We start from the raw sequence: 216289 nt of genomic DNA, 5'->3' as shown, positions 1-216289 counted from the left end.
GATGGTGGGATGGAAATTGTTGAAATCATGGTGGAATTCCTCAAGGGATTCTTTTCCATGGGTCCAGATGATGAAGATGTCATCAATATAGCTCAAGTAGAGTAGGGGCGTTGGGGGATGAGAGCTGAGGAAGCGTTGTTCTAAGTCAGTCATAAAAATGTTGGCATACTGTGGGGCCATGCGGGTAGCCATAGCAGTGCCGCTGACTTGAAGGTATACATTGTCCCCAAAAGTGAAATAGTTATGGGTGAGGACAAAGTCACAAAGTTCAGTCACAAGGTAGTCATTGTGACAATCTGCACAGATCATACCTGCCTTCTTATTGCTTGTTTTATTAGCAGAACACAGTGAAGATAACCTACTGAAGAAATAGACATAGTCAACAAGGACTTTACAGTTGGATAATAGCACACCATGGGAGACACATCTCCACCAGTACAGGCAATGGTGCATACTGCCTACCATCTTACTCAAGATAGGTCAGGTGAGATCAGTTTAGTGAGAAACTGTGAAAGAAAAACCAGGATGCCACAAGAAGTTGTGCTGGTGATTCAGGATATGGTGCTCTTCCTTCCGAATCAGTACCAAAATAATACCCTAGCCTCATGTTATGAGCCACAGTGCTGTTGATTTTTCTTCCTTTCACATGAAACATAGAAGAGAATACCTGACCATTTGTGGTCGTTAAAGATCTCATTGCACTTTTTGCAAATCCAGTGTTAATCTCTATCCTGGCCAGATTCCAGCCTGGGTCTGTTAGTTGTTGTTGTTATTATTTCTAGATGTTCCAATCAGGATTAGTGTCCCATTGTTCAAAGTGCTATACACATATATAATGAAAACATGGTCCCTGCCCTAAAGAATTTACAATCTAACTATATGACAAAAGGCAACAGGTGGATACAACAAAGAGAGGGGTGGAGTGGGGTCGGAGCACAAGGTAACAGTGACCTCTTCAGCTGAATACAGGATTCCCCTTCATTTTACAATTCTCTGTTGATCTCAGTTACACTAATGTTAATATGGAGTAATTTCAGTGCAGTTACTATGGCTTTACACTACTGGAACAGAGAAAGCTCTTGCTTCACCTAGTCGAAAAAGATAAGCCATTTGCAGCTCTGCTTCTGAGAGTTCTGGAGGCTCTGCTTTTGTGTTCTGATCATTGTAGGATAGGGGGTATAGCAGTCATCACTGGATGAAATCCTGCCTATTGAAATCAATGGGATTTTGACCACTGACTTCGGTGGAGCTAGACTTTCACTTGTGTCTTGTTGGAATTATTTGGTCTATTACAGGGTTGGTCTGGTGATGAGATTGAGAGGAGTATTTCGCTCATATTTGTCCTTTTAACAGGCCAAGTTCTCAAAAGCAAAATAAATTAAATTCATGGTGGAAATATTTTCGAACGACAAAAAATAAGGCAACAAGAAATCATTAAAATGCTAATCCCAGTGACAGCTTTACTTCTGGACAGCATCCTCCACAAAATAACTAGGTCTGAGTCTGGGAAGAAAGTACCTGGACTATGGTGCACCAATGGATCAGTGGACTTTAATCATTGTGAACAATCGAACCAGCACCTACTACCCCATGCCATTTCAAGTAGTTGAATTGGTTTGGACAATACCAAATTTCACTGTGGATATTCAATGGACACACAATATGGACAAGAGAACACAAAGATTACAAGAGCAACTTGCTGCAAGTGCCAACAGTTGGACACACTTACAATACACACTAAAGGATGGCGCTGACAAAATTTTAACCCTATCAAAGGAGGAGAAGCAGCGTTTTTGGTGGTGGCAGGATGTTGAACCATACTGCAGTGGTCAGGACTTTCGGTGTTGCTGTGGATTATCATAACAGCTGGTGTATTGTTAACTGTATTTGTGTTACATTGCATATGGAAACAATCAAGGGGGGCACAACCCCCTAGAGAACAGCCACTAATTATAACCTATAAGTAATGTAGTAAGCCCCCCCCCCCCGCACACCCACTGTACTAGACAACCTGGACCCAATCTTCTCATGCCCACTATATGGGAAATCTGGAACACTAATTGGAATAGGTATGGTATGCCCGTACAAGAGAAGGTGCAGGGCACAGTACTACACAAGGGGCAGTGGGACAGACGGAGCATTGACACCTTCCACCTTGATGCCTGGGCCTGTCAGGAAGTGTGTCACCATATGTCCTATGCTTTTCCAGGGATACCTGGGCAGGAGGATTCTTCCCTCTCCCCCCCATCCCTTGCAAAAAAAGGGGTGGAGTGTTAGGATATAGATATGGAGGACTGCCTGTAAAGGCCTATACTTTAAGAACTTAGGTGTATTTTTATCACTTAGCTAGTTATAGAGGTATAAAACAAAGAATCAAAATCACAGTCCGCCTGTGTATGGGCCTTCTCTCACTAGGATAGTCTGAGGCCTGGTTCTTAGGCTAAGGTCTTTGGCTAAGCAGCAGAGGCAGCCATAAACTGGGAAGCTTATGGTCACATCCTCACATTCCAAACTAGTCACATTGAAATAAGGTGCTATTGGGCTGTTAGGAATACAATCCTGTCCTGATAATGCCTATCACCACCAGATAAAGATGGTTAAAGAAAACTTAGTTTGATAGCATCCTGTCTGGCAAGAAATCACTTCTCAATAGTTGTGGTTGTGAAACCCGCATTTCTGTATGTTTTATCTTTATGGCCCCCACTTTTCTATTGTTAATCTGGTTCTCTAATTTTTTCTGTCTGCTGTATAATTAATTTTGCTTGGTGTAAGTTAATTAGGGTAGTGGGATATAATTGGTTACAGGATTATGTTATAATATGTTAGGATTGGTTAGATAGACTTCAGTAAAATGATTGGTTAAGGTATAGCTGAGAATATTACTATATAAATTAAGGGCAAGCAGGAAGTAAATTGGGATTCAAAAATAAGGAAAAAGGAACTTTGATTTAAGCTTTCTGGAAGTTCACCCCAATAAACATTGAATTGTTTGCACCTTCAGACTTCGGGTATTGTTGCTCTCTGTTCATGTGAGAAGGACCAGGGAAGTGGGAGGGTGAAGGAATAAGCCCTCTAACAATGAGATTGAGAGGAGGATTTGGCTCATATTTGTCCTTTTAACAGGCCAAGTTCTCAAAAGCAAAATAAATTCATGGTAGAAATATTTTCAAACTACAAAAAATAAGGCAACAAGAAATCATTAAAATGCTTATCCCAGTGACAGCTTTACTTCTGGGCATCCTCCTCCACAGAATAACTAGGTCTGAGTCTGGGAAGAAATCATCTTGTTCATCTCAAGAAAAATCCCAATCAGTTTAGCTCGGTGTCTTTCCCATGATCTTTCCTTCTGTTGAATTTCCAGTTGCTTAGCTCTCACAGCTTGTTTAACTAGATTTAGAAGGAATCTTTTCAGTTATTGATTCCTCTCTGTTCAAGTCTGGGATTCAAGATACTTGGGCAGCCAAGTAAAAGTTTGAATTCCATCCAATCCATTTAAAAGTATGTTGTAATAGACATGAATGATACTGCAAACTAGGGTCAGGATTAACTGCAGTAGTCTACCCACTTTTGGTGCCTTTAATCTTTTGTTCTATATTTTTATTAAATGCTTAGGGTCAAATTATGACCATTCCAGAGGTATGAACTAGGGTTTGGAGAGAATGCAAAGAGCATAAAGGTGAATTCAGAAATAAATGGAATATAGCATGGCATTAGAATAGAGATGTATCTATCTAATGTATCTAGTGTTTATTATACACCAATTTCTGTGGTATGAGTGCTACCAGATCATCAAATCATACAAACAGGCCACAGATTCATGAGTCAAGATAGGAGTCAAGTTTGCAGTCTTGAAGATGAGGAGGAGGAGCTTGAATGTGATACAGAAAAAAGAGTGGAAAGCCAATGAAAGGATTTGCTGGGGAGGGAAGAGGAGTTTGGCTTGATTGGCGCTGCAGGAAAAATGATAACTTTAGCATCAGTGTTTTGGATTGATTGGAGTTGGGAGAGGTGAAATGCAGAGAGGCCAGGAAGAAGATTGCTGCGGTTGATGTAAAAGAAGCCCAGGGTTTTATTAGCAGAGATGGAAAAGAAAGGACAGACAGCTTATGCACTACTGACTGTGTCTCCCAGAAGTGCTGGGATTCTTGGGCAACAGCTGCAAGATGGCCTCAAAAGGGCACACCATGCCCACACAGCAGGTCATAAGTGAAAGCTCCTCACTAATACAGACTCTGAATTTGGCTGTCTCATCATAGTTCTAGTGGACAAGTGGGCACATCACAAAACCACCAGCACAACTGGTACAGATTGGGGTCCACATTTTCAGTCTCAGCAGTGCAGCCAAGGATTCTCTGAGGCATGGCGGCTGAGCTCTCCTCTCAGCCCTGGAGATGAACCCTTCAGGGGTATGTGCCTTCATGAATGGAGGGAGGAATCTTACACTGGCACTAACAATAGTATAGCCATTCTGTACATATTATTATTCTTTATATTGAAGTAGCACATAGAAGCCCCAGTTACAGACTAGGATCCTATTGTGCCAGGTGTTGTATGAACACAGAACAAAAAAGATGGTTCCTGCCTTGAAGAGCTGACAATCTAAACAGAGACCTTCAGCCTCCAGCCCTGTTCACTAAAGCCCTGTTCATCCGATGAAATGAGCTGTAGCTCACGAAAGCTTATGCTCAAATAAATTTTAGTCTCTAAGGTGCCACAAGTCCTCCTGTTCTTTTTGCAGATACAGACTAACACGGCTGCTACTCTAAAGAAACACAGTGTTTTTCAGTAGATCAAAAGTAACTGCTCAAGAAAGTCAGAAATGTATGTCTGCCAAGAACAAAATATAATCAGGAGAAGGACAGATGGATCCACCTCTCAAAATATTGCAGACAGAGACAAGGAAGGGTGTAATGTAGTAAAATGTCTGTTTTAATGCTCCCCATAAATGTCAGTCAGTGATAATATGCAAACCGCACTAAATAATAATAGCCATTAATATTGTTGTTTGATGTTAATTAACTTCAATGTTTCTCATCCTTTGCGATACCACAACCCTCTTTTCCTATTGGGAACACCCTGAGAGCCCCTCCCATTTAACAATATGGGAAAATCAGTTGGGTTGCAATTCACAGTTTGAGAAAACAATTAATTAATATGTTGTATTTGCATAGTTCCTTTCATCCAAGGATCCCACCTGGGACAAAAATCATTATTTTGTAGGGAAGATGGGTAAAGGATCATTATTTTCATTTCACAGATGGGGAAACTGAGGAACAGAGAGAATAACTGAACTGCCCAAAGTCACATAGTGACTCAATGGCAAAGCAGAGGACCAGTCATCTAACCACTAGACACGCTGCCTTTAGCTTTAACAACTCAAGTTCTAAAGGCCTGGTCCAATGCCCATTAAAGTCAATGGAAGTCTAATAATTTTGAATCAGGTCCCACATGCAGAAAAATGAAAGAGAGAGACAGAAACATTTTTTAAAAACCCAAGAACATATTATTTTAAATCATCTATTGAAAACCATGATACCTTGCATGAGGACTCTAGCTTACTGAGTAGTTAATGCAATATGAAGTGTTGTTGCTATGGTGGTCCCAGGATATTAAAGAGACAAGGTGGGTGAGGTAATACCTTTTATTGGACCAACTTCTGGTGGTGAGAGAAACAACAGAAGTTGGTCCAATAAAAGATATTATATTACTCACTTTGTCTCTCTAGTTAATGTAATGTCTTACTCAGACCTCAAGGCGGTGCTCTGACACTTTCTGCACACCATACTTTGTGTTCTGTCCTGTGAATACAAGTTAGAATATCTATATATGCTCTGTTTAAAATGAAAGGCATTTGCAAACATGAAAGATCCTCGCATTCTTTGAAATCCTGGTAAAATGAAACAATGATACAGGACTCACACAGCAGAGTAAGGCCTTGTGGCATACACAAATGATTGGATGTATCCATCTTCTGGAAGGGAGTTAACCATCATAAGTGTATACGAAACTCATCTGTTGATTTTACCTGATCACAGAGTATCATCTTAAAGATCCATTTGTTAGTTCACACACCTAGGAAACAGCTCCTCCCCCCTCTCTTCTTCATTTCCTGTCTCTCTATCTGTGATTTCCACTCTGTCTTTCTCTGCTACTTATTCTTTTTCTACCTGTCTCTCTGCCTCCATCCCTCTCTCCCCACTTCCATCCATCTGTCCATCTGTTTCTGCCCGATACACTGATCTTTTCTCAGGTCCTCCATTTAGAGTTTTAATATAGCCATTTCTGCAAAGCTATTTTCCCCAAATTTCCATCTGTTGACAGGTTTTACAGAAAAAGATGTTCTGAAAGCAGATGGATATTAGCTCACAACAGCTGGGCCAAGGAATGATGTTCCCTTCCATTTTAGGTAAATTCCTTTCCTTATCTACCTTGAGTGAATTTAGTTCTGGCACTGAACTGGCACCCTTGAAAACTTCAGCTCTGGTACATTGTGGGCAGCAGCAGTGCATGCTTCCTTCACATTGCCTTGTTAATATGCATCCAAACTGATCTCTGTTGGCAGAGGCCAGTGACTGAATGGGCCCATGGAGACTGAATTACCGTCTCACCCCTAGAAGTTGAGACACATTGATATAGCCACATGGGAAGCTTGCCTTGATGCTGCTAGTGCTGCACAGAGCTTGTCCTGGAGTTTCAATCCAGCACTTCACAGCAGCGTGCAATTAAAAATCATCTCTATGTTGATGACTTGAAAATCTTGCATTCCACCACTAAACGGTCTCCTTCCATCCATTCCTATGTGCCTCTTGGATGCTTTGTCATCATCTTAAATTGAACATGGCTAAAATGGAACTCTTTTTCTTCTCTTCCAAACTTTCTCCTTTTTTCCCCTTCTCTTCCTCTGTTGACACCATCATTCACTCCATCATTCAAACCCTCAATCTTGGAGTTGTTTTTAACTCCCCCCCTTTATTTTGCCCCACACAGCCAGATCATATCCCAGTCCTGCCACTTTTTCCTTTCTCAGCATCATCAAGATCCATCCTTTCCTTTTCCTGCCATCACTATTGCCAAATCTCTAAGGCCATGTCTACGCTACCACTTTTGTCGGCATAACTTATGTCGCTCAGGGATGTGAAAAATCATAAGTTACACCAACATAAGTTACACCGACAGAAGAGCCGATGAGCTTCTCCCGCAGACAGAGCCTCCACTGCTTGCGGAGCTGGTTTTATTATGCCAACAGGAGAGTTCTCTCCTATCAACATAGACCAGCTACACAAGCGATCTTACAGCGGAGCAGCTGAATCGGTACAGTCGTGCTGCTATAAGCTCTCTAGTGTAGACATGGCCTAAGGGCTTGTCTACACATACAGCACTGCAGCTGCACCACTGTAGCACTTTAGAGAAGACACTACTATGCCGCCAGGAGAGCTTCTCCCATCGGCGTAGTTAATCCACCTCCCTGAGAGGCGGTAGCTATGTCAGTGGGAGAAGCTCTCCCATTGACATTACACTGTCTTCAATATTAAGGCAGTATAACTATGTCGCTCAGGGGTGTGGACTATTCACACCCCTGGGCAACGTAGTTATACCGATAAAGGTTTGTAGTGTAGACCTGGCCTTAGAGTTGGCCCTCACCACTTCTGCTGTGCCAATGCCTCAGCCTTGCCTGCCTATTTATCAGCTTCTCATACAGTTACCTCTGCATCTTCTTCCATATGTCCCCCGAGCACGGTTCAACTTCCACAAGTTCACCCTCAAGGCAGTACTCTGTTCGCACGTAATCACCTTGTAAAGACTCACTTCTGCTATGCTACCTATAGTGAATCAAGTTGACATATATATAAATTGTATATAATTTGCCTTTTGTTCCCATTCCCTTCCCCCTAATTTCTGTCTGTTTGTCCTTAAATTGTGCGAGTGCCTCCAGGACTTTCCTTCCTGAGTGTTTAGAAAGCTCCCAGCAGATAAGAGATACTACTGTAAATTATTAGTAGTATATAACTAGGCTTGGAAGAATTAATTTTTTTTTTTTGTAATTTTGATGGATAATATCCATGTTGATTTTTAAGCATTTTTTAAAATGTTTATCTATTTAAATTTTCAGTTTCACAGTGGGTTCCAGGAGGCTCCCTGCAAATCCGAGGGGCGCCGAGATACCAGATCCCTATGGGTACTAAGCGAGGGGAAGGCTGCACTAGCCGGGCAGAGCAGAGACCACTCCCATCCCCACAGTGTCCTTGCCCTGTTTGATTACAATTGATGGATGTTTTATTTAGTTTATTTCTGTGTGTATGGAGAATTTGATTTTTAAGTACAATATAATATAGAATCCTACCAAGGCTATATATAATAAGTAGGGCTTCTGACTGTAGGTTTTAACCAACAAACACCAATTAACCCCCCACCAGATAGAGAAAAATGAAATCAGTGTTTATCCAATAAACACAAGAAATGCTTAGTCAATTCATGTTAATATCACCTCTTTCCAGTGCAGTTTGTTTACATAGGCAATGTCCCTGCTCTGTACCTAAGGGCTTGTTTACATAGAGCAGTAATGAGCACTATAGGGGGTGTGATTTCTAAACTGCACTAATGTGTTACACATTAATTGGTCTGTGTAGACCCTCCTTGTGCACACTAAAGGTTCCCTAGTTTGCTTTAATGTAGTGCTGTTTCAAACAGTACTACATGTATATATAAAGAGAAAGCCCCCCCAACCCCCAATTTTTGGACATATATATGGAACTTAAAACATGTTCAAAATACATCCTGAATAATTAAATTAATAAACCCTCCAAAACAGAAGCCCTATGTGATAGGGTGTTAACCCCACACAGGGCCTGAAAGGGTTAATGTGGGCCTGTGAGGCCAATTAGGGTACTTGGCTGTACCTGGAGGGAAAATCAGATTTAACTGAATAAGAGGTCTGATGGGTTGGAATAGGTTGGATTGTAAATCCAGGAAGTTTACATAGAAAAAGGCTGCAGGGAGAGAGTCTTCAGTCACTCTCTAGGAGCCGAGAGGAGAGGGAGGTGAAAACCCAGGAGGGAGAATAAACTTGGGGTTTTAGCCCTAGAAGAAGGATCAACCCCAGAGAAATTGTGGGGAAAAGAATCCTGAGAAGGCTAGATAGGAAGAAGCCCAGGGAAACAGTAGAAAGGGATAGGTCTGTGCAGACCTTGGCTGCATGTATAGGCAACCCAGAGTAGAGGGTGGACCTGGGTTCCCATATTAGCCACTGGGAAGTGGCCCAGGAGCGCTGGAGATGCCAACCAGACAGCTGATCTTGTTACTCTGGAAGGGGAGAACTATAGTGACCTAGCCAGAGGGCTGAGTCATGAAGAAGGAGCACCCTGAGCCCTGGAGGGGTCACACGGTGCAAAGAAGGGGGTGTCAGACCTGAGTGGAGCTAATCCCCAGAGGTGGCCACAAGAAGGCACCTCTCAGGGTGAGTGAACCGTGTCACACCCTAGTAATGAGCAGGGAGGATCAGGTCAGGAGAACAAAATCAGATGGATGTGATTAATTTCAGCCCCAGCCTTTTCAGATTTTTATTTCTGACATCTTGATGCAGTGGCTTTTGTAGATGACCCCTAGAGGCCTGTCAAACCATAGGTACACAAGAAAATAAAAAACTAGGTGTGCATACCTGCAAGCATGCAAGCACACACACACACACTTAAAGGAAAAGTTGCCCACCACAGTTTTGGAAAAGTTGTTAAAATGCTATCCCCTCTCAGAGAAGCAAAGGCATAGGTCTGATCAAAGGCTGACAATATGGAATCCACACTGACAGATCAATACGTGGGTGGGATCCTTAGTCTAGAAGAAATATATTGTAGACTGATGGTGTCTGGCATTTAGGCAAAGTGATGGATAGTAAGAAGGAAGTGCTTGAGCTCTTTCTCTTTTCCATCAGTGTAGGGTCTTAAGCTGTAGCCTGTGTTCTCCCCAGTGCTGCTCTGTATGAAACCACATCCAGCCCAGCCTCTCAGGGTATGTCTAAACAGCACACTAACCCTGGGATCTGACTCAGGTTTAAGCCCAAACCTCCCTTCTATCCAGACAGAAATTAGTTTGACTTAGGCCAGCAGCCACTCTACTCAGGACCACAGACCCTGCTAGGGGTAGGTCAGAGCCCAAGTCCCTTTGTAACATGAGTCAAAGCCCAGGCTTTTTGCAGTGTGGACACAGCTCAAGCCCAGGTCCCCAAAATCAGGTGTGGAGAGTCTGCCAGCAATATCCCACAAGCCCCTGGGGCTGAGCTTCCCAGTACTTGAATTCCAAAACTTGCCACTCACTTCCCAGGAACCAGAAGCAACCTCCTGGTTCAAATGTAGCAGCTTAGCATTTAACCCTTCATTTCCATGTGGGCTGCTCAACTGGAAACACAATCAACGCTGACACGTATTAGCTATGGACAGCAGTACGATGAAGTTCTAATGGGCCAGAGGAACACAGCCAAATTCTGGTTAATCTCTGGTGCAAGGCAAGCAAAACATACGACGTTAGCAACAGTTCGAGAAACGATCATGTCTACAAAACTGTATCCAAGAAGCTGGCAGCACTGGGGATTGGCTGGATAACAAAACAACACAGATAATACATCAAGCAGCTGAAGACCGAGTACCACAAAGTCAAGGATGCCAACAGCACAGCTGAGAACTCTCCATATTCATGTCTCTTTTATGAGAAATACAATTGGTTACTTGGAAATGTAGCGAGCACTGAACCCACAGTGGTGCATAAGAGTCTCCTGAGCAGGGATGGCGACCTTATTAACTCTCCCCTGCCCCCATCACAGGCACCACTGGAGGAGAGACAGCCACTAGATGAAGGGCAAGAAGTGACTCTGGAGCTGAGGCCAGCAACCGAAGAGGTTATGCCGCTAGAGCAGCTACTGCCCATCCTGAGTCTGTACTTGGAGGACCTATTTGGGGATGGCCATGGGGTGCAGCCTGCGGAGGAACCGGCATCAGAACAAGCACCAGAGCAGGAGCCAGATCCTGGTAAGTTTCTGCTGCCATATTTATTGTTATTAATATATAGATGGGAGGAATTTCTGGCTAGTGAGCCTGTTAACTTATTTATACAAGACAGGATTTTTGTATGCTGCCATTCTGGGTGGAACTCAAGCCATTTGCCTAGTACTCCCCACCCCCTTCCCACAATGCCAGTGGGATTCAAAATACAAGCTGCAAAAAGAAGAAGAATTTAATGAGCATTTTTCCTAAAATTGTTACTAGTTAATCACTGATTTTTATACTTATGGTTTGGGGCCCCACAATTCATAGCCTCATGTACCTCTCCCATCTAATACAGAGTACCTTATAAACTGGCTACACACACACTGTTCCTGACTATTGTGTGGGATTTGTCCCCAATAGCAGTGAAACAGCAGAATGCCAAAGCAAAATACTTGTCTTTATACCTACAAAAATGCTTGCTCGATGGGGAAAAAATGTGTATTTGGCGCTAAACTGAAAATAAACAGAATTTAAACACCTGGACAAACTGGGTGGAAAATGCTACCTCATCAGAATGGTAACTTTTCATGTCCACTTTGCACGGGGATAAATAACTATATAAGGTGCAGGGAAATGAACAATCAGACCCCTGGCTTTTACTCATGTAGTTCCCTTGTGGTTGTGTTCTTCACTGAGTGAGATTCCCTTTGGTGACTCATTGATCCAGATCAAGCCAAAGTTCTACATTTATTATTTCGCTAGGTACTAACTATTCTGAACTAGCTAGCTTTGCTTCTTCCAACCCTGATTGTTTGTTTGTTTGTTTGTTTGTTTGTTTTAACTAAGCCTTGATGCTTGGGAAAAATGTTCTAATAAATTCACCGTCGTGCAACAACTGGTGTCTTTTTTAATAGTGAACTAACAGAGAAACATTCCAGTTTCCCAGTTCACGTCCCATTTTACCAACGTAACACATATCAACTCATTTCTTATACCAGTGATGTAGACCACATAGGCAAGGTGCAAAAAAAGACACTGGTGGACCCAACTCTCATGTACACCACTCTGGCAGTGCACAGGGTGTAAATATAAGTTAGATTTACAATAAAGTAGAGGTGGTTGAAAAATGGATTTTTCAGTCCTGCAAAAATAATTGAGAATTCAAAAAACATTCCTCCTAATTCAGGATGAAAAGGCAAAATGTTGATTTATTTTGTGAAAAAAAATCTGAAAAAAATTAGTTTGGGGACAATCAAAATGTTTCTCTTCAGTGAATTTGAAATGTTTCTTTGCAGTTTCAACCCTTTTTATTTATTTTATTATAAAATACCTTTTGAAATGAAAAGTTGTTTTGAGATGAAAAATTGAAACTTCATTCCTAAAATGTCAAAAAGGCCATTTCAGCATTTTCAAAACTTTTTTTCAATTTTTTAAAAAATATTTTTGCCAAAATTGATACAATTTTGTGAAAAATGTCAATTTTTACTACATGGCATTTTCTGGAGGAAAACTGTTTTGATGAAAATTTTCTGACAAGCTCTACTGTCAAGCCCCTTTACACTGTTGGAGTAGTGTAAAGGGGATAGTGTAAAGAAGAATTGCCCTCTCTCTCTCTTTCAGTCTCTCTGTCACACACACACTCTGTAAATAAGGATTATCTTGAGCTCTGCTATTTTCCACTCATGCTGGAGATGACCTGGCATAGATCAACTGGCTAATTGAAACATAAGCCTGTACAACTGAAGTAACCTGCTTCCATTGCGCAGTGAGCAGTCATGCTCGATGGTATTACTTGCAATTACTGGACTACTGGGAATCAAGGACCTGTTTAAAAGGGCTATACAAATACAAATGTAGTGACCCTTGCATGTCAGAATTATTGGTAGAGATTCTAGGGTGCTTTAGGCAGAAACATTGTACAGGACTGATTCTACTCCTGGCTTTGCCATGGACTTGGTTAAGCTACTTCCTCTTTCTGTGTGCCTCAGTTTCCCAACCTGCAATGTAAAAATTGGGTCTACCTCACAGGAGGGTCATAAGCCTTAATTTATTACTTGCTGTAAAGTGCTTTGAGATCTTCAGATGAAAGGTATTAAAGAAACTCAAAAAGGAGGAGAATCAAAAGGCAGTTAGGAGTCTAAATGCCACTGAACGTCAATGGCAACTGGGTGCCTAACTCCCATTGGTGCCTTTGAAAATACCTCCAGAACTATTAGTGCTGTGTTCATCATTGGGCAGAGAGAGGGGTAATCTAGTAGTTTAAGAATGGGGCTGAGAATTAGGAAATCTTGAGTTGTTTTATGTGGCTTATTAACAATTATTAATTTATATTTCAAATGTAGTATAAATCAGTATGGGCTAGTATACTTTCCATGGCCCTCATTCAGCAAAGCACTTAAGCACATACTTGACTTTAAACACGTGCTTAACTCCCATTGACTACAGCAGGAAAAGGGGAGAGGAAAGATTACTTTAAAAGTGAGGGGGAGAGGCAGGGAGGATCAGATGGGAAGGTCGCAGTCATTACAGTATGATGGGTGGAACTGAAGAAGGAGGGTGAGGTCTCAGGAAGGTCCTAGTTTTGTATGACATCCGGGGCTGAGGAATGCAAACCAGAGCAAGGCTGCTACCTCAAACTGTGTCTCAACATGCTTGTTAATTATTAATTATTTATTATGTATTATTTTTTTGTTTGTAATGCAGTAGGGCCTAGAAGCTACAGTTATGGCCCAGAACCACATTTTGCTAGGTTGTGTACAAACACAGAACAAAAAAATGGCCCCTGCCCCAAAGAGCTTACAATCTAAGAGACAATAGGTAGAGACAGACAGATAGGGAGCACAAGATCTCTTTCCTACAGCTCTGCCTGCCTGCTGCATCACTTATTGCTAATGAAACCTGGCAACAACGGTTTGTCTGTAAGAAGTTCTGGAGCACAGTAACTTGCACAATAGGCACCGACTCCATGGGTGCTCCAGGGCTCAAGCACCCACCGAAAAACATAGGGGATGCTCAGCACCCACAGGACTGGATTAATCTTTTGTGGGCCCTGGGGGTGGAGAAGAGCACCCACCGGCAAAACCAAAATTCAGCACCTGTGACTTGCACAGTGAACCACGTCACACAGACAGGAGTTTAGCCCAGCTATGGACCTGGTAGAAGCAAATGAGTTATTACAACTGCTCAGCCAGAGATCTACTGGCCCTGGAGTAGGGCTCTCCAATGTGGAGCCAGCCTTGGGAAAGACACAGGAAAGAAAAAACTAAAGGAGTCATGAATAGTACATTGGCTCTCAGGTCACGTGAGGGGACCACCCAGGGAGACAAGTGCTCTGATGAACCCACAGGAGGCATCTACAAGCCAACAGATTCAGTGGAGAGTCAGAAAGTACCCAACATGAGTCTGTCGAGATGTCAAGCTTGCTGGAGAGCCCAAGGACAGAGAATCATCCTGAGGCCAACTCTGCAGGTTGAAAGAGACTCTGAGACTCAGCTTGCAAATTAATAAAGAACTCTTTCCTATACCTAGGCCTGCTTGCAGCAACACTTATAGCTGATGGAGCAGTCATTACAGCAAAATTGTCATTAGTGTTGCTGATTACAGAATGGAGCCCTAGATGCCTGTGTGTTAGTAGCTTTGAACTGCTGGCATCTCTGTTTGAATTTTCTTTTTATTAGCAGGGTGAAGGGGACTCTTCCAAAATCTGTTGAACCCTTCCGGGTGGATTTGTTGCCTGGGGACACCATGGCCACTCTGTGTCCCCTCCTGCATTGACTGTACCCATTATGCCGTGTGAAATGGAAGGAGGTGAAGAAGACTGATTGTAAAGCACCAGGGAAGGGCATTCCTTAGGCATTTCCATTTGGAAGGATGATTGCATGGGAGCCCCTGTATTCTCATCCCTTCTGCCTCCCCCTAGCTTTTCCAGAGGGGATCGGAAGAGCAAGGTCAGGGAAGCAGCTGTTTTAATTGAACCTGAAACAAATTGATTCTTTTCCTGGGTTTATAGCAGCCAATTGGAAGTGAAGTGCTCCTGAGCCCCTACAGCAGTATGGTCCCAGAGGCAACTCCCTTGTCTCAGATGGTTTCCTAGCCGCTCTTTCGCTGCTCATATCCTCTGCATGCATTAAGCAGTTTAATTTCATGCAAGATTAACGAGTGTATTATTATCACATGGAGTTTCTTTCCTCAGAGAGAAGAACACATTCGTTTATTTACTCGCCTTAAAGTGCTTCCCAGCAGATGAGGACTCCAACTAGTCTGGACAAGCCCTGATACCGCTAAACACTGGATCGCTGCCACACATGGGACTATCAAATATTCAGCCACTTGAACATGACCTCTCTGTTGCCAGCAGGACAGATGCATTTAGGAGCACAGGGCTGATCCTGCAAAGTGCTGAGTGCCACTTGAAAAAATCAGCATGTTGTCAATTCCTGCTGGAGTCAATAGGAGCCAAGAACACTTATTTAGCACCTCACAAGGCATTGGGCACCTTTCAGGATCAGGCCCACAAAGTTTACCACACTGGATCAACCAATGTCCATCCATTGCAGCATCCTGTTTCCAGCACTGTCCAAAGCCTGATGATTCTGAGTAAGGCAAAATGTCCCTAGTAATGCGTCTAGCAAGTTGCGTGGCACTATAAATGGGTGGAAGGGGTTCATTCCTGACCTCTGATTGCTTGATGCTCTGGAGAATGAGAGATGATTACAAACATTATAGGACCAAAGAAAGTCTCTTCTGAGTGCGTGTAAGTAACACAATTCTATATACTTTGAAATTATACCTGAAGTGCATGGCATGAAAAATACTAGGAGCTCCTTGAATCAAAGTACTGAGGCTTTATTGTGAGCTACACAACCACCAGCTTTATTGATCATGCCCACCCTGCCTGGGGGCCCACCCAACACTGACCAAACTCTCAAAGTCCTGTTGCCCGCCGCAATGGGCGCTCAGTATAAGACCTGGCTTGGATTGGGGGGGAGGGGGGCTGGTTTCATAGATAGTTGGCCCAAAATCCTGGTTAGGATTGTGAAGTAGATTTCCCCAGAACATTACAGATACAACCTAACAGGATCGGATATGGCATATGTCCTCACACAAGGAGCATATGGCTCATGCAGCAGGAATCAAGTCTCATACAGTTCAGCTTGCCCATGCCCAGGCTGCAATGTGATGACTGGCTGAGACCCGAGAAGGGATGATGTGACACAGAGATTGAGAGAGGCAGAGAGAGCGACCTTGTTGTATCATATGCTTTGACTTTCCGAATTACTCCAGAACAGGGTCACCTCGGATGAAAGAAAATAGACTGCATGTGGCAGACAAAATCTCAGGTTACTCTGCGCTCCTTACTTTCTCCCCACCCCAGCTCTCCGTTATTAATATGGTTCCTCTTCCCTGTCCCCTCTCTCTTCCTGGTCCTCCTTATTTTAACCAGTATGTTTGCCTGGCGCCATGCCACCTTGTGTGGGACTGTCAGTGCTCAGAGACTAAGCAGAATTGGGCCCGATCAGTATTTGGATGACTCAGCATAAGGAGCGTTCAGGGGCTGCAGGGAATGGTGTTGGTGAATCAGCAGATGGCACTCTCTCCCCTGAGCCAATGAACCTATGTGGTGTCAAGGGGCACTTTGGCAGGCAGGCTTAGGTCGGACACACTCCCCAAGGTTCCGACCTCTTGTCATCGTGAGGCAGGGCATGGCGCTGTTTGTAAGAGTATAGGCTTACGTATAGTTATTATATATGTTTGTGTGCTGTAGAGGTGTTAGCCTCAGTGCCCTGAGCAAATGCTTTCTAAGGAGTTTGCATTCCACAGCTTCATCTGGATACACTTCCTCCCCTGAAGCTCTTACCTTGTGGTGCTGAATGCTATCAAGCAACCGCTGCCTTCCTGGTTATGGGTGGGGGAGTCACCCTGAGATGCCCCCTCACCAAGGTATCATGAGATTTACTTAATGGGTTTTATCGACTGCCACCTTTATTCCTTGTCCAGCTTCAACTGTTCAGCTCCTTTACCCTTTAGTTCCTCCAAGTCCCACATCCTCTTCCTCAGTGATTTCATCCCACTCTTCTGCTACCTCTAACTTCCCTTCCCTGACCTCCTCATTGGTCCTCAGCTCTAGACTGATGGCACCACTCACTTCTCTGGTCTTTCTTGTTCTCCCATGCTTTCACAGAGCTCTCTCTCTCACAGAGCTCCCTTCCTGTGATCAACACCTCACCTCATTTACCAAATTCACTCCCACCTGCCTGGTGCAAGCCCACAATGCTTCTTGTCTCTCCTACCAATTTATATTCCTGACAGAGCTCCCTCTGTAACATCCTTCCACTCCTTTGCTTCCACCTTCAACTCTAGTCTCTTTTCTGGCCTTGCCTCCTCTCCCCTATTGCTCCATTCTGGCCATCCCACCAATCTCTAGCCCTGTCTCATCACTCTGCTTCCTCTGCTCCTGTTCCTGAAATGCTGAGACTCTCTGGAGAAAATTGAGGCACCACTTCAACTTCCACCACCCCCACCTCATTCTCTTCATCCATCTTCTGTGCTATGCAGCTTTTCTTCTCCCCCAAATTGATTCCTGTGGCTACAGTTCTGGACATCTCTTCCCCACCTTTGACTCTCTCAGCAAATCCTTCTCTCCCCAAGAATATCACCAGCTTTGAAGTGGAAATCAGCACCATTGTCAGGAACTTTCACTCTCTCCTACCCAGTACCCCTTCTTCCTTTGCTCAAGTCTCCACTCTGAGGGGCCTCTCCTTCTTTTGAGGGCCAACCTTTCACCCTGCCCCCTTGACCACATCTCCTGCGGCCTGATGGCCCTGCTCCCTCCCTCACCTAGTGTTCCTTGTCCTTAGCCATCAACAGGCTATGGCTGCCCTTAGCCTCAAAAATCTCCCCATAGCCTCAATTGCCCCTCCAGTTACTGGCCCATCTCCTTCCTTCTTTCCCCCAGACTCCTAGAATGTGCCTCTGCTCTCACTGCCTCCATTAAAAGAAAAGGCGGACTTGTGGCACCTTAGAGACTAACAAATTTATTTGAGCATAAGCTTTCATGAGCTACAGCTACTCTGAAACTGCCTCCATTGTCTTTCTCATTTTGCCTCTGATCCCCTGCCATTGGCTTCCTTTCCCCACTGACACTGCCCTTCCCAAGGTCACTCACCAACCACCAGCTCTGGACTTAGCCTCTTTTCCAATCTCATTCTCCTTGGTTTTTCCCTCATCTTTGACACACCTGATTCCCCTTGGTCAGCTCTTGACATCAGTACTGCAGCCTGCCTGAATCCCACTACCCTCCTCTCCAATCCCACCGCAATGATGGTGTGTGGAAACCATCTCCCTCACCCATTATATCTCCCTCTTTGATCCCCTTTGCTAGCTCCCTCTCACAGCCTATAGCAAGTTCAAGCTCCTGATCCTCACCACCTTCCAGGTTCTATACCACTGTGCTGTGACCTACACCTCAATTCCCCACCCCTGCTAATCCCCTGCCTGCTCTACCCACATCTCTCACCTAACCATCCCCTTTGCATTCCTGTCCCTCTCCCTTCTCTGTGCCTTCTTCCACACTGCCTTTTTCAGCTGGAATTCCTTCCCACTCATGGGCTCTGATCTCCCACAGACAGTCACTTATCTCCTGTGGCAGGAGAACATGGCTCCTGGTCTTGCAGCATCCTTCCTTTCCCTCCTTCAAGTCTCCCCTCTGAACATACTTCTTCCATGAAGCCTGTCAGTGTCAATCCACTACCCAGGGAGTCATGTTATGTATCTGTATTAAAAAATCCCACTGCCTTGCTATGCAATGCATCTGCCTTCTGCTCAGCCAGACCTTTCTGTATCTGCATGGTTGTCTGTTGCTTCTCTATTCAGTGGTAAGCTCTTCCATGCCCTGCATGGAGCTGAGTACCTCCACTCAAAAGTAATGATAAGCAATGGGAGTTCAGAAAACGCTTTGAGATCTTCATGAGAAGAAAAGGTGCTTAGATACTACAGCGATGGGCACTATGGAAAAACCTATGACAGACGGATCAAAGTATTATTGTTTTTGATTACTCTGCCTCATTGTTTCCTCCCACCTTCTCTTATTCACTCACTCTCTCATACTTCTCCATTATTTATTACTCTTTCTCCATTCTCTCTCCTTTCATCTCACCTCTCCTCTTTTTCCAATGTATTTCTAATTAATCTGTCTCTGATTTTCTTCCCTCCAATGTCAGTCTGTCTTTCCCATCTCCTCCCCATCCACCCACAGCCCCCATCCTCTTCTCCAGCTCATCTGCATCCCATCTCCCACTCTCTGTTCTTTATGCATGAGCTAATTTCCGCTATTCCTTCACATGGGCTAAACGATCCACTCTGTTGTCCTCCAACAAATAAGCTGACAGGGTAATGAATGGCTTTGGATGGTAATTAGTGATGGAGTTGCTAATAATGAAATTCATTTACATTTTAAGCACTGCACAGAGAGAGAGAGAGAGAGGAAGTAGGACCCTGTCATTAACACCCCCTGACATCCCTTGCCTTGGGGGGAGCTCCCTACCAATCAATTTTAGTGATGCGTAAACTGTTTAACATGATTGCACCTCATCTTCCCCATTTAGGAGGCTGTAATAAGCAGAGTTTGTTAAGCAGCAATTAGACAATAAATGCTGCCTTGGATTTAAATACCCAATCAGTGCAGCACTGTGGAGGCAGGCTCCATAGAAACACATAGCGATTTCAGGATGCATCCAACCACTGGAGAAGAGGTGCCTAATTCTGCACTGGACCATCAAGCCCTTGACTGGCTGCTTTCCTTAGCATCATGTCAGGCATTAGCAGGCATAAATATTAATATGGAGACAAATGCTGAACACCCACAACTGCCACTGATTTCAAAAGTGGGGAGTCAGCATACAGCATCCCTTGGGATCTGGTCCATATGGCATGGACTGGATTGGGACATATAGCTATAGCCCTATGCCACTGTGAGGCATTGTGCATGATGCCATTCAGAACTCAGGGAGAACATGCATGCTACACCACCTTTGGAGAAGGGGTTACATCCACTCCCCTCTGCACTCAGCCAGCTCCACTGGCCGATTCAGAAGGGTTGGGATGATTATTTGTATTGGTCCAGCCCTCCCCCCAAGCACCATGAATTGCCATTGTTCCCAGCTCAAGTGCAGAAACGGTGCGATGGGTAGAGAGAGATAATCTGGTCCCGATACATATGTGGGGCCAGATCTTCAGCTGGGGTAAATGAGTAGAGCCCCCTTGACTTCAGCACAGATAAACCCATGAGAAAATCTCTACAGCAGGCAGTCTCTCTCTGCTCCTGATCCTGTATCAACCAGGGCACAGCTTGATTCTCAAGACTCTTGAGAGATGCACAGCATTGTGCTGAAGCAATATGCATTTCTGGAGCTGTTTAATGTCTTATCAAGATTTGTCATCTTCTGTGCCCGCCATAAAGTTTATGTATTGAGTTAATGAGAGCTGCCTCTGCCTTCCCGGCCCTTTATTCTGTGTCAATACATTCCATGAACAGTTGCCAAACTCCTTCCCATTTGTTTTCCTAGGCTTTTAGCCTGAAGATGCATCTTTTTAAAAGAAGCAATTTGTGTGAGAAGCTTAATTCATCCCAGCCTGACTGAGAAAGGAGCAGAGCCGCTTTGTGCCTTACTTGAGAATTTCACAAACATTCATCAGACATGAGGGAGAAAAACAACATTGTTTTTCATCATACGAATGAGGAATTCATGTTTTAAAAGTAGCTACTGTGCAGGATCACTACAGCGTGGCACTCAACAGGGACATTGGAGATCTGGTTCCGTTCCCAGTTCTGCTACATACTGCCTGCATGACCTTGGCCAAGTCAATTAGTCTCTCTGTGCCTCAGTTCCCCACCTGTACAATGGGGACAATTTGTCTTTTGTCTGTATTGCCTACTTAGACTGAGATGCAGATTCTGTCCCTAACTGGGTGTATATGCAACCCATAGTACAATGGGGCTCTGATCTCTCCTGGGGTACCTGGGTGCTACCTTTATACAAATCACATCATTAAGGGCAAATCTTTAAGACAGTGGCACTAGCCCAATTCTACTCAGCAGGATGGAGCGGAATTTGGATCCACTCCCCTTGCAATGTGAGGAACCCAACATGAGGACTCACTGGGCAGGAGAGAACAGGATAGAATGTGGGGCATCTACAACTGTACAGATTCACTAGCCATCCCTTAGCTAGTACATGCCATCTGTAGATCTCAAAGCCATTTACTAGGTATTATTAACTCTATTTTACAGATGGGGAATTAGAGAGACAGAGAATTAGCCATGGTCATACAACAGATCAGTCGGAAAGTGGACTACAGCTCTCTGATTCCCACACTAGTGCACTGTCCTCCAGATCACACAGCCTCACGGGAAGGTGCCCCTCACTTCTCCCACCACTGTGGAGAGTAGCCAACAAGCAATTCTGTTCCCACTCCACACTCTTGTGGGGAAAGATTCCCTCCGCCTGCAGCACTGTGGGAAGCCCATGTCCTCAGGCACAGGTTCCAGGTTTTGGCCATAATATTTTAACAGGTCAAAGACTCAACTGCAAGAATCTTATCTGAAGGACACTATCAGTCCAGGTTTCCCAGACACTCACTGAATGTGGACTGGTCTTTGGGGTGGATTGGATCTGAACACCACTTGTAACTGCACAACTGGGTTTCATCCAGGCTCCTGCTGACATGAGATCAGGTAGATTTTTAGTTCAGATGAAAATAAGCCATGGGTCTCGAGAGGCAGAGCAGACTCAAGTGAAAGCCAATACTCAGGATGTCTTTTCATCTCACAATTCTGCATCTCAGCTCTGCGACGCAGTGGAGAGAACCGCACATGCATTAGGGACTATTCCATAGGGGGAAGTGAATTTAGTGTGAGGAAAGGTGCCAGTTTTGGAGGCTGAAGTCTCTCTTTAGCCATGGCAATGGTACAGAACAGGCAGCATCAGTGCAAACTTCTGCATAGACCTGGAGAGGCTGGAAGAGGATCTGAGGGGAATCCAGTCCCCATTGCCGATTCAGATCTTGGAGTTCCTAACACATGGTCTCATTCGTTTCCATAGATGTGCCCACAGTATTTGCAGGCACCTCCATGTGCCCATGCAGCAAGGCAATTAGTCACCCAGTGTGCATGCAAAATCTACGTCTGGGACTTTAAAAAAAAAACTAAGGGAGTTAGGCTCGTAATTCCCCCTGAAATTCCATAGAAGTTTGGAACTGAACTCGCATGGCTTCTTTGCAAATCCATGGCTAGGTGTTTGCAAAGATTGCTGGGCTAGGTAAGGAAACCAGCTGAATATTTGTCCTTTAGCATTAGATCTGTGCTGGGGACACCTGTCCGTGAGATTTTGCACACAGACCGCTAAGAGCTGACATCAACTGGTGTAAGCTACAAGGGAATCTCCTCCTACCTTCTATGCAGTCAGTGCCACTTGGTGTTTAGGATGGTCCTTTACTGAACCCTGGCATTGGGCTGGATTTCCTAATAGCAAATGCACATGTGTTTGACTAGGATATGACCAATTGGCTTTGCCAAGGGACACTCATATGCCATGCGACCTCCATCACTGGGGCGGTTAATCACAGCATAGAGGTGAGCCTGCCTGCCCTTGGCAGAGCACAGTGAGACAGCTGGGGAGGTCCTGAGGCATGGCTGGCTAGCTAAGCACCTGGCTGCACAGACAGGATAATTATTTGTTTAATTGGGTGCCCAGGCCCACTTGTGCTGCTTGCAGAGGGAGATCATTGTGATTTATTTGAGAGCTCATTTACATCTTGTTTCTTGCTTGGCTCCAATGAGAGCTCAGCCCCCACACTGGATCAGGCCCTCACTCTGCATGTAGGGTACCCATGGCAAGGGTGGCATTGGTATTCGTGGGCCCTGTTGCTTGGGGAGACAATCAGAACCCTTAATGCACATGATCCCAAATAACTGCTTGCCTCATTCCTGGCACTGACTTTCCAGGAGCCTTCCCACATCCCCTGGGAGTCAGCAGGGGATCACCAGCTGGATCTTCATTCCTCTCTGTTGTGAAGTGTTGGGAAAGGAGCCAATGGGCCAGGGAGCTTGCTGCTCTCCTCCCCCATGTCTGGGCAGAGGAGCTAGCAGTCCATGGGGGCTCTTTCCTCCTCCTCTCTTCTGAGGACCCATGTGTCTGAACCCTCCCAGCCAGAGGCTTTCCCTCTCTCCTCTAAAGGGCAGGGAAGATTCACCCTGGGGATCTTCCCTCCCTTTCCACATCACATGGTCAGGAGGAGGGGAGTAGCCTGATCACTCCCAGGCAGATCTGGGCTCCTCTGTCACAGTCAGTAAAGACTGGAGCTCCATTCTCTCTTGCATTTAGCACAGGGAAAAGGGAAGTAGGCAAAAGCCACCTTTGTGCTCTCCATTGTGCCAGGGCAGGCTGGGTTGTCCGCCCTATCCCTCAGATGTAAGTCAGAGCAACCTTAGAATTGCTCTAACTTATGCCTGCCCAGTGCTGGGGCTGGGAGTGCTCTGGCCATTCTGCCTGCCCAGAGCTCGGGCTGGGGGTGTTCTGGCTACGCCACCAGCCCAGTGCTGAGGCTGGGGCTGGCAGCTTGGGCGGGGGTTCTGGCCAGCCGGGGGTCAGGCCAGGCGACGCGGACTGGGATGGCTGAGGCATGCTGGCTGGGGGGTTGGGCCAGGCGGCAGAGCCCAGGGAGGCTGGGGCCATGCTGCCTGGTGCTCCGGGGCCAGGAGAGACTGGGGGTGCTAGCCTGGGGCAGGCCACAATGGGGTTTGGGCTCCCTTGGGCACTGAAGGGGTGGGGCCTCCCCAAACCAGGGGTTCACCCACCACCCATGCATGTGGGTGCCAGTGGGCGCAGCAATGCTAATTCTGTTTGCAGAGTGCTGGGAGCCTCACGCCACCTCCCACTGGATATTTATCCTTGCCTTCCCGGTGAGGTTGCTTTTCCTCCTTCCTGATGTCTCTTTTATTGTGTTCATTCACTCCGTCTTTTAGGCAGCGGAATGAGGACATCACCAAATGGCAGGCTCTCCATCCCTCATCGCTACTCGGTGGGAAAGCATTACTGTCAATGCACAGAGGGGCCATTCCCTCCTGGGAAGAGATCGAGGGTAATATGGTCCTCATGCTCATTTATTGCAGGGCTCGTACACACTGCCCCACCGCTGGACTCAGACACTGACCTAGGCAGCCCACTCACCTGATCTCACTTCCTCCCAAGAGACCCTAGGCAGGGATGGGCCAACACATCTCCTGGAGTGAGCAGAGGATTCAGTCCCTGTGTTCATGCACCATGCTGCTCTGAATTTATCCTGACCCATCTCCTCCCAGAGGGGCATGGCTGGAACTCCATGTTCAGTCAGTCCGGAGTTCATTTGGCTGCAGCATTGGACCAGCAGGACTCCAGGGCACTATGGGCATTCACCTACTGCTCTAACTCTGTATCCTCAGTACTCCATCCCTCTAGCCCCTTTCAGACTCCCCTCGATGGCAGGAGAACTGTTTCCATGTTTACTCATTTTCTCTCCACGTTGCTCCAGCCAGGGCCTAGCTCAGCCCTAGCATTCGTCCTCCGGTTTCTAGGAAAGGGGCAATTGAGACTAGGAGGTCTAGGCTGAGTTGTCCCCAAATACTCCGCTCCGGCAGCTGAAGAGGGAGATTGAATCATGCTAATAGCCTTATAACCTACATGGGGATGAAATGTCCTATGCTGATCCGGGGGCAGGGTCTCCCTGAACATCTCACAGCAGATTCCCCATTGACCTGGGGTCAGGGATTGAGGTACAGGGCTCCCTGCACCCATCACAGGAGACTCCCTGTGACAAACTGGAAATTTCCTGTAATATTTGTACCTCAGTTTCCCCATATGCTGCATTGTTACCCTCTGGGTGCAAAAGAACTGTTTGCTCTCAGGGCACGGTAAAAGGCATAGGTATGAATGCCACCTGGTTGTCTGAGTCAGGATGGGTCATTCAAAAGGACTGGCTGAGAGCGATGGATTTCAATGGAGAATCTGAGAAGACAATGGAAAACTCAGTCACCAGGACATTTTAAGGAAGGGCCACTGAGATCTGTGCCCCTTGTGGAGGTGCACGGTGTGGGAGCTGACCCAGCCAGGCAGGGAGAGGCACGAGCAGCAGCAGCTGCCTGTACTTTGCTGACATTTGCAGTTAGCAGTTAATGTCCTTGAGCTGGAGAAATCGCCCATGGGAAGGGGCCAGTTTCTCTTTAAGGGGGCAGGACTCCAGAAGCATCATGAAGAGAAAGAGTACCGTTCCCTCTCCCTCCCCACAGCTGCTCCTGGACTAGGGAAAAGTCAGACTCTCCTTTTGCCAGAGACTGAGGGAAGTGCAGCTGGGGGATGAAGCAGAGGGCTCCGGGCTGGGCTGGGAGACTGATCAGGAGTGTGGGGAGAGGGAGGAGGAGAGCAGGAGGGGGAGGAGGAGGAGGAGAGGAGGAGGATCTGCTAATTACACAAAACAGCTCTGGGGGCTGCTGAAGTCCAGAATGAAGCAAAGAGCAGCAGAAGCGAGTGCTGCAGTGGGAGCAGAGGAGGCACCGGCAGGAATTCCCACCCGGGGAGAATTCTGCAGCTCCATCCCTTCTGGGGACTGATTCTCCGGCACAGCCAGGAGGGGACTATCTGGGCTTGACAGAAAGTCCTTCACCTGGGGAGGGAGAGCGCTGAGTAGCCAGTCAGAAGAGGCAGAATCATGGAAGAGCTGCACTAAATTGGTCCCCTTTCTCTGCTGACCTGGACCAAAGGGAGTTTGTAGCCAAGGATAGTCTCTGGGACGGATGCTTGCGTTTAGACATCTGATCTGACTCATTTTCCCTCCAGGAAGGGCAAGCGATGGCTGCCAAAGGTGTGGAATCCACACCCATGCCCCCCGTAGCCCAGTCCAGGATGGAGAACTTCAGGAAGGTCAAGACATCGGAGCAGGATAGCCCACTGCCCTTCCCTGACCTGCCCCCTGGCGTGGTGGAGATGAAAGTGAAGGAGGGCAGCAAGATCAGGAATTTGATGGGCTTTGCCATGGCCAGGATGGAGCTGAAGGGTACCCGGCAGATAGTCTTCAGTGGCTGTGGTCGGGCAGTCACCAAGACCATCACCTGTGTGGAGATCATGAAGAGGAAGCTGGGGGGTCTCCACCAGGTCACCAAGGTGCGTTACAAGACCCTGCTGGAGGTCTGGGAGAACAAGGACCCCCAGCCTGATGGCCAAGTGGAGAACCTCACTGTCCACAAGAATGTGCCCTCCATCTGTATCCTATTGTCCAAGGACCCCCTGGACCCCAATGAGATGGGCTACCAACCTCCGGAGCCCAGGGATGGGCTGTGGGCTGAAGAGGGGGGAATAGAGGAAGATAGACTCAGTTCACCCCCACAAGGGGTGAAGAGACCTTTGGCACTTCCGCACGGGGAGCTGGCTAACAAGAAAATGCAGGTACAGGTACCGGAGAGTCAAAAGGGCTTGGGGACTATGGACTACATGCTGGACTATCATCACTGACTCACTCCCACCCCCCAGAGAAATAACCTAAGCCATATGTAGTGTACATAGAAAGGAGATTATATATTGAAGACACTCTAAATTTTTAGATGCTTTGTAATCAATAAAGGGACGATGAAGCCAGTGCCTTGTTTGGTCATGAGACCTGATGATCTCGCGTGTTGCGTAGCTTTCCCCACAAAGACTCTGATTCGTAGACGCTGCTGCTCCCCTTCACTTCCCCAGCCCCCCACCCTCTGCTGCTCTTAGGGCTGGGGGCAGTGATCAGCTCTGTTCTCAAGCTGCAGGGAGCTGGCTAATTAGAAGGAACATGATGAGAGACATCAATCCAGTGGTGGGAGCAGTAATGCACCAGGAGCAGCTCATTTGCATGTGGAAGCATGGGGTGGTTGTCATATATTGGGTGGGTACAAGGCTTTGCATACAGTCATGGGTGCCATGGGTAAAGAACAGGTTTCCTGCCCAGAGAAACTTGCAAACTGAAAGGCACAAGAGGGCAGGGTCTGACAGAATATGCTCTAGGATGTGGCACTGTGTGACCACTGAGGCTGGAAAGGGTTAAAGCCCAATGATCATATTAGCTGATGCTGAGGTGAGAGGAGGGTCCTGCTGGGGCTGCTGACCTCAGGTTGTGTGTGTGTATCTATCTGCACATCCATTTCCTGATCCCTCTCCAGGGAAATGGAAATGTAATAATTTTAATCTAATATCCCTACAGGCCGTAAAGGTGCAATTTGATCTGGGGGAGCTCTGAGGCGCTAACTGACTGTCAGTAGCACAGCACGCAATCTCCCGCAAAGGCTTCTCCATTTCAATAACTGCTAATTCAACTTGGGTATGTAATGCTCAAGATCCAGGAAAATCCACAGTGCCAAAACTTTTTTTCCCTCACCTAGGCTGGGAGCTCCTGATGCTGAACCTGTGCTTTTGTGTGTGCAGGAATTTTGAGAGGTTTTTAAACCGTTCCTCAACCTCTTCCCCTCCACCTCCCCAGCCCAGCCCCTCCATACTAAATAATACCTCTTGCTGCAAAGGCTGCAGTCTCCCCAGCCCTGAGAGTTCCTGCCGCTGCTAAAGTGTTCTGCTTCTTTCTCCTCCCATGTGTGTGTAAAGTGAGCAACTCTCTCTTCCCCTGACACCGAGATGGTGTTTATCAGCCACTGTTCATAACACAAGGCCCACTCTGTGCCTTCAGTGAATGTTTGTATTTCTGTCGGGAGCACAGAGGATGGAGGTAGGGAAGAATTAATTGATTCTGAGTGTGATTGCTTATATCTATAAGTGTCCGGCTGCTGTGGAACGCAGCCGTTTCTTCTTTAGCTACAGGGTGTGTCTCAATCCATAGACAGGAACTCCAGGCTTGGAGAGCTCATGTGTCTCAGATGATTGAGAATGTATGTCTAACAGACCCATTGCTCTTGTCAGTGGGACAAAGAAAACCCTCAGGAAAGGAAATAGGTGTAACTGGTCTGTTTCTAACCACAAGTGGAATGACTTGTTTGAGTCTCAGTGCCCTGACTAATTGGTGACAAAGCTCACAACTGAGATGTGCAGGTTGTCCCAGGTGGTGGCCCAGACAGGAAACTGAAATTGCAGGGACTTAATATGAAGACCAGACTCTTCTCCCACTCGAGCTGAGCGGGAGTTCCTCCATCATAGGCATTTCTGAAGCATTGTGGCTAAAGACCTGCAATGAATAAACATGTAACTCAGATCTTCCCTGACCCTGGGAAGTGAACAGTAGTTGAGGGCATTCGGTACCTTGAAAGATTGGTCCCTAACATCAGGAGATGTGGGCCTTCTACATCCAGGGTGGAGTCCATTGGCAAAGCACTGTGGACACCTAACATCGGTGTTTAGAGACTGAACGGCTCCCAAGCTGGGGAAGGTGAGGAGCAGTGAGAGGAAGCCCAGGAAAACATGGATGTGGAGACAGTTCCTGTCCTGGGAGGGAATGTTCTTCAGAGTCCAGCATGGGGGGCTTTGTAGGTGGGACTATGTGGAGGTGCTGCACCTAACGCTACAGGAAAGAATCAAACAATCCAGAGTGGGTGTTGTAGGGAATACAAAAGCTGTTAGTCACGACTCCTTTATGCACAATGTCTGGGGGTTGTCAGATCCACCAGGAGATGCCTGAGACATCAGGAAAGATGGTTTGCTTGAAGCTTGTTGGAGTAACACCTTCATTACTGGAGCTGCTTCAATTACAGACGGAGAGGAGCTGTCAGGGTTATTAATGGAGGGCTCAGCAACTCATGGCTCTGTGATTCATTTTGAATAAAACACACAAACAAGCAGATGGGTTGTTTTCTCCTCTCACCATTTATTGAGTACCAAGCTCTCCATTTTCCATAAGCTGTGAGCCACAGGGCATTGATGCATCTGAAACCACTGTGTCGTCTTCCTCTCTAGTGTGTATTTTTCAGTAATTATTTTATTTTGTCCTCTGTGGTTTTGGACTCTGCTCTGAAGTAGCTGAAGCCGAGCTATCCTATGCATTCCATTCTTGGGAACCTCACACAAAAGCTAGTATACAAGGGCTACGTATTATCATGGTTTTTATCTTGTGAAGATCTTTCAGCTTTTCAGGAAAAGGACTGATTCTACCTTGAGCAAGAAGGAAAGGAAGATGGCTTAAGTAATACAGGGCTGATCTGAAGGTCTATGGTTCAAACCCTCCCACTGATCCAATGTGGGTGAATGCTATGGTTGTATGTGATGGAATTGTGGTCGAGCCAAGCAGTGTGACGTAATGGCTGGGGCCCTAGCCTAAGGCTCTGGAGACCTGGGTGCTGTTCCTGGCTCTGCCACTGACCTGTGTGACCTTGGCAAGTCACTTCCCCTGTCTGTGCCTCATTTTCCCCTCCCACCCTTTGTCTATCTCTTGCTATGTGTTTGTATGGCATCTACTGCAATGGGGCCTTGGTCAGGGCCTCTAGTACAGCAATACCAATGATTATAAAGGGTCTGATTCTGCTCTCAGTGTTTTTTACACTTTTCCAGAGGAGCTATTTATACCAGTGTGAGAGGAAAACCGAGCTGATGAGAGTCTCTCATCAAAATCTTGGTCCAAGTTCTCTGCTGTTGTTAATGGTTGCAGCTCCCCTGACTTCAATGGAGTTTTACCCATTTATACCAGCAGAGAACTTTGCCCTTTGTTCTTATTCATACTAACTACCCTGGAGCTGATTCTGCTCTCACACTGACTTTACACCTATGTAATTCTACTGGCTGCCATGGGCTCACTCCTGATTTACACTGTTATAAATGAAAGCAGCACTGGGCCCATTATTGTCATAAACACAAATAATTCCTGACAGCAGTATGGCTCAGCCTCCAAACTGGGGGGAAATGATCCTACAGCCTGGAAAACTGAGGAGAGCTCTCTGGTTCTGTCTTAGATAGGTGAGCAAGCACATCTAACCCATCTATCTGTCCAATGATCATCACTGTGACATCTGAGCTTGTTAGAGAGTTAGTAAATCCACTGGGTGATCCAGTCCTGTCCCTTTCACGTCTTAAATTTAACCTGTAAAAGAAACAAAGATTGGGCTTCTGTCTTTTTGATTAGACGTTCTGAAAGATTTTTTAAAAAAATAATAATCTGTTTTTACTTTAGAAAATCAGGTCTTATCTACCTTGGAAGTTTCTGAAGAATTAGTGAAACTATGCCATACACAGGAGACTGAACAATTGGGATGGGGAGGAATTTTTCATCAGACTGTTCTGTTTTATTAATCTAATTTCAATGCTCAATGAACACTTTGGAGAAAGTACATCTTTGTTAAAACTCTTCAACTAAGCCAGTGGCTCTTTCCAGATTACTGTTCCCCTTTCAGGAGTCTGATCTGTCTTGCGTACTCCCAAGTTTCACCTCACTTAACAACTACTTGCTTACAAAATCAGACATAAAAATACAAAGGTATCATAGCACATTATCACTGAAAAAGTGCTTACTTTCTCATTTTTACCATATGATTATAAAATAAATCAACTGGAATATAAATGTACTTACATTTCAGTGTATAATATGTAGAGAAGTATAAACAAGTCATCGTCTGCATGAAATTTTAGTTTGTACTGACTTCGCTAGTGCTTTTTATGTAGCCTGTTGTAAAACTAGGCAAATATCTAGATGAGTTCATGGACCCCCTGGAAGACCCTGCTTACCCCAAGAGGTACACGTACCCCTGGTTGAGAACCACTAAGCTAAGCTGCTGAGTGCCTGTAAGCACATGTGAATCTCCCAAGAAGTCCTCCCACAAAACCAGGGAAGAGGGGGCTTGACATTCCTGATATTTCTGAGGTGAAAAAAAAGGAAATAAAAAAAAAAACTAATTTTTTTGTGGTCATCTTTATCCATCATACTACTGTGACAGTCTCAAAGTAGGATGGGGGAGCTTGAAAATAGAGGAGAGTCTTTCCTATTGAGGGGGCTTGATCTCCCAGTTTGGGTTGAAGAGGTTTTTCATGGAGAGAGAGTGACCTCAGATGTTTCTGTCTAGGACGCTCAGCCCTTAAAGGCACAGTCCCCAATACCAAAGTTTTCTCTCCCCTCACTAGTCCTGCTGTCTCTGCGGTATGGGGTGAGATGGCCACCACCAGCCACACCACACAATCTCTGCTCCAACAGCGCCAGACAGTCCAAGGTGCTTCCTACATGTCTTGGTCCAAGTCTGCACTAGAGACGATTTGCCCATATAGCTATTTGGCAGAACCATCTAGTGTAGATGCAACGTATGCTGGCAAAAAATGCTTTTGCCAGCATAGCTTATCCTGGTTTGGCAAGCAAAATAAGCTATAGTGGCAAAAGCACTTTTTAGCAGGTATAACTGCATCTATACTAGAGGGCTTTTGCAAGTATTGAAATGTCATTTAAAAAAAAACCCACCCCTAACCGATGCGATTATACCAGCAAAAGGTTCCAGTGTAGATTTGGCCTTGCTTGGCTCTGTGTTCTGTATGCACTTGTGGGTATGCACTGTGGTACATTTCCATGTGTTGTCTGGCTGTGTTGTGAATTCCATTGGCGCAAGTTACACCAAAAGTTACAAGTGGCTATTTCACTTTTGGTATGGAAAAGTGGGCGTGGCTTTCCCAACAGGAGGGGTGGCCAGGGCTACATCCTGAACTCGACATGTTCCCTGTATTTGCATAGGACAGATATACATTTCTCCTTCTGCCACTCTTTGTATCTAATTCTGCTGCTAATGAGAGGTTATTGCGCTTCGGGGGACGATGTATTTGCTGAATGGGCTGATGCCAAATTGAAATAGCCCATTCTAGTGATATGCATGTCATATTGATAATATATATTGACTTATTTCTAATCCAGATCAAGACCCTGTTGTGCTAGACACTGTTCAACACATAGGAAGAAACAGCCTCTGCCCCATGGAGCTTACAATCTGTTGGCAATATGGTCCTGCTAGAACTCCTCCACATTAGGTCATAAGCTCTTTGGTGTTCAGGTTAATGTCATTGAATGGAGGAGCTCTGGTTTCCAGCTGATTGACTTTGAATGGCCTAGGTGCTTGTGATGGGAGATAAATCTTGTTAGCTTAACTCTGCAGCAGACGTTACTGGTTGTACAAAACAATCCGCTGTTTTCCAACTTCAGCATTTGTGAGACCGCTGTTCTGGAGCTAATAGGTATGCGTGGCTACGGCCGGATTGAGATGGGAAGCGCTAATAGATAAAGCATGCAGCGCTCTCTCTCTCCACGTAGGGCTTGATTTTCAGAGGGGACAAATATCGTCAGCACCCAGGGACTTCAATTTGAGATGTGGCTGCTCAGCACTTCCAAATATCAGGCCCCTACTGTACAGAGTGTACAGCACTCGCTCTTCTTATCCCCTTCAGACTGACCTTTCTCACAAGTTATCCTCTCTGCTGGGATTCAGCACCACAGTCCCACCCTCATATTGCCTGTGTGAATGCTCCTGCTGAAACACCTGCTGGCTCCCATGCCTGCTCCCTTGACACAGCAAGAGGGATCTCCCGTTTGACATGATTGCTGTGTTATAGGCAAACAGCTGCATACTGAGTCTCCAGGAGTCATAAATGAGGCTACTTTTACTACATTTGAATAAACGTCACCTTTTCCTTCTATGAAACATCTGCCTCGCCCTATTGGAAATTCTTAGTGAGATGACAGGATGCAATTTACTCTTTTCTAGCTTTGTTCCTCTTCTGCCCTGCTCACGTTTTTATTGTAAAGGGAAAATCTAGTCTCGTGTATTTTAAACGTTGAGTGTTTCCCTTTGTTTGGGATTCACAATTTTTCATTCCTGTGTCTGTGTGTTTGTTTTGTGACTTTGTCATGTGGGGTTTGTATGTGGAGTGTTTGTGTTTGCTTAATGTTTTTAAAAGGCATCTGTGTGTATCATGAGGTATCTCTTACCGGCAGGCAGCCAAAACTTAGGGCATTTCTAAGCAACCCATGGTGCCCTCTGCTTCAGTACCTGACTGTTATCTCTGCCAGGCAATAATGAATGTGAATAATCCCTAACAGGCGACACCCCTCTGCAAGACGCATAGCACACGGGCATCAGGACATATGCTCATACCTATTCAGGGGCAGCTATTTCTTTTGGAACTTTCAGGACCAGATCCTAAGGTGGTGTAAATCAGCATAGCCCCATTGACTTCAGCAGAGCAGCGCTGATTTACATCAGCTGAGGATCTGGCCCTCAGTGTGTTGATCAGTGTGAGGTAAACACCATCTCAGCATCCCCTTGAATAAGGCAGGACGGTCTTTGGTTAAGGCCCTGGACTCAGGAGATGTGGTTCAGTTCCTGACTCAGCCACAAATTTTCCTGGGTGACTTCAGGCAAGTCACTGATCCTCCCTCCCTCATAGGTCGTTGGCTAACTCTAAAGAAGATAGCGCTACTGCAACTTTAAATTAGATTGTGATCAGAGAGCAACATACCTCTTTCCATTCTTCCCTTCTCCAAGCCTGGGTTCCAATCACACTATACTTTGAGGGGGATCCAGACTCTACCAAGGAGGAGCACATGGATAATTATTCCATTTAACAAATGGGAAACTGAGGCACAAAGGTATTAAGTGATGTGGCCAAGGCTATACATTGAATTAGTGGCAGAGGCAGGATTAGAACTCAGGAGTTCCTAATGCCCAGGTTGGTATGCATGCTGCCTCTTTGGAGAGCTGCTGGATGTGTTGTTACGCAGCACAAGAAGCTCCTCACTAACATCAGAATAAATCAAACTGTCACTTGTTCTGTATTACTGAGCTGCTCAGCCTCTTGTTCTTCACTGGGGTTCAGAGCAAAGGAGATGGTATCAGATTCAGATGTCTCCTGCGAGCTGCTCTTACATCTTGCCAAGTGCCCAAGTGGAACCTAACTCTGCAGCATTAGGCCAGAAATACTGAGGTACAGCAGTGCCAGGCTGGTGCCAAAGTACAAAAGGGCATGAACATTTATTTGGCAGGCAAGGTTACAGTGAGGATGCAGTAGGACTCAATTCATTGTTGGGCAGTCCAGGGTCAGAGATGATGCAGAGCAGGCAGGTGTATGAGTTCAGTCGGACACAATTCCTCTCTGGGTATGGCAGGATCACTCGGAGGGAGAGGTGCAGGCAGTACAGAAATGGATCAACTTCCTGTTCCAATTCCAGGCAGCTCTTGCTCCCCAGTCAGGCAGATATGACAGTGCCCCAACTTTTCCAGTTGCTCCCCCCACTCTGAAACGAGGCCGGGAAGGGGCTCAAAACCCACCGTTTTTAACAGTAAAAAGCCAAGGTGCCAATTGAAAAAGGAGAAATGAGGGGGCTTGAGGTACTCATCAGAACCAAAACTTCCAGGGGAACCAGGACTAGTACGGAACAGGAGATGGAGGATCGAAAAAATGGAACCTTCATCCGCAAATGAGCTTGAAGCAGCAAAACCGCCTCAGGGAACATGTGCTGCTTGGCCAATTTCTCTTCAGAGTTAAAAAAAGCAATCTCTCAGATGCCAGTCTGCCTCCTGCTTTCCCGCCCTGTTCAGCTTGTCGGCTGGAACTGCCGCTCCAGCAGCTTTTGCTTTACGTTTCATTGGTGGACCTCGAATCTCTCCCTCAGGACAGGAAAAGCGGTGGCAGCTGGGACATCAGCTGTCAGGGCCTGGTGGGGAAAGAGGGCCAAAGCCACGGCATCTCTCAGGCTGGGTGAAGCTCATGAGGGTCAGTGCTTTGGTATGTGCTCAACTGGTTGAATGTTCAGCCCAAGCCTCTCAAAACCTCTCCTTCCTGAGGATCTTATGGGAAGAGACTTTCTCACGTGGCCTCTATCCAGCTAGAAACTAGAGTGGGGGGGGGAGGGGGTGGACCCACTAATCAAAACTCAGTTCAGACTCTCAGAGTGATGGTTCTAAGGGGTTCTTGTCTGATCAGACACAGTTGCAGAGCTACTCAGGAACATGTGCCTCTGAAAGACAGTGTGCAAACCACCTCTGAGCCCCATCTGGTGCTCCCCCTACAGGGATAATCGCCTGCACTTGATTCCTCCCCTTTTTGCCCTGTGCCAGTCGCATCTCTGTTTGTTCTCTGTGTTTAATTGTATTTTAAAATCTCTTTATTGTCTTGTCTGTTTATGGCCAGATTAAATTAAAACAGAAGTCAATAGGAAGAGTCTATTTATTTGAATGGGCATTGAATTACACTGTAAGCTCTTTGGGTCACTGACTCTCTCGTGCATTTGTACAGTGCCTAGCACAATGGGACCATTATCTCACTTGAGCCCTGTGGATGCTACTGTAATACAAATTAAAGTAATAATTAATGTACACCAGCCAACCCCTTTGGCAGGAGGCTTGATAAATAACATTGTCATTGGGCAAAATGTTCAAATGCACATTAGGGATTTAGGAGCCCATGTACCATTGAAAAAATCAATGAGCTTTAGGCTCCCAAGTCACTTATGTGCTTTTCAGAATTTTTCCCATTATCCTGATAAACTCAAATTAATAAAATTCTAGCCACCCTCCAACAAAATAAAAAAATGGTGGTCATCTCATCTCTGACTGTACAGAGATTATTAATTCCTTGTGCCATGTAATTCTCTTTATCATAGAATCATAGAATATCAGGGTTGGAAGAGACCTCAGGAGGTCATCTAGTTCAACCCCCTGCTCAAAGCAGGACCAACACCATCTAAATCATCCCAGCCAGGGCTTTGTCAAGCCGCGACTTATTTCTATCTAAAAGAATTGCCTATCTAGTGTTCTCTCTGCATCAAGGTCAAGTCTGAGAAATTATTGTAGACCTAGAGAAAATCCCCATTCTGATGATTTATGGCTTAACATCCAGGTTCTAATAGACAAGGCGGAGATCATATCCACCCAGGCATTCAACCTCCACAACCCCACATTCTAAAAGCTACAGGGACTCTCTGATGGTAAACTAAAAATGTCTACATAGCCATCTGCCTCTCTTTTCAATAATCCAGACTGCCCTGTGTGTCCAAGATCATCTGCAGTCATGTGAGGGACAGGAGGGTGGTGTGTGTAAAAAAGGGGTAAATAACTCTTAGCCATTCAGTCTGCACCCTCTCTATATCATTTCCCAGTTTAAAGCAGCAGGGAGACATGTCACTTTTCCAGCTTGCCACTAGGGGATAGCAGTGCCCTAGAAAGATGAAATGTCCGATCTTTCTGAATCCCAGGCTGACCCATGTTCAGTGCTAGCAGGTCTTGAAATGTCCAACTGCTGGCAGTGGGTGAACTCAAAGAGATCCAAGCACTGCATTCTCTCCAGGGAAATGGAAAAATCACCTGGAATGATTATGACTGCCATGAGGAGTAAGATCCTGGTCTTGCTCTCACTGAAGGCAACAGAAAACCATGCATGGGCTTTGATGCAATCTCAAAGGAAAAAAAAGCTTAAAACGAGCTAGCTGTGATTTTGAGCCTGGGCCTTTCAGATCAGGCTCTCTTGTGAAGACTCAGGGATCTGTTCTCTGAAGAGTCAGGGATGTGTTCTAGCCCTGTTGAGCAAGCGTTACTGTTCATGTCTCTTTTAAAGGATCTTCCCCACACGGTGGCATTGGGAACATGAAGTCGTAAATCCATGCAAATCATTTAGGAATCACTATATTTTTTTCTGTCTGAAGTTGATTTAGTGCTGGCAAACGATACTGGATCAACAGTCCTAGAGACTGGGACACAGCATGGATCCCAGGAGTGCTAGCTTTCCCCATACTGCCCCACCCATGTACTTCCACCCTATTCTGGAGTGGGAGTTCATTCTCCTGAGCCCATTCACTGGAGAGACTAGCACTGTGTACCTGCCCATGAACAACTGGACTAGGACCATCAATCTCATTTCACATCAAAAAGGCATCAGATGGTAACAACTTTTGGTCGCTCCCCACCTGGTCTGGCTTTGAGCCAGCAGCTCCATGTCCCCAGTAAACAATCCTCTAATCAGTCAGCCTCCACTCATGGTCCTGCACTTACACAGCATCCCAAAGAGCATAACAAACTGATGCATGCACCTCTGGAGGTGAAACAACACTCAGTAATGCGACACAGCTGCAGCAGCATTACACAAAAGCTTAGGACAGGAAGGGAAGAAGGCAAAGAGAGCTGTCAAACCAGCAGCCACAGCAGGAGCTCAGATCACAGAGACACTTCCTGGCCATGATGTAGAGGGGCCCTGATCCTATTTTAGGCACTCACATGGGCCCCATGACCCTAATATCTGAGCACCTCCCAATCTTTAATGTATTCATCCTCACAACGTCCCTGAGAAGCAGGGAAGAGCTATTCCCTATTCTACAACTGAGGAATTGAGGCACAGATCCACAAAGGTATTTAGGATCCCAACTTCCACTGAAACCAGTGGGGGGCAAGGTGGGGGAGGTAATATCTTTTATTGGACCAACTTCTGTTGGTGAGAGAGACAAGCTTCCGAGCCACACAGAGCTCTTTTTTAGATCAGAAGGACTACAATTACGCTGCATACACTGTAATGAATGGAAGTTGAGGAGCTTTGAGGCCTAAGAGACTTAGGAATCAGTGGAAGTTTGGAGCCTAAATAGCTTTGTGGTTCTGGGACTAAGTAACTTGCCCAAGTCACGTGCAGTGTGTGGTGGGGCACAGGACCTCCTGAGTCCTACGTAGACCATGTTGAAATACTAGTGCGATACTAGTCAGTGCTCATGGCCTACCGGCACATGGTGTGACACCCAAGTTGCCCAAGAGCTCTGCTCGGGGAAACTGGGGTGTCTGGACAGAAGGCCTCAATTTGCTGTGCTCCTAGCTGCCCTTACTTGCACCAGTTGTAGACACATTCCCTACTGGCCTTCCCGTCCCCCACCTGGCACTGAATTTCCCTCTAGCTGGCAAGCCAGAGGAACGATGGGGAGGTGTGTGGAGTGGGGAAGGTCATCCATGGACTCGTGGGCATGGCAACAATTGGGGCTCAACTGAACAGCTTTGCAGAGGACCCGAGACTGACTGAAACCAGCCCTCAGAATAGTGGCCAAGAATTTAGTGACTGTGGATACCTCAATATTGGGGGGGCCCAGCCTGAGGTGCCTTACAAGGGTCTGATATTCAGAGGGTGGGTGCTCAGCACCTTCTGAAACTAGGCCCCTTTCAAGTGTCTCTGGTTGGAAGCCCCACAACCCAAGGCACTCCAAAGCACTAGCCACTTCTGAAAATCTTGGCCACTGCATCCAACTGACCCAGCAGAGGAACGTGAGACAGGCATAGTGCAATGAACTGAGTTGGAATTCAGCCAGGACCCTGGGATGGCGAGCCCTACCCTTGCAATATGTGCCCTGGGATCTCTCAGAGCTGCTTAGGAGCAAGACTTAGGCTTTGCAGTCGCACCCAAAAGGCAGCTGTCAGGAAATATTTAAATAAGCCTTCAACTGGTCTCTCGTCCGGAACAGGGACTATTGGAGCTGACGTGGCAGGCCAGCCCTAATAACCGGTGATGGATGGATAGATGATGAAGGAGCACGGTACGGGGGCGAGAAAATGCATTTGCTGCTCTTGGATTCAGCCACATGCTCTCTGCCAAACATATTAGAACAAGAAGAGGCCCTGAGAGGCGCCAATGGATATTGGGTTTGTTTTCCGCCCTGGCTCATTGTGATGCATGGGCAATGTCGGCCACGACTGAGACTTAGCTGTTCAGACAGCTCTCGGTTGCTGTTTTTCAGCCTGATGTACAGAGATTGGAGGGGATGAACCTCCGCTCGCTCCAACATCAGCACTCGCATGCTTGCTGCAGTTACAGTAGCCGCCGATCTCTGTCTTGCAGGATTACAGGGCAGCTCACAAGGGCTGAATACAAAAGGGAGTCAAAGATGCCGCAAGCTCTCAGTCTTTTCACCCCCATCCTCTCCCCTCTGCTGCCAGCCCTGAATGGCTTTTTCCTATCAGTGTCTGCAGGCAGCCAAATGTATTAACTCTCTCCGTAAGCCCTGAGCCTGCAGCAAGAGAGAAATCCCTTCAGCTCTGCCTCGCTGTCTCTGTATCACTCCGTTATCTCTCTGCCTCTCCCCTGGCTTCCAGTCCAGCTATGTTCTGCAGCACAGCTGCTGCTAGGAAAAGATGTCAGAGATCTGGAAGGGGGTACGCAGAGGCAACAGTCACATTGCACAGAAGGAAAGAAACCTTTTCTTTTCAGCTCTCCTTTTGTTTTGCTCTGGTTCTGCAGGGCTCGCTTTGAATCTCGGCTGCAGTAATGGGGGAGATGAAATGACTATGGAAGGAGAAGGAAGAGAAACAGGGAGCGAGGGAGACAAGGGGCTGTACCAGAGGGAGGATGCAGGAAATGGTTTTGTTTTAGGATGACCTCCTTATCTCTTAGGAGACAGCTGCTTCTCAGGGCCAGAGGCAGTCGCTTATCTGCCTGTGGCACAGATTGATTCATTGATTCATTCGCTTATCTGGCGCCTGTGTAATTGAATATTAATTTCTGATTGTTATTTTTTGCTCTTATCTTTGCCCTTTTGTCATATTCCAGGCTGTGGGGAGGAAGAGGAGTTGGGATGGAGGGTGGGGAAATAGACCAGGACACAGGGATGAATGTGCCCAGCCTAGATGAGACAGAATGCTTTGCAACTGTGGATGTAATGAGTTTGTTGGGGCACAGGCCAATAATGCAGACTGGAGGTGATTCTTTGCAGGGGGAGTTGAACTAATCCCTCATTTGGTTTCACAGCTTTATAGAGTTTAAAGCCTGAAGGGACCATTAGATCAAACTAGTCTGACCTCCTGTATATCACAGATCATTACATTTCATCTAGCTACTCCTGTACTGAGCCTAATAACTTGTGTTTGGCTAAAGCAGATCTTCCAACAAGGCATCCACTCTGGTTGGAGACATCAAGAGCTGGAGAACCCACCATTCCCCTTGGCAGTTTGTTCCAGTGGTTAATCACCCTCCCTGTTAAAAAGTCATGCCTTATTTCCAGAGTCTAATATCACTTCAGTCGCTGGATTGCTGCTCTCCTGTCTCTTTATACATCAATGGGTTTAGATGCTGGATTTTCAGCCCTGGTGACTGAAATCCTCAGTGCACAGCCCAGGTACAGAAGGGGAAGTATCAGGCCAACCTTCTGCACTGTGCATCCTGATGTGGAGGGAGCATCCACAGGGACTGAGAGCTCAGTCCAGTGTCCACAACCCATTCAATCTTTAGCGTCTCTGCTGAGAGCAAACAGCAGCTGTAGCTATATGAGCTGGGACAACAGTTAAACCTCCTGCTTCAGGGCATCAGCAGATGGGCTCGGAAAGCAATTTCCCCCACGGTGGAACGATTGTAGAGGTTTATAGTGATGTGTACTGCAGGGTTTACACCTTCCTCTGAAGCATCTGGCATTATCCAGCACTAACTGGTCCATTGGTCTGATCCAGTATAGTAGTTCCGATGGTCTTACATCTGCTAACGTGTGCATGTACTCTGCAATGGGGATAGTGGCTTTTGTGATATGGACACTCATCCATTAGGAACAGAAGTGACACCACCACCTCCTTTCATGTAGACAGTGGCCAGCTAGGAAAGATTTTTGGTGACTTCCACCCTCAGTTTGGTAACCTAGAGTTCAAAGGCTCTTCAGTCCATTTCCAATCCCACAAGCCAGGCTCTGCCCCTGCTTTCCTTTGACTGTGTATCATCTTGGCCAGGGCATATTATGCAGCAATCATAAAATCAGGAGTGGCTTGGCTTTGATCCTCTGACAACTATCACTCTGCGTTCACTGCAGGAGACAGAGTGGACCTTGAACCCAGCAACACCCATCCAGGGCTACACTGTAAAGTTTCTAATCCTTCCTCAATTGAGTTTGGTCCAAATTCTCATAGCTCTGCAGAGATTCTAACCTCATCAGTTCCTCTCTTGGCATTCCTTGTAGGAGAGCACTCAGTGCCACCCGTCCCTGAGAGACAGGCATTTGGGGTTGTTCTTTTGTCAGTTATGGTACGTACCTCAGCTATAGGAAGGAGATTTATTTCTGTATTTGTACCTGGTTTCAGCAGGCTCAAGAGGCTCTCCCCTGGTTCCTTTCTAGTGAACCACCACCACTTCTCTCCCTCTATTGTAACTCTCTTCGGCCATCACCAATTCTGGGCTCCCACTCCAGACTGGAGGGTGACACTTCTAAGGACGACACCAGGGCTATTCCGTGGATCAGCTAGCAGGAGACACTTGGAGCCTAACTCTCCTCTCACACCAATTTCACACTGCTGAAGCTCCACTGACTTCAGGGTAGTTACTTTCTAATTCCCCTCTGTAACACCAAGCCCCTTGCTTTGCAGATGCTTGCTACTCACACCTTGCCATAGTGAGAGTTCCAACTCCATGAGCAAGAGTCCTGAAGTTTTATCTGCTCTGCGACATGCAGCAGCATGAACTGAGCTGCTAAATCATCCCACCAGCTTGTCCTCCTTGACCTCCTAGAAGAATGATTTTCAGTTAGTGCTTGGCAAACAGTTCAGACAAAAAATCAGCCCCTGCTTGAGCCAGTCTTGTTGGAGTTCAGCAGATTAAATCCAAAGATGATGATACTAGTGATATTTGGCACTTCCATAGCACCATGCATGCAAGCGGAATAAATTGTGGCCACTTACATGAAAAGACACGGTTGCCAGGGAGGATCGAATCCTGGAACTTCTGCAATAAAAGCACAAGCTGTTCTGCGAAATAAGTTCCCTGGTAGCAAGTAGCAGGTCGTGGAGTCTCTGGGTTCAGCCACTAGAGGGAGACATAATCACAAGCACTAAACTAGTGCTTTACAAGAGGCTCTGAAAATGACATAGGAGGGTAGGTATCAACCTCTCTGTGCAACCATTTGTCCATCTGTAAAACGAGGTCAAGTGATTTACTGAAGATGAACTGCAAGTCTGTGGGAGAGCTGGGGACAGAACCCTGTTGTTCTTGACTCTCAATCCCCGATCTTAACCATTAGGCATATAAGGGCCTGATTCTCTTTTATATCACACTGGCAATGTCATGGGACTTAAAGTACTGGCACGCGCATGTATGTATGTGTGTGCAGGCGCATCACTGACCTTTATTGGAGGAAACCAAAACTGCTCGACTGTGTGTCATAGTCCCTGTGTTGCTAACACCCAAGGGAGATTCTCCTTTCGCTCAATTGAAAGGGATCTGCAATTTCAGAGCAGGACAGTGTTGGTTCTTAATAATAATTTATATCCAGTCTAAGGCCACTTTCCATTGCCAGAGTGGTGTAAAGGGGCATAAATATACATGAGTCAGCCCTATATGTGTTTAAAGAAATAAAGAAAGATTACAATTCTTAATGAGCTATTAATGTCAGCTCCAGTTCTAACCTGAGTGTTTTGAATTTGGGTGAAAGGTTTCTGCCTCAGGGTCCAACCTAGCTTCTTCTGTATCACTCACAAAGCAACATGCTTGAGAGAGTTCAGATATATCAGTATACTGGAACATATTCATGGCCACACAGGAACCTCATGGCTATCGCTATGCTGAACATCACAGCCATTCAGAGGTATACAGAAGCAGTGAAAATTAGTGCCAAGACCTTCCTGCTCTGAAATTACAGACCCTTCTACTTGATCAAAAGGAGAAACCCACTTATGTGTTAGCAGTACAGGGCCTATGATACACAGATGACTGAGCAGTTCTGGTTCCAATGATAAGGGTTAAGTTCATCACCATACAATAACCCACCTGCCCACTCTGCCTACCATTTTCCACCACAAATAATGATACAAAATCCTCATTCTTCTTCCCCAGAAAGTGACAGAAACTATAGGATCTCAAAACCCCTCCCTGCTATTCATTACTCTCTGTTGAACTACCGGGAAGATGGAGCTGAACTGATTGATGGGTTTAATTTGTGCTGGATGGTGCTGTTCTGACACCAACAAGAGAAATGACGGATGCTTTTCCACTGAACGAGTGGAGTCTGTCGGCAAAGTTGGGGCACTTGGGAAGACAAGCTGTGTGAAGTTCCGTCTAGATACTCAAGGAGAAGTGAAGGGGGAGAGAGGGAAAGAAGGGAAACACGGTGCAAAAAAGGAGTGGATTGGTGTAACAATGAAAAGCAACCAAGAAGTAAAAAACCCACGTGAGGTGTAGGCCTGTGAAATCACAAGTCAGAAGCTAGAGGAGAGATCGTTGCCAGATCAACAACCCCACCCCTACCTGCTGCTGCTCAGGCTTTCAAAATGCAGTGATTAGCACTGGTAAGAGCAAGGACCAATCTGTGGTTTTGGACTGAAGACTTTTGCTTCTTCCTGATCAGTTTCACGTGCTCTTGGCCTTATGGCTCTCGGTTTTCTTGGGCAGCAGCATGGCCTGGATGTTGGGCAGGACACTCCCTTGAGCAATCGTCACTTTCCCAAGCAGTTTGTTGAGCTCCTTGTCGTTAGGATAGCGAGCTGCAGATGGCAGGGAATGATTCTGGTTTTCTTGTTGTCCCGAGCAGCTTTGCCGGCTAACTCGAGAATCTCAGTGGTCAGATACTCCAGCACCGTGGCCATATACACCGGGGCTCTAGTCCCCACCCGCTCAGCATAATTACCTTTGCGGAGCAAGCGGTACACTCGACTCACCGGGAACTGCAACCCAGCCCGCGAGAAGCGAGATTTCGCCTTAGCCCTTGCTTTACCTCCTTGTTTTCCTCGGCCTGACATTGTAAATCATGAGCCAAAAACTACGCTTTGTTGCTGAGCACACTTCTCACCCCAGCTCTGCCAGTGCATCTCAGGCTCCCTTTGGTCTTATATATTTGTAGAAGCTGTGTGAGAATTACAGCAGGACAGGGATACCAGTCCCTCTGCCTGCAAGCTTCTCCAGTTCAATCAGCTCCTTCCCCCCTCCCCTGTGCCCCCTGGATCAGATCAATTACCTTTCCTAGCCGCTCTCACAGTGTCTTGTGCTTTCTCCCAGTACTGAAGAATGCTTCCTTTTCTCAGCCTCATGTGCTGCTCCCATGGTCCCAAAGACACTTGCACTTCTCTTCTAGCGCACACCTCAGCCTAACAACCTCGGAGTCCTCTTGCCTGCACAGCTCGCTGTTGATGCAAGGTAGCAGCCTCTGTCCAGCACCAGCCCTGGCATGGCAATGCTTGCAAGTGACGAGCACGTTCTGGAAGAAGGTGAAGTTGCACCTATCTGGGGAAGTGCTAAGGTGTCCTCCCATAACTGCTACACCCCTCTGCCCACTGCAGTGCCCTCGTATCGGCAAATGGGCCAATAGGGGCTGAGGTGGGGGAATTCTCTGGCCCTTCTATGGGCTATGCTCATCACCTGTGAGTATAAGCAACTTGTTGTGGGGCTCTCCCACTAGGAACACCCGCAGCAGACAGAGGACCCCAATAGCCATCAGTTCCACCTCTCTGAACCTGCTCCCAGTGGCTATTCTTTCTAGGAGAGGGAGGCCCAAATCCTTTCATGTTGAGCACTACGACATTCTCTGGCACTCCACAAGCTATTTGGCTTATGCTTATTCCTTGCCATCTTAGCCATGGCACTTAATTTTGTCATGTGGCTTGGAGAGGCAATGCCACTAAAGCATCGTTGTGCCTTCATAAGTCTAGCCCTGCCTAAGTCTTTCCCAAACAGGGATTCTCAGCCATGCCAAATTATTTGGAGGTTTTTGGAGGAAAGGGCAGCATAGGCTATAATTAAACAGGGCCCAGATCAACCAGAATCTCAGGAAATTTAAATAAAAATCAGGCCCTTCCTATACATCTTGTCTACTTTCTTCAAATCTCATAGAGACTCTTCTGCCCATTTCCCCACTGGTTTTGGATAGGCTCTTGGGGCCTAATTCTGCCAAATAATGGGCACAAATATGGAAATCAGTGGGACTTGTGTCCAACTAACTGATAGCAGAATTGGGCCTTTGTTTTCTCACTCTCCCTGCTGTGTCAAGACCTCTCAGATTGCCAAGCCCAGATTTCAAAGATCTGTCTGGCCATCTGTCCCGTGTTCACTGCCACAGAAGCTGAATGCCGACATTAAGGACTGTGCCCACATATCTATTCAGGGGACACCATCACAGGGCACAATAACATCAGCCACATTATCAGAGGCTCGTTCACCGGCACATCTACCAATGTGATATATGCCATCACGTGCAAGCAATGCCCCTCTGCCATGTACATTGGTCAAACTGGACTGTCTCTACGTAAAAGAATAAATGGACACAAATCAGATGTCAAGAATTATAACATTCATAAACTAGTCGGAGAACACTTCAATCTCTCTGGTCACGCGATTACAGACATGAAAGTTGCGATATTACAACAGAAAAACTTCAAAACCAGAGTCCAGCAAGAAACTGCTGAATTGGAATTAATTTGCAAATTGGATACAATTAACTTAGGCTTGAATAGAGACTGGGAGTGGCTAAGTCATTATGCAAGGTAACCTATTTCCCCTTGTTTTTTCCTACCCCCTTCCTCATGATTCTATGATTCTCCCCCCCCCCCCCCCTCCTGTTAAACCCTGGATTTGTGCTGGAAATGGCCCACCTTGATTATCATACACATTGTATGGAGAGTGATCACTTTAGATAAGCTATTACCAGCAGGAGAGTGGGGTGGGGGGAGAAAACCTTTTGAAGTGATAAACACCTATTTTTTCATGGTCTGTGGGTATAAAAACATCCTCACTGCATTTTCCACTTTTATGCATCCAATGAAGTGAGCTGTAGCTCACGAAAGCTTATGCTCAAATAAATTGGTTAGTCTCTAAGGTGCCACAAGTACTCCTTTTCTTTTTGCGAATACAGACTAACACGGCTGCTACTCTAAAACCTGTCATTAAGGATCTTGTCTTATATCAGGAAAGCTCCTCGCAAGCAGGAAAACATCCTCTAAGTCATTTCTCCTCAATACTTGCTTAATGTTTTAAATGATTTTTAATTAATTTTATATGCAGGTTTATATGTATGTTTCCAACACTAGAGCCTGGGGATTTCAAATACTTCACTATATTGGCTGTGTACCAAGGATTCTCTGCATTAGGAAACAGTTTGTTTGTTTTTAAATACTATAACCCAAAACAAAACAAAACAAAAATTTAAAAATAGCCTGCAGGCATCTGGCTACATAATAGGATGACCAGATGTCCTGATTTTACAGGGACAGTGCCGGTATTCGGGGCTTTGTCTTATGCACCTGTTATCCGCCCCCCTGTCCTGATTTTTCACACTTGCTATCTGGTCACCCTACTGCACAGCGTCTTAAGGGGCTCAGTGTATTATGTTCATCTTAACACTTGAAGCTGCTGCTAATAATAACAGTTAGCACCTTGATCCTGCAAACTGCTCTATGTAGGGCAGACCCCCTGTGCTTATGCAGAGCAGTGTACAGGGACGGTTCCTTATGTAGCATTTTCTTGACTAGATCCTGGCCCATACAGTCCCTCTGCACCAGCCTTATAGATGCCCAAAGGAGCTAGCTCTACATCAGCCCCTTTACACTGTCCCCAGCATAGGAGGCTTGTTAGATGCAGGGGGCGGGGGGGTCAGAGCATGCTGTGCTCTGACAGTTCCAAACCAACAGCTCCTAGAGGCTTCATTACAGGCTGGTGTAACTTTGAGTAGCCTAGAGACTGCAGCGACTTTCATCCAGAGCCAGACTGGCTCTCAGTCAGTCCCAGGAGCCATGGGGGGAAGGAAAGGTGTCATGAAGCTCTCTCTTCCCTTGCCCCACGCTCAGGTGTACCGAACGTTGCTCTGTGTATTGAGCCCTCTATTTCCAAAGCACATAAACACCAGTCACCGGAGGTACGCATTATCATCAATTTATCGTAGATGGGGAAACTGACACCCAGAGACTGGCCCAAAGTTACAGTGATTCAATAGCATGGTTAGGATGAAAACTCAAGAATTTACACGACTTTGTCTCCTAAGGTTACACTGCCTCTCCTTGGGCCATATTCAAAACCCACTGAAGTCAGTGTGAGCCTTTGCAGCCACTCCAGCTTTGGATCTGGCCCATAGTCACTACCACACCAATGTCACAAGCCCATTCACTTGGAAAAGTTATTTTTAAAAAAGTTCATCTCAAAGTGTGTATTGACAAATGATTTATTTAGATGGGGTCTGAGAGGCTCAGGAGCTTTGTAATCAGATACAGGGCCTGATTCAGCTCCCGAAACTTAGGGCCCAGATCGTCAGGTGGCGTAAATCAGCACATAGGAGAAGCTCAGAGTTCCGAACATCTTGGGAATGGAGGTTGTTCGTAACTCTGAAATGTTGGTAACTCTTGAACGAAACGTTATGGTGGTTCTTTCAAAAGTTTACAGCGGAACATGACTTAATGCAGCTTTGAAATTTACTACACAGAAGAAAAATGCTGCTTTTAACCATCTTAATTTAAATGAAACAAGCACAGAAGCAGTTTCTTTACCGTGTCAAATCTTTTTTTTTAAACTTTCCCTTTTGTTTTGAAGTAGTTTACATTTAACACAGTGCTGTGCTGTATTAGCTTCTTTTTGTCTCTGCTGCTGTCTGACTGTGTACTTCCGGTTCCAAATGAGGTGTGTGGTTGACTGGTCAGCTTGTAACTCTCCTGTTTGTAACTCTGAGGTTGTACTGTATTTCTGTTGAGTTTAATGGAGCTACTCTGAGCCTTACACTCACACCATCCAAAGACCTGTTTTTTAAAAAGCCTAACTCTATCCCTACAAAGATAAGAATAACTATTCTGAATCACATCAGTGATCCTACCGACTCCAATATCCTGTCTCCCATAGTGGCCGATATCCGTTGGGTGGTTTCTTTCTTTTTTCATGAAGGGAGTTAGGCACCTACATACATTTTGAGAATCTGGGCTGAAACCGATAGCTTTGGAAATTTAAATCCTCTATCTAGAGAACAGTGGCAGTGCAACCTTTCCCCACCAACATGCTTTAACTCTAACCTAGAAGGGCCATACTGGGGGTGAGGATAGCTCATTTTCAATCACTGCTGAACCTTTGAGCTCTGCAGAGACTGCTGACAGAGGCCAATTATTGTTCACAGTAATTTTGTTCTTGTGGCTTGGACACCTGCTTGCTAGAAAGTGAAGTAAAGCTGTCAAGTGGTTTCCCTGAAAGATATAAACCAAGTGGTAATCTTTTCTGTCACAACATGCAAGGTGCCTTCAAAATGGTGACCTATAGGTGAAAAGCATCATCTCTGTTTAGCAATTCCTTCGGCCATCCTGTCTCCTCGTGTATGTTAGCACTTTTGCTATATTTGAGGTTACAATTCTACTTCCATTTTAACCCTATTTTCACCCAATCTATTTTCTGAAGAAACAGTTTCAAAATTAATACTATTCATACAAACGTGGGAACCAAATCCTCTTTATTCCTCCAGCAAGTATGTAGTACAGCATCTCTGCAAGGGAATCAGACACCAGGATGATGGGTGCAGTATGCAAACCTGAATAGTTTGATATTATTACCAAAAAAAACCATATAAAAATCATGAAATTAGGAAGATGTGCACTTAACCTCCCTAGTCAATCTCATTATTTCTTTTCTCATTTTGCTTTCTGAAGGATGTCTGTTTAGGCCCTGCCTACAAAGACGTACACATATACAAAGCACATGAGCAGTCCCACCAAGATCTCACAACCTTAAAGTTAAGCATATGCATAAATCTTTACAGAATCAGAGTCTTCAGTTATCAGTGGTTTGAGGTGGAGGACTTGGCATAATTATGATGTATTTTATGCCAGATGGCTCATGTAAGATATCATTGGAAAGGTTATAATTTACTGAATGTTATTATCCAACCTGTATACATGTATCATTTCTCTATCTAAAGTTAGGAATATTGACTATGTAACAATTACAATTGTGTATATATTTGGGAGACACCCACCAGACAACAGGTCATCAGCTTTGATGGGTCATTAGGAAGAAACAATAAGATTTCCAGGATACTAATCTCTCTCCTTCCTGAGAGGTGTCCTGGGATTTAGCTGTGACACTACTAGGACAGGTTTCAGAGTAGCAGCCCTGTTAATCTGTATCTGCAAAAAGAAAAGGAGGATTTGTGGCACCTGAGACTAACCAATTTATTTGAGCATAAGCTTTCGTGAGCTACAGCTCACTTCATCGGATGCATTCAGTGGAAAAAACAGTGGGGAGATTTATATACACAGAGAACATGAAACAATGGGTGTTACCATACACACTGTAACCAGTTTTTGAAAAACTAGTTGAAGAACACTTCAATCTCTTTGGTAATTCGATTACAGACCAAAGTTAAGCATATGCCACTAAAAGTGGCAATTCTTCAACAAAAAGCCTTCAAAAACAGACTCCAAGGAGAGACTGCTGAATTGGAATTAATTTGCAAACTGGATACAATTAACTAAGGCTTGAATAAAGACTGAGAGTGGATGGGTCATTACACAAAGTAACATTACATGTTTATTCCATACCCGCCCCCACCCACTATTCCTCAGTTCTTGTCAACTGCTGGAAATGGCCCACCTTGATTATCACTACAAAAGGTTCCCTCCCTCCCCCTCTCCCTCCCCTGCCCCTTGCTGGTAATAGCTTCACCTTACCTGATCACTCTCCTTACAGTGTGTATGGTAACACCCATTGTTTCATGTTCTCTGTGTATATAAATCTCCCCACTGTATTTTCCACTGCATGCATCCGATGAAGTGAGCTGTAGCTCACGAAAGCTTATGCTCAAATAAATTTGCTAGTCTCTAAGGTGCCACAAGTCCTCCTTTTCTTTTTACTACTAGGTCAGATGGTCCTGTCACCTGGTACTAAACACTATCTTGGACTTCTAGTAATTTTCCACTAAAAGGAAGGGGAAGTCAAGACTGGCGAACAAAAGATCCCTGCCTTATGTAAATTTTATTTAAGGCTGGGGCGGGAAGGCAAACAGGACTTTCCTCCATTGTCTTCCTGCCCAAGAAGAAAGACTGCTGACAATACCTGAAGGGACAAAGGAACTGAACTGTGGGAGAGGCAAGGGCTGAGTCCAGACTGTTGTGAGTGGCTTTGGCTACACTTGCACGTTATACCGCAATAAAGCCTCCCAGAGCACTCTGACTCCCTGGCTGGAGTGCTCCTGGTACTCCACCTCCCTGAGAGGATTAACTGCTGTTGAGCATTGGCTGAGAGGCTCCATCTCCAGTGTAAACGGGGAGTAACCGTTATTACGCCCTGATTGACCTCCAGAAACTCCCCATAATCCTTTTAACTGAAGCATCCTCTCTTGTTTTGTTGTGAACTCTGGATGGGGAAGTATGTTTCAAAGCTCCATAGGGGGAGCTGCTTATCAAAAAAGCAAACACAGCTACTGTTTGCTTTGAATGAATGAGAGGCAAGCAGGGGGGCTCCGTTTGGAGTGCCCACAGCTAATCTTTGCTTGAAGAGGGGGGTTGGGGGTTGGGGTCCGTTTTGGCAAGCAGCTGCTTATCTTGTCTATGAGAAAAAAAAGAAACAGCTGCCATTTGCTTTCAGTAAGTGAGAGAGAGGCAGAGGGGGGTCTGTACTTACAAGACAGCATGCTGACACACTCAGCACCCCAAAAACCCCCTCTCTCCCCCCCATTTGAAAAGCACGTTGCAGCCACTTGAATGCTGGGATAGCTGCCCATAATGCACTGCTCCCAATGCAGCTGCAAATGCTGCCACGACAGTGCGCTGGCAGCTGTCAGTGTGGACAGACTGCAGCACTTTCCCTACTCAGCTGTAGGAAGGCGGGTTTAACTCACAGCGCTGTACATCTGTAAGTGTAGCCAAAGCTTCACTAGCACTGTCAAAGTGCTGTGGATGTGCAGTCATGGCACCAACGTGCTGTAATAAAACACCTCCATGAGGGGAGTAGCTCCCAGTGCTGGGAACACGGCTCCCACCGCGGGTGCACTATGTACACTGCCACTTTACAGCGTTGAAACTGACAGCACTCAGGGTGGGTGTTTTTCACAGAGAGAAAGTTGCAGCACTGTAAAGTGGCAGCGTAGACAAGGCCTAAGACAGGAATCATACAATATCAGGGTTGGAGGAGACCTCAGGAGGTCATCTAGTCCAACCCCCTGCTCAAAGCAGGACCAATCCCCAATTTTTGCCCCAGTTCCCTAAATGGCCCCCTCAAGGATTGAACTCACAACCCTGGGTTTAGCAGGCCAATGCTCAAACCATTGAGCTATCCCTCCCCCCAAAGTCCTCCCCCCAGGAGTCTACTCTGTAAAGAGAAATAAAACTCTAAGCTACAGAAACTTTAGAACTTGCCTAAAGCAACATTTAGGGTGAGGAAATTACTTCTTGAAACCAGTCTCTTTAAGATCTTAAGCTATGTGTTTTCTTTTATTTGCTTGGTAATCTGCTTTGTTCTGTTTGCTATCCCTTAAAATCAACCTTTTATAGTTAATAAACTTGTTTGTGTTTATTATTAAACACAGTTTGTGCAATTTATAACGGGGGGGGAGCAAGAAGTTGTGCATCTCTCTATACACATTGAGGGAGAGGGCAAATTTTTATGAGCTTGTGCTGTGCAGATCTTTCTATACAGCACAAGATATTATTTTGGGTGCACTCTCCAGAAGGGCGCTGCACTTGAGTGCTGGGTGATTTCCTAGCCGAGTCCTCTCACAGAGAGCTGTTTGCAGACTCTGTATTTCTACAGCTGTGCGGCCCTACCTGTATGTGTGTGTGTGCGCTGCCAAAGGCCGGAGAGCCTAATTCAGCAAGACAGGGAGGGGGAGCCTAGGCTAGTAGAGCAGGCAGGTTCAGTTAAATCCCAGTACATCCCGCGGCACCCCCGGGAAAGGGGGGGTCCAACCCATCACACCCACCTCCCACTGAACTCATTGGGAGTTAGGAGCCTAAATACCTCTGTGGCGTTAGATACCACCTGCTAGCCCCCACGTGCCAGGAACACGCTTTCTCCTAGGGAGGACGCACCCCAAGGGAGAAGCCCAGTCCCCCCTTTTCTTGGCTTGGGGGAGCAGCGCCCCCCGCCTGTCCTGGGGGAGCAACTTCAAGCCCCCCTCCTGTTCCGATCTGCCCCCGCTCTGAGGCAGGACGGGGGGACAAGGGGAGGGCGGGAGCCTGTCCTACTCACCCCCCCCGGCCCTCTGCGATCCGCAGCGATCGCTCCCCGCCGGCCTCCCCTCAAAATGGCCGCCCGCGCCCCTCCTCCCCTCCGCTCTGCAGGGCCCCGCCCCCTTGCGGCTCCCCGCCGTCACGTGGCGGGGGCGGTTTGTCCGCCCGGCGACGCCGTAGCCGCTGCCCCGCCCCTTGCCCTCGGTCCAGGCGCGTGGTGGTGGCCTCTGAGTGCGGCCGGCGAGAGGAAGCCTCGCGCCCCGGTTGTCCCGTCCCGCTCCCCAGCCCGCTCCGCTATGTTGGGAGCCGCCCTGCTCCTTCGCCGCTGCACCGCTGCCGGCCTCCGTGGCCTGGCCCGGGGGGCCCGACAGCCGCCCGGCGCCGCCGCCGGTGAGTGAATGAGCGCGCGAGCGAGCGGCGCCTTCTTCCCTCTTCTCCTCTCGGCGCTGGCCCCAGGCCGCTGGAGCCCGGCCGCACGGGTGCCCCCTGCCCGGTCCTGCCCCGGCCCCCTCAGCTCCGCGGTCCCGGGCCGCGGGGGAGCGCGGGGGCGCCCAGTTCCGGGAGCGCCCAGCGGCGGGCCCCGGGACTGGGGGGCGGCGGCGGCCCGGCGGCGCCGTGTCCTTGTAGTGACCTGCGGTGTCACTCGAGGACTGGCTGCACCTGTGGCCTAGTGCGCGCCGCTCGGGCCCTCCCCAGCGCCTGTGGCAGCCCGGTCCCCCCCGCGGCTCGGCCCCCGCGCCGCCCCGTGGCATGAGTGGGGAGGGGGGCCCGGGCTAGGACACCGCCCTGCCCTGTCAAGGTTATCGCTTAAAGGTCGAGCCTCCGGTGCCTGTGCCGGGGTCCCCCGCGTGCCGGAGCGGGAGCCGCGCCCGCCAAGGAGCGCTGGGGATGGCTGCATCCGTGGCCGCCACGGGAAGGTGACATTGAGCTGGCTGAAGGGGAGAGGGAGGTGAAGCCTGCACGGGCACCTGTGCTGGCCTCCCTGTAAGGGAGAGGAGGTAGTGTGGGGCTGATTCTGGCTCCCCAATCATCCCGATGGGGAACGGGTCTCTCTTTCGGGAGGGGCAGCAAAGGGGGTCCAGCCCAGCCGGCCTATTTCGCAATGCCGCTACCTCTGTCTCTATTGCCAGTTTCGCTTCCTCTTTCATGCTTCAGAGTAGCAGCCGTGTTAGTCTGTATCCGCAAAAAGAACAGGAGTACTTGTGGCGCCTTAGAGACTAGCAAATTTGTTTGAGCATAAACTCAATCTGTTAGTCTCTAAGGTAGCACAAGTACGCCTTTTCTTCTTTCATGCTTGTCTCTGTCCACTCCCCGTCTAGCATTTCTGCAGTGACTTTGATTTGAAGATAGTTGGCACCACTTGCAGCCACTGTATGGGCCTTTCTATAACAAAGCTAACCTGTCTGTGGCATGCAAATCTTGATTTGTGTAAACCAGCCTAGTTTGTTCTCCCAGTTTTATGAAAAATATATATTTTGGTTAATCTCACATGCCTTGCAACCAAAGGGAAAACAAATCTTGAGTACAAGAACAAGTGTTAAGGTTTACTAATCCTCAGATTAGTAGCCCAGTGACATGTCTGTACAGCAGTGGTTCTCAACCAGGGGTACACAGAGATCTTGCAGGGGGTACATCAACACGTCTAGATATTTGCCTAGTCTTACAACAGGCTACGTAAAATGCACTAGCAAAGTAGTTCCAAACTAAAATTTCATACAGTGACTTGTTTATATGGCTGTATATACTATACACTGAAATGTAAAGTATAATTTTTATATTTCAATTGATTTATAATATGGGAAGAATGAGAAAGTAAGCAATTTTTCAGTAATAGTATGCTGTGGCACTTTATTTTTATGTCTGATTTTGTAAGTAAATTGTTTAAGTCAGGCGAAACTTGGGGGTATACAGGACAAATCAGACTCCTGAAAGGGGTACAGCAATCTGGAAAGGTTGAGAGCCATGCTGTACAGGATACTGTGAGATCTGCTAAAGAGCATATTGTGCTCTTGTCTGAAATGACTAGGGCTATTGGTTGCAAAAATGTACCACTTGCAAATTCAAATCTGTGTCTACAGTAAACTTACAATCTATCCCAGGAATGACTCCTGATTTATCTTTGCTTTTTCAAAAAGAAAATGAAAGTGGACTGAGGACGTTGATATTGCTGCATCCCTGTTTCTAGGAAACCACTTGAACACTTCAGAATATAAACAGCCAGGCTACCCTTAAATCATAAGTTTGAAAAGAATACTTATGTAAAATTTGTTGCTGTATCTTCCTCCTTTTCTTCCTGGTCTTCAATTTTGTATCTTGATGTGCACTCTGCTCATCAAGGTTAAGCTTTCTCTGATTGCTTTCAAACACCTATGTTTAAATCTCTGACCTAGGCCTGGTCTGCACTAGAAAATTAGGTTGGCATAACTATGTAGGTCAGGGGTGTGAAAAATCCACACCCCTCCAAGTGATTTGGTTAAAACAACCTAAGTCACTGTGTAGAAAGCACTAGGTCAATGACAGGTTTCAGAGTAGCAGCCGTGTTAGTCTGTATCCACAAAAAGAATGACATAATTCTTCCATCTATCTAGCTGCTGCCTCTTGAGGAGGTGGATTACCTATGCAGACAGGAGAATCCCTCCCATTGGGGTAGGTAGTGTCTATGCAAGCATTGCTGAGACGCAGCTGTGCCACTGTAACATCTTGAGTACAAACAAGCCCCTCGTCTCCCTTCTCCTACACCTATTCTGGTTCCTCGTCTTTGGTATTCCATCAGTGCTAACCTTCTTACACCCTTTCACAAAAGTCTGTGTGCTGCCCTCTCTGCTACCCTATATGCTTGAAATGTCTTTTCATGTTTCCAATTCTCCATCCTTACCTCATTCAAATCACTCCTAAGACCCACTTTTGCAGAATCACCTCCACAAAAATGTTTCATGCTTTTAAAAAAATTATGCCCCCAAGATGCATTTGTCTAAACTGAGTAACTGTATAAGAATATCTGTAAACTTGTATTTTCTTCCTCCCACTTCCTGGTGCGTGCTTCATTCCTGTATAATTTTGTCAAGTGCATTGCTAGATTGTAAGTTCTCTGGCACAGAGACCTGTCTCTTGTTTTTTGTGAAATACCTAGCTAGCACACTTGAGTATGGTGTACAATGTCCTGTCTTGGATATTTGGGCTGTCTCCGTAATCATACAGTTTTGGGCCTCCTGAAGGTGGGAGATGTCCTGATTTTCTTCTTGTGACTGTGGATTCCTTTCAAGACTGCCTTTTTAGCCTTCAGAGCCTTGGATTTTGCCTCTGTCTTAGCAGGGACAGCCTCCTTCTTTGCCTGTCTTCTGTCTCTGGGCATGTCTTTACTCAAACTTAACTTTTTTAAAATCGCTTTAAATGGTCTTTTTTTAAAAAAAAAACAAAAATACCTCCACTTCCTCTCCCCTTCCCCCAGCACTCTTCTGACCTTGTCTTTTTTCTACCAATCTATTTTACTTTTGCTTTTGTTGTGTCCCTGTCATCCTCTGGAGGCAGCTGAGTGCAAGTCTGGTTTGACCACCAAATAGAGATGGAGTATGTTGGATAATAGGGGTAACAGTGAATTTGAGGCTGTCTCCTTCTAAATGTGGGTATGTTGACACATCTTCATCACAGTATTATTTTAGTATGTATATCACATTCCAGCTTGATCTAAATATTTTATAAATGTCTGTCAACATTTTGGAATATCTCCTATAAAAGGCAGGTGGTAAGTATTATGCACTTTTACCTATGACTAGACAAGGTGTTTGGAAGCTGTAACTTGCCCAAGGTCTTGAAGCAAGTCAGCAGTAGAGTTAGGAATATATCCTGGAAGCTTTGAGTTCTAGCTCCTGGCTCTTAATATTTAAGTGCGCAGGTATCTATTTCTAAAAGGATGTTACTAACTTAGTTGGCCCGTAACATATATTTTGTAAACGTGCAGTTTTAAAAACTAAAACCAATGGACATATTTTTATGGCACTTCTTAAAAAAACTTCCTTTAATCTTCAGTAATTGCAACTCAAAACACAGGCAGTAAGAATCTGAAAGTGACAATGACTTAACTGACTTCTATATAGGTTGTAATACTAGAGCAACTTCCAGTAATGCATTAAGCAATATGGCTGTTTTATGCCATAGACTGTAGACTGTTGTATGCTGGAATTTTTTATAATACATATGTTGCTATATATGTCAGAAAAAGCAAAGTCAAAGAAATGCGCCTTTTGCTTATAGTGGAAGGTGGTGAAGATTATGATGGTGTCCCTAGACTCTGTTTGCCAGAAGCTGGGAATGGGCAACAGGGCATGGATCACTTGATAATTTCATGTTCTGTTCATTCCCTCTGGGGCACCTGGCATTGGCCACTGTCGGAAGACAGGATACCGGGCTAGATGGACCTTTGGTCTGACCCAGTATGATGGTCCTTAGTTCCTCTGAGAGCTCATTCCACAGTCTTGGGTTGATGCCTGAGAAAACTCTCCAATACTTCCATTTTCCAACTTGAGATTTTGGGGGAGGGGAGAGGAAAAGCAAATTGTTTTTTTAAAATTTACACTTTTAATCTTAAATTTAGTACGCCCACATATAAGGAACATTGTTTGAAATATGATTAAGTTGACAGCATCCTTTTAACATAAGTAGCCATCATTATAGAGGTATACTACATTTAAAGCATAAAAAATCAAGAATATGCCAAGTGAGGGTCTGATCTAGGTAAACCAGTGGCCTGATTATTGCAAAGTGGTTCAGAATACCCTTCATTTCTCTTTTCTCCCAGATCCCTGGAATACTTGGATGCCTGGAAGGTGAAGGGTTGTCAGTAATTCCAGTCAAATTTAATGAGTTTCATATGACTTCCAATTAGCTACAATGCAGCAGTATACCTGAGGGAGTTCATTGTCCATCCTAGAAGGAAGGCATTATAATAATGTGGAGAGTTCTATCTTTTTAAGAGAACTCTATTTGATTTCTAAATCAGTAATTCGTAATCTCCATTTTGAATGATGCAATAATCTGTTACATTTTGAGGAGCATTGACTACCTTGTGAAAGCTTTGTTCAGATGATGTACTGAATCAATATCTGGCAAGAATCTGTTGCATTCAGGTCATTCTGTTAAACATAACTTTAGTCTGACTCAGCGTATATATGTATTGGAGAGAATGATGTTCAGGAGAACATTCTTTTGTATTTTGCAATTTTTTTGTAATTAGGATCCACTGTCTTAAGTCATGTGTTTTTAGGAAAATTGTTTGCTTCATGCTTAATGGTAAATTAAATTTCCTAGTGTCACTTCAAGCTAGGGGAAAAAAAGGCTAGTCAGCATGAATAAACCAAAGTCTAGCATAGTAGTCCTTAACACGCATTAAACATTATGAAGTGCTGTAAATGCGGATAGCACTTTACAAAACATAGAATAAGACATGCCCGCTCCCCAGAGATCTTAATAAAACTTTGGTCAATATGAACAAAATGTGTTGCATCTAAGTTAGAAAGGAACAAGTCTTAACTTCTTTCCCCTTTCTCCTAGACTCTTGTCTTCAGGGTTGGCAATTAGTGCTATGCTCCTGAGTGCAATTACTCTTTCAACAGTGCCAATCATAGAGTGAAATTGATGGGTCTTAGTCATTATCTTCTGTGGGTGGAGCAGCTGGGGAAGCACTTACTCTTGAGTGTATTCAGAGCAGCAGCAGTGTTAGTCTGTATTCGCAAAAAGAAAAGGAGTACTTGTTGCACCTTAGAGACTAACCAATTTATCTGAGCATAAGCTTTCGTGAGCTACAGCTCACTTCGTCAGATGCATTCAGATGAAGTGAGCTGTAGCTCACGAAAGCTTATGCTCAAATAAATTGGTTAGTCTCTAAGGTGCCACAAGTACTCCTTTTCTTCTTGAGAGTATGGATCTAACTGAGGTTTTGCACAGCAGCTAATCCCATAGCTGTTAGTTGCTGTTGGCAAAGGCTACTTGTTCTCCCTTGCTTAGTGTTCGGAAAGCCTCTTGTGATAAAGAACAGTATTAGGAGAGGAAACTAGATTACAACCATGTTAATTGAATTCATCTTAGAATCCAGCCCACTTTTATTTTATTACATTTAAATAAATGTTTTTAAGAAACTGTCAGATACTCAAGTTTCAATGTAAACTTAGTGCTGGATGACAACCCCAAAGACTGAAGTTCTGTGCCGACTCACTGCATAGCTGTAGTAGTGATAATGTAGGTTTCCCCTGCAAGGCTTCACTAGTCTATTCTCGGGGTAAGAGTAGTTCTGCCTCGAGGATGCCCTTGGAGACAGCAAAGGTGTGTTTTTGGGGACTGGATATTTGTACACAAAGGCACTTTACACAGGCCACTGAACAGCCATTAATTGAAAGTTAGCTTTCATCCACTATTGAACCTGGTTACCCAGACTTGTGTGTATCGTGCTACTCCTTCCTCTGAGTCATCCAACAGTTCTATGATCTCAGTGTTTCTTACTGTTAGAAATAGGATTTAGAAACTAGGAAACATTTCCCCCCCTTAGATTACAAAACCAGCTATTTAACAATTGTAGAGCTTACATGGGGAAATCATTCCAGAATAAAGTACGGTGTAAACATGAAGCACAATAGCTATTCTGCAATAACTGCCTGGGTGGATGCTCTTATTCTGAAGTAAGTGCCTACATAGGGAGCTAGTGTGGAATAGCTATTCTGGTCAATTTCCACATGTAGACAAGCCCTTAGGAGGCAGGAACAGTTGAATTCACTTTCTCCTCTCCCACCATTTCATTTGGAGCAAAAATTGACATAGTGTTAGCTTGCAAATATCCTTGTGAAGTCGTCATAAATGATGACAGTGTTGCCAGCTAGATACTGTAAATAGAGCTTCCTTAACTCTGACTTTTATTTTTGACTGGTTTGCTCTGCAGCAAAGGAGCAAAAGTACTGCAGTGGTCTGTCTTTTTCTATTTGGGGACCTGGAAGCCTTTTTTAAAATGAGTTGTTCAACAGATTCTAACAATTTCAAGGTGATCACTTTTATTAAGCATAAACTAGTGCTTTTTTGAGAGCTGGTATAACTACATTTTTGAATCCAGTTTGTAAACATTTTCTAGATTTGCTCTTTCAAAGGAAGAGCAAACACTTGCTTGAAAGGCCTTTACTTGGACCATCTTACCATAGAGCACATCGCTGGGACTTTAAATGTACTGAATTAGTGACTCAAATCTATTATGTACTTGCTGCATCCTGACTAAGGTTATGTCTACACAGTGAAGAAAAACGCACGGCTGGCCCATGCCAGTTGACTCAGGCTGCGGGGCTGTTCCATTGCTGTGTAGACTGGAGATCGAGCTCTGGGATCCTCCCACCCAGCATAGTCTTAGAGCCCAAGCCCAGAAGTCTACACAGCCCTGCGAGCTCAAGTCAGCTTGCATGGGCCAGCTGTGGGTGTCTAGTTGCTGTGTAGACATAATGACTTCATAGCTGCAGTCTCTTGGACCTAAGTTTTTGAATTAAATTTCCTCTGTTTTCACTTCAATCCTTTCCTATTCCTTCGTCACACAGCTGTGTTGCCTGCTCGTTGCTACTCTCATGGGACACAAGAGTCAGATGAAGAATTTGATGCTCGCTGGGTGACGTACTTCAACAAACCAGATATTGATGCCTGGGAGCTGAGGAAAGGTATGTTAAAAGGGCAGGAAGGAATGTCTGATATTGAAATACTTGTGGCTATGGTAATATGGGGAAACCTAAACTGCTTTGAAATATTATGACCACTGAACGTTACTACTATGTCAGAAAGTAAAAGCTTATGCTATAGCAGGGCAGATGTGCTGTGCTGTAGGGGGGAGCTCAGAAATTGTCCTAAAATTCACTTCCATAATACTGAACTGTACGGTCTGTGTATGTTTTCTAAACTACCTTGAATGACACAAACTACTACACTTACTGTAATATTAGACATTTGTGAAGGAGTTAAAAGAACCCAGGAAACTCCAACGTAGTCGTCTTAACTTACTTAGTGCTAACCAAGGGCATAGGTGATGGGGTCTTGCCTTTTCTAGGTGGTAGACACCTGAGATTAGGGAGTGGGGTTACTTGTGTAGTCCAAGTGCAATCAGTGTGACTTGCTGCTTCATTGTGATTGCTTTGTATCAGCACTCTTAAGATGGTCAGTGATGTAGTACAGTGGCTTTCAAACTTTTTTTCTGGTTAACCAGTTGAAGAAAATTGATGCCTGTGACCCAGTGGGGCTGGGGATGAGGGGTTTGGGGTGTGGGAGGGGCTCAGGGCTGGGGTGCGGGGGTGAGGGCTATGGGGTGGCGCCGGGAATGAGGGGGTAGGGGATCTGGGCTGGGGGTTTGGGATGCAGGAAGGGGTTGGGGCATGGACTTACCTCTGGCAGCTCCCAGTGCAGGAGCTGGTTAGGGCTCTAGGCTGGGGGTGCAGGCTCTGGGCTGGGGCCAGGGATGAGGGGCTTGGGGTTCAGGAATGGGTTGTGGCACACACTTACCTCTAGCAGCTCCTGGTCAGTGGCGCAGCTAGGGTGCAGAGGCAGGCTTATAGCATGTACAAAGTGAGTCTAATAAACATTATGCTAGTGCAGAAAGGCTTTACTTTCTTGTATCTTCATGGCAAACTCTTGAGATGAGGGAGGAGGATTACTGTGTAGCCCAAGTGAAATATCTGATTAGATTTCAACACATTAACTACAGTCTTACACTGGGATTTTAAAGAATCTGATTAAATTTGAGATTTTTTTTTTTCAGTAGCTGATAATTAAGTCACTTGAGTAAAAATTGATTTTTTGGGAAAAGTAATTGAGTTCAGCTGTTGCTTAACGAATGTGAGTAACTACACAAATGGAATAACCTTTGGAGGTTGACTATATAGCTTGAGTGGCCATTACTTACTGGAAACCTGTATAATAGCTCTTCTAGTTGACCTGAGCCTTTGGTCTGAGCCCTGAAGTTTTTTTTATAATTTCAACTGTTGTGGAACCTAAAACTAAGGCTCATAAACTTGTGCTTCTAAACCTGCAGAGAGTTGAATGCAAGAGCGAAAGATAAGGAATCGCGCTCTTTGTTTAGAAGTTTAAAAAGGAAAGAAGTGGAACAGAGACATGGACAAAATTTTTTTTCCTTCAATGCATTTGTATGAGTGTGCTTGGTTAAATGTGATGGTTCTGTAACTGACAGCAGAATGGCATGTCAAGGTATGTAGTCTGACTTTTTAGGAGCATGGATGAAACTGGGGCTCAGTGGCTTAATGAAACCTATCTTTTCTGTTAAAGCTTTTGTAGATAATGAGATCACATGACTAGCATCAAACTACAATGGCAAGGAGACACACACACACACCCCCCCCCCCGGGCTGAACTTTGAAAAACTCTCTCACAACAGGTTCTAACCCTCCTTTTACCACTTAGATAATGAGGGTTTCTCAGGCTGTCTTTCTTATCTTCTCATTCTGACAGGCATGAACACTCTGGTGGGCTACGATCTGGTGCCAGAACCAAAAATCATCGATGCTGCTTTGAGAGCATGCAGACGGTTAAATGACTTTGCTACTGCGGTCCGCATCCTAGAAGTTGTAAAGGTCAGTATAGTGGTGACTTGGGGTATGCTGGAAATGCTGCTGCTTGTGCCTTGATGCTGCTGAAAGGGTTTTAAAATGGAGATGAGTCTCCTAGCTTCTCATGTTGCATTTTCACCCACTTAAGCAGGGGAAACCCCCAGTTTTCTGATGGTACTGGAACTAGTAATTTGACTAAGGTCGCATGGTCAAAATCAGTTTTAAATTGTTGCTGTTTAAGTACCAACAGAAAATCCCTCCTGTACAGGATCACAAGTGTAAATGCACTGGATACTGCTGTACTTCTTCCTTCCCCCCTCTTGACCCTCCTCTTTAGAGGAGAACAGAATAAAGAGGTGAGCCTTTGCAACCCACACTGGAAAGTATGATAAAAGGAACATGTCCCCGCTTCTTCACCAGGCAAACTTGTAGGAGAATTGTGTGCTAATGGGGCCTGACTTTCAGAAGTGTTTATGCTGGACATATCTTGTAAGGGAGACCAAATTGAGACCTTGCCTATCACCAAATCATCCGAGACATACACATGAATATAAAGAGCACGGCTGTGAAAGTCAAACAGCTCTGTGCAACTGTAGCATTTTTTCAGGGAATTTAACAAAGATGACCACATGCTAAACTTATCGTCTCTCTTTTCTCTGTGCCATGTCTTTTTTGCTCTCCTCCTCTTCCCTCTATGCCAGGATGACCGGCCACTGAGATGATTCTTTAAAATATTTCCTTTGGGGAAATGTAAGGAATCAGATTGGTTTATAACCCCCCTCCCAAACTACTTCTCCCCTAAAACCCTGTTTGAAAGACTTTTGTGGAGGTGACTTCTCGTTAACCCCTGAACAGACATGAAACTAAAATTTTATGTTTTATAAACTGACCCTTTCTTTGGACTTGTTTAGATATTAGTATATCTCTTACTCTTTTTTGCCAAAACAATCAACAGGCATCCCTCAAACCGGTCTGTAGAGCATGTAGAGGTGTGTGGAGAGCCAGCTGTTCACCTAGTGCTGTTTTTCCTTGTTTTCAGTTTGAATATTTCATTACAGATAGACTGGGAGGGGGTTTGCTGAAGCACTCAGCTTTGGCCTAACTCTGCTTCCATTGAAGTTAGTGGAAGTTCTGTGCTGTTCAAAATCCCAGCCCACCCATTTATTTTTCATGTAAGCAACTGCTGTGGTTTGTTAGGCAATGAGGTAGCCTGCATGATAGTGAATGGGGGAGGGTAGTCCACATAACTGTGGTTGGGTTGGAAGAAGTCCACATTATGAACACTCAAAAAACTCTACAGTAAATGAATGAATTTAGCTACTACCTCTTCGTACTATACTCCAGCCAGATAAGTACAGGCTGTGGTTAGCAGATTTCAGTGTAGATATTCTGTGGAAGGCTCAGCTGATTTACTGTTCTTAAGCAGTGGTACAATGTTACCTTTCCATCTAATTGGGGACAAACTATTTTATCATTAGCAATAAGTGGATCAAACTGTAGATCCTGTTGTGAGTACATGATTCTCAGACACCGACATAGTCTGGCGTACAGTGCAACATTGATTTTTTTTTTTTGGCCATCTCTTTGCTTTTGAATTAATTTTTCTCCTCTTCTGATTAGGACAAGGCAGGCCCTCACAAGGAAATCTATCCTTATGTTATCCAGGAACTTAGACCAACTTTGAATGAATTGGGAATCTCCACTCCAGAGGAACTGGGCCTAGACAAAGCATAAACATAATTGGTAAGGGGGACTACGCAGCCTAAAACTCCTTTTAAGGGTATATAGTAGTCTTCCTTGGATATAAGGAACTCCTAAAGAGAAGGGAGGTGGAATGCATGTTTCATGGGTAAGACTTTTGGGACTTGCATTACCTGGCAATGTGAAACAATTCAGTAGTGTCTACAGTAAGGCTATGCTCAGTGAAGAGTTCAAAGTTCTCTTTTTAGTTATATATACAGAATGAGGGTGTCTCGAGTCCAATTCCTAATTGTAATGTGTTCTGTGAAAAGAAACCAAAGGGGCTGTGGGTGAGAGACTGGTGTTGCAGACTAATCTGAGCATGGTTTAGTAAGTGGAGAGAGGCTTTTGGAACAGAAATCATTGCAACATTCAGTTACTGAAATATTTGCCCCAGGGTCTCTAATGCATCCTAAAAATGAAAGAAGGTTAAAATTGAGGCAGATGTCTTTTTAAAGCCAAGGAGCCTAGACTCCATTCCTAAATGGAAAACTTTAGATGGTGCCTCTAATGAAAGTAAGAGGGCCTATCAAATGCATTTGTCCAAATACAGCAAGAAGACAGAAGATATATGGAGAGAAACATTTTCACGTGTTGACAGTTTTGATCACCTAGCTGTAGTACTACTAAAAACTAACAATGTGTTTCTGCTGCTTGAGGGGGGTCAGGGGAAGAGGCAATATTCAGTGTTCTAGATGTTTGCTTGATTGTCACAATTACTAGTCTTTAAAGAATCCTCATTTATTTTCAGTGTTGCAGCTTTGAGTCTGTTACCTTGATTATAAGCTGTTACCATACTTGCTCAGAAGTATATCTGACTTTTGCTATCCCAGCAGTCTTTGCAAGAAGCTCTTTCCTTCCATATGGAAGGATCATCCCATATGAAACTATGCTAATCTTTACTTTAATGTCTCAGTTTATCCAACCCTTTTAAACAGAAGATAGAACAGGACACTAGTGGTTCCCTATGTTGGGAAGTGGTCGCATTGCTGGCAACATCTATCCACAATAGTGAAGCTGCTAATGTAGAAGGGATAAATCTTCTGCACCTTTCACAAAGTGTGATCTGGCTCCACACAGTGCTGAAGGGGACAGTGCTATTTTTCAGCTGTTTAAAAAGCACAGCACTGGCACAGGGGACCCCTTGCTTACAACATAGTCAACAGGTCAGTTTCATAGTGTAGCTAGGGTTAGGTGCTCTGTGGGCAAAACTCCTGTTGGCTTTAGTAGTTTCAAGTGCAGGATCAAGTCCTACTTATTCAGGCTTGAAATCCTTGGTGGGAGGTAGGGCAGGGGAAGGTATTTTCAGTGCTGTAAAGATGATGGATCTGTTTTTAGGGTTAAACTTCAAAGCTGGTATCTTCCTCAAATTCAAATATGACATGAATGGGAATCTAAATCCTGTTTTAAAGTAGTAAGTTGACCATTGTCTAACATTAGCTAATGCTTATGTTGCTGCATCACTGGCTGACAGCTTATACCAAAAGGCCCTCAGCTGGCCAGTGGGTATCTAACACAATAGCAAGTAAGCTGCAGGCACTGAATGTAAATGTTGATTATTATGTAGACCAGAGTGAAGCATAACAGGACTTTCAGTGATGATGCAACTAATGCATGTCAATTTGTTTATTAGAAATGGACTTCACTCTCGGAAAATAGTGGGTTATACAGAAGAGTTCTTAAGATTAGATATATGTAACCTTAAAGCAGCTCAGACTTTGCATTTTCACCCATTTTAACAACTTCAACAAATTGGCTTGTTTAAAGGGGTAAAAACTGAGTTTCTAACTTTTTTTTTTTTTAATGCCCTGGGTGGAGTAGTAATACTGGGTCACTGGTGCTGGTACTGCTCTTCTGAAGAATTTGACTGTTAAACCTGGCAATGTGTTGATTGAGTGATAGGAAGAACACCATATGGTCTGAAACTACCTGAGACCACCTAAAATGGTGTGGAAGTATTGGCTTGCTTAAAGTAATTTTTTTAAACTAATCCCTTATCTGTTCTCTTCCAGATGGGCTGCACGTGCATTTTATTAATGCTCCCTGATTGTACACAGTCGCCTGGAGACACAAATGTTAAATATTACCTTATTTGAAATAACTTCCTTCTTTATTGAGTCCCAGTGTATGTAATGTGAAGTTGGACCTAATAAAGGAGAAATGGGTTTGAACTGAGCTTGGTCCTTGTTACCTCTGTGGTAATATTGAAGAGAAAAAACAAAAAATGAAATTTCCCAAGAGCAAAGTAAGTAGCAAAAATACACTTTGGATAGAGCCAACTTGCTATTAACTGTATAACCCACTCTGAATTCATCCAGCAACAATGCTGGTTTCCAAGGCCAGCTGCAGAGTTCCTAGATGGGATGTTATATTCACACCATGTGAAGTTTACTAGAATTCTAAGGATAAAAGTACTGTGTCAGTTGGCTTCTTTGAACTACCTAGCAATGTAGATTAATGCAATGAGGCATGGGAGGCTTTTGCTTGGTTTCGCTGTACCCCAGAATGTAATTTAAGCAATCAGTTGTGTGCTTGCTTGACCACTGGCTGACCCAAGTCTGTTGTATGTGACTTATGCTTACACACTAATGCTTGAACTTCAGTAAATCAGGGCTTCTTTTCTCCCATAGAGGACATACATGGCATTAAATGTTTTTAAGGACATCCGTTTTAACCTGCTGAGCTTTATTTTTTAACATAAAATGCTAATTGTAAGCTCTTCAGGGCAGGAATCCCATCTTTGCATTTGCTAGGTATTCTACAAAGTAGAGGTCCCGATCCTGACCAGGACTTTGCGGTGATATGGCAATACAGATAGTGCCACTTATCTGTTTTTCCTCTCTTTAGGGATCTTTATTTCCCTCTCCTCCCCACCTCCCAAAAAACAATCAATATAAAACTGTTCCCTGATGACCTCACCTGCTGCTCTGCCAGGCGTGGAATCTTTCAGAGGGCCTGAGGCAATGACATGTGCATCATGAATCTGACTTGGAGTACAGTCCAAACACCAAAAGGTGTCTAATATGAAAAAGGAGTGTGCAAACATTCTAGAACTGTTCACTGGGGAGATTGCGACATCTGCCTCTGTATAATATGATCAATACCTCAATCATACTCTCTTTGCCACTGCACAGGGATGTTAGCCCTGTCCACATGAAGGAGAGAGTAACTGTAGCCAGCAGCTGCTCACAGGCAATCCTAGCCAGATTAGAATTGGGCAGCAAAAACAAACTGATAAGGGAAGCTAAACAGCAAGAATATTTAATACCACACCTTATATTTATTGTTGGGTTCTTGGAATGAACCACGCCAGTTCAAACAGTTTTTCTTTTCAAACAGTGCTGAGATAACGCTGACTTCAGAAGTGTAGGAGAGAAGAGCAGTTGTTACAGCTGAGTAGCTACTTCCTCTGTATTCTCTGTAAATCTATAGCAAAACTGAAAAAGTAACCTGAAGATATTAACAGAAAGAATTTATCCTTTCATAAATCATCTTTTGACCCCAGGCTTTTACAGTTAAAAAAGGCAATGAACAAAATTAGCCTAATCAAAGTGTAGGCTTGTTCAAAGCATTTCACATACGCTTGGTAACTACTTGACCAAATCAGTGTAGTCTTTGCCAGAAGACATGTCCAGAGGGAAATCTTCATGAGGGAACGAACCAAACTTATTAAAATACTACGGATTTGATCAGATGAGTTTATTTTGAACTCTTTCTGCTGACCCTCTCACTATAGAAAAATGGTGTAGTAGTCACTGTCTGTCTTGGTCACTATTTAAAAATAAGACTCAGGGGGTCACTGTCCACTTTTCACCTGGAAGTCCATCCTCTGCTGAATTGCTGTCTGTCAAGAGAGCAGCAGAAGCTTCCTGAAGAGCACAAACAGCAATAGTAGCGGTCTAAAGATGTATAGCAGTAGGTAAGGTGCACCCAGGTGTTGTACCACCTGCCCCCATGCTCAGTACTCTTGGATGTGTAGATGGAGAAATAGCCCCTTCTTCCAAACTCAAACATAAAGGGAGACCTCTGCACCACTCTAGCACTTTAGTGAAGACAAGCCCGTAGACCTTTGCAAAGAAGGTTTATCAAACCAAGCCCATGCTGGCCAATAGTGAAGTGCTAATTAATCAATGCTAGTTCCCCAATCTGCTCAGATTTTTCTGACAAATCACCTAGTTTTCTCAGCTCAGGTGCCTTGCTTTTAATTCTATCCAATTCTTTGTACACTGTTTGGAGTGTAAGGCCTTTAGGTAAGGGACCTTAGGGGTGATTTTCATGGACAACTGACAATTAAATGCTTAACTGTCATTTGTGCCTTTGAAAGTCTGCCCTCTTGTTTCCAAAGGCTCTGTATGAATAAGCCTTGCCCGATGAATTCAGTGCTCAGTGTATTTGGAGAGTGGGAGTGAATGGCAAACCTAACCCCCCATTAAGGCTCTTAACTGTAAAAGGAACAGGACTGATAAAGGAAGACAATGAAAATTAGTCCTCCCTTTGACATTCCTGGGGTCTCAAGTTTCTTACTAGTAGCTATTTGTATTCTCATTACTGACCTCCAACTCCACCTTTTTGGAATTATTAGTATGGGGGGGAAATAAGCTTAATACACAAGTTTCCACTGCTAGAAGCAGCTCAGATGTTATGATGAAAAATCGTTTTTGATAATTTCAGGGGGTTCTCTAATGAGTTTGTTCACAAAACTTACACTATTGGCTGTAGCCTCATCTAGGAAGAGTCTAAAACTATCATGCTGTCCGAAACCCCATACTCATCCGGTCTGTCACTAGATGATATTGCGTCTCATTTCTTGTGAACATTAAATTCAGATGTCTTTTTTTTCTTAAAGCACCAAACCACACATCTCTGGTTGTTCATTCTTTAGGACTCTCGGAACAGAAATGTGAACAGCTTTACTGGTTATAAGCTAGCTTTACTAAGATTGAGTTCCTGGGTTGGCAGAGTTCATGTGGCTGGCCACTTGAGGTCCCATTGAAGGGCCAGTTCTATCTGAGTCAATTGCATCAAAAGCATTTCAAGACCAACAATCCTTCAGAGTGGGAATACTACCTTATTAATAAGACAATCTCATTAGGTTAAGAAAAAGCTTAGCTCTCGCAAATTCCACTGGTCCAAGCAAATGACCTCCACTGTCTTCTATGCCAGTAACCAATCGTGATTACTTACCTATACTTTTTACTATATCTCTGAAGTCCTAAAGAGAGAAGTCACATTACGTATGCTCTTGCAACTGGCTGGGAGGAAAGCTGGAGATTTTTCTTCTCTCTGTAAAAAAATACTATGAACTGTAGAAGGCTCGTAATGGGACTGGCTTGAAGTAACATACCTGAAATGCAAGTCACTGATTTCAATCATATTCTGGTTTTGAGAGAATAATGAAAAGCTCTGTATCGTTGGGAAATGTGAACATACCAGTAACCAATCAGCCAGAGTACCCATCATGATACTCTGGGAAATATTTCATCAGACTTCACCTGTGACCCTTTCAGCTCTGGTTCAGGGTAGTCTATTTTCCAGTGAGACATCAAATAGGAAGGTTTCAGTGCCACATTAAGTCATTGGAGAACTTGTGTGGTTGGATCCTACAAGTGCATGGAAAGGGATACCCTTTTTAGTCCCCTCCCCAAAAGAGACACCCCAGGGACAAGTTGGGGAGTTCATTTGGACCATCTGCAAATTCAAGGAAATTGTTTCCTGGATGACATGGGGTTACACATGAACATCCTCGAGCTCAGAGCCATCAGACCGTCCTCTATGGTGTTCCTACTTGTCCTCCAGAATTGAGTAGTGAAAATTTTTGCAGACAACATGACAGCTGTGCTCTCCCTGAACAGGGTGGGGGATGTGTGCCCACTTCTTGCCCTTCTGCCTGGAGATCATTACATTCTGGACTTGGCCCCATCAGAATGGGGCAACCCTGATGGCCTTTCATCTACTGAGAGTCAGCAACAGCTTAGCAGAATTCCTGAGCAGGCGATCTGTGACCAATCACAAATGATCCTTGCATAGATTCATCATGGGCCTGATATTTCATTGTTGCTGATTCCCTGTAATAGACTTCTTTGCTATGGACAGGATCTGCTCCCTACAGATCCAGGAAATCCTGACACAGAGCAGGAAAACATCTACCAGGAGAATGTATTCATCTAAAGAGAAGAGATTCTCGATATTGGCAGCCCAATGTGGTTTGGACCCAGCCCAGGTCTTGATACTAAAGATCCTCAACTACTTAAAACAGGCTGGCCTTTCATTCAGTGCTATTAATGTCCACCCTGCAGCAGTCTTAGCTTGCCATCTGCCTGTACAGTTGTTTGGTCATCTCTTACCCCATGGTATTGAAGTTTTTCAAAGGGCTATTACACACCCACTTGGGACCTCCTGAGGCTCACGGAGCTTCTGTTCAAACCTCTCTCAGACTGTCCCTTACTGCACCTCACTCTACAGTCTGTTTCTGGTAGCTGTCACTTCAACCAGAAGGGTGAGTAAGCTGCAGGCTCTTATGGCTAAACCCCCATGTGACATTCCATAGGGACAAGATGGTGCAAAGATATTACCCGAAGTTCATTCCTAAGTTGGTCTCAGATTTTCATACACACAAGTCAACCCACTGTTTTCTTCCCAAAGCCATGCTCTGTTCTGGGTGAAAAGAAATTACACACACTGTATGTAGTCAGGATTTTGCTTTATTATATGGTCAGGACCAAGCCATTTAGGCTGTAGCCCTGTCCATAACCAGAGCTGGGTGTTCTAAAGCTCAAGCGCTCTCTTCACAAGGAAGGTCACGATGGATAACGTTGTTATGGGTTGGATCCCTTAGGAAGTCACCTGATGTACTGAGATACTACTGACTCTACGTGTTCTGCCTACATGAGCCCCCTTTTACCTGTCTTGCTGAGCCAGGTTCTTGAAACTTCCTCTAACACATACACAGGCAGGGCCACACTCCCAGCTTCAGATTAGCTCTGGGAAGACTCAGCTTAAGGGACTTTCTCTAGCACTCAGATGTCCACCTCCCTTGGAGTACAGACCCAAAGATATATTCACCTCTTCCCTCAGTGTGGAAGAGGGTATGTACAATTTCTAGCCTCCCACCCCCCCAGTTAGATATCACATAAACTGGGTTATATTATAAATCAGAAATAAATTTATTAACTATAACAGGTGTATTTTAAGTAGTTAAGAGGTAGCAGACAGAACAAGGCAGATTACTAAGAAAATAAAACAAGCCTGCAAACTCAGCTTAATACACTAAAGAAACTGGTTACATGCGTGTTCTCACCCTAAATGTGGTTCTAATAATCATCTTCACAGGCCAGATGCCCTTCCAGCCTGGGTCCAGTTCTTTCCGATGTTCAATCTTAGTTGATTCCAGCAGTCATCTTGGGTGCAGTAGTAGGGGAGACCTCGAGACCAGAATTACCTCACTCCCCTCCCTTAAATAGGATTTGCATAAGGCGGGAGTCCTTTGTTTCCTAGTTTGACCACTTCCCCCTTCCCCCCCCCATTCCCTTACAGTGGAAAGTTACAAGAAGTCCTGGGTAATGTTTTAGTATCAGGTGACAAGATCACCTGACTCTGTAGGGCCCTTGTAGCCATTCTTCACAAGTTGACCCACATGTTCACAGGAAGACTAAGCTCTTTTACAGTCCATTGTCCTTGTTGATGGGCCATCTGCCCTGACTGGCTTTTCCATTGTTGTACCTGAAGTGTTGGTAAGGGGCGTTACCCAAAGTAGCATAGTTGAAATACAGATAAATTCCTAGTCAATATTTCTAACTTCAGATATAGATGCAGAAATGATACAGGCATACAAATTGGTTATCACATTCAGTAAATCATAACCATTCCAATGCTATCTCACATGAGCCATTTTGCATAAAGTATATCTTATGTAATTCATATAAGCATATTTTCATAAAGAATATGGAATGACGTCACAAATGTATCTCACTGTGCTATCAGCTGGCCATTGTACCTTTCCTACAGAACATCAAGGCTTACTCCACTGGGTCACAAGCAACATCCTCCACCTGCTCCAGAAAAGCACCAGTATGGGAGATCTAATCAGCGATGATGTAGAGTAACCTGCTGACCTACGCCAAGTGCTGTACCTTGGACTTCGTGGCTACGTCAGATGCCAAGTTCGGGAGACCAGTAGTACAATCACAGTTAAACTGATGCAGCTGGAACTTCTCATTCCCACCACCCTGAGGGGATACTGCTTGCCAGTTACCTACACTAAAATCCACACTGAGACGAGCTCTAAGGGAGAACTACCGCATGGTAACTAGTTCAAGATGGTCAGTATAGATCCCATGACCTGACCTCTTCCTTGGAGTCCCTACTTGCCCTGGTCTTTGAATGGTGAGGAAACATGGGAAGGGTCATGGACGCTTTACTTTTCAGCCACAAGGGGACACAATGGACATGCACAGCCCTGACAAGCAAGGGTTTATTAAAAAATCTGGTCTTGTGTGCATCCCATCCTACACTAGGATCTACACTAACTCAAAGAACCACAGTTACTGTAGGTTTCAGAGGGGTAGCCATGTTAGTCTGTATCAGCAAAAAGAACGAGGAGTACTTGTGGCACCTTAGAGGCTAAAAATTTATTTGGGCAAAAGCTTTTGTGGGCTAAAACCTACTTCATCAGATGCATGGAGTGGAAAATACAGTAGGAAGATATATGTACAGAGAACATGAAAAGATGGGGGTTGCCATACCAACTCTAACAAGACAAATCAATTAAGGTGGGCTATTATCAGCAGGAGAAAAAAAACTTTTGTAGTGATAATCAGGATGGCCCATTTCAAACAGTTGACAAGAAGGTGTGAGTAACAGTAACCTTCTGCTTGCTGCTATGAAGCCTAACCATCTGAAGCCCCCTGGATAATCTGAACATCCAGTGTCACTTTTTGTAAAACAGAGCCATGGGCTAGTTAAATAAAGATCCATCCTTTTAGCGGCCGGTCACAAATGCATTTCAGTCAGTTGATTTAGTTGGGGTTGGTCCTGCTTTGAGTAGGGGGTTGGACTAGATGACCTCCTGAGGTCCCTTCCAACGCTGATATTCTGTGATTCTATGATGGCAGTTTTCATAGGAAAGAAAATATGAAAATGCTTATATTGCCGTTTCCTTCCATTACTGCAGAAATCTAATGAACTACCAGCATGATGTGAAGGATGGGGCTCCACCTCCAGTCACAATCAGCATTGTCAGTTAACAAGTTCTCACAATCCTGTTTAACCAGAAGGTTTCCTAGAGAAGACAAATGAGGTCACACAGTCCTTTTACGTCTTTATCCAGCCTGTTTAGCCTATCATGTCTCTTTCATAGAATCATAGACTATCAGGATTGGAAGGGACCTCAGGATGTCATCAGAGAATATCAGGGTTAGAAGGGACCTCAGGAGGTCATCTAGTCCAACCCCCTGCTCAAAGCAGGACCAATCCCCAATTTTTGCCCCAGTTCCCTAAATGGCCCCCTCAAAGATTGAACTCACAACCCTGGGTTTAGCAGGCCAATGCTCAAACCACTGGGATATCCCTCCCCCCAAATTCCTCAAATACATCTCAAACTTTTTATGATACATTCATGGGTTGAAGCATCTGTTGCTTCCTTAGGTAGCTGCACCGTAATTGCCCTCTGTGTAAATATTTATGTAATATTGCTATCTGATGGGGCAGTAACAATCCTTTTGGACATGATGGTTTGTTTTCTATGCTACCCTGAGCTTTCAGTAGGCTTTCTGCAGCTTTGCTCTTCTCTCCATTCTTTCTCCTTCCCCAGTTTTCTGGAAACTTGGGCAGCCAGCAGGAATCATAATATATTTCTATGTTTGTTAAAGAAGCCCATTTCTGCAGGATAGCAGGCTATCTAGTTCAGAATATGTACTATGCTAAGACTATTGCAGAATGGATACAGTTCCTTCTACTCCATGTAAGTGTTGGGGGGGTTGGGTTTCTGAGAGGGGAGGAATAGCTCAGTGGTTTGAGCATTGGCCTGCTAGACCCAGGGTTGTGGGCTCAATCCTTGAGGGGGGCATTTGGGATCTCCGGGAAAAATTGGGGATTGGCCCTGCTTTGAGCAGGGGGTTGGACTAGATGACCTCCTGAGGTCCCTTCCAATCCTGATATTCTATGATTCTAGAAGTGAGCAAAAAAAGGAAGCTGAAGTGTATCTATACCCCAGGAGAGGGTGGTTCCATTAGAGATGGATGGAGCAGAGTAATGGGGATCTGAAACTATGAAAGGACCCCTCCCCCCTTTTTTTGGTGCTACTTTATAATGTATAGAGAAGAACCTTTTCTGCATTTTGTTTACATGAGAAATTCAAGTCCCAGCCTGCTCTCACTCGCAGCTGCATAAGGGGGAGTGAAGAGCAGCCCAGAACAGGAAAAGCTGAGAGGCGAGGAGCCTGGCAGTTCACCGTTTGCTGGTCCCTCTCTGCTGTGCCTACACCCCTTCAACCCTGACGCCCTGCCTCGTGCAGAATGCCTCCGCCCCCGCCCCACTGGCGCCCCACACCCAGCTGTTCCTGGCTGCGTTAGATACCCCCCAAGCAGCAGCCAGGAGCCAGCTGTAGCGCCCCCACGTGCCAACTGCCCAGCCCCTCCTCACTTCCCCCACGTGCAGCCGCGACGGAGGGGTGGGGAGGAGCCAGCCAGAGCCAGGGCCTGCAGCGCCACCTGCTGCCTCGTAGGAGGAACGCACGTGTCCCAGCCCGGGAAAGGCATGGGAGACGCACCATAGAGACCGCAGCACCAAGAAGATAGTCTGGGATCTTCCCCCGCCCCCGGCTTTCGAGAAGGGGAGATGAGAACGTTGCCTCTATTTCCGGGTGAAAGGGATTGGTCATCTGGGATTGGCTTGTTTGTCCCACAGCAGCCAATAGACATTGGTTTGAGGGGGCGGGACTCCGCCGTGCAAACAAATAGGTCGCCTCGCTTTCGGTTCCGTACGTCAAGATTGATCGGGGAGACGGCGGCTGGTTAATTATTCATGATCCCTGGGTATGCAAATGGGGGGGTGGGGCTCCAGCACCGACAATTATGGCGACGGGGGATGGCGGCGGTGGCGCGAAGAGGGCTCCCGGGATCCAGCCTGGAGCCAGCGCCGGGACGGTGAGGTGCTGCGGCCCTGGGGAGTCTGAGGGGAGTGTCCGCCCGGGGGGCGCCCCCGCCCCCGCCGACCCCACGGGGCGGCGCCTCCCCGAGCGGCCGGGGCTCGGGCGCCTAGTCGCGCCTGGCTCCGCTTCCCGCCCCGCGCTGACCCGAGGCGCCGCGGCTGCGAGCAGAGCCGGGCCCGCGCCCAGGCAGCTGCGTGGGTCACTCGTGGGCGTCACGGGCTCGCGTCTCCCCTCGGGAGCGGGGTCCGCCCGGCGCAGCTGCGTTCGGCCGGCGCCGCCCGCCCGGGGTCCTCGGCTCCTCCCGCTCGGACGTGGCTGGGGCGCTAATGGAGCTACTGGCTGTTTGCGGGGCTTTATTTGTGCTGCGGCTGGTGTCATTAGCTGAGCGGGGCTCGGTCTCCGCGTAGGCCTGGAGAGATTAGACTTGTCCGTAAACGTCAAGTTCACTTACAAATGCTTTAATCAATAATAATCGAAACTTACCCATAGGCAAAGTAGGGAAAATACTGCTCAAGAACAAGAGCTGGGTTTAAGAATAGTTGCTTTGTATATTTAAGTTATAGAGCTTTAGTTTTTTAATCTCATTTGCTACTGTCACTAAATAACTGTCTGACCTCCCCCAATAATTGCCAACAATGGTGAAAACTTAAATAGATGAAAATTGGGGGCAGGGAATGCTTTAAAATATCTATCAATATTATCCATCAACATTTATTTTAAAAAAACAGTTTCTCCCAAGCCTGTTCACATGCATAAAGATATTCAGGTGTGTGTTTGCAGAGCTAGCATCAAAAACCACAGTTACATCAAGATTTAGTGTTATCTCCCTACCAAAACTCATAGTTACTGTATGTTTTTATTAATTAGTCCAGTGGTTCTCAACTGGGGGTCTGCAGCCTCCTGTGGATCCGTGAGCCCTTTCAAGGGGCTGTGGGGCCCCACAGCTGAAGCCCGAATCCCCAGTGCCCCCTGGGGGGCTGAAGCTGGGAGGCGTGGGGCTGAAACCCCAATCTCCGGCAGCCCCGGGGGGCTGGAGTTGGGGTGCTGAAGCCCCAATTCCCAGTACCCCCTGTGGGGTAAAGCCGGGAGGTGCAGGGCTGAATGCCGGAGCCCCGAGCCCTGGTGCTTCCTGTGGGGCAGAAGCCCTGAGCCCATGGGAAGACTTGGGGACATGGAGGGCATTTTCCCCAAAAAAAAACTGCAGCGCAAGAGCATAGCAGTCCTGGGAGAAGCTCCACACCTCCCGCCATCTCCTCTCCTTGCCCCCTGGTCAGGTCAGAGGTGGGAAGCCAGAGCCAGGCAGTGCAGGGCAGCTGCTGCTCTGGCTGGTGCCATGGAGCAGGCAGCGGCAGCGTTCCCTCCTCTCCTGCTGGTGCCCCGGGTTGAAGCTGTTCCTCAGCTCCCAGCCCCCTTTGCTCCCACAGAGGGAGCCAGTCCAGTAAGAGTTCACTGGGTGGGGAGACTCTGCTCCGTAGCTGGCAGACCCCTCCGGGAACAGGGACCAGCGGGGAGTCCTCCCAGTATATAGCCTCTAATACCCCTCTCCGTACACCCTGAGCTACACCCTACCTGCACCCTGAACTATCCCCTGCCAGCACGCAGCCCCTAGCCACCCCCCCTCCCTGCACCCACAGCTACCCTCTATGTGCACCTAGTACCTCTGCCTTGCACCCGAAGCTGTTCTCAAACTTTTTGAGCTAAGCCCTCCGCTTTTGAGTTGTAATTTTTGGGTTGTGTGTGCCCCCCTCCAACCCCCCCCAGCTGGTTGGCCTGCTGAGGTGAGTCAGGGGGTGGAGGTGGTGTTACCTCCCTGGACCCTGCGATGCAGAGGTGGCTCGAGCCCCGCTGGCCCCTCCTCACCCAAAATAGAAGTCCAACTACGTCTATGCCCAAGGCCCCTCTGCCCGCACTGGGCCCTGGAGTTTTATAGCACGTTGAGGGGGGCCTCAAAGAGAAAAAGGTTGAGAACCCCTGCATTAGTCAGTCCATAAGAATGGCCCTACTGGGTCCTTTAATATGCTAGGATATGTATCATCTGGATTGGCTGATTTATAAGTATCACATTTTCCAAGTGTTTCTCTACTTGTTTTTTATTAAGTTATTTTTGCAAAGTTTTCTTTTTGTTGAGAACTCTGTAACTATTTTTGTCACAAATCTCACAATATTTGGTGTTTTTCCTTAAGGTCCTGGTACTGGAGTCATACGAGTACATGAGAATCTCACTTTTGTTTTTTAAATGATCTACAAGCTTAGCTTTCTTATCAGGGTGGGGATAAGCTTGAAAAGGCTAAAAAAGCCAAAACCTCAAATTGGCTTTAAAAATCATTAGATTTAAAAAAATCTCATGATTTTTGAATGGTTGGGTTGGCAACAGTGCAATTGTGAAATCGCTTTTTCTATATTTTTGGGTGAAGACAGATTTACAGGGAAGCTTATTATCACAGCCATATGAGTTGTCTTTAATTTAACATCTTCAATCCCCTCCCAAAAATCTCATTTCCCACACTTCTCCCATCTTTTCAGTTTCACAGCATGCACAGGGCCTGGAAGAGAGTAAGGTTTCCCCCTTTCAGCTCTCTTGAATTGCTGTGGTGAGAGGTTGCTGTGGTCATTGAGTATGTTGTTACAGCAATGGGTGCCCTAGAAATACTGAAAATAACTGCAGACACCTTGAACAGTATCTGTATCTTAGTGATGCTGGCTGACCTGCTCTGCTCTTGCTTGTTTTCTCTCCTGCAGGCTCAGATGGAGAACAAGAGGACAAACAGGGAGAGTGATGTAGTGGAAAAAAGGGGCCCATACATCATGACCAAAGCTTCCTCCATTCATGCCAAACTGCGTAAGTAATGACCTGGTCTGTCACAGAGTCCCCATCTCCCTAGCAAGTTCCCATCTGAGGGTCAGGGGAGGGTAATGGTTCAACTCAGCCCAGGTTAGTAGTGACTGTAAACTGTACCATCTGTGTAAAATGAGTTGAATTGAAATTTAATCCAGGTTTAGTAAACATTTTGTGGTTTTTATCATTGCAGTTGCTATGGTTAATGACAGTTTTAGCAGAGAGGCCAGGGACTGAATGGGTCATGGAGCCTGCCTCTGTTGGAGGTGGTTGTGCTTGGGACAGGTGACAATCCATTGGTGGATAGCATGGCAGAACCTAGCACTGCCTGTCCCATGCCTGTTTTGTGACTGAAGCCTTCTGTCTCCAGGCCTCTGTCTGGCTCTTTCCCAGTGCCAGCTCAAAATATGTCTTAAAAGAAAAGCACATGAGTAGCCCACTGCAGAGACTTGATGGGTCCCTCGCGTTGTAAACCTTGCACTGAGGGAGTTCAAATTATGCATTGCACTGCTTGGTAATAGGTGGAAAAAAATTAAGGAATGTTCTCCTTAAATCAGAAGTTAAAGCCTAGATCTTTCCCTTTAATTAGAAAAACTGGTCAGTTAGATCTTCTGTTTAGTGCCAGAAGTTTTGATCAGATTAAACCATTTGTATTAAAACAAAGAGAACTTTTATCTTTTAGCATGATCAACTTGGATTGCTCTAGGCAAGTAGTACTGCATAATTCTGTCGTAACTGGCTAGAGAATATTGCCATTGGATTACTAAGGAAGGGATCATAATTTGAATGGGACGGAATAGCTCAAGACTTCCACATAAGATAAAATCAAAGCTGACTGCCCTTAATATAGGCGAAGCGTCTTGAAATTCTTGTGGTAGTTTCACCCACCATTTGTCCATAAGGCTTTCAAATCTGGGGGCTTTGAACCCAATTGCTGTCTAAAAATTCAGAAACATCTGTGGCCAAAAGTGCCTTTCATGTCCATCTGGCTAAGCGACTGCCAGCATTTCTCTGATGTGGATCTTTCTAGGGTTGTCCTTTGTAACTTCCAGGCTAGGTAACTGCCATATGCACCTAGGAGTTACAGATGGTGGAGAATGTAAATGCCTGATTGCTGGGCAGCTTGAGTTGCAGGGAGCTCATGGTGCTAATTCTCCAGACTGCTCCTTGCTTGCTTTTTGGCTGCAGTTCAAGGTATTGTCTTTGATTGCCAAAACCTTACACAGGTTGGGTCCTGGCTAGCTGAGCCCTATCTACTGCCCATGCAACAGAAGTCAGCTGAGGTACTTTTGCTGACATCCCTAGATTTGACCATGTGGGGACTGGAGATGGGGAATGCTTGGTGAAGGCTCTTGACTCTGGAACTTGCTTCACCACCACTCACTCACCCTGGTCTGACGTTTTCTCAGGCTATATATTAAACCCTGAAGGCAAATCTGTTTCCCCAGGCTTTTGCAGAGGTGGGGGATATTTCTGAGGGTGACATGTATCAACTGCTATTAATCTACTTCTAATGTTGGCATTAGTAACAAGTCATGTGTTTAATATTGTTCGGCACCAAAGCATATGTGACTGGCAGGGAAAAGGGGACTTTTAAATAAACAAATGGAAAACACTGCAGTGTGCGTCTGACCACATGGATAACAAAATCATGTGTCTCTTTCAATCAAAGTGATAAGAATAGACATGTTGGAATTGAGTTTCTATACCATATATTGCATGTGAAAGGCATTGTAAAGCAGCTGCACTCTTGTTAGCGATGACTTATGACAACTTGCCCCAGGAGTATGGGTCAGTTGGGTTCGGAGTTGTAAGTATCCTTGTTTGGGTTTCAGAGAGGCATCGAGAAATGGCAAAGGCGGTGCTGCGGAGGAAAGGCATCTTGGGGGCAACTGTTCTACAGCAACCAAAGCCAGCAGCAAAAAGGTTTGAGCCCATTTTCACTGTTGACAAGCTGTATTTTCAAATACGTCTGAGAGACTGGATGGCTCAGAGGATTAGGAGCAGGATATGGGGTCTTTGACCTCTAGGTCACTCGTTCTAATTCAGGTGTATAGTGACTGATAGGTCAGCAGTATATGTGAAATGAGTTAGTGTCTCCTGTCAGTTCCCAGTGTGTGTTCACATCACAAACCACTGATCACTGTTCACGCTAATTGGGTGCTGCCCCATCCCTTCCTCTCCTCACCCCCTTGTTGACAGCCCCAGCTAAGAGGCAAATGACTGCCTGAACTGCCTTCTTGCTCCTAGAGGTGCTCCCTCCTGGTCAGGCATGAGGCTCACTGGCAAGGGGCAGCATAAGGAAGCTTGTGATGCTGCTGTCTATGGTGTAACTGTTCTGTGGCTAAACAGAGGACATCACTCTCTAGAACAACTCAACTGGTGGGTTGCAATCCCCATGGGGGTCACAAAAATCAATCAGAGGAGTCACAAAGTATTGAAAACTTGATTACAATCTTAAGCAAAGAAAATGTCACTTCCCCCTCTCCCTGCATACCCTTATCCTTCCTGTTAGCCTCCTATAACACAACACACACATTATATCGGCTTATAATTTGTTAGCATTGATCCATGTATTGTAAATGGAAGAGTAAAAAAGCAGGCCGTGAAAATTGTTGACTTTGAATGAGGAGTTGCCAACAGTTGGGAAATGCTGCCCTAGAGCTGTCAATCCGGTACATTCACAAACACTAAATCCTTTTAACAAGATATGTATTTCTCCTCTCAGTCAGGAGGATAGTGTGGCTTTGAGGAATTAATCAGCTAAATTTATTGCAGCACCTGGAGTTGGAGTTAATTTCCAGCTGCTCTAGCCCATTGTGGCTGTGAGAGTCTTCCTTCTTCAGATTAGCAATACTTAGGCCAGGGTTAGTCAATTATTTTTTGTTACGGTCCAACTTTCTTGGTCAAGGTCCAGACTCCAGAGAAAATAATAAAAAATAATGATAATAAATAAATAGATTTCAGGATCCATTCATAAATATCTGGTGGTCCAGATTTGGCACGTGGTCCAACTATTGACTACCCCTGACCTAGGCAGTAAAGTGAGAGAGGACATCTCTAGTGTCGTACCTCCTATCCTGTGTTCTTAGCCTGGAAGACAGTCAGATCTGTGATCACCCTTCCCCATCTAGATGTCTGTTGCAGGCTCATTTGTGCACCTCTCTCCAGGTCAATGAAGTTTAACAAGGGCTATGCTGCTCTCAGCCAGACAGCGGATGAGAACCTGGTGTCCCTTGATTCAGACAGGTGAGAGCTTTGTGTGTGTCAGTGGCTTGGTGCTTTGAGGTAGGTGTACTCAGGGAAACTGAGTGATGCCTGCTTGGTGGATCTGAGCCCCTGCATAGCAACACTTTGTTCAAAACACAAGTTACTAACTGACTTAGCTGTGCCAGCCTCTGTTTATATGGAGATTCCTTTTTGAAGGGAGAGAAGTCCACTTACATTAAGGGAGCTGACCTGGGGCTGTAAAGTAAAGGGAATGGCTGATTAGTCACCTTTGTGACTGATCTGCTTGCCTCCAGCAGTACAACCCCAAGGGAGCTGGACCTGTTAACAACCTGAGTTGCAAATTCTATTCCGATCTTTGTGAGGCTGATGCCTTGCTGACCTGTAATTTAGGCTCTCGTGGGCACCTGTTGGAGAGGGTGATGCAGGACCCCTTTACATTTGCGCTGCTAATGAGTGTTTCAGCAGGACTGTGCTGACACTGAGGTCCCTGCTGAAACACTCATTAGCAGTGCAAATGTAAAGAGCCATTCCCCACTCAATCCCCAGGAGCTGACATCAGCTCCTTCACTTCAGATACCCTTATTTGCTTGCTGGGCGGGGGAGGAGATCGTATACTCTACCAGGCTCCATGCACACCCCACTGATGCAGCAGTTGATGCGCTTCACACATTCTCTTGCTTACCTGACTGTTGCATTCCTCTCTTAGTGATGGGGAGCTGGAGTCAAGATGTTCCTCCGGTTACTCCTCTGCAGAGGCAAGTCCAGAGTGTTTTGTTTTGTTGTATCTCACATGCCGTATGATTCACATGGATCCATTCTCAGTCTGCCCCACCCCAACTATCCCCTTTGTCCAGTTGCCATATATTTGATAGCGAAGAGTTCAGTATGTGGAGTATAATTTAGTTTATTCCTCTAAAGCTGTTTGTGGACTTCGCTGAGCTTGGACAGTTAACTAGACTGGTCAGTTTCAAATTTCCGATTCTCCTGCCATAGCATAATGCCGTTCTGGTGGCCAAAGCTGCAAGGGGATGAATTAAGCATTCTCCTCCCCCAACCCCAAAACAAATCAACTACAGTTTTATTTGATACTGCTAAAAATTCCTATTTATCTCCTATTAGGGTACGTAAACCCTGTCTCTTTCCAGACCCTGAAGCAGTTTGTCCCAACCTTAGCTTTGTAAAGGGCTTTGAGTGGCAACCCTAACACTGATCTGTGGGGTGTTCATCAGTGTCTGCAATCCAAGAGTTAAAGCTCTCTCCTCAAATGTGCACCTTCTCTGCTCAGCTGGTGTTGCTTTCTCTGTGGGAGGCTGCTGGGTGGGAGCTGGGGATCAGGAGCAATGCAGGGAACTTGGGGCTCTTTGAGTTTAAATCAGTATTTTTTTTTTTTTTGCTAAGACTTGATCTTAGTTTTAAAAGTTTCTTTCAGTTTAAATCAACCCTCTCCTCCTTTCATCCCTCTAACCAGGCCCATCTTGATTGCTTGGCTCCTGAGGGGGGGGGGTGTGTGTGTGTGTGTAATAAGAATGCAAGTGAAATTAACTTGCAAACTACAACCCCAACCACAAGAGGGTATGATATTCATCAGATAGTACAAGGAACATCTTTTCGTTGGGGCTGGAGCAGTGGAGGGCTTCAGTGTTCCCAACTGACTGACTGGCTTCAGGAGTTCTTATCTCTTCTGTTGCTCACTCAGCAGGTGAACCAGGATTTGAGCCGTCAGCTTCTACAGGACGGGTACCACCTAGATGAGATCCCGGACGATGAGGACCTAGATCTCATTCCCCCAAAGCCTGTTGCCTCGTCACCTTGTCCCTGTTGCTTCGGGGAGTCTCTCTCCTGCACAATCCAGTAGGCACTGCTCAACCGGGCCAGCACTTTCTACCTTGTTTCTTAGGACATTAGCATGCCTGATAGAGGCAACTGCATTCAGCACTGAACACTGGCAGAAACTGAAGTGGGCTCAGTGACTGGAGAACTGGACGCGGCCACTGCTGCAGTTATTGGCACCTGCTCAAGTTGAGCAGCAACAGTTGATTATCTCAAAGTTACTTTCTGTTACATATAGTGATATAATATATAGCTATTATGTGTAGCTGTTCAGGTCGCCTGGATGCAACTGGTCACCTCATGCACTGTTGGAGCATGGAAAGATGCTTCATGCTGGCTAGGGGAGGAGGGAGAAGAGAACATGTGGGGACTTCCACTCTTAAAGGAGAACTCCAAAGCTGTTTGTAAAGGAGAACAGCAAAGGTCTCAAGTCAGTAATCTAACAAGCTGGAGAAATGCAAATGAAGGCACTTGAGTGTCTGCAAACAATCATTCCCGTTCCTCATCTTCCAAGGCTGGGGTTTGGGATCTGGTGCTGCCTTGGGTGGTTGCCATGTCCTTATAGACTCTGAACTCAGGATCTAGCAGGTAAGCAGAGAAGGAACTTGTATTTCCATGTTGAAACAAGCTACTTGAAAGGCTCTTGAATGCTTTGATCCAGTTTTCCCACACGTTCTGTTAATCCTGTGGGATCTCAAATGGTTTGCTTTTATTCTTTGGGGTTCATCTCTTTAACTGGTTGTTTTTATTATATAACTAAAGCATTGACTGTCCTTTATTTAAAAAACAAAAACAAAAAACCTTTGTCTAGGGGCTTGGTTAGAGCTGCTGTGAGATCCTGGATGGTAGCATTACTACCAAGGCACTACACTTTGAGTGTATCTCCTAAGCAACCTTAGGCCCTGGCCTTTAATTCTCACTTCTGGAGAGGTGACCTAACAAACTCTCTGCATTTATTTATTTATTTTCTTTTGTGTATTCACTAGTCCTGGCTTGAAGTCTGGGGGGCCCCCTCTGGGGCAGAGAGGTTGAGGTAGGCCAGCTGAGATGGAATTCCTCTGGGAAACAGCAGAGGTTAATGGAGGAGGAAGAGGGCTGCCTAATAAGTGTCTAGTTAAATTAATGGACGTAATGCATCTATAATTGCTCTGGGTTTGCTTTGAACTAAATCTATACATAGTGATCAAAACCAAAGCTTGCTGCTCCTTTTGAGTACCATGCCAGGCACTGTGAAGTGACTGGGTGTGGTGGAGATGAGGGTTAAGGCAGGTGTAGGCAGGGTCTTGAGCTGCTTTATTTGAGAGGCTCTCTGCTAAAGATTGCCATGTTGCCTGCTGAGAGGGCTCTACATTCCATGCATTTGATCTGATTAATCAGGTGACTGGTTTCTAGTTGTCTGACTGGACCAGTGGCACATGGTATTATATAGAAATACCGCTAACATCTCTTGCAGGACATGTCAATTTCTGTTATTAGTGGGGTTTAGGGGCTTCTGACTAGGTCATAGCAGTTTTACTCGGGGTTTACTCTGCCATGGAAGGTCTGAATTTAAGAGTGAGAAGTTTTAGTGTGAATTTGGCTGATAACCTTTTAGTTACAAAAATACAAAATCAGGATGGAGTCTTGTGCTGCTCTTACTCATGCTGCTGACTATGAATCTGTGCATCATGGCATACAATCAGGATTGCTTCCCTTCATGAGTGTGGTTTTTTTGTTTGTTTGTTTGTTTGTTTTTTTGGTGAGCCAATTCCAAATTTGGTGGGCTGTTGAAACAGTCCTGAAATATCTGTTGTGCTGATGTGATCTCCTAGAACATTATGATACAAGGAACTGACTTCCTCCAAGAGGACAAAATTCATAAAGATGGATTTAGTCTTTGTCCTAAAAATGAAGGAAATTTAATTCTTTCAAAAAAACAACCTGCATCAACGTAGCTTGAAGATTATGAGCCTCCTCCCACAATGCTCAGCATTAATTTCAATTCCATTGAATTCTTTGCCCTCCAGGACAGGAATAGCAACCAAAACTGTGACTTCCCTGCCATGGGCTTACTATGCACACTAACAGTAATTGTTTGTAGTGGATTGTTTTATGCAGAGATTATGATGCTATGGAAGCGCTTGAAGGGCTGTTTGGTTAATATTTAAATGTTGTTTGTTTTTTTCTGCTAGTCAGATGGCAGTGAGGCTTTGAGCTCTGGAGTGTAGTCTCTGTACCACCGCTGTCCTAGCCCTGTCCCTTACACTGTCTTCATTGGTATTCAGCTGTGTGAAGTGATTGAGTATTCTTGTCCAGAATGTGGTGTCACGGCCAGAGAAGGGAGCAATTTCCACGTTTTGGTCATCATGTAGATCTTGCGGAACTGAGCATAGTCTGACACTAATGCTGCAGCCTAGAGAGCATGCTGGCTTGGATGACACACCTTCACACCCTACAGCGTCAGAATGACTCCTGGATGTAATAGGGGCCTCAAAGACAGGATGTCTTGATGCTAAAATCTCAGATGGCACATATCACCACCTGTTGTTGAGGCTCCTGTCTCTGCCGGCTGAAGCTGATTAAATTTATATATATGAAGTGTCTTGAGTTCTCTCTCCTTGTGACCTTTTTTCAGCTGGATGGTCCCAGACGAGTGCACTTGAGCCCATTCTGTTTATATCTCCTCCTTGAGGAGAGGGTTGTTCTGTAAGTACCTGTATGGGCTGGGCCTAGAAGTTGGCTGACTCTGGCTGCTTTCAGTGGCACTTTCCTGATCCCAGCAGTTGAACAAATGAGCTTGGATTTCACATCACCTCTAAAAACGTGGGCCACACCAAGTGTGCTGCCTTACTTAGGGCTGTATGTTGCAACTAAGGTCCATGTGTGGTTGACAGCAGTGAAGAGGTTAGGGAGGCTTTACTTCTCCATCAGCACAGGTACACTCACATTAGTAGTGGCCTGAAAGGTTTGGCTGCTTGGTTCTGTGCTTAACTTCCTGCTTGCCTTTCACTTGTTAAAACAGGGAGTTGGAATATGATGCTGTGCCCTTTCCTGCTAAATCTCAGGGCCTGAATTACAGATCCTTTTGCTGTGGAAAATACTCTCCCAGTCAATTGCAGGGAGCTGTTTTAGCTAAAAGTTAATCTGTTCTAGTCTAACTTGCTTTAATGGTACTTGTTCAGCTACCAAGACAATACAAGAGAGTTGTGGCTATGAAGCAGTCTTTAGTCCAGAATCTCTAGGTTAAGTTGTGAGCAGATTATATGTGTGGGTTTGGGGCAAGGACAGAAGACAAGGGGAAATCTATCTGACATGAAGTTAAAAAGCTGCCTTAAACAGTCCTGCTGTGAGATGCAGAGGACAACCAGCTTATAAAGAAATCTAACGTCTTAAGTATTGCTATAGAGAACTATGACAAAGTTTTGTATATTCCTGCTCAAGGGAAGTGTTTTGTTTATAATAAACTTGATTTTGTGTTACACAAGCAGTGTGTCTTGCTATAGTTGGGAACAATCACACACAGTTCTTGGTGCAACTGAAAGAGTTTCTGGTTTGATTTTTAATAGAGAACTGGGCAGAATTCAGCCAGGGTTAGGTCTTCTGGAAGCTATTTATGACTGGCATGAAGTACTATAAGCAAGGACAGGTTTCAGAGTAACAGCCATGTTAGTCTGTATTCGCAAAAAGAAAAGGAGTACTTGTGGCACCTTAGTGACTAACCAATTTATTTGAGCATAAGCTTTCGTGAGCTACAGCTCACTTCATCGGATGCAACATCAACATCCGATGAAGTGAGCTGTAGCTCACGAAAGCTTATGCTCAAATAAATTGGTTAGTCTCTAAGGTGCCACAAGTACTCCTTTTCTATAAGCAAGGAGTAGGTGGGGGACTACTCAGAGCTTTGATCCTGGGTAAGGGAATACCCTCCTCTTCCAGGGGTCACAGGCACATTTTGGTTATCTTCCTAATACCCATTTTGAAATAAAGTGCAGACCAGGGCTTGTCTTCTGCAGTGACTCTTTATTTATTCCTCTTTGTTACAACATTCCAGTCCATGAATATACCCTAGCTGTTGACATACCATGCTGCATGGTTCTTTGTCACTGGTGCCCCACCTGTGCCACCCCGCTAAATGGATTTATAGCTCTTGATAGAGCAGCACAGGGTGGACAAGTCAAACCAGCACAGCCAGGTGTGTTGGAAGAAAAGTCTCACTCACCAGTGGTTCATAAATACAGGTTATATGCCTAAGGCTAGCTCCTCCTAGGGTTCAGTTCTTTCCTCCCCCCCCCCCTCGCACCCCCCGCAGAGCCTATTTAACTCTCCACTCCATGCATCCAACGTAGTAAAAGCTCATGCTCTGATATGTCTGTTAATCTATAAGGTGTCCCAGGACTCTTTGCTGCTTTTACAGATCCAGACTAACATGGCTACCCCTCTGAAGCTATTTAACTCTTGGGGCTCCAGAATGAATCAAGTTAAGAGCACAGCTTCATTCTACAACAACACTGTGTTCCCCTCTCAACAGAGGAATTGCCTAAAATATTACATCAAAATAGGAGCTTTTCCTTAAAGCCAAACAAAGGGGGGATTATTCCACTGGAGTGGAGTTTGATGCTATGTAATTCTCACTGGGTCCCAAGGTACTTAACCTAGATTAATCTGATAAGTGATAGATGAACCACACCCCCATGGAACAAGGAACTGAAGAGGGACGGAAGCCTGGCTGAGTCTCCATGGTTAAAAGATTGAAATGAGCAACAGGCAGGTGAAAGAACAAGCATCAACTCCACAAATGGAAGTTTATCACCACACCTGGCTGCTGCAGCCTGTGTGTTCACAGCAGATCATTCTGGGTTTGGAAAACTAAAGTGAATTCTTTAATACTGATGGCACTGTGGTGCTGCCTGACCTAGACACCACAATGGGAGCAAAGGCTGTTTAAGGGCTACACATTGGGACTGCCATTAACATGTGAACAAACCACACCTAAGCTACCCTTAACGTTAGCACTGTGGGCGCACATCTCTTCTCTTGTGGAATGATGCAACCAGGTCGCTTCCCACTAAAAATGCCAGCAACTGCTATCTGGAAGCTTAAGCCAACCACTCCCTGGAGGGATGACCTCTCCTGTTATAGTCTAACATCCAGCCAATATCTATAGCTGTAGGCACACTGAAATAGCACCAGGCTTTGGTAGTGTCACAATCTTGCCAGGACAGAGTACTGGGCTGTAGAAAGCCTGGCCCTATATAACTGATAGCACTAGCATATGAACATGGGAGTCATGGCTAACCAACAGAATGAAATCTAGCAAGAGCAACCTGTTGGGTCCAGCGAACTGAACTAACCACCCTTTGCGCTTCCCCCTTCAGCACTGGGTCCAGCAAACTGAACTAACCACCCTTTAAGCTTCCCCCTTCAGCACTAGCTCCAGCAATCTGAACACAGTTCCAGCTAAGACCGTTTCCTCATGCCCCAGCAAAGGGCAAGGATAACATCATAGCACATTTCAGCCAAGGAGTTCCAAGCACTTCAAACATTCATCCATGCAGCCTCAACACTCCTGTGAGGTAGATCAGTTATTCTCATTTTGCAGGTAAAGGAATGGAGGTACAGAAGTTAAGTGACTTGCTGACAATCCTACAGTGAGGCAGAAGCAGGAATAAAACTCAGGAGCTCTGATGCTGACCATTACTCTAATTCCTCACCACCACAGCTTCTGCATCCAACTATTCTCAGAGATGCCTGCTTCAGAGCAGGATAGCCCCTTACCAGTCTTAAAAGTGCACAGTTTGCCTCCCCCCCGCATCTTGCTTTAGGGAGTGTGCCTTGCTGTGGCAGAATTTACAGGGGGAGGGAGGGGAATTCTCACAGCCCCCACTTCACTTGTTGTTATGAAGATAGGAAGTTTAAGCCCAAGGCAATTCTGTTGGCAGTGGTAGAGGAAGGCCTGTATGAAGAGTCTGGCTGATCCAGCACAGCTTAGCGTTGTGCCCCCCCCCCCCCCCACACCCTTCCCCTTTAATTGCCAAAAGCACATTTGGTCACTTTGGGCTCTCTATAAGCCTTACTCCACCCCGACTCTCCTCCACACTCTACCCCTAGGAGAAATGGGTAATTTGCACATGCACACAATGGAATAACTATCATCCCCAGAAACAACTGGATGGGTCAGGTGCTGCAGCCTTTGGAAGAGCAGCTGTGGAGTGTCTAATACCCATCTCCAAACTAAGGCTTTAGGCCAAGGATCAGGGGCCTCAGTAAAGTGGGCACATGGGAGAGAGGGTTTGCTGGCTGATGGGTTTGCGGATGCACTTGCTGTTCATGAAAGTGAGTCAATAATGCTCGCATGTGGCAGGCACAGAGGAGACTTTGACAGGCCACAGATTCAATCCCACTTGTCAGCCTATCTGATGCAGGAACTGCTTAGGACAGATTGGGGCGAGCGCCACATGAGTTCTCCATTATACCCAGCACCTATTTCAAATACAAGACAGCAAGATGATCAAGGCCACTTGAGATGGAACCTTTCAACAGAGTTCATGGGAGCATCTCTCCCCTGCACAGCACAGGAATCTGCTTATGGCTGGGGACTATTCTCCTCCCAGCTAAAAGGGTAAGGGCTCCACTGCGAACAGGGGATCACGGGGCTTGAAACTGCATCGCTAGGCATGGAAATTGACGAGCTAGGAGAAAAAGCACGGAGAGTTTCCTGCAACAACCGAACAATCTTATTCTATGGCTTCCCCCCGGGCAGGCTGGCACAGCATCCCCTGAGCAGGAACTCACCAGCATTCCCTTGCAGTACTGTGCTTTCCAGTTGTGGTCGGAGTCCCTTCCGGAGCTATCTTACCACCATACAAATCCCAACCACGCTCTCCCTACCCCCTTCCAGCTTGTACAACTCCATGGCCCACTTGAGCCCAAAAGGAGATGTCACCAGGCAGGTAATGCTCTGCTGGCACTACAGGACGCACTGTGTTAGGGAAACTCACCTACCGCTCTCCAGATCTGCTTGGAGCAGACATGAGAGCAGCTGCCGCTATAGTGTTATATAATGGGAGGGGGGAAGGAAATGGACTCTTCCTCCCAGCACGTCATTTAATGCTGGGAGCTGGAGAGAGGCAAGTCAGGGGATGGGAGTTGGAGTTGCTGCTTCTACAGATTGGGACCCTGCTGCTTTGGATTTGGACACAGTGGTTTGTGGGCAAGTTTCAAGCTAACCCATCATGCGCAAGTCTAGTTTGCGCAGACCAGTTTCTATCTATTCTAAGTGGAGTCACAGCAGGGTAGGTGCCAAGCGTCCCAGGCTAGAGGAGGCAGCAGGCTCGGAAGAGCAGCATTCCATCCAGGGAGGACAGGTGCAGGGAGACGCTCTCGTTGGCGGAGATGAAGATCACTGAGCCCCGGCGCAGGGTCATTTCAGAAATGGCGGCGGTGGAGGTGCCCACGGCCGTGCCTTGGATCACCAGCAGGATACTGGCAGAGTCGATGGCTGAGATGAGGTACAGCTTAATAGCGGAGGGAATCTGCAATGGAAACACATTTGCCATGGAAACCAAATCTGGGCTCGAATTCCGATCCAAGTTTCTGCCTCCTCAAGGACGCAGGAGGTACTTGTACTCGTACCTCAGACGACCCATGGCCCAGTGACTTCACTCTGGAGCCTGCCTCTGCTCACAGCAGCCCAAGCCCCAGGAGCCCTGGGAGATCACAGCATAACCGAGAGCGGCCAAGCTCCAGATGTTGGAGTCAGTCTCTAGCACCCGGTTGAGAGGTGAGCAGCCAAAGATGGTGCAGCGATGCCTGTGCAGCTGAGACACCACCAGGAGAGGGAGGGAGACAAGTGAATGGTAGAGCACAGCAGGAAGAGGGGAAAACCAACAGCGGTGCAGCCTGTCATCACCTCCCTCAACCGAGAGCACAAGGCCTAGCTAAACACCCCCAGGTCTCAGCTCTGCGCGGCCTTCTAGCTCTGACACCATGCCAAGCACTGAGCAAAGAGAGCGGCTTGCTCTGTTTAGCACCTCCTAGTGCTGCTCAGACTGGGGCTTGGCTGATAACATGTGACCCAGGAAAGGGGTGGGCGTATCTCCCCCAGCCCTGCATTCAAAGCAAAGTGAAACTTGTCAACACCAGCGCAGCAGCAGGATGGGGGAGGGGGAAATGGAGCAGGACCCAGAGGCATAGAAGGCAAAGCTCCCTGGAGGACATGGGACACTCTGGCTTCAGGGGCAGGATGGGCAGACACACACCATCATCTGTCCCAGAGCCAGCTAGCTGAGTCCAGTGATACTCAGGAGCTGCAAGTGGCTCTTTCATGTCTCCTGGGGCTCTCTGCAGGGCCTGATATTAAAACACTGTGATTTAATTATTAGCCAGTCTACGTTATTAACCAATCAGGATGCTTTTACTATGTTATTAACCAATTAAGTTATCAACTTGCACTAAGTTATTAACTTATTTGCTGTGAGAATAATATATATTAAAGAACCTACATATTTCCCATCATACTGTTTAAATAGGACTGTTTAAATACATCATACTGTTTAAATATAGTATTATAACCAGGTACTACTGTGGGTCTTTTGGGTAACGTTGGTCACTAATGTGAGTACTGAACCACTGAGGTCTGAGTATCATTGATCTCCTTATCCCAGCGCCTTATGGTCTCAAAGTAGCACAGTGTGGCTTGTCCCAGTTGAGCTGACCCCATGATCCTACCTCTAGTACAGGAGGTGGGAGGGAAGGGGGAACTCCGACAGGCTGGGGAGGGGATGCAGTGATCTCATCTCAGGTCAAAGCATTGGGGGGGAAGGGGATAAGAGTTGGATGTTAATGGGCAACCCAACTGATGTATGTGTTTTTTTCCACTCCTTGACTGGGAAGGAGTCTCTTCCCTCCCACCCCACGTCACAGTGACATGGCCTTTGGCAAGGGAGGCTTAGGTGTAGCTCTAGCTTTTTGCAAAGCCACTTACTGCTGCTCGTTGAAAGGAATGGAGAAGTTGCTAGAGAGATCCAAAGGCAAGGATGCTGTCTCTGTTTGCTCCCGTTGGAGGAGATGTGGCAGTCTGTCTGATGCTGCTACTAGACCCCCTTTTCCCCCAGTTAATTTGCTGATCCAGGGTCCCCACTCACCTCTATTTTCATGACGGTGAAGTCTGGCACAGGCGGGTCATAGAGGTAGACACAGGGATCCAAGCGGCTCTGCGTGGGGGCAAAGACCTTGGAGCTGCTGGGCGCTGGGTTGTAGTTCAGCATTTCACACAGGGTGAGCACGTCAATGAATTTGGGCGTCAGGCCGGCTCGCACGGTATTGTCGGAGCATGCCATGCACTCGATGCAGTCTGGGGAGCAAGGAGCACAGTGTCAGTGCAAGAAGGTGGGACCCTCCCGATCAGAAGCCAGGTGTCTGAACTCAGCTCCAGCAGGCTCCAGGCAGGAGGAAAAGCCTTCGTCCCTTCACAGCGGGAGAGACTAGGGATGTCTGGCTCAGGGAAACGTGCCATCCCATCATCTCAGAGACACTGAGTAAGAGAACACTTCCTCCCCACACCCCACAAACAGCTGCTGTCAATGCCAGGCTGGGCACCTATGGGGTAGGGGAGCAGGTGGCAACATTGAGCCTGAAACACCTCCCTCCACAACACATCAGAAAGCACGATCCGAGCAGCAGCCTCTCACTCCATTGTCCGTGGAGACACTTAGTGGCTACCTCACTGGAAAAGGCCAACAAGCCACCTAGTTTGGTATCCCGGGTCCCACAATGGCCAAGGCAGGGTGCTTGAGATAAGGTGTAACCTGGAGATCAGCATAAGTCATGGGTCATGATGATTGGCAGCGGCAGCCTTACCGTAGCCAGGGTTACAAAGTGCCCATCCCATTATAGGAGCCACTATCCACCGATGAGTGGAATCACAAATGCTATTATTCATAACGGTCTCAATAGCATTGGCTAGGCACGGGAACACACCCGCCCAGCCAGCACTCGAACTCACCTCCATAGAGGTAGGCATGAGGCTCGTTGGCTCCCAGGAACATGGACTCTCCTGGCTGCAGCATCACCAGGTTCAGGAAGTAAATGGCAAAGCAGCCGATGTCTCCCGGGAACTGCGAGTGCAGCTGCAGCAGCAGCTTCCCGCTGCTCCCCGAGGTGTCCTTCCCCGCAGCAACTGTGGGGGACAAGGGCAAAGCCAGGTTAGCAGCAGCCCCACAACTTAGTCCCTTCTGCGAGAGCCCCTGCTTTGCTTACAGCCTGCTAGCGGAGGCAATACAGTGCTGCCAGCCCAGGGGTCAGGTGTCAATGGCTTTGGGGTTCCTCCAAACCCTCCTCATCAGGAGGCCAGGGCAGGCCTGGACATTTCCCGCTGCACATCTGAGTCCCTCCAGATCCCCAGAGATGAGACGAGCGAGGACAGGTGGCCAATGAGGGATTCAACCTGCCTGGGTGTGGTTATGAGTCAGACCTGATTAGCCACATGAGCCTCACCCATATCCATCCACTTCCAGAGAGACAGGGTTCAATGTCCCCAGGCTCTGCTCTAGGGGAGAGATGGGTGGGCTGGCTGGCTTTTCCCATGCCACTGTCTGGGGACAGCGGGATCATATAGTCAGAGTATAAGGCCAGAAGGAACTGATTACCTAGCCTGACCTCTGGTAGATCACAGGCCACCCACCCCACCCTGTCTCACTAAACTCAACAATTGATCATGGTGGAGAGAGGCTGCTAGTGGCCTGTTCTCTCCCACAGGGGCATCTCCTGGATAGCAGAAATGCTTACTCCCACCCCCCCAGACACAAACCCTGCCAGCTACGATACATCACCACACACCTGGACCTACCCCTTCACTCCACTTCCAAAGCCCTCTGCCCACCTGCCCATTCCACACATATGCCGCACTCTCCCCAGCATCCAGCGGCTCCATCCTTTCTTTCTCATGTCCCAGTCCTCCCAGGGAAGGAGAGGAAGAAGGTGGGCATCCAGGGACAGATACTCATCTCCATATCTCCTTCCCCACATTTCCCACTCCAGCCCCTCCCTCCTCTTCCAGTGGGGAGCAGCAGGTCAGGAGGGGCATTCTCCCCCATCCAAGAATGGCCTTTTGGAGCTGATCCTCCTCCTCCTCCCCGCTCCTGCTCGAGCAGAGACTGGGGCAACCTCACTTGGCCTGAAACTCCTTCATTAGAAAGGAGGCCTCTTTGGCTTGGCTCGCACTTCCCCTCCATTGGCATAAAAGGGCTCCTTTGTATTTCCGCTCTGGGAGCCTCCCCGACAGAGCCCCAGCAACCTGGAGGAAAGAGAGACTGCCGAAGATCTGGCATAAGCTTGGAGGAGGGCAGTGTGAGCCTGGCAGACCAGGTGCCAACTCATGCCAAGGTGCAGGCCTCACTGCACACTGACAAATGCAGAGCTGGAAACCAGTCTGGCTCCCTGTGGGTTACGATAGTGAAAACAGATACGAGAACTATAAGAATGAGGTTAGTGTTTAGATTGTGTGGAATGCTTGCAGGCTGCTGCCTGCATTAATCCTACTTGTAGTATCTGTACCCCATGGTATAAGGTAATGGGTGTGTGCTAGAAGTGTAAAATAAAAAGAAAAAAAAGGAGGGACAGTAAGGAGAGACATCACCAAGCGTGAAGTGCCAGTTTACCACAAGAGGTGTCATCTCTCCCCAGCCTGGCCTCTAGACACCAGACAAGCCATTGTGGAACATCAGTTAACAAAAGACTTTGGCGATTGCTCCCCCCACACCCGTGAAGAGGGATGTGCACAAGTCCGCATCCCATCACAGCTTCAAAGCTGGGGGAAGGGCATAAAAATCCCTGCCAAGGAGGAATTGTTATGACTATGCTGCCTGGAATTCAGAGAGGGCAATAATTCTAAGCATAGGCATAAGCATGCTATGACTTGGGTTAGCCCTAAAGGACATATAGAGCTTGCATATTACAGCACGCGTCTGTTACCTTTTGAAATCTAAACCTGTAACTCGTGTATGTTTACCTGCTTTAACCTTGTAAATAGCTCATTTCTTTTTCCTAGTTAATAAATCTTTAGTTAATCACAGGACTGGCTACAAGCATTGCCTCTGGTAAGAGATCTAAGGTACAATTGACCTAGGATAAGGGACTGGGAGTAACCTGAATATTGTTGGGATTTTGGGCGCAAGGGAGCTTGTATCACAAAGACCGGTTTGCAAGACAAACTGGAGTGCCCCAGGGGACTGTCAGAGACTCCATGTTAAGGCTGTTTTAGGGCTTTACGAGTTCACACTTGTTAGGTGGTTGGTGAAATCTATGTATAGGACTCACAGCTAATTTGGGATTTGCGCCCTGCTTCTTGACAGTCTGCCCTCACTCATGGTTGTGGGCCATGCCACACAGACGGACGCTCCTCTCCTACTGCTTGTCGGGCAAATACTTGCTGGGTTGGTTCAAGGAGCAGATCAGCCTTGACGGGAAAGACCATGCTGGGATAGAACAAGCTCCTGCCAAGAACGCTCAGAGCTTTGCCCTGCTGGTGCAGGGAGGGCAGGAGGCAAAATCCTCTCCATGCTTGTTACTCTTTGGTTATAAATACACATGCGCCCTCCAGGCCCACATGGCTGCTCCACTCAGTTTATTTTTACTGGATAAACTATGCACAGGGAGGGATCTGAAGCCCCTGGTGTTGTCCCCAAGCCATAACGTTACTCGTGTTCAGTGCTGAACTCACAAATCAGAGGCCTTTCGTGGTGGTATCGCTCCAGGGCAACTTACACAGCGCCTGTACAAATACAGAGGGAAGGGCTGAACTGCAGCCACTTTGGGAACGCGAACACCAGCAAAGCTTCCCAGGGCAGGCAATGAAGAGGTGTCACACTCAGGTAAAAGTCAGAGGGCGGAGCGTAGGGACCCAAGACCGATCGCTGTCAGGACGCTAGGGCTACACATGCGTCTCACAAGTGACTTAGGATCTTTAACACCCCCAAGCAGTCAGGGACCACATACCCCACCGTGCGCTCAGCTGATCCGTCCTCTCAGGGGTTGTATGGTAGGGGATATGGTCAGGCTCGGGGGCTCTGTCTCATAAAGCTCCTGTTCCAGGATGGCCTGCCCCTTTAAAGGCCAGATGCTAGCCAGCCCTGTTCAATCAGCCCTGCCTAGGCCACAATTAGCTGCCTCCCAGTGGGAGTCAGGTGGCAGCCTGATAAACACCAGGCCTCACAAGGGGCAGGGAATTTAGTTTGGCGAAGGAACTCTAGGGAGCAAGTCCTGACTTCAGCTGGAAGGACACCAGGGAAGTGGCTCGGGAGTCAGCACTTTGGGTCTCTCCACTCGGGGAGAAAGGGAGCCCAGAAGGCAGGCTGAAGAGGAGCCCAAGTTAGGCAAAAGAACTTTGTTTGGACATTTGTTACCCCAGAAGGGGAATGAACTCAGAGTGACCCAACCAGAGGATTAATCCACGAATGTCCAGGACAGACAGGAAACCCTGGTGAATGGAAACTGAGGCAGGGAATGGCAGCAGGGCCACGTTTGGCCAGCAGGGGGCTCTACAGGACAGGTGCATCCTGTAGCCACTCCCCATTTCACAGACTGTCACTGGCCAACCAGCAGACAGCTAGGTCTCTCCTACATGAGCAAAGCAGCGTAGAGCTCGGAGATTGGGTGCACTTCAGGGGACGTTTCCTGCCTCTGATGGCGAACCTGCTTTCCCCAAGGCGCTCTGCCTGGACTGGAATGGCAGGGGGAGATGGTGCTGTTCCTGCAGGGAGGCGGCTGACAATGTAACAGCCTCAGCTAGCACCCATGAGACCAAACACCAGGAAGCAAAGGGCACAGCCCTTGGTTATTCTGGAGCAAGGTTGGTCGGCTGCACTGTGGGAGGGACAGTCCAAAGACTGGAGCTGGGGAGGAGCTGGCAGTGAAACTTGCCCTCTGTCCTGTGTGTCATGCCCTCTCCACCTGCAGCATCCCCCTAGCGAACCCAGACATTACACCCAATATGATCACCCACCCACCCAGGGCGTTGTTAAAAGCCCTGACAGCGAGAGCCAGTCAGTAACCACAAAGATGCTGCCCCCTCTTATCCACTCCAAGATGCCCGCTTGCCACCAAAGATCCATGGCAGCTCCATCCCCTTCACTAATCCAGGGCATTGCCAGGGTCAGCATGGGGCAAGGATGCATGCAGGTAGCCTCTGAGTCGTCCCAGCTCCAAGGGACTTTCCTCCCCCTGGACGGACAGGAAGAAGAGACAGCCACATCCCTGACACACATATACCCCACCCCCGGGACGCGGGGCTCTCCATGTCACGGGCAGGTGCCGAACAAACCTTCCTGGGAAATCCTCTTCACCAGCATGTTCAGCTGGTCCACAAAGACCTTCTTTTCGCTCTTCATCATCCTGGTGAAGCAGATCCGCAGCGCAGCAGACACGCCCCGGGGGTCATTGCACACGCTGCGCTCCAGCTGCTCCGCTGCCACGTTGCCGATCAGCGCCCGGAACTCGGGGACCTCTGCAAAGGGCAGATGCCTGTCAGGGGCCCAGGCTGGGGTAGGATAGCAGGGGCAAACCCACCCACTCAGCTACCCCCACAGGGATGGGCTGCTAACACCACGCCCCCTTTTACAAAGCGTCTGGCTTAGGGTCACAGAGCTGGCCATAGAAGCCAGGAGCCCCTGCCCCATCCCTGCCTTCCCAGGGCCCAGCTTTGCACTCTGGTGCACACTTAGGCATTTAAATCTCTGTTTTAGGCACCTGTGTTTGAAAAGCCTGTAGAAGGGATACAGTAACTGCCAACATGAAGGTGCTAGCCCCAGGTCCAGGCTGGCTTAGTGTCTCCAAGCTGCTCCGCTGAGCCTTATCCCAGGTGATGTTCTGCATTACGAAGCTAGGGCAGCAAATGTGCTGCTCCTGCCATCCGGCAAGGGCAGCTTCCCCTGGGGGGGCGAGGGGCTCAGCAATGGAGCAGCCCCCATAATCACGGCTGGTCAGTCGGAGTGATCAGCCCCCTGCAGGCAGGCCCAGTGAGAGGGGAGTGCAAGACTGGGGCCTTATGCATTGGCATTTCTCCTCCCTGCAGGGCTCTGCTTGGAGGGCCACCGCCAGGAGCTGGAGGATGATATGCCCAGCCCAGCTTCAGAGATACATTGAAGGGGATCTTATTAACCCCTGCAAGTGCTCAGCCCTCCCCTTTTGCCTCACCCCGCCACCATAGCATCTGACCCTTCCTCTTTGTCGGCAGTCCCAAGCTTGGGAGCTCTTTAGCCCCCCTCTCCTGCCCTGCCCAGCACATCCCCAGCCAGCAGCACCACCTGGTGCTTACTCTGCAGAAAAGCCACAATTTCCTCCACGGGCCGGAAGCCACACATGCCCTGGAACGGGGTCAGCGCAATGGCCATCTCTGGCTTGTGATTGGCATCTGGATAGTGCTCAGGAAACTGGGCGTGAAGCTTCCCCGCCAGCTCCTAGAGAGGAGAGACGAGGACAAAAAGAGTCAAAGCCCGGGCGATCCCCCCTCAACAACTAGGTCCCTCCTCGCCAGCTCACGCGCTGGGAGACTGCATCCTGGGGAAAGAGATCCCACAGGGCTTCGGGTATGCCAGCAAATGGATGCAATGAGGAGAGCCAGTCCTGCCCCAGGGGTCAGAGTGACTCATCCCGGGCAGAATTCTCACTCCCTGGGCTCCCTCACTGCACCATCTTCGTGGCTTCCCAGAGAGGGGCTACGGCTAGCTACATACCAGGCTTTAGCCCAAATGCCCAACCAGTGAAACATTCCCACTGAATCCCCCCACCTACCTCTCTTCTCTGCCCACTGCTGCGGCCCCCACCAGGACACTTCAGCACCGCAACTGCACATTTAAAAACACAGGACGCTGAGGAAATGCAGGTGCAGCCAGCAGACACGGCAACACTGCAGCACCAAGGAGATCTGGGATACAAGCACATGCTAGCAAGGGCTGGGCTGATGTCCCCTGCGTTTAGTCCGCTGTGCACTTCTCACCAGGCTGAATAGAGGGGTCTCGGTAGTAGGCAGTGGCACTTGCTGCTGAGCTGAAGGCTTCCTGTCAAATGACTCTTTCTGCATTTCTAATTTAAAGCTGCTTTTTGATATCAGATGGGAACCAGTTGCTGAGATCATAGCACTTAACACCCCTCAGCGAGAGCTCCAGCCCCATGCTCTGCCCAAGAGGAGCGTAGTCGTTCTCCCGTGCTTCAGTTATTTCCTCCCCAGGAAATGGGTGGAGAACAAACATCTCAGGGGCGAGGGCCTAGCCTTATGACGCAAAAGGAATGTTTTATTGCCCTCATGCCCTCTTCCTGTTACAGAGTAATACAACAGCTCCTCAAACGAGCAGTCAGAGCTGGCCACGACACCCAGTGGCTGATTCAAGCCCAGTATTTAGGTTTTGTACAAAGAGCTTTTAACAAAAGTTTATGACCAACAGAACTGTTGCCTTATGTTTAAAGCCCCTCGTACACAACATACACTGGCTGATCTGCATTAAGCTATTATAATTCATAGTCGCACAAAGCAGCAGTGTACATAGGAGCACTGCCAGGGCCCGATCAGGCTCACTGCTCAACATGCCAGACCGGCATTAGATGCTCAGGGGGCCTGACTGGGCCTGTTGTAACAGGCGAAAGGTCAAAGACGACTGGTGCTGAAGTAGACACCTAGGCCTCACCCTTACACTACACCTGGATGGCTGCTATTTCAACGGTAGCCTATTGTGCAGAGGACACAACAGACACTTATGTTCCCGTTGTTCTTATTTCTGTGCATCGCACTGGGCGTGTCCCTATACTGAGGGAGGCAACTTGGGAGAAGCAGTGAAGGCGTTTTACTGAATGACCTGTTCTAACATAGAGCTACTCTGCCATGTGCTCCATGCTCTGTCACAGCCATTGAGACCAATGGGGTCAAAATACAATATGACCTGATGGTGACATGGCAGGGCTCCTTCTCAAGACCTAGAGGCCATGCTGTGTTCTTCCCCTCCAGCCACCACAGCACGTTTGGGGCATCCATGCAGGTGAGAAGCAAGATGCGTCTCATCCCAGGGGGGCTGGATGAGTGCAAGTTGAATGGTACAGAACAAGGAGTAATGGTCTCAAGTTGCAGTGGGGGAGGTTTAGGTTGGATATTAGGAAAAACTTTTTCACTAGGAGGGTGGTGAAACACTGGAATGCGTTACCTAGGGAGGTGGTGGAATCTCCTTCCTTAGATATTTTTAAGGTCAGGCTTGACAAAGCCCTCGCTGGGATGATTTAGTTGGGGATTGGTCTTGCTTTGAGCAGGGGGTTGGACTAGATGACCTCCTGAGGTCCCTTCCAACCCTGATATTCTCTGATTCTAAGGGGGGATTGTTTTTGTATCTGCACTGGCTTTGGAGCAAGGTCTGTCTTTAGCTATGCTCTGTCAGGTACCAAGCAGCCTCTGGGCATGGAGTGCAACAGCCAGGTGTTGGCAGCATCTGCAACCGTTCCAGAACTCAATGAGTAGGGGACCATGGCAACTGTTCCAGAGCTCAGTGGGTAGGGGACCATGAACATGGTGCACTCCTGAGCATCATGCCACGAGAGCAGTCCTGGCTCAGCAGCATAGCTTACATCAGGGACATCTGCAGAGAGGCTGCCTGCAAGACCCCAGCAGTGCACTCAGAGGGGGTTCAGAACAGCTTCTTACCTTATTGGGATGGGCCTGTATGGACAGGGCTGTGTTAACCGACAGCACTTTGAATAGGAAAGGCAACTGGCCCTGGAAAGTCTCCTTGACTTTGGATCCCAGGCATCCAGGATTATCTCCTATCCACTGTCCTAAGGTCTTCTGGGGAATTCGATTATCCAGAATAACAGCATCGCCTCTGGGGTGGGTTCCCATCCAGAGCTGGAACAGGCATTTGTGGGATGGAAAAAGAGGGACAAGACAAAGCCATTAGCATCTCCAGCATGGCTCTCGACAGGCTTACAAAATAGGCCAAACAGACAGGTTCAAGGAGAGGGGGAAAGGAGGTAGGGTTGTCTGTACTTGAATTCTCAGCTTTTGCTTCCTGCTACAGTTCAGACTGAATATCAGCATCCCCCTTAGTTTCTAAGCGCATCTCTCACATCCACCCACCTACAATTATTTCCTCATCTCCCAGCTAGGTCAAAGTATACAGAGGTCCAATCTGCCAGGCTTGATCTTGATCTTCTCCTCAGTACCTTTCGAAACACAAGAATTGCCACAGTGGTGCAGACCACCATTCCATCCAGTCCAGTACCCTGCCTCCCGCAGCAGCAGATATGCAATGTTTCAAACAAAGACCAGGTCCCCCATCCCCACCCACCTCTTCCCCTTTACCCACTCTGTCAGCATTGCACTGCAGCGAAGTGCAAGGAAAAGGGATTCAAATTCCTGCCTGACCTCAGCTGGTGATCTGCTTATGCCTTGAAGCATGAGGATCAAGAGCACACTTGCCACTATAGATTCTATTCATGTGTGTAATAGCTGCAATGTTCCAAAGGAAGAAGCCAACTTTTGGCCTCAGTCATGAGGGTGGAGACAGGGGAGGGAAAGTGGCTGACTCTGGGATCTCAGCAAAACCTATGTCACAGAAGAAGGGCAGAGAGAGGGAGCTGGAGGCTTACCTCAGCATATGGCTTGTCTGGATCGATCTGTGCCAGTGGATCACTGCTAGCCAGCAGCTTGGCCACTTCACTGTCCAGGCCAATCTTCCCCCAGGCATATTTCTGCACAACGCAGGACAGGGGAAACACTAAGCAAACACAAAAACAAAGGGTTATCCAAGGACACGGCAGGCAAAAATCACCGGCTCACAAAATGGCCTGACATTGCCAAATCCCGGCCATCTGGCTCCCCCGGCTAAAATTCCTGTCCGTACTTTGACCCCCCTCTTGCCTCCACTGCTGCAACCTTCTCCCCTCTGGGAAGCTGCACCCTCCAAAATATTGTCGCTCAGATCAATGCAGCATCCCATCCGCATTCCTCTTTCGGCTCCTCCATCAAATTCAAGCTCCCCATCTCTAGATCTCTGCACAACTTATCCTGGCCCCTAACTGCCCTGTGTCCTTCTCCCATGCTCATCCTCATGCTTCCTCCAATGCTGTTCCTCATACTCAGAGCAGTCTTCCTCTCCCATACACCCAACCACTTTCCCCTCCTGAAAACTCACTTCTTCCATTAAGACTTTTAAACAACATCCACCAAAGAAAACGATGGATTATTAGGATTAGTTGTATTACAGTAGCCTCTAGAGGCCCAGGAGAGACCATTTTTATAGATCTGAATGGTCCTGCGTCTCTAATTTAGAGCACACGATCCTTGGAGCTGCGATGATGTGTTTTGCACAGCATTGAGCACATGCTAATGGCATGGTTCTACAGCTCCTCCACGTCAGCTCATAAGAGCATAAGAACGGCCACACTGATCCCTCTAGTCCAGTATCCTGACTTCCAACAGTGGCCAGTGGCAGATGTTTCAGAGGGAATGAATGAACAGAACAGTTATAGAGCAATCCACCCACTGTCATCCAGTACCAGCTTCTGGCAGTCAGGTTTAGGGATGCCAGAACATGGGGTTGCATCCCTGCCCATCCTGGCTAATGGCTATTGGAGGACCAATCCTCCACGAACTTATCTAATTCTTTTTTGATCCGTTATACTTTTGGCCTTCATAACATCCCTTGGCAACGAGTTCTACAAAGTGACTGTGTGTTGCGTGAAGAAGTACTTCCTTCTGTTTGTTTTAAACTTGCTGCCTATTAATGTTACTGGATGACCTTTGGTTCGTGGTAAATGAAGGGGTAAAGAACACTTCCCTATTCATTTTCTCCACACCATTCATGCTTTTAGAGCCTTAGTTTTCTCAGTACCCTCCAGTCCAAACCCACATGCTCTGGTCTAGCACCACACAGTCCAGTTCTACGCATGTCCACTACCTCAAGTCCAGTATGTTTCACTACAAGACAATTTCAGTTTAGAGCAACAAATGTCGGTGAAAGATCTGTGCCCCAGTGTAAGACATTCAACTATTCCAAGAGCCTCCAGCTCCAAAACTGGCCAAACCTCCTCCCCAACATGGTTTAAAGTGTGACTGTGTAAATATTGTATTTTCCACTGAATGCATCCGATAAAGTGAGATGAAGCTCACGAAAGCTTATGCTCAAATAAATCTGTTAGTCTCTAAGGTGTCACAAGTACTCCTTTTCTTTTTGGGTAAATATGGCATCCTCACACCCCAGATCTGCCTCGTTGTCTTTGAGTCATGCCTGCTGAGCCAGACAAAAATGTGTTTACACTGCCATTCGCACAGCCCACACAGTTGTGGGAAGGTAAGCTGACTTCCACTCCTCCTCATGCGTCAGTCACATTGCTGATGGCAGAATCTTTGATCTTCGGGGTCCTAAGCAGACTTTGCAGGCCTGGCTGAACCTGCGTTCTTGGATTCACCAAGTGCTCATGCAGGGCTTGGCATCCCTGGTAGGCCTCGAAAACTCTACTTGCCAGTGCTAAGCAGGAAACTTTCCCTAACAAGTGGAAAGGGACAAGGAAGAGGAGGGTGGAGTAAGCAAAGCCATTGATTTCTGCAGAATTTAAGCTTTCAACAACCACCAACCAAACCCTTATTTAACTCCATATACTACAATGATGGGGACCACAGGAGAGCCTGGACAGACAGAGAGGGTGGGAGCGACACATGGCACCTAGAAAATCACAGGAACGACACTGTGATCCACAGAGCTGTTGGGCCACTAGGCTCCTATACAATGAGTGGAGATAGGCACCTTAGAATGCGATCCACAAAAGCCAGCATGCTAGGCGAGGGGCCGCCCACAACTATCAATGGGAGATGTTGACAAGAAATTATATGAACAGGCATCTCCCATCTGTTGGGAGAGCGTGCTAAGCACTGAGCTATGGGATAGTCTGATATACCCTATATATATAGGCCTCCCTCAGTCTCTCCTGTTCAAGCTGTTCCATTGTGGATAAATAATTAAAGAGTGATTGGAGCAGAGGGCCAGAACCCAGGACCTCCCACCTTCTTGTAGAGTGCCCGAACCAGCGAGCTACAGAGTTTGTCTCTCACATGGCAGTTTTGTGGATGGCAGAGGTGTGGGCAAAGACCATGACACCCATTTTCCACACACAAACGGAAGTACAGAGGAGAGGCTGCACCAACACCACATGTGGAAATCAGCAGCACTCAGGAATAGAACCCAAGAGTCCAGACCCCCAGCCTCTCCCCACAAACCAACGGACCCCAATCCCTTTCCAGAGACAGGAATAGAAGCCTGGAGTCCTGCCCCTGTACCTTCCCTTCCCACCCACCAATAGAACCCAGGAGTCCTGCCTCTCAGCCCCCCATCAATACACCTTTCATGTGAGACCCAGGAATAGAACCCAGGCGTCCTGCCCCGCCCCCACAGAACCCAGGGCGGTGCTACCCCAGCCCCAGGGACGCCTGGCCTAGGAGCCTGGCGGTGACCTGGCGGATTCCCTGCCGGCATAGGAGGTGCCATGTGCCCCGCTCTGCAGGGAGCCGGCCGCTGCCCCCAGATGCTGCCGCGAGGAAGGCGCATCCCCGGACGGGGGTGTCTGAGCAGCGGGGGCAGGTTCGAGCCCAGCCCCTTCCCCAAGGCCATGGGACCCACCCGCCCAGCATCCCCGCCAGAGCGGCTCGGCCCCGGCCGCCGCCGCTCACCTCTCAGCTCCGCCATGGCTCCGCCTGGTGCCCGCTTCCCCAGCCTGCACCGCCCCGCCGGCCGAGCGAGGGGAGATCCGGGATGGAGCGGCGGCCACGCCCCTCCCGGCCTGGGCACGCTGGGAGAGGTAGTTCCCTGCCTGAAGCCCAGCAGCGCCGGGGGCAGGGGGCGGAGCCCGGTGTCGTCGGGCCACGCGAGCCCCCCACCAGGGTTCCACTTGGAGGCGTGGCGCCGGCCCCATTGTTCACCCAGCCTGGGCAGGGTCCGCCTGAGTACATGGGGACACCCTCCTCTGTGCATGCGGGCTCCTGCGGGGGAAACCCTTCCCTCACATACATCCTGCCATAGTGTGGGGAACCCCCTGCGTGCACAGCCCCTCTCCCCACATATGCAATCCCCTTCCTCCCTATATGCCCCCCCTTGTGCACAGCCTTCCTCCCCATTATATACACCTCTACGCGTGCAACCGGTGTGCACAGCGCCCTTCCTCACTACATACACAAGGATGTGTGCCACCCCCGTATGCACAGCCCCTCTCCCCACATGCAACCCCCTTCCTCACTATACTCAGCCCCATGAGTGCAACCCCCTGTGCACAGCCCCCTTCCGCACTATATACACAAGCATGTGTGCAAACCCGTGTGCACAGCCCCCTCCACACATATACAACCCTCTCCTGTGCAGTCCTCTTCCCCACTATACACACCCCGTGTGCAAAGCCCCCGTCCCCACTATATACAGCACGTAGCATGTGTGCAACCACCTCGTGTGCAGTTCCCTTCCCCACGATATACACCAGCATGTGTATAACGCCCCTAATACGTGCGCGGCCCCTTCCCCACTCTATGGAGTCTGTGTGCAACCCCCCTTGTGCACAGTCCGCTCCACCAGAGGATACGCAACCCGCCAGTGCGCGCAGCCCCCTTCCGCACCATATCAACCCGCCCCATGTGTGCAAACCCCGACCTGCCCAACCCTTTCCCCACTATTGGTAGCCTATTGTTTGTGCAGCCCACCCACTTCCCCAGATATGCACAACCTCCCAGGCGCGCCGCCCCCTTCCCAAAGCAACCTCCCGTCCTACCACACCCGCCCCTCATGTAACGCCAGGCCCCGCCCCCACGCGCGCAACCCGCTCTCCCTCAGGTACTCGAGCGCACGCGCACACTCCCGCGCGCCGTCAGACAGATGTTACAACGGGCCCCGCCCGCGCGCGCGCGAACCTCGCCGCGTCTCTTTCTCCTGGCGGCGCATGCGCTAGGGTTCACCCCGCTTGTGAGGTCACAAACTCTGTTTGTCACGTAAAAGAGACAAGTCGATGCCCCGCCCAGACTGAGTAGGGCGCACGCGCAGTCTCGCTCCCGGAAGTGTCCCGTTCCCAGGGAGCAGGAAGCGAGCGAACAAACGGGCGGGCGGCGCAGGCAGGGAGTCGGACGCTGACCCTGGCCCTGCCATGTCGGCCTACGACACCAATCCGTTCGCCGACCCGGTAGACGTGAATCCCTTCCAGGTGGGAGAGCGCGTCCGAGCCCCGCGGCTCCCCGTCCCCTGCCCCACCGCCAGGACGTGGCGCTGAGCGAGGGGCCGCCTGCCAATGGTGGGGCCGCTGTGACCCGCGCCGCCCAATCAGGGGCGAGAGGGCGGGACTGATGGGGGCATAGGGGAGGCCCGATCCTGTGGGGCTGTGCCAGCTCCGGGGGAGTCCCAGGTCTGCGACGCGTATCGGGGGAGGCGGGACCCAGCAACAAGTCGGGGAGGTTCAACGCTGCTCTGCCCTGCCCTGCCCCCCTCCCCACCCCAGTACCTGCCCCATCAACTCTCCGTTCCTCCCACTCCCCCCTCGGGGTCCCTGGCCCGTGCTCCACCCTCCCCTAGCGCCACAGCCTGCCTGGTGCCTGCCGCTTGTGCGCTCCCCTCTCGGCTCTGTACAGTCTGGGGGGCCTAGTTCACCCACCTCGCAGTGCCATGCACCTCACCCACCATGCACCTCAGAGCCCCCCTTTCTGCGGCCCTGACCCAGCAGGACACTGCTCCAAGTCGCAGCCCTGCTGGGTTAGGGCATGCTCAGTGCCTTGGGAGAAGTAGGCATTGGCTGGGACAGTGACGGGCTCCTGGTTTTGCCAGTGGTTCACAGGTGTAGCTCACACCTGTGAAGCTCCCATTGGCTTTTCTGGGTGTTGCAACCACATGCGCGAGGGCAGGCTTAGGCCTTAGTCTCATACACAAATATAGATGAGCAAAATGTAAACCACTGATCTAAATTAATCTGAGACCGCATTATTTGTATTACGACCCCTACTGAGAGGACAGGCTCCATTGTGCTCGCTGATATTCCATACACATAAGAGATGCTCTCTGTTCCAAAGAGCTTGCAATCTAAATAGACCAGACAAAGCGTGGGAGAACAGTAGTAGTATCACTCCTGTTTTATAGAGAGTTAAGCAGCTTGCCCAGGGTTATGCAGGAAGTCTGTGGGAACTCTGGGAACTGAACTCAGATCCAGTGTATTAACCACAAGATTGTCCTTCCTCTTTTACCTTCTTGAAGCTTATCTTGGGAAATAGTCTTTATTAAGAACAGACACTGTATTTCAAGTGCATCCATGTCCTGTGGCCCCTTTTAGGAAAGATCACTGTTCCTTTTGTATTTTAAGGGCTAGTGGTTCCCAATCTTTTTGAGCAGCTATTTCCACTTATTAGGTTAATATGTTGGCTGTACCAGCCAGTGCTGGCTGTCTCCCATTCAGTTACGCTGGCAGTCACCCACCATATTGTGAAAATATGGTTTGTAACTGGCCCAGCTCTGTCGTAGACACCTTGTGGCATGTTCTCCACTTACTGTAACCAGTTCTATGTTGGAGCGTACACAGCAGTGTGAGTGAGAGGAGAATCAGGCCCATTGAATGAGTGTGTGCAAGTGAATGGGAGTCGATCATGGGACAGTATTAGGATGTAGTCATCGAGGCTCATAGTGTACCAGCATTGCCTCGTCTACATGCATATTCTTGTGGTAAATGTGCATACCATGCTCTTGGTTCAAAGAGCGCACGCTTTCTTTCTGCAAAATTTATTCTGATGAGTGAATGAGACATTAAAATCTCTCTGGGTGTACATGACATGGTGTCAGTTACTGGGATGCAGTGGTACAGGAGAAAGCTTTAGCAACACTGGATTGCAAGTGTCAGGACAGAGTTGTAGGTGTGTTAAATATTCCTGTCAGATAGTTGCATTGCTGCACTGTGGCATAGCAGCTGTTGGTTGGTTCACATTCTGTGTTGACTTGTGCAATGTTATGTCCATATGCTCTAGGGGTCCTTCTCCTCTGGCAGTACTGCTCAGCATTCAGAGTTAAGTGTGTATTCTAACAGAGGTTTAGCCTTGGCAGCCTAAGAGAAAGGAATTCTTTCTGAGGTGCTCTGGAATCCTGCACACACTCTAGATGTTGCCTGGATTCTTTCTACGCTGAGTTGATGTCTGTGTGTGCTGCCTTGAAACCTGCATTTATTTACCTAGGGAGTTGGTGGAGGGTTCCAAAAACAGTCTGTTGACCCTGAGTAACATGGCTGTAGATGTGAAGATAAATGTTAACACTTCACATTTCAGAAATTTGTTTCTATAAAAAGTTCTTTACCTTTATTACATGACAGAAAAGTATCAGGGTATAACAGGAAGGTGCATCTTGGTGCATATCCTCTTATTTCATAGACAGCTTTTGTGATATTGCAATCTGGTGAGCCAGCAGTAATTAAAATCCTTAATAACAAGATTTTGAGTTCATTATAAACACAAGGGGTATAGAAAGCAGAAATAATCTTGTGCATACTCAAATGAAAACAGAAGTATTTGCTGGGGTGTGTTTGAGAACTAGAAGTGGCTCATGATTTTTTTAATCACCTTTATTGGGCACATTTAGTGGCTTGGAAATATGGATATTGTCAATTTGCATACGGGGGCGTGTAAATACTCTGTTGGTTTGTGCATCATCATGCTGCCACAGAATCATTGACCAAACCGGGCTGTGCTTGAGTTTAGCTCATTGTTCAAACAATAAGATCAGATTGCCATCCTAGAGTCACCTGCCTCTAGATTCTGTCTTCTAATTTTTTTCAATAATCCATGTAAAGCAGGTGACAGAGGAAGTCAGAGGTGTGTATTTGCGCTGGGTGTATGCCAAAGGAATGCTTTCCATTCCTGCTGAATAACTTCAGTTTCTTATATTCCTTCTCTCCATGCAGTCAAAGATAGCTTCAATTGTCTGTCTGTTTTTCCAATGGGGTTCTTATTCATCCACTGTGAGGCTCCTTTTTTGGGGGCGGGAAGGGGCGGTTCTGTCTTATGTGACTAGTATAATATGAACTTTTCTGGACATGCTGTGTCTAATGTAGTGAGCAAGCTGGGGGAAAAGATTCTGATCACTTGTCCAAGGGCAGCTGAAGCTTCAAATTTGGTTGTCTGGCAAGAAAATGGGCTCATCCTAATTTTAAGTCTGTGGTATCATTAAGTAAATTAAAACAAAATATTGTAGTGTGACTGTAGCAAAGAATTAAGTCACTTTCTTCTAACACTGAACAAAGAGCTTTATTGGAATCAGAAAAATAGCAGCATCACTTAAGCTTGTCTGTAGCTTCTGACTACAACTTTCCCTGGCCCTCATCCAATCTGATTTCCTGTTACAGATTAAAAGAAAGGGTACAGATATCTCCTACAGGAACAACTGTGTTGTTTAATGACATTTCTTTGCATTCTGCATGTTCTGTTTTGGACTGTGGGGTCAGGGTTTCTCATTCATGTTCTCTGTTTTCTAAAGCGAGTGATTCTCACTTGGGTTTATGTTCAATTTTGTGTTGCTTTAATATAGATGAAAATGCCACTGCCACCAGCAGTCTGATGGACTCAGAAGAGAGCCTATGTAATCTGTTTCAGTTTCAAGTAAAAACTCTAATGGCTAAATAACTCTATACACATTAGAGAGACAAGGTGGGTGAGGTAATAAATTTTATTGCATCAGCTTCTGTTGGTGGAAGAGACAAGGTTTGGAGCTACCCGGAGTTCTTACACAGAGCGCAGACCTGAAGAAGAGCTCTTTGTAGCTTGGAAGCTTGTCTCTTTCATCAATAGAAGTTGGTCCAGTGGAAGTTATTACCCTCATCCACCTTATCTATCTAATATCCTGGGGCCAACACTGCTACCACAACACTGCAAATAGCTATAGACGTTGTCCATTTGATTGAAATCTAGATCATGGTTATGCAGAATAGCGCTAATCCAGTTTGGCATTTTAACAATTCACATATTGTGTTAATGGGCCAATTCTTTATCATACTTTTAATCCTTTAGACAGTATGTGGATTCAAATAATTGAAACCAGATATATGATGGTGGTGGTTGACTGATAGCAGCTTTGGACACGTAGTCCTGAATTTTCTGCAGCTTTGCCCCTGAAGCCCCAGCAGTGTATTTACTCTTTGGGTTTGTCATGCCAAAGGGTACCTTTTGGGCCTCAGTCAGGTTCAGGACTGTCTATTGCTCTGGTTCTCGCACAGCAAACCCTCAAACAACAAGGTATCTTTTCCTTGATAAGTAGGAGATTTAATTCATAATACTGATAAGGTCAATCATGAAATGCACTGTACACTCATAGATGTGCTTGATTTGATCTCCTGAAAATCTGACTCTCATTCTGTGGTACATTCCACAAAATGACAGCCAAATGACTTTTTGTTAATTTCCCCAGCAACCCAGTATACATGGCAGATCGCTCCAGAGTAGCGCATGTTTGCCTCAAAGGTGTAGATAAGAGCTTGAATCTCCAGCATCCTTTGGGACATAAATAACATTTTAAATTATAGTCAAAATAAATTCAAATTTCTTAAGAGGGTGGGATAATCTTTTGAAATACAGAATAGCAAGTGCAAAATTGTGACTGATGCCATGGTCAATAACAGCATGGGGAGGATTTTGACTTTACTTAAGCTTACGCACTGTCTACATGAACACCTCTACATTCAAGCCAGCCAGTTGAGATGTGAACTCTTCTGCCTTCATCTCCGCAACTCCTAAAGCTGTCTTATTACCTTTGTGATTCTATCAGCTGACCCAGATTCCAGGTCTTACCAGAAGAGAGTACAAGTTTTCCATCCTGCACAAACCTGATGTACTCCAATTCTTGCTCAGCCACAGAAGTTTTTGGCTCTATCAGCTAGCACAGTAATAAAACTAGCTTTTTGTATGTATTTGTGATGCTTGCCTTTAAAAGAAACACACGGTCTTTGCAACTGAGTCTCTAAAAGTTTTTTAGTCTGTGTTAGTAAAGTTTGGTCCAAGATCAAGGCCATTTGGGGCTTGCAAACTGCAGCATGAAGTAAAGAACTAAAATCCTTTTTATTGACTGTATATGGGAAGCTAAACAAGGTAGTAAATCTTTGAGTCTCCTCATGGCATCTCACAGAGCAATCTAGCAATATGCGTCTTGTGAACAAAGTAACACTTTTTGCTTCCATGCATTTCACGTGAGCAGCATGTGGGGAATGAAAAGATCTTACTCTCGCTTCAAAGGACTGACATTATCAAATTCTTCTTGTACTTTCTAGGAACTACCAAGCATTTCATCTTTCGGATTTGAAACCTAGGGATAGCTTACAATGACTTCTAGAAAGCGTTTCCTAAATTAGCAGCTCCCAAACTTTGATTCACATACCACCTTAAAAAGTTGTCAGGTGAATTGACAGAATATCAGACTCAGAAACCACAGTTTGGGAACCCCTGGTATAAATATCTCATACTTTTAACAGGTTTTAACAACGCTCCACTGTGCCATGTGCTTTAGGAAGTGAGAGAAAGAGATTTAAGTGTAGCCACCTTGGTTCTGTTAGAAACAGAGCAAAAGTTAGGCTAACTATAACCCTAATAACGCAAGACTTGCAAAGGCAGGACTGGGAAAAGCGTATGGAAAATTGCTAAGCTGTCTGACCTTGTTTTTAGACAAAATAGAATGTATTTGTAGCAGAAAATCATTAATAATAAGAAGATATCAGGAAGGAAAACGTATGAACAAAGTGCAATTGCTATTCGTCAATGCCTGTAACGAAAACTACAAATATCTGTGATAAACCGCTTGTTGTTCGGAGACTTGTCTAAGGCCAGGGTAACTCCTGCCTTGCAGTCTCCCCCTGCAATTGCTTGAAATAAAAATTGTCTGATTTATTGCATCCAAACAGAGAGAGAGGATTTGTTTTCTTCCACAGTAGCTACCATGTTCTAACTAACATGTTTTCAAAGTCTAGTGTAGACAAGGCATACTGCCTTCAAGGTGTGCAAAACTGGTCAAGTTAAAGTGTGAGGGGAGCTAATGCATCCTCATGTCACACCTAAATTCTAGCCTAGACAAGAATCCATGTCTCTGATAGGAAAAGGACAGTGCTCTTGCAGGGTTTAAGAGGGTTATTGAGTTTTGTGTGATATGGGAAGGAGGAAGTGTCTGGAAAGGAAAGACATGTCAGAAAGACAAGTCAGAAAACTCTTTTTCCTTCTCCAGGTAGAAGCTGACCAGATTCTTGTTAGCTTCACTTTGCTACTTGGGAAAGCCATGAACAGATGCAGAGAGGGTAGGACTACCTGTCCATGCACTCAGGAAGACAGCACTGTCAGAGTTCACATGTGGAAGGTTTTCTTAGGATTACAAAGGAATAGGAATTGAAACTTTGATTTAAAAAAAGGCTAAATTCTTAAGAAATTGATGGCTTAGGCTCCTTCCTTCCCCCAACCGCTCCATCTCCCAGGCCATTTGTGGTTAAATCCAATGAAGGTGTATTGTCTGCACACTTGGTTAAACTGGTGCTCTTCTTCCACATGTGCTTCACCCTATGGATGAAGTGGTTGAGTAGAACATGCACCCTTTGTTCTGAGAATCCCCTGCCTGCAGAATTGCTCATATATATAGATTCCCTGGAATGTTTCTGGAACCCTATTCTGCCTGGTGAATTCAATTCAGCATCTAAGAACCTGTACCTGTTTCTGAGATTTCATCCTGGAGTGATTCATAAACTTGTGTAACCAGTTAGGCAGGGAGTGTCTAATCTCTAGATGTGTCTAAAGTTACCCATTAAACGGAGCTTTTTTTATATACACTTGATCAGAAAGCTGTACTGGAAGGCAAGAGACCTGCCTACAGTATGTTTGAGACAAGTCAATTGGCTTTCCCAGGGTTTACAGCTCTGAAGTCATGGAGCTTAATCAACAGGAAACTTGGCTGACCTTTACATATCTGATTTTGCTCTTCCTCCTCCCCTGCCCAGCCTAGCCATTACTTTTTGCCCCATTAACAACAAAAATAAAATGGCTTGTGCTGATAGATACATTGGTTGCTGGAGAGGAGAAAGCACCTTGCTTAAGCAGAACTCCAAAGGTAAAATTACATGGCTGTTCAGTTTGTGAGCAAGGCTTCTACAGAGAAGCAACTGTACATAATTTTATCTTTGGGAGAAAGGATGCTTGAGGGTCAGCAGCAGTCAGTGTCTGGGCTGTTAAAGGGAGAACCTTTAGCAAGACACAGCTTTGCTGTGTATACCTGCTTTCATAGAAACTGCATCACACGAGACTTGGGTTAAATAATGTTCAACAGAGGGAAGAAGAAAGTTGTCTTCAGAAGAGAGAGAGGTTTTGCATAGCAGTATGATTATGGGAAGGGACCAAAAGGAGACTGGCACTGAGTGGAGGAAGGAGAAACTGATACTCCGGCTGAAATCTGGGTTTAAATTTACAAGTATGATAGTGTGATCAGTTAACCTGAAACCATAGGCTCACTCTTCATAGCTTTTTTGCCTTGTCAGAATGGCTGCTTTGGGAGATAGTTCGGTACTCCAGAAGAGGGCTGCATGAAGCAGTTTGTGGTATCAGATGTCTGTCACCTAGCACACCTTTCTACCTGAAAATTGGTTCAGCTGCTCTCTGTTGCACTTGATTGAGACTCTGTCATCCTGAGGACACTGGAGCCTTATGCAAAGGCAGACTGCAGCATCATCTCAGCATGGACTACCAGTTTCTTCAGCTTTTACAAAAGGCTTCAGGGTAGCTGTTGTCTAGTGAGTAAAGTTCAGGGATGAGAGGAAATCTGGGTCCTAGTTGCAACTGTGCTGCAGACTGATCTCTGGTAAATTAATCTCTCGGCCTCAATTTCACTAAGTGTTTACGACGTGGTATTGCTTTCAGAAGCTCTGATCAGTCACTGGTTTTGTTTAGCTTGACAAATATAAGGAACATGTGGAGCAGGTTGTCTAGAGGCTGTCTCTTTTTTTCCCTTTAACTCCTACCTTTGTCTTAAGTCCCTTTCCCTGTTCTCTTTCAGGATCCCTCAGTGACACAGCTGACACATGCTAACCAAGGCAGCTTGGATGAATTCAATCCCTTCTCTGAGAACTCCCGGCTGGTATGTGGCTCATGTGATTGCACCAAATATCTACATACCTGTTGTTGTATCAGGAAACTGGGTCCTCTGATAGAGGGGACTATAAGATGAATGAGGCATTCACAGATCTGTCCCTACTGGACAGTGACTGTGTTACATACATGCACAATACACTTCTCATGAGACTCCCAAGAGCAGAGCACTGATGAGCTCCCTGCAGGAATTCTCACGGCCAACGCAATCCCAAAGTGGGAAGCAGAACAAGTCTCATGCCAAGGGATATAATTAGGGCCCTACCAAATTCACAGTCCATTTGGGTCAATTTCATGGTCATAGGATTTTTAAAATCGTAAATTTCACAGTTTCAGATATTTAAGTCTGAAACTTCACGGTGTTGTACCTGTGGGGGTCCTGACCCAAAAGGGGGCCATAGAGGACGTTGCAAGACTATTGTAGGGGTTGCGGTATTTCCACCCTTCCTTCTGCACTGCTGCTGGCGGCAGCTCTGCCTTCAGAGCTGGGCTCCTAGCCAGCAGCCTCAGAGCTACCTATAGCTGGGGGAAATTCTCAGAGATAGGTCTGACCTGGCCCAGGGAGCGACCCCTATAGGGGAAGAGGAAGTCCCATCCCTCCCCAGCCTGGCTGGGACTAGCATCCGGAGACCGGAGCATGGTAAGAGCCCCCAGCCCTGCCCCTTCCCTACACTAGCCAGATTTCACAGGGGAGATCAGATTTCACAGTCCATGATTCAGAAACATAAAATAAAGATGCTTATGCAGGATGGTGCCTGGTGTTCCTGGGACTCCAGACCTGCCTTCCAATTTGGCACACACCTACTTGAAGGCACTTGGTGTTCAGCGATTCCCAGAGCTAATTGGAGCAGAGTGTGTAATGCTCATTTGCTGTGTCACTCTTCGTCTAGACAAATGGAGCTCAGACAGTTCCAGCGACGCAGCCTGCTGGCCCTTCGCAACCCGCTGTCCTACAGCCATCTGTGGAACCCACTCCACAGGTAGTATATCCAGCCTCCACCTTTCTGCTGAATGTCTGTAGAGCTCATACCTTGGCTTCCGCTAAGCAAAACTATTGGAATACAAACGAGCCTCTATCGTCTTACAGGCTATCAACAAGACTTTTCTATAGGGATTGGATTAATTTGGGTGGGGTATGGGAGGCTGCAGCTGACCAGCTCTGCCCTCATTTGTATTTATTACTTTGATTGGCATTGCAATGGGGAATATTTAATAGCCTTGCAAATAATTCTGAGAAGTAGACCATGTAAAGCCCCCATGTCTTTCCCTCTGCTACTGAAACTAACTCTGTTTTTTGTCCCATTCTGCTTGGCCTTCTCGCACAGTGCCACCCATAACTTGTTAACGGTGTTAGCTTAGTTTCAGGAAGTGAGTGTGAGTGTGGACACAGTGCAGTTGTGTGTTGCAGCTGCTGCTTAGACAGGCCACCAAGTACCAGCCGCCAAGGTTCATCTCAGCGAGCAAGAATTCAGAGAGACAGAGGCTGCTAGGAGAAGATTTCAGTTCTCAGAATAGCAACAAGGTAAAAGAGATCCAGGGGAAGGTAGGCAAAGTACAGAGAAGAGAGAGGGCTTCACTGCCTTTTTCTTGGACCTCCAAAATCTCCTATCTCAGGTTGGGAGGTTGCCTCTCTTTAGACTCGCCATACTCCATAAACCCCAGGAGTCCACTGTCTACTCTTCATTGTAAGGACCTCTTAGCTTTGCCTTTACACCTCACCGCCAGAGCAGACTTGGGCTCCTGGCTCTTGAAACAAATTGGTGCTAATTTGGAAAGGATCCAAAATGGGTAATGAGAGAGACTCTTGGGGAGAGGGAGTTCTTATCTTGTTTGTTTTGTTTAAATTATCTTAGTGCTGGTGAAAGGTCCCAGATTAGCAGCTCTGAAGCCCTCTAGTTATCCATGGGAGGTGGGGGGGTAGCAGCAGTGCAAGTTTTCCCCACCAATGCGTCCTTTTAAGGGGGAGACTGTCTTCATGGTTCATTCAGCCTTTGACCTCTCTGCTGAGTCAACTGGGGAAGGGGGTCATGGTGTAGGTGATTGTCTCCCTTCAGTCCCTCGTTGAGCAACACATTTCAGAGACCACAGAATGGATTTCATGGGAAAGTGATTTGGTCATAGCTGGCCTGGGCTGAGTTTAAATGCAAAACCTAGGGCTGAAAGCCTCTAGGAGACCCAGGAAGAAAGCATAACAGCTAAACTAGAGCAGCAAAAGGATATTGGTCCAGAAGCACAAGCTTCTGGGCATGCTGAGATTCTCAATAGTTAATGTGAGGACAGCAAAAAGTAATGGGCTTAAACAAACAGGAAAAGTGGATGAAGTAGCTCAAAAGACTCTCTCAAGAATGAGGTTTACTGGACAGTAGAATAACTTGCCAGAGAAACTGTGGAGTCATGGATCCACAGGATCTGTTCTGTGCCGAGCCTTTAAACCGGCTGTTGGAGGAGCCCCTTTAGCATGGCAGAACCCCAAAGGATCCCACTCCTTCCTTGAGGCTTGGCCATGCAGCCTCACTATCTCCTAGACTGAGTGTATGGGCTCCAACCCTCCTGTTTCACACCATGAGCTCTTCCCAGTGAGTCCAACTGAAGTAGACTGTGTAGAGACTTGTCCTGTCTTCAGGGACTAATGAACCCAAGCCAGTATTTGCGGTGACAGCCAAGCAGCATTTTCGGAACAGAGTAGGATATTTTAGTCGGCTGGAACATGGCACTGGAAGTCCCTATGTTAGCATAGGGAAATGAAGGTTAAAGCATAAACCATTCTGGCCAAACCAGCATGATTCACAGCCAAGCTGTAGTGAGCTCCATTGCAGGCTCTCTATCTCTTCCTGACCTCCATAGTCAGTCCCAGGAGAGCAGCCAGAACCAGAGGCCCACGCTGTATTCCTTGCTGGTCACCCCCCACCCCAGTCTTTGTTCTTCAGGCAGGGCCATGCATGAGTCATGGAGCTTGAACTGTCTCTCTGGACCCCTTGTTAATCTGAATCGGTTTCAAACAGTTCCTTGCCCACTCCATTCATTCCTCCCAGACAGCGAGGTGCCACATATACCGGTGTCTCTATGCAGTTCCAGCAGCATGGTTAACCCTTTTGCCCCCACTGGGTAGCAATGCAAAGTATAGAGGGAAACTGAGGCACACACCGGCTTCATAAAAATATTCCAGAAGATTCCCACTCCGTCAGAGTCACCCTCACGGAAGAGATGGGCAACGAGAAGGGAGCTGCTGGTGGATTCTGTAGAAATCTATTACTAACATTCTTACCACGATGCAGGCAGAAAGTTGAAGGAGGTCTCAGACCCAACCATGAATGTTCTGCTTCTGAGATGTCCTCAGCCTTCTGAATGTTGCTGGAACACTCATTAGTGTGTGCGCATCCCCCACTTCCCTTAGGAAGGGACCCTCTCCCCACTGAATGGCTCTTTGGTTCTGATTGCTTTTTGGTGACTCTCCATGCAGGCTGTAGTCTCAGCAGCCCAGGATGGACTCCTTTACCAACAGGAGGAGCTGGAGAGGAAAGCAGCAGAGTTGGAGAGGAAGGAGCGAGAGTTGCAGAGTAATGCAGCAAACTTTAACTGTGAGTCGTGTTTCTTTCCCTGTCTAAGAACCCATACTGTGCATCACACCTGTCTAAGCCCAAGTGTACAAGAGTTCCCCTGGCCTGTGCATTCTGAAGGGTGTCGGACCCCATTATATTGTGCTGGGGCTGAGTTTGCATGAGAAATGTCTAAGTGCCACAGCAATGGAAACTTACACACACCGTTTTAATGCAATTCTGAGGCATCCCACAAGGGGGAGAGTGATAAAAGCTAAAGGCTGGGATTCAGGAGACCAGCTGTATGTAACCTTGATCCAATTGGACTTTGTGCTTCATTTTTCCTATAATGGTGTGTGTGTGTGTGTGTGTCAGGGTAGGGGGACTGCTACCTAGCTCAGTCCCATACTCAATCCGTTAGACCATGTGACACCTCTTACCCATTTGTCTCATGCACATGCTGATGTTCTCAGGCACTCACCTGTAAGTGGCTGTTTTATTATAGGTGGAGTTTGTGGTACCATCCGCAGTTACGGTTGCCTGCATTATAAGATCCTGTTTTCAGTTGCTTATAACTTTGCCAGACTTTTACTGTTCAGGCTAAAATTGTCCGTGCTGTGTGTGTGCCTAAGGCTAACTTTTTTTGGAAAATTTTAGCTAAAATGATTCAGTGATTTCTGAGAATGAGGTTCAGGAAAAATTCCTCGTTTTATCCATGTTAAAATATTCTTTCAACCGTCTTGTTGTTATGGAGCTCTGTTGCTCCACGCTTTGGCAGCATAGTTGCCCTGGTGTCAGTCCCCATAAAATTCACTAAAATTTGGCCAATTTTGAGCCTCTGAAAAGGCTGTTGGCACATGTTCAGTAGACCCTTGTTAGTTTGGCAGCAAAATTCTCAGAAGAGTCTGTCTGTACTGAGCATACTGCAGCCCAGAGAAAGAAGGCACAGGGAAAGAAGGGTCTATAACCACTAGACTTCACATCCAGGAGCCCTGAGTTTCTGTTCCTCTGCTGTCAGCAAAGAACTGCAGAACTCACTGGCAAAGCATCTGTCTCATTCCCTTCTAGTAGCTGGTCCACACAGAGGATAACAGCCTGCTACTACTTCCAGTTACACTGTTAGCTCAAGTGTTAGTGGTCCGTTCTGCAGATCTAAAGGTTTGAAGCCTGCTGATGACTCAAGCTGGTGGTCAGTATGGTTCCGCATAATGGGATTTTTGTCAGTGTTTTTAAAAATTAGGAGATTGTAGCCTTAATCTTTTAACAATTTTTTAAATGCCAAGTCAAGCATTCAGGTTAGGAAATGCCAGAATTAGGTTGCCCGTGTCACTGTAATTCAGCCCCCTTGTGAATACACACTGATAGTCTTTAATTACATGATCACGTACTATTTCTTCCACAGAACCTTTGCCCCTTTCACTGTATAGGATGGATGGTGCCCTGGGAATGCAGCAGGATTGTGTGTAATGAAGGAGATAGTTGTCTGGGACACTCGCCTTATTTGTTGTAGAAGTTGGAATATGTGTAATCAATGAGAGAGGCAGGGTGGGCGAGGTAATATCTTTTATTGGGCTAACTTCTGTTGAAAGACAAGCTTTTGAGCTACAGAGCTGTCTCTCTTACCAACAGAAGTTGGTCAAGTAAAAGATATTATCTCACCCCCCCCTTCTCTCTCATATCCTGTGACCAACTGACTACAACTACACTGTGTACATGTAGTGAATGAAGCAGAGAATTGCAGAAGAAGAGAGAGAGTCTTATTGATAAGGAAATACAATCCATTTCTCCACAGTGGTATTCTAGCCCTGCCTCTGCCACAGATTTCCTGTGTGATGCTTGTCAAGTCACTTAAAACAAGCTTTTCACAGTTGCCCGCTAATTGTGTGTTCCTCAACTTTCTGGATGCACAACATAAGACACTTGGAGCCAGATTTACAGAAGTGCTGAGCACTCACAACTGCAACTGAAACCAGCTAGAATTGTGCTTTGGACACACTGTAGAGCTGGGTGAAACTTTTGTGGTGCAGTAAATTCCTTGAAAAATGCATTTTGGGGGGCACCGAAACTATTTGCAAATTGGGTGAATAGTGTTAGCCAAAAAAAAAAAATCCTGAAGAAGAAACCTGGAACTATCAACATGGTTCATTTTGAAACGCTGTTTTGAATTGACATTTTAAAATCAAAACAGTTTTTTTTCCCGCATGTCAAGAAAAAACAAAAAATTGAGTTTTGGTTAGAAACTAAATGGTGTTTTGTTTTTTTTTTTAATTTTGTTCGGCCACAGAACCAAAATATCAATTATTTCCTTGGCTCTAATATAAAGTGATATCTAATGCTAAGTAGGGCTGTCGATTAATTGCAGTTAACTCACGCGATTAACTCAAAGTAATTGCGATTAAAAAAATTTATCGCAATTAATCAGTGTTAAACAATAGAATACTAACTGAAATTTATTAAATATTTTTGGATGTTTTTCTACATTTTCAAATATATTTTCTTACAATACAGAATACAAAGTGTACAGTGCTCACTTTATATTATTTTTGATTACAAATTTGCACTGTAAAAATAAGAAATATTTTTCAATTCACCTCATACAAGTACTGTAGTGTAATCTCTTTATTGTGAAAGTATAACTTTCAAATGTAGATTTTTTTTTTGTTACATAACTGTACTCAAAAATAAAACAATGTAAAACTTTAGAGCCTACAAGGCCACTCAGCCCTACTTCTTCTTCAGCCAGTTACAAGACAAACAAGTTTGTTTACATTTATGGGAGATAAGGCTGCCTGCTTCTTATTTACAATGCACCTGAAAGTGAGAACAGGCATTTGCATGGCACTTTTTTAGCCAGCGTTGCAAGGTATTTACGTGCCAAATATGCTAAATATTCGTATGCCCCTTCATGCTTCGGCCACCATTCCAGAGGACATGCTTCCATGCTGATGCTGATCATTAAAAAAAATAATGCATTAATTAAATTTGTGACTGAACTCCTTGGGGGAGAATTGTATGTCTCCTGCTCTGTTTTACCTGCATTCTGCCATATATTTCATGTTACATCAGTCTCAGATGATGCACAGCACTTGTTCATTTTAAGAACGCTGTCACTGCAGATTTGACAAAATGCAAAGAAGGTACCAATGTGAGATTTCTAAGGATAGCTACAGCACTCGACTAGAGGTTTAAGAATCTGAATTGCTTTCCAAAATCTGAGCATGGTGAGGTGTGGAGCATGCTTTCAGATGTCTTAAAAGACCAACGCTCCAATGTGGAAACTACAGAAGCTGAACCACCAAAAAAGATGATCAGCCTTCTGCTGGTGGCATCTGACTCAGATGATGAAAATGAACATGTGTCGGTCCACACTGCTTTGGATCGTTACCAAGGAGACCCTGTCATCAGCATGGTCGCGCATATTCTGGAAAGATGGTTGAAGCATGAAGAGACACGTGAATGTTTAGCGCATCTGGCACATAAATATCTTGCAATGCCGGCTACAACAGTGCCATGCGAACACCTCTTCTCACTTTCAGGTGACATTGTAAACAAGATGTGGGCAGCATTATCTCTTGCAGATTGTAACCAAACTTCTTTGTCTGAGTGATTGGCTGAAGTAGGGCTGAGTGGACTTGTAGGTTCTAAAGTTTTACATTGTTTTATTTTTGAATGCAGTTATTTTTTGTACATAATTCTACATTTGTAAGTTCAACTTTCATGATAGAGATTGCACTACAGTACGTGTATTAGATGAATTGAAACATACTATTTCTTTTGTTTTTTACAGTGCAAATATTTGTAATTAAAAATAAATATAAAGTGAGCACTGTATCCTTTGTATTCTGTGTTGTAATTGATATCGATGTATTTGAAAATGTAGAAAACATCCAAAAATATTTAAATTATATTCTGTTATTGTTTAACAGCATGATTAATCTTTTTAATCGCATGACAGCCCTAATGCTAAGTACTCTGGGAAATCAGGCCCTAGGTGTCTCACATTAGGCACCTTAAATTATTAGACATTTTTGACAACTTTGGCCTTAATCTCTCTTCCGCATTTTCCTAACTGTAAAATGGAAATAATGCCATGACCTTTTCTCACAGGGATGTTGTGCAGATAAATTAATGTGACAGCCACACATTGAATGAGGACAATTCAAAGTAATATTGAATACCCATTCACTGAATGAGGCAGGGGAACAAATAGTATGATCATGTAATTAAAGACTATTGTAACACACAAGAAGACCAAATTAAGGTTGCACAAGTAACCTTAATTCTGACGTTTCCTAACTCGGATGTTTGACTTTGCAGCCTTAATGTTCTTTTATTGGAATTTTTGTAATGTAATTTGATATAGTCTCATCTGAGTACCTTTCAGTAGCACACTAAGCAAAGTGGGTGACACCTGTCATGCGTGGCTAAGGACGAGAATTGTGTGTAGTGTATCGTAGTGTTTAGATTCTGGTAGGGTTTTTTGTGTGTGTACTCACTGCTATGTGTGTTAAAGAAGGCAGTTCCAAGAAGTGCGCTCCGCACTTGGAGCGGAAGATGATGAGGTTTGTGATGGTCCTTTGTCCCTGCGGGGGTTTGTTCCACAGTCCTGGCCTAACCCCCAAGATATCAGAGGCCTCTAAAACAACACCTGACCTATTTCACTGGTGTCAGGTTCCTAGCAGTGTTTATCCATCCATGAGTGAAGCTCCTGATGCAGGTTCACTTCTAAGGCTCAGACTATTCAAATCAAATTTCTTGCCATGGTCTGGTTGCTGCATCATCTTCAAGAGTACAGTCTTAATATATACTGACTACTAGTCTGCTTGCTTGTGAATTATCGTGCTTTAGGGAGTCTGTCGAACCAGGGTAATCTCTTGAGGGATCTCTCCTTGTTTCCTTTTATAGCGAGACAGAACAATTGGCCACCCTTTCCCAAGAGGTGTCCAATCAAGCCATGTTTCTATCAGGACTTCTCTGCAGACATCCCAGCCGATCACCAGCGTACATGCAAGATGCTGTATTACTTGTGGATGCGTGAGTAACCACCTATAACTGGCACAATTGGGGAAACAGTGTTGAGCTAGAAGGACAATTTTGAATGGTTCTTTCTCAGGAGGCTTTCTATCAAATGCTGACTTTTCCATAGCAACTATTGATGCTGAAGTCATCTGTAGGTGACCTTAGTAGCTGTAAAATCCTGGTCCTCCGCTTTTTAAAGACAGATCTAAAAAAAGACTCTAGTTAAATGCCTAGTTATTGGGCTCGATGCAGGTATTTCTAGATGAAATGCTGTGGCCTGTGTTATGTAGGACTACGTAATCATAATGGTCCCTTCTGGACTACGAAATCTATGAATCTGAAAGGATGGTGGATGTGTTTAACTATAATGCATCAGGGAACCCAAACTCTGCTCCCCTCTTGATATTTAACAGCCTGTCTACAACATCCCACACGATTACTACTTTAGGTGGGAAATAATCACAGCCCCAGCAGGCAGTTAAGAAGAATTAAGCCTTTAGGCTGGAGAGATAAGGAGCAGTATCAGATGGGACCCTTACAGTAAGATCCACCTTTCCTTGCAGACAGCCCTTGATAGGGAAGGGAAATGCTGAAACTATGGCTCACATGCTATCTAGTTTCTATAGACAATGTTGTGCATTGTGGTCCATGAGAGGGCAGTGATGCTTTGGTACTTTGTGGGTTTTCCGAGAGATTACTCATCTGTTTCCTTTCTTCTCTCATCCTGAACAGTTCATTCAGTTACCCTGCTTCTAAACCTGCTTGCCTGCCTGGCATGGTTCACCATCCACTCCTACAGAGGAGTAGACTTTGGTCTCTCAATCCTGTGGTTTGTTTTGTTCACCCCTTGTGCTTTCCTCTGTTGGTATCGACCCATCTACAAGGCTTTCAGGCAAGTACAGTTTTTCAGTTTAACAGGGATATGGCCATTACTGGGAGGAAGTGCTGTTTAATCTGATCATAATGTGTATGCCTGGGGGATTTTCCAAGTCTTCAGTACATTAGATAGACCAAAACCTCCCTTACAGACTGAATGTTGGGGGTGTGTGCTGCAGGTGTGGAAGAGAGATTGATCTTCTTGTGCTCACTGTGATGAGCTTAAACTGGATAATGTTAACGGTCCCTTCTCACGTTAAAATCTACAACCTATTGAGATGGATGTAGTGAAAGATCATCTGACTGCGGCTAAATGTGCCACATTAGACAGTAGAAACCTAAACTAACTCGGAAATGCCTGTCAATGAGACATTAACACATATCCAGTGTCCAAACCCCAGCTAATTATTTGGTCCTAGTTACTATTCATGGTCAGAAAATTCTTGACAGTAGTAGCCCAGTAAAGCAGACGGGTTGTATGTGGGTTTTACCATCATACATACCATATGGAATGAGTGAGTGCATATTGCAGCCCCTGTGTTTAATTCTCTTGCTGCATGGCTTCCTCTTGGTGCCACAATCCCTACCTTTCATGCAATCGTCAGCTGGAGGGAGGGTTCATTGTGATTGTTGCCCATTTATTTATGAAATGCTTTTTTGTGATTTGTATCGTGCGTCTGTCCTGGGGATTCCTGGATTTCACTCGCCCCGTCTCTCACCTTGCAGGTCTGACAGCTCCTTCAGCTTCTTTGTTTTCTTCTTGATCTTTTTCTGCCAAATTGCAATCTACATCATCCAGGCAGTTGGCATTCCTGGCTGGGGAGACAGGTAAGCATGACTTACAGTGTGTGCAATGCAGCCCTGAACTGGCACCTTCTCAACAGGACTGCAATTGTCTGAAGAGTTTCTGTTCTTTGCTTTTTGTTCTTAAAGCTGTCTGTTCTCTTCCATTTCTCTCTTCGTGCATGGCTTCTGCAGAGTTCAGCTGGGTGCCTTTCTCTGCCACGCTTCCTATTTTAGTCAAGTCAAAGGCATGTATTTCCTCTGCTGATATTGCCTGACAGTTCCCAATCACTCCTTACTGTGCTGTCTCCTGCTCTTTATTTCTAAATGTCTTTCTACGCCTATGTGGTGCCACGGCTTCAATGGAAATCTTGTCTGGCTACTCTAAAAACCCATGTAGCCTGCTTTGGTGGAGGTGATGTTCTATAGATCAGTATGTGCTAATAATCTAAAGACTGGGTACCAGAATCCATCTGTCAGCAGTTCTGATCCCCTGTAAAACAAGAGCAGAGCTTTCTTAGTGTGCCGCTGCAAATTAAACTGAGACAGAAGTGGGGTGGTTTTTTCCAGCTCCACCCCCCACCCTCCCCCACTGTTAACATTATGCATGTGAAGAATAGTGAAAAGGTCAGAGCTGGGAGCTTAGTTGTGGGGGCACCTTCAGGTAACAACTGCAGTGAAATCGCAACCTATTTTTGCCCACAGCCTGGAGAATGGCTCCTGGGCAAAGTCTTCCATCCCTTTCCTGGTTCTTTGACCCTATCACTGCCTTTTGAGTCACAGTCGGAACTCCATTTTTAGTCTGACTTGGGCAAGCACTCTGGTTCCCAAGAACCCACTGATCTGTAGAGAGAGCCTCTCCCAAACAGACAGTATTTTCATCAGTGGCTAAATAATGTGATTTGTGGTTAATGCTACTTGAACACAGTGTAAAATACACAGCTAATGAGACACGTCAAATATTTCCTTCTCGCCAATTGCTTCTCAGTCTCCTTTGGCAAAAGATGATCCAGTTTATTTAGCAGTTGAAATTAAATGCCCTTTTCTAACGGTGAGAGGAGGACCTTTGTCCAAATAGATAATTCTGGATTCTAGCTAGGTGTCTTAGTAGTCCTAATCCTTTGCACTTTATCAGGGATATGGCCATAAGGAACTCCAGGGATTAATCTCAGGAACTGGCATCTACTAAGGAGCTTTTTATCCAGCTCTTACACTGTGCTCCTTCATTCTATTTTCTTTGTTTCTTCCACTCCTCACAAATATTTCCCCAGCCTTGCAAGACTCTCATGAAAATACTGGCCAGGCTAGAAATCTACTTGCTTGTTCTTTCTCATGATAAACTAGCGAGTAGAATTTTACAAGAATACTTTATCCATAAAGGTGTTTATGAAGGTCCCAAGTGCTTTGATTCATGCATGGCAGCAGAGCCTGACTAGTGTGGGGCCTATAACCATATGCGGAGGATATCTGAGGCAGGCAGGGTTAGCATAATACTCTGTGCAGGCGTCAGACAGACTGCTTCTGAAAATGAGTGGGTCAGAATTGCTACAAACAAGTGCCCCAGCTGCATTCTGGGCCTCAAGTCCCACAATGTTAACTCCTTTGGAGTTGGATTTTGTACCTTTCTGTGACCGTGGCCCAGTGATTCTCCTCCTTTCCCAAGTCCACTGTGCTTTTGGCCATTCTTCTCCAGCTAGCAACCATTTGTGTGTGCGCGTTTCACATTGGGTTTACTTTTAGGGTATGTCTACACAGCAGTGTAAACCCAGGCTCAAGCCGAACCTCCCCCCCTCCCCCCCCCCCAGCCCCCTCCCCGGCATCCACACACCAATTGTGCAAATTTAGGGTTTGGACCTAGGCTCCCAGGACCCTGCAGGGCTGGAGGGTCCGAGCCCATGTTAAGCTGGGACCTAGGGTCCAGGCCCTATTGCTTTCCTGTGCACGCACAGCCCCATCTTGACTTGGGTCCCAGAAGTCCTCCAGACATATCCCAGAGTTCCTGGCGGCAGAGGAGTAGCAGTGCAGGCAGCCAGCACAGCGGCCGGAAGCACCATTACTTCCTGGCTGATTGTGCTCCCTGATCCTGCTATGGCTCCTCGCTGGTGCACGGAGATTGCCAGGAGCAGGGAGCAAAGCTGACCAGTGGGTGGCAGCTCCCAGTTGCCAGGATGTTGGGGGTCATCCCCCCCAGCCATGCTGAGTCAGAAGCTCTGCCGCTTCCCTCCATGCCAGTAGCTGCTTGGTCCCACTGCACCCCCTGTCCGTGGCTCCCAGGTCCTCCCTGCTGCTGTGTGCGCAGGGGCGCCTGCACTTTGAGGGCAGTGAGTGGGAGCCAGCCCCCAAACTTCCCCCCAGGGAGCCCTTATCCCTGCCTCCTGGGGCACAGCGGGGGCAGGGATAAGGGATCCCCAGGGCTGCTGGAGTACATTGCACCCCAAGCCCTAGGGAGGCACTTCACTGCTCTGCAGCCAGCAGTAGCCAGGCGGGGGGGAGGGGCATGTTTTTCCTCTGACATAAACTGTAGGTTTCAAACTTCAAAACAAATAAAAAACCAACCAACCAAAGACACCGTCATTGAACAGCCCATTTTAAAATTTAAGAATTGCAAAGTTTCAGTTTAATAGTTTGTCAGCCCTGGAGCCTGATGTCCTAATTCTCCTCAGAACAGGGACACCTGGGGATTTTCCCACTACTGTGACCGCCTAGAGCTGGAGAGCCCACTTCTCAGATTCGATGGCCGTTCAGTATGAAGCCTTCTCACACTACAGCCATTCTGTTGAGAGGCGCTTATTATGTAGCTGATGAACTTGTGCTCCTCATGGGCAGTTGAGTCCCATCAATAGCAACACCACAATTAGGAAACAGGGTGGGCAGTAGAGTTTTCCCACAGTGCACCACCTTCCTAGGGCTAGAATGTCGACATGGGGGTGGGGGCTAGGCACTGTGGGATAGGGTTACTTTGACTCTTGTCCATGCACTGCAGTGTGAATGCCAGAGCCCTAGGTTTGAGCACAGGTCTGAAAATCCTTAACCTAGGGTGAAAATGCAGTGTAGACACTGAAGCCCAGGGTTCCCTGACACGGGTCAGCTGACTTGAGTCCCACTAGGCTTACATTGCTGTGTAGACAAACCCAGACTGCACTGTGAGAAGGGAACTGTACAAGGGAATGGGAAGGCACCTCAGTGGTCCTTTTCAAAGCTAGTCTAGCATCTAGAATGGGTAACTTCCTGCAAGAGACTGAATTCAGTAAGGAATTTTTCCTGTGGTCTGATATTCCTGCAGCAGCTCCACTTGGCTGCATGTCCTCTCTGGTCCCTCAGTCCTCTTGTCATCAAATAACCCGAGTAACCTAGTGCTCTCCGAGAGTCTTGTCTGTTCTCTTGTCCCTGTGTATACCTGGTACTCTTCATGTGATGAGCCCTCTTTCTTACAGTGGTTGGATTGCAGCTCTGGGCGAGACAAGCACAAACTTGGCTGTGTCCATAATCATGATGGTGGTGGCTACATTCTTCACGCTGTGTGCTGTCCTCTCACTCTTCCTCCTAAAGAAGGTAAGTTACTGAAAGACAAGAGCAGCTCCAACTTAGATCCTGCATCCTAGGGGCAGCTCACCACCAGTAGCAAAGGATTTCCAGGTATTGAATCATAGTCTCTTCTAGAGTTTTTTGTGGTTAGTAACCAGCTTAGTTTCGAAGGAAGGATGAAAGTAGCAAGTTTGTCAAGAGCTTTTGGAAGGCATGTTTTCCTGTTCCTCCTCCTGGATTTGTAAAAGTCCCTCACAAGAAGCTGTGATGGAAACATAAGTAATCATGTGGGTGAGAAACTAGCTAAGAGACTGACAACAAAGTAGGAGGAATATGTTGTCTGTTTTCTATATGGCAAAAGGTTACCACAAGGCCAGCATTTAATATCTAGAAAAGCAGGGGAGAGCAGTGAAGTGGCAAGATTGGCAGATGCCATTTAGGTTAATTGAGACTAGAACAGATTGTCAGGAAGTTCAAAGGGACCCAGACACAGTAGGAGACTGGGCAGTATGAGGACAGATGAAATTCAACATTGACAAAGGCAGGGAAATGAAACTGGCAGGCATCGCATGAACTGGTCTTAGACATTACAATTAATCTAGAACCCAGCAACCACTTGAGAAGTCTTGGGCTTCATTGGGGATGGGTCACTGAAGGCCTGTGCTCAGTGTGTAATGGCAGTCAAAAAAGCAAACTATGCCCTGATGCATAAAGCATAGGAAAGAAAAGAACATTGGCAGGATCCTGCCACCCTGTGAATGAGATAGATGGTACAGCCTGGCCTGCAGTGCTGTGCTTGGCTCTGTACAGCAGGGGTGGGTGGTGGAAAAGATTACAGCTATGCGCAAGAGACTTCCATACCAAGAGTCAGTGAAAAGATAGCGACTGGTTAGTCTAAAGAGAGGATGTGGTAGAGGTAGACAAAATAACAAATGGGCTAGAGAACAGAAATCTCATCTCTCTCTGATCACACTTTTATCCAGTGCATAATTGACCTGTTCACTGTCCCAAGATCTCAGGCCAAGGGCTAAGCAGAATTTCAGAAAAGATCAAACACTTACATGGATCATGAGAAAGGATAAAATATATAAGGGCTGTGAGTCTTCCTGGTTCAGGGAATGCGCCACTTGTTAGCTTCTTCCTAGCCCATCAGTTATGGGCACATTATTCCATAATTATCCATCAAGAAGCTTCTTGGACCTTCCCCTGAAGCATCTGGTCCTGACCAGTTTTGGAGATGGGACACTGGGCTGACCTGGGAAAGTAATTCTTACATTCCTCTGCCAAATACTTCAAAACCATCACCACCACATGGTGCCCATTTAATCTATGCCATGGTCTGCCCCCTGCAGCCATGAGCCAGTTCCCTCCCTCTACAGCCTGCTGTCCGGGAAACACATCTACCTCCTGTTGTCCCAGTTTTGCTCCAAACACGCCCCACCTGCCTTCCTCCTGCAGTATCTGGATGAATGTTTGCCAGATATCAAAGGCAACTGATTTGATACCTGGGGAATCTTGGAGGTGGAGGGCTGGGGCGTGAGTGAATTCCATAGTCGCTGCCTCCTTGAGTCCTAAATGACTCCTGGGATGATGTCCGCCTCTGTGCCATCAAGTACCATCATACCCAGGTCTCTTGTGTGACCCACAATGTTTAGGGGTCAGGAGGTCCCTGGTTATTCATCCTCTGCTGAGTTGAGTGCTCTAATTTGTAATGAGTGATGATCTCCTCCTCCTGAATCTTCCACAGCTGGTACTGGATGTGATTTGGCTGCCAGCCTCTCTTTTTGCTCGTGGCATCCCTTCATGCCTGCAAGGCTAGCTAGTGATGGAACTAGAGGGAGAGGGATTTGCTAGCTTCCTGTGTGCTGTCCTGAGGTTCTGTCAGCGGCCGGAAGTCCCGTAGAGAGGTGGTGCTGGGGCAAAAGGGAGAGTCCTTTTGGCTGACAGATTCTCTCTCCTTTCTCAGGTGCACTCTCTGTATCGCCGGACAGGAGCCAGTTTCCAAAGGGCCCAGGAAGAGTTCTCCCAAGGCATCCTCACCAACAGGAACTTCCAGAACGCAGCTGCCGGGGCTGCCTCTTCAGCTGCGCAGGGCGCTTTCCGGGGAAACTAGCCCTTCCCACGGGCACCTCCACCGTGCCCCCTTCCCCTTCCTTTTCCATCACAACCTGATCTTAAGATGCACTTTCCACGGGCACCATGCTAACTCCACGACGCCGGCTGCTGAGATGAGAAGAGGTCTCTGTAGCATCAGCTCGTCTGCATTTCTGGCGACTAGTTCTTCTTTCCTTGCTTTGGGGTGGGGGGATAGGGAAATATTCTCTTAAATCAAATATAGCTCTCCTTATCCAGGACAGGTTCGACATTTCTTTTACTACCTCTCCTGCTTGCCCGTGCTCCAGTGATAGAGAGAGGAATCTCGTCACTTTTTAGCAACTCTTCCATTGGGCTTTGCTCTGAAGGATTTATTTTGTAACTTACATGCTGTGGGTGTTAATAATAAGGGAGAAAGCTGCCCTTTGTTTGAAACCTCTTAGTGCCTGGCTCCCATGGGGTCTGGTTAACGTGTGGCATAAAGAGTGCTGTTGGGGAACTGTTCTTTGCCATCCCATCATGATGCAAATCTCCCTCCCGCTTCTGTTTTTTCTCACCTTGGGGGAGGGTCCTACCCAAGGTTGTATTATGGAATCTTATTCCTGTAGCCCCCAGGAGATGTATGGAGGGTTAATTAATGGAGTGCAGCCTTCACCATAGCCTTAAATCTTGTGGGGGTGGGGATAATCTCTGTACCTCACCAGCCACTGTAGCAGCATTTGAGAGACCAGCGGCTTCATGGGGGACTCTGCGGGGTTGGGTATGTGTCCCATGGGATTTAGGACGTGGTGCAGTGAATTGAGCCAGCAAACCTTTTTTGAGAGGAAGTGATCTAGACTTTATACAGCTTGCTCAGCCCCTTGTGAGTGTGGTGCCAGGTTCAGAACACTACATATGCCTGCAGCTGGCCCTTCCTCTTCCCTGCCCAGCTTGTTCTCCACATTTGAGAGGATCGTCCCATGGCGCTTTATGATTCCAGGGGAAATTCGTACGTTTCTCAAGAGAGAGAAGTCTTGGTTGCAGCATATTCCTTTTTGAAAGCAGTGTCTGTGCAAAACCCTCTCGGGGCTGTTGCTGGAAGCACTTGCCATCTTTTCTGGACTGCATGCCTCTGTGTTTGACCTTGAGCAACTGGTTAGTTCTTGAGGTGCACTCCTGAGAGCTCTTGAGATGGGGGAGTGGAATCTGCTCTCTTTAGATTTGTGATTTCTGCAATGAAAAAAATACCTGCCCGTCACCAGCTGCTTTCTGTCTCCCCACCCCTTGATGGGTGTTGAATTTTTAGTATCCTGGTCTTACAAGCCCCTTTTCTAAAGTGTGGGGGAGATTCACTTCTCCACCAGCAGGCTGAAAAGGGATTAGGAGAGGGGAAAGCAGGAGTGCTCCTATGCACTGAAGAAATCCAGGAATGCTGGGAAAGAGGGGGTAAAAGCCCTGAAAATAATGGTGTGATCATTTGCAAATTGCTTATAATTGATGACAGCATCTGTGTGGCTGTGCGATGCGGAAACTCCTCCCCAGACTCAGCCTTGATGCCTCTCTCTTCAGAGGCTACGGAAACTCTTCAGGGCTTGCTGAGTGCATCTGGAAGCTCCTGGTCTGAAGTGTGTTCAAAGTAATTATTCAGCCTGTCTAGAAAGAAGAAAAAGGCCAGCCTCCAGGACCCTGAGCTGTTTGCTCCTTGCTGTTGCTATCATTGGCGTCCGTGCCACCCAGTCTGTTGAGAATTTTGCTCTTTCTGCAGAGGGATTGAGTGGAGTTGGGGCGGGGGGAGTCTACTGTGGAATTGGGACCCTTGGGGGTTTGCTTACATCCATATTTGATCTGGTTAACTAATCAAAACATAGTTAATTAATCCCTATCAGATTAGGGCCCAGGCCATTTGGTTTGTGGGCTCTGAGGAAGATGAAGGGCAGGGGAAAAATTGGGAGGAGCAAAGTGCTTCATGTGAACAAAGGAGCGGTTAGTTTCCATGGTGTGTGTTATATGGAAATAGTGACTGGGTCATCATTAACCACCCCCCTTCCAGGGTAATGGTAAACCAGGTCTGTTCGAGCTGATCCAGTGCACCTGGTGAGGTTTCCTCTAGCCTCTCACTTGTTTGAATGTACATGATGATGAAAAAATTAGACTTTAAAATCCCCCCCTTTCTGATGTATTTCCCTCTCTAATCTTTTCATGTAAAAATGTATATGTCAAGTCACACTTTTGTGCTTAAATAAAAAACAAAATAAACCTAACCCCCAACCTTTCTGAACATCTCTGCTGGTTTGGAATGGCTCCTGTATGAGGAGAGATTAATAAGACTGGGAAGTTTCAACTTGGAAAAGAGACAACTAAGGAGGGATATGTCTGAGGTCTATAAAATCATGACTGGTGTGGAGAAAGTAAATAAGGAAGTGTTATTTACTCCTTCTCATAACATAAGAACTAGGGGCCACCAAATGAAATTAATAGGCAGCAGGTTTAAAACAAACAAAAGGAAATATTTTTTCACACAAACACACAGTCTGACCCAGTATGGCCGTTCTTATGTTTCAGCTAGTAGTGATCACACGCATCCATTCCATACGTTAGCCACAGAAGTCCTAGGCTAGCTCAGAGGAGAGCCATATGAAGATTCATCTGAAGCATGTTGCTGTCAGTGCTGTGCATTTTGGGGTGGGCATCTCTCTGGCGCACTGGTCATGGGGTGAGAATTGAAGTGGAAATGTTATTTTCCCTGAGCTGGCTTGCAGAGAGCAAAGTGGTGTCAGAGATCCATTGCGAATGAAGCCCTCTTCCCACTCTGTCCACATGTGCACTCTTGAGACTGCCTCTGCTTCAGGGTTTACCACGTTTATGGAAGCCAAGCTCACCGTCGGAACAATAAAACCAAGGGCTTGTCTACACTTGGAAAATTATAAAGATAACTACTCCAGAATGACAGGTTTCAAAGTAGCAGCTGTGTTAGTCTGTATTTGCAAAAAGAAAAGGAGTACTTGTGGCACCTTTAGAGACTAACAAATTTATTTGAGCATAAGCTTTCATGAGCTACAGCTCACTTCCATACAGCACCTAGCACAATGGGTTTCTGGTCCATGAGTAGGGCTGCTAGGTGCTACGGTAATACAAATGAGTATCTGGAGTAGTTATTTGTAGCATGAACCCTCTAGTTTTGGTATTCATAGATTACAACCAGAAACGGACCATTGTCATCTAGTCTGGCCTGTGTTACATAGGTCCCAGGACTTCCCTGAGTTATTTCCTGTCTGAACAAGTCTCAGGAAAAACTCCAGTCAGTGTTCACACAGGGGCTTATACCAAAATAATTCCAGAATAGCTATTTCAGTAAACTTCCACGTGTAGGCAAGCCCTGATTGTGCCCCATTCACTTCAGCTTCACCATGTGGCATCTTCTGAGCGCCTCTGATCTGCCACCCCACGCTTCAAGCAATTCTGGCTTAATTAATGATGACCAAAACATGGCTCCAATGGTGACTTGGGTTCGCTGTGTAACATTTCTGCCACATGAACTGCCTCAGATGCACAAGGCTGCCTTCTCAATGTAAGAGCAAAAGGTATAAGTGGGTAGGATGGTGTCTGGAGTGATGCTTTCCACCCCACAAAAAATGTTGAGGGTTGCAATTTTTCTCCTCCCAATATGGAATGAAAAGCCAACATTTCTGAAATGTGTCATGAAGTGAAAGTGCAAAATATTCATTTTGGGTCAATCCAATTTTTTTTGTTTTTGATTTTTGATCTTCGAGTCAAATGTTCGTTTTTTGGGTTTTTTTTAATCAAAACTTTTTTGTTCTGAACCCCCACCATGGGACATTTTAACAATTTTGGAACTCTTTTTGGTTTTGTTTTTTGTACACAACATCGATCAATACAAGTTTGTGAACAATTTCAGATGAATCAAAATGACCCGGACAAAACTTGTGCCAATGAAAACCGATCTCGCGGCTCTGCTCCTGAAGACATCTGCTGCTGCACTCGGTAGGTGTATGCCGTTTCTGCCATAGTGGCCCAAGATCTCTAGAGCAGAGCTTCTCCAGCTGTGGTATGTGAGCTCCCTGTTCCAGCCGTTCACTTTGCCAGGACACTGTCTGGTACGTCAAACGATAAAGTTTGGGAGTTGCTGCTCTACAGCCCTATGCTCCCTGGCCTTGCTCCCTGGGCGTTCCTTGACGCCTGTCCAAAGTAACTGCAAAGTGCTCCCAAATCAATATGATGGCATGTAACATCCATTTTGCATGGGTGGAAATGGCTGTACAAGAGGCACAGAGATGAAGAGTCAGGGGCTGGTCTGAGAGAGCGAGAGCTCCTCTTCCATGTAACCATGGCATTGTGAGTGATGATCTGGTGCTGCCCTATGGATAATGTGGCCTTGACCTCCCAAACTTCTACCCACCATCTTCCTCCTAGCTGAGGAGTCAGTAAAAGGAGATTAAATCTATGCTAGTTAGCCTGACCCTAAATTGAAAAGGAGAGGATGGAACTGGATCCTCCTCCTACTGACCCCACATAGAGGATACAAGTACTTAAGCTAAAAGAGGTTGCCACAGAGCATTTGATGGGAGCATAATCTGCTCATCTTTAAATACATTATATCTGTGCTGTGAACACCATGTGCTTTAAATGCTAAGGTTCCCAAGAAGATTTGTAGCCAGCCCCTAACTTTGATCTGAATCTGGCTGCTTATTTCTAAAAACTGTGCTAGCAACATAGCAGGTGAATGTAGTGTTCTCGGTATTATTAGTCTGTGTCTAACGAGCCCATGAAAAGTTAACTGCTAGGAGATGCAAGGAAAACTTAAATTAGTCTCTCCCCCTTCAGTGCTGAGGGGGAGGGGGCCAACCCTCTCACACTGCAGTCCTCATGCCTTCAAGAGGGAGTAAGTGTGGGGAGAGATTAGACAGCTTGGGGTATTGTTTCTTACAGGGGCCATGGGTGCCTTGTCCTGGGATCCCTCTGTTTGCCAACAGGCCACTCCCAAAGAGTGGGTCTCAAGCTTGTATCTGTCTCCGCTCAGTTGTGAGCAGTGGATGTCCTTGGAGCACAAACGTGCTCCACGACCTTTAGGACCGTCTCTGCAGTAGGTGTATGGTGTGCTACTGGGCGTGTGTGAGACTGGAAGGTACTTCCCACTCAACAGGACTGAGCAGAGAAGACTGCCCCTTTTTGAAGGAAAGGCAGATAGCACAGTTGTTCAGGTGGGGTGCTGAGAGACAGGAGCAAATACCATGGCTCAATGCATCACGTGCCATCCTTGCCAAGGGTACCAATGTAACCAGCTCTCATTGCTTTCATACCCCACCTGTTTCATTGCAGCACTATGGCTTGGGTCCGGCACTAATCCCCCTCTAATAAGGTGACACTTCCTGGCTTTTAAATGAGTTGGTTATGACTAATCTTACCACTTTCTAGTCAGGTTGCTAGCACTGGTGCTTTGCACTTAGTGGTGGAGATGAGAGGTGGGCAAGCTCTAAAGCAACAGTGGGGGAAACAGTGGTTACTTAATATTGCAAAAACATTTCAGCAGAATCCCTCCTTGTCTCCTGACAACCCTTCTCTGCCTGCTCCCAATGCACTGTCACAGACACAATTTCCTCTTACTCTAGTCTAAGGACACTTGTTCGTTTTAGATCCAGGGTTTTGGGGGGGTGGGCGTTGGTGTTTACAGGACACTATATACATCGAAATGGGGCATGGTTTAAAAAAACTGGATTTTTCAAAGATTAACAATGTAGATAGGTTGCCAGGCTGGCATCTAACATATTTAAATATATAAAGCTTGGGTCTTTGAATATGTCAGTCCATTTAAAATCTTAAAGGGACACAACCCAGGCAAAATGAGAATATTTTACTTGCTGCTGTTACAAACAACACCTTCATTCACTGCAGTTGCAAGAGATTATATGGAGATTCCCCTCCTTTCCAGTTTACAGTGTACATGTGCCAGCCCTCTGTCTAGTCAGTTTCACTCACGCCCCCTTGTCAGTTATTCCCCAACCCCGCAAGCATTGGTGCAGATTACATAAACCGTCCCCTTGACTTCAACGCCTGAGTAAAGGGGCCCACGTGCAAAACTGGGCCCCTAGGTCCTGATCCTGCAAGCTGTCCCGTCCCGTGCCGGATTCAGGGGTTGTGACTGCTGCGGGGGAGGGGGCTAGTCATCTCTGCCAGCCAGCTGTGAGATTTCAGGCCCCCTCCAGAGGCTGCTGCTAAGGGCTCTCCTGTCCCCTTGCAGTCACCGCCGCTGCCGCGGGGAGCAGGGCAGAGGGCTCCCAGGCGGCCCGTCTCTGTTCTGTGCTGTCAGGGCCCTTTAAGAGAAGCAGGAAGCGAGCTGCCCGGTTCTGCCTGCCCCTCCCTGGGAGGGGAGCCGTGTGCGGAGGGGGGCTCTGTGCTCCAGGAGGGGCCGGGGCCCTGCCTCCGGGGGCTGTGCATGGGGCAGGCGGGATGGCGGGGGCTGGCTGGGCACCGCCACGCCTGGAGGAGTTCATCCTGACCGAGAGGCTGGGCAGTGGCACCTATGCTACTGTTTACAAAGCCTACAGGAAGGTAATGGGGCTGCTGGGCACAGCCAGAGGGGGATGGGCTGGGAGATGGGCAAAGGGGGGGGGGTCTTGGGGGTGGAGAGCGGAAGATCACGAGTGGGAGCTTGCTTTAAACAGCCCCCGCTCAGAGGCCCTGTCTCCCAAGGGAGCCTCTCTGGCTCTGCCCTGGGGGCCCGACCAAGGAGTCTGAGCAGACCTCTCTCCCCAGGCCCTGCCAGCTGGTCTGCCGGTACAAACCCATTCCCTGGCACGGAGCTGGAGCACTTTCAGCCTGGCAGGGACAGCAGGGCTGCTCCTTCAGTCCCTGACTCTTCTGGGTGACTGGGGGCAAGCCCTCGCCCCGTGCCTCAGCTTCCCCATTTGTGAAAAGCGATATGCTCCCGGGGAGGCTGTGTGTCGTATCCTTCTTGCCTGTGAGAGCTTCTGGGGAAGGGGCTATAGAGGAACAGAGAGTTGTGGATAATGGTTCCCCTTAAAGGAATGCTGCCTGGCGTGATTCGCGCTTGTATTACCCTATGGGGAGGTGTTTCCATTGTGCTGCCCCCTACTGTCGTTTCCTTGGGGTCAGGGGCTCTCCTTCCCCATGAGGGTTCCTGGTCAAGAACCCCATCATGCCCCATTCTTGGAGGCTGTATTTCTAAACCAGGCAGTGTCTTGAATCCTGCCTCTTCTCCATTCCCCCTGTACCCTCCCTCCCCCAGCACTGCATCTTCCGTGGTTGCAGAGGGGCGGCTGAGCCGCGGCTCCTCTGGGTTATGCCGGTGCCATATGGTATGATTGACTTGGGAGGTATGGACGATTGATGTGGGATTGAATCGCTTAGGTACTACCTGGCCCCATTACCCACAGTACCTGCGCACCTCACGCTCGCTAATGTATTTATTCTCACACACCCCTGTGGGGTCGGGCGGTGCTATTATCCCTATTGCTCAGATGGGGACATTGAGGCTCAGAGACGCTAAGGTTATGTCCACTGCATGCTAAGCCCGGGCTCTGCCTCTGAGCCCAAGCCCTGCTTCCTTCCACACACAAATCCGTCTGACCCGAGTCAGCAGGCACTCCAGATCCGGGTCCAACACCCTGCTGGAGGGGGCGGGGGGTGTCAGAGCCCAAGTCCCATTGGGACCTGGGTCCATGCCCTGTTGTTTTGCAGTGTGGGCACAGCTCAAGCCGCAGACCTGAGTCAGAAGGGCTGCGTAGTGCAGCATGGCGGATGTGGTAGCACTTCTGTGAGACCCGGGTCCAGCAATTGTAAACGCAGGTTTACAGTGCAGTGTGGACACTCAAGCGTGGGCTTGAAACCAATGCGTCCACAAGCCCGTGTCCCATAGGCGCTGACTCCGTAAGTGCTCCGGGGCTGGAGCACCCACGGGGAAAAATTAGTGGGTGCTCACCGGCAGCCAAGCTCCGCTCCCTGTCCCCCCACCTCACCTAACCTCCGCCTCCTCCCCTGAGCACGCTGTGTCCCTGCTTCTCCCCCTAACTCCCAGCGCTTGCTGCCACAAAACAAGCTTCGGGAGGGAGGGAGGAGGAGTGGGAACATGGCGTGCTCAGGGGAGGAGGTGGGGCCGGGGTGAGGATTTGGGGAAGGAGTCCAATAGGGGCAGAGTTGAGGTGGGGACTTTGGGGAATGGGGGTGGGGCAAGGGCAGGAGGCAGTGGGGCAGGGGTGGAGTCAGGGCGGGGCTGGGGGCAGAGGTGGGTCGAGCACCCACCGGCGCCAGAAGAAGTTGGCGCTTATGCCGTGTCCTACAGATCCGGGTTTACAATGTGGTGTAGACAGACCCCCAATGACCTGCCCAAGATCATGCAGGAAGCCTGCATGGTTTCCATTCCCTTTCCAGAAGAACGCCCGGGAAGTGGTGGCCATCAAGTGTGTGAACAAGAAGAGCCTGAACCGGGCATCGGTGGAGAACTTGCTGACAGAGATTGAGATCCTGAAGACCATCCGCCACCCGCACATCGTGGAGCTGAAGGACTTCCAGGTGAAGAGCGCTGACTGGGGCTTCATAGACGATGCGGGGATTGCTGCGGGCTGGCTAGTGGGTCTCTCCAGCTTCTTGAGGACTCGGAGGGCTAGCTTGGGGGCTTAATGGGGGGATGTGTGACTGGAAGCATGGGTGCCGACTCTGCAGGTGCTCTGGGGCTAAGGAAAAAAAACAGTGGGTGCTCAGCACCCACCGGCAGCCCTGCGGATCAGCTCTTTCCCCTCCCTTCCAGGGAGAGGAGCGAGGGCAGGGGGAGGGGACGGAATGGGGTGGGGCAGGAAGGGCCGGAGTGGGGGCAGGAAGAAGCAGGGTGGGAGCTTGGGGGAAGGGGTGGAGTGGGGATGGGGCCTGGGGTGGAGTGGGGGTCTAGCACCCCCCAGGTACTGGGGAAGTCAGTGCCTCGGGACTGAAGAGTTGGAGCAAGGGGCCTCCTGAGCCAACAGCCCTGCCAATTCCATGGACTGGTTGGCGGGAGGCACCTGGGCAATGCTTGTGGTTGGGCCACATACACAAGCCCAGTGCAACCCCACTGGCTTCCCTGGGGTGTAAGTGTGGATGAAGCCAGGCCCCCTGCTGCAGCCCTGGAGAAGCAGGAGTCAGCCAGGCTAATGCCTGGTACTCCCACCTTGGAGTTACGGGTTAGTTTTCCCCGCTCCCCATCCCTGTTGTGTCACATTTGGATACAAGATAACCCAGCACCCGTCAGCGTGATGGCCTCTGTGTGTGTCTTGCAGTGGGACAGTGACAACATTTACCTCATCATGGAGTTCTGCGCTGGGGGGGATCTGTCCCATTTCATCCGGACGCGGAAGATACTCCCGGAAAAGGTGGCGCGGCTCTTTCTGCAGCAGCTGGGTGAGGGGACCCCACCCCTCCCCTCTCACCAGCCCTTGGCTGCAGATCACAGAATCATAGAATATCAGGGTTGGAAGGGCCCTCAGGAGGTCATCTAGTCCAACCCCCTGCTCAAAGCAGGACCAACCCCCAATTTTTGCCCCAGGTCCCAAACGGCCCCCTCAAGGATTGAACTCACAATCCTGGGTTTAGCAGGCCAATGCTCCCTCGTCCTTGGGGGGTAATTGCATGATACTTTCACCGCTTCCCAGGTGCAGCAGCTCTGCTCTTGTGACAAATGCCCTGGGGTCCCTAATGCAATGGGCAAGCAGGGGGCATTTGGATCAGGGTGGGGAGGGAAAGCAGGGTAAGAAGGAACGGGAGTGACTGGTTGGGTGGAGTCGTTGAAGGAAGTGGAATCTTGGAGGTGGGGGGAGGGCCGCAGAGTGGGGTGGAGATGATGTTCTGCTGTCCCTCCTATCTCACACTGGATCTGTTGGTCCTACCAGCGTGTGCCCTGAAGTTCCTTCACGACAGGAATATCTCCCACCTGGACCTGAAGCCTCAGAACATTCTCCTCAGCTCCGTGGAAAATCCTCATCTCAAGCTGGCAGGTCAGCGTGTGGGCAGGGGCTGGGTGGGACAGGAGTCTGCGGAGCGGCAGCTGGGTTTGTGCAACAGTCTCCGGCCTCGCTGGCAGGAGCGGGGAAAAGGGAGATGCCTCGGTCACTCCTCCAGCTGATGAGTGGCCTTGACAAGCTTTGTAGCCTGGCGCCCTTTTAGCTGATGGCTATAACGGGGAGCTTGGAGGGTGGGTGTGGGTGGATTTAAGGGGAAGGGAGGTCTCTGGATCCCCATGGGGAACGGGCCTGAGCCCTCAGCTTCCCACTCTAGTAAAGCGAAAACCCCTTTGCGGGTTCTGCATCCACTCTCCACCGAGCACGGGTGGCAGCGTGCTGGCTTCCTCACGTGCCGTCCCCCGCCCACATGCTGAGGGGAGTTCAGTCTCTGGCTTCCATTCGGCCCTTGGATTCTTTGCCAGCAAGGCGCCCGGTGGTTACTGTCCTGCGTAGCTGGACTCAGACCTGCCAGCTCGTTCCACCCAGGCCATTGGGTGGTAATAACTTTGAGCCACTCTGGACCTGGGCTGGATTTGAACTGGGCGAAAGGCTCCATATCCCATTACCAGTCCCCTGAGCCATCCATCCTGCCCCTAGTGAGCTTGTTCTAATGTGGCCTTTTGCGTCTCCTTGGCCGTACCCCTCTCTATTCTTTCTGCTCTCTGCAGACTTTGGCTTTGCGCAGTACATGTCTCCGTGGGACGAGAAGCATATGCTCAGGGGATCCCCGCTCTACATGGCCCCCGAGATGGTGTGCCGCCGGCAGTATGACGCCCGCGTGGACCTGTGGTCCGTGGGGGTCATTCTTTATGGTACGTCTCCCTGCCTCTGGGCTGGTGGGTGAAGGGGTCAGTCTCTGTTTGCGTAAGTGAGATTCTTCAGTCTTTGCCTTCTGGCTGCCTGTATGTTACAGCCGGACCGCTGGAGCCATGGATCTGCTAGTGTTGCCATTACGTACCTGGTACCAAGTGCTGGGCAAACCCCAGGAGAACTGAAATTTCAGTCTGGATAATCTCCCCAAAGTCTGGATCTCTTGGATCAGAGCTGAAAATCTCACTGAAACAGACATCTAGGACTTGATCTGGGGTCTTCCCACTCTCTGTGTAGTTGTTTCTGTGCTGTGCGTTTGTCGCACAAACACGACGAATTTTGCCCCTAGGAGATAGGGAAGTGCTATTACTTTCGTACTACAGATGGAGAACTGAGATGCAGAGAGACAAAGGCCCAGATCCTCAAAGGTTTTCATTGATTTCAATGGGAGTTAGTAGAGCCCTGCAAATCTGCAGATCTCTGCTTTATATCCACGTACCATGTTTGTGGAGTGCGGATTTGATGTGGATACAAAATTTGGGCTCTAGAAGTTAAGAACCTAAATACCTTTGAAGATCTAGGCCTAAAAAACTTGCTCCACGTCACACAGGAGGGAGTCTGAGGTAGAACCAGGAACTAAACTGGGTCTCTTGAGACCCAGTCCAGTGCCTGAGCCATAAAACTGCCCTTAATCCCAAGGTCGTTGTGAGATCTCCTGCAATTTTTACCATCAGAAACAGCCTTTGAGATTTTCAGAACTTACAGTGATTTCCCCCCTCCCTAGATGACCCCAACTCTGAGCTGTGTTTGCTCTATCTCTCTGAATAAGGCAGCAGCCGCTCCCCTCATTCTGTACCGAAAGGACTAACCCCCAGTTTCCACCTTCCCAGAGGCGCTGTTCGGGAGGCCGCCTTTTTTCTCCAAATCATTTGCTGAGCTGGAGGAGAAAATCCGCAGCAACCGGGTGATCGAGGTAACATTGGGCCAGCCAGGGTGTCTCGGGGGCGGGTGATGTCTGAACTTGTATGGGTAGAACTGGCAAACAGGAAGCACTCTGATCCAGCACACTGCAGCAGTGACTATTCTAATGTGTCTGACTCAATCAGGGCAGGCGAAGGCAACTCTGCTTTCACCGAGGAGCCTGCGCGGGCAGCAGGAGTGTGTGTCCACCCAGGGGCGTAGACAATCTGTGCTGATCTGGATTTGCTCCGTAGCTTGCTGCTCCATGGAGCACTGTGTGGCTCGAGAGACCTGGGCCTGCATTCCAGTCCTGAGACTAGAGCTTCTGAGAGAGAGGACTTCAGGGTGGAAGGAGGGGGCAGGTGAAGGAGAAGAGCAAACAAGTCACATAAGTCCAGTGTCTATTGTTCCCCCTGGAAGGGGGAAATAATAGACACTGGATGGAGAGTAAGATGAGGAAAGTCCCAGACACATGGGAAAACCACAGGAAATAATTGATCCAGGGAGGGCAGTGGCTGGAAAGGGACATTGTTGAGTCAAATTTGGTCCAAAGTGTAGATTTTGTGTTACCCCCCCACATCCGAAAACTTTCTACCAAACCTAAGAGCCGTAGAAATATTTCTATTAAGTTTAAAAAAAAAATCATTCAAGGGGAAAGAGGATTTTAAAAACCAGCAGTCATTCCCCTGGGGAGTCTGCAAGGCCAGCTGCATGGTGCCCAAAAGTGAAACTGACTTGGAACAAAAATGAAACGGACTCCAAACAAAAGTGGAAGGGACTTGTCTCCTTGCACTGGCTGAGCAGAGGGAAAGGTCGAAGGCAGCACTAGGGCAAGTGAGAAGTGTCAAAATCCTCTGAATAGTCTTGGGTGTAACCCAAATAAGGCAATTGGAACAAACTGCAATTTTTTGGCTTGACAACGTCCAGTTTCACCAGCCCCCGAGGTTCAGAAATCACCAGTCAAGACCCTGAGAAATTGTGAGATTGACTTGAAGATTGAGATTTTTAACAATAATAAATGCTGTGTTCTTTTTGTTTCTCCCCTGGCTTTGGTGACTTGAAAGGATTGGGTTTCCAAGCTTTTTTTCCCCCCACTATCAAAGAGCTGGATTTTTTTTTTTTAATCAAATGAAAACTGAGATTCTTACATAATCATCCAGCTTCAGGTGCCGGGGCTTTACGAAAACACCAAATATTGTGAAAGTTGGCAAAGCTGAGTATCCCTTTCAGAGAGACAAGGCCTGTTGTCTCAGTCAGACCGTGCTGTGTTCACCTCTGTCTTGGAGTTGGAGCAAGCTGCATGCCCCAGCCCTGCCTTCTCTGTCATTGCTGCTCAAAGTGATCACCTGTTTAAAAACCAGACTAACTCCCAGCCTCAGCCCGTGACCCTGATGAGTAAAAAGACATGACTGGCTCTGCTGGAGGGCAACCAAAGGGCTTTCTCGGAGACAACAGATCTGTTACAGGCAGAGCAGAGTCCCATGGGGGAGGTAAATGGATCCCACCAACATTGGATGTGGTTGTGGTCATGTAAGCAGCCACGTCCGCATGGAGACGATATCGTCTCACCTTCCTACAGCACCCGTCCTCCGAAGGGATCACGAAGCGCTTGGCTGGCCTTCTAGGCAGGAATCGCATCACTGCAGTGCAGACTCCAGCTGTGTTCCACTCCAGAGCTGTCTTCATGGCCCGTGGCAGCACTACCTGAGAGCCCCTCTTTAATGAGGGGATGATGATGATTTCGCTGCTAGACCGCCTGCCCCACCTGTTGTGCCTCTGCCATCCGCTGGCAGGCCTGTAATCAGTGGAAGGCGAGAACATGCCTCAGACAGGAGGTGGTGGGTGAGCGAGGCCTGGCAGGGGGGCAGGCTGGCCCCACAGCAGGTGAATTCTGCGTGGACTCCCCTGGAACCAGGCAAACTTGAGGTTAAGCAGCATCACACCTGTGTGACTAAAAGCCCAGAGATGGGGTGTAGCCCAAAAGGGTCTCCTGTGCTTGGCCCCAGGCTGGCAGGGGCTGACAGCCTGCTGAGCCCCGGGGTTGCGGGGAAGGAGCGCACTTTATCACTGCTTCACTTGTTGATGGCTGCAGAGGCCCTGCCCGGAGCAAGGGGAGGACCATTCATAGGCCTGGGCTTTGGGGATCCAGTGTCTGCATCGGGCACTACTGCAAGGTTGTCATGCCCAGTTCTGTGCCCTGCCTCTGATGATAGAGACACTGGTAACCTTGGAGAGCCATGTCCAGGTGTGAGAAGTGATCAGTGGAGGGGGCAGGGGAGGAGTGGCTGGGAGATCTCCTAGGGGGCCTCCTGTCCCCATTGGGCCCCCGTACAAGGGCAGTCATATCTGCAGGGGTGACCCTGGCTCCTTCAAGCTGGCCAGGCCTCAGCCATTCAAAGTCGCCGTGTGCAGCTGCCTGTTGTATCTCTCTGTCCCCCAGCTGCCCTGCCGGCCCCGGCTTTCCCAGGGGTGCCGGGATCTCTTGCAGCGCCTCCTGGAGAGGGACCCGCTGCAGCGCATCTCTTTCGAGGAGTTCTTCACCCATCCCTTCGTGGACATGGAGCACATGCCCAGCGCAGAGAGCCTGTGCAAAGCGGTGAGTCTGACTGACGCCGAGAGATCACTCGGGGGCACGGCTCTGAGGGAGCTCCCATTGGATTTGCCAGGCACTGACCCGGGGCACCGCTGTGAGAGAAGGTTACAGTGCAGTAGGCCTGGTGTATACCAGATCTGAGCCTGATCGCTCTGTTGGTGCAGTACAGATCCTAGCCTTGCCCGCCTCTCTAACCCCCTCCCCTGCCCTCTTCTCTGTGCCAGACCGCGCTGGTAATGGAAGCTGTAAAGAAGGATCAGCAGGGAGACCCCTCAGCCGCCCTCTCTCTCTACTGCAAGGCCCTGGAGTTTTTTGTCCCTGCCCTGCACTGTGAGTGACTAACCCTGTTTCTCCCGCATCTGCCTCTTGTTCTTCGTGGCTGGTGGGAATGGTACCAGGCCCCGCGGGGATGCTGCCCACAGCAGTCGCTGGCGACAAGGGCTCGCCTGTTGCATGATGTCACCAGTTCAAGTAGCTTTGCTATAAAGTGATCCCCCACCTGAATCCCTTCTCCTCAAGGGCCTTTATCATCGCCCCGCTCTGCTCTGGCTGGGACCGGCCCACCAGTCTGGGAATGGTCTCTCAGGGGAAGAGTGGGGATTTGAGGATTGCTGAAACTCTTATTTGGGGGTTGGGAGGAAGCTGGAAGCAGATGGGGCTAATTAGTGTGTGGGTCTCACACACACAGCCATTCACCCCAGGCCTGGAAACCACCTTAAGTAAAGGAGCTCCGTGCGGGTCAGAAAAGGCCAAGGTGTTGGCTGGACTCCCTGACCCTCCAAGTGTTCTGCATGGGGTGGGTGGGGGTTAATGTTCTGAGGGTCATTAGACCTAGAGGAGACTCTAACATCCTGGGCTAGGGGTTGGAGTTGTCAGTGTGAACTCATCCCCCATCTTATCTTCCGCAGATGAAACTGATGCTCGCAGGAAAGAAGCGATCAGGTCAAAGGTCAGTGACCGACCATGCTAGAGCAAGGTTGGTCAGCGGTTAGGGTGCTAACCGGAGACTTGAGAGACCAGGGTTCAAGTCCCTGTTCAGCCAGACTCTGTGTGACCTTGGGCAAGTCACTTAGCCTCTCTTTGCCTCAGTTTCCCCTGCTGCACAGTGGGGATAACAGCGCTGCCCTACCTCCCAGGTGGGTGTGAGGATAAATACACCAAAGACTGTGAGATGCTCAGATACTGCAGTGATGAGGGCTGTATTATTTCCTTAGCTACATAGATCTTTCCAGGTTGGATGGGTGAGGCTGGCAGGGGAGGTAGGTAGATGGGAGCTCAGGCTGGAGAAGGTTGGGAACTGGCATGAAGGTGAGAGGGAGCATCCAGGGAGGGTGGGCTGGGTTGGGAGTTGTGTGAGGGTGAGAAGGGAGGGTTGGCCAACAGAACAGTGGGTCCTGCACTATCTGTGGGTACGTCTGGTGCCTCATGTGGGATCCTGGGTATGGTGTCTCGCTGCCTCCATGCTCCTCCACACACCCCTCCTGTGAGAGCCAGCTATGGGTGCTGTGCCCTTGGAGCCAGCCTGGGGGGATAACATGCTAGGGCACCTCTAAGGCTTGCCGCTGCTTCTGCTTTCCTCAGGTGGGTCAGTACATCTCGCGAGCAGAGGAACTAAAGACGCTGGTGACGTCCAACAACAAGACCCTCCTGCAGCAGGGCAACCCCGCCAGGAACATCCTCAAAGGTAACGCCCTGGACAGGCCAAACCTCCCTTCCACCCCCAGGGATGGGCCTAGGACAGCTTGTACCATGTGACCAGAGTGCAGGGGGTGGGGCTTAAAAGGGGGAGAGAATGCTGACCCCACTTGGGAGGGCGGGGCTTGCAGGGGTGCTGGTAGCAGGTAGAGAGGGCTGCTCCGTTCCCCCTCGCAGTAGTGAATCCTAGTTTCCCTCCCTGAGCGGGGGTATTCCCTCTGCCTGGGCTGCTCTGAGGCCTCACCCTTTCTTGGACCATCTCGTTACAGAGATGTCCAGGGACAAACCCCGCCTGTATGCTGCGTTGGAGGTGGCGTCTGCAGCCATGGCTAAGGTGAGTCCCGGGGTTAAGGGACAGGGTTTGTTGCTTTGGCTCATTGCTGTCCCTCCTTAGCCACCTGATACGCTGGCAGCGGAGGAGGCTAGAGACAGGGTGAAGACCCCTACACGGATAGGGGCAAAGCTAGGGACCAGCCTGGGCAAGATCACTGCTTGGAAGGAATTAGTGGGCACTGGGATCCCAAATCAGTGAGGGCCATAGTTGTTTGAGTAATAATAATAATAATACTTTATGCAGAACTTTACAAAGCAACCCTATCGCTATCCCCGTTTTACAGACGGAGAAACTAAGGCTCAGGGTGGTGAAAGAAATCTCCCAAAGTAACCTAGTGAATAAGTGGCAGAGTCGGGAAAAGAACCCCAGAGTTCTAATGCCCAGTCCTCCAGCCAATAGGGAAAATTCCCTTCCTGTGACATCACCCGCTACGTCGCTTCCTTTTGTAGGATTCGCAGCAATGTCCAGCCAAAAGGCAACCTCCCTTCCATGTATTCCATGCCTTGGGAAACCTGATCAGCTTTGCCAGCCACAAACTGCTGGCTTGCCTGCAGACCCTCTTTAAGCCCATTGTCTTGCTGCAGCTATTCTTTCACATCAAACCTAGTGTAAGCTACACTTTAAAAGGCATCCACTCGTCCCTCCCCCAGAATTGCTGGTTGGTTATATGGCAGGTGGGGGAATCAGTTGCCACTCAACAGACCTTACGCTCCACCCTTAACGCAGCAACACTTCTGCGCTGACCTCAGAGAGCCCGTTGCAAAATATCAACCCAGGTAATTTGGGAGAGGGGCAGAAACAGGAGTGCAGAGGCCAGGTTTGTCCCTCTGCTTCCATGGCAGATGCACGCCAGGGGGCAGCCATCTGAGCCTGTCTGAACGTAACCTTGCAGCACAGACTGATTTGTGTCTTATTTTGCTGGACTGGAGAGAGAACAAAAGCTGAGACCACCGAGTTAATTATTCTACCCCAGAGCTCCCATTGGATGGGAGATGTAGTAATACAGTAACTCCTCGCTTAACGTTGCACTTATGTTCCTGAAAAATGCGACTTTAAGCGAAACGATGTTAAGCGAATCCAATTAAGGGGGGTGGTTAGGTTCCAGGGAAATTATTTTTGCCAGACAAAAGACTATATTTTATTTTATATATATATATATAATACACACTCACACACACACGCTATATATACACACACCGTATAAGTTTTAAACAATTTAATACTGTACACAGCAATGATGATTGTGAAGCTTGGTTGAGGTGGTGGAGTCAGAGGGTGGGATATTTCCCAGGGAATGCCTTACTGCTAAATGATGAACTAGGACTCAGCTGAGCCCTCAAGGGTTAACACGTTGTAAATGTAGCCTCACACTCTACAGAACAGCGCGAAAGGAGGGAGGAGACACAGCATGGCAGAGAGAGACACACGCTGTGTGTGTGTGTGAGAGAGAGAGAGACACACACACACACACATTGCCACTTTAAGTACGCTGACTCCACTCTAAGTACATTGCCTTTTTAAGTAGATCAGCAAGTTGAGACAGCAGCTGCTGCCAGCAAGTTCCCTCCGTCCTGAGTCCTGTTGTGTCCCACCCTGCTCTGTGGAAATGGAACAGGAGTGGGACCGGGGAGGGGGACATCCTGACATTAGCACCCCTCCCACCCCCGCACAGCAAGCAGGAGGCTCCCGGGAGCAGCTCCAAGGCAGAGGGCAGGAGCGGCAGAGGGCAGGAGCAGCAAAAGGCAGTGCGGGGAGGGACAGCTGAACTGCCGGCAATTGGTAGCTTACTGGGCGGCTGCTGCACAGGGAACTTAGGGGAGCTGATAGGGGGCTGCCGGTTCACCTTGGTTCCAAGCGCCCACCACTAGCTCCAATGGGCTGCTCTTCCGGCAAGCAGTGAACAAAGCAGGCAGCTGCCAAACAACGTTGTAAGGGATCATTGCGCAACTTTAAACAAGCATGTTCCCTAATTGATCAGCAACATAACAATGAAACAACGTTAACTGAGACAACGTTAAGTGAGGAGTTACTGTACGCTAGAACAGTGTGTGTGACACCTATGTCTCCCTCTAGTGGCTGCCCAAGCATCTGTGGCAGCCTCGTCCTTACTCACAGTTACAGAAGTTTTCCTTTAGCTTAAGTAGCAGAGAGGTGGGCATTTGATGCTGAAGATCCCAGGTCTGAACCCTGCTGAGATCTGTGGGCACCTGGCCACTGTGTTACGTAGTGTCATGGTTCAGGGCTAGCTGCACCTTTGATCCCTCTCGTTCTGGCTGAGTGCACCCAGCTCTGGCGTCAGGCCTCTTGCCCACACCGGGGCTGGGGTGGAACCGCTGGAGTCTCCCACTCAGACCAGATCTCAGTTTCAGCCCCCCCCAGGTGTACTAGCTGGGATTGCTCAGCAAGTCCAACTGGGCTTGGCAACTTGCAGGACTTCTGGTTGGTCGGGAGCTGTGGTGAAAACAGAGCTTCAAAGCAGCCTTTTCAAAACAAAGTATTGTTTAATCTCAACAGCAGGAACAAAGGGACAAGAGAAAGGACAACAAACAGTTTACGAGCATATCTGTTTTAGCTAAGGCTTAGGTAGGCCTAGCTTCTCTAGACACCCCCATTTCGCAGACGGGGGTTCAATCTGCTTCCCCATAACTCTGTGTCTCCCCCCCGTGCCCCACGGGCTCAGTTTTTATCCACTCCAAAGTTCTTTGTTTCAGTTTCCCATCTGGATTTCCCCCTCCCTTACCAGTCCAGGGACTGTTGAATTCAGCATGGTCAGAGGCAAACTTCAAAGGGACTGATAACTGCATTGTCCCTTTAAGTGTCAGGGAATGGAGGGCTATTAGACGTGTCTGTCTGCTTTCCTGCCTAGTGGGCAAACTAACGCCTGAATTAACCCTTTGTAATCATAAAACAAACACACAGACAGACTCATAATAGCCATGAAATATTACAGGCAACATCCTTTACACATGCTCACAGAAGCGAATGGCCTGTGCTCATATCTCTGTCTATTTGAGGATTTCTCTCTCCAGGACTCAGGAGATGTGCTGGGTGACCCTGGGCAAGCTACGTCACCGCCCTGTGCCTCAGTTTCCCCATCTGTGAAATGGAAATAATGATCCAGCCCTCCCTTTGTAAAGTGCTTTTAGGTCTACTGCTGAATAGTGCTAGATAAGAGCTTGGTACTGTCAGTGTATGAGCTTTCTCTCCTGCCTCTCCTCACTGATGTTATGCAGTGTCTGGGAGCTTATCTGTAACCTCCTGGAGTCTCTGTTCCAGGAGGAAGAGGGCAAGGAGGACTCTGACACACTGGATCTCTACCAGCAGAGTCTGGGGGAGCTGCTGCTTATGTTAGCTGGTGAGTTACAGCCTGCAGTGGGATTCCAGCTGGCGCGGCTGGAATCTAGCTTAGCAACAGAGACCGTGCATGCTGCTATTCTATGCAGCGCTGGAGGCTAACGCTGCCTGCTCTCTCTCCAGCAGAACCTGTGGGCAGGAGACGGGAGCTGCTTCACTCGGAGGTATGAAATGGGGTTGTCCCCTTCACCTGCTCTCCCGGAGGAGCAGCCCAATGGGGATTTCGGTTACAGGCTCCCTTGGTTTTAGCGTTTGCCTCCATTCCTTCCTGCTAGGGCTGATGGGATGACCCACGGCCAGATACTGAGAGCCCTTTGCCAGTGGCGAGATCTCTGCCAAGGGGAGAGGCAGAAGTTTCATTACTCCAGGCCAAGTTCTGGGTCAGCAACAATCCTGCTCTGACCCCCCTGGGGACGGGCTAGATCAGTGGTGGGTTTGCGGGGGAGCTCAGTGAATCACATCCCGATAGGTGAAAAAGCAGCATTATCCTTGGCTCAGGAAGATCTAGCAGGAACCTGGCCAGGAGATGAAAGGAAGAACTCACATGGGGTTGCTGTCTCTCCTACCTGCTGTGCAGTTCTAGAGCTGCTGCATAGGCCCCATCTTGCCTCCGCTTCTTGGAGTGGTGGAGAGGAGGAGGAACAGCCCCACAGCCCAGCAGCAGCCCTCCGTCACCTTCCCTGGTTTCCGCCTGGCACCCAAAGCCCACAAACCTTGGCAGCTGCAAAGGACTGTGGGATATGGTGGGTCGCAGGACAATTTTTTGTTGTTTTTCAAATAAAAAGCACTGGTCTAGAGTGGATTATAACAGTACTTAGCACCTGTTGTAGAGCACGTTCCATCCCATTTTACGAATGGGGAAACTGAGGCAGGAGGAAATCACTTAGGTAGTCTGTAGCTGAGCTGGGAACAGAAGCCAGCTCCCCAGGGGCCAGGCTGGTGCCCTAACCACTAGACAGCACTGCCTCCCTTGCACTAAACAAGCTCGATGAATCCAAATCAGCCTCCTTAACGCTGATGCTTCACCTCCCAGCTGCACTCCCATGGTGGTCCTTGCAGCTACTGGTAGAGTCTCCTGGATCCCAGCTGTCCTCCCTCCCCCTGCCCCCCGATTCCTCCCCAGATGATCCTCCTGGCTGAGGAAGGTTGGTCCCAGCTCTCTCCTGAGGCTAACCATGTTGCCGTCTCCCAGGGAACCAAACCAGGCTCCCTGCCACTAAGCTGCCAAGCCAGCCTTTCCCAACCCCCTGAGCCAGCATCATTTAGCTGCCGGCTCACGCTCAGCTGTGACTCCTGGTCAGGGAGCGGGACGAGTGATTGTTTGTGTCTCGCCCACAGATTCAGACTCTGATGGGCCGGGCTGAGTACCTGAAAGAGCAGATCAAGGTACAGCAGGGCTGGGGGTTGTGGGGGAGGATTCATGCGTGGAGTGGGGGCTGCGGTATAAATGGATACTTGGGAACGTAAGAGAATGGCCTGGGTGGGATGGGGGGACGTTGGGGGCACTTGCCAGGTGTGGGAAGGTGGGGGCGGTATGTTGGGGTGTCTGGGGACTAGATAGCGACTGGCCCCTGGATGCAACGTGTGATGAGAACCCCCCTCTGTGTTCCAGATGAGGGATGCGCAATTCATGGGCAAGGAGATGCTGTCGGAGTCTGTCCGGAGCTGTGAGTGTGATTGTGCCTTGTACAACACCTGCCTGTCCCCCTCGCTGTTCCCTACTGCCAGTCCCCACCGCCAGCTCCCCTCTGCCTCCCATTAGCACTGATCCCCTGCCCCCCCCGCAACCCTGCCGCACTAGTCTCTATGCAGCTCCACGCCAGCTGCCCTCCCTTCTCCACCTGGCTGTGTCTCCTTCAGTCTGCCAGCTTCTCGCTGCTCTGTCTGCACCGCTAACCCTGCCCGTGGGGTCTCCCCTCCCGTCCTGTCCCTCCGTTCTGCCTCCCACCCCATGGAGCCTCTGTGCAGAATGTGCAGCGTCCATGTGAATGTCCTCCGTTGCCATCTCCCTGGCTAAGCCCCTCTACCCCCCAAGGCTTCTGACCCCTCTGCTCAGAATTTGATTTTGGCTCCCCGCAACCCACTGCCACCTTCTGGCTGTCTCACCAGCTCCCACCTAGGGCCTTGGCTGCGCTTGCTCCTACTACAGACCCACACCCACCCGCCATCTTCACCTCTCTCCCATCTCCCTTGTACTTCTGAATGGTTCCTTAAAGTCCTCCCACAACCCCTCCTGCCTCTCCAGCTACTACCCACTCTCCTCCTCCTCGTCCCCTCCTCGAACCTGCTGCCTGCTCCTGCCCCACTCCCAGCTCTCTCCTGCATCCTCTGTAGTCCAGCTTCTGCCCCGATTGGCCCAGCTCTCACTGAGACAGCCAGTGACCTGCTCCTGGCCAGTTCTGTGGGCCTGTCCAGATGCTCCTTCAGTGTGTCTCTCTGTGGCCCCATGTCCTGCTGTCCATCAGTGTCCTGTCAGGCTCCATCCTTGGTCCCCTCCTGCTCCTGCCATGCTCCATCCCTGGGCGACCCCATCCGCTCTCACGCCACCAATTGTCAACTCCTTGCTGACAACTTCCAGATATGCCTCTGCTCCCCCGTTCAGCCCTGCGTCAGCCACTCCAGTAGTCCCTGCTCTGGGTCCTATCTCCATGTGTGTTCATCCTGCCCGTTGCCTGTCTGATCACACCGCCCCCTACTCCCACCTGCTGCCTGGCCAGCTCCTCGGCTTAGATCTCCTTCGCCCCTTAGTGGCTCCTCGCATCCTCTCGCACCACCCCCTAGGCCAGGAATAGCCTGGATCCGGCCTGGGCTCTCTGCAGCTTCCAGACACAGCTTCAGTGCTGCCCACCCCTCTCAGCCCCTCGCCCGACTCTCCCAGTTCCTACGTCACGGACAAAAATCCAAATGTCTTAATGCTGCTTAAGCCATTCCTCTCCCTTTATCTACCTCGCCTGGCACGTGAGATGCACACATAGCAGTCGGCACATCCCCTGATGGTTCCCGTGCCCCTTCCGCCGTCTCCTCCCGGGCTGTTACATCTAATCTAGACTGTACGCCCTGCGGGGAAGAGACCGGTTGTCTGTACTTGGCTCTAAAATGCCACGCCTCCCTTGTGCGGCTAACAACCACCCCAGGTGGTGAAGAGTGGCCGGATTTAAGAGCAGGTGCCCGGCCAGCCTCACCCCTCCAGGCTCCTGACCCGCTGTGTCACTTTTCAAAATCCCATCCTGGGATCCTTACGTTGGAATCAGGAGAAGTAGCAATACCCAGAGCCAGGAATGGAGAAGAGGTTGAAGCCTAGGTGTCTCCCCTGCTCCTGGCTGCCTGGGATCGGAGGTGGGGAAGGGGCTGTGGCTGTCCCCTCTGTTCAGTGGGGTAGGGCAAGTGTCCCTATGCATGGGGATGGGGCTTAGGGAAGGTCTTGGTGCTTGTCCCACTCTGAACTTGGAACGGTTTGATGGGGAAGAGGGCGCGATCGTCCCCTCCCCGTTTGATTGGGGTAGAAGCAGGCCTTTGTGCCTTCTCTCTGCAGCTTGGGGGAATCCACAGGTAGCTGCTAATCCCTATCCTCTTTGTGCTTGACTGGTTAATTGGAATAAGCTGCCAGGTGGGACCATTTCTCCGTCCCAGAGGCTGGAAGCTCCCCGTGGGGGCAGGAGGCTGCTGTGGGGATCCTTTTATTTCTTCTTGAACAGATCTGGAGCCATAAGGAGGGGCAAGGGTCTGTCTGTCCTGCGTCCCTCTCCTACGCTTGACAGATCACAGGGGGATGCCCTTTCCCTTTGTCCTGTCAGCAGAGGGGATGGGCAGAGGGGGGTGGGCAGGTGTTCAGAGGGGCCCCCAGAGGCAGCCCTTAGAACTGAAATAGACATGGGGCGCTTGGCTCTGTGCCTCCATGGGAAGGGCTAGTTGGAAAGGATAATGCTCCAGAGAATGTGCTATAAGGAAGGGCCCCTTCCCGCACTGGGCATGGGCCAGATCCAACAGGGCCAGGGCAGAAGCAAAGGGGCATGGATGGCTCAGTGCCTCTCCCTGCTCAGGTGACGTGTTGGGACTGGGATGGGGGGAGCAGGGTGCTGTCCCTACAAGTACCTCTGCACTGGCTGATCTGACCCGTCGTCCAGATTTTTCAGCACTTGGGAGTCCAGCAAATCTGTGTGATCCACTGAGCTGGAAAATGAGAGCTTTGTTCTCCCTGCCGGGATGCAGCATGGAAAGCCAGGAGGGGACGTCCTCTCTCTGCTGCCGTTGGACTCGCTCTCCCCCGGTTTACCTGTATCCCCTTCCCACAGATTCTCCTCCCTGCTCTGCACAGTCATGTGACCAGCAAACCTGGCAAACACCCCCACCCCCCCCGCGCCCCGAGCTCTTTTCTCCCCTGCTGCACCCCAGGCTGCGGGGAAGAGGGGGGCTGTGGGCATGTGACATGCGTGACAGCCTGGCATGGCAGAGGGAGAGCTCTGCTCCAGCCCCGGGAATAGTCCAGGAAGCCTGGCTGGGTGTCAAGAGGATTTAACCCTTTAATGTTTAGTTGGCTCTCACCTCATGCTCCCAGGGTGGCATGCTGGGAGCCAGACTCTGTGCAGATACTTGTCCACACTCTTAAAATTATTTATATTTTTGATAGCAGTGAACTGAAATATTTTAAATACCCCCCCTCTCCCCCACCCCAGGTCTAAGGTCGCTGCTGGGGAACGAGTCACTTCTCTCCTGAGTTCTCTGCCGAGGCCTGAGCTCCTGGGCTGCTTCCCCCTGCTACGGTCTGGGGCCCTGCTCGCTCTTACATTGAAACAGGGATCCACGCTCCCTGGACTCCCATTGCTCGGCCAGCTCTCGGTGGCTTCATGATCTGAAAAATAGTCTCTACTCCTTATGGGTGTAAACGTTCACATGGTGAAGGTTTACAATGTGTAAACGGGGGTAGCGGTGTATGCCCGAGTCTTCAGGCAGCCTGAAACAATAGCTCTGAGAAGTGTGAATTGCTCCCATTCGATTCTGTGGGCATGTTGACTCTGAAACCTAATGTTGGCTTATGTGTCCATGTTGTTAACTATAACACCCCTGATCAAAGCAGCCGAGAGAGAGGGAAGACCTGCACAGTCTGCTGCGAGTGGCGTCTTCTTTCCGTGACCGGCGGGCAGCGCTTGGGAGGGTGCCACCCTTTATTTTCCCAGCCTGACCCCTGTAGGAGGAAGAAGGAAGTGCAATCCCTAATGTGCTGTGACTCACACACTCATGCTATTTGCTTTTTGTCCATTTTCCGGGCCCTGTCTGTGCCTGCCAGCCTGAGTGTCTGTATATTTTAATGACACAGGATGAATTCTTGGCCTCCTGTTTGCAACAAATGACGTTGTCTCGCCAAAATGTCCCCTCCCAGCTACTGTGCAATGTGCTAGTTGGTTGCTGCTATCCACCCCAGAGGTGGCTGCATTTAATGGTAAATTGTACATATATGGTCTGTGAAGTGCTCTGGGCTCCTTGGCCACGGAAAGGCGCTATATAAATGACAGGACCCAGCTGCTGTCCTTGCAGTATGTGCAGTGAGGAAAGTGGCACCTGGCCCACCTGAACAGGGGCTTGACTCTCAGTAGAGGTCTCGTAGATGTCTGTTACGATCTGAAGACATGAGTGAAGGCCAGGATTTTCAGAGGGACTAGTGATATTTTGGTGGGTGTCAGACCTGAGACCCTTTTAAAGTGCTAAGCAGATCTCCTCGGAAAATCTGATCCCTTTCAAGTACATCGAGTCTGGCACCCAAAACCACTGGTGACTCTGGAGATGCTCAAGGGACAGTGTTTGTGGCTCCCATGTGTTTGCACCCACAATTATTTGCACCTGCAAAATGGGAGGCTGGGCTTCCAAATGGGGTTGTAGGCTTTCTGTGCCCCCCCGCCCTGCCCTGGACCTCTGTCTCTCAATCACTACGTGACCAGGCCATTGATCAGCACCTAGAACATAGGGGCGTGTGAATTTAACACTGAATGGAGGGAAGTGCTTCCCCCCCCCTTCTGTCTCTTTCTCCTTCCATCTCTCCTTACTCACATGCTGATGGAGGAAGGAGGTCAGGGGCTAATGGAGCTTGCGAGCAAAGTAGCTTTTCGGCTGCAGGCCCCACTACCGCCGCTCCCCTCATACGTGAGCAGATGGGGAGTGGGGATTTGATTTAGACATTATAAGGTTAGGATGGGTAGGAAATGAAGGGCTCAGCTCATCACATTTGACATAAAAATGCTTCCTGGAGGCCTGGAGGGGGCATTTTATGATGATGATGATTATTTTAATCCTACATCTTCCCCGCAATAAGCTCTTGAGCGGCGTAGAATGGGGTAGCCATGGGATTCCGGCATTAGTGCTCTGCAGTGGGCATGGTGCCATAAACCAAGCTCCTCTTGCAACAGCTGTGGGGATAGTCCTGTGTGTCAGGCATACTGACTCCCAAGTGACCATCCACCTTTCTGTCTGGGGTAATCCGTGCACAAGAGCTCTCTGCCCCCTGGGTGCATCTGCTTAGCAAACTCAGGACAGTGCCGCTCGGCATCTGGTAAAATGATGCTATATTATAGGAGTATCTTCTACTGCCCGGTCTCCTCAGTATGGATGGATCTGCATATCTTACATGCAGTGTGGAGGGTTAAAAGCAGAGAACCAGGGAGCCCCAGGGTTGGTCAGAAGATATTAAGTCTTTCCCTGTCCCCTTGATCACGAAAGCTCAAGATCACTTGACCTTCAGCCCAGTGGTGAAGTGACCAAAAGCATTTTCCGCCTGATGGGTAGCTGGTTACATATCCTGAAGTAAACTGGTTCCATAGAATATCAGGGTTGGAAGGGACCTCAGGAGGTCATCTAGTCCAACCCCCTGCTCAAAGCAGGACCAATCCCCAATTAAATCATCCCAGCCAGGGCTTTGTCAAGCCTGACCTTAAAAACTTCTAAGGAAGGAGATTCTACCACCTCCCTAGGTAACGCATTCCAGTGTTTCACCACCCTCCTAGTGAAAAAGTTTTTCCTAATATCCAACCTAAACCTCCCCCACTGCAACTTGAGACCATTACTCCTTGTCCTGTCCTCTTCTACCACTGAGAATAGTCTAGAACCATCCTCTCTGGAACCACTTCTCAGGTAGTTGAAAGCAGCTATCAAATCCCCCCTCATTCTTCTCTTCTGCAGACTAAACAATCCCAGTTCCCTCAGCCTCTCCTCATAAGTCATGTGTTCCAGACCCCTAATCATTTTTGTTGCCCTTCGCTGGACTCTCTCCAATTTATCCACATCCTTCTTGTAGTGTGGGGCCCAAAACTGGACACAGTACTCCAGCTGAGGCCTCACCAATGTCGAATAGAGGGGAACGATCAAGTCCCTCGATCTGCTCGCTATGCCCCTACTTATACATCCCAAAATGCCATTGGCCTTCTTGGCAACAGGGGCACACTGCTGACTCATATCCAGCTTCTCGTCCACTGTCACCCCTAGGTCCTTTCCGCAGAACTGCTGCCTAGCCATTCGGTCCCTAGTCTGTAGCTGTGCATTGGGTTCTTCCGTCCTAAGTGCAGGACTCTGCACTTATCCTTATTGAACCTCATCAGATTTCTTTTGGCCCAATCCTCCAATTTGTCTGGGTCCCTCTGTATCCTATCCCTGCCCTCCAGCGTATCTACCACTCCTCCCAGTTTAGTATCATCCGCAAATTTGCTGAGAGTGCAATCCACACCATCCTCCAGATCATTTATGAAGATATTGAACAAAACCGGCCCCAGGACCGACCCCTGGGGCACTCCACTTGACACCGGCTGCCAACTAGACATGGAGCCATTGATCACTACCCGTTGAGCCCAACAATCTAGCCAACTTTCTACCCACCTTATAGTGTATTCATCCAGCCCATACTTCTTTAACTTGCTGACAAGCATACTGTGGGAGGTGTCAAAAGCTTTGCTAAAGTCAAGAAACAATACATCCACTGCTTTCCCTTCATCCACAGAACCAGTAATCTCATCATAGAAGGCGATTAGATTAGTCAGGCATGACCTTCCCTTGGTGAATCCATGCTGACTGTTCCTGATCACTTCTGTCCAGTCCTGTTCTTAACAGATAAGTCTCCGTATGACAGGAGCCTACCTTCGCTGTTGGCTCCAGCTGCCTCATTGGCAGCCTTAATAAGAATCAAGTGGTTTAAGAAACCTGAATGATCCAGTCGCTCCTACAGGAATCCCTTTGAACAGGATGTTGCAAGCTTGCACCATATGTGATGTACCTGTTCTGTAGATAAACAGAGGACTTCAGGGCTGGTGTTCTGTTTCCTTTCACCACCCTTAAAAATTCACTTCCTACAGGAGCACTGTCGGCTTGAAATCTTGTCTGTTTTTTTTTTTTTTTTTTTTTAAAGTGACTTAGTGGTTTCAGGTCCTGCCCCTAGTTCCCACGGCCAGATTTTGTGATTGGTTAGTAATCACACAGCCCAATTTAAGTTGTTGGTTTTTTCTCCTTCCTTTGCTATGTGAGACCCACATAAACAGAGGAATCTGTCTGATGAAACAGGGGAAAAAGTGAAATTGACTATTCACAATATGCAAAGCGAAGACAAAAACAGAATGATATTTCTCTCTTATAAGTAGTAGTCTTGGAAGAGTTCGATTTTATTGGTAAATGTTGAAATGCATCGATTTTACCGTACACACACACAAACCAAAACATATTTCCATCTATAATAATCAAAATGTACAGACAGGCAAAGTAAATAAAAAATGCTTCTTTGAGCAATTGTTAGTTTGACTCCAGGATATTTACTTTGTATATTTGAATGTGATGTTGACAATTTGTGTTTTCACAGTTCTAAATTGTTAACTTTTTGAATCTCAACATTTCCCGTCCTTCAGTAATTACTGTCTCTCCCCACTCCATTTCCCAAAACTTGGACAATTTAAATTGATAAAAGTTTTAAAAAAAAAAATAGCTGAAAACCTGTAATTTTGCGCGAGAACATTTTAAAATAGATAGAAATCTTTAAAAATCCTTTAAAATAAACATATGTCAAAATTATCAAAAAATAAAATCGAATTCCACCAAGCCTCATTATACTGTAGATGTCATTCCAAAATGTTACTTACAATTGCAAGTAAACCAATTTCCAACGGAAGTGATGTTTTTTAAAGTTGATGTCCTTTAAAAAAAAAAAAAAAGGAACAGCGCTGTTGACCTGATCTAAAGCCCAGTGAGATCAGTGGAAAAGCCCCATAGGATTTGGATTTAACCCAGCTCTTGTAGGTCGATCTTCCCAAGTTTCCTGGGATTGTTCCCATTGAGGGGGCGTGGCAATCCAAACCCAACTCACTGCATTTACATTCTGACCCATTTCAAGATCCTAAGGACCTGATCCAGTGGCCATTTAAGCACATGAGTCTTTGCTCTGGCTTCAGCAGGTGTTGTTGGATCAGACACAGATTTCCTCGGGCGGCAGGGAGAGCAAATGGCAGAAGCCAGGCTGTCAGAGAGCAACAAGCCAGCTATCTCTGCAGAGATCTGCTTGCTATGGGGCTGCAGCTTCCTTTGCTCATAAATCCCCCTGGGGTCCAGAGTGGAGCTGCAGGCATGCAGCAGGAGTTAAGGTGGCTATTGGCCAGGCTGTGAGCATGTCATCGAGGGCAGCTGTGATCCTGGCCATGCTCTCCCTTCTGCCCTAGAAAATCTGGGGTCTGATCCAACACCTGCTGAAGCCAGAGCATGACCCAGGCCCTTAGGATTCTGAAATGAGGTGAACGGGGTTGGGATGGAAATTAGCTGCGTCTTTATGGAAAGCGGTGAATTGTGTTGCACAAGCAATAAGCTTTGAGCTCCTGATGGCCTTGCAGAACAGTCGCTCTTCCTGTCAGTTTAGCAGCCTGCACCGTTCAATGCTGGATGAAAAAACACCAAAGTTCGTTCGTTCCAAAGGCCCTTAATCAGTGGGCCCTTTCAGGTCAGACTCAGCACCAGCGTGGCTTGCGCTTGGATGCTGTTAAACCTTGTGGTGGGGATGGCTTTCCCTGGCCCTTATTTCCCACTGCCTTCCTGACTGTGAACCCCTATCCCTACAGAATGAAAAGGAGGAGAAGGATGCAGCATGTCACTCTATCCAGTTTCCCGCATCCTGGTTCCTGCTCCCTTCCCCACATTAGCAGGGAGCACAGCTTGGCTTAAGAGTAGCTCTGAGAATCGTTCTTCCTGAAGGAACTGGGCTGGAGGTTAAGTTTTAAAGGCAACGGCTTCTGATTGCAGACAGAACTTTCCATGATCAGCAAGGCTGGGAAATAATATAGAAAGGCCCTGACGTTGTGTGGTTATATTGGTTTTAAAACCTTGCTTGCCTGTGTTTTCTGGTGCCTTGCTAAAAATCCAGATTCATACAACCTGTAGAAAGTTTTGAGTTCTGTAATTCAGAGGAGCACTGTCTGCACAATGGGGCCCCGATCTTGGTTGGTCTGTAGGCAGTACCATAATAAGCATGATCAATAATTGTCCTGGAGTCCAGCAGGCCAGGAATGAACAAATATTCAGTCTGATGTCTCAACCATGTAATTTATTATTTTGTTGTTCCATGGTAGCAGATCATGGCCCCAATGTGACACCCCAGTGCCTGCACTGAAGAGTTCACAAGCTAAGTAAATAATCTTCCATTTTCCGCACCCCCCCCCTTTGTTTCCTGTGTCACAGCCTGTACTCTGCAGTAACACCCAGGTGAGCATGGACCCCCGGGGGATCAGTACAGCACCCAAGGCAACAGATACCGTCCGACCTCCTCGCCATCAGCCTCCTCATCTGACTTCCCACCCAGGAATCATGTGCGTGCATCGCGGTTTGCGTACGTGTATTAACAGACACTTGGCTGGTTTCTATACACGCTGTCACACTAGTTCCAGAACATGAGGTTATCTAGAGGGTTTCACTTATATGCACTGTCTGGTGATTTTACGTATGTATATACGCAGTATATATGTACAAATCATTGTAAAAAATGGGTTTGTCGTATGTTAAGCAAAGAGAGAATTAAAGAAGACCTTTTAGTATTTAATGTCAAGGAACAACCTTAGCTCCATTACTGACCCCTACCTGGGTAGCTAGGGGATAATGACAAGATTTAGAGCTTAAAGGGTTGATCATACAAACAGGGCATTTGTGTGGTGTTGCTGTAGACTACTGGCCTTTAGGGACCCCCTGAGGGACATGATAACAGAAGGCAGGGGGCTTTAGCGGTACCTTCCTTAAGGATTTGCTCTCTACGGCTGCTTCTTCCACACTCACTGCCTCTCCGCAACAGAGTCGTGGATAGAGGGGCTGGGAAGGGTCTGAGGGGGATCTGAGGAAAGGGTCTAAGTCCCATCCCCCTGGCTGCAGGATGGTATGAATGTATTTCTGCCTAATCCCCAGTTGCACACTTCGATCCCTCCAATCAGGGGCTCCGTGACTGCGGCAGATGGCCTATTCCACCCTCGCATCTCCTTCACTGTTTAAAAAGCGGGATAAATATTGTTTTCTTCATTTTAACTCCTGCAGATTCCCCCCCCTCCCCCCCTATAAACTCTCCATCATCCCCTGCACCGTGTGTTCATCTTTCCTTTCGGCCATACATGTTCCTTTCTCCTCACAAATCCTCGTCTAGGACACCTTTTTAACAAAATCCTGTCTCCTGATTGGCCGGTGATGTACAACCAGCACTTGGCTCCCTGTCCACAACCTGAGGGAAGAGAAAGGAAGGAGCTTGCCCCTCCTTGGCCCCACGGGGCTGAGCACCTCTTGTGAGAGTCCTGGTGTCTTTCCTGAAATCAGCGAGAGCTGAGAGCACTCAGCACCTTGCAGGATCAGGACCCTCGGGATCTATGGAAGAAAAGCACTTAGAAGGGCCTGATCCAAATCAATGGCTCAGGCCCTTAGTCTTAGTATTATCTACTGTGCACCTTTAATCCCGGTAAAAGCCACACCAGAGCATCTCCCAGTGACTGGAATCTATTTGGTGCAGCTTTTACCAATTGTGTTTTAGTTATTCAGGGCTCTATTTTTTTAAATTGAATCCTAAGCTGACTGTTAAACAGACCCGTCAGTAGTAGCTTGTTTTTAAGACTGACGGGATTGGAAATCCAGCCAGCCGCTTAGAAAACACTCACTGGTATGGGAAGGCCAAACGACAGCTAAAACTGCAGTTTGCTCCTGAGGGCTGGGGACAGATCCATGAACTGGATGCTTAGGTGAGCCATGGCGCTCTGAGTGGAGGTGATGTGCCATACCGTACCGAGCACTGACATGCGCAGCACTCCAGGTCAGTCGTGGCTAGAGCTGGGTGAAGAAACTTTTATTTTTTCCAGTTAAAAATGCAGATTTGGCAACACTGAATTGTTTGACGAATTCATGGTGATTCTGCTGAATTGTTTTGGTCTATTTAAAAAAAAAGGGGGGGGGGGATGGGCTTGAAACTGCTTTGAGTTCCAATCTGTCTCTGAATTTTATTATAACGTGGTCAAAATCAAAACATCATGTTTTGATTTTGTTAAAACAAAATTTCATTTGCCCCAAATCCATTTTTGTTGTTGACCTTCCAGACTTGCCAGTGAACCAAAAAAATCGATTTGCCCAGCTCTAGTGCTGACTCGAGTACTACAGATGTGCCTTTGTCAATGGATCAGTCAGCTCCCTGCTCCTACATCAGAGATCTCAATCAGTCTAGTCGCTCCGTTTTGGGGGCAGAATTTCACTGTGTGCATCGTGTGTCCTCCCCAGTCTCTTTCTATAATACCGTGTCCCTAACAAGCATTCTCTCAGGCTGTAGCAACACTCTCCTGAAATGGCTGGGGAGAGATTAAGCAAGCTAGGGGAGCAGAACGGTTCATGCCAACCCTAAGAGCATTGGTCCTACATCTGTGTACTGTATTGTCTGAAGCCAAATACGCCAGCTTGAATTTCTCCTGACTAATTTTCCTGCCCTTTATTTCTGTAGATCCTGGACTATCCCAGACAAGGGGAGTCATTTGCTATGGGGCAAAGGGGGCAGTTACCCCTCCCAGACCTTGATTTGCCCCTCCGCCCTGACTTTTCATAGGTATATATGCTCCATTTCTCCCCCCCCCGACTTTGCAGGATATAATAAAATCACATATAATGTACTTATATGCTGACAACTTTCCCCGGCTCCTGCACTCCCCTGAAACGTTGCAGGCCCCTGGGCCAAACTCATCCCACTGGAGGTCATGACAAAATTCTGATTGGGATGAGGATTTGGCCTTATTCCCATGCCCCTATCCCTGGATGCTGAATTGCTAACCGCCAATTCCCCCTAGCACTGGGTTTATTGGGTCTTGCTGTTTGGAGCTGCTTTGAGCCACAAGCCTGACTGATCCTTTCCTCCCTGTGACAGTCTTTACTTATAGACATCACTTAACCCTGAAACCCCCAGCATTAGTTTGGACTGAACTGACCCTTACCTCATCTCTTATTTTTGGTTATGATTTTTCTTTTTGTCCTGCTTGTAGAATGTTGGGCTGACGAGTGAGCTCCTCAGAGCCACGGCAGCTCCTCTGGCTCTGGCCACTGTTGGTTTGAAACGTACGGGAGGGAACGGTAAATGGCAGTAGTAGCTTGGCAGGAGGCAGCGCTCTGGGAACGAGCCCAGCACCGCTCGGAGCTTTTCTCAAAGTCTGCTGCGTTGAAAGAAAATGTAATTGATTGGTGGCTTTATTAAATAATTTTCCAAACACTCTAGTCCCTAGTTCCTTTCTTCAGGGCCCAGCTCAGACACAGAACCATCATTTATTCAGCTGGACGCAGACCAGATATTGCATTTTGTAGGGGATGAGCATCTCTGTTCACACAGGGTCTGATTAATGAACCTTGCAGCCCCTTTTCCTAATACTGACCCAGCCCAAGGGAATAGCAAACCCACCCGCCCATATTTGCTGTCAGCCACCAAGAATGACTTTACTGGGGGCTTGGGCACCTGCAATTATTCTGTGCCTTGCATAATGACAGGTTTCAGAGTAGCAGCCGTGTTAGTCTGTATCTGCAAAAAGAAAAGGAGTACTTGTGGCACCTTAGAGACTAACCAATTTATTTGAGCATAAGCTTTCGTGAGCTACAGCTCACTTCATGCATCCGATGAAGTGAGCTGTAGCTCACGAAAGCTTATGCTCAAATAAATTGGTTAGTCTCTAAGGTGCCACAAGTCCTCCTTTTCTTTTTGCAATTATTCTGTGTCCGCTCCCCTCTCCCACAACTCCAGAAAGAATTCTAAGGAGATTCAAGACACCCAAACCAGAATTTTAACATTGTCAAAAACTTTTATCAAAATCGTACAAAAAATACATGTTCTAACGCTGAATTCAAAAAAATTGAAGATTTTATAGTGACAGGGTTATGCTTATTTTACAACTTAAATAACCTCCAGGTTGGCCCCCTACTTTCTGTACAAAATATGTGTGCAGGACAAGACGTTCCAAGCAATATACATATTCACGACGGTTAGCCAAAGTCTGGTTGCAGTTGAGGATCTGCGGCTTTGCACGCATTAAAAGCGACGGAGCACCTACAAGAGAGGGCAGATGGGTTTTTTAAAGTAGATACAAAACATGAGTAACCAGAGGGTGACCCTTGGACCAACTCAAACATGCATGCTCTAGAGTCTATGGCTACATCTACACTGCAATAAGAGACCCACCAGATGGCTGTGGCTGGCCTGGATCAGCTGACTTGGGCTCACAGGGCTTGGGCTGTGGGGTTAAAAATTGCAGTGTGGACATCTGGGCTCTAAAACCCTGTGAGCGCAGGTAGGTCTCAGAGCCTGGGCTCCACCCTGAGCCCAAAGGGCTGCACTGCTATTTTTAGCCCCACAGCCAAGCCCTGTGAGCCTCAGCCAATCGACCCAGGCACTGAGACTCAGTACATTCGTTTTTTAGTTAAAACAAATTGTGAGCTTATATAGAAGTTAGGTGTAACCCTAAGACTCCCAGCACACTTTGGGGAGTGGTCCGTTTGTCTGGATGTCCCTGTTGTGGCACATCAGGATGTGAGCCACAGGCGAGTGTATTACTTGTACACCCAGTGTCCAATCTGAAGTCACTGGAAAGCGAAGGACTACAAGGAAGAAGCATGCTACAGAGAAACAGAATCCCCGTGGGTGTGCACGGGAGTGTGTGGTACGAGAAACTAGGATTACCACATAGACCTGCAGGCCTTGGTGTGATCACTGAACAGTTATTGTCAGGGTTATAAAAATTCTGCTAAATTTAACTCATACGGAGAAGTTTCCAGGGCTATGGACACAGGGGATCAGGAGGGAATAAGAAGCGAAGTGCTCAGCTTGGATGGCAAAAGGGTGCTCACATTCACCCCAGACTATTGGATTCCTCTTCTCTTATTTCCCTAGATCTGTGATGGCCAAACAGGGGTTAGGGGCGGTCACCACTGATGGGCTTTTAGCGCCTTTCATGCCCTGGCCTGTAGGCCCCAGCAACTAGGAGGTTGCAAGAGCAGGTTTGCCATAGGCTGCTAGTGGGGATCAACCAGGTAATTAGAATCATACAAGATTAGGGTTGGAAGGGACCTCAGGAGGTCATCTAGTCCAACCCGCTGCTCAAAGCAGGACCAATCCCAACTAAATCATCCTACCCAGGGCGTTGGCAATTATTTTAGTTCATTCTGCCAATACCTCTGTGAGATAAAACCCATTTCATAGATGGGGTAAACTAAGGCAGAGAGCGGGCCAGGCCTTATTGACCTTGCAAACCTGTGTCTGGAAAACGTGCCTCTGCTAACTCTGTTTTGCTGCCAGTGCTTTGAAAGCCACTCTCAATCTTGGTGTTGGATTTATGTAATTTTGCTTAAGGTCACCTAGTGAAATGCTGGCAATAGAATCCAAGCATCCAGATTCCTCATCTTCAGGTCTAAGCACTAGACAAGACACATTCCTCCCAACACAATATTGCCAACTCATTGCGAAACTATTGCAAGTCTTACGCTGTTCTTAAATCTGTCATCACATAAGACTCTAGATTTTCATTTCTTTAATGAAGGCTGGGTGTGGATGGGTGTAAAAACACAACCCTCGAAAGGCTCAAAACCCAAAGGCAAAGAAAAATAACTCCTAATTTTTTAAATCTCACAATTTTTTTCTAGCCAGTCTCGATTTCTTGGAGCCTGACTCATGAGCCCTGAACAGATGGGGCAGTGTGGGGCCATCTTCGATTCAGTGCTTTGTAACCAGATGTTTGAAGATTTCCTGGCTTCTGTTAGCCCTAGTGTTTGGAATGGAGAGCTCCCCTCTGAGTGAATACCTATGTCCACAGGTATGAACCACACACAAGAGCAAGAATCTTGTGGGGATTATAGCATTTTCTGATCCCTTCAGTGCCCCTCAAACTAGCTCTACCCCTGGAGCTGAGAGTTTAGGGGGATCAGTACATAGAAAACAAACTTGAGTCCCTGGCAGGGCTCACCCTGCTAGGCTTTAGTCACCTGCTGCATCTCTCCTCCAGCGAAAGGAAAAGTGATGTTGCCAGGGTCCAAAGAAAAGGTCGCATCTCGGCCTCTCCAGTCACCTCTACCCGTACGGGAACCTCAGCCCGTGGAGAAATGCTGGACAAGCAGCCGGAGTCCTAGCGCCGGGAAAGGCGCCTCTAAACGGGGCCCTGCGGGGGCCTTCTTCAGTGGCTAGCGTCCCTGAGTGTCAGCCGGGACCCCAGCTCCAGCTCACGGCAGCCACCTCCAACGCTAGGGGGCCCCTCCGCGTGGGGCGGCGCATCAGATCGCTCCGACCCCCCTGACTCAGCCCCGGGCCAGGCTCCGGGCAGCCCGGCCTAGGGCCAGGAGAGGAGCGGGAGCCCCAGCGACAGGGCCGCCAGTGCCAGGGCGCTCCAGGCTGGCGCGTCCCGAGAGCGGCCCCCGGAGCGCACCCAGACGCCGCCCGCGCCCGGCCCCTCGTCCTCCTCCCGCAGGAGCCGCTCCTCGTCCCGGTAGTCCTCGTCCGGGCCCGGCTCGGCGGGCGGCCCGGAGCACAGGCGGCCCATGTTGGCCTTGAGCACCTGGCAGAAGGGGCGCTCGGGCCCGTCGCAAACGCAGCGCTCCAGCGCGGGGCCCCCCGGCGCGGCCAGCAGCTGCCCCATGGCGGCCCGGCAGGCGGCCGTGCAGCGCCGCCCGTTGAAGAGCTGCCCGCAGCGGGCCAAGTAGGCGGCCAGCGGCTCTCGGCAGGCGGGCTCCTGCTGGCAGCGGAAGCGGGCGGCCGTGCAGCCCAGGCCGCTGCGGGAGGGCCGGGGCAAGCAGGGCTCGATGGCCGCCTTCATCAGCCGGCAGCGCGCGTCCTGCCCGCACTCGCAGCGCTCCAGGGCCGGGCCGCTCCGGCTGCGGTTCAGCCGCCCCAGCGCCCCGATGCAGTGGCTGGGGCAGCCGCCGGGGGGCTCTCCTCCTCCGGCCCCGGCCCCGCTTAGCACCGGCTCGCAGGCCGCCTGCGACTGGCTGTAGGCGGAGCCGCAGTCCGGCTCGTCCTGGCAGCGGAGCAGCGCTTCCCAGCAGGGCTCCCCCGGGGCGCCGCCGCCAGCGCGGCCCCAGCACAGCAGCAGCGGCAGGAACAGCCACATGGAGCGAGCGGCGCCCCGGGCTCCATGCGCTCCAGCGCCCGGCTCCGCCTCCAGCCTGCGCTCCTACGCCGCGGCCCGGCAACAGCTGCCGTCTGCCCCGCGGGGCACCGCTCGACCGCAGTCCGAGCGGGCCGCCTCCAGGTGACTCGAAGGGCCCAGTGCTGGTGCCGGTGGCGGGCTCCCCCGGTCCTAGGGCAGGTGGCCGTCGGATCCCAGGCTCACGTTGGGCTGGTGCAGTCCGGCCCCTGGTTGCGCGGGCCGCTGTCCGGTGCACGGTGCAGTCAGGTGCCCGGTTGCACCCCCGCTGTCCGGTGCAGGGAGCAGTCCGGCCCCCAGCTGCGCGGCCCGCTGTCCGGTGCACGGTGCAGTCAGGTGCACGGTTGCACGCCCCGCTGCCCGGTGCAAGGTGCAGTCAGGTCCTGGTTGCACGCCCCCACTTTGCAGTGCAGTCAGGCCCCCGGGGGCATGTTCTCCCCGGTCCCGGTGCACTCCGCCGTCAGATCCCCGGTGCAAAGTGCAGATGCTGCGCTGCGCTTCTACCATCCCTCTGGGTGAAAGGGGGGGCGGCGACGACGACCCACACACACCAGTGACGGGGGAAATCTTTTCCATTCATCTTCCAGGCAGTTGCAGACCCATTGTTTCCTTTCCCCTCCTGTTGCAGCCCCTTCCCAGAGCCCCCTCCATCTCTCCGCCTCCTTTCCTTCTGCTCTCCTGGCCTTCCAGTTCCTACAGCTGCCACTGTGGTCTCCAGGCTTTCCCAAAATGGGGCAGGAAGAGGTTCCTGCTAGTCTCTGCAGAAACGGGCTCACTGCACCTTCCTTCCCCCATCCTAATAATCACACAGCCATTCTTGTCATGCCTCAAATGGAGCTCTTCTGCTCAGGGGGCATTCTTTTCTGGCTCATCTTTCTGCAGCCAACATCAGCTCGGGGCCCCTTTGCACGGTGCCGGCGGCAGAGGTTGGTGTGGGTTAGGCAGAGGCCACAAGAAGAGCAAAGGAGGAGCCTCTGGAGTGGAGAGGCCTGCAGAGGCTAGCTTGGACGGTTGCTGTCTGTCTAGGTGTGGAGGAGGCAGAAGAGTGGACTGGGAGAGCCCAGTTCCTCTGTTGCTCTGTGCCTTGCACAGCCATTTAGGCCTGTGCAAAATGCTGCCCAATGAGAATGACAGGCAGAGGGAGCCTTTTGCACTAGGACAAGTGCAAACCGCAGGGCAGTGGTGAGTCGGGCTCGGAGTGTGTGTGACTGGGGCAGTGGTGGTGACTGTAAATTGAGCACTGACTAGCAGAGGGTGAGCACTGGTTGGCACTAGGTAGGTCACGCTGCTATGCACAAGTGGTCTAACCTACAGGCCAATTGATTTTTGTGTCCGATCTGAGGAAATGTCCCTGGCCAGCCTTGCCAGGGACCTGTATGGGGAGGGCCGTAGGGCTGGGCTTGTGGGGAGGGATAGAGACACAGAGGTGTGAAAGTGAGCTCTGGGTGTGGAGAGGTCCGTAGTGGTCTGGGGGATTGCTCTGGATGTGGGAACAGAGTGTGCGCGGGTCTGTTGCACGGAGAGTTTGCAGGGCTGGTGTGTAAGGGGTGGTAGTGGCCAGGAGTTTGCGGGGGGGGGGGGGGAGACAGGGGTTGGATATGGGTTTTAATCACTGCAAGTAAAAGGGGTGAATAGCATTTTCTGGGCTGGTTCATTCCCTTTGTCTCCCGTGGGCCATGCAGCGAGCTGGTGCCTTTATGGCAGAGAAGATTGTTCACGCCTTGCAGCCTGTCAATAGGGGCCTTTTTCAGATGGCCTCTGTTTTACTGCCATTGCCTTGACAAAGCGCACTTGAGAGCCTGCAAAGAAGTGCAGTTCACTCCATTCCCCCCAGCCATTGAAATGGAAACGAACCTGATTTCCCCACCCTCTGGGCTTTCAGGAGGCAGGGGGCGGGGGCAGCAGCAGCCCCCAGGATTCTTGCCAGCTGCACAGTAACACAAAGAAGCCTTCCTGATTTCCCTTGGGGAGTGTCCCAGGGAGGAGAGAGGAATGAAGATGGATTCCAGAAACAACCTCCATCCGCCCCCACCCTCCATACATTAAACTAAAGAATCTGGAAGGACAAAAGGTCTGATCCTGAGAGGTGCTGAGTGCTCTCAGCTTGGGTCCCAAGGGCTCTGTCTGAGATGCTGCCAAACCACTGAAGTCAGACTGGGTTGCGTTTCCTTTGAGGCACGCATTGCACCCGGAGAGCTTATCTGCACCGGAAAATTCCATTGTGTTAGAACACGGCCTTGTGGAGTCATGGTAACACATTCGACACAAATTAGCACATGGTGTAGACCCAGACTGTTGTGCATAACATTGTGGCAACAGGTTGTGGTTAACCTTTAACAAGCTGCGACGACGTTAACTATGACCGTTCTTGTCTACACTGAGGCCATGTCTATGCTAGGGTGTGTTTCTAACCTGTTACCTAATGGGTTGCAATCCTGGTGTAGACAAGGCCAAATTTACATCAGCCTAGGGTTTACCTCAATCAGCTAATGTGTTAAAACTACACTAGGATTTTAGCTGGTGTTAAAGTGATTTGTACCTTGTGTTAAGGTTTTTTTATTCCTAGTAGACAATCCCAGAGTTCTAAGCTGTGTTTAACATTGTGTTCATTAGCATGATTCCTCGAGGTTGTGTTCTAACATGTAGCTGCCCCGTGCATGCAAACTTTCAGGTGTGCTAGGAAGCTTTTATCAGCATTGATTTGGGATAATCACTTTACTTGTGAGTGGTGGAACCATCTCCGACTCATGACTTCTGCAGCTCCAATCCATCATCCATTCTGGATGGATTTTACAGGAAAATTGTTGTAGAAATGTCATAAAAATGATTTACACTGCTACTAGTCCTGTTTTTTCTATCCTTCCTTCTTTAAATGACTTCAGGACAGTGAGTCCAGCCATTCAGGCCTCAGCTTGAGGGTCGTGGTAGAGATTCAGCTGAACATGAGCTCCGAGTGCGATGCTGTGGCCAAAAGAGCTAATGTGATCCTGGGCTGCATAAACAGGGGAATTTCAGTTAGGAGCAGAGAGGTTATTTTACCTTTATATTTGGCATTGGTGCGACTGTGGCTGGAATACTGAGTCTGGTTCTGGTGCCCACAGTTCAAAAGGGATCTTGAAAAATGGGAGAGGGTTCAGAGAAGAGCCATGAGAAAGATTAAAGGATTAGAAAACCTGCCTTACAGTGATAGACTCAAAGAGCTCAATCTATTGAGCTTAACAAAGAAAAGGTTAAGGGGTGACTTACAGTGTATATGTGTCTATCTGGGGAACAAATATATGATAATTGGCTCTTCAGTCTAGCAGAGAAAGGTCTGACATGATCCAGTGCCTAGAATTTGAAGCTAGACAAATTGAGAATGGCAATAATGCATGATTTTTTAACAGTGAGACTCATTAACCCCTGGAACAAACCATTGAAACAAGGGTCAGGGTGGATTCTCCGTCACTGGCAATTTTAAAATCAAGGTTGGATTTTTCGTCTCGGAGATCTGCTCTAGGAATTATTTGGGGGCAGGTCTCTGGCTTGTGCTATACAGGAGGTCAGACTAGATGTTCACAGTGGTCCCTTCTGGCCTTAGAACCTATCGCTCAATTCTAAGTAATACCTTTTACCTGAAATCTCTTTTCCACATACGATGATGGCAGGATGTTAAGGTCTGATATTTTATGATCTACGGCACCACAGTTAAAAGTCCCTGAAAGCAAGAGGAAGGATGGACCAGGCCTAGGACTTGGGAAACCTGGGTTCCCCTCCTAGCTCTACCACGGTCACTTAGCCATTCTGTGCCTTAATTTCCCATCTGTAAAATGGGGATAACAGCACTGCCGTACTTCACAGGGGTGTTCAAGGATAAATACAGTACAGCCACTACAGTAATGGGGGCCATATAAGTACCATGGTAGACAGACCTTTCTGACTGTAGAAAGTGCCTGGTTTTAGCCTGGATAGGTGATAAGATATTGAATCTGGAATCTGTCACTGAATATTACATGTCCCGGGTCTCAGGTGAGTGTAATTTTGGATGATGATAAGGGGAATCTCTCATCCCTGTGAAAGAAGGAACATTTTTGCTGGTAGTTGTTTTCAGATGGCAGCAGCTGGGATACACCACGGGCTTGCATTAGTGGATCTATGCTGATGGCTGAAATCAGGGCAAATCTCCCATCTAGACAAGGCCTGAAATAGATGGAAATGGGCTGCATTTAAGTATCTGTTCTCAGCTGAGCCTTTGTTACACTCTCCCATGCATTTTTGGCAGGGTTAGTACAGAATCTTTACACGTCAAGGAGCCAGTTTTGCAAACCAGCCCCAAATAGAACTTTGCCTGGAGTCAGTGTGGGCATGGCTGACCTTAGACGCACTTGAAAAATGAGAGGGGCATTCAGGTGAAAGGAGGACTTGCAAGCACACATCTGTCCTGAGATAATTTGCCTCCCACCAATAAAGTCGTTAGCAGCTGTCCTCTTACATTTAAAACAGCTGCTCTCTAGCAGTCTAATAATACTCTTGCATGAGTGCAGTGGCATGGCACAATGGAGGAAGAAACAAATTGCATTAGCAATACTGTGCACGAAAAGGTTATTATAGCTGAGATGGTGAAATCTAAATCCACCAATACTGAAAGCCTGGGAGACAGATTCTTAGCTGGTGTAAATGGGTGGAGCTGTATTAAAGGCAATGGAAGTACACTGGCACAAACTGGCTTTGATGGCGCAATACCAATTTATATCACTGGGTAATGCATGGGAGAGGTAGTGGGAACAGCTCTTTTGGTATCAATGGAGCTACCTTGATTCCCCTCAGCTGAGGAACCGGCCCGTGCCTTTTCAGGGTCTGCTGCACTGACTGAATGCTGACAGAGTAACATTTCAGGAGACACGGGAGAAATGTTTCGAACTAAAATATAATTGACGCAAAAAGGAAATAGAAATTTGTTCCTATACTTGTAGAGGAATGCTGCACACAAAGGATGGGAAAGTCTCTTCATCTCTGTGTGCACAGCACCCAGCACATTAGGAATGCAGATTAGGGCTTTTGGGTACTACTGTTCTATAAATAATTGCTAGTTAATCATCCATTTTTTTCTTTTCCTCATTTCAGTCCACAGTCGAGGTGTTGTCTGGATCTGTGTGTCTTTTTTTCTATTGTGCAGCTTCACAAGTCACATCTCACACCAGTGCAGCACAGCTGGACTGGGGGTTTGCACTTGTTTTTCTGGTGCAAAAAAATCCCAGTGTAGATGGGCCTAAATAGGCTAAACAAAGGTGGATCAAATCTCATGCATCAGGGCCCTCAGCTTGCCAATATGGGGGTCAGGAAGGAATTTCCTTCTCTGATGTATAATTGGCTAGGTGTGTTATCAGCAGGGATTGATTAACCACTAAGAACAATAGACTCATGCCCTGAACTCAGGTCATGTGATGATTGGTCCTGCTTTGAGCAGGATGTTGGACTAGATGACCTCCTGAGGTCCCTTCCAACCCTGATATTCTATGATCTATTCTATGATGCTAAAGTAAAGACACCAAAGCCCCAGGCGATAATGTGTTTAGGGCCCTGTTTGCCTTAATCTAACGCTAATGCTTTCCACTAGGCATTTTGCTTTCCACTGAAACATTGTGGTGGTCACTTTTGTGGTAGCCCCTCATACTGTCAGCAGTTCTGAATGCCAGTGAGATCTCTAAATGCTAAAATGTGGGTCAGAGCAGAATAGTTTTGTACCCAGTGTGATGCCAGGGGTGGTGTTCAGAACCAATCATTCACACTCATTGTTCTGTGCTGGAGGTGTATAATGGCTGAGAGGGAACTCTCTACACACCAGATGGCTGCGTGTTCAGATACATAAGTCTGTGCCACGAGTCCTGGAGAACCTTTGAAAGACTTAGCAAAGTCAAAGTTACTGAGCAAAAGAGACTGCTAGATTCCTAGGCTGCGTTTTGAACCCACTTGTTAACTACAGGCTAAGGGGCAATGGCAAAGATATACTTCAGAAAAGCTGCTGCAGATCCCCAGACCTGGGACGCGTGTGGGCCCGAGGCTATTAGATTTTGTGGGGCCCCTGGGGGTTTGGAGTGGGGGAGTAGGTTCAGGGCTGGGGCACGGGATTGGGGTGCAGGAGGGGTTGCAGCTCCAGCTAGGGGGGTGGGCTCTGGGTTGGGGCCAGAGATGGGACAGGGGGTTGAAGTGCAGAAAGAGGTTCAGGGTGAGGGCTCTGGGTGGGAGTTTGGGGGCTCTGGGCTGGGGTAAGGGGTTGGGGTGCAGGAGTGGGTGCAGGCTCTGGCCGGGAGGCACTTATCTTGCAGAGCCGGCACTGGGGGTGGGGGCAGCTTGCAGAGATTCTCTGAATACTCGCCTAGGGGCTGCAGGGGCACATCAGCGAGCTGGTGCTCATGGCTCCAGCTCTGGGGGAGGGGGCACCACGGCTCAGGGTCCAGTGTCCAGCCTGTGGTGCAGTGACTTGCTGCGGGCCAGATTAAAAGAGGCAGTGGGTTGCATGTAGCCCTTGGGGGATCCTTTAGCCCGAGGTCCTGGGCTGGCAGGCCCTAAATCCCCTGCATGAGTCCAGCCCTGCTGGCTGACTTTTTGTGCTGGGTTCGCTCTGTAAGCTTGCAGGGATAGTCAGTATCACCTGACATCCCTCTCATGGAGGAAGCACGTAAGCCTCCTACTGCTCACTCTGCTGAATCGGGTCTGCTTAGTGAGTCTGGTTGTTACAGAACCAGTCAAATGTATTAAATCTCGTATTCAGACATGGTATATGTTAGCTACCGTCTCTGTCCCTGAAGGCCCAGGGTCAATTAGGTCAAAGGCAGCATATCTGACGGGTCACGTCTCTTGCAGATATTTGCAAGGCCCTGCTGGAAACACCATTCCAAGCTTTAGGCAGCACTGCTCTCCAAATTTGGCGTCTCATTCTGATGTCCACTTTGGTGGAGCAGTGTTGAAATCTTTGTTGAATTAAAGTCAGTCCTCTTCTGGGGCTCCTCCCAAGAGGCGCCAGCCCCAAACCAGAAGGAGAGTTTACTTACCAAGAACCGTAGTTCTCTGAGTGCTTTGCCTCTGCAGATTCATCCTTCTCATTCTCCTGTCCCTCTCACTTTGAGTCTTTGCGACAGTAGCCTGAAGTAGAGGAAGGCCCTGCAGCGAATGGGGTGGCTTCCTTTTATATTTGTGCCAAACACGTGGGCCCCTAAGAAGAGGTAAATGTGTAGCCCCACCCCAGTCATTGTGGCATTGAGGGCACCCAGCCCCAAAATATGGTGCTACATGGGCAATACACTTGAAGAACTGCAATTAATGGTGGGTGATCTTTCTCCCTTTAATTCAGACTTGGAGCAGCTAATACGCTAGGCTTCATAGATGCATGGATTCTAAAGCCAGAAGGGACCATTGTGATCATCTAGTCTGACTCTCTGTATGACGCGGGCCAGAGATCTGCCCCAAAATAATTCTTGATGCGATCTTTGAGAAAAAGCATCCAATTTTGATTGATCAGTGCAGACATCAGGGCAGCAAGCCCCTTCCCAGCCCTCCCCCCCAAAGTACTGGCCACTGATGGGAGTGAAGCTTAGGAATTGGACAAGAGGCCATGTCAGTTGCTGGCAAGGTGGAGGCTGCAAGGTCCTTGCACTTTCTGTATCGTAATAGGAACAATGTGTCGCATGAACAACCTGGCCATGGTGCATGGGCCCAAGGCTGCGGAGCACACTGCTCAAACCCCTTCCCCTCTATACCTAGGTGCCAGCCGTGGGCACCCGTCAGAGCTCACCACCAAGTTACTGCCTGTGTGCGCAATCCCCCTTCAAATCAGGTACCAAGCCGGTGTGTATCGTAACAATAATTCTTCTGAACCTACATTTGAAGAAAGACATTTTGTCAGTTGAATTGAACCTTGTCACAGGACTGTTGTCGTCTGCTGCCCTAAGACAAACGTCAGCAGCCAAAAAGAGATGGTTATTTTTAAATCCAGAGGTGACAGTGTCCTCTTTCAGTGTCTCTAAATCGTCTTTGCAGAACAGTCTTGAACATATACCAGCTTGGGCACAAAATCCACTTGCCCGGGCTATTACTGAGGGAACTGCTAGTGATATTTGACTTGCCCCCAGAGCGTGGGTGAGTAGCGTTTTGCAAGGCTGATGTAAACTAGCATCAATCATGTGAGGTATTAGAATCAATTGTTTTGCCTGACGGATCCTGCTGTGATACAGCAGCCGTTGTTTATTGTCTAGTATGATTGATGTGGGTTTTCTCATTGAATGGGGCACACAGTTGTGCCATTCCCTGAGCCAATCAGAGAACAGTGGTTCTATGAAAATACAGCTCCTTCTAACGTGTACAACTCTAATTGGCTGATGTGTGCGTGTGTGTAATTTTTTTTTTTTTAAAGGAGTTCATCGCTAAACCAGGGTGAGCCATCCAGCCGGTAGACTGGTTTCATCTAACTGGCTGGTTCAGGTTGCATTTGGCATGCCACTGTACTTCTTGTTATCAGATGATAATGGGATTAATCTCCTTCAGCCTTATAAGAGGACATGTCCTTCTTTAGAATTCATAATCACTCATTTTTGTCATGTAACTTTTGATCTACTGCTAAAATAGGAAATGTAAGAGAATTCTTCGCCAAAGTTGCCATGTCTCTAGATTTTGGATCAGGGTTTTTAGTTCCACTCCCCCCTTCCACATTCACGCGGCCTAATACAGCTGTTGTCTTTTCACTCTGCTACTCCAGCTAGAATTTACTTAACTGGCCAGCGCCATGCTCCTGTTTGGACCCACATCTGCAGAGGGAAAATGCACTCCTGGACAGATGTGCAGATGCATTCTTAAGTCTAAGTAGATAAATGCGTTTTGAGGTTTAAAGAGCTTTCTAATGCTAGCTTTCTCCCCCACTCGTCTATCATTAGCGCGGCCGTGACAGCTGCCCTGGGAGCTGTCTGAAACAGAACTGGGTTGATCAGTTGATAGGCTACCATAGGGGTTGTTTTCATAGGGGTTGTTTTCAACGTACTTTCATTATCTTCTGCAGAGGACACAATCTGGAGCAGAAGGGTAAATCTGAACCCAGGTATGTTCTAAAGGAGAGATGCAGTCAGTGGCCATTCTCTAAGGGCATTTTCTTCCCTTCACAGTGGCTTGTTAAGATAAGAGTTGCATGTTGTTTGGGGTGTCAGTGGCAGGTGTGTACTTAGCAACTATCCTCTTGGCACTGCAATTATCCGTAGTGAGAATCTGCAGTCCCGTCCTGTGCTCTGCTAAATTGAATATAATCTGTGGTCTGCGCTGTGGGGTCAAGTCAGAGGTTCCTGTCTGGGCAGATCCCAGTCAGCATGCGTCAAGGCCTGAAAAAAAGCTTCCAGAATGTCACTGCGCATACTGAAGCTAATGACGTGTTGGTCCTGGCAGTGCAGCGAGCATTGCCTTCTGCACGAACTGAGCAGTCCGTGGTGCGACAGCGTGGAGTCAGCCCAGGTGGCGGGCACGCCAGGCCCCTCTTCTGCCTGCGGCATCTGTCAGGCAGGATCACATCAGGGTCAGCATCACAGACTTACTGATGATGGAATAATAGACCGCCTGGATTATCCAGCCTAGAGCCCCTGCAGAAAGCAGGGACCCTGTGCTGTACAGTGGATACACTTATCCTTGTCTTGGGAGGCTCTTTCGTCTGCCTTATCAATCCCACTAGGTGATCTAGCCGTCCTCAGCCTCATATGGATTTCTAAGACAGCTGCATCCTCTCGTCTCCTGTAACCTGTTACTCCTGGTTTTATTACTAGCCACAAAGGGGGTCGCTTGGTGACACAAATGGCTGCTAAATGTAGAGCAAGTACACTGACATCCCTGTGTTTCAGCCTGTAGATTACTCTGCCATAGAAGGCCAGAAGGTCAAGTAATATAGCTGGGTTTAAAAAGAGGGTGGGAGAGATTAGATAATTTCATAGCTGCACGAGCAATAGTGGAATCTCCCTTAATTCTAAATAATCCTAAAGAGCTTTAGAAATTTAGCTGCAGCAGCCCTGAAATGCAGCCATCTCTGGAGTGGAGAGCAGCAGGCAACCAATACATTGCATCTAGATGAGAGGAGGGAAAATTTTGTCCAGGGACAGAGGAGCAACATCATCTCCACTCTAAATAAAAAGCTTTGTGTGATCTTTAATATCCAGACAGGTCAGATAGGGGTCTTTAGGATGAGACTTTAGAAACCTATGTGGCAAACTAAATTTGATCCTGTGCTCCCGGAAGAGAATACTGTGTTGTATTGAAAACTAGGTTAAAATTACAAAACTATTACTTTAAGTTTTTAAGGGTTTTCCTGGTCCTGCTTGCAGGCTAGGGGGCTCTGTAGGGAAGCTTGCGATCTGGGTCTTTCAGCAGTTAGTCTGTAAAGAGCAAGGAGGGGTGAGATGTTCTTCGCTGCCTTAGGGACCAGCCTGCTTTATCTCCCAGCTTTTGGTGCTTGTGTGCAAAGGTTCTGGATTTCAAGAAATAAAGTAGGGGTATGCGCCAACCTTCCAGAAAGAGCATTGTATGTTTTTATTTAATTTCTCTGTTTATGTGCCTAGAACATAACAGATCCTGATTTTCGGGGATCGGGAATTATTTTTGTCCCCAAATAGAGCATCACTCTGTTGTCCAGTTGCTTTATGAGTTGGATATTTATTTATTTTTAAACTATTTATTTAGGAAGTTATAACGAGTTTACAAACTCTTGCTGTGTAAATATCAGAAACAAAGCAATCGTTATGCTAGTGAGCTGTTGTTTAAAGGGACATTATAGGGGGAATATAATTATCCAATCTTTCTGTTTAACAGGGTGTTACTCTATTACAAGTGAGCATCATTACAACACCTATGTCATTTCTAGTGATTTTATGAAATGGGATAAATCTCTATATACATGAATTTAACAGGCCAGTATGTCTATCAAACGGTAATATTCAAAAAAATTGGATAGGTGTGCCGGGTTTTTGGGGGGTTTTTTTTGCAGGTGAACGTACTTTGTCTGAGTACTGAATAGAAGGGAACGATGAAGTGAGCTGTAGCTCACGAAAGCTTATGCTCAAATAAATTGGTTAGTCTCTAAGGTGCCACAAGTCCTCCTGTTCTTTTTGCAGATACAGACTAACACGGCTGCTACTCTGAAACCTGCAAATATCTTAGTGTCTCTCTGTCCTCTGTTTGTTTTGTTGGGTATGTAACTGGTGTGTTAATTTTTCCATAATCACAACCTCCCATCGCTTTTGAACCAGTCCTCAATAGTTGGGCTATTTTTCTTTTTCCAGTGAGAGACTACCAATAGCTGAGAAGCTACCGGCAGATGAGGGATTAATTCTTTGTTTCCTTTTGTGTGACCATTTCCATTAGGAAGCCCTAGGAGGTTTGCCAAAGGATCATTGGGTAATAAATGTCCAACCATTTGTGATATTTGGTTACAGATTGCATCCCAAATACTCTGTAATGACTGACCATGTCTGCCATATATGCCTAAAATCTCCTCTTTTACCACAATTCTCCAATATTTGTCCCCATTCAATCTTGCTCTATTTTTTAACCTGACTGGTGTGAGGTGCCATTGAAACGGTATCTTAATTCCATAAGAATCATTGGCTATTGGCCACTGCTTGAAGCAGGAGAGCAGGCTTGATGGATCCATGGGTTGAGCTGGTCTGGCAAATCCTATATTCCTGTTTGTTTCCCTGGTTTCAATTATCGCCCTTTACATTTGCTCTTTTAGTTTCCTCTTCACTGGGGAAAAAAACATGATCAGAAGAGCAGAGCGACTGGAAATGCTGCTCTCTGACAGCAGCACTTGGGGCCCAGGACTGAGACGATAAAACAAAAACCCTAGAACCAAAGGTTAGGGAATTATATGGGATTTATGGTACAGTGGAGGGAAAATAGATTCTCTGGCTTAATCTCCAGTAATGCTTTGTTTAAAGTTATTAGGCTGTGTTTTATGGCCAGTCCTTTCATGTGGCAAGAAATCCTGGGCCAGCCTAGAGCTGCGAGCCAGCGAAGGAAGAAAGGGCTTCGTGCAGGGTGGGGCCACTTGTCTTTGCGTTGGCAAGAGAGCCCCAAGGCCCGACGGAATGCAATGCATGGGATGATTCTGGCAAGTGGGAACTCGTGTTTTCTGAATAAATGGGGTCATTGACCAAACAGGAAAATGGAGTCCTTTTAAAAACAGATTGTGGATCTCTATGGAGAGACTCCTCAGTATTGAAGCCAATGTGGATCAGAGTTGTCGTGAAGGCCTGTGCAGAGTGCATGTGCGTTCAAGCCAATCTAGAAACTAATATCCATGGCTGATTTAAGGAGCTGTGCTGCCTAAAGTTGCACCCTGTAGGTTATGAAAAGCGCAGGCAAATTATTCATTATTATTTGTGTGCTGGTTGGTAGTGCTTAGGAGCCCCAGTCACGGCCCAGGCCCCCATTGTAATAGGCACTGTACAAATACAGAACAAAAAGACAGTCCCTGCCTGCAGTCAAACTTATGTAACCCCCCCATTGACTCCACTGGAATTGCACTGATGGAGGGGGGGGGGGGGGGTCAACTTTTTGTCGATAAGGGTGAATATAGGGATAATAGCAATGGTACCTGTCTAAGAAAGGGCTGTTTTAAGAATGAACTGTCTTTCCAATGATGTTTGCGTGAATTGGAACCCCTAAGTGCTTAAGAGAGGTTCTTATTCGGAGAGTCAGAACACCCAGATGACACCGTCTGCCTGTCGCAGCGAGGAATGGAGTGGCGCTAGAGAGAACTGGTGAGGACCTAGTGCTAAACAGCAGAGAAATTCCCCATCCCATAGGGTAGAGCTACTGGTTTCTGTTGCTGTATCAAGATCAGACCCATATACTGTGCTGATGCCCCTCTGCTAAGCTAGCTGGGTCATTCTTAGCGGTCTGCCTAGTAGGTATTTCTGCTGCTGCTGCGTCCATCACCGAGGTATCGGAGCCCCGGGTTTTAATCAGCCACACATGCAGCTGCTGTAGCACTGGGCAGCCATTAATTACTCCCCACAGCATCTGTCTGAGGTAGGTACTGTGAATCTTCTGATCCTTTTCGCAGATGAAAATGCTGAGGCAAAGGGTGACGTTTTCCAGCTTGGCTTCCTAAACTGAGGAGCCCAGCTGCATGCCCAGAGAGGAAGGGAGGGATAGCTTAGGGGTTTGAGCATTGACCTCCTACACCCAGGGTTGTGAGTTCAATCCTCGAGGGGGCCATTTAGGGATCTGGGGCAAAAATTGGGGATTGGTGGAGGTTGGACTAGATGACCTCCTGAGGTCCCTTCCAACCCTGATAGTCCATGATATGTAGGCACCAAAATAAATGGTCTGATTTTTCAAAGGTGCCGAACACCAGCAGCTCCCACGGAGCAAGCCCAGAGACGCTGGGCCAGATTCCCTGCTGGCGTACACTGCTGCAGCTCCAGAGATTTAATGGTGCTGGGCTAATTGACACGAGCAGATCATTTGTCCCATTAGCCAAAATGCTACTTTTGCCGTCATTCTATGGTATGTCCCAGCTTGGACACCAACACAAATGCTTCTGTGCAATGCAACACAACAAGCTGCTCTTACCGCGTCCGAAATACCAAGGCACGGCAATGGGCCAGTGATGTTCAGAGAGCACAGGGAGCAGCGCTGACTTTCTGCTGTTGTGGGGACGACATGAAGAAGACATGCAGTAACTGCAGGGAATTTGTCCCATACTGAGCGGTATCCTAGTGCAGGCTCAGAGACTCCCAGGAGCTTGTGATAGTTTATAGGCACCTATGTTTAGCGCATGATCATTCCAGTCAGGATAACATGCTGCTTTCTTGTCACACGACCAGAGGTCATATTGCCTCCTAAAATAAACCAGAGGAACATCACAGGGCCTTGGCAGAGCTGAGATTTCAGAGCTGCTGGTAAAAAAATCCCAACCTGAACAGAGATCAGAGAGGATAAAATAGAAAAAGGAAAGGGAGGCGGGAAAAAAGGGAGATTAAAAAGATACACGCACAGGGCTAGCTTGTCAGTGAGTGTAAATTGGCAGGTCTCCGTGGAATCATGTCAGTTTCCGCTCGCTGAGGGTCTGACCCCTTTAGTAGTGTGTGTTAGTGTGCACACATTGTGATGCCAAAGCTGACTTTCCCAAAATTGCTCAGTAATTTTCTCTAATTGAGTGAAGATTCAGGACTGTTCAAGCCATTGGCAACACTGAGCCCCTATCAATAAAGCATCTGGATTTGAAATTAGCTGGAGAAATGGAAGAAAAAAAAAAAAAGACAAAGCAGAAGAGAGACTAAACAAAACACAAAAAGAAAAGGAGTACTTGTGGCACCTTAGAGACTAACCAATTTATTTGAGCATGAGCTTTCGTGAGCTACAGCTCACTTCATCGGATACATCTGTATCTGATGAAGTGAGCTGTAGCTCACGAAAGCTCATGCTCAAATAAATTGGTTAGTCTCTAAGGTGCCACAAGTACTCCTTTTCTTTTTGCGAATACAGACTAACACGGCTGTTACTCTGAAACCTGTAAACAAAACACGTGATTTCTAGGAACAGTTTGTCTCTGGAGCTATTCGGTCTCTTAGAGTCCTCCCAGCCCTTGTATATTTTAACTGTTTGTGGGACTGTTTCAGATGGAAATGATGCCTGTTTGGTACAATCATTCAGCCTTCCTGCCCTACAAAGCCTGCTCTACCCAAGCTTTTGGTTTAAGAATCATTCGCTGCCAGTTAAGCCCCTCTCTTTTCTTCCTTGACAGCTGCAGGCCCCACCTTCAGGGAGGCTAGCTGCAAGGGTACGTTTCACTGACCTGTAAAGGGAGGCGCACCATTGCCCAGCTTCCTGCCTATATATAGCCAATCTGCCGAGCTGCCTGTTATGAATAAGCAATAAGACACAGCAGGGTGCCTTGATGTTCTTTGCTTCTACTGCCCTGAGGGGGGACGAAGCCCATGGCAGGGTGACTTTGACTCTACAGACACCCTAGATGTGGGCAAGATCCTTCTCCCTAAGCTGCTCACTGCTCTTATAAGTGGCGTGGTTTAAAACAGAAAAGTTCCTGGGTTAATTAAGACTGAAGTGCAGATATGCTCTTGATTCCTAAAAGCTGAACCCACAACCTGTCACTGCCTAACCCAGCACTTACTGCAGCAAAAGGATGTTTTATTTGTGTTGTTATTCTTCCTTCCCCTCCCTCCAGTGAATGTAGTGGTGATGATCCATGGCAGGCTGACAGCCCTAGGTGTTGCACTGCTCAGTACAACCTCAGGATAAGCCAAGAAGGGCCTGCAGCCCTGGCAGTTCCATCCATGCTTCTCCTCCAAACAGCCTCATTCTGAAGGTGAGACCATAGGTCAATTTCTATGCCTTGCTTTGTGGCTGGGATGGTAGGTGTGGGCTCCAGGAAGCCCTGGGTGTGTATGATGATTATGACTTGGTTATGGTCCGACCATGCCCTCCTCTGATTGGAAATTGGGGTTCACCCTTATTCCCACCAGGGTGGAGAGGGCTGGTCCACTCACCGAGACTGATTTCAGATTTCCCTGTGAGAGATTTCCCTGCATCTGCTGGTCCTCTCTATCACAGGTCATTATGATCCTCCAGATATTTGCTATTCAGATGACCTGCGACAGAAAAAGCACACCAGCTGGAGGCTAGAGTACCGTGGTGAGCATCAGTTGAGACACAGAGAGTTTTTTAAGTCCTGTGCTGAGGCTGTGTTGGAGGCAAAGAGCTCTCTTCCTTCTCTAGAGTTCACAAAGGTCCAAGTGGTGGAGTTACTCCAGATAGCGGACAGATAAATTGAGGAGTCCAGGCTTCCCCACTTAGAAACAGTGTGAATGTTTCTTGAGCGGAGTTTTCAGTTCGGTGGACAAGTTGTTCAGATTTGGACTAGGCTAGCTGCCATGGTAGTGGCAAATCCACATTGACAAAGGCACCTCTTCACTGCTAGAGTTCCAGCCAGTTTTGCTCAGGGAAGTTCTAGGAATGGGGGAACTCGCTGAGAACAGAGCTCACAGTCTGGATGTGTGTCCCTCTCGTCTGATAAAGCCAACCAGAGTGGATTGTTGGTGGAGATCACGAGTTTAAAGTCAGACGTGATTGTCACATCATCTAATCGGACCTTCTGCATATCACAGGCCATCAATACCATCCAGCCACTTCCACTCCACGTCCAATAACCAGAATTAGATCAAAGTATTATAGCTCCCAGGACATAGGCACTGACTCCATGGGTGCTCTGGGGCTCAAGCGCCCACGGAAAAAGCCAGCCACAGCTGTTCAGCGGTGCCACAGATCAGCTGTTTGGCAGCTGGCAGGAGGCACTTGGGGGAGGGTGAAGAGCAGTGAGTGGCAGGTGGGAGGGGGGCTTCAGGGAGAGGAGTGGAGTAGGTGCGGGAAGAGATGGAGCAAGAGTGGGACCTTTGGGAGAGAATGGAGTGGAGGCAGGAAGAGGTGGAGTGAGGACAGGTCCTTGGGAAAGGGGGTGGAGCGGGGGTGGGAAGAGGTGGAAGGAGGGTGGGGCCTCGGGGGAAGGAGCAGAATGGGGGTGGGGCCTCCGGGTGGAGCACCCACGAGGAAAAATAAAAGTCAGCACCTATATCCCAAGGCACTAAACTATGGTGTGCCACGGGCAGAGAACAAGGGGCTGCTCTAATGCAGTGGCAGGGGCTAGGTGAAGCGAGCTATGCCCAGATGATCCAGGCTTCCCAAAGGAAAGGCAAGATGGTGGCTTCCTTTGCAGGAGCAGTCAGTCGTTTGGTCCGTGCTCCAGAAATGTCCTGTGTGGCTGCGCTTTCCAATTATCACCCCACCTCTCATGGGGAGGCAGTTTTGATGTTATCCCAAGAGGCTGCAGATTTCCTCCATCACGGCGAATCCGACCTCTGGGCTGCTTGTGACCTGTGGGGGCGTCCTTGATGGGTGCTGTCTCCCTGGTGCTGTCTCTGATGAATCTTTCAGAGGGCTCAGAAACCCTGAATACAATTGGCCACCAGGCTGCATTGGATGGGGAGAGGGGATGTGCAGATATTTTTTGTACTGTTCCAGTGTTTGCTGCAGATGATCAGGACCTGCTGTGGTTGGAGCTAAAGCTTCACTTCATACTCCTGAGCCTCACCGCTAGGTCGGCCTACATTTTAAGTGTGACTGGGCCTCATGCTAGATCATGGGTTCTTGACTTTGTGACCAGTCGGCCCTTCCCATGTTGCTAAATGGGAGAAGGGGCCCAGCTAAACCCTAGCTAGATGGGAGGATGGTCCCACACCATAAAGAGAACCACTGGCCTTGGTCTGCACTTAAAAATTATATATCAGCACAGCTTTGTTGGGCGGTGGTATGAGAAAAACACACCCCTGACTGACCTACCTCTGCTGACAAAACCCCCAGTGCAGATGCAACTATGCCAATGGAAGAGCACTTCTGGTGACACAGCTAATGTTTGGGGAGGTGGTATTCCTGCACCGCTTTAGGCAGCGTCTTCCCTCGGGGGGCTATGCCGGCACAGGCTCTGTAGTGTAGACATAGCCTAAATGATCATAATGGTCCCAAATGGCCTTAAAATCCAAGAAATAGCCCTGTGCCTCAATTTCCCTATCTGTAAAACAGGGATAATAATACTTCCACCTCTCCCAGGGGTGCTAAGGCTCACATCTGTAAAGTACTTTGATGGAAGGTGCTCTGGAAGTGAAAAGTATTTCTTACCATCGTCATTATGAGATGTGGCAGAGTTGCCTGGAGATTTAAGCATTACCCACCTGGACAGGTTATCCTTTCCCAGACATTCTTTCACCTGGAGAAGGCATCTTTTAGAAATCTTGGCAAAGGTTGGAAAAAGGCGAAGCACTTCAGACATACACACACCCCACAGACAGATCTGAGTCCACTGAGTTAAATGAGGCTGGGAATGAGTGGCAGGGAATGGACCACTTGATGCTTACCTGTTCTGTTCATTCCCTCTGGGGCACCTGGCATTGGCCACTGTCAGCAGACAGGATAGTGGGCTGGATGGACCTTTGGTCTGACCCAATATGGCCGTTCTTATGTTCTTAATGCTTTTTAAAAGGGATCACAGTCTACGGTAGTTCGCTGAGTCCATCCTTGGCTACTGCACAAAGAACACTGACTGTACAGGGGGGAAAAAATGGCCCATGCTGGACCACCCATCTTTTTAGCATGGCGATACTGGTGAGACAGAAATGCATAGAGATCTCCTGGTATTTATTCCATCAGCTATATCAATACCATAGAATAAGGAGGGTATATAAGGGGTAGAAAGTCAGACAAAAACTTGGCATGGTTACATCACAATGTATAGATAGATTTTCCTCTCATTACACAGAGTAGGCCCCATATTGTAGAAGTGACACGGCATTTGAACGCATTTCCAATAAGTGACATTTCTTACAAGGAAGGGCGATTGTGGTCTAAGCTGACTGAGCCCCAACTGGTCTGGGCTCTATTCCTGACCCTGCCACTGACTTGGGCAAATAGCCTAACTGCTCTGTGCCTCAGTTTCCCCTTCTCTAAAATGGGACCGATATAGCTGTCCCCTCCTTTGCCAAATGCTTTGAGATCAATGCATGAAAGGTGCCATCAAGGCAAAGTAGTTGTATTATTTCTTGGCCTTAGTTACGTGGATGTGGGAAATTTCCCTGTCATGGCTTGTCTGGAAAGCAAAGGGAACACTGGGCATCGCCTCCAGGAGGTTTGCTCCAAATCTCCTTCACCAAGATGGGAGTGAAGGCAGAGCAGCAATGCCAGTCTGCTCCTCTAAAGAGGTTCTTTGCTCCCATTCACAGGCATGGTTCAGCAACCCGCATCACAACCCTCCTGCCCTTCTGCACTGAAAGATTCAAATGGACAGAGGAACGCGGTCCCCCACGTGAGCAGTGGCACAGGCAGGTTTAGATCCGACCTCCAGAGGGGTGCTTGAGGGAGGACAGTGCTGCCTCCCGACTCTGGCCTCGCACTGGAAACCACACTTCCAAGAGGAACAGGACACGTAAGTCTGTTTGGGGGAATCTAGGGGGAGCATGGGTTCAGAAAAGGTATCCAACTCACACAGGTAAGGGTGACAAACTCAGTGGGGTTCCCACTGGTTAATTTTCATACACCATCGTTTCCCCCAGACCATCCATTGCTTCCCTCCTCCCCCCAACATTATATGGTTAAGAATGGGGTGTTATGTCGAGGGAACCAGCTGCGTCACATAACAGAACACTTTTCAGCTGAGTGCTTCAGGTCCTCTAGCGTGGCCTGGGCTTTATCCTTCAGGGAATCAAGGTCCAGGTTCTGGATGTTGGTCAGCTGTCCGATAACAGAGTCCTTTTCCTCTTCCTCCTCGTTGTCTTGCTCTATCATCTTGGCCAACTCCTTTGGGAGCTCCACGTCCCCTCCTGCCAGCTGGATCTGACTATCATCTGTTTCATTCTACAGGGTCACATCAATCAAAGAGAAGAACATGAGTGAGTAGTTCAGAATCAGGCTCTGGGACAGAGATAAGGAAGGAGAGAACAAGTAGGAAGTGGACGAGATTAGAAGCCCCAGTTCAGCACTGAACTTAATCACTTGCTCAGCATTAAGACTAACACGGCTGCTACTCTGCAAACTGAAATCAAAGAGAGTGGAACATATGCCTCAATGTTTTGCTGAGTAATGCTGGAATTCAGCATATGCTTAACTTTACTCAGGTGCTTAAGTCACCTGCTGAATCAGGACCAGCTTGGGAGCATCAGTACACTGACGAACCACAGGATGACTTTGAAAGAGTTGGCACAACAGCTGGAGAGGGTCAGTAGCTACTGCAGAAAAGATTCACGGAAGAAAATAGTCGATGTATTTGAACAAAAATATCAATGCGAATGAGAGCTGGGTGAACGAGGCAGAGAGACTCGTGAATTAATACGTGTTCCTTCACTTTGAACATCTTTCCCCCTCTTGTGTGTTTACAGAAACAAACCCCTGAGCAATCCACTTACCTGTCACTAATGGTGGTAGAAAATGATTTTTCCCCTGTGTATAAGACGTGCTTGTCTGTTTATCCACTAGGGACACTGAAACAATATCAAGGGACTGAACTGACCTTTCAAAACTAAATCAACCTGGGGCAATTTAGAATATTCACAATCAAGTCAGAGAATTTTTAAAAAGCACTTTTTTGTTGAATGCACTTAAAGAAACCCTAACCCTAAGCTCTTCAGTTAGTCCATGAACAAAGAAGGAGGCTGAATTTTCGTAGATTAAATTGTTCCCAGTGAATCATTCATACAGCTCTAAGCAGACGTACCAAAATGGGAATTAGCCTAAGAAAGAGCAGGTGAAATGGAGGGGCGAGGCAATGCCGGTTGAAGGAAGATATTGTTACTCTACTGTCAATGAAATCAATGGGAATTAGGTGCCTAAATACCTTTGAGGATCTAGGCTCAAGTGGCTGACTTCAGTGGAGTTCCTCCTGATTTGCTATTTATATTGAGGAAGCAGCCAAATCCCTGGTGAAACAGATCAGTGAGAGTAGCCGCACAATGGGGCTTTGCAGACAGAAAGTGATTTTGAGCAGGAGAAGGTGAGTTGACAGTACAGCAGAATGGCTCACATGACAGATTGCCAGAAAAAAAGATGTACACGTTGGCCTATTACTAATTGCCACTCAAAGGGACTGCTGTCTTCTGGCCAGCCGGACAGGTGGCTGCATAGTGCAGTGGTATTGCTTGCTGCTAGGCATTAGCAGGTGAGCATCAGCACAGAGTTCCCGGTGCAGAGCTGTAGGGAAGGCGTGAGACTGTTGCACTGTGGTTTTTAAGAGGCTGCAGAGCTGGTATTGTATCTAATCCACCAGCCAGATATAAAAAGGGGTCTGATTAATGAGTTAGAGGAACCCATCAGCTAGAAAAATGTCTCACATTAGGTGCATATCTGGTGGTCATCACCGAGGCAGATGGAGATGCTGGTAGTGTTGCAGTTTTTCTATATCACGTAATGGTTAAATGTCATCAGGGAGCCAATCTGAAGAAAACCATAAAAATCACAAAAAGGGTCATAATTTCAAGATGCAGTGTCTAATTTTGACCAAAATTGGCAGAAACCTTCTAAATACAATTGATAGCACAATTATATACTCAGAACAGTACTGGTTTGGAAAATTTGGGAAATATTTATCCCCAGCTGATATATTTGATGCATTTTCTTGTCCTTTTAGGCCTTTGGGTAAAGCAAAAGTCTGTAGTCACACAACAGTATGAGCTTGTTTCTACCATGTAATACCTCAAAATGTTTGTCATTATTTGTAGCATGGACTGATATTGAGATGTTTTTCAGTCTGCTATTTTATATTTTATGACTATGGGCTAGTGTCTGATGATCCACCAAATGAAATTAACGGGCAGCAGGTTTAAAACAAATAAAAGGAAGTTCTTCTTCGCTCAGCGCACAGTCAACCTGTGGAACTCCTTGCCTGAGGAGGTTTTGAAGGCTAGGACTATAACGGGGTTTAAAAGAGAACTGGATAAATTCATGGAGGTTAAGTCCATTAATGGCTATTCACCAGGATGGGTAAGGAATGGTGTCCCTAGCCTCTGTTTGTCAGAGGGTGGAGATGGATGGCAGGAGAAAGATCACTTGATCATTACCTGTTAGGTTCACTCCCTCTGGTGTACCTGGCATTGGCCACTGTTGGTAGACAGGATGCTGGGCTGGATGGACCTTTGGTCTGACCCAGTATGGCCATTCTTATGTTATTCCTGCATTGGCAACTGATGTTAATGCAGCATATACCATGATGATGAAACATTTTGAGGAGATGCTCCACTCTCTGAGCCAAGACTGGGCCTATGTCGTGTATGATGAAGCAATCTACTGCAAAGCACAGATTATTAAATGGAGGAATCAAAAGGAATTTAACCATGACCACATTGATGTGGGAGGCATGAATCGTGCAATGAATTTTGTGGGTGATATAGGCAGTGTGATGCAGGAAAGTGGGTTTGAAGACATCCTTGTGGAAGCCAGCAACTATGGTGGTTTTACCATCAGCCATACTCTAAGAGGGAGAGCAAATAACTGTGGTGTTGGAATCCACAAACTTATAAATGAGGCAATGAATTGCTTGGAATGGATGGCCCTTGGCCATTCCATGAACAATGGTGTGAAGATGGGGAGAGATACATCTTGGAGAAAATTCAAACCCTCGTTGAAGCATTTGAAGCTGTGGGGAAGGCACACAGAGAAGACAGAGTAGAAGCACAGAATGCTGTGGCAGACTTCATGAACAGAACCCAATCAGCTCATGGACATTTATGTTACCCAAGGAACAATCTGTTCAGATACATTTCTGTTCTGGGAGAACTATGTAATGGATTTTTCCCAGCTACTGATGGATTACAGAGCAGCAAAGAGAGATGATAACAAGGCTAGGGAACTTGAGACATTTGCAGTGAGATCACGTGAATTATGCTAGGTGGAGATGTGTAACTGTAGCAGAAGCCAGATTTCTGGAGGAGGAGAAGCCAGCTATATATCATGCCCTAGCTGATAGCCAAGGAGCAGTCTACCGGACTGCCAGACCTTTCAGTGGCATATGGCATGACATGGCCGTCGAGCAATCTCTCAGCAAGGACTGTGGGAAGCATCAGCATCTTTGACAAAAGATAAGGCTCTGACCAAGTATTACCTGACTTCACATTTGAGGCAGTTGTAACAGCTATGACAAAACAAATGTGTGGAATGCAGCCTTCAGCAACAGAGCTCCACCAAGAAGCTACCACACAGCGCATGGCGGCAGATGAAACTGCTGTCCCAGATATTAGAAAAGTTGTGACTGAATGACCGTTCCTTTTAGCCCTGAATTTGGAATGAGCCCAGATGACAGACAGCCATATGTGAACATTGTAACCTCTCCTGGGGCCCCACCTGAAACTGCAGAAACGTTGTGCATGAGGAGAGAGAATGGCCCACAAGAAAGGAAGCAGTTTGTAACCAGTAGGCTGCAAAGGGGTGAGATAGATCTCTTTGATCCCATAGAAAGGTCTAATCTCAAATCACTGGTAATCTCAACAAGACAATCAAACAAAAGAAGCAGCAGACAGCACAAGGGACCACTACTGATTGTCAGATATCCCTCAAGCTGACAGTTGTTGCCTAGCGCAGAGATGTTGGTAGCCAGTGTATGATGAAGTGTGAGCTGGCACCTGTTCCACTTTCCCTCTTCAACTTGGATAGAACTCTAAAGACCCCAAAGAGCAGCACACTGTCTTGGCTGGAGAAAAATCGATCCATGATCGAGTTACCAGCCACCTGTGAGCCAACATTAGCTATTACTGACATCATGAGGATTCTGCCGATGGTGTGCACCAACCCTGCCAAATCAAAGACTTTTGGGGAGCTGTCTGATGAGCTACTGACTGGGGAGGGAGGTGTCCTAGCTGTGGGTTCAAGAGTGATTCACATGTTTTCTGTGACCCAATACATATTTAATAAAAGGGGGAAGTTGAGGTGGCAGACCCCTGTTTGCATCCTTTCTCCTCAAACACAGAAGAGAATGGAACCAGGGCCTTCAACAGCCCAGCTGAGTACCCTAACTGCTGGTCTAGAGAGGGCTTCTCATGCCAGGCTCCTCTTTTGATATTTAATTAAAGTGGACCAGCTTCAACAGGAAAGATTGAAGGAGCTCATGACTTGTTTTTCCTCAGGCAGCTGGAGGAGTTGAACGAGGGTCTTCAGCATCTCACCCGAGTACCCTAACCACTACAGAGGGCTACTCTTGCTTATTTTTGCCCAATTGATATTTAATTAAAGCCCAGGGGAGCTCGCTGTTCAAATTGCTTTTCCTCATCAGGAAGCTGGAGGAATCAAACTAGGGTCTCCAACAGGCTAGGAGAGCACCCTAAGCACAGAGGGCTACTTGTGGCTGCTTTGGCATACTTAATATTTAGTTAAAGTGAAACAGCTGCAACAGGAAAACCTGTGGGAGCCCCACTTCTGAACACGTCATCACCCAGCTGTTAGGACATTCACTTGTGAGGTAGGAGAGCCCCTGTTCAAATCCTGTCTCAGCAAGCAACAGGGCTTGACCCGGAGTCTCCCGAGCCTGGGTGAGTACCCAGACCACTGGCCCACTGCATGATTCTCACACTCTCTCTGGCCCCATAGTTCATTATGGAATTAAAGTGGAACAGCTTTGACAAGAGATGAGCCCACATCAGAAGATCCCTTAGTTCAGTGATTAGGGCTCTCACTTGAGCGAGGGCAGCTCTCTAGTCAAATCCCTTCTGCACACCAGGAAGAGAATTAAATTGACCCAGGCTCCCTGTATTCAGGGTACATACCCCAACCATTGAGTTACAGTCTAAGGGTGGCTATCTCCTCTCCCCTGACCTTGTATGGCATTAGGTAGCCTATGAGTCTGGCTACCAGAGCAGGCCCCCCAGGGACGCTATGCAGGGCCCTGCTTCTTGCCCCTGGTTTGAGAATCGTGCTGGGGCTTAGGCATGAGCAAGGCATCTGGTTCCTAGCAGGAGGTACCAGAGCCTGAAACGGGGACTTAATCTCCTATGTCCCTTTTTGGAGCTGGTTTTGTGTGGTCTGTGTGCCCACGCTTAGCACCCCTGAATTCTGGGCACACACACGCTCAGCTCGCGCCCCAGCACAGCACTGCATGCCTGCTGCATCAGTGCCGCCTAAAACGCTGCTGGAGTTCTCTCCTTACAAAGCCAGGGCAGGGGAAAGGGCAGCTCTGTTCACCAAATGACCCCCCAAACTCTACCCCAGATGATATTCTGGGTCTTCATCGGCCACACCAGGTCTCAAACCAATCTGGCTCTGCCTTTGCATTTTACAGCATGTTAAAATTAAACACAAGTCATTTGCCAGGAAGGGAGTTGTATCCCAGGCGCCCCTTGACCATGACCTCAAATTTGCACCACACGCATGGTACCCAAAGCCTTCTCCTAGCATAGACATTTCCAAGCCAGTCTTACTCTGCCTGTGACCTGTAGAGTATCCGGCATTCCTTGTCTGGCTCACAACAGCACCACTTTGTAGAACCAAAGGGACAGTCGAACGGTGCTCGGATTCTTGGCTGTCGGAGTTGTGTGTTGGTCATCTCAGGGGAAGGCTAGTGAGATACATTCTGTATGAACACTGCTCATTTCCCCCTTAGCTTTGTGCAAAAGAAACATGATTCTTCCCATCCCAAGAACAAGTGGGAAATACCAGCTGTGGGGTGTCAGTAACCTAACTGCAGGCTGTCATTTATAAGCCTGCTCCCATCACCCACAGGATGAGCAGTTTTGAGGGCAAAGAGCAGAAGCACTCAGCCATGGTCACACATCAAAGATGATCTGACAGTCCAGGAGGTAGCTCCGTCTCTGCTTGTTGATGGCTTATTGAATTAGGCCCATTACTTTGAATTCATGGCGTGGACAGAGATGACCTCTCCGGAGAGGTAACGGGGACCCAAGCAGTAGCTGAATGAAGTAGCCCTTGCTCAGGATATTATGAAGATTTGAAGGTAGCTAACTGCAGTCCAGCCCATTGCTGTTTTTTCAGAGGCAGCAGCCTCTGTCTTACGGGTATCTTTGTTACAGTGTGATAAGAAGGAAGCATCTCTGCATAATGGGCACTACCCGTTGTTTGCTCAGGACAAAACAAATGAGAAACTGCCACCAACAATGGCCTCCTTCAGGCAGCACCTGACACATGCTAATGATCAGTCACACATATGGAATCATGCACCAGCTCAGTATCTTTGTGTCCCCTGTCAATAACGGATGGGTGATGGATAACAGGGGACAGCTTGTTCCTAAAATGACGGTGTTGACACCTGCTCCAGAAGCCACCCTCACCTTTGTGCAGTGTGGCTGTGAGAGGACCTGTGCAACAGGGAGATGCAAGTACAACAGGGAAGCTTTGGTGCGCTCTGGTGCATGCAGCCGTGGCAGGGCTGAGTGCAGCAACAAACAGCGTATTGAACGAATCAGACACAGATTCTAAGGGGGAGTAGAAACGCTTCAACTATCTGCAAATCATGGGGACTATTTTAGTGAGTAAATATTGCTCGAAGGGGTGCTGCATTAGCCATTTAGTGGCTCATAGTTATATGGCAGGGTTATGTAAGCATACATGGTTATACTTTGTTATGCACACGATATATCAGACAAGACTTTCTAAGCCCTTCTTCTAAGAGTCATTACTGTTATATAAGCGATTTACAGATATTGTCATTGTAGTCAGTGATAGTAAGACGATAATAATTACTTGAATATTGCGTGTAGTTCTGGTCACCCCATCTTAAAAAAGATATATTGGCATTGGAAAAGGTACAGAAAAGGGCAACAAAAATGATTAGGGGTGTGGAACAGCTTCCATATGAGGAGAGGCTGATAAGACTGGGACTTTTCAGCTTAGAAAAGAGACAACTAAGGGAGGATATGATAGATATAAAATCATGACTGGTGTGGAGAAAGTAAATAAGGAAGTGTTATTTACTCCTTCTCATAACACAAGAAAGAGGGGTCACCAAATGAAATTAATAGTAAGCAGGTTTAAAATGAACAAAAGGACATATTTCTTCACACAACGCACAGTCAACCTGAGGAACTTTTTGCCAGAGGATGTTGTGAAGACCAAGATTATAACAGGGTTCGAAAAAGAATTAGACAAATTCATGGCGGATAGGTCCATCAATGGCTATTAGCCAGGATTGGCAGGAATGGTGTCCCTAGCCTCTGTTTGCCAGAAACTGGAAATGGGTGACAGGATGGATCACTTGATAATTGCCCTGTTCTATTCATTCCTTCTGAAGCACCTGGCATTGGCCACTGTCCGAAGACAGGATACGGGGCTAGATAGATCTTTAGTCTGACCCAATATGGCCATTCTTATGTTCTTACAGTTGTACCATGAGTGTTTTAGACTTACATCTCCAGCTGAGCAGATAATCATGTTTTATAATTAAGGGGTAGGGGCTTTATTATCTGCATAGCTTCAGAAAAATAACAGACAGAAAAACATTTCTCAAATTAGTCCATTCTACAAATAATGACAATGTATTACATAGTACAAACAAGCTCATATTGTCGTGCAACTACAGATTTTTGTTTTAACCAGAGGGGTGGGGGAAGATGGAAAAATGATAAAATATACCACCTGTACTATTTTGAGTATGTGGTTGCATATCAATTGTATTTCAAAACTTTCTGCCAATTTTGGTTAAAATTAGACAATGTTTCTCTGAGTTGTGGCCCTTTCTGTGAGTTTCTGTTTTTTTCCCCCAGTTGGATGCCTGATAATGTTTAAATATAAAGTGATATAGAAAGAACTGCACCAGTTCCAGCATCTCCATCCACCCTGGTGATGAGCACCGGACATGTGCCAAGCCTGCGATAGCAAAGACATTTTTCTAGCTGATGGGTTACCCCTTAGTGCCCCAAATGAGTCTGGGCTGGTAGACAGGTAGGTAGACAAGGGAAGCAGCAGGACAATCAATTGCAGTAGAAAGGCTTGTGGATAGAGGAAGGCTGAGTGAGAGAGGATGTGACTAGAAGCACAGACTCTTGCCTTAGTGGAAGTATTACCCTCCTGGGAAACTGACTAGAGTAGAGTGGTTCCCAGGAATGCAAACACTTACTCAGCTGTAAATAGGACACAATCAGCCAGGCCCAGGGCTGATCCCTTCTCTGAGCTCATGCTTCCCCAAGAGCGTGGGGGTGGTGTGGGGCAGGAATCCTACCTCCTGTACCCCCATCCTGGTGCCTAGCTGGTAGCCAGCCCAGAGACAAGCAGTTGGAAAGAATGCTCTTGAGGAGCCATGGGCTGGAATCCAGAGTGTTCCCCCTGAATGCAGGGCTGCTGATAAGGCCGCAGGCCTGGTGCGCGCGCCTCGATCTTTACCTTGGGGAGACGGTACTTGTCTCTAAAGTGGGTCCGGAGCGTGGCTCTCTCTGCTTTGCGCTGAGTGAACTGGGCATCCCTTTCCATCCTGGAAACAACATTAGAAAACAAAGGCTGTCAGCCTGCTCCCGTTCTGCTCGCTAGGCGGGGCTGGGTGAGGAGGTGTCCAATGAAGGTCACTCATGCCCATTCCCTGAGCTCCTGCATGCACTGAATGGAAGCCCTGATCTGACGTGAACAGGTCTTAATTCGCCAGATGGGGCTTGAAGGCTGCTTTCCAACTGGCATCCAGAAGAGGCTTCCCCCACCTGAGCCTCTGTCTCCTACAGCCACACACAGGGGAATACAGCAGCAGCAGGGGAAGGAGTTTACTGCCAGTTTCTATTGCAAACGCCTGCCTGGGCATTGTACACAATCTAATCAGCACATAATACTTGAGGAAAAAAACCGGCCAGTGTTTACCGTCAAGAACAAATACATCGATGAATCTCCCAGAGTTTGCAGCTATTTTGGGCCATCTCTCAGGATCCTCCTAACTTTAGTTTATTTAATGGTCAGCCAACTGGAGGCTAGAAAGCTGGAAATGGACACAACCCTCTCTTCAGCTTGCTTATTTCTTTCTTCACCTCAATTATCTTTTCACCTGAATTTCATTGCCACAGAAATCAATCACTGCATGAGTCCAGTTTGAGCAGTGCAGCAAGCGGGCCTGGACAAATTCAGTGACCAGACTGAAGCCCTTTTGGGCAGGTGGGGGGTAAGGGAGGCGCTTTCTCCAGGCTTGTTTCTGTCAGGTTTGAAGGCTCTGAGTGTGCGGAGGAAGCCTGACTACAATCTGGCCCAGATTGCGGTGACGCCCTTGGGCATGCGATTTCACGCCCAATGCCTTCAGCACCTACAGACATCCGCCAGCCTCCGCCCAAAAAGCAGGAACCAGAGACACCAAAACCAACTTCGGGGGAGCGCCATAAAAAATAACGGTAGCGGAAGGCGGCTCGGGAGGAGAAGACAAACCCATCCCGCCGGTGCGAAAGCAGATTAAAAGATAACGGGTGCCATTAAAACTAAAATTCCCCGCCTTCTACAGCCATTTGAACCTATTTATGGCGATGTCTTCTGGCGCTTGGCGTTTCCTTTGAAAAGGCAAAGGCAAGGCGGCCATCTGCGAGCCCTGGGTGTAAACCACTCACCCAACCAAAGACCCCCCCCCCCGGGCCCCGCTTCCCAAACTGCAGGTCTACGCTGGCTCCGCCGCGAGTTTCGACCCACGGACACTCGGGGGGTTGAGGGCGCGCTGAAGTTAGCTACAGCCCCGCCGCGCGCTCGGCCACGGGGGGAGCTGGGCGTTTAGCCTAATTAGCTCGGGACAATGAGCCTAATTCAGCGGCAGCCCGCCGGTTTGCTGGGTCACAGGAGTCGCGGAGTTAGCTGAATGCCTGGTCGGGCTCGGCGCTGCTGTAGAGGCGGAGACGCTGGGGAATTTCCCGTACTTCCCCTCTCCACCACACCCCGCGTTTTCCATGCTCCCTTGCCACTTGGAGGCGATTCCTGCCCGGCATCTCCCCTGTGGGGCAGTCCCGATTTGCCGGCCAGGAGCCCCTTGATGCATTGAGCGAGAAGCACGGACGCCTCTGACATTTTTGGGAGGGGGCGGGGGGCATGAATCTGGTGGACGAGTTTACCAGGCTTTCTTTAACCTGCTCCCGAAGGGAAAGCCCCTTAGGGGAGCAGAGAAGGTGGGTGAAGGGCTCCCACGGTCCGAGGGCACCTGTCCCACGCGGGAGATGAGGTGGCCAGAAGGGTCACGCACCGCCAGCCCCCCCAGGCGCGCTCCGCACTTACTTTTCCTCCACTAGCTGCTTCTGGTATTCTTCATACTCCTCCCGCGTCATCCCCTGGGCTTCGGCCGGGGACTTCTCGCCATCCCCCTTCTCCTCGCCGCCCAGCCCCCCGGCCAGGCTCTTCAGCTGGCCGCCCACCATGGACTTCACCATGAACGCCATGGCGGGGCGGGCGCTGGGGCTCGGCTGAGCGAGAAGCAGCGGCGCGGCTGGAGCGCTCGGCGTCCGCTCGGCTCTCGGCGCCCGGGCTCAGACCAGCCGCGCTCCGCCTGCCATGGACGAGCGGCCGCGGGTCAGCACCGCAGCCGATGGACAGCTCCGAGCGCCTCCGCCTCGCGCGGCCAGCGCCCCTGCGGGGTGCGCTCGACGGGCTCAGGGGCAAGGTTCAGCACCGCAACGCGTGGACAGCTCCCGCCGCGCGGGGTCGCTTGCGGGCCGGAGCGGGGAGAGGCCTCCCCCCCTTCCGTAGGGGAACGTGACTCCAGCGGCGCTGAGCCAGTCTGAGCTCAACTCGCAGCCTCCCCAAGCTTTACTCTGCCCCCTCGCTCCCCCGCCCCGCCCCGCCCCGCCCACCACGCCCCTTTGGAAAGGAGGATTAACTTGTTTACTGGTGTGACGCCAGCAGACCACATGGCTCCAGCTCCGGGCTCCTGCTTACAACCCTCGCCCTCGCCCCGTGCAGCTAAAACATGGGGCGGAGGCGAGCGAGTGAACATCGGGGAGGCTTTTTTCACACCCTGGCGGCAGCGTGTGTGTGGCTGGGAAGGAGAGCGAATAGATGGAGATGTCTGACGGTTCGGCAGCGCATCGCTATGGGCGAACAGCGGGCGAAAGGAATCATCAACCAAAAGTCAAATCCAGCCTCATCACTGTGAGAGCGATAAAATCGCCCCCCTCCCCGCCTTTAAAGGGCGAGTGTTGGCGCTGAGGGCAGTAGCTTGCCTCACCAGAATAGTGCTAACAATGGCAGTCATGAAAGTTCCCAGTGTTTTAATGGAGGGGTTCTCAAACTTCATTGCACCGTGACCCCCTTCTGACAACAAAAATTACTACATGAGGACAGGGGGTGACCGAAGCCTGAGCCCACCTGAGCGCCACCACCCCAGGCAGGGGAGGGCTGGACAGTGGGGCTTCGGCTTCGGCCCCAGGGCCCAACAAGTCTAACGCCAGCCCAGGTGACCTCCGTTAAAATAGGTCACGACTAGTGACCCACTTTGGGGTCCTGACCCACAGTTTGAGAACTGCTGGTTTAATCTGCTAGATTAAAACCAAATAAATAAAACAGCTCTACTGAGCCTGAGCAGGGGTTTTGCTGTGGTGGCGATTACTGATGCTTGGGAGACTCGTGGGTCATCAGTGATGGCTTCCAGCTCAGCCTGCCTTGGGGATGCTTGCTAGAAAGTGAGAGGAAGCCATTTACAGAGGGAACTGCTGTGTCCGCGTGCAAGATAATGCCAGAGGTCAACCCGCCTCTTCGATTTGTTGTTTGGCAAGAAGGGGGGGAAAGAAAAAAAAAAACCTTGCAAAGATCGAGCCATCTCAACAAGCCAGCCAGCTCTTGCAGTCACTGCTGCTTCGATGGAGACAGGGCAACTTTCACAACGAATCAGTGACTGCCAAAACAATGTGGTTTCCAGACAGCAGCTTCAGCACCATAATACATTCAATCACCCAAACCACACGTTAGCCCATGGACCACAACACACAAACGTGGTACAACGGTTCCTTTACTTTAGCTACAGTCCCAACATCAAATGGGGAAAAAAATGTAACTGACATAAACAGTGGAGCCTTGCCCCAAATCTATCAAGTTCAGAATAACATATGCTTCGGTCAGTTCACTGACGGACACAGCCCAAGTTATTTGCAGGAATAAATATGTTTTTTTCCCCCGACGGTGGGTTTTTCCTGATTTAGACTTTCCCTTAAAAAAAAAATCATTCCTTGATGGCCCCCATCTGCCTTCTTGCTGCAGTGAGAAACAAGGAAAGCCCTTTCAAATGCATTCAGCGAATAGAGAGAGAGCTCAGAGCTACAGTTAAAGAAACCTTCCTTAAAACAGGTTTTAGAGTAACAGCCGTGTCCTCACTGTATTTTCCACTACATGCATCTGCTGAAGTGGGCTGTAGCGCATGAAAGCTTATGCTCTAATAAATTTGTTAGTCTCTAAGGTGCCACAAGTCCTCCTCTTCCTTCAAACATCATTCCAAGGGTACAGGGAGGAAAAAACTCAGCTACAGTCAACAGGAGTCTTTCCACTGACTTCAGTGAGTTTTGGATCAGGCCTATATAAGAGAGCAATGCTTTAACTAAATGTAAAAGAAGTACTGGAAATCGCATAAGGCTTCATTAAAGTGCTCGCTTAAATCAGGAGGCATAAGGGGGAAGCTCTTTGGTTTCACTCTATAATTCTTTCCTCCCCTTTCGAGTTCATGAATAATAATCTTATTCTGACCCCTCTATTGAATCTTTTACCTACTACAAGATCACAGACTTGGGGTGGGGGTGGGGGGGGTGCAGCTAATGAGGATCCCCCCAAAATGCACCTAACTGCCAGCTGGCATTGTTGTGATTAATATACATTCTTTGCTCTCTCTTTCTCTCCCAAAACTGTGCAAGAATTGTTTTATTTTCAGTAATGCAATCCCTGTTTGTGGCAAATCATTTGGATTCCTGAATATAAAGACGATCTCTGGAGATTAAAATGACTGAACAGCTGTGACTCCGCAGAACATGGTGAAGGGGGAGGGGAAATGACTATGCCCCTAGTATAGCTACAGGCAAAACTTTCTCTGTTAAAAATCAAGATTTTTTTTTTTTGCTTGAATAATAATCTGGGATTTGAAGGTCATTCATTAACTATCAGTCAATGGTACATTTAAGGACAGAGGGGTTTGCGCTAATCAGTCATCAGTGTTATTATGAGTCCCGATCTGCATATTTTGTGACTAGTAATTTTGTATGCCTCAGTTTGCCATGGTTGAGATGTCTTAAAGGAGGCTGCGTTTAGACGAAGACTGCTCACCACTATCTGAAAATCATATCCCTTTAACGCACCTCAAGTTGGACACCCCAAATCATTAGTTACTCTGGAAAAAATGAGGCCCCTTTTCTTACAGTAGGAGGCGCCCTTCTCAGCTGTCCAGAGACGCTAAGCAAACCTTTTTCACTGGCTTTGGGGGTATTTTTCTCTTGCAGTAGTCCCTAGAGGGCTCAGTCATGGCCCCTGATCTGAAGGTCTTACAATCTAATCTACATTACCACATTTACAGAAACAGCTCTTAACTTTATTTTTAATTTCCCCAGTGATCCGGCGTTCCTCGTGGTAGTGAAATGGCTTTAGAACAATGGAGACCCTTGGAGCTTTCTGGCTGGCTGCTGGTGATGTCATACCCATCGCTGTAATGCCCAGGTCTGACTGTTTTCCTTATGTGCAAATTACATAGCACAGAAGCCAGTGTTACAGGTCTAAGAGTCACTCAGCTCTCAGTTCACTATGCCTACGTGGAGTGCATTGTTATGGTCCAGAAACAATCCTATACTTCTTGGGCCCTCTTGATTACTTAATGATGCACTAGCAACCAATGCAAATAACAGAGTAAGCAACAGTTAACAGTTTTGGGGTTGCTACCTCAGGTCCAGCTGGGTTGTGCTTGATCAGAGGGGGTGGGGAGAGGCAAAGATGATGATACTTTACCTATATCATCCCGTCCCCCAATCCTGGGCTTCTTTGAACCCTGGCTCAACTTCAAGCAGCATCCAGACTTAACTGGTTTGAGGAGCTGGCCCTTGGTTTTTATCAACCCCTGACAGAAGGACTTTTGCTTATTCAGGATATCTAGGAAAGGTTTATAAACCCTGCTGAACTTTTCATTCTGCGGTAGCAAAACAGAGCAGCAGCCTGAGTCTACCTTCAGGTGGGTTTAATGGGACACATATGGTCCCATTGCCATTTCTTGTTTTGCACAGATCTGAGACCAGCTGTGAAGTCTGGACCCAGAGATGACTTGTCCCCAAAGTACAGAGGTATTTGAATCTAGGATTTTCGTTCTGGCCTCTCTCTATCATTGTTAATTCAAGTCGGACTCCATCACTGAGTCAGGGTCTCCATACCTGCTCTACACCAGGGGTTCTCAACGTTTCTCTTTCTGAGCGCCCCCCCCCAACATGCTATAAAAACTCCCCAGCCCGCCTGTTCTACGACAATGTTTTTCTGCATATCTAGTAGATTAAAAGCCAAGGCTGGCATTACAGGGTAGCAAGCAGGGCAATTGCCTGGGGCCCCACGTCACGGGGGAGAGGGGGAAAAGAAGGGGGACGGCACAAAACTAAGTTGCTCGAGCTTTGGCTGCAGCCCAGGGCAGTGGGGCTTGGGCTTCAGCTTCAGCCCCAGGCCCCAGTGAGTTGAACACTGCCCCTGCTCTCTGGTTTATTTTGGCGGACCCCCTGAAACCTGCTCATGGCCCCACAGTGGGCCCTGGACCTCTGGTTGAGAGCCACTGCTCTTGACCACAGCACGCTAACCAGAAATCTAGGGCACATAAAGTGCCCAGCTCTGCTTTGATGCATCAGATGAGTCCTTCAATTCCAGCTGAGAGGGAGCATTGTCTAGCAGTTAGAGCAAGAGACTTGAAAGCAGGACTGTTTTTTTTCCCAGCTGGATCAGAAGCGTCAACTAAAGTGTAGCCTCCTTGTCTGAGAAACTAAGTGAAAGTGGCTTCCGAAGAGCTGTGCTGCTTGGCAGACCCAATCAGGAATGCAGGAGAAACACCAGGTGACAGGAAACCTCCATGGGCAATTTGCAGACACAAACAACACTGGAGTGAACCGCAGCTGGCTAGAGATGTGGGTCAGACACAGGTTAATTCCAAATACTTCTGTGGTCCAAGCCAAACAGCTCACACCACTCAGACAATACAACTCATTCACAGGGCTCTGATGAGGCTTCATTAGAAAATAACATTTGGGGGCTGATCCTGCCCCCCCCCCCCAGCTGTAGCTCATGAAAGCTTATGCTCAAATAAATTTGTTAGTCAGTAAGGTGCCACAAGTCCTCCTTTTCTTTTTGCGGATACAGACTAAAACGGCTGCTATTCTGAAACCTGGATACATATAAATACTGTTAAAGGCAAGGGGAGAATTTTCCTTGTGTAGGGCTGCTGTATGCTGCTAGCTATCTTCGATATTTACCTGACCCCCCATCACTACAGTATCTGAGCTCCTCCCAATCTTGAATGTAATTCATGCTCATGACACCACCACAAAGCAAAGTGGACTGCTGTTCCTATTTTACAGATAGGGAACTGAGACAAAGAGAGGCTAAGGCCCAGATCCTCAAAGATATTTAGGTACCTAATGCCCATTGAACTCAATGTGAGATAGGCACCTAAATACCTATGTTGGGCTCAGCCTTTGTGGCTCGCCTGGGGTCACACAGGATGTTTGTGATGGAGCAGGAAGTGAGCCCGCTAGCCCAGGCAAGGGCTCTAGCCACCAGACTATGCTCTGGTCCATCCTCCCAGCCTTCTTCAGCTACCACCCTAGGTGATATAGCTTGAGTGGGGCTAGAGGTGGGAAAAGAGCAGGATCTATAGGAGTTCTGGGCTGCTCCAGGCTGCAGCCCAGCCCAGAGGCATCCCAGGTAAGGCTGCTGCCAATTAAAGCAGCCCCTGGGGTGTCTGTATTTTACACCGTGGCTTCACGGGACACCCAGAATCCAGGAGTCACAAAGACAATTTAAAGTCACCTTCCCCACTCCTCTGAGGTGTGGCATGGAATCTGCCCTGTGGAGCTTCAGGCAGGGGGGCCGGAACATCTTTTATAGTGGGGGTGCTGCTGATGAAAACCATGTACTTGGTGTTTGTTATTACTACTTCAAGCCAGGGGGTGTGACAGCCCCCCCAGCACCCCTAGTTCCAGCACTATGGCCTCAGGTGCAATGGGATAGATCAGTGAAAGCATCATATTACTGCTTATCAAGGTGTACATTTGCCACATCATGTTTTAGTTGTGGTTGTGTAACTTACGTGTTTGAGAAACATGAAATGGGGAGCTACAACATGACCCCCTGGATTATCACTGAGTCCCGAGCTCGGTGATAACTGATCCACACTGCTTAGTTTAGAAGGGAAAAAAGCAGGAGGGCCCAGATCCTTAAATGTATTTAGGTGCCTAACTCCCATTGAAATGAAGGCACCTAAATACCTTTGACGAGTTGGGCTGAGGTGGTCTTGAGACCCATAAGAAGAAGTAAGTGCAACTGGTGAGCAATGAAGCTTTTGATGAAAATGCTAAAGGAAACAGTGAGAAGTTAAAAAGCAGAATTAAGACTAATACAGGCTGCAAAAATGAGCCTTAGGTTAGTTTCAGAAAGCTGCAAAGATCTCCCTATCCTAGGACAATGTGCCTGGACTGATGTAGGTGTTACACAGCTCAATCAACAGCACCCCGGCATTTACTTTTATGGGGCTTGGGGGCATCTTTCCCCACAGCAAGATCTTCCAAATGCCCCACATTGGTTGCCTGCCCTTCCACTCCGTTTGCCAGGTAGGCCAAGAAGCAGTCAGGATCGAGGTGAGAGGTGGAAGAGAGAGAGAGAGAGGAATATGAGGCTTTACCCTCTCATCTTTCTGACAGGCTGAATGTTCTCCACTTCAGTCCCCTCTGCGCTAAGGGTGTCTCCAGGCTGGGAGTGCCAGCACACTCCTCCCTGAATTAGAATACTGTCATGGCAACAAGCTTCATCTGAGGACAAGAAAGGGGTCCCCCTCTCACCATATCAGTCAGTAAGGGCTATGGGAGTGGCTCAGTGCACCTCTATCCCCCAGGGGTGGACTCATCTTCTTCCATAAGCTTTACATCTAGGCTCTCATCTTCTGAAGGAAGGCCATCTGGATACTGGGGCGAGAACTCACATTCCCCCATGGAGTGAGGCCTGGGCTGCTCCATGGTGGGCAATTTAACATTCTCTTTTCTCCGGGTAGCCAAGCTGTTCCTTAGCCAGTAAATATATTCCAGTAAGTATGAATCATCCTTCCGCGAGGATGCTAACATGTAGTAATTAGATGTAAATCCTTGCATGACCCATTATATTAGCTTATGCTATATCACATATCTTCATGGATTATAAGGAGAGAAACCTCACCCAGTGGAAGCCAACCTAACACAAGTTGGCAGAAGTTAAGAGCATCCTTTCCTCATTTTGACATCTGATTTGAATAGGAGGCAGGGCTAGGAGCAGAGCCGTTTGCCTCCCATGCATTTGCTGCTAAAAGCACTGGCATTCAGGGACTGTTTCAACACAGAGAATCTTAGAAATGTAGGGTTGGACAGGACTTAAAAGGGTCATCTAGTCCACCCCCCTGCACTGAGGCAGGACTGAATAAACCCAGAGCATCCCTGACAGGTGCGTATCCACCCTGTTTTTAAAACCTCCCATCAGGGGATTCCACAAGCGCTGCATCAATATGTGGGTCTGAGGAGACCTAGCTCCACCAGGCCATGAGGAGCAGTCAGGATCCCCTGCATTAGAGCATGCCCCAGCGAGAGCTCACATTCACTTGGCACTGAGGAGAGATTTGGAGAGGACTAGACCTCTCGTTTCTCTTCTAATGTGGAAGGGTTGTTCCTCAATGTTATATGGTATCTTTGTGGGGATTACTTAAACCTGCTATGATGAGGTCTCTCTCTACAGGGACCTTTGTCATTCATTCATGCCTGATTCTGAGGTGTTTGGGCATTACAGTGATGCGAGACATAAGTCACTAGATCTGTATTTCCAAGGCTCGTGCACCTTAGCTTCTCTGCCTCCAGTCTTCCAGCAGAAGGAAGGTTAATGCTGGGAGTTGAGATGCTGGATGTGATTAATGAGACGCGGTCGTTAGAATACGTATTTAGAACCCGAAGCCCAAGACACTGCACACCCTGCAGAAATCAGTCTCTGTAAGGTCCCTGGGAGCGTCACCAACTCCTTTCAGCAGGTTAATGGTCTCCTCAGTGGGACAAATTCTCCTTTCAATTACACCAGCGGAACTCCACTGAAGTCAATTAAATTGCACCAGGGAGGAGAAGTTTGTCCAACATGTGTATAGCAGTAGGCCCGGTGAGGAAGTACATGGTCTTGACTTTTGATGTGATCTTCAGAAGCCTTTGCCCTGTGCCCAGAGGAGGAAAAAGGAGGAGTCCTTAGATGATGCCAACCCTGTTTCCTTGGGACATTTTACTCTTAAATCCATGGGGAGATTTTTAGACCTTCCAAGACTCTGGGTTGCAGAGTTCAGTCCTTGAAAGGTGTGTGTTGGAGTCATCAACGTGGGCGAGGAGGGGAGGGAATGAGAATTCAACTCTTAAAAAAAAAGAAAGAAAAACAGAAGAGCTCTCTGCCTGGAGAAGTCACTTTTCTTATGATCAGGACATTCACTGTGATATAGGAGCCCAGATCTTCAGCTGTGTCTAAGGGTAGGTCTACATTGCAATGTAAGCCCAGAGTTTAAAGTCAGGCGCTAGCCGAATCCCCATTCCGTCTACTCTCAAATAAGGCTAACCCAGGGCTTCTGGGGCCCCAGCACCCTATGGAGGTCAAGTTGGGACCCAGGGTTCAAGCCCTATTGCTTTGCAGTGTAGATGCAGCCTCACTGGACTCATGCTCTGGGCGGCCACCAAAAGTAACCCACAACTCCACGAGCTGACTTTCTTTGTCCTCTGGATGGTCAAATTTATTGGACTGGCAAGTTTCCCCACACTGCACCACAAAGAAAGGGCTAGTGGAGCCACATGTTGGGAGGGCACCAGGATGTCTGGGACGTGAGTGGCTGGCCTCAGGCCCACATAATGCAGCATAGACACTGGAGCCCCAGGGTTCAACACTTCCTAACCTGGGGTTACAAGTGAGAGTAGATGCTCAAGCCACATGTTAACAAACTCAAGGTCTGCTAACTCGAGTTCTACTACTGGCCTTACATTGCAGTGTAGACATACCCAAAGGGGTTACTCAGCAATACGCAGTGCTGTCAAGCCACCTTTGTTCTCCCTTGCTCCTGGGCTGGCTGTGCATTGGGCTAGCCCCAGCATACTTAGAGCAGCCCAAAAGCTACCCTAATTGGTGCCAGCTGCCAAGAGCCCAAGCAGTCATCCTGACAACCAGGCACCACCAGTGTTCATGAAAGCATTAGCCATGCTCTCTTCAGCCAGCTGTGCCCCCTAGACTGATGGCAGGAACTGGCACACTGGTGCCACCCAGAAGGGGTGAGCTTCCTCCAGGCAGCCATGCCAGCAAAGCAGCCTGAACATAGGATAGAATCTGGGCAAGAGTTAAAAATTCGTGCCCTACACAGACATAAGATCAAGTGGCAGCTTGCAGTGAGAACAGTCTCCTCCTTCACCCAGACAACATATGGGGAGAAGATACAGAGGAGCTCAGTGGTGGAAAAGGACAAGCTGTTTTTATACTGAAAGCAAAACAGGAATAATCAGACTGAGCCTTTGTATGGCACTTACCAATCTCTGTGCGCTGCAGGGACATTAACAAATGGATCCAAGGAAAGGAGCATGTTGCATGTAGGCACAATATAAATATTGATTGGAGAGCTTAAAATAAAAGGGAAAGGAGGAGGGAGAGCTGGGGAAAGTCAGCAAGGGGTGAGTCACTTTCCACTGATGTTTTCCCTCTCTGATGGAGTGAGTAAAGGTTCCCCAATGCCCATGTTCCTTTCAGTGACAGCAAACACCTGGCCCCTGGGGCCAGTACATTAGTGAGCAGTGAGGACTGAGGACAGGAGTGAGCCTCCTACCCAGGTGGGTGCCCGGGATTCCCAGATCTCACTCGCCGACACTGCTAAGTTGGCCGCAGAGCGGAGCGGCCTGACCTGGACAACTCACAGGCTTGCAGACAGGTTGGTCTGCTTGGTAATACCATGCCTGTACTGTCCCACCCATGCTGGCCCCGTGTGCCATGCAATCCATACAAACCCCACATTGGCCCCTTTCCCCCAATCCTTGGAGCATGGACAGACTGGGGTGGAGGGTGAAGGGGACAGGGTGGACCACAAAGCGAGTGTGACATCTTCAACGTGGCTGGGACTTCTCAAAGTGAAATGTAGCCCAGGCTGCAGAAGCCCCTCCAGAAGGATGATCACTCCAGCATTTATTCTAAGTCACCACACAGGACCCCAGCGAGGCTCCCCTGAGCAAAGCTACTGAGCCACAGCGAACAAAGGAGCGAGGATTCTCCAGAAGCTCCAAGCCTTCTCCGGTGATGCCATGTCACGTAGACACCAGAAAGAAACAGGACACACCACCTTCTTGGGGCTCTCCTGTCACCGCCACACACGTACCCTTGGCCACAGGAAGGCCCAAAGCTGAGCCCTGCTACAAAAGGAGATGCCAAGATAAAGCTAACTGTCGCTACAGGCATCGTCGCTGACCCGTGCTGACAAAGTTTTACCCCTTTCAATGTGAAGAAATTCATTTGAATTACAACAGCTGTCTGAGCAAGGACAAGCATGCACAGTAATCCTCACTGCAAACAGCCAAGTTGCCTTTTCGGCTTTCATGAGGCTGCCTGACCTGCACCCTTTGCAAACAGCACCCCCGGGGGCTCTTTGCAGGGCACTGGGCATGCTGTCAAAGGCTGAGCTCCAAGCGGGCAGGAACGAACTCACGGACACGACACACACGAGGCATACGCGTGCACAGCAAGTGACACAAACATGCATGGACAGACACATACAGCAGTGGATCGAGCCATGTAAACAGGCACATGGGGGAACATGTGCTCCCTAAATACCCAGTGGCAGCTAGCAGCTCCTGACCTCAGAGGAACATGAACACACACACACACACCCCAGAGGTTTCCCCATAGGGGAGCTTTCCATAGTTCTAGTTTCACCTCTCTCTCTCCTAAGACTCAAAGAATGTGACCTACCGGGGATATGGATGTCTCTGTACATCACGGTAAAAATATCCACACATGCTGTGGGGACATGTGGAGGTATGGGAGTGCACAGACGCACACTCGATCTGAGAGGGTTTTGCAGCATGGGCACAGAGGACGTGACAGAATGAGTCTGACTCTTCGATTGGACCTAATTAGAGCCAGCAGTATCTGCTGAACGGTGAATAAAAATAATTAGGCAGGCAGATTGCGAGGGAGCCCTGTGAAATTTACAAAATTCTTTTCTCTGGCAACTGTGACATACTTAACCCCGATCCACATCACAGGCATTTCCAATAGATGACTGGGATAGCACCTTAAGTGGACGCAGCACTTTATAAGAGAGGAGCAAATGGGCTGCATGCCCTCAATGGGTTTGCAAGTCTAAAAAAGGCAGGAGCAGGGGGGAGACAAGCAGGACAGAAGAAACAGAAAGCTGCGCACAGTCCTTACAGCTGGAATTTCTCACGGAACAGATGGGGTTTCAGACATTTTTTCGAAGAGGGAAAGGGAGGGAGCTCGGCATACATCACTCAGCAGGCTGTTCCAAGCATACGGGGGCAGCACGAAAAAAAGCAGGAATTCAGGAGTGAATAAAGAAGACAAAGGGGGCAGGTAGGAGATCAGCTGGTTTAGGGAGATAAGGGGTAGGAGGAGAAAAAGGTAGAGATGGTGTCAGAAGTTGGGTCCAGGAGAGCTTGGAAGGGAAAGAGAAGAGGAGAATTTTACAGTGGAAGCCAGTACCGAGATAAAAGAAGTGAGCAGCAGGGAAGAAAGAACTGGCATTCTGGTGGAATGGGGAAGGATAGGAGATGGGCAGGCTGGAGAGAAGGAGGACGGAATAGTTGAGGCAGGAAATTAGTAGAGTAAGAACTAGAGTCTTAGCAATGGGGGTGAAGAAGAGACAGAAAAAGAGATGAACTTCTGGCAAAAGCCAGGATGGAAGATGAGTCCCAGGCTCAAGCCAGGGGGCCTGGAAGGCTGATAATGATGCTGACAGTGATGGAGAACAGGGAAGTGAGAGCTTGGGTGGGAAGATGAGTAAGGGCAAGACATCCAAGAGGAGATGGTAGAGAAACAAGTGGAGATGCAGGTCCAGGCAGATGGTGGGAGGCTGAGGGGGTGTTTATCACATGCATTTAATTCATTCCTGATTTTATGCTGTCATCTGCGCCTGTCTCAAGGTGCAATATTGGTGCAGGACCGAGGTGCTGGAGTGGCACATGCAAGTAATTTTAGAGGATCTAATATAAAAATAACCAAGATCATTCGTGTCTAGCGATTTCAGTACAGATTTGAAATTATTTCTGTTTGGAATCGCCATGACTTTTTGGTCAAGCCTTTCACCTACACTGTCCCTCGCTACCTGGGACTGAAGGCAAAGGTCACAGGGAGGGGAAGCTAATCCACCATGTGGTGGCCCATCTCCTGAGAAGGATAGTCTAACACTAGATATCCACCGCCTCCCCTGGCTTCCCACCCAGATGGTCCTCACCTATGGAGTCCTTAATGGGCTAGGCCCATGCTGTGTAAGGTATCATCCTCTCTCTCCATGCTGTGCTGTGGTAGCTATGCCCAAGGCCAAGCTAGTGGCAGGTCTTTCACACACCAGAGACCTGCCTGCCAGACAGAAGGATCAGCCCCTCATCTTTATGGCCTCCCCTTACACCTCTTTGGCAGTGTGAAGGGACAGTCAAGTGAGTGTCACTGTAATTTCCTCCCAACAGAGGGGTGTAAAGGGGCCATGGTGCAGTGAGAATCAGGCCCATTTTTGTTCAGAGAGCTGATGCAAAACTCATCACGACATGTAGGGCTCCCCAAATGACAGAGCTGAAGAGAAGCCCAGAAGCCCATTGCTACAGAGGGCCGCTTATACTGAGAAGAAGGGAAGGGAAGAGGTGTCTGGTCCTACTTCAAACAGACTCATCATGATTCTCAGACCCTAGGTTCAATGGCGATGGGCACTTTAGAAATGCTGAAAAGGACGGGATGAGGGAGATTCAAAACGTAGCCAGCACATTGGTCCCTCATCTTCTGCATTGACTACTACACTCCCCTCCCTTCCAGCCCCCTGGAAGCCACATTACTCCCCTCCAGCCTCACCATGCATGTAGCTGCTAAAGTACAGTTCCTTTCCCATGGATCCCGTTAGCCCTTAAAGTAACACACTGAAACGTAGGAAAGCACTGAGTGAGTGCACGTGAAACACACAGTCAGCCCGTTCAACTTCACACCTATCTCTGAGTGATAACTGATGCTGCGTCATCACAAGCCATGGTGTTATCATCTCCAGATCCTGGACCACTGACTATGTGAGGAGGATAAAAGTGCATGCCCTTGGCTGTGCATTTAAAAGCAGCCAGACAGCTGAATGAACTGGAGTTTGCTATTTTTAAGACTCATCCTTTAAACAGGGGCTTTCCCCAGTGATGGAGTAGCAGGCCCAGAAATGATTGGGTGAGTTTCTCTGGTTTGTGTGATGCAGGAGGTCACAGTAGTCCCGACTGGCCTTAACATCACTGAACCCATGAAAACATTTCTTATGGAAAACCCACCTCTGAGATGAATCCCACTTGAGAACCCAGCTTCAAAAAGGGAGGAGAGCCTGGTTCCATCTTCAGACACACATGACCGTGTCCCTTAAATTTTTCTGTGGCAGCTCGACCCTGCAGTGATGGGTAGATAGATGAGCCGGGATAAAGGCTGTCTTCCTATTAAAGGGTTGGGTCAAAACCATAGGCTGAGCCTTGGAGCTGCGCACAGCAGGGAAATGAAAACGCTCCAAATCAAACGACAGCATCTCAGAGAGACAAACTCTCTGCCTGGTGCCAAAGTGCATAGTTGGGGATTAATTTACCATCACTGCCTTGAGAGCCTTTCTTCTGCTGGGAGCTGCAAGCCAGGAGCCAACAGCAATTGCAGCACACTCACTGGACCCTACTTGGTCTCTATAAATCAGGACAACTCGACAAACCGGAGAGAGTCAAGAGAAGAGCAGCAAAAAGGATAAAAGGTTTAGAAAGCCCAACCTGTGAGAAAAGGTTAAAAAACCGGGGCATGTTTAGCCTTGAGTGAGGGGGGACCTGAGAACAGTTCTCAAATAGATTATGGCTGTTAAAAGGGGACGGGGATCAATTGTTCTGCATGGCCACTAAAAGTAGGACAAGAAGTAAAGGGCTTAATGTGCAGCAAGGGAGATTTAGGATAGTGTAGCAGACTGTGGACTCACCAGTGTGGGCACCTCCTGCTGGTTGCTTTGGGGATTAGCTCAATTCCAGCTCTCAGAGCGCCCTCTGCTGGCTGGTGTCTCACCTGCCTCAGGCCCTCGTGTCCCTCCTGAACCCCGCTGCCCTTTACCTCGGGGTTCTGCCCCCAGCAGTGCCCCCACACTCTGGGTCTCCCCTCCCAGGGGAACCCCTCATCCTCTATACCCACCTTGCCTCAGTGGCTACTGCCAGTCATCATCTAGCCCCTTTTCTCTGGAGCAGACTGCAGTCTCTACTGGCCACTCATCACTGGCAAGGGGTTTGGACCAGCTGCCTCTGCCTATCCCCGGGCTGCACCTCTGTAGCCACAGTATCTGCTTAGATCTTATAGTCAATTGACAACACTGGTTCTTTATGAAATGTATTCAAGAGACCTACGACTACACTACATACAAATAACCAGTGTCAGTCAGCTTTATTACTATGGTACAGGAAAAGGTTCTGTAAAACACCAGTCTCCGAGGAGCTGTCCAGTGCAGTAATGTTACATTCACCTTATGCGGAAGGTGGGCTCTCCACGTTACACATTTCAGCTGGTATCATTTGTACAATTTTACAAGTTACACATCTATTTACTGGTCACTAAATCCAGCCCATCAGTTTGCCCCAGTTCTCTAACTGTTCTTTCCTCATCTTTGGTTTGGATACCAGTATTCAAGGTACTGGTTCATGGAGGTACTTCCCTAGCTTGTACTAAGACATAGAACAAAAGTATCTCGAGTTTGACAGGTGTCCTATCTGCTTATGCCAAATGCTTACTTCAGCAAATGCAAGGAATTATGGGATACTTAGCTTATGTGACCAGGAAGATGGTATAAGCCAGTTTACGCTATATGACTGTTACAATATTCGTGCTTAATGTTATTGGTGCTTAATGCTTACTAACATAGATGGTGTGGATAATGCATATTATTACTAGGATATATATTTATATGCTAGCCAGCATATATTAGGCAATAAGTTTAATATGAGAGTATACAGGGGGAAATTAGAGCCTGTGATATACAGGAGGTCAGACGAGGTGATCTAATGAAGCCTTCTGGCCTTAAACTCTATGAAACAATGCAACCTGCCATATAGTTTGGGGTGGTTACCCTCGCTGGGTAATAAAGTTGCAGCCTCTTTATTTAACCATACTATGGTGCCTGCATCTCACTGTTTCTGTGGCCATTTCAACACTTACTTTAAATATTTCTATTAAGAAAGATGCACTCCCCTGGTACAGTTGCTTTTTATCCCCCCAAGGTCACTGGATCATGAGTTAATCAAAAACTTAGTGGGCAACTACATGAATGGCTTTTTAACTGACTCAATGGACGTCACAGCTGATGGCCAAATGGTGGAACCCTTCCCTGGAAACTCACAAACTAATTCACTCAGAGAGAACAGGGGCATGGTCAGAGAGCACTGGAAAAACTACACTAAAACGTTAGGTCTTCACTAAGGGATGTGAAAAATCCATCCCGTTGAATGACGTAGTTAAGCCAACTTAACTCCTGGTTTAGACAGTGCTCGATCTACGGTAAAATTCTTCCATCAACCTAGCTACTGCTTCTCAGGGCGGTGGATTAGCTACAAGGATGGGAGAACCCTTCCCGTGGTTGCAGCAAAGCTTCCCGCTGCAGCATTGCTAGTGAAGACATGCCCCAAGCAAATAAAGTCCAATACATTTCATATGAGCAGCACCAAATTCAGCCCATACCTGTTGGCTGCAGGCAGATGACATTAGCTCGTAGTGAATAAACAAAATAGAGGAAAACTAAATGGATCCAAATGGGCTGGAGATTTGCCAGCGTACCTCTCTCTGCTGGTACTTGCTTAAGGAAGCGTGCTATTGCGTGTGGATGGAAAGGTGAGTGGGTAAACAGTGTTATGGGCTGGTTAAACCTCATTGAAATTGGGGGTGCAACAGCCCCTCTTCATTATTGACAAATATAAGAAAGAAAAAAAAAGAAACAGAAAGCTCTTTTAATGAACCACATAGTTGAACTAACAGCAGTCTCCACCGAAAACATAGGCACAGACCACCATCCAGAACAGAGGCCAAGCAAGGCACATGAGGGGTTTGGTGGGTATTGTTTGGTTCAGGGGGTGAGAGAGAGAGAGAGAGAGAGAGAGAGAGAGAAGCTGGAGAAACAGCAGAGCAGCTGAGAGGAAAGCAGCAGAAAGCCAAGGACACAGGCAGAAGAAGCACTGGGAACGTGCCCCTGAGAAAAGACCAGAGAAAGAGCTTTTGGGCTAAGTGCTGGATGGAAAGAGGCTTGGAATGGTGAGCAAAGAATTAGTCTCCTGCTGTGTTCAGGGAGCCAGAACATCCTATAGTCTTTGTATGGAAACAGGATTGCATCAGAGATCCCTGACGCCATCATCAATTTCTCCTCCTAACTGAAACAGTCCGCAGGAGCTCAAATTTTAGCTAATCACCTGGGTCAAAAAAAGGGGTAGTCACAGGATGCTGGGGACATGCAAGAACCGGTGTGCACTCAGACACGCTGGAGGCAGAACGCTGTTGGGTGGGGTCTCCAGTGGGCCGTCTGATACGCATTCCCACGCATGTGTGCGCACGCGGAATTCACACAGGCAGAGAGCCCTGCGAGAGTCTGGTCTACATGTAATGCTTCGGAGGAGATAGCTATGGCGCTCAGTAGCGCACTGCTCAGGGAAGTGGTGCTTCTACAAAGATGGGGGAAAAAACCCCTTCCAACATTGTAGCCTGCATCTACACGGCGGGGTTACAGTGGCATAGCTGCAGCACTGAGGTTATACCACTGTAGCACCCATTGTGTGGACGTGGCTTGGAACTGCATGTGAGTGTGTACATAGACCAGAGAGCTACGTACATGTGCACAGTAAGCGTGCGGCAAAATTACATGGAGGTGTCATTTTTGGTTTTTGGCAGCTCCTGTCAGAGTCTCACTGTTCTAGGAGCTGTACAAACATGCAACAAAGCGCTAGACCAGAGGTGGGCAAACTACAGCCCACGAGCCACATCCGGCCCACGGGATCGTCCTGCCCGGCCCGAGTGCCCAGCTGGGGAGGATAGCCCCCAGCCCTTTCCCCCCGTCCTCCCTCCCCCGCAGGCATGCTGCTGCATGGGCAGCACAGTTTGCACCCGCTCACCTCCCAGGCTTTCCAATAAGCCTGTCCTGCCGTTCAGAGCCGCCTGGTCAGGGGGCAGGGAGCAGGGGGTCAGATAAGGGGCAGGAGGTCCTGGGGGGCAGTCAGGGGACAGGGGGCGGTTGGATGGGGCAGAGGTTCTGGTGGGGGGGGGGGTTGGATAGGTGTGGGAGTCCTGGGGGGCCTGTCAGGGGGCAGGGTGTGTGTGGATAGGGGTCAGGGCAGCCAGGGGACAAAAAGCAGGGTGGGAAAGTTGGATGGGTCAGAGATTCTCAGGGGGGCAGTTGGGGGTGAGAAGTGGGAGGGGGTGGATAGGATGTGGGGGCCAGGCTGTTTGGAGAGGCACAACCTTCCTTACCCAGCCCTCCATGCAGTTTTGCAACCCTGATGTGGCCCTAGGGCCAAAAAGTTTGCCCACCCCTGCACTAGACCCTGCCCTGTGGAGTGTGTACCTGACCAATACTGGGCATTACATTTGTGTTTGCAGATGTGTGTTACTGCCTCTGTGCCATGGTGTCATCTGGAGCTAAGGGAATCCAGCATTCGCGGCCATTCAAGCAAACAAAAGTGGCCATGCTTTGATGGTTCTCTATTTATTTGCTTTCTGGGACCATTTATACGTATGAACTTTTGTTGACAAGAACCTTCACAGAAGGAGAAAAGAGTCACAGTTCCTTGGTGAATACGTAGCTGCATAAAGATTCAAGCCAGAAGGCATCACCCAGCCATCTGTGGATCTGGGAATCACCCACTCAGGGAGCAGAAATGAGACTGTGTGACCAATTGGCACCTTGCAAAGAGCAAATGCTCAAGCTGCAGTTGTGGGCAACAGTCTGAGAGCAAATTTAGGTTTGTAGGAACCACTGTGGACTATTTGGGCACAATGAACAAATTAGTTAAGCTCAAAATCTATGCCTGCATAACCGAGCAGAGCACAAAAAAAAAAAAGAGCGAAACTAATGCCCATATGCGGACTGAACTTCGGACACACACATCTATGCAAGCAGGTCGGTTGAGGAGTACGGATCTAGAGGCGTGTCCACGTGCAGCGGAGTCTGGGAATACTTGGGGCGGATATTGCTGTGAGGAAATATTTCCTATAGCTCCGGGGAGGCCCCTTGAGCCTTCCTGCCAGTGAACATTGCCCACAGTGACGCCCCCTGCTCCGAACCTCCTTGGGACCTTTCCACAGCCGCAGGAACAAAAGCTGGAGCCTGTCAGTGGAATGAGGGTGGAGGTTTCAGTTACCCTGGGTGGGGGGGACCCTCATCAGCATGGACCTGGTGCCTGAGAGCAGATCTGAGAGTTTTATGACCCATTCCCAGTCGAGGAGGGGGATGAGTTACACAACATGCCCCCCCATCCCATCTCCCCCACGCACCCCACAGGCCCAGGGTGTTAAGAATGCATCCTCAGCCTTGCTGGTAAATGGCCTCTTGGCTTTAACCCAGACGGGTGAAGCAGACGGGGGAGACCTCTACTGCACTAAACACGTGGCACGTCCTCCATGGCCCCTGTGCTTGTAGCTTAGCCTACTGCCTGGTGCCTCAGCTGCTCCGCTCCTGCCCTCACCGTCCAGCTCAGAGTCTCAGTGCTCCTGTGAGCATCACGGTAACACCTAGATGCCTCAGCCGAGCCTGGGGCTCCATCATGCTCCACGCTGTACAAACACCTAGCGAGCGGCAGCCTGACGCTTGGTGGTTGCCACTGCTTGACAGGTGCCGCCCCGTGGAGCATAGCAGAAGGCGGAGCTAGAGCTGGGAGGAACAGCCAAGCACCCAGGAAAGTCACAAGTGAGGAGGAATGGCTGGAGAGAGATGGCAGCAAGGTGTGGGGAATCAGGGCAGGGTAGCAGGTCTTCTTATGTGACTGGCATATTGGTGACATACCCAGTATATTGGCTACAGCTTGCCCAGTTTGGAGTGGGCTCTGGAGTTCCAGCAAGCAGGACGGGGTTGGGATCCAGAGTCCCTTGTGCTCTCGTTCCACCTTCTAGAGCCAGGGCCAAGCCGTTTACAGTGGCTTGGGCAGTGCTGCATCACGACAGGGCACTTATAACGCCATGCTCCTAGGTGGGTTGTTGGCAGGAGAGATTGAACGTAGGACCTCTGCAGCTAACTGCCTGAGCTCTGCTACCTGTTAGCTGAGGCCATAGCAGGCTCCTCAACCGCTTACTGTGGTCCTGCCACCACTAGGGGGAGACAGAGGGCCACACCAAGTGCAACACACACAATACGTTGCCTGGCAAATTAGCTGCCGAATAAGCCAACACAGATGTGTTTAAATGAGTCAGGGTCAAGCAGTAGATGCCCAAAGAGTTGTAGGCCCTTTTCCCTAAACGCTCCCTTCTGCTCCAGTGTCCATTGAGAATCTGATGGATTTGCGATCCCTTGGCCAAATCCTGCTTTTGTTGAGGGCTGTAGAACCGAATTGACATCAATGAGCCAATTCTGCTGTTACCCCAGTGTAACACTACTAGTGTCAGTGGGGGAAGCACAGGGTGTGAGCCAAGGCAGAACTGGTCTCAGTGGACTTGCATGTCGTCACTGAGAGCAACAACGTG

The 216289-nt window shown here is 48.1% G+C and overlaps 8 protein-coding genes, 1 long non-coding RNA gene and 1 pseudogene across 19 annotated transcripts; 5 read left to right on the top strand and 5 right to left on the bottom strand.

Moving 5' to 3' along the window:
- Positions 1-25906: 25906 nt before the first annotated feature.
- On the top strand, positions 25907-26512 carry RPP25 (ribonuclease P/MRP subunit p25). The gene has a single exon (XM_077828841.1). The coding sequence runs from the start codon at positions 25907-25909 to the stop codon at positions 26510-26512; it is 606 nt and encodes a 201-aa protein (XP_077684967.1).
- Positions 26513-41228: 14716 nt separating this feature from the next.
- LOC144271487 (uncharacterized) lies at positions 41229-45132 on the bottom strand. The gene is made up of 3 exons (XR_013347353.1): positions 43869-45132; positions 41602-41725; positions 41229-41427 (listed from the first exon to the last, which is right to left on the bottom strand). It is a non-coding gene; the product is annotated as an uncharacterized LOC144271487 (long non-coding RNA).
- On the bottom strand, positions 43265-43653 carry LOC144271372 (histone H2A type 2-C-like; annotated as a pseudogene).
- Positions 45133-52223: 7091 nt separating the features above from the next.
- COX5A (cytochrome c oxidase subunit 5A) lies at positions 52224-65525 on the top strand. The gene is made up of 5 exons (XM_077828102.1): positions 52224-52428; positions 59601-59717; positions 61513-61634; positions 63231-63353; positions 65363-65525. Exons 1-4 carry the CDS (start codon positions 52335-52337, stop codon positions 63342-63344), a joined length of 447 nt encoding a protein of 148 aa, XP_077684228.1. The 5' UTR covers positions 52224-52334; the 3' UTR covers positions 63345-63353; positions 65363-65525.
- Positions 65526-74402: 8877 nt separating this feature from the next.
- Positions 74403-85856, top strand: FAM219B (family with sequence similarity 219 member B). 4 transcript variants are annotated; one of them, XM_077828592.1, is made up of 6 exons: positions 74403-74491; positions 77236-77335; positions 79168-79258; positions 80504-80581; positions 81270-81318; positions 82263-85856. In XM_077828592.1, the coding sequence occupies exons 1-6, from the start codon at positions 74420-74422 to the stop codon at positions 82416-82418; spliced, it is 546 nt and encodes a 181-aa protein (XP_077684718.1). In that variant the 5' UTR covers positions 74403-74419; the 3' UTR covers positions 82419-85856. The 4 variants fall into 4 exon arrangements, with proteins under 4 accessions (XP_077684718.1, XP_077684717.1, XP_077684715.1 ...); XM_077828591.1 differs by having other exon boundaries at positions 82260-85856; XM_077828589.1 differs by having other exon boundaries at positions 80480-80581.
- Positions 85857-86273: 417 nt separating this feature from the next.
- MPI (mannose phosphate isomerase) lies at positions 86274-104157 on the bottom strand. Its single transcript, XM_077828697.1, has 8 exons — positions 104070-104157; positions 100994-101121; positions 100050-100250; positions 97683-97824; positions 96690-96872; positions 92376-92549; positions 91516-91724; positions 86274-89904 (listed from the first exon to the last, which is right to left on the bottom strand). The coding sequence occupies exons 1-8, from the start codon at positions 104083-104085 to the stop codon at positions 89686-89688; spliced, it is 1272 nt and encodes a 423-aa protein (XP_077684823.1). The 5' UTR covers positions 104086-104157; the 3' UTR covers positions 86274-89685.
- Positions 104158-105449: 1292 nt separating this feature from the next.
- On the top strand, positions 105450-131588 carry SCAMP2 (secretory carrier membrane protein 2). 2 transcript variants are annotated; one of them, XM_077828338.1, is made up of 10 exons: positions 105450-105580; positions 113413-113493; positions 114395-114484; positions 114913-115056; positions 116965-117082; positions 121946-122074; positions 122792-122944; positions 123655-123763; positions 127153-127270; positions 129210-131588. In XM_077828338.1, exons 1-10 carry the CDS (start codon positions 105524-105526, stop codon positions 129354-129356), a joined length of 1146 nt encoding a protein of 381 aa, XP_077684464.1. In that variant the 5' UTR covers positions 105450-105523; the 3' UTR covers positions 129357-131588. The 2 variants fall into 2 exon arrangements, with proteins under 2 accessions (XP_077684464.1, XP_077684463.1); XM_077828337.1 differs by lacking the exon at positions 114913-115056.
- A 4075-nt stretch (positions 131589-135663) lies between these two features.
- Positions 135664-162781, top strand: ULK3 (unc-51 like kinase 3). Of its 6 annotated transcripts, none has more exons than XM_077828087.1 (16): positions 135664-135883; positions 137723-137863; positions 138601-138721; positions 139210-139314; positions 139989-140132; positions 141021-141103; positions 143531-143686; positions 143908-144013; positions 144592-144632; positions 145265-145367; positions 145648-145712; positions 148989-149067; positions 149193-149230; positions 150405-150452; positions 150679-150733; positions 159753-162781. In XM_077828087.1, exons 1-16 carry the CDS (start codon positions 135782-135784, stop codon positions 159767-159769), a joined length of 1404 nt encoding a protein of 467 aa, XP_077684213.1. In that variant the 5' UTR covers positions 135664-135781; the 3' UTR covers positions 159770-162781. The 6 variants fall into 6 exon arrangements, 4 of the variants coding, with proteins under 4 accessions (XP_077684213.1, XP_077684212.1, XP_077684215.1 ...); XM_077828086.1 differs by having other exon boundaries at positions 149190-149230; XR_013347295.1 differs by lacking the exon at positions 148989-149067.
- Positions 162782-163403: 622 nt separating this feature from the next.
- LOC144271037 (growth arrest-specific protein 1-like) lies at positions 163404-166728 on the bottom strand. Of its 2 annotated transcripts, none has more exons than XM_077828098.1 (2): positions 165518-166728; positions 163404-163608 (listed from the first exon to the last, which is right to left on the bottom strand). In XM_077828098.1, exon 1 carries the CDS (start codon positions 166652-166654, stop codon positions 165878-165880), a length of 777 nt encoding a protein of 258 aa, XP_077684224.1. In that variant the 5' UTR covers positions 166655-166728; the 3' UTR covers positions 163404-163608; positions 165518-165877. The 2 variants fall into 2 exon arrangements, with proteins under 2 accessions (XP_077684224.1, XP_077684223.1); XM_077828097.1 differs by having other exon boundaries at positions 165537-166728.
- A 19165-nt stretch (positions 166729-185893) lies between these two features.
- On the bottom strand, positions 185894-196575 carry CPLX3 (complexin 3). Its single transcript, XM_077829106.1, has 3 exons — positions 196415-196575; positions 194573-194660; positions 185894-186118 (listed from the first exon to the last, which is right to left on the bottom strand). Exons 1-3 carry the CDS (start codon positions 196573-196575, stop codon positions 185894-185896), a joined length of 474 nt encoding a protein of 157 aa, XP_077685232.1.
- Positions 196576-216289: the final 19714 nt, after the last annotated feature.

This window comes from Eretmochelys imbricata, chromosome 10 (assembly GCF_965152235.1).
Source record: "Eretmochelys imbricata isolate rEreImb1 chromosome 10, rEreImb1.hap1, whole genome shotgun sequence".
NCBI classification, from domain to species: Eukaryota; Metazoa; Chordata; order Testudines; family Cheloniidae; genus Eretmochelys; species Eretmochelys imbricata.
The sequence above is the reverse complement of the archived record's forward strand: the minus strand, read 5'-3'. Positions and strand labels throughout refer to the sequence as shown.

Coding starts and splice junctions, on each gene's coding strand:
- MPI (XM_077828697.1), bottom strand. Junction 97,825..100,049: donor TACAGGCCCATCCCAATAAG/GTAAGAAGCTGT, acceptor TCTCCTCTCTAG/GAGCTGGCGGGGAAGCTTCA. Junction 89,905..91,515: donor TCACCGTCATGAAAATAGAG/GTGAGTGGGGAC, acceptor TTTCCATTGCAG/ATTCCCTCCGCTATTAAGCT.
- ULK3 (XM_077828086.1), top strand. CDS start 135,782: ATGGCGGGGGCTGGCTGGGCACCGCCACGCCTGGAGGAGTTCATCCTG. Junction 137,864..138,600: donor TGGAGCTGAAGGACTTCCAG/GTGAAGAGCGCT, acceptor TGTGTCTTGCAG/TGGGACAGTGACAACATTTA. Junction 145,368..145,647: donor CGCCAGGAACATCCTCAAAG/GTAACGCCCTGG, acceptor ATCTCGTTACAG/AGATGTCCAGGGACAAACCC.
- LOC144271037 (XM_077828098.1), bottom strand. CDS start 166,654: ATGTGGCTGTTCCTGCCGCTGCTGCTGTGCTGGGGCCGCGCTGGCGGC.
- FAM219B (XM_077828588.1), top strand. CDS start 74,420: ATGGCGACGGGGGATGGCGGCGGTGGCGCGAAGAGGGCTCCCGGGATC. Junction 77,336..79,167: donor CTCCATTCATGCCAAACTGC/GTAAGTAATGAC, acceptor TTTGGGTTTCAG/AGAGGCATCGAGAAATGGCA. Junction 81,319..82,259: donor CCGGTTACTCCTCTGCAGAG/GCAAGTCCAGAG, acceptor TTGCTCACTCAG/CAGGTGAACCAGGATTTGAG.
- SCAMP2 (XM_077828338.1), top strand. CDS start 105,524: ATGTCGGCCTACGACACCAATCCGTTCGCCGACCCGGTAGACGTGAAT. Junction 115,057..116,964: donor TCCAGGGGAAGGTAGGCAAA/GTACAGAGAAGA, acceptor CTCTCCATGCAG/GCTGTAGTCTCAGCAGCCCA. Junction 123,764..127,152: donor ATTCCTGGCTGGGGAGACAG/GTAAGCATGACT, acceptor TCTTTCTTACAG/TGGTTGGATTGCAGCTCTGG.
- RPP25 (XM_077828841.1), top strand. CDS start 25,907: ATGGAGAACTTCAGGAAGGTCAAGACATCGGAGCAGGATAGCCCACTG.
- CPLX3 (XM_077829106.1), bottom strand. CDS start 196,575: ATGGCGTTCATGGTGAAGTCCATGGTGGGCGGCCAGCTGAAGAGCCTG. Junction 194,661..196,414: donor AAGCAGCTAGTGGAGGAAAA/GTAAGTGCGGAG, acceptor TGTTGTTTCCAG/GATGGAAAGGGATGCCCAGT. Junction 186,119..194,572: donor ACAAGTACCGTCTCCCCAAG/GTAAAGATCGAG, acceptor GTGACCCTGTAG/AATGAAACAGATGATAGTCA.
- COX5A (XM_077828102.1), top strand. CDS start 52,335: ATGTTGGGAGCCGCCCTGCTCCTTCGCCGCTGCACCGCTGCCGGCCTC. Junction 52,429..59,600: donor GCCGCCCGGCGCCGCCGCCG/GTGAGTGAATGA, acceptor TTCGTCACACAG/CTGTGTTGCCTGCTCGTTGC. Junction 61,635..63,230: donor GCATCCTAGAAGTTGTAAAG/GTCAGTATAGTG, acceptor TCTTCTGATTAG/GACAAGGCAGGCCCTCACAA.